Here is a 274,501-nt window from a genome sequence, read left to right as displayed (position 1 = left end):
ATTAAATCAGCTGAAGATTTTTTTTTTCCTTTCCTTTAAACAGTTTTCTGTTCATTATCCAACTGACTTGGTTCAGGGAAGTGCCCAACAAACACCAGAGGCAGCTCAAGAAGGCTCCAAATGAGCAGGCACAAGGAATCCCTTGCTTTTATTGTGGCTGAGAAATAGTAGATCAGCTCACTACCTCTTCTGCAACTTCAGCCTAAATTAAGCTCATGCTCTGAAGTCCCTTCTAGAGAAGCTTACACTTTCACAGAGAACAGAAGGAGCTGGGGATGGGGATTAGCTCCACTAAGCTAAATTTAGTCTACATGAATACCTCTTCCTGTATCTGGTGTTGTAATTCCAACGCTTCTTATAAATAATAACTCATGCACATAAACTGAGTTGTTTAACAAACAGTAAGTTGTCTTGAATAGCATTATCAACATGACCAGTGACATCAGCTAACACTGTCTAGATAAGTACAACATTTTTTTTCCTTGGCATGTGCCAGCGATTGATCATGTGCATTAGTTTGTATTCTTGAAATCTCTGTGTCATTGTGAACTTATTAGCTAACACTGAGACATGCATATGGGCAGCTACAGATCTGGTAGTTTTGGAAAGTCACAAGTACCCTGTAATATTTTGTTGGTTTGCTTTTTAGTCCTGCAAGAAAGGTAAGTAGAAATTTACCCTGTCTGGCTTTTGGTTGCACTGATCAGGACTTGGAACAGTAATTAAAATAATAGAAATAAAAGTGTGAGCAGTTAGTAGATTAAAAGCCCTTAAGACTATGTGATGTCCTAAACTTATTGTTTACTTTTCCTCTGATGTTACAGATGTACCTTATAGTAGCTCACTTTGGCAGACTAATTTAATTTTAATTTATTGGATATATGATGTTGCTTAATGCATTTCAACTTGCATTTTATCTTCTCATATTATTTCACAAATGATGGTCAATATAATTGCAGCTGTTGTATGTACTTGGGGATGTAGTGCTTGACTTTCAAATCCAATACATACGCAACGGTGATTCATTCCATTTTCTTTTGTTTCTTCATTTTACAAAACATAATTAATTTGAGCAAAGTGGTCTAGTGGGAGGTGTCCCTACCCATGAAAGGGGGCTTGGAATTAGATGATCCTTAAGGTCCCTTCCAACCCAAACCATTCTGTGATTCTGTGATTCTATGATAGGAAGTATATAACGAGTATATATATACACATATGTATATACACTAAGAGTATACTACATTTGCAGCCCCATGTTCACGATCAAGGAGTCGATAAAGGAGCTTGACACCTGTTCTCATTTGCACAAGGTAATTGTTTGCTGTCATGAATTCTAAATAGTAACTGAGTGAGCTGAGCGAGCATGGATGATTATCTCCGTCTATTGCTTATTGATGTTACTTTTTGCACTAACTCTGTTCTTCTGTTTCTGCCAATGCTAAGACTTCATCTGCACTAGAAAGGATTTGACAATGTAGTTAGACTATAAAAGTATAGGAGTCAGTTCTTGGTGGAGGTTCATCTTATAGAGAAAGACCCTGTTCCTGAGATATTTTATGTTACCTTTCCATACGAAACATGCTCTATCAACCAAAACACCTTTGATACCTAGTGTGTGCATGGGTATGTGTAGTTACAGGATTGTTATACTATAGCATAGTTACATTATTAAATATGACAATTCCAGTGGTACAGAGTAGTATTCCAACAAGCTTCAGACTGGTGTTACTGTAGCAGCAGCAGTACTCTAAGAACAGACCAGGGCTCTTCTTTATTTCTGTTGCAGTAAGTGATAAAAGCAAAAACAAAACCAAAAACCAACTCACAACCACAGCTGTGGCTTCTGAGCAACTTCTCAGTTGCTTTATACTATACTATTTGTGAACTATAATATTATCTAAATATCAATTATAATGTTATTTATTAAAGGAATGAATAAAAATGTTCAGATCAAGCCCTCTTCCACCTGTCCTTGCCATGAAAATGGCTGTGGGCAGTACACTTGGGTAATCTTTGCTTCCATGGCTGGCTTCTAGGCAGAGGAAAACATCTTTTTTAAGGATCTGACCAGAATGAAGCTGACACTGCGATTCAGACATGACAGAGGTTATTCTGGGCTTGGTCAGTAGTGAACCCCTGATACCCAAGGAATTTAATTGGAAAACAAACAGACCCTTACAGACATTAATGTCAGAATATCAGCACCTGACACCTGATCTTGAGACCAATTTGACTAATCCTAGAATACAGGCTAAGAGGATGAATTGCCTTTAGGGATGTCCACCTTTTGCTATAACTGTGAAGAGTTATAGTCTACTGGCTTAGAAAACTTCACAGTGGGGAACTGTAGATGAGATGATTGCAGACTTTAATGATGGGATTTGTCTTATCTGCCTTTAAATAAATAGAGCATAGAATTCTAGTTGTCTTGTCACCTTAAAATAAAAGGAAAAAAGGGAAGTAATTTTCATTCATCTTTTCTAATCTAGATGTCTGTTATGGGGACAATGGCATTGAATCCTAGAACTGCATTTTTCTTTCCCTTCACTCTAAAAGCAAGCTGAATCATTGCTGGGAAAAAAAAATAACTTTTAGTAACACCAGTGACACAAGAAAAAAGGGCGGGGACATGCAGCTGGGGAGAGGGAGAAGATGGGGTTGGCAGAAGAAGGAAGGTTCAGCAGAAGCTGCTGGGTTGTGAAGTTGCACCTTCAGAGGCATGCGAAGGTCATTCATTCCAGCCGAGCACCCTGCTGCAGCGGGCAGCAGGCATGTGCTCCTATTGTGCCCCTGCCAGCTTCAAAGGAGAATTATTTTAGCCAAAGCAACTGCCAAGGTCAAGTGACTGCCTGTGTATTAATAGCAGCAGGGCAGCGCCATTAAGCAGCATGAAGTGCCCATTCTAACAAAGGAAAATGAGCCCATCTGTAGGAATGCCGTCTCCTCCCTGTGTGCTATCACAGCTCAGCTTCCCTCTGCTGCTCATGCACTGGAGGTCTGCTTTACAGTTGGGATGACTTCTGTCATGCTGTTGTTAGCTGAAGTTGAAAAAAGAAATCGTATTGGGTTACTGTATGAATGAGACACAGCCTGTGAACTGCAGTGCTGTGTACATGTAAAGCTGGGGTTGGTGAGTCCCTAGGGAACCAATGGCACTTTAGGATACAAAAAGACACTAGTGCTATCATCACAGAAATTGAAAACAATAAAAAATAAGTGCTTCTGGCTGTTAAAGGTCTCAGAGGCAATGATTCTTGGAGTTTTGGTGCCATTTAGACCCTTGTGCTTCGTCACTGATAAAAAGTATTTTAAGGTAGCATTTGATATTGCAAAAGGTTGTGGATATGTCTGCCTCAAACAGCAAGGTAACAGCAACATGGCTGAAATAAGCAGTTGTGAAGTACATGTGTCAGGAGCCACTGAGGTTGTCTGATTAGGTAGCTAATTATCTTTGTATCTCTGATGTTTATATTACACTGCCCTTGCTGATGCTAGCATAACCCTTATCTATTTCAGGTATCTGGTTCAGGCAATGAAAGGTGATTTCTTACTGAGTTTTGTATAAATCCTTCATTGCTGTTACCCCCACTGAGTGTGTAGAGGCTCCAGGTTATTCTGATACCTTTCAAACTGGTCTGAAGATTGAAAATCATTGTGGAGATGGCCTAGTTTGCACTAATTTACAGTTTTCTTCAGCTGGGAAAAGAAGATCAAAGACCTGCATTTGGATGGCTTTTTTGGCACTTGTCTTTGATTGGTTTGTGTTTTGGAGGGGTAAGTTTGTAAGCTAGCCAATTTAGGAGGTACTATGGTAATTGTTATTCATGTAATTGGTGTCTTCTGCTCTGTGCTTTGCTTGGAGCTCCAGCCTAAAGGTCAGTGGAAACTCCAACTGGAAGAAAAATTATTACTGCTTTTATGGAGGTTTAAAGGCTTGGAAGGGGGAATGTCTGAGGTATTTGTTGATACGACATTTTATGCTGTGGAATCACACAATCTGATTCAGATTTCCAGATTCAATCATAGCACAAGCAGCATTATGTCTTGGTGTCACAGTATGTTGCATCTCTACCCTGGCTACGTTGACTGCCTGTTTGCTTCAGCACATTTGCCTCCTTCAAAGTTATGTTTCAATGTTATTCTCAGTAAAATCTTCTCCATCATGAGTTCTGTATCTAGGTAATATTTGTCTGCAGAATACATTCAACTCCAAAGTATTTGTAATGGCTACATCTCAGCTGATTTTGTTGTTGTTGTTGTTGTTGTGGTCTTTTCTATTATCTAGTTACTATTCTGACCATGGAGTAGGTTTTTCTTTCAGTCATGGTGTCAGTTATCTATAGTAAATTCCACTGTCTTTAATGATACCTGTAGCGTCCTGCCTTCAAGGACATTGCAACTCAGCCTGAGGAACTTTAGGAAACCTTACCCAAGAACTGACTGATCTTTCATTTTGCTCTGGGCTCCAAAAATTTCTCTTAGCGTATTATTCATTATTCATTCATTAGGTAATATTTGAAAATGTTTCTTTGTTTGTTTCAAATTGTGTCCATCTGCTAGGTGCAGAAGAACATAAACGCAGAAATAAGCTGTTTTATAGACTCTGTGGTCCAAATACTCAAGCTTATAGATGGAGCTTGAGATCTTTTATGGAGGGAATACAGCATTTTACAGCAAACCTGTAAGCCAACAGCTAATGGACAGCTCCAGATAGGATTAGCCACCTGGGAGACAGCAGTATCAACAATCTAAAAGGGGCTGTAAACATGTCAAGACTCAGGGCTTTATAATCTATTTGTAACTGGATTTGCTGTCAAATGAGGAAGAAAGCAAGAGTAGTATTATGCAGCAGAAAATCAGGATCTATTAAGAACTTAACGTGTAAATTAGCGCCATGAGTGCCTCAGTTATTATTTCTGCTGTATTTCATGTTATAGCAAGACATACAAATACATGAGTAAAATGAAGGGTGGTAATCATAGAATCAGCACAGATAAAGCTAAAATAACATGCTAGAGGTTGTCTAACTTACCAGAGTGATTAAGACAGCAGTTTACAAACACCATCCATCCCCCTACCTTCCTACTCCAGCCCCACCCCATCCCCACCAAAAAATAAGGAAGAAAAAAAAATCCCAAACAATTGAATTTATAGCAGCTAAATTAGGAATAGTCAAACAAGAGAAAGAGAAAGGAACAGCACAAATCAACTAAAGAGATCTGTTTCTGGGTGCTAGGAATCTGCCTGCCCAGAGATTGATGACAAATCCCTTCACTTCTCTGAGACACACTTCCGTCCCTGCGCTCCTTGCAAAGCACTTTGAGACTTGAAGAAAGCAGGCAGCTGCACCAAGTGGACTTTTATGGACTGCCACATTGGGTCAGGCCAATAGGTCATTTATTCCAGTATCCTGATCCTCACTGCAGGAAAATAAGAATATAAGAAGCAAGACAAGAGTTGAGAGATTTTGCTTTGGGTATTTGCTCCTGACTCCCCACAATTAGTGGTTTAGCGATGGGGTTTGCTACTAAATCTGTCATTTCTTAGTATTCCAAATTCAAATCTTCAGCTCATGGATATGTCTGCTTTGTAGTAATTTTTTATTACAGGTAAACAGAATTGTATAAAGCATAATGCTTATTTTAAGGCTTATTTTATTTTTTCTTAACAAGACATTGCCAGTCATGCACACTTGGAAATAACTCCCAGGCAAAGCCAAAACTCACACTGTGGTGATGTGAAAGAGAGGAGGTGATCATCTCAGGCACTTTAAACTGCCCATTAATGCAAGCAAGCACTACCACAGCCTGCTTAGCCTAACCCTTCTGGGAGGTAAATCCATCTTCCTCTGCTCACATGAGTCCTTTCAGGGACAAAGGGCCCCTTTGTGCAACCTCGCTGTTCCAGGGGCTTGTCAACTTCTTTACCTTGGGTAGTGTTTTGCTCTGTATTTACTTCCATTTACCTCAGTGGGATTACTTGGAAAGCAACCAGTGCTGATATACACATTTTAATCTAGCCAAAACAAGAGAGTCCTGTGGAGGCTGACAGTGTGGAGAGGAAATATTAATATTAGCAGTGTTTATTAGTTTTTTTTTCCTTAAAATTCGTACATATTTCTTTAACAGATAGAAGACATTTTATATCTTGTCACCCACATTTACTTCTTTAAAGCAATTACATTATTGTTTAGACAGGTATTTCCTTGTTTTCATTGATAATGTTAACTTGCCAGCCAAGCAGAAAGTCAGATATTTACATTTTACCAAGGGCCATTCATTTAGATCTTCTGCCAGTCATGCAGAAATAAGCTGCTTTGCATTTAAGCAAGGGAATGCAAAAGAAAACTCAAGCACTCAAAGCAGTGCTCTTCCTCTTCAGAGTCTGGATTCACTGAATGCAATGAAAGGATTTCAAAGCAGCATCCCATGAAGGAACAGAAATAAGCAACAGTGCTTAGAAGACAGCACTGTCTATTCATGCATTTTGTTAGTAAAACAGATTATCCCCGAATATTAGTAATCCAGAAATATGTTACATATTTATTATTAATTATTCACTGTTTACAATTCAGATTTCTTTTCAATAGGTTGTTCCACGTACAGGAAACTTACACATTCAGTCTGTTGTAACTGCATCTTTTTCAGGACAGACTGAGAGCCTAAAATAAAGTATTAGAAAGAAAGTATTAGAAGGAAAAAGATAAAGCATGGATCTTGATCAGCTTTTAATTTCCCTGTACAGATAAACCATCTTCTAGTTAAACCTGTTGAACTTGTTTCTTCCTCTTTAGAAAGTATAAGTTGGGTAAAATAACTACATATTTTTTAAAACTTTCTTCTTGAAATTTCTATTTCCTTCTTCACATAAGATACACACTTTTTTTTTCCCCTTGATATAAAGCAAACAGTTGGTGAAAATTAGGTTAAAATTTAACCATGTCACCACATAAAATCCCCAAAGTCTGTAGTGAGTTTGCTTAGCTATTCCTCTCTGCTTTGTGAAAGAGGGCTCTTGCCTAGAAACATCAGTGCTCTTCATGCTTGTTGGCTCCAGTTATACTGGAGATAAGCTTTATCTCCAGAACTTCAGAGGATGGCTGTAACAGAAAAAAACAATGCTGCCAGCCCACAGGACCTGAGCTGGGGAGACACAAAACTCCAGAACTTTTTTCCTACTCTCCTAAAATGCCTGAAAGGTAACACAGCCCCAACCAACCCTGTGCATTTTTACAGCCTCCCACTGTACACTGCTGTTCCATTCTCCCCTCAGAGAGCTACCAAATGCGTCCTAGGCACTTCAGTAACACATGGGAGAGAAGCTGGCTTCTCAAAAAGACTCACTTCTTATAAGTTCAGTGAAAGAAGGCCAGGAGAGGAAACTTCCCCCCCCCCCCCCCCCCCCCGCTTTCTTGCTAATTTACGAGTTAATAAGCTTATTTTTTTTCATAGACATTAAATAATCCATATGATGAGAGACATTTTGGAAACCAAACTTCATTATTTCTGCCACTTGTAGCATTGTTTAACATGCACAGTCATCAATACAAGCTGGAATGAAAGAATCAGCAGATTTTGCCACTCATGTCACCGCAGGACAGCAGTAGCGCCATCACAGAGATGGGATGGGGATGAGTAAGTGTGGGCCAGCACGCACACACAAAGCATGCAGTAGAAGCAGAAACTGTGGTTGGGAAATACAAAGGAGACTGTGGGGGAAAAAAAAAAAAAAAAAAGTTCGTTAATTAGTCAAAAAAGCATTGCCCACACAGCTTGTTCTCTTTGTTTGTTAGCCGTGGGGGGGGCTCTGGTGGAACAGTACAGGCAATTGTGTGATGTCCATACTACACAGAAGGGTGGCTGGGGAAACGGTAAAACAGTCTTGAGGACAAGAACCAGAGGTAAAGCTGGTTTTTGAAGATGTATAACCAATTAGTGCACCAGCAGTGGTGGCTGGTGACCCAGTGAGTTTGAAAGAGAAGTACAAGTGCTCAGTGAGAAAAGACTCTGAAAGAGCTGGCAGTAGTGGTTGTGGTGCTGACACGTGCAGGTATGGACCATTGTATGGCTCAGGTCCTGCTGAATGCAGTGCTCCCTCTGAGACACCTTCCTCCATTCTGCTGGTTGAGCCACTGCATCTTTCTTTCTGACTGAGCCAAGTTATCTTGAGCTCTTTAACTTCTGCCTATCAAACCCATTCCGCCCCCTCCCCTCCTCCCCCGTCTGCTGGATGATAGGAATCGACTCAAACACACCTGGACAAAGCCGAAAAAGCTTCTAAGGATTGCAAAATGGTTGGCTGTGAAACAGCCACCCACGTGCTTTACGGTAATGGCTCTGCCTTCGTCACTTTTGTATGCAAAAGGTTCAGTACCCAAGAAGCATCACAGCACAGGGAGCTGAATAGATGAATGACTAAAGCAAGTGGGGAATTTGGGCAGATGGCAGTTACTAGATGTGTTTGGGACATGCTGGTATCAGCTTGAGTAGATTCCCATTTGCATCATTTCTACTCATTAAATCTTGAAAGGCTTTTTCTTTCCCCCCATGTATTCAAAAACGGCAGGGAGGAGTGTCATGGAAAACAAACAAACAAACAAAAACCAGAAAGTGTCGTGCCTTTGCAAGAATACGCTTGGGATGATTTAACTCACACTGTTTCTCAGGACCAAACTAGTGTAGGTTTTGCTACCGACTACTCTCTTGCTCCCTTAAATAATCCTCTGAGGAGGTTTCTGCTCCCCCTGAGAAGGAAAATTTGCTCTTTGCATTTCAATGAAAGGCATTCAGGCTCCTCTCCCCGCCCCCAGGCCGTTTCCTGTTGCAAACCCTCAGACTTTCATTTTCTTTTTGACCCAGCTACATTTGCATTTCACTGAGGCTTCTCAAGCATCTTCTTTCTCAACATGGGAGGGAGAGGAGGCCGTGGAATACTTTGGGGGATTCTTTGAGGGAGGCACTGGGGCGCACATCTGCCAGCTGGAGCCAGGATCACATCCCTTGCAGCCCGACTCTTTTCAGTAGATCTTCTCCACGCAGTCTGTTGCACTCGTGGGTGCAAGTTGTCACACAGCAGGATGTAAATCCCAATCGGCAACCATAGTTCATGTATTTACACTTATATACCATCCTTCTGCATGCAGTGGATAAACAGATTTGCTCTTCCTTGTTCAGCTCAAAGGTGTATTGGCTTCCAGTAGTAAACTGAAAAAAAAAAAAAAAGCTTCTGCTCTTGGGCATACTAGTGTTTAGAGAGTGGGCATTCTGCTGGTAGCTGGGAGGAAAAAAAAAAGGATCTGGTCTGGTATAAGGAACCACCAGCTGGCCAGTGTAAGGGGCAGGACTTCTGCTGCTTAGTGAGGGATGTACAGGGTACTGGGTACCAGGAGAACCAGAGAGGTAGCCAGCCAAGACTGGTCTTCTGGCTGTAGTAACACCATTCTGCAAAATCTGTGTCTTTCCTTGGAGCACGTGAATTCCAGTGGCTCTGCATGTCATGATGGAGACTGCAAAATTTCTGATAGTTTGCAAATACAAGTCATTGGTGGACACAATTTTCCACTCATTACCTTCATGTTCAGTAAGTGTGCCTCTATGAATGACAGATGTACAAACCAAATGTAAAGGATGTTTTGTTATTTGAGTATTTTAATTAGAAAGTTGATTTTTCAGACATCTATACCTCACAAGGAAATACTGCTTGAGTTTTGGCATTATGGATATTCAAAATGAATTCTTCTTTATCTTAATGCAACTGAAATGAAAGAGCTAATAGTGACCTCTTTTTTTTTTTTTTTTTTTTTTTTTTTTTTTTTTTTTTTAATTAGTTGTTCATCTCTGTGGCTCTGTTCCTGATCAGAAAGCCAGATGGCCTGAAAAGACTGGTAAATGAAATAGTATTTTATCTTTAAATCAGCCTCAACCCTATTTTGTTGCAAATGGCTGAATACAGTTATTTACTATCCCAAAACCATGGCTAGCTTTCTCAGTAAGAATAGGTGTCCCCTGCCTATGTTACCACCCTAGAGCTCAGTGTTCAGCTGTCAGGGGCTTGTCCTGATTTGTACAATGTGCAGAGGTGATAAGCCAACATATGAAAGTAGAATAAAATCCAAGTAGCAAGAGACAGAATTAATTCCACCACTCAGAAACATATGTTTCTCTTTTGTAGTGATAAAGGCCTAGAAAAATAAATTTAAAGTGGTTTCTGCAATGAGGCTTAGGGGCAGACTATTGCATAGTGAGATGGCTGTACTGCACAGGGATGCACAGCCTATCTGTAGCCAGCTGACAGCCCTGGATAAAATGTCTTAATAAAAGTATTTATCAAGGTCTCAGTGGTGGGCACTGTGCTTCAAGAAAAAGCAAGTTGTTCCAGGAATGGGAGAAATATTAAGTTTCACATCTAACACCTCTGTTATTTTTAGATTCTCTGAGGTCTAGTACAGTGTTAGCTAACCAGCCTTTCCATCACTTGGGGAGTTGCACGGTCTCTGTCCTCTACCCAGTCCCTGTCTCATAAAACTTCTGGGAACCCCATCTCTCTATTGTCAGGTTTTGTTGAAGGTAGTCATGCAGTTCAGCATTTGTAGAAGGAGGAGGAAGGAGAAGATTAAGACAGTGGGAATAGACATCATGATCCTCCTTAGCCTTCCTTTCCTGAGGAAGCAAGCTGAAAAGCCCCAGAACAAACAAACAAACAAACAAACAACAGAAAACGGACCAAAAGAAATCACCCCACTGGTTTAAAATGGAAGAAATCTAAGCTTTTTATAATATGTCTGACTGCAATGTGCTGGCATTGCTAAGGGATTAGTAATTTATATTTGTCCCTTAATGATTTTATCTTTTCTCCCTTTGATTTTGATGTTAGTGTGCCAATTCCAGGTAGATGGTTGACCATGACAAGTGTAAGAATAATTGGGAGGATCAACACCATAGTGACCCAACTTGCATCACAGCATCAACAGATAATACCTTCTGAGTAACCCACTTAGCATCCTTGGGAATTATAGACTTGTCTTAAGTTAGGGGAGCTGATTGTAGACACCAGCTGAGTAACACACTGGTTGCACTCTGTGGCTGGGGGAATGAGTGAAAACCTATTTTTCTGGCAGGCGTGAGCTGAGATGAATGACAAAGCTTTAACTTTGGGTGTGGGCAGTGCTAAGGAAACTGTAGATCTAGGATGCCCATCTGTCTGCCTGTGAGGCATATGGGCTTTGGTCTGTGGGGTGATGCCACATTCGAACAGCTTCACAAACCATTGGGGCTCCCACAGGGGCCTGCCTATGCCTGTGATCTCACAGAGTGGTTTATGGGTCAGGGCCAGAACACCTCATGGTGTGAGTGGTTACACCATCAGCCATAGGACCCCTGTATTTTGCAGAGGGGAAAGAGAATGGGGTTGGGAGCCAGCTTTCTCCAGATCAGGAGACTATAAACAAGGCTGTTCAAGATGAGCACCAGAGATGCAATCACACATGGTACTGAACGGAAAATCCTGCAGTGAGGTGGGAGCTTTGGGGCCTATTTTCATGGTGGTGAGCACTTGTGTGGGCATGTGTGCTAGTTGGCAGGACTGACCCACTTCTGAGCCTCTGTGATCTGCCTGTGGGCTTTCCCATGCTTGTGCAACAGTGCAGAGACCCTTCTCTGAAATGGCAGAAGGATCTGGCGCTGTAAATCATGTTATTGCAGCTGGGATGCTGTTCAGCATTCCTCATTAGACAATGTAGAAGACACTGGAAGTACCACCTGCACCCTGCTTACATTTGGCCACAGAATCTGACTCAGTGCTTTTCATCATGGTTGCTGTACACTCTGCAAGAAATGTCCTCTGATTTCACGGCAGGGAAGGGTTTTCATATTCTAGCCTATTTGATTTGTGTTTCACTGAAAATGAGTGTTTTTGTTTGTTTGTCTGCTTTTTAGTTGTTGTTGTTGTTGTTGTTAGATTTAACAATGTGAGGGAAGGAAGGAAGGGAAAAACAGAGACAGAAAGAAAACAGAAAGAGTGACTGGTTCTGTTAGTAGGTAAAATATTTTCTGTGCCTGCAGGTAGTGTGGGCTTTGCTCTATTTAGCTCAGCCAGGCTGAATTTAAGGACTCCAGCTTCCCCAGCATTACTAGGGCCAGCAGGGTGTGCTGAAGGGGCTGCAGCGTGTAAAGCACAGGATACAGGGCTCTGCCTTCAAGGGGAGCCTAGTATCCCTGGCTCTGCCTTCAAGGGGAGCCTTGTATCCCTAGCTGCGCTGCTGGATTACAGATGCTAAATAGCAGCTTCTCCTCTTACAGAGGTCCTCTCCCAAGAGGGAATTAGTTTGCATAGCTTGCAAACAAACAAACAAACAAAAAACCACCACCACCACCACCAACAAAAAAAAACAAACTGCTTAATGGTCTCATTGTCCCCCTTAGGCTCTGAAAAAGGGCATTCCGATGCTAAAAAAAGATGTGGTAGAAATCCCATTGGAAAGATTTATCTTCTGCAGCTTCCACTTGAGCTTTGTGAATGTGAGTTCTGGCTAGAAAAATCTGCAAATCACGAGTTGGCTGAACCTTGGGGTGCTCATTCTCCTACATGTTTTCGTGCTCTGGTACTATGCCGAATCAAAGCATTGTAGCATCTTTTGTAAGATGCCTGGGAAGTTCTTCTCTCACCCTCCGACAGCTAGGATCTGGGCTAAGAAAGGGCAGCACCATTATCTGGGAACAAAAGCAGGCTGTTCTGAGAGGCAGAAGCAGTGCTTGCATTCTGCAAGATTGTCTGAGAAATGTAATGTTTCTGTGCTGAGGTGCACACACCAGGCAAGCAAAATGGAAAAATGCAGACATCTGTTTGTAATGGAAACATTACCTCTCACAACAGAGGTGTGTAAAGTTTAGAAATCCGTAACTTTTTAGGGAGAAGATTAGGGAAAGCATGACTTGTGTTTAGTATGCGATTGTTATATCCTCTTTCATGTCAATAATCTGAACATTGCATTGAACATGCAATTAACTGAGTGAAACTCCAATTTTAGTGATAATTGGGATGTATATATTCAATAGGGAAAGAGCCTTGTTTATGATAACATGCTTCTTTTTTCTCGGTAAAGAATTAGTTTAGCACTTCAATGTGTTTCCTATTCATGCATTATAAAGGCTGTAACCACAGATGGTACAAAAAGGAATTGTAGGAGATCATGAGTGGTTTTTACTCTTTACTGAAAACACTCCATTTACTTTGTTATTTCAGGAAAAAACTGCATGTTAGAGCATGGTGCATAGTGCTAGTGTTTTTTCCATCTGTTTTTAATCTTTTTGGAGTCTTTTTAAACTTCCAGGTTCCAAAAACAAAGACCTTTTTATTCTTTCACATCAAAAAAGTCTTGTATTTCTATAGCCTTAATTTAAGATCTTACTCTGTCATTGTTGTTCACACCATGTAGCATCTTACACTAAGACCTTGATAAATGACCATGGAAATCCTGTATTTTGATTTAAGTGGGTTTTGGACTATGTTCTTGGAATATTTGTACACTGAGCATACAGCGCAGAATTAGTTTCCTATCACAGGAACACATTAGCATACTATTTCTATTTTCTAATTGGGAAGATTATTTATAAAATTGAATGTGGGTAATGTGCTGTGATGTAATGGTTCAAGGACCCAAGTGGAAAGTAAACTATAAAGACAGTCCTTGCTTATAGCATAACTATTTTCACACCTCCTCCTGTTGAAGATTCTTAGCATTTGTGTTTGTAGTGTATTTTGATTCCCATTGTTATAAATTTCTAATTGTGCCATTATAAATTGGTTATCTGTATAATGACCATCTATTTTACTCTCCTTTAAAGATATCTTCTTAGCAAATATTCCTGAAAATTCTGCTTCTGATCATAAGTATTAAATAGAGGATGAAGCTTATTTTGGTTATAGACTACACAGGACCTTTACTCAAAGTGCAGGCAGTGAAATGCAGACTAAGTTATTTCTCTGGTGATTTTAATAGTCAGTGTTTTTTGGTGGAACTACTAGGAATTCTCTGAAGTGAGAGAAAATCCATGGGAACCTCCTGCTTAAAGTCCCACAGAAGACATTAGCAACATTTGCTGACTTCTATATAGTGCTGTGTCGCCTTGAACAGCTTACATGCCATTAGGGAGTGATAAACATGCCCCTGTGTTTAACTTAGTGTTCCTGGAAAACTTCCTGCTTCCTTTGCAAGCTGCAAAATAACCCAACTGTTATTGGGGATCTTTTTTACCTTAGTGAAGACTGAATGTGTTTTTAGCTTCTATATTCTAAGACAAGAAAACAGCAAGAAAGGAAATTTTGCCAGCCTATGGCCATCGAATTGCAAATTCAATTCCAGGGTGGGATAGCCCTGGTCAGAAATGCTTTTAGCCCACAGCCTCATGCAGTCTCTCACTCTCTGCTCCTGGGGGGTCAGCATCTCCAGGCAGGAATCTGCATGATCTCTTGCCCCAGTGACCCCTCTCCTATCTATTCTCAATTAACAGTGAGTGTGCTGCTTTCTGGGCTAGCATCCTTAACTCTTTCTTTGGTGTGAGCTACACACCTCAACAGAGGCAGGCAGTGGCAATGGCAATGAACATAAAACCACATGCCTACCTATTTTTCAGCTACCACATACAAACATACTAACTTGATTTGAAAGGAGAAGAAGCAGTAATTAAGGGGATAGATAAGAACTGCGAAGGTGAAGAGCCCCAGATGTCCTTTATTCTGTTGGACAATATCTCCCATTACTGCAGGGAGGAAGTTTTATGTTTTGTTTGTAATTTAGGATGGGTTTTGTGTGTTATTCATGAACTAGAATTTAGATCATACTGTGTGCACATGTGGCATAATGGGGATTTTAAAGAAAATAAAGAGAGTTCTATCTCATATAAGCTGTCTGATGCCACACAAAGGCAATTCAATCGTTGTTTGTGACCTGTATTAATGCCTGTTAACCCCAGCTCTTTTGTACAATACTGGTGGTGAAGCTCCCTTTCCTGCTTTTTGAAGCAAAATGGGTATTAGCAGAGCAATAGGGAGCATGCCAGTGAGTGAAGCCCTTACAAAAACAGACTGTATTTTTCTATCACTGCACCAAACAGGAATCCAATGTCTTTCTGTTTGTCCTCCTGCAAAGGTTAGAAGGAAGGGAAACAGTCTGTTTATCAAAATCTTGCTTATCTGCCAGCAGTAGATTGTTTTGCCCTTCAGAAGCAGATCATTAAAGCACTGCTAAACAGAGGCCTGTTTAATAACCTTGACCACCCATGAAGTATGAGAGCTTCACCAAGATACATAAATGCACCCTTCACACTACCTCAAACTGTCTTTGCAGGTAAGGGAGGCCTTGGAAAGACATAAACTTGCTAATGATTCCCTCCTTAAACAAAAATATGTACCAGTCGCATGGCTTTGTTTATTCAATGGTTGAATATTAGCTCAGCTATAGATAGGAAGTAATCACTGTCTAGACCAGCAATCCTTGGTCCAATCTCTTGTCCTCCTTGAATCTTCCTGCTCTCCCCAGGCAGCCAAGGAAAATCTGGTGAGCATTCCGCGCCACCATCCCCCTGGCTAGCATCAAGGAAAGAAACCATGGGAAGGTTTGTGGGTTGTCACCTGGAGCTGCTCCTATGTGGGGAGACTGCTGGGTGTAAGTCAGAAGAGAGCTGATCTAGTACATTGAGGGGATTCTTCCAACAGAAAACATGTACATTATTTTTTGATAGCTTATTCTGTAAGACTTCAAATCCCAGGGTCTGTAACATGACACGGGTTGAAGATCAGATGTCTAGTGCCTGTCTGGGTTTATCTTCCACTGACTTGAAGGGTTATGCCCTTTCCCGCCTCTTCCCTTACTCCCAGTTTTCTAACAGATGAAACAGCAACAGGCCAATTTAGTTTTAAATATGTGAAGGATGATGAATGGAGAGAGCTGAACACTCCAGAAAAGGTTTTTTTTCTTATTGCCTATTTGTCTTTTGTCACTAATTGCTAACTATTTTACACTTAAGGGCTTCCCAGTCACATTCTTTGCATTCTTTGCATTCTTTAAAATGGTACTTTCTGCTGTCATTAGCATTTTAATTCTCCTTGAGAGTCTGCCTTCTGCATACATATCAGCAGCCTAGGGAGCATCATAGATAATTTAAAAAAAAAAAAAAAAGCAGCCCCTGAAATGTCCTCCTTTGGTTTCCTTAAATACTTTCTGTTCTTCCTTAAATTGTCCTGGTACTATTTTATTAAGATCTAAATTAGAAATAAAGGAGTCAGATCGGCTCGCTAATGTGACACAGCTGCTGCTATATTTACTTCAAACAGACTTGGGCTGGCGTTTGGCCTCTCACTGAGGGAGGGGGAGGAGAGGGGTACCCCTTCACCTTGTCTCTTGGGTCTGTTGCATTTTTTTACAGCAGAATTACTGCCACTGGCTGCCTCATTTCAGCTGTGCACACTAATCACTCTTGACTTTGTCTTTCACTTCACAGTACCCAGACAAGATGCCATAGATTACGCTGACTGTTTTGGACCCTAGCAGCAGCAAATCCTTCATTCAGGGGCCACCAAGTGCTGGAGTTACACCTCCAAAACTTCAGGACAACCACATCTGGTGGGCAATAGCCTGAGCTCTCCTTAAGAACTGAAGTTGTGGCATCCATGTTTCAGGCTGCTGTGAAGCCAGAGACATGACTGACCAGTGCTCACTGAAGATCGTAATTTCCCCTGCCTGAAATGAGTACCAAATGAGTCATTCATTTAAAATTTCCTTTCTTGCAGATTTTGCTTTCATGTTGATGCTGATCTCAGAAGTATGATCAGTTCCTGTCCTGGACTCTGTTTCACCCACATTTAAATCACCTTGTAATATCTGTGTCATTTTCTGAAAACTATGTTCCATAATTTCTCCACTTTATATTCCACTAGTTTACGTCTTTTAAATTTTTATTTTTATTTTTTCATCATTTTTGCCCACCAGTGTTGTTCAGTGTTGTTCCCATTTCTGCTTTTGCTACTGGCAAGTACTGTGACCTTGTCCTTGGAAACTTGTTTTTGTGTTTCCTCCTCCGGGTCTTGAGGGTATAATTTGCAAGGAAGTCACTCTGTAGTGCCTCTGAAAGTTAATCCAGCCTTGGCTTTCTGCCAGGGTGCTGTGAGTTTTTTTATCATCACTTTGCAAGCAGTATCAGGGGAAGCGTCGACTGTGTTTCTGCAGCTGCTGGCTAGTGTGGGGATGCCTTCATCTCCTCCCATGAACTGCTGGAGTGGGGCAGGTGCAAGCTTTGTCTTTCTGACTCAGTGAGAACTGTTTTGGATGTTGTTGAACATTGTTGCTTTTGCAGGAGTTTTAGAAGCACTCAGCAAAGCATTTTTTTCCCCATAAACTACTGTAGCTCTAGTAGTGAGCTATGATATCAACTCCAGGAAAGATGTGCTTCAAGAGTTGTTATCAAAATATCAGCTCAGCAGTGTCCATGCCAGTAAAGTGAAATGAGGCGATGTATGTATAGATATAAAATTCCAATGGTACTACTCAAAGTGGGTGAGCAGACGTAATATAAAACTGCCTTACATTTGGAAGATGTAAAGAAGACAGAAACATACCCAGCCAAGCACCACTTTACAGGCGTGACTACAAGGACAGACTGAGTGGCATCTTTAATAAAACAAATTTAGCAGGGACGTGCATGAAGTTCATACACTAGCAGGACACAGATTCCCTTATGTTGGCCTCAGCTTGTCCCACCCAAGTTATGGTTTGTTCCTTGGAAGAAGTTTCTCTCTCCATTGCCTGTGTTCCTAATTGGGCACCTCAAGTTTGGGGACACAAATCTGTGTCTTTCTGTGCCAAACAAACACCTCTCTTCTAATCCTTGACGCACCGTGAGCTTTCTGTAATGTCCTGCTTCCAGCAAGGTGCTTTTGATTCTCCTAAGGGAACAGTAGCCACTTTTAGCTCTTCTGAATAACTTTCTCCAGTAGTTTTTTTCTTTTTGGCTGGTTTGTGACTTGTGAGCTATTGCTATCGAGTTTCTTATCAAAGGCTCTGTTCTCATGCTTCTAATGGTATTTGTGGTGGAAAACAGATGCTTAGCCTTCCTGTTTTGCTGGTATCCCAAGGCTGATGAAATCTGACAGCAGGTGTCTAGATATCACCAGAGCAGAGGTCTCCAATCTTTTCTGTTTTTTTTTTTTTTTTTTTTTTGTTTTTTTGTTTTTTTGTTTTTTTTTTTTTGTTTTTTGTTTTTTTTTTTTTTTTTGTTTTTTGTTTTTTTCCCCATGGCACAGACTGCATTTATAAGCTCAAGCTTTTGGTGAAATGCTTTTAGGAGCTGAGATCTCATTTATTAACTGGCTCAGATCCATTCAATGAAAATAAAGGACATGCTAAGCTCGGCAGAGCAATGATTATTCACCTCCATAAGCAACAAATGATTAATTGTTTTTGGAGTGAAATCAAAGACAATGTGTATGCAGCTTTTTCCTTACATAAAAAATAGTCCAAGTACTGCAAGACAAAGATGTAAACTTCTGTAATTTTACCGTGAGTTTCAGGATTTAAAGAAAAATATGTATACATAGATTTTTTCTTAAAGTCCATGGCACCTAAGATTGACTGCATAAGAAAATAACCTCTTCTAACTTAGCTTAAGGAAAGAAAACAATCCAACTGTTCTTTAAAGAAACTAAGCTGAAGGGTGAATGTTTAAATGTTTAAAATTGAGGGGCAAAGACTTGTGAAGATATTTTCATGACAGAATGAGAATGGAGCATCCCACCCAAACTTTAATCTCGGGAAGAAATAGCGGAAGTAGTTGCCACTCCTGTAAGGGAGCTGCTGCTTTAGCTCCAATTTGCCCCATGTGTCCCTTAGGCTGGCAGAAACACCTTGCACTGTGTACCTTGCAGCGGTTCTCTCCTGCTTGCCAAAATGGAAACTACATCTTCTTCATGTGCAGGCATGACATAATGAAAAGAAAATGCTACAGCAGTATATTTTCGGTCCTCAAGGAGCTCTTGTTTACACAGTAGGGGATTTCCAGCTCTGCCTCTTGGGTCTTTGGGTGTCTTCATCATGTTGAGTAAATTCAGCTCTGCCTGAATTTGTGGATAAGATGGGAAATGAGGGAGGGTAACATTGCAGAAGAGTTGCAGGCTGCAGGAGAAATATGACAAGCTAGATAGAGAGGAATGTGGTTAAAGACAAGAGTGTGACATTTTCAGAAACATGTTCCAAATCCCCCTGCCCCTCATTAGCAACCTGTGCTTTCATCCAGGGCTCTCAGCTGTCCTGCAAATTTTTGTCTTCCAAAAGCCAGTACGAGAGTTAAAATTCCTCTGTAGATTGTGGAATACAAAGATGCCAAATATTTTTCCAGTGAAATTTTAAGGTACAATGCTTGCATGTGTGTTGGTGCAGACACCAGACTCTTGCCTCCTTCCATACGCAGTTTGTGCTCAAGTAAACATTCAAGGAGACTGGTCTGTGTCCTTCTCTCCATTCTTTATCCCTCTAAAATTCAAGAGACACAGCATGATTTGAATTTCTTTCAAACTCTCTGAACACAAACTTGTGCTTACTACTTCAAAAACATTGGTAAATTTATTGCTGGCATTTGCAACAACCTCAAAGCAGTTAACATAGAAACTTTCCTGCCAGGGGTGTAGGAGGCTTCAACTTAAATCAAAATCCTGCTTTTCTTATGTACTGTCCATTGCAAAACAGTTGAGAAACTTTCAGTACTTTCCAAATTGCAAAGTATTCATGGTAATTAGCCAATTTATGAAGCAGAATTATGTTTCTTTGTCTTCTTATTTGGCATGTTCTAACCCACTAAAGTAGAGCTGGCCTGTTATGAAACCATCCTACTAAACAGTGAAGAGCTTTGCATAATTACATAAAAAGAGTGTTTTGTGAAATTTGAAGAGTTTACTTCCCCCACACATCACTATATATATATTTCCTTTCAAATTACTAAATGTTTATACACTTAAAACAATTTACAGAGTACAGAGAGCGGTGTATATACAGGAATGTGGCATATTAACTCATTTTGCGGTTTACTCCACTGTAGACACACAGAGCCCATGAATTTTATCACACAAAGAAAGTATAATTCTGATTCAGAGTTTGCCAGCTACCCTATGAGGCACAGTCCTGATTTCTGTCATTAGGCCCACACAGGGCAGGGGTGAGCCAGTTGGCTGGGCACTCAAAGTAAGGCCAAGAGCAGCAAGTTTGCTTACTTGAAGAGCCTTGATGTGGGTTTGAGTGGACTTTGTGCCTACTTTAAGAGCTCATTTGTGGGTCTGAAGAAAAATAAGAGAGTCTCTCAGTGCTGGAATAGCCTGAAGAGCTCGTTCTGATTAGTAATTCTGATGCAATATATAGTAATATTTAAAAGGATGCTGCTGTTCCCAGGGACTACTCAACAAGATGCAATGACATTTTCATTCAAAACTTAAACAAACTTAATTTTGCATCTGCTTAAAAAAGAAAAGAGGAGAGGAGAGGAGAGGAGAGGAGAGGAGAGGAGAGGAGAGGAGAGGAGAGGAGCTCAGACTAAGAGTAAGAAAGCAGATCTTTTAAATCCTCACAGAAAGCGTCAAGCACAAGTAAAACTTAACACCAGAACTGCTCTGCCCAGCTGTGGCTCAAACAGCAGACAGTATTCAGGAGCTGCAAGCTATCTCCTTTTGAGGAAAAAAAAATAGATGATATGTATTTCTCATTTCTCTAGTTCAGTTCATTTACAGAGACTGTACAGCAAAGTGCTTTTTGCCTTGGGCGCAGGAGAAACTGGGCAGAAAGATACTATTTTCCCCCTCAGTTTTGAACTTTAAGTCTCCCAGGGTCATCCAACAGGTGTCTGCCTAGTATTTTTGCTGTTTTTTGTGGCATTTCTGATGTTTTCCCTCTGCTGTTCAAATACCATCCAGCTGCTTGTATCTTCCTTCACCCTGGGTGGGTAATGTTTTACAGTCCCCAGCTTCAATGCAAGATGCTGAACTCACTGAATAGCATCCAGGGAAACAAATCTTTCCCCTTTCCCCATTCTCCTGTTGTAGTTTGCCTCAGCAGTAGTTATTTTCAGTGATGCCAGCCAAACCTTGGAAAATGGTTAAGACCACAGGGTGACATGCCTTACACTGCCTGATGCTGTCACAGTTAATTCCTTCAGCTTTCCACCTGACCTGCACCCGTCAGTTGCCTCCTGTCAGAGATAACAAGCTGCCTGGGCTTCTTTGCTGTGCCATCGATTGGTTCCTGATGCAAGAGGGTCCTATAGGAGCCTATAGGTGCTCTGGGCACACCTGAAAATAACAGCAGAGATGTTTAAGATCTGCTCAGGGTCAGGTGAGCCATCAGAAAGGTTGATGGTTCAGCTGGAAGGTTGCTGTTTCATTTAGACAACTGCAGCTATGTATGGCCTATTAACACCGATAAGGCCAGAGTGCTCAAATACGTGTCATGTTGCTACTATTGGAGCATGTTCCTTATGGAGTTGGTTGCTCTCAGACACAATAGGTGACTATTGCTGTGTCATTAGACAGATATTGCCACTTCCAGAGGCAAGCTGTTGTGTAGGCCCACACTGGTGGCCATGGGTTACACTTTCAGCTGAGTACCTTCAGGTGCTTTACAAACAGAGATTACTTGTGCCTCACAGCACTTCTTGAATCACCTCATATTACTGATGGTCAGATAAGCAATGACACAAACAGGAAAAAAATTACCTGGTGCTCTTAGCTGTAGCTGCCCAGCTCAGAGTAGGGAAAGTCTGTTTTCTCTACTGCACTGAATTTGTTTGGACTGGGGCCTGCTCACTACATCCATGGTGTCCCCAAACCAAGGCACCACAAATGAGCAGCACTTTCAGCAAGAGCTAGGGATCTCACCTTGTTCAACTAAACCTGACCATCCACTGAAAAAAAAGAGCCCAAAGCTGCTGATTCTCAGGCCCTCTCTCAGCTCCAAGCCTCCACCAAGCTCATGGATTGTGCCTGGATGTGATGTTCTCGTAGCTCCATGAGGGTGCTGAGACATCTGTTACAATTTATTTCTGTAGCAACAAAGCTAGGGCAATTTCCAGCAAACAAGCAAAAGGGGGCAATAAATCTCTTGTTTAAACTTTTAGGATGACTGTCAAAAGAGAATAAAATATTCAGTTACATCCTTTTACAGGAAAATTGGTGTTAAGATTTCAGTTGACAGAAAGGTAATGGGTCATTTCAGGTGAGAAAGAAAATGGGCTGTAAATTTGTTCAGAAAATTGTATGAACAATGAGGTGAGTGAACAGAAGATTATTTCTGTACTTACACAGAGAACTATGTGTAATCCAAATTTGGACAGTCTTCTTCTCATGATATTTGCAGCAGGACCTGATGCTTCCATCTACCTGGGCTCCAGCAGGGTCACTATCCCTTGATACTATTTGATATTTGGGTTAGTGTCTGGAAGAGCCATGTTTCAAGGAGGTTTTGTGGGCCTGGATGGAGCAGGAAAACATACTCCCCCAGGGAGGATAACCTCACCCATGGTCATGCTGGAGGCTCCTCTCCATTCAGCATCCTCCTCTCCATGCCCTATCAGGTAGTATCCTTCCTCCTACAGCTATGCACGCATTGCAAGAAGGGTTCAGCAACCCTGTTGAGCAATACCCGTTCCCTAGAAAGGCTGGAACCGGTTTGGCCTCACCCAGCCCCTAGATGCTTTTAGCTCACAACAGTGCCTGAAGGATGTCCTGCTGTGTGCTGGAGAGTGGAGGGGTGGTTCAGAAAAGCACTTTGCAGCCCTATCACCTCTGTAGCAAACACAAGAAAAAAAAAAAAAACAATCATTAGTTGAGACTGCTACAAGTTGACTTAAATGGTAGTTATTTTGGAAGAAGGCATAAAGCTTTGCTATACAATATTCAGATGATGGTTTGGCAAAGCACTGTTCTCACTGTCACAATCCATCCATCTCCCAGGTGGCAAGATCTTTACCTACTGAAAAGATAGATAAATGCAGATTTTTGTCTCTGCTTACTCATCCTGCATTTTGGGAAAAAACACAGCAGATAACATAGTGTTTCTAAACTGCTTTGGGTTGGCCTATGTTCAGTCCCCCTTGTGTCAGCCCTTTGCAAAATCGGGTAACAAACTGTTCTTGTGAACATGGGGAACAGCTCTGCTTCGTCTGAATGCCATAATCACAAATGGACTGGGGCATTCTCAGCAAATTTAGCTGCTCAAGCCTGAGGAGCGCACATGCTTTATAACAATCCAGTCACCCATGTGTAGAAAGAAAACAAAATTAATTACTCACATGGCTGATTGCACAGCATAAATAACAAAGGGCAAATGTTGTAAAAAAAAATGCTGAAGTATATATACCATGGGTATGGTACTATCAGCACAGAAATCCTTACAAAGTTAGGTAGCTTACAAACAGCATTAGGGACAAAAGGTTTGGATTAATTGCAGCTACAATTAGCTGCATCAGGCAAATACAACATTTATCATAAAGGTAAAGTACTGCAGGAATCAAAAAAAAAAAAAAAAAAAAAGCCAGGCCTTTCAAATTGATGGACATACTTTACAAGCAGCAAAGATCTTGATCCCTTATGGATCTTCTGTTCAGCAGTATACAATTGATATGCAAAATTTGCAAAAAACATCCAAGAGGCAGAAAATGTACAGTAGTGGAATAAGCAATTTCAGAAGTGGTTTCTAGTTCTATTTGTTGTTTGTTTTTCTGCTTTGCATTCTTTTTGCATCCTCAGTTGCATAGGAGTTACTCAGAAACAACAATGTGAAAATGCTCTCTGAACACTTCAACTTATCATGTAATATACTGAAGGGAAAGAGCAGCAGTAATTCAATCCTGTATTTTAAATAGAAAACAGCAAGCAATCATTTTGGCCAGAAGAACCCCAAAAAACAACACCTGCATAGAAAAAATATACTGCTGACAAGAAAGTCAGGTTACTGTCTTGTAGTTATAAAATGATAGATAAGGAGGAAAAAAAGGAATCCACTTAGAATGAAGCCATTGCCAATACACAAGATAGTAAAGATTATTACAGAACCTTTTTTTTTTTTCTTTTTTTTCTTTTGAATTATTTAAATACACAAGACAGCCCAGCTCTCATTTTGAAGAGGCAGTTTCTAATCTCAGAGTGACTCCCTCCCTCTGCAGAGGAAAGGAAACAAAATTAACAAATGCCCAGATAAATCGTATTGGGAGTCAAACCAGGGGAGACGAGAAAACAAGTAGGTTTAGCAAAATTGCACTTTTTTCAGACTTCTTAGTGACTTCAAATACCAGGAGATGATAACACTATCAAGAAGATTAAAAACGAAGTGTCCTGCTGGGTTGCTATACCCTGATTTAGAGCATTTCCCAGCTCATATACTAGTTGTTCCATAACCTTACTGAAAAAAACTCCCCAAACATATTTTCCTTAAAAGCAAAACCTGAGCTCTGCTACTCTCCTCTTATATCAAGCTTGTGCATCCTCCAGGATGACTCAGCTGTCTGCAGCCCTGCAAGACTGCTGGTTAAACATGGGTGCCATTTCTTTAAAAAGAAAACATTCCCACAAAGAAGGTTGTTAGAAAAAATGCAAGGGTGGGTATAAATGTCTGACTCATATGCACTTCACCTTATTGGTCTGTGCTATAGTGAGAAAAGAAGTAAAAGGGTTTTAGAGCTGCTGGCTCTTAAAAATAGCATGAAGAGGAGGTGTGAACACTATTTTTCAGAACACCACTGTCAAGAGCTTGCAGCATGAATGTGGCAAGGACTGCCAAATCTTTCTTCTAAGATCTCACATATTGTCTATCTCTGTATACTCCTTTCACTGTTGAAAAGGTTTATTTTCCTTCTTCTAAACAATAATAATAATAATACAACAATTTCCAAGGTGTTTCCACATCAGGTGCACAAATGAAGAAGCAGGAAAACAAAAACACAGAAGAAGGAATACCCTTCTGTGCTGTGCACAGTCAGCCTCTGGGATGCTGTTTTTTGGTACTGCAACCTTTAAACAAGTTAGGATGCAAAAGGAGGTTGAAAAGCACTTGACATACATGGCTGATGGTATCTAACATGCATGACATGGGATAAAGATTTATGAGAAATACATGCTATTATTCATAAGAACAAGTCTTTTTCTGACTGCCTCAGATTATTAAGAAATTGATTGATGTTTATCATGTTTATCTTCAAATTAACTTTTTTTTTTTTTTTTTTTTTTTTTTTTTTTTTGTAGTACTTTTGAGATGTTTGGCAAGGATGGCTATCAGAGCACGCTTTCAGGAAAATCAGTTTTCAAACTGATCAGTGAATCAGAATCTGGCTGTGCACATATGTATGTGGGTATGTCAACAACAACATAAGCAAACAAAGGAAGGAGGTTTTGTTGGTTTATTCATTTTTTAAAAAGTCAGTATTTTCACTGACTCTTTTTACTGGCTTGCATATTGAAAAATTCTGGAAGTTGCAAATGCTGTAAGACATCTAATCTTCCCTTAGTGTTTTCAGGTGGACCAGGGTTTTAAAAAATCAGAAAGACAATTCATTTGTGGGAAAGGTCCCCTAGGAATACAGCCAGGGCAGGAAAAGCTAATGGAGATGTATACAGATAACTGGCCACAGAGTGCCTTCATATTCTGCCTATCAAGACAATTGTCAGATGTTCAGTGCTGAGCTCAAGGGTTTTAAAGTACCCTTTATTCCTAGCCAGGCATCTGAGGAGGGCATGATGCCAATTCATGATCAAGTTTTCATCTGATGCCAATTTCTTCCATGGTGCTAGTACATAGTCACACATTTTTCCCACAAGGGTTACTCAGACTGTTGAGGAACTTCAGGAAGAAGCATGTGTGAAAGGCAAGGATAAAACAAACAAACAAACAACAACAACAACAGAAGGGAAGGGAAGGGAAGGGAAGGGAAGGGAAGGGAAGGGAAGGGAAGGGAAGGGAAGGGAAGGGAAGGGAAGGGAAGGGAAGGGAAGGGAAGGGAAGGGAAGGGAAGGGAAGGGAAGGGAAGGGAAGGGAAGGGAAGGGAAGGGAAGGGAAGGGAAGGGAAGGGAAGGGAAGGGAAGGGAAGGGAAGGGAAGGGCAACAAAAGAGTACTGCACTTATAGAAAAAGTTTGCACTAACATTTTCATTCTTCTTGAACAGTGTATTCAGAGCTTGGAAGTATTCAGTGCACAAACTATGCATATGAATCAATAAGGGGAATCAATCCCCTGAGTACAATGGGAGGCCTTTTGTATAATTTAATACCGACACTGAAAATTACTCTGTGGAACACCATTTTATACATGAGGTCTGCAGTGTTACTCTCTTTTATTAAATTATTTTTTTGGGAAAAAAAAAAAAAAAAAAGAATAGTTTTCAAGCACAAAGGCTTCAACAATTGCAGGTATAAATGTGTATCCCTTTGGGGTTTGCGTGTTTTATATAATTGGCAGTGTGGTTACTTGGAACACAGGTGGACATTGTGGTCATATGAACATGCATGGAGAAAAGATGTAAAGCAGTTACTAAAAGTAAATATTAATTTACAATTGCTAATAGTAAAATATTCATTTCCACTGCTTGATATTCATGGGAGATGAGTGGCAGCTGGTGTTACGAGGAACGTTTTTCCTCTTTGAATTACTGGCTTTGCCCAAGGAGGCTATGAATAACAAAAGCAAGTGAGAAATAATAAACAAGCAATGCTAAGTTCCTTTGCTTTATACAGCTATAGCTGAGTGTGAACGACAGTGTTTTTAGAAGCAGCAGCTATTCCCCAAAGGTTTCTGTGAAATATAGATTCAAAGAGTACTTTGTGTTGGAAGGGACTCCTGGAGTTCCTCTACTCCAGCCTCCTGCCTAACACAGAGTGACTTTTGGAGTTAAAGTGGGTTGCTTATGGCCATGTTCAGCTAAATTTTGAGCAGCTCCAAGGACAGAGATTTCACAGCCTCTTTGGGTATCTGTTCACGCAGTGGCTTGACTGCCCTCATAATGGAGATTTTTTTCTTAAATCTGATTAAAATTTCTCTTGCTAGAGGTTGTGGTAGTTGCCTTTTGTCTCTTCACTGTGGACTTCTAATAGTCTGACCCTGCATCCTCTCCCATGAAGATTTGTCTCCAGGCTGAATAAACCCAGCTCCCCCAGCTTGTTCTCCTGTATGGTGTACTACAGGCCCCTAACCACCTCAGCATTCCTCCACTAGTCTTTATCCAATGTCAATGTCAATCCAAAGTCAATGGCTTCTAAATCCATTCATGTCAAACAGGAGGAGTGCAAACCTGGCCACAGATCTGAGGTATTACATTAAAAAAAATACATGCAGGCTACATACAGACAGCCTAACACATAATGAAATGCAGCCAAGGAAGGAGGCATTATGGTGCAGGACTAAGCACTTCTCACTTCCCTGCAACAATTCATAGAGTGTCATTCCCTGCAACAGCTGTTGAGGTGCTGTACCCATCTCGCTGCATTCACACAGACCTGCTAAGAGAGTTGTATGGTCACTTCAGGGCACAAGGTCTAAACTGATTTTAATTTATGCCTCTGTTATGTGCACCACATACAGTGTGGTTAGAAGTGTGGTATTCATGTCCTCATCTAAAATTGGGAACCTACAACAGAGTTTTAGGCCACAGATGATTTATATGGTGATTGTCTCAGAAATTTCCATTGTGTTGACTTAATTAAAATATATATATATATCTCTATAAGTCCCTCTTTGGTCTATACTCTTATACTTTTATTTGTAATACATACTTCTCCTCTTATCTTTATTGGAAACCCTTGCCCAAGAGTTCCCAATCTTGGACTCGTGCATCTCACAGTTTTAGCTCAAAATGCTTCTACTAGCATTTTTGGATGTTCAAGAGAGAAGAACATTTGGGTGAAGGGAGGCATTCAGAGCTGATGGACTTGTAGCCATGGTCAGAAGGGAAGTAGGTAAATGTTCTCAGCAGTTTGTCAAGATGTTATGTTTTAGCATTTGGCACATTCATTGGTATCTGGGACTTAGCTCTGCAAAAAAAAGAGGATGTGCAATGATTCATCTAGGACTCTCTGGGCTTGCCTGATGATTTCTGGAAAGTTTTGAAGTACTGTGTAACAATTCAGCAAGCTACGAAGCTATGAAGAGTCTGTTAAAAACTCATGGTGTTTTTATGCCTGAAAGAGATGTTCAGTTTTGCCTGCTTGGTTTATATGCTAGCAAAACAAACCACACAGTTAATAAACTCTACTATAAACTGGTCTGAAATGTAATGAATCAGTCCTCTTGAAGAGTTTTCATTAGAAAAAAGGTTAGTATTAGCCTAACAGCTTAAATGTTAAATACATTTAACTGCTATAGCAGTGTGTGAGACACTATTCTGAAAAGGGATAGTGATAATGCATGTTTTCATAAAGAATGAATGAAAGTTTTCCAGAATTTGGACTGGAATGAGGTATGTCAGTCCCCAAATTGGCATTGCCCAGTTTTGCTGTTTCATGATATTTGCCACTGGAACACAGGAATCTCAAGTATCTTGAGAACATTTTTCCTCTGAAACACATTAACTTCTCCCCTTTTCCACCCACTGCAAATTGACACCAAAGAGGAAACAGAATGCTTTTTTTTTCCTTTTTTTTTTTTTTTCTTTTTTCTTTTTTCTTTTTTATTTTTTTTTATTTTTTTTTTTTTTTTTCAACAATATGTCCCTGTGTGAGAAGTCGTGTGTCACTGACATCTACTGACCAAGTTAAAAAAACACAGCTTTGCCAGATGGGGACTGCGTTGAGTTGTATGTTAGAATGCTACACACAACAGTTGATAGTAAAATTAGGAGCATCCTCTTGATCAAAAAACCTGCAACCAAATCCATAGTGTGGTATTAGGACATTCCTCATAAGAAAGCCAAGCAGAAATCCCACTGCCAGTATCATTGCCTGTTTCACCACCTTCATCCCATTGTGAGGAATGTTTTAACAATTTGTGTCAATAAAGAACAGTCCTGTCTGCCTCTGGGCCCTGCACTGGCAATTTAATTCTTGAACCACAGATGCAGTGTGTCCCAGTCTCCCCCTCATTCTAGTCAAATTATCAAGTCTTCAGAAAATACTCCTCAAATTTATGAACCTGTTTGCTTTAGTTATTCCAAACTTCTATTTCTAACAGTTACAGCCTTTTTTTATGTCTTCTTCGAGATTATCTTAACACTGCTATAGGTGTGACTGTCCCTGTGAATGGCTGGTGAGGAATGTTTTAATTTGCATCTGCACCACTTTATTTTCCAGACCCCTCTGGCTAAAGGTCTCTGCAGGGTGCCTGCCCACAGGGCCAAGGATTGCATGAAAAGCTGTGATATACCCTTGTGGAGCTGCACTCAAGCAAGTATGACCTGAGAGGGCACTCAGTCCCAAGGTCTCACTGGCAAAGACTGCATGAGCAAACCTTGCACAAGCTGCTGTCAGTGGGTTAACTAGCTGATCCAGTTTTAGCCAGATACACTTCTCCTAGTCTTGTGTGCTGGTAAATACATAGGTTGTGGAGGAAGTTCAAACAAAAATCTCCTAATTTCCCTGGTTAGTGACCTGTGAACATCAATAATATCGCTACATTGTTCATCAAAGCCCATTAACCCTTCTCTGACTGTAGAATGTACCAAATATTTCAGCAGAAAAGAAATCCTGTAGCAAACTGGTGGACCTATAGCTCCTCTCTGTGTCCACCAGTTAATAATTCTCATCTGTTCCAAAGCAAAAATCTCAGCTTTTGCCTTTCTGTGAATGTTCCCACAGATGTCTAATACCTTGTTTAACTATCTGCTGAGTGAGCACCTTTTTCCTTTTTGAAGTCTACTGACTCTCATTTAATTGTGCTTTAAGAAAAAAAAAAAAAAAAGAAAAAAAAGAAAAAGAAAAAAAAAAAAGAAAAAGCATCCAACCCACTTCTGGTATATCACTTATTATTTTGAATAGATGGGTTCCTCTGATAAATCTTTGTCAAATTTGTAAGACCCTTCTCCATTCAGAACACTCACTGTTCATTTATTACTTCTATTTCCTTCAAGGTGAGTCCTGGAGCCAAAAACAATAGAAAAAAGGAATCAGTCCTTGTCAAAATCAATGGGTGGAGATGTTTATGCCAGGTTCAGTCAAGGCACCTTCCAAAGCACAAAGGCTGCAAGCAATAAAGACCCATCCCAAGGTGTACAGCTCAGAAGAACCAAGTCCTGTTTGCTGTGGGATTTCTCTGCTACTAAGGTGTGGGGCTGCTCTGCAGCTTGTGCTGGTGAAGCCCTGGTGAAGCACGGTGTAACAGCCATGCACATAAAAAAAGCCCTTGGGCCTTAAGCTTGGAATTGATATGGGAGATATTCCTCAATATAGAATAAAGAGACTTTCATATACCTATTTTCAAATGATAAGTTTACATGTAAGTCAAAGAACAAACACTCCATTCTACACTGTCAGACTACCCCAATGAAAGAACAACTCCAATCACACTGACTACCTTTAATAGTTAATATAAGATCGTCAGACCACAAACATCTGGAAAGATGAGGACATGGTTTGTGCCATTATTAGGCATCATATTTTCAAAACTATTTCCAGTCACAGTCTTTTTAAGTGATACCATTTATCCATTTATTCTGCTTGTTATGAATGTTATTGCACAATGGCTTGAAGCTGGGTTTCAGGTCTTCTTGTGGAAGAGGTGGAAAGGATTGAAGGACAGGTGATATCATTTTGAACATGGTTTCCAGGGACAAGAGTACTGTTTCTATGAAAATGTGTCCAGGCAAGGATGAGAAACCCTCCTGTTCCAGTGAAGTCCAGATCAATGGTGTTTGTTATGCTTTCTTAGAAGACACAGACCAATCTTAAAGTGCGGATCTCTGTTTCTCATTTAATTTGTACAATATAGTTTGCATTCTCCATGCCATTCTGTCAGTGGGAAAGGGAATAGGATTTCAGGGAAAGGATTTCAGCTCTGTCTGTGCTAACCATGACTGATTTGCTTGCTACCTTGAGGGGTGGCTGATTGGGGTCTGGGTACACACAGAACTTTCCACTTGATTTAGAATTTAGTAGCTAGGAATAGCTGCTATTTAATGAAGAGTAGACTGACATCTGGTGGCAAAACAAAACAACCAACACCAACCAACGTAATCCCACATATACTTCACTAAAAGTAAGAAACCTAAGTTTTTCTCTTACACACAGGTGACCACAAACTGGCAGGACAGGAAACAGAGGGAAGATTTTTTTTTTTTTTATCCAAATAATAGCTAAAAAATGGACCAGCTTTTGTTTGTTTGTTTGTTTTTGTTTGTTTGTTTGTTTGTTTTTGTGGAAAGCTGGCCAGCAAGTATTGAGAAAAATGGAATGAACGTTTCTATATTTAGTAATTCTTTTACCAAACCTTTAATTTTCTTGTCCTTATGGCGGTAGCAATGTATTATGATATCAACAACATTACAGTACAACTGTGTTGGACAGGCTGAGCCCACACGTAGGGGTCAGAGTCAACAGACTGTCTAAACCAGGGACTAGGTGAGCTGTCTGTCCCAGCTGTGGTCTAGGTGACAACTGTGACCAGATTTTACCAGTATGTGACAGTAGTATCAAATGCCATCAATTTGGAGCCCTTGACACAAGATCACTTTTCTGCACTGGACACAATAGCCCCTCACTTTCTGGGCAGAGGTGTGGGAGCTTCTGCAGCAGCAGTCCTGTTAGGTCTGGTCTGCTTCAGTCGATGATCAGTGCCTGCTCTGCCACAAATCTGCGCAAGTCTGTGCAGAAACGATTACTTCAGAATGGCTAATTCAGCTCCAGAATGATCCTGAATAGCATTTAATGAGGTGAATCATTGTCTGGCGTGTATATATTAGCCATAGTCTATCCATTCAGGCCACAGATACATCAGCTCTTACAAATTTCTTGCTAAGGTCACAACACTTCCTGTCAGATGTTGTCAGTGCCATGGGATTTTCCTGCTTCCAGGCAGTAGAGTGGCCTCACCTGTTCCTTGATGCAAATGATGGGAAGACGTTTCAGTCCACAGGCACTTCTTAAAGCCACTGTCCATTGGTATTGTTGTTCCTCTGATGGTTCCTCTAGTAGCTTGCTCCTGTTGGCTTTAGTTATGCTGGTGAGACATGTGCCAGTGTTGTTCCTACAGGTCTTAAGATCTTGGAGCCTAGGAAGGATGGTAGTTTCTGTGCTGCTGAAAGCTGACCATGATGTTATGACCACTGACCATGCTTATTTAATGGACTTTGTTATTTGTTATACCTTTTTCTCAAAATTCCCATTAACCTTCAGTGAAGCTGTTTGCAGCTTTACCTCCCTGTGTTATTCATTGCACTGTGTTAGAAACTGTGTGAGGAAAGTATAGACTGACCATCTGCCTGGAAAGGATCTGAGGAGGCTGTTGGAAAACCAACAAATAAACATTTCCTATAAACCTATTCACTGGTCTTTTACTCTTTTTCTGGAGTTCCACTGCATCCCAGTCTGGCAGATAGTTCAGCCTATGTTCAGCTGTGTTTGCTCTCCAAGGAGTTACTGGAAATATTGGGAGGAGGCTGATGGTAAATGAGGTCAGGACAGTTTCTAGAAGAGTCATGACAGTGGCCAGTTTCCTCCATATAGAGGAAAAGATTGTTGTTTGCTGGGGCTTATGAATGATCCAGCTCTCAGTCTTTGAGATCTGATCCATTTCATTAAGGGTGCACTGTCTGCTTTACACCACCATGAAAGCACAAGCATTAAAATAGGTGCTGAGAGCTGGGGAATCTTGGGCATCTGTCAATTTGTTAACTTCAACTTCAAATTGTTCAGAAGATGCTTGCCCATTATTTACTGAGGAATTTTCAGTATTAAGAACAAGTTAGGAGTATCTTAAATGGAAAAAATAAGATAAGTGAAATAACATTAAATAAATCATGTGCACATAGCCTTTTTATGAAGTATTTTTTTGTATGTGTACAATAAAAGTGCTCTCTGCAAATTTGTTACAGCCACCACTAGGTGGTAGTAACAACGCAATTTCTTGATATATATATATATTTAAGTTTGATTTTTTTTTTCCTGTTCATGACTCTGAGTGAAAAGTTTGTTAGATTATGATGAAATACCCAGCAAACGTCAGATGTCAAATGGAAACCACAGGCTCATAGTGCAACAGTGGGAAAGAACATGGGCTCCCCCAGAATTGGAGCTAAAGACAGCATGATTGTAAAAACTAGAGATAAAGTTGATAATGCTAATTATGGAGTCACTGAGTGCAAAGGGAGGGGCTTATTTTCCTTACTCTCTATAGATTTGCTTTTAAATGCCTTCTGTATTTATATGCTGTAATATTTGGATCCATCATTAAATTCCCACTTCTGCAACTAGTACCCACATTTGCATTAATAGTGGGTTTCTATGCTGTAAGATTCACAGTGCATCAACTTTGCGTGGTGTATGATTTAAAGCCTGAAAACAAACAAACAAACAAACAAAAAACCAAACTTTTTTCTTTTTTTCTTAATGAATTTATTTATTAAATGAAGGATAAGGTGGGAATTTCTCTTACTCTTTGCTTGTGTATGTCTTTGTCTGCAGCTTTGGGCCGTATGACTGCTGCTAGGCATTGATTTGGTTACAGTGGAACCAAATTTAAACTAATTATTGTTCAAATGTGTCTTGGCCAATCCCCTGTTCTTTTATTCTTCAGTAGTTAAAGTTGCTCAAATAGAATTTTCATCCAATCAAGAAAATGATTCTGTGTTCATTGGACCACTGTCCAAACATTGCACTGCAGATTTATTTCCTTAACCCTTGCAGCAAAGTCCTTGCATAGGTACATGTTTTGTACACAGTGTAACTGAGGTTATAATGTACAAAAAACTTACACTAGCATGTAAAAGTTCAATTCCTTCTGCATCTAGATTAGCATATATATCTGCTGGCATAAGCACTTCAGCAGTGTAAGTACTTACATGATCATTTTATTTAATGAATTTGATGTTGTAGCAGGAAAATAAAGGGCATTACACTGAGATATGTTTAATTGTAATCTGCAAAGAAGAGTTACTTGATTATCGTTTTTACATAACGAATCCTACTTATAGAACCACTTCCATGTTCTGGAATCCTAATACACAACTATCACTCTAGTTCTTACGTTTATAGTGCATTTTGAGATTCGGCTGGTAAAGTGAGTGTACTTCTCCCACAGAATAAAAGCTATATTCTATTATGGTATCAGGTAAAATATTTGACAAAAGAAATAGCCTTATACACTGAATACAATTTTTAAAATGAGGAGATTTTGTTTTTTCCAAAAAATTTGCTTATGTCAAACTTTGACTCAAAAGCTTTGAGTCAAATTGTTCCATGCCCCAGGCATTCCTCCCGCCCCCCCCTCCCCCCCTTTTTTTTTTTAATCATAGAACATGTTGTATTACCATTCAGACATCTTAATAACATGAATCTCATATTACTGTATGTGCAATGATTACTGCATTGTTTATTTGACCCAGGTGTCCTGCCACCACAATTTATCACCAACTAAACAAAAGTTAATGCTAGGGAAATAGAAGTTTTCTTAGGTGACTTCCTCCTGCTCTTTTCCTCCATTTTTTTTCCTCCAGTCTGGTTGCAGTGGAACCAAGCTTCAAAAACAAGTTGAAGTAGCAGTGAGTCAGGCCCTTATTTCATGTGCTCGACAGCACAGCCCAAGTTGCAATGTGTTTGGAGACATGACTAAGAACAGCTGTGCAAGTTGGTCACCGTGTTGCACTGAGGCACCAGGACATTACATCTAATCCTTCCCATTTGTATAAAATCCACACAGAAGAGGTCAAGAAGCTGCAAAAAAAGCAACACAGTCTCTCCTCTCAGATGCATTCTTCGTGCTCTATTTTTACAGAAACCTCTGAAGCAGCCCTTTAGTTCAAGCTGTCCTGATATTAATGGTTCCAGGAGGGTTAGCCAGCCTTCCCAGCCATGGAAAAGTCATCAGGCTACTCAGTCAGCACAACAAATTGATAAGGTGCTGTGCAAAGTGCTCTTTCATCTTCTGGCAGACTGGGCCCCAACCCTTTGTCAAACGCATTTGGAGGATGCCACAGGAATTCAGCTGAGTGTAAATATCTGCCACAAAAGTTCTCCCAATAACGTCAAAGCAAGGATACTCAAAGGAAACAAGACCTTCCCATAAATGCCACTGAAAAAGCCATTTTATTAGCTGATGGCAGCATTAAACATTGGTTTCCTAGAGCATTTACAACACAGCTAGTAGCAAATAAGCCAGAGGACAGTGAAGCTTTATCATTTGTCATTGCATTTGCCATGTTAATTAGAATTCTGCTCAACAACAGCAGCTCTACAATCTGCCAGAGTGTTTGTGGGTTCAACAACAGTGTAGGGCCATCCCTGTGCTGCAAATCTGCTAGAGACAAGCAGTTGTTCGGACACAGCACCTGGCTATGGCCGGGCAGCCTGCGACCCCTCAGCAGAGTCCCTACATCCCTTGGAGACCCAAAGCCTCCTTAGCGGTGAAGTCAGACTGTGCAGCGGGGCTGGTGCCAGCTTGCCCATGCTGATTCTTCTCTGCTGTGGCTGTTGTGGGGCTTCTCATGGTTTACTGCCTGATAAACCAGCCAGAAAAGTCCCCCTTTCTGCCACTGCATTAGCCACTCACCCCAGCTCATTGTGCTGCTGGACAAATCGTGCAGAAAGTGGATCACTCAGCTGAAACCATCAAGTGTAGTTTTGCCTTGCCTCCAATTAGCAAGTGTGAAGTAAAAATTGTGTCTTAATTATCTCATCTCTGTAGATCTTATTCCAAATTTGCAGATCCAGGCTTTAACTCTTGGAGTGTGTAACAAAGTTGGTAGGCAAGTAGAAAGGGTTTGAAAACCCCAAATGTGTCATTGATTTACAGGGAATCTGAAACTGAACTTGAGTTTTTAAAGATAAAAGAGAGCTTGAAATTAGTGTTAATCAACACAGACAGCTGCCACTCAAATAACTGATAATGGGTCCGTGGCGTATCCTGAGTGCTGTATACATTTCTCTCCCTTCAGAAAAAGCATGGTAGAACAGAAAGTGTCAGGAACACAGCAAGGATGATGAATAAAGTGGAAGGACTAAATTAGGTAGGACCCCTGATGACACAAGAAGTAGCTTGTGACAGACATTTAGAAGATACGTGCTGCCTGGGGAAGATGTGTAAGAAACTGTTCCTCACTGTCTCTGTAATGCAAGCTAATGGGAATCACTTCAAATTGCCAGAAAAGGTACAGAACATATATAAAGATGTGATCCTTAACCCCAAATACATTTAATCTGTCATTCTTTGGTGCAGCAGCTGCTGGGTGTTATCAATGTATGCACATCTTCAAAAAATGACCTTACATCTTCAGGGAACAAAAATCCACAAGGGTTGTTTGTTGTGAGACCACAGCTCTGCCTCAGAATGCTGTTGGGCAGCATAATGCAGATGCTGGGAGAGGTTCCTGGGAGAGGGTGCCACCATCTGCTCTTGTAATGCTTTATTGGCCACTTGGGGGAATTTTTCTGTGGAAAATGGCCAGTGTACTACTGGGTAATAAATATGCAAAGAGTACGGATCCATCTTCTAGCTGAACAAAGCCATTAAATTGCGAGTCATCATAGTGAGCAACTGCCATATTAAGCCATTAAGAGGAGCTATCACATTTAATAACTAACCTCAAGAGACTATGCCATGTAAGGGGAACATTTGGTCTTTCCAACTGTGTCTGCCCTTATATTCTTACATGGCATCCTTGTGTCTTACTCAAAACTCGTGAATGCTAAAGCTACACCAAAATTTATGTCATAAAAGAATAAACAGAAAAGCAGATTGAAGAGACACTGCAAGCCCTTACCAAACCCTGAGGTGAGTTGGGACCAAGCCTGAATGCCATTTGATACCATGGTAAAAGGACAATCATTACCCACAGATGTGTGAGTATGGGTACAGTAAGTAGCAGTGAGATGATTGTATTGATATGTGACAGTTGGGAGCCCAACATGGGAATAAGAGATTTGTACTGTTTGCCCTTTAAAAAGAAAGCTGAAAAATTGGGGTAAATTAAACAAATGACACCGAAGCTGATGCAGTGCTAAAAAAAATGGGAACCCTAAAGAAAACTTAATCTGTTCATTTTATTGGTGTGTGACTTTGCAACATGTACAAGTAACTTCCTAGAGAAAAATAGCCAAACATTACATTAAAGTGATCCTTAATCTGACAGAGAGAGTCAGGACAACAGTTACCATTAAAGAAACACACATTCAATTGAGAAATAAAACTGGGATGGATGCTTGAATGTGATTACCTGCAGAAGAAAACTGCCTCAATAGCCATGGTATTCACGCTTGTATACTGGAGACACAGGCAGGGGGATTAGGTTCAAACATTCGTCCACCTTGTCACTATCTGTATTCTTTCTTTCTAGGCTTGGGGAAACAGGCTAAAGAAACCCTCTGCCTTACTATGGTCTGACACATTCACCTCTTCCTAGGTATATTGTATCTATTACTTGTAGCTTGTACTTTTTTTTGTGTGTGTTACCTTAGACCAAGACAACTGGATCTTCGCAAAGATAAGACCGATTGTTATCCTTTACATTGCCATTCTTCTAAGACCCTAATATAGTCCAAATTTTATTGTTCTTCATGCCCTGAAATTATGTTACACTTGGAAATAAAGTGTATGCACCCAATGTGTTTATGTGTTCCTCCTCTCTCGTTAGTAATCTTTAAATACTTTGGCTACCATCAACCACAATAAATGTGGAAGTAGAAGAGAGAGAAAAGACCACATCTTATTAGTCATTAGAGAATCTGTGTAAGAGAGTGTCTTTATAAATAAATGCTCAGTTATGTGCAATATCACTTGGAATTTTTACATCATTGGGAACCAAAGCTAGACAACTGAAAATAGAAAATCTGTATAAAAGGAGGTGTCACTAGTTCAGCAGCTCAGAGCATGTTTCTCTTTGGAATCTTGTCTCTCAAAGATACCAATAATCTAGATTATTATTACAAACTCTGATCATGTCAAGAAGTCTCTTTTTATGTCCTTATTTTTGTTTGATGTATGTAACAAAATAGCTGTTTTGTGAAATGGTAGAGATAATGGCTTTCTGATTGAGTGAAATTTTGCATACTTTATTCTAAACTCTAAGCTTTTATAAGGAGTTGTTTAACAGATCCTCTATTATGTTTTCTGCTACTCAACCAGAAGAATAGACTTTCCAGTCCTTTTTCATTGTGGAACAGGACTTGAGCAATGTGAAAATATTCTCAAAGCCCCACATCAAGCTGTGCTGGGTTTTATTTGGTGCAGGAGGCATGGATAACAGACTCTTACATTGTGTATGGCTTGCCAGTTGAACCAGCTCAGCACCCTGTGTCTATGAGAAGTGCAGATACTGTGCCCTTGCACAGTTTAGGATAAACTGAGTGTTTTTTTCTTCATAAGGAAATCTGCATTTACAAGGCAGAAGAAATGGACTTGGCTATGCAGTCTTAGTCCTTTTTATAGGATCTGAATGAGGCAGTTGAAACATGCCACAACAACCTCTCATTATCAGGCTGAATGATTATTTCTTTAAGCAAGTTTCTCTCCTACCCTGGGCTGCTCCACTGCAGACTGTCCACCAATATCTGTCCCACCAATGCCATCGGTTTTGACTGAGTGTTTTTTCCCCCTCCAACCTCTGTTTTCCTGGGATTATAGAACATACAAGAGCTGGTCCCTCAGGACAGCTCAGAGTGCCTCCTCCCTTGGCCCCATCCACCACGTACTCAGCAGATCCCATTTTCAGAGACACTCCTCTAACTCGGTACATCCTGTAATAATACTATATTTGTGTGTGTATATAAAATGAAGTTGGCACATGAATTGCTTTTGAAATATTAGCTTGTGACTACTGTTGCTTTCTAAATTATTAAACCTTCCTTCCTTACTCTTTCTCTCTTTCTTTCTTTCTTTCTTTCTTTCTTTCTTTCTTTCTTTCTTTCTTTCTTTCTTTCTTTCTTTCTTTCTTTCTTTCTTTCTTTCTTTCTTTCTTTCTTTCTTTCTTTCTTTCTCTTTCTTCCTTCCTTCCTTCCTTCCTTCCTTCCTTCCTTCCTTCCTTCCTTCCTTCCTTCCTTCCTTCCTTCCTTCCTTCCTTCCTTCCTTCCTTCCTTCCTTCCTTCCTTCCTTCCTTCCTTCCTTCCTTCCTTCCATCTCTCTTTCTCTCTCTCTCTCTTTTTTTTTTTTCTCTTTCTCTCTTTCTTTTGCTCTCTCTTTCTCTCTCTCTTTCTTTCTTAACCTGGATGTATTTAAAAAGCAAGTCAATTTTTGAAACTGTACTTAGCAACGTTATCTTTTTTGTTGTTTGGAAAAAACTGTCCCTCCATCCCAAATAGATGTAAAGCCATGTTTTCTTTTAAGTTCTCTGTCTCCACTGCTCTTTAAACAAACTGTGGCCAAATGATTGTGCTAGTGCAGTGTTTCATAACAAAGTAGAACCTTTCACATGGTGTTGGCTATTTCTAGGGCAATACATGTGAGAAATCATTCCTCTCATTTTATTTCTGTTGGAATCAGATTGAGCCCCTATTACCAAGTGACTTCATACCTCCAGTACCAGGAATGTGGATAGTCATAAAAAATAACCCAGATTTGCACTGATCAAGCTTAGGGCAGATACTAAGAAGTTGCTTTATTCTCATCCTGATTCTTCCTTCTTTTTACCCATTTTTTAAAATTTCTCTGCTTTTCATCTAAAACAAAGTAACTGGAGGACCTGGTTTAGAATGACAAGTGATCCAAACAGCAAACTACAGGCATGATGCATTTAAACTGTCCTTGTTAAGGCAAAGTTCTGCATTATTTCTATAAGAATCTTAAAAAGAAACAGAAAATTTATTTAATTTCGTGCTTTGATGACATATTGAACTAAGCCAAATTTACAGCTTGATCACTTCAGCCAGTAGCTTTAGAGTGCAGTGAATCATTTTTCTTCATACATGTTGTACACAGCAAAACCCATAAAAGACTTGAAGCTTTATTGGGCAACCAGAAAGAGAAAGGGAGATGTGGCAAGAAGCTGAATTTATAGAGTTCAAGTCTAAATACCTTTAAATACAGGGAAGCTCTAATGCTGTGTTATTTCATTACCTTGGTTTAAGAGCCTCAGTCTGACCATGAGACACCTTTAAGAAATAAACTCTGGGACTCAGATCCAACAGTATAACTGGCTTGTGCATGGTCAATAGATCCAGCTTTAATTTCCTGATATAAGGACTATTGGCTGGGGATTTTTGTCTCTTTTTTCTTCTTTTATTTTCCTTTTTTCTTTTTCCTTTCCCCTTTTCCTTTTCTTTTTCCCTTTTCCCTTTCTTTTTCCTTTTCATTTTCTTTTCCGTTTCCTTTTTCTTTTTCAACCTAATGGTATTTTTTTTTTAACCCGACCCTTCACACTGATGTTGTCATTTGTGTGCTTTGAAAAATCTTCCCACACACTATTATCTCAGCACTTCCTTGAATACATGGAGCCACTAGGAGAAAAACAAGCTCAGTATCTGCCAGGTTACAATTCTTCTTTCTCTCAGTACTATTTTCTCATTAATGGGTTAGCCTGCTCCTCAGTATGTTTTAAAACTCTCAAGGATCCATCTGATGAAACGCATGCTAGCTTAATCAGAAAAAAAAAAAAACAAAAAAGAAAACAACAACAACAACAACAAAAAAAACAAACACAACAAAACAAATAAACAATAAAGATGTGTGGGAAAGGAACCAACCGTACTCACTGTGGACACAGCAGTGTGCAGGATGAACATGTCTTTCCTCTAGACCTCTTGTGATTCATTTTTTTTTAAACCCATGAACCAGAAAGTAACATTTGATCTCAGTTTGACTTCTGAAATAGGTCACTGTCTGGCTGGGGAGCAGAGATATGCAGAGATGATGTGTCTGCTTGGAGATCAGCATTGTGGCTAAGGGGAAGCAGATAGAAAACCATAAATCAAAATAAATATCTTTGTCCCTACTGCAGCTGAAATGTATTCTTGTGGTATCCAGGGACAGAAGAGGATTTGGAAAGAAAAGTTGTATTGTGGTGGTATTTTTCCCTTTGTGGGTTACTCAGAATCTTGCATGGGAAGATGAGGAACAGTTCTGAGCATAGACTACTTGGAATGAATCAGTCTCTAATTCTACACAGAATAGCCTCTGTGAGAACTGGAGAGGTTCAGATCAAAAGAGCAAGTGCTTGTGGTAGAAACATAGCTGGTCATTTCAAGGAGAGTGAGAGTAAATATTGCACACATACAGACAGTCTCAGGGCTCTTGTTACAAATAAAAGCCAAAAAACTTTTCAATTTCTTGCTCTTCTTGTTCTAGAAACTAGAGTACCTTAAGGTATGAAACAGTGAGTGAAGACTGCAGTGAGGAAGAACTGAAGTCTTTAACTTCTCTCTCCATTGATGGGACGATGGGTGGAATTAAAAACTTGCAAACTGTGGGATGACAAATTCAGCACCAGTGTTGCTAGAAGCAAAATAGTGAGGATAATAACAATAACAAAAACAATGAAAGCAAATGGGTAATTGTCATTATGTTCCTTCCCTAAGGAGAAATGCATTTAAACAAACTGGATGTACAGAAGTTCACGGGACCTGATGGGTTTCTCCCACGAGAGCTGGGGAAGCTAGCCAATGTTATTTCAAGACCACTCTTGCCCGTCTTTGAAATGTAATGTCAAGATTTGTGTATGGGGGAGGTTCTTGAGGTCCGGAAGACAACAAATGTCACCACTATCTTCAGGAAAGACAACAAAGAAACTACAGGCCAGCCCATCTCACCTTGATCCCTGGGGAGGTGATGAAGCAACTAATCCTGGAAAACAGTTCCAAACATAATAAGAAAAAGGAGGTGATTAGTACTAGTCAACATGGATTTATGATGGGGAAATCACGTCTGATGAACTAGATAACCTTTCGTGATGAAATGATCATCTTGATAGTTGAGGGAAGATCGGTGGATCTTATTTATCTTGACTTCAGCAAAAGATTTGACAGTCTCCCATAATATCCTCATAGACAAGCTGATGAAATACAGCTCAGGCTCAAACAGGCTCTAACAAGTGTAAGTGAAAATACAGTTGGAATTGGCTTTGAAAGACCTGTTGTAGTTAACCTTGCTTTAAAAAGGGGGTTGGTTTGGACCAGAGGTGCCTTCTGTGATTCTGTAGCCTTATACTGAAGGATTTTGAGAGGGCCATGATACACTTCAAGTGTTCTGTTTCTGTTAACCAGTGAAAAAATGCCAAATAAATTTGAGGGGAGGAAGGATAGCAAAGGAGAGTCAAAGGACTGATGAAAGTATCATTTGTTTACAGAAACATTCAGTTCCTGTTTCAGACACACATGGTAATCCTCAGGTGTAAAGTGCTATAAGACTGCTGATCATTTTCTTTCTTTCTTATATTCTTATTGGAAGTAATAAAAGATCATGGATCCTGATTTACTTTCACTCGTAAAAATCCCTGTGCAGATTCAAAGAATCAAAGAGTGAACCAAACGTGATATCCAACAAAGACCATATTACAGATACGAATATATTCCAGATGAAATCTTTCTCCTTGATGCTGAAAAGTAGTGGAAAGTGTCTCCATTCGTATAAGCTAGAGATTTGTACATACTTCAACTGTTTTGTTTCTTAACTACTCTTAAAAAAAAAAAAAAAAAAAAAAAAAAAAAAAAAAAAAAAAAAACAAAGCAAAAGGGGAGCATGTTGTTCTGGGCCCATGCCTCTGTAGGTGGCTGGCTGAAGAAGTGTTCCCTTTTCTGTGCCTGGCAGAAAGCTGGGTAGCTCCAGACAATAGTGAACTAAAAGGTGAGGGTATCAGTGAGACCAGATGCCTGTGGAAACATATGAAGTGAAACAAACTGAGACAAACAGGTGCAGCTGTACTTCTGTAGTTGTAGGAATGCTTATCTGGCCTTCTGAAGTCATGAAAAGCTGGAAACCTCCTGTAGCATCATAGTGGTTTAGAAAAAATTAGCCTTCTGTTACCTGATTGGGATCACCTGGTGCCACACCTGTGGTGCTCTCAGGCATAGGACTGCTGTAGCATTTTTATTGCAAAAGTGTGGTAGGGAGCATTTCTTAGGACCTCAGGCATTTTGTGGCCTCACTCCTGTTCCTCTCAGTTAATGTGACTTTTTTTCAGTCCTAGATAGAAAAGCAAAACAAAACAAAACAAACAAAACAAAACAAAACAAAACAACAACAACAACAAAACTTTCTTTTTTTTTTTCCTGGTTCTGCCACATCAGTGCCTGGCCTGGCACACCTGGATGCAGGAAGGCCCTTTAGATAGTTGGAAAAGTCAGTAGTCCACGTTGATTGTCTCTCAGAGGGCTCTACTAGAAGGCAGCTAACCAGCACCCTCTAGACAACAGGAGGCCCAAGACTGACCAAGGAGCTAGTGTGTGACAGAAAGGTCTCATGCCACATGGGTAGGTGAGGAAATGCTGGACTGTTTGCTCCATGTCATGGTGAAGGAAGAAGCAGCTGAGTGGCAGAAGGAGGCTGTGAGCCAGACCAAAGGTGTACAGTGAATCTGCAGCTGTGCAAACGACATCAGACTTAAGTCATAGATACACAAAACCTTTTATTCAAGGCTTCAGACCCACACAGGACGTGATACAGTTCACATTTAGTCAGGGCCAGATTTAGAGCTGGTGTAAGGAGGTAATCCTTGGCTTAGACAGTCTAGATTTCACATTCTGAATAACTAGTCCCTTGTAAATAAGAATTTAATTACCTCTTGTGACATTTTCATTTAGCTTTTTCTGGCCTTCAATTTTGAGAGTAGGCTACAAATTTTGTGTTACATGTTGTTTGCTCCATTACCTAACATGTACAGCAGAAGCTGAGTCCTTATGTGCTTAACTGATAGATACAGTTCTTTGTACTTGCATATAGAAGGTGGTATGGATTGTCTTCTGAAGTACTGTTCTTCCCTGGCTCTTTTCATTACTTATGTGAATCCCATTGCAAAGGCAAATCAGTGTGTGTGTGTATGTTCACCCGCATGACAAACACAGCCACCACAGATGTTGTGCTCTGCAAATCAAATGGACTTCAGCAATCTGGTAACTTCAGCAGAGTTCCTCAGGAGAGACATGTGTAGTCAAGGCCAGGATTGGCTCCACTTAAATAAATAAATAAAGGTTAAATATCCTGGAAGATTCATTTTCCAGTGTCCTTAACCTTGTCTTTGCTGGTGACCTCCTTATTTATTTATTTACTTATTTTCAAACTGAGCTTTTCATGGCCATTGACATAAATTTTCCAGCTTTTCTAATATGGAACATCTGTGGTCCCTATGCAGTGTCCTCTATAGGTCATGGGAAAGCTTTATCTTACTAATAAGCTCCATTCCTCTATATATTCAAGCCCAGTTGATGGGGCCAAGTGTGTTTATAAATAAATATTGTCTTGTAATGACCATTTCCATATGTCCCAGAGGAACAGAGTTTTAGTCCTTTTGAGCTGGCCAGCTGCCTCCTTTGTAACAGTGAGAACAGTTTTACCCTGTCTGGTTAACATTTGATTTATGTGGAAATGTACTCCCCAAAGTGACAGACCAGTGACACTGAAGAATGCAGTGCTCCCAGCCTCACGTAATAGCTGGGGAAGTTTGTTCATCTATCCATTGTTTTCCTCTTCATCAAACAGAATGATGGGCATGTTTAATGAATATTTTTATTTGCCCCTGACTCATTTTTATTTGTCTGCCCCAGCCCAATACATATACCTACAGTCATTTCTCTTTCAGTAAGAGAAATGACTGTAGGTATAGGACATTACTAACTTACGGAACAGTACATTTGCTGGAAATTCAGAGAATGGATTCCAAAAAATATTTGGTGAGTAATTGTCCCTTCTTACTGATGAATACAGCAAGAAATACGCTGTAATATGCCTTCTCATCTGAATGAAGCATGATCTAATAGCTCTTTATCATTGAAGGATGACATACTGTCTCAGTGGCTTATTTCTTAATATTGTCCTAGGGAAGAGAGAATGCCGTATATCTGACATGAATCTTGATCTGCTATGCATCCTCTTCCATCCAGGCAACAGTGCAGCAGAGATCAGGATACATCTTTTAAAAACCTTTAAAGGCTTTCAGAAGAAATAAACTGTAGTTTTTAGAAGATCAACATTCAGGACTAATGTAGCATATCTGTTAATCTTCACTGCTTAAATTGTTGCTTAGCTACATATATGCATGTGTTTGTATAGATATATACACACTGAGTAAAGAATGTTTATTCTAATTTTCCATTCTCCTGGAGTTTTGTATTTTGTGGACAGGAATGAATGTCTGTGGATTTATATGGTTTTGTTTCTTGTAAAGCCAGTCTGATAAGCAGCCTCCAGCCTTGATCAGTAACAAGAATAGATTCCTATTCCTAAAATTTCATACCTTTTTATATTCTGTCGGCAATAATTTGACTGTTTCAGTTGGTATGATAAATATATTTATAGCAGGATTTGTTATGAATCCAATGAAAAACACCATTAGGAAAAAGTCACATCTAAAATATCTGTCTCAACCTGTTATTCCTTGATGTCATACAAAAGTATGACAAATACCACAGTATTGTTTTACCATGACATTGTGATCTGCATTAAGTCTTCAGATTTAAAAAACAATAAATAAAAAATATCTGCCTTCTTCAGTCAAATTTGAGGCCATAAAAGTTTAAGAATGCATGTGTTCTGAGTGTGGTTAGACATTCCTATCCCAGAAAGAAATAAACTCAAAAAATCCTGACCTTGGAAACCTGAACAGTAAAAGAGATTAGGCATGAAATTTAAACTTTACCTCGCCTATCTTCTCACAGTCTCTGGGTTTTCAATATATATTTTTTTTAACTGTTTCTTGGAATTCAGTTACATCTCTGAATATTTTTAGCTGATCTTCAGAGGAGATAGCCAGTGCTACAGGTTCACCATGTGGTACCACAGTCACGTTGCCCCCAGGAGAAGGGGTGGCCTGAACAGGGCTGTGGTTCCTAAGTTGTCTGCTTAGGGACAAGAAGTGAGAGAGGACAGAGCCAACTATAGTCAGAGGAAAAGAAGGGATGTGCATATGCATCTGAGGTAACCAAAACTGAGCACTAGGCTGTGGAAAGAAAAAAATACTTTTAAGAATTCAGTCATTTTCCAGAACTTTATTTTATTATACAGGGAAAGCAAGAACTATCCTTCTCCTTAGCATGTGAGGGGTATTGTGAGTAAGAAACAGTTATATCAGAATAGGGCACCTCTTTTGGGTGTCTAGGTGTTTCTCCATTTTTGAGACAAATCCAACTTTGTCTGATGCACAGAGGACTGGACAGATCCTCCCTTTCCTATTCTCTGAGACATATTCTATAGAATTCAACAGTAAACTAACTCCTATGATTTCAGTTATTAAAACCTTGTAATGTTTTCAATTCTTTTCATAGAATAGAATAGTGTATGTTAGAAGGTCATGTGTGAACCATGGTCTTGTTTTGATACCAGTGGAATTTTGTATTTCAATCCTGAGACTGGGCCCTTCTGTTTTAAATGACAAGTAGGAAGTCACATCACCCTGAAAATAATATAAAATAATGGTTGTAGATAATTCACTTCATGATTAAAAAGAAAAGAAAAGAAAACAAAACAAACAAAACCACCCCAAAAAAAAGTTTAACTTATCTATTATACCAGGATCAGTTCAATTTTTTGTTATGTAATCTGCATGATGGCCTTGCTTTCTGCTGGTGGGAAATTATCCCAAGGAGCAATGTGTCTCCTCTGGGAATGCTCAGTACCCTGGAGATGCTTCTTTTTTGACATTTTGTTTTTCAAGTGATTACTGGGCCTTTGCTCAGATGAGAGAAATAATTTTTCTTTCCCTGACGTCAAGTAGTACATGTAATTATGTAATTGCAGGGCTCTTTCCTTTATACTTCAGGCTAAACTGGCTTATAATAGTAAATATACATGGATTTGTCCTCCTGGTGCCTATTGAGGAAGACTGGATTGGGTAGCTTCAGCTATGTTTTGGTAGCAGGTATTGCAAGGATGTCTGGAAATTCCAGTTAGTACTGGGCTGTTGTCCATGCTTGCTGTCATACATTCTCTCATGGGGAATTTGGGGGGCCAGAGCCTACAGACCTGAGTGCAAACCAGGGAAGCATCCTTGGCATAAGGGGCCAGTGATGATTGTGCCAGTTGTAGCTTTGGTGTGCACATTATGTCATTGAACCAGAAACAAACTCTGCTTTGTTTATAAAATTAAAACACATATTTGTCCTATCTTCTAGAAATGTGGCATAGTTAGTGTGAATAATGATTGCAAAATAGGCAGGGACTGCATCTGGAAAACCACATTGTGCCAATTAGGAGTCAGGATTAGAAGCAGAATTTCAGATTATGTCTGAACTAATTATAAATTTTAGCTAATTGGGACATCTGTTTTCTGCCTGATACTGTTTTCTGTTATGAACTGCCAGCAATCATAGCATTTTGAAGGCTTTTTGGAGACTCACATGAAGGGCAAAGTTAATAAATGCACACAGGTAATCCAAACCATGTACCTAAATTTATTTTCATTGTACAGCTTTACAGTAACTCTTCACATTCATATTCTGAGAGGTTTTGCTGATGTAAAGCCAGAATGGGTGTGGTTGTTAACACCTCTCTTGATGCTTCTTGTCAGGTTTCTGTGAGGCAAAGCATACATCATGCAGGTGATGACTAGAGCTGACGGCACTTGCAATACTTCCACTCAGTAATGGTTCCTGTAGGTATATATTCAGCAAAATGCGGTAAAAGGCTCTATTAATATCAGTTTCAAGATATGGCAGATAGACACTAATGGTAAGTTTTGATCATAGTCAAATTATTTCAGACAAGCTAAGTGTTAAAGTAATCAAAAACTGTGCATTTAAAAAGAGTTTAATAAAAGAACAATTAAAAAAATAAATAAATGAACTCTGCATGAAAAATCTCCAAGCTGTATAATTTCAGAGAAATTGCATCATTTAAAGTATTTTTAATATCACTACTTTGTGAAGTCCTTCTTTCTGACATGAATGTTTTGAACATTATTAAATGGAATTATGGAATTAAGAATTTCTGGTTTTAGTTAGTTGGATTTCATTCAAAGTTATTAATTATCTTCTCCTTCTCCTTCTCCTTCTCCTTCTCCTTCTCCTTCTCCTTCTCCTTCTCCTTCTCCTTCTCCTTCTCCTTCTCCTTCTCCTTCTCCTTCTCCTTCTCCTTCTCCTTCTCCTTCTCCTTCTCCTTCTCCTTCTCCTTCTCCTTCTCCTTCTCCTTCTCCTTCTTCTTCTTCTTCTTCTTCTTCTTCAATGCTGCATAATCTTCCTTTTTTAATTAAAAAAAAAATAAATAAATTCTAAAAGTACTGCTGAAAGAACACAGTCCTTGGTCACAATCTACTTGAAAGCTCACCGCAGCTGATTTTTCTGTACCTTTCTATTTTTTTATTTTTATTTTTTTTCATGAAATCCCTTCTCTTTCTGTCAGTTTGGAATATCATAATGGATATAGCTGCTCCTTATGTTATAGCAAAGGCCAGAGACAGTTTTCTCCAGACAGAGATGGATCCCACAGACTGTTCCTACCTAGCCTAACAATTTAATCGAAGAAAGTTCATCTGAACTATACAGTATTTTATCTCTAACTCTACAAGGCTATGAACTGAGATTATAGTTTTTATTACCAAGATGTTATGAATGTGCTTTGTATATGGAAGGGTTGGAGCAGCCCATAGCTCTGGAAATTAACATAATGTCATAATAACAATGAAGACAAAATTCTTTCTTAATGTGCCTAAGTATGAAACAAGCGCACAGTGCATTCGTGCAGAAAGGACAACAGGAACCTTCCTGCCATTTTCGTTTCCTGCAGAGATTGTGCCGAGATGTCTAAACCAATATGCTTGTGTTTTTATGTAAGTTGAGGGTTAAATAACTCCCTGGGGCTGGAAAGCACACACCCACGCTGCCTGGGAAGGTCTGAATCAGGATTAGGAAAAGGCCCCATCTAGGCAGAGTTATGCTCTGGAGACCCTGTCACTTTTCATACTAAGTACTCCTCCTGCCTGGACTCTGGGCACTTAAGCACGTATTTAACTTCAGAGGCTTCACTGAGGTACCTCCTAAATTAGAGAGAACTTAAAGCAAGCATGTAGAGATCACTGAACTGCTCAGGATTTCAACAGTGCAGAGGTGTTTCTGTCTCACTAGGTAACAGTATCCTTGCCTTGGTGTTTTAATAATGTTCACATTTATTCATGTTATCAGATAGTACTCTATAGGCCATACTTTATTAGGTACCCATGTGTTATCATTACCTACCCAGCACAGCAGCTGGAATCCATCACCTGCAGATCTCCCTTTCAGAAGTTTTTAATCAGTTGTATCTGAAATCAAAATCACTTTTACATTACCAAAAAAATAAGACATTTAGCAATAAATGCTTTTAAAACTGTGAACAGCTGACATTCACTTACGCTTTCCTTAAAAGCCAGCCATACCTTGACTTCTTTGGTACATTTCCACATTAGCCTGGATCCCTGGAGGAGCCATCCTCCTGTAGATGATGTCTTCCTTCAAGTCTGACACAGTAGTTTAATCTCTGTTATCCTCAGGCTCCACCTTGCCCTGAATTTCTTTCTGTATAATACTCCATGTGTGCTGAAGGATGGTTTGTCCTACTTTTCTTGACTTTTTTGCTTCTTTTGCCCAGCAGACTTTTATTTAGCTGATTAACCATAGCAGCATGCTAGGAACTGGATCAGCATTCATTGTCCACAGTTTAGTACAGAGAATCAAGGTCAGCCAGAAGGCACAAAGCAATATTCTGGTTCAGTGTGTGCGAAACCCTTCTATGCAACAAACAATTGTTTAGCAAGAGTAAAAGCAAAAGCTGTGGAAGGGAATCGGGACTCTGATTTGTCTTTCACAGTCTTTTGAACTGCTTCTGGCAGCTCAGAGAGAGTCTTCCTTGGGGGACATTGGGCACATCTGGTTTAGAGAGCTGGAAGATCTGGGGCTGATCCTCGCCATTGCTGTGATGTTTGCATGGTCATGGCATGCAACCAAGTTGGAAGTGAGTCCCTGCCTGATGTGAATGGTTAGGCACGTAACTGTGTGGTCACCATTCCTTTTCATGACTGGAAGAACATGTCTTGCACATTGTGTGCATCTTCCCGTACACCATCATCTGCACTAGTGGACCTCCCTGGTGCCATGAGCATGTACTGACATTGAGCGTTAACCTTAAAAAGTTCAGACCTTTGAAAGAAATCTTTTGGTTAGCCTACCATATCTTTGTTAATAAATATGTGACCCCTTGGAATGTCTATTTGTACCTTCTTTTGTGTGTGTGTGTGCACCATCACTTAGCTGTTGGGTGGATGGGTCCATGAGTAAGGCAATTTCCCCATGTTGAACTGCCACAGCTTCTTCATGATTTCATGCACCAAATTACTACACACAATTTTCTCAAAGGGAGTTTGAAATATGTTTCTACTAAAACAACTCTTACTTTTTCACAAAAAAAGGTCAGGAATAAAACATAAATGGTCTTTGCATGCGTGTGCTTGCACAGTTATATGTGCACATATTACACTACTGTTTATTTCCCCTGTTTAATACTCAAAATGACATTTCTGAAGTGCCAATATGAAATGCCTGGAAATCCTGATGAGGGAAGAAAAAGAAGCCTCACTTTAACTACCCTGCCAGATGGCACACTGGCATGTACCAGCCTTTCTCTGCCACTGCATCCCCATGCAAGTCAATTTGAAAACTTTAAAGAGGAAAGTGGTGAAGCTCTCTGAAACACTTGACAGAAATCTAAACCAACACATTTCAAAGAGTTACAAACAACAATCACTCCCAGAAACAGTGCTTCTCCTGTGACATGATGTCACATTAATCACTGCTAGGTTGCCCTAATAAGGATGAAAATTCCCCCTTCACAGCCTGTTCTCCTAAGCAAAAAAAAAAAAAAAAAAAAAAACCCACATCTTCTGTGTCGGACCTTCCTTAATGTTTGCCAGAACAGATGGAGCTGGTAGCTTTGTTCAAAGGTCAATGAGGTTATTTGAGGCCCTGGGTGGGAGAGCAGTCCAAAGGCATGATAGTCACAGTGATATTCTTTTCCTTGCTAAAACACATGAGAAGGTCTCTGAGACATGAGAATTCCTGATGTATAAATAACTTGTGTGTCTGTGTGGCCAGAGACAAAGACCAAGCTTTTTGTGGAATCTGTTGGCTGGAAAACCAAATTAACTATAACCTGGAGAATCCCTATCGTCAAATCTGGCTGTGCAAACACTTACCTCCTCTATTTCTATAAATAGCAAGTTAAACAAGCTTTTATCCTTTGATTTGCTAATGTATATAAGAAGAATTTAAGGAATTCAGTGAGGAGTTAACAGCCATATGCTTGAAGTGGAATAGCAAAGAATGTAATAATATACGCAGATGTATCATGCGGAAAGACCCTGAGAAGTTATCACTAGCTGCTAGCTGTGTTATTTGCAGAGAATTGTAAGCATTGTGCAAGGTGCCCCTATGACCCTGAGATGGTCTTTCTTTTTTGTGAACATCATTAGTAGGCTCTCAGTAAATCTATGTTCAGATCTTGACCTTTGAAATGAGAAAGATATAGTGAACTTGGTCTACATGTCTTCCTGCTAAGTTATTACGGCTCGTACATGCCTGTGTATGGTCTCATTTTAGCATTGCCATCAGTGAAGTTTCTGCCACTTTTGCTTTGAAGATTGTTCTACATACCACTCAGTGCAAGGTCAGGAAATCCCTCTTTTAGTTATCTTAAATCCTCGTTTCTTTGGTTTCAAGCTTTTAATCTAGTAATTAATATGATTGAAGGATATTAGCCCTGCACCTCCTCCAACCTCCCCTGGAAGCAATGTACAGCATAGATACTCACATTTTAGATGTAAGATTTTCCATTAATTATCAATTTAAAACTATAGTGACAAAATGTTTCAGGGTGTTGTGCATGATTTGTGTTGCACCGTTTCCAAGTTTAAATCAGGGTGGAACATTTGTTGGGGAAAAACAAACAAACAAACAAACAACAAAAAAAAAAAAAACAAAACACCAAATCAAACCAAACCAAACCAAACAAACAAACAAACAAACAAAAACAGCCTAAAAGGTGGCCCATTTTTCCTGGAGTATCCATTGACAGAAGGAGCACAAATAAGGGTCAGGTGGCTCCACTATCAGCATCAGCTTTGTGGCCTTATGTGATCATCTTACTACTACCGGTTTAATCCCAAGAGTATCTCATGGGTGACATATGTAGGTTTTCTTTGTCAACCTGATGATCATAATTTAGGCTGTGACTGAGCAAAGTAGAGCTTTAACTTGAAAACCTGCAGGAATTAACCCCAGCCAACAGACAGTGAGGATGTACACGTACAGCATGCAGTTGGGTCAGTGTTACCATGTCCATGAGTGCAGTTGATTTAATTGATCTGAGTTGGAGGATTAGGCCAGGTTTCCACAGGTTGTTTTTTAGCTAACTTAGGCAATGATAGATTGCTGACCATGCATGGAACCACTGCATGGACCCATTGGTGCCACAGGCAAATGCTCCCCATCCCTGTGCTTGTCCTTCATCTGCTTTGCTGCAAGGTGATCCACTTTTGACTGAAAATGCTCTAAGTGGGCCCAACTTGTTCCACTTGAAGGCAGTGAAGGGTGTTTATCCCATGCCTACTTGCAGGCTGAGCCAGGATGGGCACATCTGATGTACTGGGGGAAGGGGACCATGGCCCAAAGGGGAGGACAGCAACCTCTTATGACTCTTACACCACAGTAATGCTTTTGCAAGGTTTTAACAAAATAACTTTGTTATACAGGCAACGAATAAACCCAGTTTTAGTGCTGGACATAGTCTTATTCTTTCCATGATAGGACAGCTGTGCTTCAAAATTGAGCACATACTTAAGTACAGCACTGACCTGGGCCTTGTAGTCATGCCCAGCTATATATTTTCTTGGGGTCGTTCCTCAAGAAATACCACAATAAATTGGATTATGGATGGGGTTTTTGCTTCTTTTTTAATCTCTGAGAAAGGACACGATGAAAACCATGGCCTCAGTTACACAATTTACTACAAACCTTTGAAGAAACCTGATGCTGTATCATAAGCAATTCTGCTGTACTCAAGCAAAATGTGAACTTACACTTTGCTTATTGTCTGTTACTGTTTATCTTTAACCAGAATATCTGAATTGATATTTGAACATACTCTTGTCCCTGAAAGGAAGAAGAAAACATGGCTGATAAAGGCATACTTAGTACCAACATAAACTGAAGAATACTTGTGTCTTTAAAATCAGCTTATATTAAATATTTCAAAAATCACATCCTGACTTGCATTCCATTTTTCATGTTAGTATATAGGCATTACAAAGGGGTTAACTATAAGGAGACCTTTAGTTCAGAAGCCTTATTATTCTCTTAATTTAATACATAAAATTTAGAGAATAAGTTGAGATTTCGTATATGGAAAATGTAGCACATCACAATTTAATCTGATCCACCAGGAATAGTATCTGTTTATAACATACTTTAGAAACACTGGCTAAGAGTGAGCATAGAATGTCTTTTATTATTTGATATATTTTTAAAATGCTGTGAGACACAAAACTGGCCACCCAAGGGGCTAACAATCATTACTTGCTCTCCCTCAAACTCAGTGGTGTTTCATTTATCCAGTGTTGCAACCCTTCAGTTTTCCTTTAAATCCTGGCCTTGACTGAATATAAAAATCGTGACAATCAGCAGAAGCAACCACGTTTTGACAGACCAACCCAGATCACCCAGAATCAAAGACCTAACATCATAAAATATACCCTGAAGAACAATGAGGCTGGGCCATGGAAGGATGCAATTAATTGTCATCGCTATTGTGGTTACAAAAATAGCCCTTGAGGAGAACAGTGGTGCTCCCTGGATGAGGAAGACACTGAGACCCAAACCACAACAGCCCTTTCAGTCACTCCAGTGCTGTTCCTCAATTTAATGGCCTTTGCAGTAGACCTCAGACCATAAAACCAAGAAATATAGCTTCACTTTGGCCCACACAGAAGCTGGCTTTCTCATTCTTGCTAGTAAGCCAAAATTTAACAGCAGTAGGTAGCAAACTAAACTCCTGTAATGATAAAATACCCTAATTTTTACAGATTATCTTCAGGGACATTTGTCAGCAATGTTTGAAGGGTCCATAATTAACACTGAAATGCATTTGTCAAAATAAATCAACAATTTGGTGATGCCTAACACTGTTTTTTATTTTGCACATTTGTTTGTTTCCTCAGTGGGAGCTTAATTTAAAACTTCTGAATCAGAGGAACCTTTCTCTTGACCAAAATTCATTAACTCTCCCTATTCACAAATCTGCAGTCCGGAAGGGACCATTAGATCTTCCCATCTTGTTTCCTGAGTAACACAGGCCCTGACATCATGTGCAAATACGCCTGCACTGAACCCAGAAATGTGTGTTGAGGCTAATGCATATCCTCCAGAAACATAGACCAGGTTCATGGTAGAAGTAACGTGTTCAGTTGGATCAACTCTTTTTTTAGAGCAGAGAAAAAAGTAGGAAAAAAAAAAAAAAAGAGAAAAAAAAAAAAAAGATGTTAAGCATTTGTTAGATATGAATAGAGAATCCATCACTTTTTAGGTCTTCCTCTTTGACTATTTAACACAAATGTTAAAATTATTGGTAGCATTATCTAAAGTATGGACAATATTTTCCCTGAACAAATATTTTTTGTCTTTATGTTGTAGTATGGCTTGATGTTTCCAGCATATTCTGTTAACTTTTAACTCATTAGTGGCCTGGAAGGAGAGTCCTGAGTCCTGTAAATACACTTAGTATTTTTAAAGGTTTCTTTTAATCCAGGCTCCTTGGTGACGTGTCCTAACTGCAAGTACCTCAATTTCAGTGGCTGTTTCTCTTGGACAGCACCGATCTTGTCTCCATAGGGTAAATCTCACTGTCAAATGGAGGAATGTGGGAACATATTTTATCTTTGCTGTCTAGTTATCACATGAGAAATATTTTATTATTTATTTTATTTTATTTTATTTTATTTTATTTTATTTTATTTTATTTTATTTTATTTTATTTTATTTTTTATTTTCTTCAAGTTTAAAGAAGTCTTAAAGGGAAGTAGAAAACATAATTCAGAGAGATAGGGAGAAGAAACATTATTAATATGTTAGGGTATTAGAAATTCTTGCCTATCAGCTTAGATTAGCCTGGATATGATGTAAGCACAAATATATGGAAAATATATTTTAACATAAGGATTTGTTAAGGAGGAAGTGGGAAAGGGAGGAACAGGCAGGAAGTATCACTCACCTGACTTTGCAAGCAACCCAGAGCAGGAAATCAGACGTAGAGAAACAGGGTTTTACTTTATCAATTCATATTTCACTGCCTTCTGTTATGGACAGGAAGAGTTTCCCCCATCACCTTGGCATGAATAATGATGTCTGCCTATGAAGGATACTGAAAGAAAATGCCTGGACAGCAAGAGCTGTCCACCTCCTGCCCATGGGCCTGGATATCATAAAGACACCAGGTCCTTGCCATTTCCATACCTAACTCCATGTCCACAACCCTTGGCATAGATACCCATAGAAACTGGTGACCACAGCTCCTGGAGCCAGCCACCACCCAGCTCACCATGAATCCCCAGCATCACGGGTTTGGTGATTGCAGGCATCTGGAGAAAGAGCTGACACACACTGGTAGGACGCTGCTCTGTGGCTGCAAAACCCCGTTGCTAATAGCAGCAGAGCACAAAATCAAAGGCTAGTGGGATGTGATTTATTGTTAGACAGTGCCTTCCAAACCTTCACCAGTGTTTTGAAAATATCATGCTCTGCAAAGAATATCATTTATCAAAAATAATGAAAGCTTTATTCCTTTCATCATATAATGTCTCATGTTTTTCTTCAGACAAAGTTCCTTTCTGGTCTTGCACCAACTATATTTTCCAGCTTGCATCAACAAGCATTTGCTAAGAATAATCACTGTAGAACTTGGAAACTGATTTCACAAAATGTCCTCAATCTTAGTTTGTGAAGGAAGAAAAGATATGCAAAATTAGGAATGTTTTTTCAGTCAGCAGAATGGGGTGTGCATACTGCTTTCCAGACAGCAAAGAAAAAGCATAATGCCTTGTCTGAATGTTATGCAAAATAGAAGGTGTGTGAAATGTGTTCAAGATGGTTGTGAGGTAAGTCAAGTCCCATGCCTCTGAAATGAGCTGAGGGACTACAGTAAGACATGGCATTACAGCAAAGGCCTATTGTGTACTCGAGCTATTAGCTAAATCTTAATAAGCCCTTTGCTCCCATGCCATATGATGTCTTGAGTGTCCCAGAAAGCTTGGGATAACCCTTCTACAGATGGAGCCACACAGCTGCACTTGCAAGGGTGAACTGCCATGGTGCAGCATGTTCCCACAAGGTAGCACTCAGGAGTGGATCACTTTTGGAGGGGCTGGAAGTGTGACTGAGGGAAGGCTTCGGGCAGGTTTGGTGTGCAGAGCAGGGTGCATCGGATGGTGCTTGAGGCAGACAGGGATGTCTGTGGTCTGCCACCCCTCCTGCAGGCACATCACTCACCCTGCTGGCTCGAGGTCCTCCCACCCCAGATCCTGCCCTGACCCTGGCTCACACCAGATGTTTTGGAAGAGAGTCCAAGGAAACCTGAAGGTGACAGCTACAGAATGACCTGCCAGTGGGAGAAGTTCCCTCAAAATCCCATTACTCAGAGGTTGGCTTCCACCCCATAGCATTAAGCTTTATATCCCCTCTAAGTGCTCTCTGTGTTTATTTGCTCTCTGTGTCCCCACCACAGTAACTCTGAATCTTCTGGCTATCCACTGAGAGAACAAAGGCTCTCCCTGCCATTTTTTCTATTTAAAATTATGTCTGTTCTGGAAGGACTTTATGATTTTTAAAATCCTGGAAGGACTTTTCTACTCTCAGGAAGTAGTTTTGTTCCCCACAGAAGGCTGCAGCAGTGACAGGGACACTTTCCTGGTGTGTTGTTTACAGAGCCAAACATAGTAAGTGTGCAGAAGAGGTGATGCTGAATAATGCCCTTCCAGTTACACTGTGTTACTGGGGGATCGTAATGGTAGGGACACACATAAATCAGTGAAGTGTGAAGAGAGGGCAGACAAACAACACTTATAAATGATTGTTTCTAATTGTTCTGAATTATGATTGATGAACCAGAGACTGATAAAAGCACGGGCGTCAGATGGAACTTTTGGGTGCTCAGCTTTTTGAGCATCTTGTTTATTCTCATCCTGGCATGGATGCCAGTGTGAAACCATCAGCAGTGTTTGGTAGAAATGTCATTTGTAACTTAACTTGACAGTGTACTTTAAATACAGAAATCTTCAAATTTAAAATAACCTCCCCTGATAAAGTTACCAGGGAGAATAAGTCATTAAACATTTCAAATGGCAGTACTACCAGCTCACCCCCTTTCAGCAGTCTTGCTGCTGTGAAGACAGGTCTGAGAGCCATCCTTCAATGAGGAACACAGCTCCAGGCCCCAAAACTTCCCTGCTGCTCTCTGCAGCCAGCCAGGTGGCTCAACTGGGCTGCTTCTGCCAGCCTGCCTCATCCAGGACTGCAGTGCTCCTTCAAGGAATGGTTTTTCCTCTAAGAGGATTTCTGCAAGGAGCAGGAGCTCAGAAGAAATGAAGATGAAATTCATGATAAAGCTATCTGGGAAGGGTCTGCTTTGTGGATCTGTGCAGCACCCTAGCATATGACCAAGGTGCCTTAGCATTATCCCCACAGTACCAATACCCCAGTAATATCAGTGTGGGAAAGAGAGAGTACACCAGGTCTAAAGCAGAGAGAAAGGCAAGGGCAAAATTAAAATTAGGAAAAAAAAAAAAAAAAAGGTTGTGGTTAAAAATATCTCAGCTGAAATAATAAGAAAATATTGAAATAATAATAAATTATTACTCACAGAGACCATAGAAAAGGCTGGGAGAGAAGAAGGACTAAGAGTATAGAAAAATGAATGGAGAATAGAAAGAAAAAAAAAAAAAAAGAAAAGAAATGAGGAGAAGATCAGAGACGGAATAAATCATTGTTGTCACTTTTTATTTTTTTAGAAAATTTGCTTTTGTACAGCATTTGGCTTAACCATATTTCAAACAGACTTCCTCAAAGAAATTTGTAGCCCTGGAAACGGAGGCCAGAGACAAATTGTATATATTCACTCTGACTTTTCTTGGAAGCTACAGCTGTTCATTGTTTGGACACACAATGGGCAGATTAATATCTCCAGATATTCACCAGCCATCCTCCCAGAACAATGACAGGCAGGACAGGCAATAAATGCTTTTAGCAGAAACTTGAGTTTCTGCTACTGCTTCAGATAAAGCATTTTGTGGGGAGCACCTGCTCCAAATATACAGAGCCTATGCTACACAGAAATGCTCTTCCATGTCACAACCAACATCAAATGTAGCTGTAAACTGTCCATGCAAGTGCTGATGAATTGACTTGCAAAGAGAATGAGACTCTGGCATTTTTCTTGACTGTTTTACCTGATAGGAGTAAGCAGATATTTAAAATTACAGGAGTATTTATGTAGTTGGGTGGTTTACAGAGTCAGTACAGGGGAGGGAAGTCACTACTTCCCTCAAGCCAGAGACTTAATAAGGCAACTCCTGGAAGAAACATGAAAAGGCAACTCCTGGAAGAAACATGAACAGAAATTTGTCCATAATTAATATTCACAGGGAAAGAAGCATGCATCAATTTAACATTACCAAAGGTGACACAATTAATTGTTATATATGTATATATTCTTGTAAAAAAAAAAAAAACTTGTGGTGACATTTTGGAGAAGGATGTTGGTAACAAATGCCCATTTTAATTTGAAGAGAAAAGCTGCTTACCACCAAATTTCACTGCCATTTTATGTAAAAACACAAGAGAGACACTGCTGAAAAGTACTTCAGCAGCAGTGCCCTACTCCCCCTAACTGAAAATTAGTCATCTGGTTTTGAAAATACTATCATTAATATTATTGCCATGATTCCCTCTCATTCCCATTTACAAATTCCCACTGGCAAAAAAAAGTAACTTGCTGAAGCAAACATACTTAATCCTACAAAAGTAATGTAAGTGAATGAAATAGACTTCCTGCCTTCAATATATTAATCTGTAAGAGAAAAAAAAAAAAAAAAAAAAAAAAAAAGGATTTGGTCTTCCACCAGTACAAGGAGAACATTAAGGACGTGTGCTGTTTCCAACTTGAATAATTTCAGTGACATGTATGCTCAAGTGGTGTCTGGGAAGACTTGAGTCTTGGGTTACAGCTACATAAGAAACGCCTGCTGTCCCATAGTCAGGTATCTCACCCACAGAACAAGAGACGCGTCCTGCAAGAGGCCATGCCATTTCGTGGGCCTGCTGAACTATTTTTTTTCTGTCCTGGCTCTGCCCAGAGTGGCACCAGGTTTCTTCTGGGGTGGCCAGGTCACTTTGGCTGACTGGCATTGCTCTCAAAATGACTTTACCATAAAACAATGGAAAGAAAAGACTTAGAAAATTGAAGGGAAAATCCTGGCTATTCTCCAGTGAAATCACTGAGGAATTTGGCTACTCTTCAAGAGAACAGAGAATTCACCCCAAGAAGACTGATATCCAAATATTCCTCACAATGTATGTGCAAGCTGTTGATATGCAGTAGTTTTGAACTTCTGCCTGCAGGTGGGTAACCCATTTCTACAGGAAAAAACACATTTTGTGACAGCCAGCAGAAACAGATAAGAAAGAGACCTTTGATAGGAAAAATATAATTAAAAAAAAAATAGCATGCCATTAAAGGAAGTATAAATACACTTTATATTACATGAGTGGACTGTGTTTTCTTTAGTGTACATGCCATTTTTATTAATTCATACACTAAGTGCTAATGTGTTTCCTAATGCCATTAGGTGGTGCTTTCAGTAAGTAATATAATAAATAGTTCTTAAACAGTCCTTTTCTGCATCATGTTTTCTTTTTCTTCAGTAGAATAAAATTTAAATCAAACTCGACAGTGCCTCCTCCTTTTGAACTCCTCGACCTCACGCAAGGCTGTGTATCACGTTTCTGAGGCACTCTGGCTCCCCTCGGGTGTGATAAACTGCACTTTGGGCACGATGAGGGAGGGATTGGTTCTCCGCATGGAGTTGCTCCTCCGTATGGAGTTATTTCTCCTCATGGAGTTGCGTTTCCGTAGGGAGTTTTGGTGGGACAGCTCACTCTTCTGCAGGGTCTGGATGAGAATTGATGGCTTCTCATCAAGCTCTCGAGCGCTGCAACGTGGTGCTGCCACTTTGACGGTGTTGCCGAATTTGGAGTAGTCAACAGCATACACGCCTTCCTCTTCAGTGACAATGGGCACGAAGCGGTGACCCCACAGGATCTCCTCTGCTATGTAGGAGGTTCTTGCCTGTGTCGTGATGCCAGTCGTTTCTACAACACCTTCAAGTATCACTATGAGCTCCAGATCCTGGAGTGCCAGGTCAGCAGCGGAGATATCATAAAGAGGACTCCTCTTGTCTATGACATGACAAATGATTAAAGGAGCCACCAGGAAAATATTGTTACTTTCAATGGGGTTATCCACAGGGATATCTACTTGGTGAATGGGTATGACTTCTCCTTCAGGGGTCGTAGTCTTCCTCACAACCTGAATTCTCACTGAGGCACTGATGATCATGCTCTTCCTCAGGTCTCCTACTCGAAACATGAAGCAAAGTTTGCCATTTCGAACTGCAATGACTGCCTGCCTGCTGAAAATCAAGGTTTCTGCCCGCCTGTGAGCTTGTGCAGTTTTCATGAATATGCAGCCCAGCATGACAGCATTGATAATCAGACCCACAATGTTCTGTAGGATCAAGACTGTGATGGCCAAGGGACATTCCTCTGTCATCATCCTGCCCCCAAAACCAATGGTCACCTGAACTTCAATGGAGAAGAGGAAAGCAGAGGTGAAAGACCTGGAGGGGAAGATTGCACAAAGTTAACTCAAAGTATATCAAACATTAACTGATAAGCTATTAGCATGTACTTTCTAGAAACAAATGGCCTTAGAGGCCTATTTTTGCAGTCTTTGTACAGTTAAGCCTTCTGTTAACATCAGTGGAAAGACTGCACTCTTGGTGATTCAGTGTTTGCTTGATCAGAGCAGCATCTAATGGTGAGAGGAGAAGGAAGACCTGAGAGCCTGAGATCCTATAAGACCGTCTCTAATAGGAGGTGAACCTGAGAAGCTCACTAAAACCTCTGTTCCAGAAGACACGTCCCATGCCATGTTAGCCGACAGTGCTTTAACTCACAGCATGATTTTCCACCTTCTCCTTCCCATGGAGATCTTGGTGGAGCTGTGGTTTAGGAGACAGGTGAGCAACTGGCTGCACACTGACATTCTCCCACCACCCTGCACCTGGAAAGGAAACTGAGAAAATGGCAGCATTTCACTCATGCTACCTGCCCGTCTGTCCTGAGCCCCTTTAACAGGATTCCCTGGAGGGAAAGGGGACATTCCCACATTCCTCATACCTCCCAAACCTACGCTTGCTTCACGACTGAGACTGCTGGATCAGGCTGCAGAGGGAAGACAGTGGCCTCCATGGTCCTCTTTGCACATCCCTGAAGGAGGATAGTACTGTGACCCTGGGCTTGGGTTTAGCTCACTGTTGTGTAAAGGCTAGCTGGAAAATTTCAACACAGAAGTGTACTGTAGAAGTGTGAGTTAAGTTAAATGTCCCTGGTAAGCTACAGTGCTGGACATCAGAGTGGGCTGTCCACAAGCTTTCCAAAACACATGGTTTATAATATTGAACAATGTCACCTCCCCTGTATACACCAGGCTCTTTCATTTCTGTTTATAACACAGATATGTCCTTCACCAAAGTCTCTTATGTCCAAAACTTGTACCTTGGGATTTATTTGGTAGACATGGGATCTCATGAGCTAACATTATAGTGACCCTTCTAACACAGTGCAACACACAAACACTTGAACCATCCTCATGCTCATTGTGGCTTTAACTATAGAAAATATGTATCCTGTCCATAAAGATGGACATTCATTGGTTTTGGTTTGCTTTCCAATGAATTCATTTTAAAATAACTTCTTATTGTTGTTGTTGCTTGTTTTTCCTAACCATATTTGCAGTGAGCCTGGAGTCGTTGGGACCATGAAGAGACATTACAATAGCATAGGTAATACCAGGGATAATTTTCTGTAAAACAAGAAAGCTCATCTTTCAGAAAACCAGCCAGCCTCCACATAGATAACTTTGAAAGAACTTTGTCATTTAGTTCTCTCTCCCCCATCCCCTTATTCTTTGGCAGATCTCCATGTATAGAGGGTTTTATTTCTGCAGTTCATTCTAGAGAAATCAGTGATGAGGGATTTTATTAATGTAATTCATGGAATGATTTTTATATTCATAAATATTCATCGACATGCAGAATTAAACTTCTGGCTGAAACTTAATTCAATTTTATTCAACTTAAGGCTCTGTGCAGTGAAACATTCTGATTTCCCTTAACGAGGGGGGAGGAGGAAAGGGGAGGAGATCTACCTTTTTACAGCAGAAGTAACAGAAGCAGCAAGCTTGTACAGCATTTTGAACATGTGAAGAGGGAGCCATAAATGCCAAATTACACTATTCCCAGCTCCCTCTCTTCAGAGCTCTGCAAGTTTTCCTCTTGCGTGGCAAAGTCATTCTAGCCTTAGAAATTCTGCAGTACTTTGAGAAATTGAAGTGTTGTGCAAGTTCCATCCAATGATTAAAATTTCCAAACCCAGGTTTCCCATAAATCTGGAATGGCACCTACTCAAAAAACTCTTCTGAAATATCTTTAGGCCTAAATCTCAGAAAAAGTAAGTTACAAAGTATTTGCTATTGTTTTGGCAGATCATCTCAGCATGAAATATTTTACATCCAGTAATTTACTGCTCTTAAAAATATCAGCAGTCATACTGCTGTTGCATGGCTGTGTCCAAAGTGGTAGCCAGGTTTAAGAAGATGAAGCTAAAAGATTTTCCATGGCTTGAAGATGGATACCTGAGCAGCTGTTTGCTGAAACTCCTTAGGCACTCACAGCAGAGCACCATGTGTGCTGTTTGTCATGGGCTAAGCCATGCAGCCACACCAGTTCATTGGCTCTGTTTATCCCCATCCTTCCAGGCTGTTCTTGCAGCAGCAGGCTTGCTGGGGAGTTAGTGAGGTAACATGGCTCTCCTTTGTCCTGGTGGCATGAAGCCCTCAGCACCCAGAACAGGCTTTGTGGGGTGGTCTGGGAGTCCCAAGGGGGCCTCCAGGCAAACAGGGGTGTGTCCTCCCAGCTGATGCCAGAGAGCTGCTGGGTGCAGCTACCTGCTAGTTTGGATTGAAAAAACCACATACATCCTTCTCTCTAGGACCAATACACCAGAAATGCTGGGGGTGACATCCTGAAAGACTTCCCCAGTGGTCACAAGCTGGGCCATGACATCTCACTTCAGAGGCAACTGTGGCCACTTAATGGAAAAGAAATAAGAGCAGCCTCCCCCTTCCCTAGCCCCCAAAATTGAGGAAGGTTGGCTTGGAAAATCCCCATTTCCTTTCAGTTTGAAAAAACTAATCTAGCAAAAAAAGTGTCAAAATGAAAGTAGAATGAAATCACTGCTCCCTTATGAGCCAGATCTGATGTACCTTCACACTTGCTGAGGTGCCTCAAAACCTACATGCAACTCCATGTTGGAGTTTTCCTCCAAGAGGAGGAAAGAGGAGTGGATACCCTCAGCCAGCTCTGCAGCCCCCTCATGGTCCCTACCACACTGCACCATGTAAAGGCAGTTGCTCTGGCCATTCTGAATCCGGAGCTTTCTGCTTAAAAACCTTGTGCTGTAAAAAGAGATGTTACTGATGGCAGAGCAATCTTGTTGCTTACCCCCACTTCCAAGCAACAAACACTTCTTCTAGCCTGTGTAAGTATGTGCCAGTTTGTCAGAGCCTTGAAAATTGCCATGGCTTTGGGGACGGAGAGGAAAATACTTTTCTTTAACAGCTGACATTTAACCCAGTAGTCCCTTAAGCTTTCACTGTCTGATACATCATGCACGTCATGGAAACAGTTCATCTGTCAAACCGCTGGCCTGTGGCTTCAGCAAGGGACAGGCATTTTGGAGCTGTCTCAAGGGAGCTTTCTCAAAAGACATCTAGCTTTGCCCTAAGCAGCACTTTTCTTGCTAGCTGACACCCATAGCCAGTGCCCTGCTTCTCAGGCAGCGCTTTTGCGGTGGGCAACCTTTTACCAGCATGGCAAGCAGCTTGCACCATGCTCAGGATGCTACCGCTGCCATAGACAACATTACAATACGTGTAACACATACCCACTCTTGTAGCAGGCTCTTATCTCGACAGGCAGGGTATGTTACCCACAGAGTGTGGAGACACATGAAAAGCAGCAGGTCTCCCTCTCTCAGATCCTGTAAGGAATCAAAGAAATCTACAGTACAGTATTTTCCAAGCCCAGAAGGCTTGCTGAATTTATGTACTCAAGAGGAAAACACCACACTTTTCAATTGTCTCAACCAAACATCATGGTTCATGTAACCCAAAAGCTGCATTTCAGGTATCGGCAGGACAGCAGGCAGCTCTTTTCCCCCCTTTCTTTGTCCCACCAATTGTACTTTACCTGACACATGTCACGCAAGGTGTCCACTTTGTGCTGTTCGTGGTGCTCTCTGTGCTTGGGTCCATGTCACCGTGGGCAAAAGCCACCAGCCACCACATCATGGCGAAGAGCAACCAGCTGCACAGGAAGGACATGGTAAAGATGACTAGTGTGTGACGCCACTTCAGGTCCACCAAGGTGGTGAAAATATCTTGCAGGAATCGCCCCTGCTCACGGATGTTCTTGTGCGCCAGGTTGCATGCCCCATTCTTGGCGATGAAGCGGGCTTTGCGTGGCCGGTCTCGGATGCGGGGCTTGCGCAGGTTCTCAGCAGCGATCCGTGCCAGCACATACTCTTCAGGGATAATACTCTTTCGAGCCAGCATCTTCCTGCCACCATAGTCCACCCAGCAAGATGTGAAACAGGGGCCAGTCCCTCTAGCACGACTCCGGAGGAATCACTGCCTACCCTGAGAAGAGAGAAAAGCCGGTCAGATTTGTCACCCGTGCACTATGGTTAGGTAACCCCACATCAGCAACCCTTACATCAAATGTCACTGTGTGGCTTTATTCTACAGCGCCCTCCCCTTTTCAGCCCATAACTTTTATGCAAGCAGTCGGTATCAGCTCCCGACAGAAAGGAAAGGTACTATTCCGACGCTCCTTGCGGGAAGGCAGGCTGCAGAGCCGTCTCGCAAACTCGGTGTAAAGTAACCTGACGTACGACAGGACGGATCCTCGGGCTGCTTCTCCGGGATGCAGCTGTGCCCGGGTGGGTACCGCAATGTGGGGCGCTCGTTGGTTTGCATCCTCTGGGACTCGAAAAGTTGGGCTCCTCTGCTTCGAACCGAGGCTTGCCTCGCTCAGCAGGGCTTTAGCTGCCGCGACCCTTCCAAAAAGCCCCCATCCGGTCCCCAGAAAGCATCACAACAAGGAGCTGAGCTGGCAGCTGGAGAAAGGGCTGGCGGAGCAGGCGTTCCCGTTTCCCCTCGCAGCCCTCCTCCCGTGCCGGGACTAGGCGGGGCAGCCCTGCCTTTATCCCCAGCCCTGGCCCCAGCCGGCTGCCAAAGCTCAGCAGCAGCGAGCGGGGCTCCCAGCATCACTGCCGGCCGGGCCGGCCCCCCGGCCCCCATCCGTGGCCCCAGAAGCGGTGCTGTGAGGCTGGAAAAGGCGCCTAGAGGGATGCTGGATGCATCCCCTAGGGCCAGATCCTGCAAATGTAGCAGGGGGCAAGGCGGCTCCCTGCGTGAAGCCCACCTCTGGCAGTAGCAGGGCTGGCAAGCCCAGGGTTTTTTCCTTTTTAGCTTTATCGTACCTCGGATCTCAGTGAGACAGCTTGCAGGCAGAAAGCGAAGTGCATGCGTAAGTATCTGGAGGAGCAACGCCAGAATCTCACGGCCTTTGCTGCTTTTGACAAACTTAATTACCTGTTTCTGCAAGAGGAAAAGAGGCATTCCTTTATATGGTTCACAACTCGTGTTAACTTAGATGGGTGCAGTGTCAGGGCCATTATAATCTTCAGCTGGTGGAACAGGCATTGACAGATTGGTATTTATGTATGTGATGGGTATAGGAGAAATTATGGACAATGCCAAAAACAAACAATGATATAATAGAAGTTCAGTCATTTTCCCACAGGTCAAGGTTTACAGTTTTGGCTCTTGTGTTTAATGGAAACTTGCATTCTTGGAAATTACGGCTTTTTTTCCGAAGTCTTAGGGTTTGTAGTAGGAAGAATAAACAGTACATCAACTTTACGAAAAGATCTAAATTTAGATTTTAATGAAGCAAAGTGCAGAGATTTCATTGTGTCGGATTAACTCCTCCATGCCCAAGGAATGTGTGTGTACAGTGAGGAGGTTTCTAAAGTTTTCTGAGTAACACTCAAGTGAATGACCTTTACAGTATAGAATTTACACAGAACATAATACATTACTTCTTTCTATAAACTAGAGACAGAAAGAAATGCTTCACAGGCGTGCTGCAGTCAGGAAGTTTTTAAGTGTATTCAGGCTTGGAAAAATTGAGAAGGCACATTTGAAAGGCAATGTAATCCTCAGCTTGAAGATATCCATCCTGTCAAACACATGCATGTGCTCAAGTTTAAATAGATGAGTGATTCCTGGAAACTTTTCTAGCAGTATCCTTTCTAATACCAAGTATCCAGTAGTCAGAAAAGAGACAGACTCAAAGCCACGGTCATATTAGGCAACTAACTAAACATTTTTGTAGGAAATTAACTCCAGGCAGATGACCTGCTTCAGTGTGAAAAATCAGGTTCTAAATCAATTACTTTGGATTGTAACCAGGCTTGAGTACAAGCCCAGCAAGTCACTTCTGTGTGTATCTGCAGGATCGGCATTGCTGCCCACTGTGGAAATCGATGGGCTAGCATGGGAGAGCCTGGGAGGTTATTCTGCTACAGATGGAGTGGCAGAGGCTGGTCATGAGGGACTGACTCATTCATTTGATGCAGCCTCCAAAAGAGCATCTCACTTGGGTGTAACTGTTGGAAACAGCTGATTTAGTACACATGCAAAAAATCACCTTTCCTTTTTCCTCTCCCTTCCCTTTTCCCCCTTCTAGCCCCATGAAGCTTTTGTTCCATGCTAGGGCTAGAAACAAGACTGATGTTTCCCCAGTATGGTCACTAGCTGTGTTTCAAAAAACATACAGAGCTGGCAGGAAATTGCATGCAAACCCCCCTCCTTTTGCAGAAGATCCTTGCATATTATTATTTTGCTTTTGACACAACTCATGCCATGCAACCAGTTCTAGTTTTCCCTAAGGTTATTATTGACATCCATAGCTTTATAAATGCAGACATGTAAATACCAGGTGATGCCGCTTTTATTTACTTGCCACCTTAAAGCAAAACCCACCACTGCTTCTGTGTTTAGTCTCCGATCTTTCTCACCATGCCAAGCCACTTTGTCTGCTGGTGTGCCCCTTGCCCCATCTGCTGATGGGGTTCTGAGGAGGAACCTTCCAAAAGCTGGTCAGGTGGAACAGGAACTGCCTTGCAGTCAGAGTCCCCTGCTACCTCCCAGCCCCTCTTGTTTCCCATGAACTGCTGGGGGCTTCCTCACCATGGTGGAGCACCACGTGAAGGTGCCCCACTTCCTCACCATGTATGGAGCACTGTGCATAGCTGGGATAGGAAGGGGTCCCTTCAAACACAGATAGTCTTGGTGTAACCCCAGTGTGACTACACCGAAGTTATCGATCATTTTCCCCATCATTATACACTGGAAGAAAAATGCTTGTAAATCCCATCTTTCCATCTCTGCCTACTCAATATTGGAAGAGCTTCCCCCTCACAGAAAGGGATGCTTCCCTCCACTCTTATACCTGAGATCAGCTTTGAGGAAGCTTGCTGGGCTGCAACTGTTGGCATGTGAAGGTCAGGAGCACTACTAACAAGAACCATTCCTGGTTCAATAATATGAGACATGATTTTTAGCACAGCACACACTTCCCCAAGCTCCAGTACATGAATATGTTCCAGAGAGTGACAGCTACCAAAAATGTTCCCCTTTGCCCTTTTAAATACTTGCTTGGTTGCCACATGCACATGAAAGTCTGAGATTTAAGTAATAGCTGGGAAAATCTCCCCAAATGTCTCCTAGCCCTTTTTGTTAAGAACATAGTGTCTGAGTACTGTGAACACATCCTGTACAGCAGAAAAAAAATAATCAGAATTGATGACAGGTTTGGGTCCAGGTTTATTCCAGCCCATTATGCTTCTCCCTTTTTGCTGATTCATTTGCCCTCCACTCACAAGAGTTACTGATATTATGGCAAATATCACTTCACAATTATGCCTACCTAAAAAGTATTAAATAATGTTTTTAGGCATGAATCTTAAATTTCCACATTATATCTGTGCCCAGTCCTTTCAGAAAATCCTGCTTCATAATAAGTTTTGTTTGAAATTCTAATCTTAGCTTAGAGATAGGATGACTTTTCAGGCAGACAGAGATGTCAGGCACTCAGCACAAGGCTTCCACAAAGACATAAAGCTGATAAGCCCTATACGGACAGCATGGATGAACTCTTCCCCAGCTGAACTGGCAGTAGATCCATCAAACATGAAAGAGCAGAAACTGCAAACTAAGGGCGTCTGTTACCCTGAAACAATTTTTCTTTTTTCTTTTCTGTTTCATGCAAGAGCAGCAGGACAAAAATAGTCTTTATCATCAAAATACATGTAACTCATGCCCCTCATCCATTATTGCTAAGTTACATAGTAGAGTCTATATATGTCCTGTGGGTTTGCTGGCAGAGGCACTGATCTACATTAAGACTGTCTGGTTTGGAAATGATACACGTTGTTGAGATCTTAGCCACTTTTTGGATAAATAGTCATTTCTTTTGGCTTTCTTTGTCACTGCAGTGGCAGAGAGGCTCCAGGGAGTTTTGACACAAGATTTTATGGAACAAGTGATAGCACATGCCTCTTTCATGCTTCTTCCTACACCAAGGAAACAGGGGCCAAGTCTGCTTGCGTAGGAATGTGTCCTGGGATGGGCAGTGGTACTCCAGCCAAACCTGCCCAGAGCTGGGCCCCTACCACTGCTTGCAAAACAACATGAGCTCCCCTGCCCCTGCTGGCTCCCATGGCCTCTCCTAGGAAGTGCTACCATACTTGGAGGGCTGCCCCCTGGTGCTCCAGAGAATCAGCATGAAGGCCACCAGCATGCATCCATGACATAGGGCATGGTCTTAGGGAAATGGTGCAGGGAGATCCCTTTTGGGCTGGGGCTCCTGCAGAGTCAGCAGAGAGGGGGGAGGAGGAGGGAGAGGAGAGGGATTATCATGCCCAAACCATGTGATTCCTAGAGTGATCTGATTTATGAAATCCAGCATCTTTTAGCCTCTGCTTCCTGTACTCCACCTCTGCTCCAGGGACATGCCTGAGCCAAGAAGGGGGTAGATGAAAGAAACGCCTTGTGCTCCAGGATTTACCTTATACTCACTCTCAGCCTCATTTCCCTCTAGAGGCAACCACATTGTACTATGTCTGTGTGCAAAACCCACCGAGACTTCTTGCCACCCCACATTACTTACCCATCTCCCTGCCTTTGTCTTTTATTTTAGCATTGTGTTTGTTTCTTTCCAAATCTCAACAGTGAAGGTTGAAAACCAAAGGCTGCACATTGCTGAGTCTCAGCACTATAGAGACTGTCACAAAACCTTCATGCCCTATCCCTTGATAGGGCAGTTGCTTGTCCCTAGTTGGCTCTAGGGACAGGCAAAGATGCCTAAGGTAGCAAAGTGCTGACTGTGGCAGAACAGCCTCTGTCTCCTTTTTCTGTGCCAGAACTTTGGAGAACCAGAAGTTAGAAGAGGGTACACACCCCTGTTGCTAGGGCTTGGACAATTCTTTTCTCCTTTACTTCTGGAGGGATCTGGAGAAACAGAGCCAGGTATCAAAGGTTTTTTCATTGATGTCCTTGTCCAAATTCTCCTATTCCTCCTGTGTAGCTGGAGCCAGAAGGTTTGTGGCTGTCTTCAGCATCAGAGTAGCATAATTCATTTTCGTCTCCATAAAATTCCATAGAGGTATGGATTTTTTTTGTATCTCCATCTCTGTGCTTCCAGGTCGCTTTGGTTACAAGTGATTGATATAACAGCTCTCTCTGCTGGCTGCAGAGTGAGAGTTAAATTAACATATGCCATTGATGGAAGATAAACACTACCTCTCATCTTCAGATCATATCACGGAATAATTGGCAGCTCTGAACCCTCTGGTCTCAGATGCTACAGTGGCCCCAATAGATGGCCCCAAACCCAAATGATTCAGCTGTGAAAATCTGTGGTACAAAGAGCCTCTCACAACTTAAGGCTCCCCCCTCTGATGGAGTAGTCTAATACTCATAGCTGATATTGCTGAAAGAGTAAGGGCCAAATCTAGCTAGTATGCTATAAACACACATAACTGTCAACCATGAGTCTATAACTTTATGCATTTCAAAGAATATGCGGCTTTGGAGCATCTGTAACTGTGATACTGAAGGACAGTGGTTCTGGACCATGTCATTTACACTGAGGTGCATTAGTTCCTTGGTTACATGGTTAAATATTTTACTGGATGTTTAAGTGATGTTTTCAGATGTAAGCTGGTACAGCCAGCAAACCCTGAAGTAAAATAAAGGGAGAGTTAAGAAATGTCATGGGAATAGCTGAGACACTCATGGGCAGTTCTAGCTGTCACTGTTTGTTACTTATTTATACCTTCTATTCTGAGGATGTGCAACTATGCAAAGTATTCATTTGTAAAAATGACTAATACGCATACACAAGAATCAATTTTCAAGAATTGAAATCACCAAGAATTTCAAGAATTGGAATCTTCAATCAAGAATCACCAGGTGGTGAAATTTGCAACATGGTAACATTTGAGCTGAATGCTACGTTATTATAGAGTAATTCATAGGATGGAAATCTCCATATTCAATGAAAATGAATTAAGACTTCTTGCACATGGTGAGTGTCAATACACTAAATAGAAACTATTTCTTATTAATAAAACAGTTATTTTGCAATAAATGTTTGTTTATAGTCTGTTAAGAATGTGGCTTGTTTTATTAGAGGAATAAAAAACTCCTGCCAGGAAAGTCTGTTATGTTTGCATGAGTAGTGTCTAACACCAGACAGATTCTATCAATGGTGGATAATTAATAACTGTGTAGGAAATTGTTTAAGACTTTTCTAGAAATCTCTCTTCTCTTGAAGAATTATATTTGGAAGCTTCTCTGAACTTCATAGCTTCATATAAGCCAATACTCTAAGCTGTCCTGCCAAAAGAGCATCAGCACATCACTGAATTGTAAGTCAGGGAACTTCTGCCTCATAATAATTTTTTGATAATTTGAGAACCTGGTAGTCTTTCCCCACAATTCTACACAGAGGTCAGTTCTGGTGGAGAAAAAACAGAGCAGTAAAAAAACAATGTGGAAATGATTGGGATGTTTGCATGGCAATGAAAAATTTGATTTACAGTTTTGTTTTCCGCCTTTTTTTTTTTTTTATTATTACTCTGTTTTGCCTCTGAAAGGATTTATTTCCAAAGAAACCAAAGAACTCCTCACATGACATCACTGAATTCATATCAGAGAGTTTACAAAACTTATTGTGGTTTTAAATTAGGCTTTCAAAAGGTACTGCTTGAGGATATAAAATAGCAAATCTGACTAATTCATTTTTGCTTTTTAACACATTTTATGGGAGAATCATTGCTCCAGAGAGATTTTAACTAGTAGCTATGTGGTTTCACTAGCTATTTTAGAATGGATTTCTACTGACACTATCACAATGGGGATACTGAGCTCAAACACAACTTAAAACCCCTGCAATGGGATTCATGGCACATGAACATTTTGGCTCAGAAATTAACACAACATTTGTATGGGGCATTGCTGGTGAAGCAGTAATGAGAGGTTAGCTGTTACTAGTATGGTGAAAGGTCACATACAAAAAGGGCACAAAGCCATTTGTGCCAGCCAATACAGGGAAAAGGAAAGACAATACACTGGTTGCAGCTCAAAGGTTGAGGAACACAGTTGTGGATCCACAAACAGCTGCATTGGCAAAAAGGGACCTTACTCCTTCTATTTTACTTCAAACATTCCAGAAAAATACTTGACAGAGAAAAAAAAATGACAGATGAGATGAGAAACTTAATTTCAGAAGTCTCACAAGAGGTGATTTTCCTCTATCCATAGGTAAAAAAAATATACATGTGGCCAGTGTTTGCATTCAAAGCTCCTTTGTAAAAGGAGGAACTTGGTATTTCTAGAGTATAATTTTGCAATAATGAAGGCTTATTTAGTTACTGCTTTTGGGGAAAAAATCCAAATCATGATCACACTAGAGTATGTGTCCCCTGAAGAGGAGGGGTGTAAGGATAGCAAACTAGAGAAAAGCAGGGGAAGGAGGAGAGAGCAAAGCTGTGTCAGAGAGGGAATAGAGCAGAGAACACAGAGTAAAATCAAGGAGTGGGAGGCCACAGGCAGAGTAGGGAGCACTCAGGAATACAAACATGAACCTCAAAGAGGGTATGATATACAGAGGTGCTGAGGGAGGAAAAAAAGCAAGGAGGCTGTGGCAAGAGAGGAAGGGCTGAGGAGTGACACCAGAGGTGGGAGTGTGGCAAGAGTCAAAGAAACCAAATCTCTAGGTTGATGCTTCCTTGTACATGTAGGGTCAACAGCCTAAGAAAACTGCTCCTAAAGGGGCCTCAGTTAAGACCTTTACATATAATCAAGAGAACTTTGTTTCAAAAGACTGTTGGGAACACCCTTCTTCAAAGCAAAAGTTCAACCTATTCCATTGCTGAGTATGTAACATAGGCATGGTGACTAAAATGCAAGATCTGACAGATCTATGGCAATCTGTGTGCTTTGTCTCTTGGAATCTGTGTGTATTGAGCAGGATTAATTGCTTGAGAAACCAAACCGTGCATTTAAACTTGCTAGAGGATATGCTCCAATGATTACCAAACACTTTGACCACAGTTGCGTAACTCCAGAACTCCATGCAGTACTCCTGCATTCCTTCAGCAAAATGAATCAAGCATGCTGGTAGACTATACTCAGCCCACAACGTATTTTCTTTTCTACATATTGAAATAGCAGTGTTTATTACACTGTATACCTCTGGAGGAATGGATGAGCAAAGAACAGTCTTCTTACTTCTGTGATGTGTTTGGAACAAATGTAAGAGGAAAGAGGTGCTAACTGTTGGCCCCTTTTAAGTTCTTTAGGATGCCTAACAAATCTTAGTTCTTCTACAGCCACTTAATGTGGCTTAACAGGAAATAGGATTTCAATGATAGCATTGGTACCTCTTAACATAAATCAGGACATCATCAAAGATACACAGGTGAAGTTATTTGTACTTCATCTTCACACTGTCTGAGTCTGACAGCAATGAATCCAGTTAGCTTTTCACTGAATACAATGAAATTAAACCAAGGATATTTCTGGCCTTTTGGCTCTGAAATCTATATAAAAACATGCTGTAAACATCTGCTTTATTTTTTTTTATTATTTTCTTTGTATGACAGGGTTCAGCAGAGAGTATTAATTGGGAAAAGAGCAAAAACTTTTCACAGCAGTAGACAGGGAAATCACGATGCTTCCCTTATTAAAATTTTCAAGGCTGATTTTTTTTGTTTAGTTGTGCCACAAAGCTTGTATTTCCAATAGTTAAGATGGGAAAACCAAACCAAACCAAACCAAACCAAGACCCATATCACTGACCAAAAACAAAACAAACAAACAAACAAAAACCAACCAACCAAAACACACACACGCACACAAAAACAAACAAACAAACAAACAAAAAAAAACATAAACCATTGTATCATTTTTACAATAGTAGACTAAATACAATTCCAATTTCAAGTCCTAGTTTTGGAGGCCAAGGGGAGCAATTATTGTCTCATGTTCTTTTCTTTACACTAGAAATAGGCATAACTGCACTTCTTGTTCATCCTCAATCTTACAGAACCATAGAATGACAGAATGGGTTAAATTGAGAGGGGCTTTAAAGATCATCTAATTCCAACCCTCTGCCATGTGCAGAGATGCTTTCCACTAGACCAGGTTGCCCAAAACCCCATCCAACCTGGCCTTGAACACCTCCAGGGACGGGGCATCCACAGCTTCTCTTGGCAACCTGTTCCGGTGCCTCACCACCCTCTCTCTGAGTGATGAATTTCTTTCTAATATCTAATCTAAACCTTCCTTCTTTTAGTCCAAAGCCATTACTCCTTGTCCTCTCACTACACACCCTGACAAAGACTCCTTCCCCAGCTTTCCTGTAGGCCTCCTTTAGGTACTGGAATGTCCACTACAAGGTCTTCCTGTATCCTTCTCTTTTCCAGGCTGAACAACCCCAACTCCCTCAGCCAGTCAAAATATATTTATATATAAAATATAAAAATTGTCTATAAAAATAGATGAATAAGAATCACATTGAATACTACTAGTGAAACTGATGTCTCAAACTCTGCCTTTGAAAATATGTCTATTAAACCCCTTCTAGAGGGGGTTCATTGCTCATTGCGCAGTTATCACAGTTCAGAATCTAGCCATATGCATTAGCCAAGTGCAGGCAACCTTTTCAAACATGTGTGAGGTAAATATATATCTAAGTGCACCTAAAATCTTGAAGGAATCATTTGAAAATCACGTCGTCTTGGACAAGATCTGATTTATGGATAATTCAGAAATGTGCAAAGGAAAAGACAGGTTGTTCTAGCATAAAAAATAATGTGAAGGGCTAAAGACATATAACACATTTAGTGGTTGTCTAATTAAATGCCATTTTAAATAGAATATTTTAGTGGAAATGTTTAAAAGATTGACTAATAGCAAGTTCAGATAAATTCAGATTAATTTTAATATGAAGTCTTATGATACTGTACAAAATGTATTCTTCTATAAACCTATCAAAGCATGCATAATTATAGGGTGATTTGATTCAAAAATAGGGGTCTTCGATTCAAAAAAGTCTGCAGAATGAATACAGATTTAGGAACTGGCTGTAGGGATAAGTCATCATTGCACTGAAAAAATAGTGCTGTACTAACTACGGTGTATGAACTAACACGAAGGACAGGAAGAATTTCCTTATTTCTGATGAAATTCCTTTCCCTCATTCACTGCTCCTCTACTACAACTTGAAGAGCAAAGTTTATCCCTTTGGAATGCAGAAGATTGCCCCAAGTGTTATGGGTTTGGATTTGTTGTTTTTTAATTTTCCTCTCTGGGGACTGAATGCTTCTGGGAGTCTCTAGCTTCCTTGACAAACTGCACGATTTGATTCTTGCTTCCAGAATAACATATGCAGTTTGTAAGAACAGTGCATTATTTTGTTGTCTATAAAAGAAAATAAGGTCACTTAAAATGTCTAAGAAAAATGTTGGATTTCCAGGAAATAAAAACTTTCTGCCTGCGTGTTTGTGTTTGTGAAGTTTAATGGATTTTTAATTAAGTGATACTTTTATTTCTTTGAGGCATACATGTATTGTAATGGGTTTTATTATTTTGAAAGATGGACGTGTAAAGAAAAAAAAAGCTCTGAAAAAAAGGTTAAAGTGATGTTACATTGAATATAAAGTATTTGCATTTGAGTTGTTTAAAAATAAGCTATTAACATACATCGTGTGATTCTTCACATGTCTGCCCGGACAAATGAAGCAAAGATGCCATCTTCTTGAGAAAGCAGGTTCTCAGGTGTATCATATTCTAAAATGTTCCCTCGTTTCATGACGATGACCAGGTCTGCAGTTAGAATAGTGTGAACCCGATGCTGCCATAAAAAGAAACAAAAAACACATACAGATGTTTTCATTTTGATAGTTTTCATTGCAGTTCATTAATGGGCCTAATCCAAGGCCTATGAAGTTGGTGAATGGCTGTCCTTGTTTACAGTGGTATTTGGAGTAGGTCCTTGTACTATATCTTTAATCTGAAGAGATCTCAAAATATTTTACAGCCTCTGGCACCAAGCCTGAAAATACTTATGCATGCACGCACTTCACTTTCAGTCAGCTAATTGCCTTTATGGACAACACAGCTGTTGGAATAAATCCCACGGCATCACTGAAATACGTCTTCCCCTTAAGGAAATATGAAGAAACATCCTGAGTATGCCTGTATAGTCAAGGTGGCTTATCGTCCTGCTCCAATCCTCGGTTTTCGTACATTGTCTGTACACACTGCATACATCTTAGGGAATTCCTACATTGTCTCCTTCTGCAAATCATTTAGCTCCCTCTGTGATTAAATTGGTGTCTGCTGAAGGGAATAGTTTAGTCCTATATAACAGGAATGAAACCAGGTAGAGTTTGGTTGCAATGCTTTGTGAATATAGCCAGTCAGATATAGACATGACTAGCTCTAAAAATGAGACATTTCATTGTATAGGCTGAAGGTCAGGGATTACTTTATGGGGTGGATTTCTTTCACGTCATAGAATCAATGTTAGTTGCATGTCTAGGCTTTAGATAAATCTAATTAGTATAAATATTGACAAAATTAAATAAACCCAGGAACCACACAATAAACTCCTTCTTGCACTGTCATCTCAGATGTTGTGCAGTAGAAAGGAAGCAGAATGAAAGGGAACTAAAGAGGTAAAAAATAACTACCATAGAGCCAGAAGTCTTGTGAACAGTGTGGACTGAGAGAGTCTATTTGTGAGTCTTCACCAAAGTGGTGAACAGGCCATCCTCTTTGAGGAGTAAGTTTGAGGCAGTGTCACATTCAACTAGAGAGCCCTCAGAAAGGACTAGGACAATATTGGCATCCAAGATGTGAGATACACGATGCTGGAAAAAAGAAAAGAAAAACAGGTGGGTGAAGGAAAGATCATATATGAGTAAAGAAAGGAAGGAAATGAAGCCAGCTGTGTGAGGAAAGCTAAATATTAATATGTGCCATTTTGAGACATGAAGTTTCAAAAAGCAAGGGAAAAGTGAGATTCCAGAGTGAAGAACAATACTAAAAAATCGAATGACATTTAACTGGAGGGGAATATGCTTACTGCTAGCATCTTCAGCACTTATTTATCCAGTAATCTTAGAGCCTGTTGTAAATTACCCTGGGTTAAGTCATTTGTCTGACATCAACTAGCCACTGACAGACTTGAAACCAGAGTCCAGGAATCATAACTCTAATCTCTAACCACAGGACTCGATTCTAGACACGGTGAAGAAACATCTGTTGAAACATATTTATCTCTTGGATAAAATGTCTGCTTTTTGAGTAAGCCTACAATCACAAGGTAGAATTTATCTAAAAGGTATCCTCTGTGTTTGTGTTTATGTATGTATATGTATGCACATACCTGTGCATACTTGCACAGATATTTGTTATGTTCTGTGTCACTAGAAATGGCAGGAAAAAACAGGAAAAAATGTCAGAAACATTTAGTTGAAGAGATATTAATTTTTGAGCAATCCCTGCTGATTCTAATTTTTAAAATCTTTATTCTAAAACCAACCTTTTAAAAAAATTATTATTCTAAAAGAGAAAAGACCATCTGACCTGAGAGATCTTTTGAATCTTTTGGAATTTCAGCTCCTTTTATAAATTTGTGCCATGGTTTTAGATGCCATACATGCATGAACTTTAGAGGCAAAATTCAAATCTAGATTTTAAAGCAACTTTCAATAATGGTTTGACCCATGGATTCAGTTTAAATTTGTTAATGAGAATAACTGCAATTTTTTTTTTTGAGACAATCTATATGCTGAAGTTTCCTATAAAGTCTTTCTTCAGATCTCAGTGTTTTAGTTTGGGAATATTCTGACCTTGGGTTTTACTTTTATGTTGTTTTCATTATGATGTTTATATGTTGAAAGGCAAGAATAACTGCTTAAGAAATGAGGACAGAGCATCTGTGAGTGTCAATACTTACCGCTATTGTTACAACTGTACGGTCTGCAAAAGCAGTCATCACAACTTTCTGCAAAATGTTTTCCTACCAAAGTAAAAGACTTACTTCAGTTATTTCATCCTTCTTTATTCTACTTTGTTATGTATCTTCAAACATCAAAAAGACAGGGTCATATTCCACACCATCTTCCATCCGCACATCAGACTCTTAGTAATGAAATGACACAGGTGAAATGTAGGGATGCTCTAAAATATTTAATCTGTGTTGTTTTTTTTGCCCCTCACTGCAGGCATCGACCCCCAAAATACAACATAAATAATTGAAACTAAACACAAGACAAAAGAAAAAATTCTGTCAGTTTTCTTTTCTAACTAGATCTCATAGCTTACATTTTGGGGACAATGACGCCTCTTCTCCTAGTAGATCCATGCATCAATGGTATAAATTGCTATACTCACTGTGGCCATGTCAATAGATGCTGTGGCTTCATCCATGATGAGAATGCTACTCTTGCGAACAAAGGCTCGGGCCAGGCAGAAAAGCTGTCTTTGCCCTACACTGAAGTTCTCTCCTCCTTCTGTTACCATTGCATCTGTAATAAAATCAATTAAGTTGAATGTATGTTCTTACAATCAGGATGCAGTTATTTTGAGTGGTCACCATGAAAGCTCTGCTTGTGCACTGTTCCTGCATCAAGCAAGATCCCTGTAAAATCTAGTAAGTATAATATTGACTGAACACTGGCATAGAGAGATACCAAGAAAAATGAGCACATCTTCTTGGGAAAGGATCAACATATCATTAAGCAAACAGCTGGCAAAAATAGTTAAATCTGGTAGGCTGCAGGATTGTATCTTAGTAATATGAAATACACAATATGGTAGGAATTAGGTGAGCTTCCTTCATGAACCAAATCTCAAACAATAAGGTAAATGCTCTGTCAGTGTTCTCAACAAGAGCAACAACTCTGCTGGCCAAGCCAGGTTCTGCTGAAGGAGCAGAGGTAAATCTGCTCTTTTAAAACTCTTAAATGATAGGTCACCCCTCTGTGATGCTGAAGTGCCACATTTTTCTCTGAAATAAGTGGAAAACAAGACTACTCTCCAGCTTTTTACTAACAATATTTTCTCTGTCATGGAGACAGTATATTCATAAGATGCCTGTCAACATGATGGTTCAGTGTGTAAGATCCCATGTATCTATCTATATAAGTCCATGCTCATTCATGTAGAATGACTTTATTGGCCAACATTCCTGGCTACTTGGACATACCAAGGCCTCCTGGCAATGATTTGACCATGTTCTTCAGCTGAGCAATCTCCAAAGCTTCCCAGAGTCTATCATCAGTGCACTTGCATTCTGGATCCAAATTAAATCTGCAAAGAAAAACAGAGCAGGAGTCTTGTCACTACAATTGCAGTTCATTCAGGTCTTCTGTAACGGAACAATTTGGCACAGTGTATCTCAATTGATTTCTCTTGGACAGACTGTGTGGACACACTGGAGTGAGCTGGGAATGTTCATTCCCATTTCCATCCTTTCCTGTCCACAGTAACCATCACAAACACGCCATGCAATGCTTTTCTTCACCCCGTCTGCTTACACCTACCGGATGGAACCGCTGAACAGTATTGGATCTTGGAGGATAATGGAGAGTCGGGAACGAAGAGTATGAAGAGGCAACTTGCTGATGTCTATTCCGTCGATCACTATCCTCCCTGTTTAAAACAACATACAGAAGATGTGAGAGAATTGCACAAAATGTGATTTGCAGATAGCAGGCAGAAAGATAAAGCAGATCCTTTGTGCTGGACTCCAGATGATGAAACAGCTTGCTTCTGCATTCTCTCAGCATTGTTATATAAACATGGAGAAGGTGCATGTATGCATTAACACAAGCCAGAGGGAATCTAGTTTATTAGTGATGTTGTTGCCTTTCTGTCTGCTCCCCACCCACACACCTCCCCAAGGAAATGTGTGGCTCCTATGCTACATGATTAATAATAGCACTTGAAAGATAATTTATTTTGGGGCAACCTAAGGTTTACAGCCAAACAGATCAAGAAGAACGGGAGCAACTTATGCAGTTAGGTCATGTTCTGTACCTTTCTCTATTCCCCTTGACTCTAACAGTAGCAGAAGATCTTTAATTTCAGATATGCTCACTTCTTTTTCATAATATATGTTTCTACAATCAATAATGCATCAGGAGCCAAAAATCTTGTAACTCCAGAGGGAATGGGATAGCACTAACTTTTTAACAAGAGGCAGATCAGGAAAAAAAAAAAAAAGGATGTCATACTGCAAGCATTTTAATACTATTCATGGCAGTTCTTACATATCAATTTCATTTAAATATTTGGTTGTGAATTAGCCATATACTGTTCTTCTAGCATAAGATTACTGGAAGTGGTCACATTAATCATTCCTTAAACTAGTAGTTCATTCCCGTACAAGAAGTTGCTGGTACAGCTGGGATACTTGGTAAAGCAAGAAGATTTTTCCATTCCTAGTCACTACTCCAGGTTAATGAGCATATGGATCTCATCTGAAAATCTGATTCATGATGTGCTAGTTGTTGGAACTGTAGATATCCAGGTGAGGAAGGTGGAGGAAACGTATAAGAGGAACCATGGATGGCTACTCTGTAAGTTGAAGAGCTGGAAGGGCAACAGAAATCTCTTCCCTTCGATCCTCAAAGAAAAGCCAGGAACTAGTGAATCCAATGACTTTCCCTGGACACAGAAGCTTCCCTCTTCACATGTGGAAGGGATGGGCCAGCGTAAACTGGATGAGGATATTATAAGAGGTGTTTTCATCAGGCTCAACTCTGCCTTTTCCCTGTGGATTACTTCATGGTGTGACTGCACCCAGTCCTGGAAAGTACCTACTTAATGTTCATTAGTTCTCAAACAGGGAGAACCTAACCATGAACTGGCAAGTAAATGGATATTCAAAGCTCTGTGTGCATGACCCTTCAATCATTTCCAATTTTAATGACTTTCCATTTTGTAGGTTACAATATGAGGGCCTATTCCAATGAAAGACCCAATTCCCACCTAGCCAGACTAACATGCTCATGCTTTTCTCGGAAGTTCAGAGGAACCAAGATTTCATCTGTGGAATGCAAAGCTCAATTATTTCCAGACTTTCATAAAGGCTGAATCAGCTCATAAGACTTCAGCATGAGACAACAGTGGTTGCATGAACTCAAGCATGAATGAGGACATAAGAGAAGGTTAGAAGAATATGAGGTGGACTAATGAGAGAAAAATTAATATGTCATGCCTTGGGAACAAGGTAAGATATTTTTGATAGAAGCCAGGGTGCTCAAGGAAAAGAAAAGAGCAGATGAGATAATATCATTGCGGGAAAAAGTTAAGTAAAGAGGAATTGGGAAACCAAGAAAGTAATGAGGGCGTTCAAGCAAGACAAAAGAAAGAGATGGTTTGAAGAGAGGACAAGAAAGGGAAAACATTAAAGACTGAAGAAGAAAGTGAGAACATGGAATATGGAATAAATAAAATTTTTAAGAAGTAACACAGACATAAGGAAGCAAGATGGATACCTTGAATGAACTCTTGGCTTCACTGAAGTTACTTGTAATCTTGTTAAATAATCTTTTTTTAGAGCCAGGACCCCACCCAGAAGTGGATCAGCTTACAGTCCAAATACGGTTTTTGCTGAGAGAGAGATGGTTATGCACAAAGGATAAACTAAGCTCAATTAGAAAAAGCTGAGGAATTCCCATAGGGAAAAATCAGGGATACAGAAGGAACAGACAAAGAAACGATATAGAAAGAAGATTAAAGTAGAAGGAAACTGAAAGCTGAGCAGAAATAAAACTGTTTGCACTACTTACATATCCAGGAACCTCAGTCATGAATCAGAAACCATATAGACATATAGGCACAGAACCACAACAAAAGCAAGTATTAGCTGCATCAGATTTACTTATCTTCGCACATCCTACTGGGGTTTCCCTAGCAAACATTTAATGCACAACAACCAATTTAGAAACAGAAATCTTTGTAACAAAAAGATCGGTAGTTTTCCATATTTGTACAACAGTTCACACGTATATTTATTATAAATGCCAGGGTGTGTATTGCTGCACACTAGTTCATTCCAATGAGCTAAGAGAGTGAAATGCTGCAGGAGTGAAAACATAGTAAAAGGTATCCAAAACCCTTAGTCAGTTTCTGCTGTAGTTGTGGAAAAACACAATAAAATAAAAATAATTATCAAGAGAATGGGCTTGTCAAGTTCCAGTTTCTATTCTGCTAATATTATGACACTTATCATAAGTTAATACAGTCATTCTTTAGTGAGAAATTTTGAGACTCCAGACTTGCATATTTTTTCCTCCTACCTCAAAAATGGTATATTGTTTTGTCAATGCCAAATAAATAAATAAATGAATAAAATTTACAAGCATAATCTGTGTGCAACATTTCCTGGAAGAACCAAATGCTACTCACTATAGGACACTTTGTACTTTGAAGAATCAGGTATAACAAGCCCCATTCAAACCAAGTGTCTTCCAAGCCAGGATATAAATTATCAATATAGTGTCTTCTGAAGACATAAGGGGGAGCAGGTCAGGAGTGACAACAGACTCCAGTGAAAACTAACCATCAAATATGTCCACCATTCTGAAGAACGCCAAAGATAGGGAGGACTTGCCACTGCCAGTGCGACCACAGATCCCAACCTGCAAAAGAAAACATGTAAAGATGTTCCTTATAAAAGGAAGCTGTAAGTCAGACTTGCAGTCCTTCAGGAAAGCTGGACTGGACTGCCCTACTGGTGAGAATAAAGGTCCTTCCCAATGGCCAGTGGCAGACTCCTTTTGATCTGTGCATCAGAAAAGACTTGTAAAATGAAAACAAAAGCATTGGGCTTTCACTGATGCTAAGAAGTATTAGGAAGAGATCATTACCCTGCTCCAAACTCCAGGCAGAAGGTAATAACAGAAACAAACAAACAAACATATTTTAAAACCTATTTAAAGTGGTATTTCAGCTGCTACAGATGATATCTTATCTCAAAATAAAATAAAATAAAATAAAATAAAATAAAATAAAATAAAATAAAATAAAATAAAGAAAAGAAAAAAGAAAACCTGCTTAATATCTCCATATGGCTTGTGCAGTGCTGAAATTTCAGAGACCTGGAGAGGAACCCTTAAGTGAAAGGTGAAGCTGCTTCACGTGTACACTGAAGAGCTCATGGAACATGTGATAGAGATTCCTACCTGTCCCAAGAAACAACCTTAGCAATCACATCGTAAAAGCTAGCTATTTACAGCTTGATAAAAAAGAGTATTATTTACTTCACAGTGAGACCTTATGGTGTTTCTCATTTACATGCAATGAGTTTGCATGTATGCATCACAATTCATACAGTGGAAAACAAAATTTCTGCAATATTAATATTGCAATAAATGCAATTTTAACCAAGGGAAAAATATATTTTTTTGGTTCATGTAGAATTTTATTTCATCTTATTGAATTGATCAGTGGGGTAATGTGCAATTTAATATTACTTTTATTTGAGCATTTTATAATGATTTCAGTAGCTGAAATTTAACATAAAAAAAAAAAAATAGAATTTCAGGAATGTTGGGATATTCAGTCAAAAATGTTGGAACAAAATAGTTCCCTTTTGCTAAATAATCTTTAGAAACATCTGTTCCAGGAAGATTTAAAAAATTTTGTAATTTTTTTGTCCTGGACTCCAATGACACTACATGCTGAAATGTGAGATGTTCTTGAGTGTTTACTCATCTCCTTTTTGATGTTCATCTAATCTCATCTGCCACCTATGCTCGCTCTAAGCAAGGGGGATGGACACGGAAAGAGATGGGAGTCTCAGAAGAAAAACTGATCCTAGCCAATAAAGTGATATCATCAGGGTGTTTCTAGACCCATGGCTAGGGACCTCAGAGAGGACCATCAATGTATGCGGATGTCACTGCAAATTGTTATTCTTGTTCTTCTGCTACCTTAGAAAAGAAAACACAATAAGGAAGGATCTGCTCCAGAATGAGGACCATATGCAATTATACAGTACCTTTTGTCCTGGTTTAATATAGGCCTTAACATGTTTGAGAACAGGCTTCAAGTTGTTTTCATATCTCACACACAAATTTTCAATCTTGATTTCCCCCTCTTGAGGCCAGTCTTTTGGGACTTGAGAAGAGTCTGGAATAGTCACAATAAAACAAAACATGCTATCAAAGGGCCACTTTTTATGACATTTCCCTTTCCCCTCCCTCCTTCCTGGGAGTCTTCATGAAGCCACTTGAGAAACCTAGGCCATGCCAAAAGGACATAGGCTAAGGGTGCGCCCTCTGCTAGGTTGGCGTTCAGATTGTTTTGCAGGGGAGCTGAGAACCGTCTCAGAGCACGTTAGCACTTAGCTGCCAGATCTTGACACATAAGACGAGAGGGTAAATGCCTAAGGGGCTCTTAGCAATGAAATGGGGAGAAGCAAAGAGGGCAGAAAAGGTCAGCGGAGTGTTAACATCTTCTGAAGTCAGTAACCAGCAGAGGAAGGACAGTGCAAGGAAGGATGTTGTTACTGCTTTACAACTTGAGCTGTTGACATTATCACAGCTCATATGTCATCCTGATTTACAAATATGCAGTCAGGTTTTGTCTTCAGAATAGGAGCCTGGCTTTCCAAGGAGGCTTTCTGACCTGTAAGCTTCTTCATCTCTGCACTGCTAGCACTTGCAAAATACCAGTCAAAGCTAATTTGAATAAAACAGCAGCAGTACAAAGAGCAGCATACAGTTCAGGGAAGAGTTGCTGAGGTCTGACTGAGGTTTGACTGCCATCATACCTCTGTCTTGCAGCAAATGGGGGCTACAAAAATCCCACATTTGAAGCATGTGACTGTTAATGCATTTTTAATTCTTATCTACATTTTGATAGGTTTCTTCTTCTCCTCCTCCTCCTCCACCTCCTCCTTCTCTTCCTTTTTCTTCTCCTTCTTCTTCCTCTTCCTCTTCCTCTTCCTCTTCTTCTCCTTCATCTTCTTCTTCTTCTTCTTCTTCCTCTTCCTTCCTCTTCCTCTTTTTTTTTTTTTTTTTCCTGTTGGCTAGTACAGGCTACATATCTCATGGCTGCTTTTGGCTATCCTTGTTAGTCAAATCAGTGGGAGTTCCTACATAACAAGGAGACCTATAAATTTTGCATGACCAAGTCTACCTTGCTTTAACAATCCTCTAGAAGAACAACAACAAAAAAAATCAACGAACAAAAAAGTTTAGAGTGCAATACCCAAGTAGCCATCATAGTTCTCCGACTCCATGTTCAGGAAGCTGTGTACTTTTTTTACTGCACCCATCTGCACCTCCAAATCAGCCAGATTTCTCACCACCCAGTTCAAATAGTTTGTTATCTACATTACAAAAAGAAAACAAGGACAGGGTTCAGGTCTGTGCATCTATCTGTTTGTGAATAAAACTCAGATAAATTTGCGAAAGTCTTTGGCCTGACCCAGCACCGTGGATCTGTTACTGGCATTGCAACAGTCCTAAACTCAGTGGAACAGCATCAAACACATAACAGGCTTGTCATACTCCAATGCAAACAACTGTGACATAGTAATTTAGCACACAGTATACTCTTTTTTTTTTTTTTTTTTTTTTTTTGAAAGAGGTTATACCCAGAGTCTGTAGATGTGATTGATTAGGGAAATCTCTTGTTCCCAAGTAAGCAGTACTGAAAGACACCTTCTTTAAACACACGACACAGAAGAAATCAAAATTGGTAATGCCATTTGGGAATATGGCAATTTATAATCTTTCAAAGACAGACTAAAGATTAAGAAAGTTCACTATTTGCAAATACATTGAAAAGAATTTTATGGGCATTTCAATTCTGCTTCTTTCTGTGCATATTTACATAATCCATTTATCTCAGTGGAAAATGTGTGTTCCTTTATCATAGCAATATATGAGAAAAAATATACTATCAGCTCAATGATATTTCCTTCTTAGTTTTTATTCCCATTTGTAATCAAAAAGGTATTACTTGTAGTAAGTAACTACTGATAACTAGTTGTCAAACAATACCCAGTAACTTAGGGAAGCTTATCCCTAGTCAAGACTATTTAAGGCTGAAAACTGTATAGCCATTTCCTAAACTTATGTTCCTAAGTCTGTTTAGGTGCTAATTAAAAAACAAAAACAAACAAACAAACAACAACAACAACAAAAATAATCTTATTAGGTACTGTTGATTGACAAGCACCTTTAGAAATTGAGCAGCTTTAGAAACCTGAATAAGGGTGTATAAACCTCACTTACGGAGAACATTCTATATGCTAACATAGCGAGAGAATGATTTTGTCATTTATTTGCCAGAGATTGATGAATCTGACAGATGTTTATTATGAATAAATCACTCAGATTCACTTCTTTACCACTTACCTAATACAGATGCAACAGGCATACAGTAAATATTTTTCACTCAGAGTCAACAATATTTGTTTTGGTCGATTTAGATGATTTAGTTGCTTGCCCTAATGATAAGGAGTTATTCTCAGGGTAGTGTGAAGTACTTTCTTTATTGGTCAGAAATACACATCTTCTGTGTCCAGCTTTTGATTCAGAAATTTATCTGCAGTCATAGCTCTAGCAGATTTGATAAAAGAGCCTGGTATCCCAAAGGCTCTGCCCATTGTTTCAGCCTTTATCTCAGTTGTGAAACAGAATTGGGAGAGTTTATACAAGGGGAGAGAATAAGCTTCTGAATGTCTATAGTAAACATCATGTTGGTGCAAACAGTTTGCTCTCATCCAGGTCCAAACATCAGCCCTCTCTTAGCTCCAAAGAGAAATGACACAAAAACCTGTCAGGAGATGCAGGCAATCATCCAACTGCATCCAATGTTTCACTAATGTTGTTATGAGGGAGGGGAGAGACAGGTAACCACTTTTTAACTGGAGCATCTCTTCATCTGCTACACCAGACTTGAGTGAACAGCTAACTTGCACTAATGATCTGTTTGCAAATGCAGACTAAATACAAAGTAGCCAAAGCTGATGCAGACATCTTGGCGCTTCCAGATCTCTGCTAATGAAGCAGGATTACCAGGAATGTTTTCAGAGTGAAGCTGAAAGTCTGGGACTGATTCTCAGTTGCTGGCAGATGCTCAAAGTGCTGCAACAGTGGCTTGAAGGGGATCTAAGGCCACCCTAAGACAGCTGCTGAGAATCTTCTGTTGCAACCATAGGCTCACCAGCATTTATGCTTAAAGCCAAATCTCAGTGTTAGACCCATACCCGTATCCTCTAGAGGACACCACCTTCCTTGTACCAGTGCCTAAAGCAGCCAGCTTTGTGCCACTCCAGACATGATTTCAAAAATTCTCCTTGCGACTATCCTCATCGTGCTTTTATCCCCACTCTCTTGGTGAATTTAGCAATATTTTTGTTCTCAATGATGATAGTACTCAGTCTATGCCCATGATGCTCTCTCATCCTGTCTTACAGCCTACTACACTAAAACACCGTTCCACCTTTGTGACTCGTCTCAAATAGCTCACTGTTAATGATAAGAGTTAAAATTAATTGGCTATTGTGCCATCAAAATCTTGTCTTTCCTAACCCCATCTTCTCTGATTTCCAGTTGCTACTTGTCATGATGGGCCACGCCTACCAACCTTAAAGGTCTCAATCCCCAAATCCATCCAGATTTGGATGGAGAATATTGGGTGTTTGAGCAGATTCCCTCCAAAGCAGAAATGGCATTTGCTCTTCTTCAGCAATGATTCTATCAGCCATTGGTTAAACATTACCCAGGTTATGACAGTCTGTGGGATAGCAGTTTCTGGCAGGTTTTGCTGTATACAGGAGCAACCAACACTGCGCTGTTCAAAACAGAGTGCACAGCAGGTTCTCTTACGCATTTTTAATTTTTCTGCTCTGCTTGGGAGCACTCGGGGCCTGGGAATGGCTGTGTTTTTTTAATTGGCTCATAAAACCTGAAGCAAGTCCAAGTTGTCCTGAACTCTCTCAACTTTGGCTTGAATCCATTATTTGCAAGATTTTTTTTTTTTTTTTCTTCAAGATTAAGAAAGCTGGAAGATAACCATGTATATGTATTTTTAAAACTACCATAAACTTGAAAATTGGTCTGAAAGTTCCTCTGCTTTGGTACATACCGTCAGAGCGTACAGGAGACCTAGCCCCACAAGCCCCGAGTTAGGCCCTTCAGTGATGGAAGTGACAGCTGCAGTAAGAACTATGCAGGCACCGAGGTAATCCTAAAATGAGACAGAGGGAGAAAGAAAGATTCTAGACAACATTAAAATGCAGCACCAAGAAAATTTCTTCAGTCTCACAGCACATTCAGTTTACTGAGAGTTACTTCTATAATGGCACCTAGTCCTTACTTCTGGGTTGTTTTTCCTGGAAAAGGTCAGGACTTTTGGTGCCCAAACTGAAATACTCTTGGACTTTGCTGGACACAAGTGAAACAGTCCAGTATTTTCTTCAAATACAGTTGGGCTGGGGCATCTCAGTGTAGCTACACCCAAAAGTGGAGGTATAAAAAAATCTATTAAGTGTGTGAAGAAAAACATAAGAATAGCATAACATTGACACCCTTATTTACTACTACTAAAACAAATCAAGTCTATTCCTCTCCACTTCCATGTCTTCTCAAACATGGGTTTACCTTTCAAAACAGAAGTAATGCTGACTTCACAATGTCCATGAAAAGATTCTAGTAGGACTTCTACAGTTAATGCACACATTTTGTAGGCAGACAGACATAAAGTGTCTGCAATAAAGCATGATGCATAAAGCATTGTGCAATGGAACACTGTGCATGGGGAAGACATCTCTAAGCCTGCTATACACTCACAGATTGCAGTGAAACACCATGTTGATGTTGGTAGCAGTAGCTGAAAGCAGTAGAGCAATGTAGTTATAGGGCTGCATTTGGGCTAGTAAGCCTTGCTCTTGCAGAAATTGCTGTGGAGATTGTATTGGACAGATCTGACTTCTCATATCCTCTGCAGGAGCTTGAACCAATCTCCTTGATGTGTATCTCTGTTTTGAAGTGAATGCCAGATATGTGTGGTCTTGTAGTTGTCAAGGTGCCTGATTCATGGGACTGCTGGCGTTCCCACTCTCTTACTGTTCCCTGCATTATATTTACTTTGGATTACAGGGTTAGCATTTTCCATCTATTTTTTTTCCCTCCTGTTTGATAATGTCCTTCCTGGAGTCTTTCCCTCTGAGATTTGAAACAAGGGTTGCCTAGTTCATCTCTCTGTAAGAAGTGTTGATGAGCAGATGACAGACTCTAACCTAACTACTGGGAAACAGAAGCACAGTGCTCTTGGATCTCCATGAGCAGCTGGGACAGGACTTCACAGCTGCTATTAAACTCTCCTAAGTTTTGAGTGGTATTAGTACCACTGCACTGTTAGGTAAAGCTAAATGAACTATTCCTTGGCAAGACCACATTATTTCTAATGTGATGATGAAGCAATGCATATTCTTGGATCAAATTCATTCTGCATGTAAGCAAGTCTGAGACTGAGACATTAATGGGCATTGCCACAGCTTATTTCAGGACTTGATGAGGCTCTGTTATTTTTCTGTCTTTGGTGTGAATGCAAGTTCAGCTTGATCTCACATGCTGAACGCTTCATGCACAAGGGAAAGACATGCCACCATAAGAAATGAAGCATAGCTTTGTTAATTTAGCAGTGTACCACAAAGTGAAGGTTGGAATAATGCCCCTGATGTGAGGATTAGTTGTGTATGTTACTATTTGTGTCTAGCAAAATCAGGTCACAGCTCTGTTCATTCTCTGCTCTTTTCACGTCAGATGAATAAGGAAATCACAGTGATTTTGCTTGCCCCTCATGCACATCAGGGAAGTTCCTCACATGCTGTCACTGGAGAGCCCCTATAAAATCCAGAAGCCTGTCTCACTGGTACTGGCTGTGTTGTGGCCTACTGTTTTTAAGTTGAAGCCTAGCTCTGCTATGTTTTGTGATATTAAACAGTCCTGTACATTACACACAGTAAGGGCTGTGCAAATAGGGGCTCTAAATTACAGCTGTGGGATTAAACCTGTTGTTGGGGAGACATCTCAGGGAGCTTCACGATGCCTGAAACAGCCCTGGCAGATTTATGACAGTTCACAAAATTACTTAAAAGCCATGCTATGCTTTGAAAATAGCTGCTGCAGGGACAGGTCTGCAGACAGTAGTAGAGAAACCTTATTTCAAGTTATGTAAATGTTTGTTCTTGCAGTCTCTTCAGACAGTAGACATCACAACAGCAAAAGATGAGGGAGACTCATATTTTCTTATTCATGGCCAAGAAAGCTTAAAAACCCCTATGTGCTTAACATAAACAATCCCAATCTATTTTAAGTAACAGTGTGTATAATCTCATCGCGAGATTTATTCTTGTTATCTTCTCTTCTGCATCATGCAAAATCTCTGTTTGCTTCCAAGGTTTCAAAATCATGGCTGGGACTAAACTGAACGTACCGTCCTGACCTCCAGCCATCTGTTGGCAGCCGATAGAAATAAGTAGGCAATGTTGTTCGTATCCGTTAGTTCCAGCATACGTTGTTTAAACCTGGCTTCATGCCTGCCGAGAGCAAAGTTGTTATATTACAACACATTACACACTCATACACAAAAGGATGAAGTATTAAATTCTTCTTTCCCTCCCCTTCCCTCAACCTCAAACTCTTTGCCCTTGTGCCTTTGCCAAACTTTGGATTAAAAGCCCTTCCCCAAGCCTGCTGCCAAAGCTTTCTGACCAGGCAGAAGTTAGCTGGACAGCTTTGTGAGTCTTCAAAATGAGTGGCATCTCTAAGGTTTCATTGCTTATTAGTAGGTTGTAGATTGATTTGTAGATTGATACCTCTCTGCTTAGCTCAGCTGTTTTCTCAGTCAGCTATACACTGCCTAAGAGGCTCAGACAGCTACAATGAGGGAGTAGATCCCATGTAGTCAATGATCCCTATAGATCATTTCTGAATTACAGAAATGAGTTGTATCACCTCCAGTGTCAATTGCCTCTCCCATTTAATGCCCATCACCTTTAAAAACCAGTGCAAGAACATCAGAGCACCTGAAAATGAAGGTACACTTGAGTGGAGAGGAGGGATATAAGTAAAATGTCTGTTGGTATAAATACACTAAATTCATGGTGCCTTACAGTACTTCAGTGTCTGGCCTGCAGTCAGGTGGAAGACATTTTCTCATTCCACATTCTGCTGTCTGTTCAATACCATCACTTGAAAGAAATAGCCAAACTTCATACTGCCGCTTATCGTCTGTTTTATCATGGCAAGTTCCTACATTTCAAAGTTTCAGGGCCCTGCTATGAAGCTCCTGTAATCCTTGTTCTACCAGAAACCTTTCCTATCTTTTTTTTTTCCTTTTTTTTTCTTCTTGTTCTTTTTCCCAGTGATACTTCATTTTCCTCTGAACAGCTTGTAAACATGGCAAGCAACCTCCCCAAGGCAGCAACTGGCAACAGCAATGACATGGGGAGGAGCAAAGATTCACTGAATATTCTGCTCATCTGCCATTCTGGCAGCAAAACTCCTGTTTTCCTAATGGAAAATCTGACTTGCTCGATCTGTATCTTTTCATCCACATCCAGCTCATCTTCTGGGCTCTTTTAGACTTTTATCCTGTCAGATGACAAACAGCAAAGGTCACTGAAATTGCTTTCTTATCCAACTGTGCTACTTTGTGGTAAGTTATGCAGAGAGCTGCTCTATTTTATCCTGGAACATACTGAACTCAAACTACAGAGAATGACTAACGGGATTATTAGTAAATATGAGCTTGCTGACAAAAACCACTGGAGACTTCAGGTTCTTGGTTGACAGTGGAGCAAAAAAAGGGAAATGAAATGGCTTTGATTTGCACCAGAGATCTGGGAAAATTCAAGTGATGGTTACAAAGCCTCGTCATTTTTTGGGGCTGTCTTTTACTCTCTGCCATCCAAGCTCACGTAGTTGTTTTGTTAAGTAAGGAGGAGTTGAATGACTCCCAAGAAATGCTAAGCTCCTCTTCTTTCTCAGGAGATAATGTGATGAAAGGCCACGCTGAATGTCTCAAGAAGATGTCTCAGCATACATCAGTATCAGGACTTAATTATGAATTACCGGTTTAATACTTCATTCATATTGACATAGCTTGTCAAAATATTTTGTGTTAACCACTGGCTCATATCTCTTCAACACACTGCATACGTTTTTGCTCGTCTTGCCACAGTCCTTTCTGCAGCTCTCTGAACTAATAAACCGGGTCCTAAAGCTAGCTTGAAGTGATGGAACAGTCTCAGAGAATGTGTAATTCATTGACAAGATGAGAAAAGAGTTCTTCCAGACACTGGCCATCTAGGGTTTAGACTCTATCCCACTCTGTCCATCTCTCTGCAAAGAGGCAGAGGCACTGTTGTTAAACTCAGCCTGATCACTGCTGGCTAAAATGGGCCAATACCAGTAGAGCTGGAAAAAATATCAGAAGTCTCCTGCAGAGCTGAACCAGATCAAATACATATGTAAATAGTAGTACAGTGTGATCTACTCTGGTTTGGAATTCTACTGTGTGTGGAATGAGTGCAAGTTATACTTGGGGACAACATCAAGCTTGCACTTTGACAAAGTTATGCATGCTAGCTGTAATGCAGTGAAAATAAGCTAATTTGGCTTATATTTCATGTAGAAAAGAAAAGAAAAACATGGAAAAGTGAAAAAATTCTCACCTGGAATATAATTTTTTGTTTTGGCTGACAAGGCTACATTGTAGAATATCAAGATCAGGTTCTGTCCTGTCGTAGTTTTCTTGGAAAGTCTCTCTAGTTGCTTATATACTCTCCCAGCTAGTGAGTACAGCAGTGATGCATCCCTGACTGAGGTATTGGCTAAATACAGAAATGATTCAGAGGCACTTGGATAACACAGCTTGTAGGCTGTAGCACAGGGATTTTGAAGGAGTGATTCCTGTGCCTGCCCTCAAAGGCGAGCTCCCTGCTGTCCAAGTAAGGCACAGTTAAACTAAACATCTTCAAAGTTTAAAAAGCATATCCTAAAACTGTCACCATCTTTAATTCAGAGGAAAACCAATATACATGTTTAGTATGTTACTGTAAACATGCACAAGAGTTTAAAGGTATGGAAAAGCAACATGAAAACAAAAACCACTTCCCTTTTATGAGATAGCTTAATTAAAGTCCACCAAATCAAGTAATTTGACATGCTCCAAGAAAGCTACATGGGCCTGACCAGAACCCAAGCCTCCCTCTAATAACTGGTTTTACAGACCTGAATGCTCTGATGGTGGTAAGACCTTCAGCTGTTTCAGAGAAGTGACAGAGTAAAGGTAGCTGGGTGCTGTCGTCAAGTTCCTGGAGGTCCCTGGAGCAGAGAAAACAAACAGCAGGAAGCTATTACATCTTTTCCTGTAGAAATGTTACTGCCTAATGGACAACAGCAGTATTTTATGTATTGAACATATTCTTTTCAGGATCATGCAAAATACAATTTCTATAGTGTAGAAAGAAACTGGCACAAAAATCTGACATTTCATTTTTGTCATAGAAGACTACAATCACAGTGCAGCCACCTCCGCCCTGCCAATTTTTGGTTACAGTCAAGCTTCTCTTGGTCCCACAGTGAAGATATCACCACCTCTCTCCTGGCTAAAACCCTGCTGTCTATTTTAGCCATCACTAATCACCTTTTACTCTTAAACATTCTAATTTATTAATATAGTTAATACAATCAGCTCAGAGCAGTTAATTTGAAACTTCATAGCATGTTATTTGTGGCTCTTACACCAGTTATAAAATAAAGCTTGTGTATCTGTAAATTTGTCTATTTTAGTTCAAGTGTTTCAGCTGGCCTGACAAAGTTGATGTCTTTGCATAAAAACTTTTCTTCATTTTCAGTATCTGTAAGTACAACAGCATGCTGTACACAAAATATGGCAGAGTATAGCAGACCACCTGTTTGTAGCATTAATATTTGCCCACTGGTTGAAATAGAGATATCACTGATAGAGCAATAATATGAATGAGAAATTTTCTTATTTTCAAAAACTGTATGGAGCAATGACATTTAAGTCTAAAAGTTCCAGTCTTCTGAAACGGGAATGTTTTCCAAGGCACAGAGACAAATACATCTTTCTGTCACACACTGCCATTGGCATACCAGCCAGCTGTACAAGTATAAACAGAACAGAGGCCACAGCATTAGATATTTAAACTCCTTATTAAAATACTACTCTGTTTGCACACTGTATTAGATAGGCCAGCAGAAATAGCTGCTCCATGATGCTGAACGTTACAGTATACAGAACTGAATTTGCTGCTTATGTTTTGATGATAAATATGCTCTATTTCAAATTTATGATGGAAAATACACAGAAGTTTTTGAGAGATGTAATGGAAAATGCAATAAAGAATCAAAGTGCTGCAAGAAATACTGTAAATATTTGCATTTCTAAAAATTGTTGAAGCTTATATGGCTGGAAAGTATTGCATGCAAATATGTTATAAATACTGGCTCAAGCTATTTCTTCATCACACATTTCCCAAGAATATTTTTTCTATGAATAACTATTATATGTATTCTTTTCTACCATGAAGTGGAAGAACACAATTCAATCCTGTGTGCCTCATGAGTGATTTAAAATAATTTAATTTAAATAAGTTAAAAAAAAAATAAAGCACTTGCTGATGCATGTTTTCCCAGAAAACTGTAAGGAAATAAAATAAATGAGGTAGTTATGGACTTGCAGAATATCAGGGACTGCAAAACCAATGGTACACATGTGTGTGTGCTGACCTACAGGAGTGACTAACCTCTTGCTGGCTCGTGTGCTATGGCTATCAGTTCAGCACGTGGGAAAAACAGGTTTGGAGATGGATGGAGACTTTTATTTCCCTTATAAAATCACAGAGAGAAAACACGGTATTTCCTTGGGGTCTAATATATCAGGTTTTGCTTCCTCTTGTGTTTTTTAAGAATTTTAAATGATGTGCACTGCTGTGTATAGCAGAACAGGGTGACAGAAGATCATAATGAATTTATGAATGAAAAACAGGTCCCTTGGTTCCCTAGCCACCTTGAGTCACACTCTGCTGGACTGTCATGCACAGATTCAGTTTGGAAACACAGTGTAGAAATAACAAGGTTTTTGCAAAATCTTAGAAAATGTAAGCAATTATTTTAGAATTAAACAGTTTTTATTTTGCCAATTCTGACTTTAAGGAGTTTTCTTATGAAAAAAATTCATTGGAAATTCTGAGGAAAGCTGAAGAAAAGCCGGCTACAGTGAAGATAAATTACTGATACTTTGCTCTGTGCCCCACCTGCTGCATTGATTTAAGGGGAATAACTGGCATAATTCTTTCTCAGGCTACCTAAATAAGATAATTATCCATGAAATTAACTGTACTGGAGCACTTGATTTAAAAGCACCATGCCTTTTAGATGGATGCTAAAAACCAGAAGTTAATGCTTTGCAACATGCCTACTACAGAGACAGGGCCTGAAGTGAAGTGTTGCTGATGAGAAGGTTATTTTGGCCTCCATGCATGTTCCACCAGCAGGTACCTTGATGGGCATTTTTAAGTATCAGGAATTGGAATAAAACGAGTCAGACATCTGTCTGATTACAAAAAGAAAAGAAAAAAAAAAGAAGCATGACTGAGTAAACTTAAGAAAAAACTTAGAATGACTTGCTTAGATGTGTTACTAAATCATATAATTAGTACTAAAAACATAACTCTGAGAAATCATGGCACTTTTCTACTGAAAAAAATGTTCTCTTTAAAACCAGCCAAACCATTCTGAGTATGAGATGTTGCAGTACAGCAGAAATAACTTTCTGTGGATTTTTTCACAATATGAAGAAAAAGTCATGACTGGCATTAATCCAGGAAGTTATTTTCAATTCTCTACTAACCCTCAAAAGATCAAAGAGGAGCTTTGACCAGATGTGAGCTGGCTCAGGTGACTTACCAAAACTCACACTAATCAGTCTCAACAGCTAATAGTGTACAAGACTTCAGCAACAAATGTTACTTCCCAAAATACCTTATTTGTGGTCAGATCAGCTGGAAACATCCTCTAATGCATGGCTCAAACTCATACCTCAGGACTGTATACAGGATGCCATGGTCACTATGGCAATTTTCCCCTTATACTAGTTCAATAATCTCACATTTCAATACAGTCCTATATACCAACTTTTTAAAAGAAATTTTCAGGGCAGATTTTAAATGCATACTTGGAAGCAACTCTGAAGTATTTCTGGATGAAGTAAAATGCTATGCCAAGGGGCACAAGAGCAACAAGGAACCATGGAGTGGCATACGAGATCATCCCGATGGCTGACAGGCAGAGTAATGTGGACCGGGTAAGAGACTCCAGGGTAGGGGGAATGTGCTAAAGCAAACAGAAAAACAGAAAACAGAATATATAAGACAAAATCAACTGATAGCACAACTATATGCCTTTTCCTGTAGAGGACCCTAGGGAAAGTAGAATGATATTACTGTACACTCATTGATACCCCCTTACACTGGGAGCCTGCATGTTTCTGTGGTTCCACTTCCCTAATGTGCAGAGGTTAAAAAACAGCATAGTAGTTCTTATTCTAGAGGTCAGTGTTCCAAAGATCATGATGAAGTAGGGGCCATTTCCACCTCACTTATATAAGAGGGAAGAAAGAGTATGTTGTTCTTGATATACTAAATATTTAGAGAAACAGCACTCTCTTTCTCAGAACTTCTTAATTTTTCTTCCATGTTCCCATCATCCTTATATCCAGGATTATTACTCATTCAAACCTTTTGATTTACAGACATAATGAAAGTATCCCTTTCTCTCCCTGAATGATCTAAATTCATACGTGCTACAGCCAGGATGGAGCACCTATTTACCTCACATGCACTACCATATAGTAAAAGTTATTATATTCTAAATTCTGTTTTCCTGATTTGAATCCAAAATCTGGTGTTTTGCTAACCCAGATTTTCCAACAAAAGTTACTAATCTGTATATGAAGAAATTAAGAGCTGCCATCTCCTATCACATTTAATCTAATAGTTTAATGCCCTTGTTGCTACAAATGTATGACTAATTTATATTTTGAATTTGTCTATTATCCTTTCCAGACCCTCTTTTTGCCATGCTCTTCTCTAGTGAATACTTTAATGCATCATCTTATTCAGCAGCTAAGTGAAAATTTACAAAGCTAAGATATAATAAAACAGAATATATTGATATGTATACCTGATCAATGATATTGGTATCAGCAGAGAAGCGATTTAGAATTAGTCCCAGTGGAGTCATATCAAAGAACCTGTTGAAAAAATTAAAAGCAAAATGTTATTTGAAATGGAATTCCAGTTTTGGATAAAAATCCTAGTCAGATAAAATACAAGGCTGTGTCCAGCTATTTTCTAAAACTAAGCAATAAACATAAATATCACACCAGCCCATCATGTCTGCATTCTAACTATCCAAATGCTTCTCTTGGCGTTTTTCCCACTTAGCTGCTAACTCATCTCTTCCAAAAGCTCCCAAATCATTTTACCTTTTGCTCTTTCTTCTACACTCCCTCCAGGCTTACATTCCATTTTAAGGATCAAATCCTCTCCCTGGCTGCTATTTGACCTCCTGCACAGGTCCAGGCACCAGGACTTCATTGTTTTGTGAAAGAACTGTGATAGCTGTATTCATTATGCAGGAACCCTTCTGGCCAGACCATTGCCTACAAGAGACCATTCTTGGCATGTACAGAATCTATCCCCACAGGCATTAGAAGAAGCTTAGTGTTCAAATCATTTGACCCCAGGGCTGGCTCTGGGTACTGTGGAGCCAGAACTACACTTAAAGCCTTCCTTGATATCCAAGCCTTGAAGCTTGCATGGAGCTATCTGACACACCTACCTTTCAGCCAGATAAAAAAGGGGTCAAAATTTGACATGTGCTGACATGGGATTTTTTCCCCCATTGCTTCACTGCTTATTTTCACTTTTTGAAGTCTTGAAGGAAACAGGGCCATTACAAGAGTTTTTCACAGGAGTACATTTCCAGCTAAAAAGAGGGCAGATTTTGACTGTGTAGTTCTCCAGAAGGAACATTATTTTTCCTGTACCTGATTGGTCCAAGGATGATCTTATTGAGGAGATTATGATGTAGGTTCTTGGCTGCTGTAAGACCCATCCACTCCACAGTTAGAGATGTGATGAGGCACAGGACTATTCCTGCTCCAGAGAGGATGCTGAAGACAGCTACATGATAAGTCTAATAAAATGACAAATATATCAGTCCTAGGAGTAAACACACATTTATTTTGTCTACTGTGAAGTTCTCAAGGTACTGCTCTTCAGAACTAGTACCTGGTACAAACAGCTGCTATGTCACATTGCAGATACTACATAATTATATTACATTTTAGATTGTTTTTTGTTTTGTTTTGTTTGGTTTTTTTGAAAATAAAAGAGCTGTCATGGAACTGAAATTCATGAAGTTAATGTAATTAGAAAATCTGACTGCTCCAAGATTACTCAAGCTACTGACAAGTATCCTTCAAGATGCTGAAGAACTATGAAGAACTATAGAACTATAGAACTATGAAGATAGACGAGGTGGGTAAACATGAAAGTAGGCAAATTGTTAGCCAGGGAATTCAGACAAACAGACTAGATTATCTCAATAATTAAGGCACTATAGAGACGTTGGAAACTTCCACATTATTAAGTTCAAGCACCACTAAAATTCTTAGAGCAAATCCTACACTAATCTGCCAGGGCTATAACACTCTTAAGCCTTCTGAAAGTTTGCTAAGTGGATTCTGATAAGATATTTGTATATTAGTTACATTTACAACAATAAACAGATCCTATTTAAGCAGTACACTTGAATATTTGAAGACTTTTTGTTTATTTGTTTGTTTTTTTTTTTTTTTTTTGTACTTTTCTTTCCTGACAGGACATAACTGGATAGCCAGTAAATGGGGTCATTGACTTAGGTGTTAAAAAATCCAGCTGGAAAAGTTTGTTATGAGATTCCTCATTTCTCAACCATTTTTCTACCCTTAACATGCTTCTGCTTCAGTTTTACATGTTTGAAAAGTCTGATAAAATTTGAATTGCCTTGTATTTTTAGCATAATTTTTTCATACATCCTATCTAATGATTAATTTTACTATGTCTATCTATCTTTCCAGTCTAGCTGGCTTTGAAATGAACAGCAAACATTTTCTCTCTTTTTTATTTTTTTAAATTATTTATTTTTTTATTTTCTGTCAGGTTCCAAGGTATGGCCCACCTTTGTGCTCTTAGCATCATCAGCATTCCTGAGTTCATTTTCATTGTCCATGGATGTCCACGTAGCAAGCCAATAATCTATGGCTACTATAACTGAGTGTTTCAACAACTTTGAGAAAATCATCAGAAAGAGCAAGAAAAATCCTCCAGAAGTTAGATATCTCCAGCAGGTTCTCCATGGCATCTTTGTCCTGAGCCTCAAGACAGTTGACATATTATCATCTTCATCTTCTTCCTCTTCTTCCTCTGTGATTCAGACATTTAATCAAGTTAGCTTGGATGCAGTCCTAAGAATTATACCTGGTTTTACTGTATGTGGTTGACTTTTGTTTTGAACCTTACGTTTTAATGACAAAATACAACTCATCATTTGAAAACAGAAAACACTTCAGACATATTTTCATAAGACTTGTTCTTTGTCCTGTGTTCTTTGAGTAACTCTGTAGTCTGTCAGTCTTCGACTAGTTGAAGTTTCACTAATGTTAAGTCTTCAGTATTGACTGTATTTATAGTAGAGACTAGGCCTTTTCCCAGTGTGTTCAGCTGTTTTTCTTGTACTGTCAGCAGAGCACTATGGGTCACGTGCAAGATTACAAAATGTTCTCCCAAGCTTTCCATTCAGAGGCTCTGTCATTTGTTGCACAAGTGAATTTTACTCTCACTTTATTTAGAGGTACTAAAGTTTTGTCTATTTAAAAGAATGTAGATGTTGGATTAGTGTTTCTTCTGGGCCTACCATTGACTATTTGATAATTTGCACATCATACTGAAATACAATTGGTGGCAGACTTTTGCTATGGCAAATATGTATTTCATATATGCATAAATATTACATTAAAATATTTTTCCACCAAGTAAAAAGAATATATGTCTGATAGCTTTGCATGATACACTTGGGTAAAAAAAAAAGATGACCTGCTCTTACTTGACAGCTCTAAACTGACAGTGTATGCAACCTATTTCTGATTTTGAACATTAAAAATGAATTAGTAAGAAGCATTTTCTTTAAAGTTAATATTATACACTTTTGAAAATTATATACTATTTTGGGACACAGAGACGTGTACATTCCCAGGCTACATAGGAGTTGTGGATGACCTGGAATGCATTCTCAGGTTATATTTCAGCCCTGAAGATACTGATATATAGTTTATAATCCTAACGATGACTGTTTTTTGTAAGCATTCTGTGGACTATATGGACACATCTTTTTTTTTGTACTTTCTATATTACCCCCACAAAGAAATAATGGGTTCCAATTTCTGGGATTAGGTTGTTGGCAAGGCTTTCCTGCACAGATCAAAAGGAGGAGCTTGGGAGTGACCCCAGTTTAAACTCCTCCAAGAAATTAACTGATAAAATGTAGTGATAACTGCACATAGTAAGAGCTGTTCTGCCCACATTCACCAAATAAGTATGAAGACAATGTAGTATTTCCATCTCAAGGACTTTGGTGTCTAGCTCTGCCTACTGTACAATGATTGGGAATCTCCTCAAAATGCAGTAATCAAGGCCCAACAGATCTATGTTCTAAATAGCAATCCACCATGAGTTTTGCCAGATTAAACACAAGGCATTAATAAAGAGCCTGCAAATAGCTAGTCTGTATTCTGTGATCATTACAGCAAACAGCACCATTGGAATCTTTGTGATTAGTGCTCCCTGTAAGAGGAAGCCTGCACTTCACCTCTTCTCTTCCCTGGCATCACTGAATTGCTTCTCAGGACTGACTAATCCCTTTAGGCCTGGTCTGTCATCCTAGGGATGTTCCTGATGGGTCTTGTTGCCAGCTGCCAGTATCCAGCCTCCCCTCAACATCTTCATACTTCACTGCTAGCTGTCAGCTTTGTATATTCAAGTGAAATGGCAATGATAGCAATAGAATAAAAAAATGAAATGATAAAACATACCTTCATCTTCATCTTCCAGTTGTGATTTGGATTCTCTGGGGTACATGGCTCTTCTAAGAGTTTTTCTCTCCAGAGTAGTCTGGTCAGCTTCCATATCCTGTGATAAGAAACCATTCATTAATTTGAGAGCTCAGTTGTCTGCTACTGTGTTGGCACCAACATTAACCTCAAAGAGACTTTATTTGGATCAGTTAGGCCACAGAATGCAAAAACGCAGTATTTTAGGATTTTTCTTTCAGAAAATCCTTCTTTGTCCACTTTCTTTCTCTTTTTTGCCTTGTATTCTTTCTTTCCCTCTCTTCTAGAATGATAAAAACTTTGAAAATAGTTCTTAAAGAATCCTAAATCCTTATGGCAATAACAGAACATAAGGCTAAAATAGAAAGTCCCTTAGTAGACCCCTTGCCCCAGGAATGGATCAATTTCGCACATCATTCCAAAAGGATGTTTGCCTAATGTGTCCTTAAAAACCACCTAGGATGGACTTCTCAGACAATCTCTTCTAGACCTTACATCTCCTACTGTTCATGTGTTATTCCTTAGGGTCTAGTTTAAAACTTGCTTCATGACATGTTTTGATTTTTTAGAAATTAACTGAAAAATATTTCCTTGATATTCTTGCCCACATGTTCCTATTTACCTTTTCCAATTCTTGATCCTGGCGATTCATCAAAGTTTTCCAGTGTTCATACAGCTCAACATCCTTGTTTTGTATATCCTTTAGTGTCCCTTCCCTAAGCACCATTCCATCCTTCATTGCTATGATCTAGGGGAGAAAGCACCCAATAGGTCTACTCAGCAATATATGTAGTATAATCACTGACCTGGATCCTACAAGATGTCCTAGAATTGTTGAGATTACATTCATATAAATTTCTGTGTTCACTGTATTCAATATTTAAGAAATAATTTCTTAATTTTGTTAGCACAGCTCATAAACTGAAATTTCTGTAAGCCAAACTCATCTGTACTTGTAAAACACATGGACAAGCCATATTAAGTTAGTCATAATTGTAATTAAGTCACAATTCTTTAGTGGCTTTCCATCAAAAATCCTACACAAATAATATAAAAATAAAATGTTTTCTTCTATTATAAAATCCATGTTATGTAATGTTGTAGCTAGCCACATGATATATAGAATTAATCACTCTATTACAGAAAGCAATAGTGAATTTGTCAAGCATTACAGTGTTAACTTCAAACGTATGTTCATCGTTAGCAGATCTGCAGCGTAGTAGCTCTTTTCTTACCCAGTCAGCATGTGGTAGATATTGTAACTTATGTGTCACCAGAACAAGAGTCCTCTTGTCTTCTTGGAGAAACTTCAAAATCCCTTCCTGCATTAAATGATCACTTAAGTGAATGTCCAGAGCAGAGAATGGGTCATCCTGCAATTAAATAAAATAAATAAAATAAATAAAAAGAGCAGGGTTTAAAAAGTATATATTTTTAATTTAAAAAGTTTTTGTTTGTTTGTTTGTTTGTTTGTTTGTTTTTTGTTTTGTTTTTTTAATAGAAAGCATCTTCCATGACCAATCATCTCTCTCTAATGACTAAGACCTAGTCAGAGGGCTGCACTATAAAGCAGTGACCTAGAATCCATTATTCTTCAATTCATAGTAACAGACTCATTTAATTTTTTTGTGTCTAGATGTGTGCAGTGCTGGTGCCACACTGACAATATGAAGTAAGCATGATAAGGAACACTAAGTCTGAAATTTCACATTCAAAATTGAAAATGTTGGAAACCAGAGCCAAACTTGAGTCTAACTTTGATGTGAAACTGGTACAGTTAAGATAAAGCAGAGTCAGGAACTACACTGATTTCACCCAAACTAAACTTGCAGCTAGCAATAAGATAACATTCAGCTGTACAAACACTTCTCTAAGAACAGAGCTAAGTCTCTGGTTAATTTTGAAGGGTCTCAGACAGCCCTTTCATGAACAGTAGCCTCCTGAAATTCCTGACATACCCTGAAGTAACTGAGAAGGAAAAGTCTGTCTGAATCCACAGCGTTCTACAGGAGACTGCTGAATGCTCAGTCTGTTCATTGCTCAGATCTAATTGCATTACGGTGCTTCTCCTTATCCTGAAGTCTTGCTGATTTCAGCAGGATTATGTTGATACAAGGTACCACTGTGAGTGAGTAAAAGGCAATCTGTTTGCCTCCTTCAGCATTAATCTCTGTAGGTCCCACCTTCTTTAGTCTCCCAGTATGTTTTGATACCGCCTCTGGTGGCTTTTTATTTCCTAACTCCATAACTTGAATTTGTAGTTGAATACAAGTCCCTATAGTTCTCTGAAGATAATATAAAGTTTTCTGAAGATATATACAAGGAATGACAGTTTTATTACTAACTTTATGTGCTCCATATGAAAAAGAAAAATCTTACCAAGAAGACAATGTTGGTGTTCTGATAGAGTGCTCGAGCTACACAGATTCTCTGTCGTTGGCCACCACTTAAATTAATCCCCTAATGAATATAATGGATCAGAAATATGCATCTTTGAATAAACATTATGATAGGTCTTGGGAAATATGATTTTTACAGTTATACAAGGTTCCAGTAAAAATCAATTGCTTAGTTAAAATGCTAATCCTGTTGATAAACAAGCATAATCCTTACATTACAGACAAAGAAAAATTATTATTCAGCAACGAATCATGGATAAGTATGAATTATGAAGAGCTTCTCTAAGCACAGTAGGCTTCTTAGATTGAAAAATGCAACCAATGCTAGCATAAAATTCTGCAAGCAAAATATTGGCTATCAAAAAATCCCTTTTGAGGTACAGTTGAAGAAGGATTTTTTTTTTTCAAAACAATTTTTAACATGTCAATACAACAAAAAGCATGGTGCAGCTGTTCAAAAGGAGCACATTACTTTTTATTTATTTATATATTTTCTTTTATTTTCTTTCCTTTTCAACCATTAAAGTGTCGGCCTTTTTCCAGGCATGTCCATCCTACAGTTAAGGCCACTCGTTCACATCCCTGAGGTCTTAATAAACCAGAGACCTTCTGATCTGTGCTGTAGCTGTACAGGCCTCAGTCCTGTCTAGATGCCCAAGTATTTATCCAAGGATGTTCAATTAAGATTTATATGGCCATGTATTCATTATTGGGAAACAGAATTAGCTTTTTTAAACTAACTCATTCACACACATTCAGACCAAAATGGAGATGTGCTTGACAAGAGCTTGGGAATAAAGCTCTCCTGGCTTAAGATCAGTGCCAAGTAACCCAATTTTCCTGTAGGACAAAATACACAGTTTAAATTTCTGTATGCTCACAGCAACATCACTCTGCTATATAAATATACTGTAAAAGGGCCATTTCACCCATCACTTTAAACCCTATTTATCCTTTTACTGACTACTACATTTTGAATTTTATCCCATAGTGAACAACAAACTCACTGAAATAATTCCAGTATGAATCTTTCCCAATTTTCTATGGAAATTTGCACAAAACTCATCCCTTGAGAATCTTTGTTTTTCATTGTGTATCATAACATCCAGTGTAGTAATTCTATGGCATACAAAGAAACAATATATGCGTAGGGGCAAATTCTGATCTCTGAAACAAAATACATTATTTAGATTTGTATCTGTCTTGTGCTCTCCAGATTAGAGATCACATAACAATATTGTTTAATGTCATAGCATTTATTCATTGTCATGACTGCCTAGAATGCTGCAGCAGCTAATGCAAAATAACTTCAGTAAACACTAGTGAATTACAATTATTTATCAGGCTGGCAACCCAAATCAGATTAGATGAGTGACATCAGAAAGTCCCTTCTTAATACATAGACTAAGCAAACACGAAAGCCTTGAGGTTATTTACCCTTTCTCCAATTTCTGTCTGATCACCAAATGGTAGTAAGTCAATGTCAGGCTGCAGAGAGCATGCATCCGTAACAGCTTTGTACCTGTAAAACCAATACGGTCATTGCAATTGTTTAACCAGCCACATGCTTTATTAACACAAAAACAAAAACAAAACAAAAAACCCTATATCTCAAATTCACAGCTAAGTTATTATGGCCCTGTGATGTTTTGCAAATGATAATTGCAAAAATAAGTAAGGCAAATGTTGTAAAAAATCACATATTTATCAGAAATTTTCATTGGCAAGACTATTTTTTGAAGATTCTGTTACTTAAATTGCTGGATACATTCTTCCCTGTCACTGAGCAGTTTTGTTGGACTCTGGAGTATTTGAAGGCATTTTTCAATGAGTTTTCTTCTTCCCCTTTTAGGTGCCTCTTCAGTTACTTCAGTGTGATATTTCAGGGCAAAGGATCCTTACAGTGCTTCTGATCTTGCGTCAGGAAACCTCTTGCAAAAACTCAAAATGTGTTATGAGATTTCTAGGTCTGTGGGGTATCTCTGATGATCTGCTAATAAGCAGCTGGGACCAGAAAATCTGAGTGGTGTTAATTCAGTTTTGCCCCTTTGATATGAATGAATTTAGGATGATGTACTAGCTGAAGAACCTAGTCCCTGAAAATGTAGGTGCTTATCTGAATTTTGAGTTATTTGTTAACTTTTGTTAAGTGGGAATGGAATCATACATCTTATCAAAGTACACACTAAGAGGAATGGGTTGTATTTTTTATAATTTAAAATAAAATGAGTATGACCTTTGAAACAACAGCAATTTATTTTACTTAAGTCATTTTTTCCACTGTATTTGTTAGCTAGCCTTTTTGGGAAGACGTTATAAGCAAGTGCTGGATAGGCAGAACAGAAACTATGCACTTCCAGCTTTCACACTCCCTTCTCCTGTATTTCTATAGGAAGAATTAAGGTTATTTCCTTGAGGTACCCCATCTGCATATGTGCATTGTTTTTGTAAAGTGGGTGCTCCAGCAACTATATCACAGCAGGATTAGGACATAAACTCAGTGGAAACATGCCTACTATCTTTGTTTCCATAGTCCTCTGGCAACCTCAAGCTCCACTAAACAAAACAAAAATATGGCACTAGCATCCAAAGATGGGATTCATCTCACCTGACTTTAGCTGCTTGAAAAATACACATAAGGCTTCCATTGTATTCCATGGAGAATCGCTGCTGCTGTGTGATTCCTCACATAAATTTTAGACATGCACTCAGGGTAGAGATAGAGCCTCGAAAGGCTAATTTAAAGCAAAAGCCTTTTAAAATGGCTAAAGTCAGGTTAGCTAAACCCACACTAGGGTTCATGTGCATTGATATTTTTCAGAATCTGAAAGCTTCTGCCAGAAGGAGAAGACAAAACCCCTTAAGGGAAGCAGTCAGGTTTATTTATTATTTATTATTATTATTATTATTAAATTTTTATTTTTTGCAAGTGGTTTCATATTTACCTTTGTTTATTAAATGGGCTCCCAAATATAATGTTCTCCTCCACTGTTGCATTCAACAGCCATGGTTTCTGAGCTGCATAAGCCACTGAATATCTGTTTCTACTGTAGATGAATAAAGAACATTAGTAAAAAGCAACACATCCGCATTATGAAATGTCTGAGAATCAGGGGAAAAAAAATACAGAAAAAATTCATAAAAAAATACAGAGAAACACATAGACAGAGAAATTGTTACTGAAGTGAAGGGAAGAACTTTAAATGAGATACTTTTGTTAGAACAGCACGCACTCTCTCCCCTGGTGGCACAATCTATATTCTAGGTTGTACTCTATTCTGCTATAAATGACTGGTACCTACCTCAATTTAGTAACTGTAATTTCAATCCAAAAGTAGATTATAAACATTCAGAATGATGAAATTATGACAAAAATGATTTTTTTTTCTCCAACATTGAAACAGGTAGTAAAAAGGCACTGCTCAAATGTCATCACTATACTTGTCTTGCTGCTTTCTGAAGCCTTAAATTATTTTACCAGCCTGTGCACATGAAATATCTTTTTCTCAGGCAAAGTTTTTTCTTCTTTAAGCCTATTAGATGTTCAGTGAACAGACATGATATGGGAGGAGAGGACAATTCAATACAGATTTGGAAAGAATCATTACAGTATCCCAAGTACTTATTAGGCTTAATTTTAAATGTGTCTAAATACTTCATTAAATATGTACAGTAAGTGTAAGAAAATTCTTTACTTCTGGGTGTTTTGTCTGTGTATTGTGGCAAAAATGATCATATAATGTCAGGCCTTTTTCTGTAATGCCTGAGACGTGTGGGAAGCATTGTTAATGGCCTGTAAATCTGAATGGTTATCTTTCCTTTCTGTTTCTTTGATTGCATTGCTTCAAACCAAGCATTCAAATTAGCTTTGAATGTAAGTATCTATTACTTTTGAGAGAGAGGGTGCTAGGGTATAAGTAATAGCTGGTTAGAAGCAGTCAGTAGTACTCCCAAAATTTTAGCAGTTTCAGCAGTTCGATATCCACTAGTATGAAATATGTCTACAGGACTGTCAGGTGTCAAATAACGGTGTGGCTCCCAACTACTGCTATTGGTGCCACTACTTGTTTGTCATTTATGGCGTGCCTTTTTAGTTTAGCTTGCCCATCTTTTAATCCTGCAGGCTCCTTCATGGAAGCCAGGGCTGGAATTACCAGTTGACATGAGCTGGACTGCTCCCTTTGCATGCCGTGGCCCTGCTTCATCGTGCAGCAAGCAGCTGGGTTACCAAAAGCATGAAACCTAGTGCCGATCAGAAAACATGCAAGCTCATGGGAGGGTACATGTGATGATGACTTGTATCTGGGCGTCCTGTCTTGAGAGATATGGAACACACTAAACTCACAGTGTTGTCAAATGGGAGCTAGGAGCACTCAACCTCTTTTAAGCAAGATGTGGGCCTTTCTGGGATGCTAGCCCTCAGATTGAGGTAGTGGTACAATGGCTGGGAAAGACTGGGATCCACTGGATTTAGAGCAATCTGTCAGTTAATTCTACAGTAAATAATTATTGACAGAGTAAGGAAACACAGAGATGGCTGAAGGGTATGAAGATGAAAGTTTGAGGAAATTCGGAAAAAATTAGTGTATTATGATACACTAAAAACAGAAATAATACCTTCTGGATGCTTCAAAAGAAGGTTCAGCCTCATTTACACTGTAAGTTATGGTAAATGACATTTAGTAAGCAGGAAGTAGAGAAAATAACATGTTATACAAGTTTTATATACAGGAAAACTGTAGTTAAGTACATACTTTACGAACTCAACATCAGTTTTTTTTTTTGTCTGGTTAGGTTTTTGTTGTTTTTTTTTTTTGCTCTTAAAGGGAAAATAAACATGGACTAATTAAAAGCATATAACTTTTCTAAATACAACAGTTTTGTGTCTATTGTGCATAGTGGCTAAACAGGCAATCTATCTTGTTAGAAAATGAATTAAAAATGAAAACTGCATTGTAAAACCTGTTAAAATGAAATTATTAACATTGCCTGTGAATATAAAAAATTGACAATCAATAAGTCAGCTTCTCTATACTGTTCCACCAACAACCTATGGAAGCTGGTAACTACCCTAACATCAGATTTCATTGGGGCAAAGACAACCTTTGCAGATATAATTTTGCAAGGTTCAGGTGACACGCTTTTACTGTGTAATCAGAACAGATTTTGAACCTGTTTGTAGCAGCGAGGCTGCATCAAGCTATGTATGGCACTGCAATGCCTAGACTTTTCTTGTCAGCCTCCACTTCTAAGGATCATATTCATGAAATGCACTTTGTAGAACACACAATGTCAGTAATGACAGTAATGATATTGCAGTGTTCTTTGTCCATGAATTAACTTATTAACAGTGCCAAGGCCATGAAATGCCATACAAAGGGGTTCTAGACCAGTAATGGTGCTTGCTGCCAGGAACAGCAATGCATCACTCCAAACTGCCAAACCTTAACAAGTAAGTTCATGCCACGTAAATGGAAACAGACATTAGAAAGGACTAGGAAAATTATATTAATGTGTTATTTGCCTCACTTAAACAAACAAACAAATAACAACAAAGCAACCACCAACAAAAATCCCCCAAATCCTCCCTTCCCAAGTCTACAAATACTCCAACTGAAGTATTTTGCTGCTGAAACAGAAATGTGTTTGCCTGCTAGGATACCAGTAACTGCAGCTGCACTTGAAAGCAGAGGATCCAAATCTGGCAAAGGACAGAAAAATTCTAATAGCAGAGCCCTGATAGTGCCAGACTCACATATTGAGCATCTTCCCAAAGTGCTAGAACTGAGACATGCTGCTTTCTGCACTACGCATCAGCTTTCTAAGAACTTTGATAATTAATGCCTCCTTAAGTGCACAATCAGTGTGTTTTCTTCATGCACCAACTGCTGCAGAACATGTTAGATCAGAGGTGAATGATCCCTGCTGGTTATCTCAGAAGGGTCAGAGAGCCACAAACCGAGGCTCAGTTTGAACAGACACTGCTTCACCAGAGTTTGTCCTTTATGAGCAGATGCTCCCAGTCTTCTCTATCATGGAAAGAATTTTCAAGAAATCAAAAGATGGACTCTAGCGAGAGATTAGAAAGAGGTCAGAAATTAGGTCAAACCAAACAAAAAGGAAGAAAGTCTAATGCATTAACTCTTGAGTTCCCCCTGTTTCTCACTTAGTACATGGCAGCCTGTTTCCACAGAAACCTGTTCGATAGTTGTATACCCAGTGAAGGGCCTTCCACTTAGCTACTCTTCTCTGCTTGTCTGTCTGAGAAGATGGTTCTGACTCCTTGGTTTGATGTGGATGAGGAAAATATACATTTTTCCCAGTATACAATTAACAGTAACTCAGATCCGAAACAGGCTCAGCTGAATCACTGAATCTAGATAGACTCGTTTTTCAGTGTTTAAGACATCTGTCTGGCTGATTGTTCACTGCGAAAACAAAACCACAGTTCCTTGTCTAAGGTTTGCAATGCACCTGAAGCATGTCTCATATAACTGGGAAGAACTGAGATCTGGCCCATCAAATTTATTCTTGCCAAGAGGTGTTACGCTCTTGCTTTCCCTAAGACACCAAAACGATGACAACCCTGGCAATAGAGCATACAGCTCTCAGTAGAGCCAACCACAACTGCAACAGGGCGTTCAAGCCCCATGATGAGCTTTCACAGTGATGTATTGCAGGATTATACTATAGCTGAAGTTTGATCCATCATTACTTTACTGTGCTGTTACCCCTGAATTTGTTGGAGAATTCACCTTTCCTTCATATCACCCTTGGATCAGTAGCTACGTTAGTCATGCATATGGAACCACATGGAAAGGGATTCAAGAAAGTAAATAGGACCTTTATTGCTATTTTGTAAAGTATAGAATCCATTCAGTTAAATACCTGAAGTATCCTTCTGTACATGTATTCATCTCTCTGTCAGGCACTCTGAAATTATCAGCAAAACATAACCATGTTTGCATCAGCTATAGCAAGGAACCAAATTATACCTTGCAATGAAAACAGTCACTCAGTAAGGCCTGAGATGCTTGCAAAAACCTGAGTTACCTGTTTGGTTATGTACAGATTGCTGGTAAACAGACAATATGTTTCCAATCCCTTAAACACTGTGAAAGTTCAACATAAAGTTTCACGTTATTTCACAATCTTTCTGTAACGTCTTGCATTTGTCTAGATTTCTCTATTTCTCTAATCTTTCTAAGATTTCATATCCTTCTCTAGGACTCAATTTGAGTCTTTCTCAAATATATCTTTGAAAATATTTGAGAATAATTTTTATGTACACTATTCTGACTCATCTTTTCTTAAACTACTTCAGAATAGAATCCAACTCATTGTGACCTCAATATTTTCATTATATATCTTGAAAAAATTAACCATGGCAAGTCACATATTTGTCCATCAAAACTTCAGCTTGCATATTATTACACTAAAGTAAGTCTTGCCTTGGCTCCAACTGTACCTACTACTCTAGTGAGATCATACGTTTAGAATAGCAGACAGTGAAATATGGCTAGGGAACAAAAAAATGCCATGCGTACTAACACAGGAAAAGTAAAAATATCTTGCAACATTGCTGTAAGAAAAAGATGACAAAGCAGGTTCCTATTCAAGGACAGGGCAAAAAAAATATTGGTATATTTGATGAAATTCATCCTTTCTCCTCAAAAAGCTACTTAAGAAGATTTTGGCTTGGTAGATTTAAGGAAACAGAACTGAGCTTTAGAACCAGAGAACAAGTCTTGGGGTTACAGCACACCACTTCCACAACCTCTGTCCTGCCTACACTGGAATAAAGGTCCCACTTAGTTTCCATAGGAAGTTTTCATTCACTGGGTCTGAATCCATGTAGATCCAGAGGTCTGACCCCATCTGCAATCCCCTCCTCAATAACAGCTTCTTCAGAGCATTCACTCTTCAGTATTTGGCATCCTCAGTCTGCTTTCTGTAGGCATAGGGGAAAGAATATGGCTCTCACAGATGAAGCTTGGGCAGATAGCAGGGAAGGGAGAAAACATTCTTCTCTGCTAGCAGCAACATCACTGAGTGGCGAAGACAGCCTTTCCCACATGCTAGTACTCCACACATGCCACTTCTCAAGTGAAGAAGCTCCAGCCTGTCACGCCTTCACTTGTGAACAGTTGCAGCATAATAATGCTGATTTAAGTCTGGGTAGGAATCCACACTGTTTTTCCTTTTACATTGGCTAACTATCCCATCCCTTCAATGCATCTTGAAGAATCTTGTTATTTGCGCAACCTGAGTTGCAAATACTATGCACAGTGTTACTAGACAACAAATGCCTCTGACGAAACACAACAGATATAAATTGAACCTCATTGTTCTTACCACAACAGGGAAATACATGTTATTTGCTGTAAGATTTTCTTCTAATATAATGAGTACTGTAAACCCAGAGCTGATTCCCACCACAGAAGGACATTTGATAATAGGAAGAGTATATTCTATTCTTTCTATTCCAGTTATTTCCTAGTGCTAATATATTAGATACTAATCACCATACTGGCCCATTTCCCTTCCTGAGGCACTCTGCTCTGCCTGCTACGAACCATGAAAAAATCAGAAATGAAAATAATCCCTCATAAGCTTTCAGTTGATGCTTTTCAAAGAGAATCTGAGTGATGCACATGGGTAATTATTTAAGAAGCAGTATGAGACATGAAGTTTACATTTCTCACAAAAAAATCCAGCTACCTCCTTCTTGAATTAAAACAATTAATAGCTATACGATACATACTTGCTCCAGTGAACTTTTCCCTCCAGTGTCTGCATCTCTCCCAATATAGCAAGGAGAAGTGATGACTTGCCACAGCCAACTTGACCCACAATCATTGTCATCTGACCTATGATAATAACAATAAACACATTAAAACAAACAATCAAACAAACAAACTACTCAAGTCCACGAGGCCCAACTAGATCCCATTCTACAGCACTTGAGATAGTTGGTTAAATTTGTTAGTATACGCTATATAATTAGATAGCATTGCATCTGTTCAATTATAGAAATACACTTATGGATAGTACAAGTACACACCAAGTTCCATAAGCACAAGAATATTGCTTTGACATACTTTATCATACATTGTATGAGAATGTATTATTTTGTGAAAATTATTTGGGGTCAAATGATAATTTGGGTGGGAAGTAAGGATTCAGTCCATGATTCCATGAAAATCTGGGCCAATCACAGAAGTGTTTGCATCTGAAAGAAGATCCATTTTATTCTTTTCTCCTTTGCTGTACTCTTCCTCCTGCCTCCTCCTCCCCCCACTTTTCCATCTGCACCCTATGGTGGTAATGGTGTTAGATCTTGCCACAAACTTTTTGAAATCACAAAGTGTGCTATTTGTTGCTTTTGCCAGGTGAGCTTCTTGCCAGATAATGTGTTAATGGACTCATTCCTTCTAAAGTATGTAAGCTCTTAGAATGGCTGACCAAACTTGTGAACCTGTGGCCTTAGTTTGTAAACTCCCTGGAGCCAAGATCTGCTCCTGGTGTTACAGGTGGGACTGGGCCAGCACAAAGGAGTGTTCACTCATGTATAGGACACCTAATGCTACTGTGAGAAAGATTATGTAGAATAATGTACTCCAGGATTACTAACCAGCTATGTGACATTCAACATGTGTCAGCTTAAAGGAACAAACTATTTTGAAAGTAAACAGTAGGATATAATACATATATATTCATATATATAAAGTCTTATTTAATAACATGAAATACCACCAGACCAGCATTAGGAATTTTATAGTATTCACCATTATCAAAGTAAAAAATAGCTTTTGCACTTGCTTCATAGGTTTTCCAAAACAAATCAATGTTCTGTAAACCTGTGCACCTCATAGCCAAAAGATGCTGTGGATGCAAGAAATGTAGAGGAGGCAGACCAAACGACTACTTGAAAAAGAAATTCATTCAGGATTCCTTAAAAGACAAACTGCATGAAGGTCAAGGAATACACTGAGATGAAAACAGCTGTGTACTGGGAGACGGTAACATTGAAGAATGAGAGAAGTACAATATATGACTGCTGTGTCCCTGTGCACCGACTGGTGGCCACTGCTTAAACAAAATCCTGGTCTAGATGAACCTGTGGTTTGAAGAAGCCTGGAGTTCTCATTTTTTTTTTTTTTGTTCATAATAAAAATTGTATTTTTCTGCAACCATCCTTTTTACATTTATTCTTAGTGTTGTTCCTGCTATTATAAAAGCAATATAAACAATACAGGTATATAAAAACTACATTTTTTTTCTGTGTATATATAGTACTTCATGTTGATGACAAAGTTCCATACCCAATATAATTCATAACTTTGTGTATATTTTTAATGCTATTTTTTAATTAAAAAAAACCAAAACACTAAATGTGTATTTTTAAGCCTTTCACAACATCAAGAAATGGAATTATTAGCAATCTGATATTACATACTTCATTTTTAAGATGTGCATTTATCATACCTGTTGGGATTCTGATGTTTATATTGGACAATGTAGCTAAACCGCTTCCCCATGAAAAGTATCCGTTGGTCACCTACAAAACAATTATCATGTCAGATATAGAAACATGAGGAGCAAAATCTAGAATGTCTAGTTTGTATTTAAAATATGTTACTAAAAAAAAAAACTATGAGGAATGATGAGGTATTCTCACACAGACACATAAAAATGCAAGTTAGGTTAGAAAAGATTGTCAAACTCAGAAAAGCTTGGGAATAAGAAAGGTTACATACACAAATATATACACAGCATGAAAGGTGATAAAGTTGTGATCTTGAGCTGTACCAAATACTTTCATTCTGTCAAATAAAAGATTAAACACTGAATATAATGATCACAAGATTTCACAGGTGACATTCTAAATACCATAGCTTATCAAGGAACGAGTAATTCTGCATATTGTGATATATGGCCTATTGTGAATGGATTCCCAATGTACACATTAAATATTCTCAAGGTTCATGCTGGCCATAAGAAAAATATTCCCCAGTGGAACCTGGCCTTTGTGTGCATACCTCCAATGAAACATTATTTGCAAAGAGAACAAGGCCATATGTGGGGAAAAGTTGTCCAAAATAACTTAAAATAATGTGGCAGAATAAACGACAAAAAATGACACAAAATTTTGATCCTGGTTCAAAGAGTGAAAAAGAAGTGCATGAAGGGAAACTCTAAAAAATCTGTATTAATCCTGAGAATCAGATTATCTAGTTTTTGTTCCTTTAGACTCATGATGCCTCTTGTTTCCCAAAAAGACAGGGAAACATTGTAAAGAACTGGTCTGAAGACAATTCTTCACACTTTATTTTTGGGTAAAGTGCTTATTTTTTATTTTTATTTTTATTTTTTTCTTGTTCTTGCAATGGACAATTTGCCTTTGGAAGAGGAACAGCAATTAGGTGCTTTCTAGTACTGTAGTACTTAGCAGGAAGACAGTATGTGTTGATTTTTTTTAACCACCTTGATTGCAATGTCATCTGTTTCCACAGGACGTGTTTGCCTCCTTGATGGCTGTTCATAGCTTTCAAGCTGATACCTCAACGGCTGCCTCCTGTTGATGGCCTTGGTGTGCTAAACAGTGAGGTGAAGAGAAGAGAAGAGAAAAGTTGGAATTCTCAAGAAAGGAAAGCATTTCGTTCCATAGAAAAAAGAAAGTCCATTCCCTTTCCTCCCACCATTCTTGGTCACAAGAAGAAAACAGTGCTTTTCAATATGTGTGATAAAACACTATACTGTGTTGTACATATTGCAATGTTTTAATCATCCTTAAGTGAAGAACTGGAATTGATCTTTTTGATGTTGGTCTCCTATGTGTAACTATCCCAAATTGCAGCTCTGTCATCCTCCTCAAACTATCAGGTGTGTCTGCTCTACCTGAGGTAGCTCCAAACAAAGCTGTGTCAGTAAAACTGAGTAACAAACACACAGAGTGACTTAAAGACACACAGAGTTACCAGCTTGGTTCTTGGAAGCAAAATAGATGCAACAGTGAAAAGCATATTATATTAGCTTGTGCAGAATCCTCCACTAATGCATAATTCTGATTGTAGAACGAGCTTGTTTAGAGCTACCTGGGATATTTGTAAGCAGCACTGTATTGAGCTGAATAGGCATAGCAGGTAGACAAAAGAAAATAAGTAAACACTGAAATAATTTTGTTTTTATTTCCTTTATTATAATTGTTAAGCCAGAAGAAAAAATATGCTGTTTTGGTTTGGAAAGGTTAATTCAGCTGAAAATAAAGCTTGTTTTGTGCTTATTCTTTCTGTTGCTTGCTTTGAGTTCTAGTCACATTTTAAATGAAATCATCAGTTTGAAACAATTGAATTATCTAGCTTTAGAAAAATTTTGAAATGAAAAAATATATTTTCCCAAATCATCTTAATTGTTGTAACTGATGTCTTGGCTAGAACTATTCCTCAAATTTTACTCAAATTCACTAGATTTTTAGCACTCCAGCAACAGCACTTTGGAATTAATTCCTGTTTCACAAACTTCAGTGTTGTTTTTTTCCACTTCCAGTCCTGAATTTCCCAGAGCAGGGAGTTGTCCTACCTAAAAATGCCCAATGTACCATTATTCTGTCAATGTACAGAACAATCCCTGTAAACACAGAAAATGCACCTGGGACAGTTATAAAACTGGTCATCAGTAATGTCAGGTAAGAAGCCAAAAAAACCTGAACCCTATCAGCCAGGCCATTGGCCTTGTCCTGGGCTGTATGGGCTCTCTGCTTTGAAATTCAGTGCCATGAAACAGAACTTACAAGTCCCGTGTGCTTCTTACAGGATTCATAAGCCACAGAGCTGTCCCCACCTCTCCAGCTGTCATCTCCAATCTCATCACTGAGGAGAAATTCATTCAGCTTCTGTACACTTAAACAAACGAACAAACAAAACAAACAACAACAACAAAACAACCACAGGACAGTGAGTTAAATAAGCCCAGGTTTCCATGGGTACTTTTCCAGTTATCTGCAGTCCAGCCAGCAGGATACACCAAAAATATTTCAATAAAAGTTTGCGGGATATTTTCCTCTTCCTATTAACTGTCTGCAAGTTTTCACTTGCCATTGGGGCAATTTTCACCTATCAGGAGGACAGATGAAATAAATGCAGTGGTAGCTGGAAATGAAGAGGAGAACTGAAGTCATGTGCTTGCTGCTAGAACTCTGTGAATATGGTTTCCGTCTCAGCAGATTTCTCTCTTCTGTGCCTCTGCCATGTTTACACACAGTCAGGGTGCATAAATGAGTCATTCACCTACCTGCATCCTCTGAAAATATCAGTGCAGTAGGTGCATCCTGAACACAGCTTTGGCATAAACTACATTCTAACAGGACCCAACACTACACAAAACAGCATAGCCATGGCCAGCTTTGAAGAAATACAGCAAGAGTTCTCTATGCCTACTTTGTAAAACTGCTTCCTGGGAAATACAGCACAAAGGTTCATTTAATTCTTCATTCTTCAGAAAGGCTTTATCTTCCCTCTGTCCCACTTCCTGTAAGACTGCTATAAGTACCTGGCTCCATCATTCTGAGGAAGAGATGAACCTAAACTCCCACCTGCCACGATGGAGCTACATCACTTTGTGAAAACTAAGATCTAGGTGCAGGAGATAGCAGGAGGGTATATACCTTTAGAGGAATGATTTGAACATGAACCTGCAAATGGGAAAGTAGACCTGTTTCAAGACCTGCCTGAGCATTTTGTATGGAATAACCAGTACCTGTTCAAGCTACAGAGGTAGTGGCTAGCAAGAATGTACTGCTATTGTCATTGCTTCCTCTTGCCGGTATACATGTTCTTTAGATGTCTCACTCACATAACAGAATTTCAGTCTTTCATAAGTATATCTGCATCAGGCAAGAATTTATCTTGTAGAAGATAAGAAACCTTGCTCTGATCATCTGCCTAATAAGACATCGATCATTACTTTGTGTTTGAATGAGGACAGGTACCCTCAAAAGTTTTTGTGTTACTAGAACTACTCTTTAAAATAAAATGGAGATTCTGACCAAAGTATTAGTGTTTTAACCTTAACACAAATGAGTGCATACTTGTATACATATATTTAACTGATGGAATTCATTCTTTATTTGGGGGATGTAATGCTCATGGGAGAAAGACGATAGCAAAGAAGATCGCCAAAGGATAAATTTTGTTTTGGCAGACCTGATATTTCCCACTAGTCAGAAATCATTTTCAACGTAGGGAAAATCTCTCATGTGGCTCTGATGCTGCTTTGATAAAAATAAACACTATTTGTTTAATTTGTTTTTGTTTATTAATGAGTGCTGGTAAATTACAGCTGTGTAGCCTGAAGTCTCACTGATTTTTATTTTAAGCCTTCCAGGTGGGAAGGCTAGTTTGATCTTCATGTCCTGATAGTGCTTGGCCTCTGACATGTTACTGCCCATCAGGTGTCCATCTGTTCCTCTTCGGGCAGCCTGGCAGTGCCTACCTCTAGATAACTGCCCTATGACTGTGACTCTTTCCATATAGACCACTGATGCAATAGCTGAAGATCTGAAATTTGACTTACTACCAACCAGCTTCCTTAAGATTAAGTGTTCTGTACCCCAGCACAAAGGAAGCTGTTTTGTCAGGTTACTTGCAGAAGTGTATGCGTGGCACATACATGCTTCTGATGAAGTAACACATTTTATGAGTTCCTTTTTCTTTTTTTTTTTTTTTTTTTCCCACTTTGTGCCAGCTTCCTTGCTGTCCTGACATTAACATCTCTTGGACTTGAAGACAAAACTCCCAAATTTCTGCCTTGCTCTGCTTCCTCTCCTGCACCTCTTTAATGTCATTCAGGGGAATGACAGTAAAAAATTAGAATTTCCTCTATAAGAAAAGTCCTGTAGTGCTGTTGCTCTTGCATAATTAGTTCTTCAGTGCCTTATGTTCCTCCAATCACTCTCTTTCCAAAGAGAGTCCATGCTATCACTAGACAATGAGAGAGAATTATACTAACTTCTCACTTGAAGCACAATGCATCCTTTGTGGAGGTCAAGTTCAGCCTGTTGCTCTCCTTGTACCAGCAAGGCAAGCCTTACTAGATAACTGCAACCCAGCCTCTCTTATCAGCCTCTGCATTGGCTATAGCCCAGAAAAGTACTATGTGAGTGCAATGACAGGTGGCAACACTGTGAGAAGAGAAGCAACCTCAACACAAGAGAGACCGGCCTGGTTCTGAATCCAGACTTAGAAACTTAGTGAAGTTATAAAAAAGAACAGAACACTTATCTGTCTCTGTATCATGCAGTGAAGAGAAATGGTTACTCTGTTTTCTCTCAGGCTTATAAACATTCTGAGTCCCACCTCTAAATCTTCTTCCAGGTGACTAGGTAGGAACAACCTTTTTCTCTAGCACCTTTCCTGCTGTATAAATGAATGTAGATGTTAAGAGCTGGAGAAACTACAAGGACTGCTTACCTTACGATAGCCTTGACTGCAAAACGAACCACAGTGGAGAGAAGAAACAATGGTGTGACAAGGATGTGGAACAATGACAGTGATGCAAAGGCCTGGGCAGGCTGCAGTGGCTTGTCATTGGTATATGCATAAGTCACAAATGTCTGTCACATCGGAAAAACAGAGCATATTAGTATAAAAGCTCTTGAAAACAAAGAAAACAAACAAAATGTTTTACTTCAATAAGGCAGATAACTACATATCTCAGTTTGCTGGGAATTCCAGAAAATTGAAGAGAAAGGTGGGTCCTGCTAAAGTAAAAAAGAATCTAAACCTTTGCGAGAAATTTCAAGTGACTCAAGCAATTAAGAATGAAAAATAGAAATCTTTGTAAAATCAAAACGTTTAGTTTTGTAAAGTTTTGTAGAAACTTTGTAAAGTTTCAATGTTTAGAGAAAACAGACAACTTAGAAAAAAATCTACTAAATGTTTTTACTTTTTTCACAGACACAAAACTATTATTATATTTCACTGAATTCTGGTACACACCATCATCATACTCTGAGTAAGGTCAGAATTTGGTCTCTGCAGAATTCTTACTGACCAGCAGGCCATAACTACTGTAGTGAAGGCTAAGATTCATATCTGGCCAGAGGACAAGCAAAATTTATTTCTCCTTAAACTCTGTAGTATGCTTTCGTGAATACTGAAATGGAGGCTTACAATGCACTGTGTAACAGGAATTATTTTTCACTGCTAGACAACAGAAAAGCAAAGCCACCTAAATGAGAACTCACAATGAGAGCTCTCAAAATGAGAGCTTCTGTGTCTATAAAATGGGCCTTTCATTTTTTATTATTTATTTATTTATTTATTTATTTTTGAATTACAGCTGGTGACATACCAGTACTGGGAATGGGCTTTTCTAACATCATGCTATGCTCCAGCCAGCACATGTGCATTAACTCATGTGCTGTTTTTATGACTGTAAACAATGGTCCTGCAATAACACCAGTGTCCTTCTTCTCTTTCTCCTCCTGTCTTTTTCTTTCCCCTTTTTTAAGAAAAAGAGTGAAAAAAAGCATTTCTTACTGCAAGAACAGCTGCTATTGGTATGGCTGCATTCATAAAAACTGGGGAAGAGAGATAAAATAGGCATCAGTTTACATGACATATAAAAAACAGTCTTACAATATGGAGGTAGAATAATCCAGGTATTTCCAATTCAAGTACTGAAAAGTCCCAAGGGAAAATTCCTCTGCAGGAAGAAATTTCCTTCCGTGACAGAGAGATCTTAAACATACAAATGAATAAGCCAAAGAATTATCTCATTTGTATACTTTAGTGAACTTGGATGAAACGTTTTATGCGCACAATTATTATGCAACATAACTAAAACATTATCCCCTCAGCTCTTCCTCAGTACAAGAAATACAATTTGTTTTAGACACTAATTTATCTTTGCTGTAATCAGAGCTTCTGATATTATCTGGAGACTCCTTACTATAAAACAACTTGTAGTTGTAATGTCATAATTAAGGTGACAGAAAACTTACTACAAAAACCAACAAGACATCTTCTCAAGTTTCTGTGTTATGTATTTGTCATGTCTTTTTACTGTAATACATTCCACACAGAAAAATGTCATAGAAACAGCTGTATCTAACTGTAGCTGAAGTCAGAAGGAATGTTGACATGAGGAACAGGATGCATTTCCAAGAGCTAAAAACAGTTACTTACTGGAAAGAGATGTATGAAGAGCAAATGTTTTGAGACTGGTGAGTTCCTTCATTCTTGTTTCTTCTACGCTAGTACAAAATATGTGCTCCCAGGCATAGAGCTTTAATAACTTTATGCCTTTTAGTATTTCGTTTGTTTTCTTTAATCTCTCAGTAGAATAGTCCTTTATTTCAAAAGAAAACAAGGATAAGAAATTGACAATGCTTTGTATTTTTAATGAGAATTTTTCTTCCCTTTAATTCTCTTGTAAAATTCATTAAAGAATTATAATTTTGTTTGTGATTTTGCATAGGATTTCGGTTGTCAAACAGAGTAAGGCAACATACAATTTCAGGTTCTTTGGAGATATTAAAATACTTACAATCACGAGGAAAAATTAAGTGACTCTGTTCTGAGAAGAGAAATAAAACAAAATACCTGAATCCCTCAAACAGGTTGAAACTTGGGAAGGTGGATTAGTAGGTCGATAGTGTCCATAAGAACAGATGGAAAACTACACGTGTAATTGCTGATACAGGACTCATTTTGGGATTCATACAGAATGATCATGAAAATAGGTGAGATGTTTATTCATGTATTTAGCTAATTGTTCCTCACCAGAAAACATTGCTCATATGTGCACGTAAAATCATAATCCAAAAGATTTTATGAGTCAGAAGAAATTCAGAAGAGAGCAAAAAGAAAGATTCAGAAATGGTGAAAGAAAGATTTCTGAAACAGTGCAGAAGATAAATCCTCTATTGTTATAAGCTGCAATAACTCAATAGGATTGAAGTGTGCTGAAGAGTAGATACACTTAGATATAATTTGCTTACTGAATATTAAGATAACAATGATCTCTAAATATTTGAGGACTCGCACATCAAAGGCTGATCAAAAAAGTTCAAGGGCCATGAGAATAAGGTTAAACATTAGACAAAGTATCAGAAAACACTTGCAACTGGTAAACTAGATTAGACGATAAAATAAACTCGCAGCATTGAAGAAGGCACAATAGATATTAATCCAGCAATGCCAGCTGAGTTTTAGAGAATTCAAAGGCTTGGAGCGAAAGCGTAACCTCCAGCCATTTCAGAAGGGGGTTGTATTCTTTAATAGAGGGGGGTTGTCATTCTTTAATAAAATACTGCCATAATTTATCGGTCACTTGTACTATTTGGTAACATCCCATGAAATACAACATTTGAATTTAGGAGTAACATCCTTTCATAGAATTGAATTCAAAGAAAACTGTGCCATTTGGGTGAAAATACTCTCTGTGGAGAGGACAAACCAAGGCCCACACACTTTTTTTGGATTCTTTCTGACAAACATTGAGGTGGTTTTCTCAGACAGCAAGGGCTGCTGAGCCACAGAGAAACAGAAAGGGAAGAATGATGAAATTAAGTGATGGCTTGCCCCAAATATAAATTACTTACCAGTGTGCTCTTCTGAGCCTCAGCCAACTTTGTAGCTATGAAGTACTGTATTGGAGCTAACAGTACAATAACCGCTGCACCAACCAAGGCACTTACTCCAAGCAAATTATAGAGTAGAATGACACCCATTATTATCTATGAAGAAAAAAAGATATGTAGAAGGAAAAGTAGATTTCAATACACTGGAATGATAGCAAATATATCTATATTTTTATTCTTCTAATAAACAGCTAAATGTTTCCTAGGAGTTAAGTGAGACCTTATTTCAGAAGGTCATGTTTAGAAAGTGTGGGAAATGAACCCAGATGCCTTTATTTCTGACATTAACTGCAGTTTATTTTGGTGCCTGGTAGTCCTAACTCCAGATAATGATTCCAAAGAACTGAAGTAGCACCAAAAAAGATGGTGCTTGCCCCAAGGCATCTGACAGAATCACTGGCCTCAAGTCTTATTTACACTACAGCTCCTTACATCAAGCTAGAAGCATTCAAAGGTCATGGAACTGTCATGAATCACTTTTGCATTCTGTCCTATGGATCCTCTTCCAACTGCAGACAGAGGCATGTCTAAGACAGGCACTGAAGCACAAAGCAGACGTGCTGGGAGTGACACAAGCATGAGCTTGTGCATCAATACTGTATAGCTCTGTAGGAAAGTACCAAGGTGCTAGCTGAGCACTACAAAATGTTTAGAAACAGTACCCACACAGGTTTACTTGGGAATGACTGATGCAGTTACCATGATTCTGGTGCCAAAGTTAATACAAGCTCTATAACATAAGTATTTTAATATAAAGCTTCACTTTATGGTACAGAGAGATCCTCAGTGATAATAGGACATGTAGAACTTGTTCCCCACTTTGTTTTGCTCTCCCTTACATGACTCAGCTCTCTCTTTAAATCTGCCCTATTATACAGAATATGAAGAATCATAAAGAATATAAAGAATTATAAAGAATCAGTGGAGTTCAACATTCTGAAAGCATTATTTAGATTTCTAGGCATCTGTAATGTAAGTTAACATACACAGATGCCTTTTTCTTAGCAGAAAAGTACAAGATTTCAGGTAATAATTTCTATTTGGGGTAAACTCCAAAATCCTTACTGCAGGCCCAATCCCATTATGAGTTTTTGCCCTTTGATAGTAGGCCAAATATATCAGATACACGATACATTTCCTAAGGTTAGTAACAGTATTCAGCAAGCTATGGCCAGTTATACTACATTTGATCACACTGGGCGGATATAAATTCAGTATTTGCTAGAAGCTGTTCTGCTTGAGAAAGGGGCAGCCTTTGCAACTGCTGTTTCTTGGGACATCCCTTCTAGCTCATCTCTTTCCCGGATAGTTCCATCATCTTTTCCAAAGCAGTATGTTTCTAATCGAGTCCATAGTTACCAAGGGTTATTTCGTTCTCTCTTTTTTTTTTTTTTCTTTCTTTTTTTCTTTTCAAAGAGCTAAGAGCTGCCAATTGAACTGAACAAGCATAAAGACACATTATCACAATAACAGTGCCACTGACATCAACTGCATAATACTTTCAGAAGGAAATAGTATTTTCCTTCCGATTTTATTGTTGAAGCAGAGCTGTAAAGTACTCACTACAATTTATAGTGCTTTAAGCACAGAAGGAGACTAGTAAAACCCAGGCCACAAACGCTCACTAAATTCAACATCAGGTGCAAATTCCTGGGTGATGTTATGCTCATTCTTGGACAAAGATATGATCAAGTTGTTCTTGTGTTCACTGCCTACTGACTCCCTGAAAGTGAAATACTGATGAGGAAGGCCATTACATTCCTTCAGTAGAACCAGACCACCTGTTCATTTAGTAACACTGATATTAACAGCAACACTTCCAAATAAACCTGGATGTGAAACAGAAACCTCTTTTTATTGATTTATAACTTAAATCTGAACCCTCTGCATTATTTCTAACGTCTGTTACCACGCAAACTTTTTTTATGTCTTTTTCTCTATTAGTTATTTTATGACCATCTAAACCCTACCATATCCTAAAATATACACATAAAAACAATATTTGTTTCTATTAGCAGTAGTCATACTGCTGTCTAGTGTAATCAATTATTGACGCAGTTCCAGGCAACAAGAATGGCTTCTATACCATTTTTAACTTGTTTGGTGTTGATGGAGGACCATGCCAATCCCACCTGAAGCTAAAATTTTGAATGTGGTATAGGATTTCAAGCTTTTTGGAAAATCAGTGTGGCTTAGGACCTTAGTTATATATGTACTTCTGAGGATTTATTTCAGGACAGTAATTATTACCTTTCCTTCCTACACATCTGCTCTTTTTTTTCCAGCCTTGATAACAACCAGGTGTTTGTATCAGAGCACCTCTGAGCATTTCACGCAGCACAGTGTTGGTGCTGCCATCAGTCACAGAGCAGAATTCAATTGCTTTTCATTCCTGCCACAAAGTGCAGTTACAAGTGGGCACTGCAAATGCAACGCTTGGCTCTGGAGAGATGCCCATGCTGCTGCTATGTGGCAGAAGGAAAAGCAATGACTTGTGTCAGTAGACGAAGAGAGATGAGCAGGGAAAAGATGACAGGTCATAATTTTAAAGCCACAGATCTTATCAATGACAGCAAAATCCTCAAAAAAAAAAAAAATCCTCTCTTTATCGGCCCTTAAAGACACAGCCTCACAGTTCTTGGAGGAGATGACGGACCACATTTCTGCTTGTTAGTCCTCTTCCAAGAAAATGAGCATGAAGTGCAGTGCTAGAGGTTCTGAATTTGGTGTTAATCTCACAGCAGACATATACTCTTTTCAAACAGGTTGGAGGATCCTGACATTTGGCCCTTACTTTGATGCTCTACCTGAACAGGCATAGCCCACAGATTGGGGCACAGGAACAAGAACCACATTAATTGATTTGTTTCTATGGCGACCAAGTTATTGATTTGTCCCAGTGTCATCTCTCCCATGGACAAGTTGGATGTGGAAAGTCTCAGGATCTTATTGTATATCATTGCCTGTGGGAAAGGAATAAAATGGCATATATGAAAATTATGTCATTATAAAGCAATAGCAGCAGCAGGATGTTTCACATTTCAGTATCAGTGATTACCTAGCACAGCCTTTCTCTCACTCTCTCACTTGAGACAAAGAGAGATGGAGACAGAATGAGAAAAAGAACCAGAGAGAGAACAGACTTTTAAAAACTCCAAAAGCTTTGCTGTTTAATGCAGACCTAAAACAGAACAAAATGACAAGAAAACATCAGCATTGAGGAGACTGGGCAGATCTTTTTTTGATAAACACATGGTGAGCCTGGTTTTCTGGGCACTGTCAAAGAAATTCTTGTTTCCAGTGAAATAGTTGAATTCAAGCTATGAAGTTTTGAACAAGGTGGATTTATATTCCTTTGCATTTCTCTCCTGTACCTAGCCATCTATTTCCATAAAATCTGTAGGAGCTTAACAGGGTTTAAGGTTAATTAGGGCTTCTACCTACCAGAATTTTAAAGACAAATGCTGTGAGCCCAGTCACAGCTGTGATTAAATTTCACACAGTACAGCTTTAGGGAATTTTTTAGAATAATTTGTACTCTCTGCCCTGTTTTGTCTGTGAGCAAGGTAAATCCTATAGAACCCCATTTTGGCAACCAGGAATCATAAAAACATAAGCAAATAATCAGGTACTCTTTCTTCATCAAGTCTACACCCTCAATCCTGAGAGAAGAGAGAAAATGTTTAAAACAGCTACATCAGTCACTGTGCACACAGAAAGAGAAGCCTCCACAATGGCACAATAATCCTGTGGTTAGTTATACCTGGGAGAACATCAGTGCAACTTCTGTTCTGCTCAAAGTCCTGATACTTTCTGGGGAGTTTGGTTTGTGGATGTTCCAGCTACAGCCCACAATTTGAGCTGGAGTTGCTGGTTTTAGTTCATAAGCATGACTTTCACAAAGGGTTAATGGATGCTGGCTTTAAAGACAATTTTGGAGATGAATCATTCCTGTCCCATCCCACAGGGCTCTGTGCAAAAGGGCATAACTGTTCAGAATCACCACTCATGATTCATGGACTTGCTCTCCAGTAAAACAGCTCAGCCAATGATATGGCAGATGACTCTGTTCACAGTCAGCAAAAATAACTTCCTAAGCAAATGAACAAGGCAAACACAGAGCTTCAAACTTCAATATGCTGAACAATGCTGCTTATCTTCATATGACTATCTGCAGAGATATGTTCTTAGATGCACAGACTGAATGTTAAACTTCTCCATATTACTATGATATGTCTAGTTCTCAGTGAAAGGAATTGCTGCCATGACTTTGGCTGTGTCAGTGATATTACATTTTCTAGTTTTCTGTGTAAAAATACAGTGCATATCTTCTCTCAAACTATTATTATTAACTGAGTCTTTAAACAAAAACAAAAACAAAAACAAAAAAAAAAACAAAAAAAAAAACAAAAAAAAAAAAAAAAAAAAAAAACAAGATAAATGAAAGTACAAAGTGGGAGCTAATGTCAGTGAATTTCTTGGCAGATCACGGGAACATCTTTGCTCACCAGTAAAGCACCTCGTAGGTTGATACCCGTTTCTGTAGTCACATAGTAGGAAGCCTGCAGGAATGTCCTCTGAAGGATAAGGGCCAGGAAGAGGAGGACTGCTAAAACATAGACATTCCTGAGGAATTCCTCTGAGGAGAGATATGAATTTGACGGATCCTTTGACTGAAAATAAAAGGAAAAACATGACAACAGTGGCAAAGGAGGGATTGTCTGTTCTGCATTAGAATAAAATATATTGATAGTAATATGGGAAAGTTACAGGAATTATAACTCTTACTGTTGTACATATCATAATCATTTAGGCAGAATTTAAACTGTCTGTTCCTGTTCCAAAGATTTAGGACACTAATTTCTAGTAGTTCTGAAATAAATTGTTTTTAGCAGAAGAGGGACAGTGAGATTACCATGCTTGGTTTATCATTAGTTTATCCATTGAATTCTGATTTGGAGGATAGAAATACCACTCAGCAGAAGATAAAGCTTATTCCACCTGCACATGAAGAAGTTGAAAAAATAGTATTTTCTATAACACGTGATTGGTTATTGGTTTATTGCATTGATATTGCAATATTAAGTATGTTGCATTTGTACAATATGGAAGCAATTCCTTCCAGAAATATAGTCTATTTTACCTTTGTACTCTGAATAAAGAAATATTTTAGCTTCCAGTATTTCCCATGAAATGACATGTAAATGCCTCTACGCGGAAAAACAATTCTTGTTTAAAACACTTTATTTGTTTTCCTTTTCTACTTTTTTATGTTCATTGTGCTACTCTGTTTCAGCCAGAGAAGGAAATAAATGTACCAAAATACTGCAAGGAAGGCTGTTCCTTTGGCATTTCCGATCCAGCTGGAAGCAGGATTTACTGGAATTCTTACAAAAAAAAAAAGAAAGGAAAAGCCTGTTCTGAAATCCCCAGGCTGATGCTGAGATGAAAGGTCTGAGAAATACTGAAAGGTAAGCTGCGTATCTACACTCTTACAGAGTCTTTCATCACTCTGGGTTGCTGTAACCTCCCAGAGGACTGCAGGGAGGAGAGAGGTGCCCTGAGCTTGCAGGTGCACTTCACCATGGTCACCCAGCCAGGAGAAGTTCAGACTGGTCATTAGGAAAAAATTGTTTACTGTGAGGGTGGTCAAACACTGGAACAGGCTTCCTAGAGAGGTGGTTGATGCCACAGGCCTGTCAATGTTCAAGAGATGTTTGGATAATGCCATCAATAATACGCTTTAACGTTTGGTTAGCCCTAAAGTGGTCATGCAATTGGAGTAGATGACCTTTGAAGGTCCCTTCCTATTGAACTGTTCTGTTCTTTCTGTTCTGTTCTGGTTCTGCTCTGTTCTATCCTATTCTCTTCTAACCTCACTCCACTCTCCTCCCTCTGTCAAAGACACAGTGAATGGGTAGCCTGGGTTTGGGCTGAACCCGTTGTGGGGCTGGGGGGAATCATTTCCCATCCCCAGTCAGACATCTTTTGTACAAATTAAACCATAAAATTCCAAAAGTCATAGATGTACGCAAACATTTATAAGCACCTAATGGTGTTTTCCAAAGAGCTAAAGTCTGTAAGACACCTAAATCCTGCTGAAATAATAGGACTGAGTTGGTTACTAGCTCAAGGCTTTTTGAAATGAGGGCTGCCTAAGTGCATAATTGGTCAGATAAATCTAACTTCCCCATGTGTACATAGTAGGGATAACAATAACAAACTACCATTTGTAGATACCTTTATCAATATATATAGGGTTCTCATGAAGTAAGGCAGAATATCCATAAAATTCAAGTAATTTACATTAATCGAAGCTAGAAAGAATTTAAAGGAGAAAAACATAATAGCAAGAACAACCAAGGGAAAGTTTATCAAAATCTGTAAATTAAAAGCAAATGTATTCTGAAATATATCCAACAGAAATAGTAACTGTCTGTCACCAAGCCAGCCTCTTGGAGCACTTTCAAGTTCTCTGATGATTTTAATCTTCCTCTTAGGCAATGGTGATTAAAATGCAACAAAAGAATACACTTCACTGAAGAGTGCAACAGATAAAGGAAGGGAAAAAGGTACAGGTTACTACATTTGAGATCCAGAAATGATCATTCCCAAACTAAAATGTTTTGTTTGTTCAACAAGCAAAAACAAAACAAAACAAAACAAAACACACCACCTATTTTTGAGGCAAAAGATGTACTTTGCCTTTTAATTCTGTGGCTCAAATCCAGTATGTGGAGGTTCAAAGATGATAAAATGCTTTATTTGATAAGCTGCACAGTTACACTCTGCTTCTTCAGTGTAATGGCTGGATGAGAGTCTAAAGCCAAACTGAGAGAATCAGTCAAGAAAATGAATGTCAGGAGCAAGCAGCCAAGAAGATGCTTGGATAACAATGACAGTCAAATCTGTTATCTGCAGAGGAAAATTTTATTCCATTACATACCTATCTGCTCATTCAAATATAAAACATTCACTATATAAAGTGTATGGCTGTATTTCCATACCCTAAAAAAGACAAAGGAAAATATTTTTCTTGTGTTTTGTATGATGTCAGCTAGTAAAATAAATGTTGTCTTTATGTTTTCACTAGTTACTAACAAATTCTTGTTCTTATGACAGAAAATGTCTTGCATCAGAGGTTTGCTCAATGCTTTGGGAGGTGATAATCTGAAAGTGCAGTCTCAGTGAAGTTTGAAATATGTAAACCAGCAACTTTTGTGCATCTCTAGAAGAATGGATTCTATTGAACAAAATGGATGGCCTTTAACTTTGCACATACTCAGTGTATTTCATCACAGCAACAAGCAGAATAATCAGTCATAGAGGGTGACTACTCTTGGCCTCTCAGAGGAAAATAGATTGCAAATTGCTCCAAGTGTCAATGACTGACAAATAGACAGATGGACAGAAGTTAGGCAGAATCCCCAGACTCTTCCTTACTGAATCCATCTTTGGGGCACTACCAGTGAGGTGTCCTGCCTGAAATGAGGAGGCACAGAAGCTGTTCCTTCTCCCCAGAAGTTCAGAACAGACTCCACAAAGAGGCAGACAGCTGGGCAGCTGGGGGAAGCCTGCACTACCTCTGTACCTGTGCTGCATTCATACCCAAGACTTTCACTACTTAGGTCTATAACTTGATGGTCTTTCACCAAAAATACCCAATTTGCCTGAAAGTAATAATAAAACATTACAATGATGATCATAGGCATATAGGAACATACAGTATTAAATATGTGATATCAATCAAGAACTTATGCCAAACAAAATATTTTAATCCATGTTGTCGGGTTACCTTTTCTGTTGTATTTGTGTTATTGGTTGTGTTCTGGAAGCCCTGGACAATGCCAGAAATGCATAATGGCCCAGCAAAACCCAGCAAGTCAGCCAAGTAACGGAAGGTGCTACTGAGAAGAATTGGTCGTCCAAAAGCACTGTACATTGCTAACCATATTGAGGGACTCCGGTTGGGCTGGTCTGCTACCTTTTTCTGGAAAACAGAAAGAAAGGTGTCAATGCACCAAGAGGCCTCCTTGGCAGTATGTGGCATCTTCCCTTTCATTCCTGTCTGGATGCCCAAATGGTTCCTGCAGGGTGTTTTAAGGGTAGACAAAGCACTAAACATGATGTAGGTATCAGCAGATTTCAGACACTGTTCACAGCAAATTCAAATTCTGCCTACTCTTGGTAACTGTGGTTCCTCACCTCTAAATCCTAAAACTTTTCTGAACCCATGAACACAGGGATGCAAATACAGATTGAGCATACTGGTATGTAGATATTGCTCTTTGTCATGTGTGCTCAGGAAAGGGTCTGACCTTTCAAGCCCTTGCTCCTATGGATAATCTTTACTTTCACAGTAGGTGTGAAACAACTTGATCCAAAGACTTCTGATATGAGAGGGAAAAAATATGGTCAGACACCGAGAAGAACATCATTTAATTTATCTGGATTTTCTTCTCTCTCTTGGATGCCTTTCAGGAAGATTATACTTCAGCTAATCACTAATTACTGCACTCAAAAAGGTGAAAGTGGTGGGCTATTTTAGGAGGTAAGGTTAAATCATCTAATGGTCCTTTTGAGCCTTCAGTTCTGTGAATCTGTGCAATATCTTGACTCTTGCACTAAAACACCAGCCAATGGATATCTCTGAGCCTTGTCAGAGGAGTACTGATATTGCTGAGGCCCTTTTAATCTTAAGAAGAAAGAGGTTTATTTAACAGATCCATGGTCTGCAGAGTGCTGTCTTGCACTTTGGGCAGCAGCTTTTGACACTGTAAAAAAGCATCTGTCATTTTTCAAGTAGCACAAATGCCTGCAAGTTATAACCTAAGCCAAGCACTCTTGAGTGTTCACAGAGACATTTTAAGTAAAGCCCAGTAATAACAGGCCCCTGACCCAGCAAGTTAACCAACAAAAAGCTAGTATGTCTGTATTGTCTGTCTGCTTCATGCATTTTTTTTTCTCTTTTCTCATTTTTTTTTTCCTTTTGTGCCACTTCAACAGTGAGGTAGAATGTTCCCATGGTGCCAAAAATATACAAATGTACTGGAGGGCCAGATAACTGTTTGCTGGCTTCTAGGGATTAGACCAGGCTGGTCATAACCAATGGCAAGAAGTGTAGTAGAGAGAAATAGGCAGCATGGGGACAAACTAGACCTAACAGGCTGTTTTCAGGCTCTCCACTTCACAGAAGCAATTCTCTTTTTTTGTTGCTTGTAGGCAAGGAGAATGTATGTCACAGACAAACTTTGGGTTATTCAGGTAGCAGAGACCAAATTTTAAAGATGTTTTGACACTTGAAGATGAAACAACCAGATTAATAAATAAATAAATGAATACAGGTGGAATCAGACAGACTAAAAATCCCATTGAACTAATTTAGAAATAGGAGCTAGAGTGCAATTTTCTCAAGCCTCTTCTTTCCTGTTGAAACCATGGTACTGACAGAGTGACCTGGTCTGAATGGGTGTTATGCATGTTCTGCCCTGCATTGTGCCCACATCCTCACTGCTGCTGGGGGCAATCCAGACCACAGCAGCAGACGGTGGGCAACTCTGCACAACTCTGCACCCAGGGACTCCTACACATCTGTATCTCACCAGGCAGCTACAGAGACCTGCACTTTAACTGTTTGATAGGAGTTAAGTTACCTTCTTAGGAAAATGCATGTCGTCTTTTAGAAACAACAACACATGCTATTCTGGGCATTCCATCAATGGCAAATTTGGGAAATGGTAATGATGAATTCTAATTTCTTTAATTATTTTTTTGCTATTTTAATTGCTGTTTTCATTACTTATACAAAATTCACATAATTGTCATCACTGCATTTAATGCATTTACTCTTCACTGAAATTCTACTAATTAAATTAAATTAATATTCTAATTACAAGTGCAATTGTCATCCTCCTTGCTATTCAAGCTAAGTATATCAAAGACAAAAAAAAATAAAAAAAAGATAAGATCAAATGTAAGCCTTAAAGTTACTGTCTTTCCCTGATATCTGCCACTTCAATTTGTGAAGTCATTCCATATTCCTTCAAAGAACTTTCTACCAAAAAAAAAAAAAAAAAAGACATTAATTATAAACAGAAAAATAGAAACATCATTAGACATTTAATATCTGTCACAGGGTTGTTAGACTATTAATCTCTACTGCTTAACAATGTTTGTTCTCTTTGTATTTAATCAGGACTTCAACATAACTGAAGCATCTAATGTGAAGGGAGGAGAAAGAATAGTGGATTTTTTTTAATAATCACAAGAGATTTTACAGAATGGTCCTCTAGGCCTAATGTTATGAGCTTCAGTATAGTATGGTGTACAGTGCAAATCTCTCCTGGATATGTGATATATGCATTAGTTTGTGGTTTGAAACATCTAGACCACTTGTACAGTTACCAAAAAAAACAAACAACACCAAGCAACAGCAGAAACACAATCAAAATACTTTTAAGGATTATATGACAAGTCCTACTCACATGTAGTACATTGGTCCAAAAATTTGTCTGTGAGAGATTAGTTTGATATTATTAAGGACTTTTTTATCATCTTAATCTTAATAAAGAATTATTTATCTTCAGCCAAAATGTTCTTTTATAGAGTGGGAACTGGGAACATGCATTAAAGGTCTAACCCTATGCACATGGTGTGCACCACAGCTTATTTTGCAGAAGCAACCTTCCTATCCACTGTTACAGTTCTTAGAAAGGTGAGATTAAAATACAGTGATCAAGTATTTCAGTTTCTAGGGCAGACTATCTAGAAAAGCAAGAAAATATACTGTGTCTATCTTTTAGGATATTTACTGATGGAAAAAAAAAGTAAAGGAAATCCAACTGCAGCGTGTTTTGCTGAAAATACATCCTTTAGGAAAAAACATTGCTTAAGAAAAAACAAATACATCGTTTAGGAAAAAATTCAAACAACATATTTAAGTAAGCTTGGTTATCAAAAGAGCATGTTTTACCTGTTAGTTTATAATATTTTCTACTTTGAAAGAACACATGCTGTATTCTATTTTATGATTATTCTATTTTATGTTGCCTGTTACAAACAATCTACAAATCCTGTAACAAACAACCTATATCTTATTGTAAGAGCTGGAATGCCTTTGGCAGTAGTGACTACTAGACTAAGAGACAAATAGAATGTCGATCTCCAGTTATTTAGCCTTTATTGTACTGTTTTAAAGTACTTTATATTATGATAACATTACTGATAACTGACTTCAATAGTCTATAAAATATAATGCAGCATGAAAGTGATATTAAAATTAAATGAGTTGATGCTTTGAAAAAAATAGTTATAAGTCAATAATTTTGAGCAGTGTTTGTATTAACAATGCCAAGAACTGCTTGATGCAGATTGGTAAATGTAAGAAAAGAATAGTGAATTCAGATTTGTCACCAAGAAGTGTTAACTGTGTGTTAACTAAGTGTCTCATGCGTCAGTGGGCAAACCCTCATCTGGTAGGAGCCAGAAGGATTCTGTCAAAAGAGTTGAATACAGATTTCAGGAGTGATCCTACTGGCATCAAAGGTAAGAAGAAAAGGTTCCACCCAGTGTTCACAGACTTCATCGTTACTCAAGTGGCGTTTTATTTTAGCAGAATATAGCAGCCACAGAACATTGGTCTCAGCCCTACAAGCCTACAGTCCGATCTGCGTGGGACACAGAACAGGAAAACAATGATTTTGAGCAAACGGTCATTAACCTAATTAATTTCTCTTGCTTTATCTTTTGGTATGCCTTCAAATTAAATTTCAGACAGAAGGGACGGAAAAACAACAACAACATAGCAACAAACCACACTTCATGTGAGCTGTGTCAAAGGCATTTTACAATACAAAACATTCATTTTCATGCGCAATGTCTTTCATCAAGGTGTGATAAAAAGGTTTTGGAAAGGAACAGTAGCCTTCCCACATGGCCAGGGAGTACAGATGAGATCAGATCTCTGCAGGTGCAGGCAAGGGTAACCCAACTTAATCCAGCGGATATGGGGGCTCCTCTCACCACCTGTGGAAGGTTAGTGTAAAATCCACCCTGTCAACAGAGACAGTGACATAGCATTTATTCCAGATTGCAGACCGTGCAACCTTCCAAATTCTGTGGCTATTTTCTAACCTGCCCATGTACAAAACCAACATGTTGCTTTTAGCACTTCGGTTTACTTCCACACTGTCTATAAAATACCAGTTAAGGGTTACAGCCTGTTTTAGAATATTAGCACAAATAGAGGCTATCATAACCTTGAGACTTCAAACATTTATGCAAACCAACAGGAAGAAAAAAATCTGATGTAAGTCATCTTTATAAATGTAGGTGCATGCAAATGTATGGGCAAAATTCTGCAAGTGTTCATATGTTCATGGTGCACATTGATGGAAGCTATGCACTGAATGCTTGCATTCATGCACAGGAGCAATAACACACTTCAGTTGCCTTTTGGAATCTGAATCACGTGTTTGTGCAGGCACACAGTGTATCTGAAGATACAAATGAGCTACAGACAAATGCTTGCACTGTCGTATGCTTGTGATAAAGAAAAGAACAAGACTGAGCTCTTCAGGGGTATGTATGTGTCTAAGGCTCATTGGTCTCTTTAAGTAAGATTTAGGCACCAAATGCTTCTTTAAGGAGCTGGTCTAAGAGATGCGCTTCTCCTCTGGTGTGAAAAGCCCAATTCTGATGACTCCATAGTTTTCTGCTTAAAGTAGAGTCTTTGACTCTTTGATAGCCTAAAAATCCATTACAAAAGGCAAAAGAAGCAACCTCAATCTATTAAAATGTAAAGAATTGTACTTATTAGGCCTTCATATCAGAGACCACAGAATAGTCTGCAGCTCCACCGGCTACTGGGTGGAGAGCGCTGCTCTTTCCAGCTTCCCCTTGCATTAACATTCTTAATTGTTTGCTCCCCTTCCAATGTGCATCTTAGAGGAAAACCACAGCTGAGCCCTTACATCATATAGACAGGTTTGTCCATGAGTTTGTACCCTCTTGCAAGGGTAAAGGACAACATTTACTTAAACATGCAACATTTCTAAGGCAGAATTTCTAAGGAGAAAGTGAAGATGAGTATTTCCAGTTGAAAATACTCATCATTAGAATACACTTCTAAATTAACATGCTGTCATGAATATCTAATATTTAAACAAAGCTTTCCTTTTTAAAGAGGAATCTAGCAAGTGATCATTCTGTTATGGTTCTAGTATCCTCTTGCTCTCAATTTGGCAACTCTCCCCTGCTGTAAATTCACTTAAAACCAAAAAGTAACTATTGGATTAGAACTTCCTATGCCAAGTTTGACCTTGGAACAAACAGTCCTAAATTAAAAATCCTAAAACCAGGATTTCATAGAAGCAGAAGAAATTCACAGTGACTTTACGGTTCTGAAAGCCAAAACAATGACATGGACATCTCTGGTTACCTTTTGTTCCTCATATGCTTCTTTGAGGCAAACATAATTTGTCAGTGCTCTCATTGCAATTGGGAGCTTCCCAATTGCCTTCAAGTCCACAGGTTTCTTGTGAGCAGATATGATGAGAGTATTCATCCACCAGTAAGTCGCCTTTGAGAGCAAATTGACAAATGGCTGAAGAAATCTCACCCCCAGGTCCTGTAGATCCTCTGGTGGCTTTACTTTCTGAGGGTTCATAAAAAATACATACCTCTGGAAAGAAGATAATAAACAGCATGTCCCCAGGAATTATCTTATTAAGCGCAATTTCTAGTAAAAAATATGTATAATATAACTGCAGTGACAAATTTGCATGTAAAAGCAATTATACATTACAATCAAATATACATTTGCATTTAAGCAGGAGTATTTCCATTTTGACAATGTAACTGTCAAATAATTGACCACTGTGGTATGTAGACAATCCACTATACCCTACCAGTACCACCTATCTCTGTCTGAATAGCAACAAAAGAACTCTTGGTATATGTTTTAAATTACAATGGGTAAAAGCATATGCTTGTTTATGCATATATAGTTTATCTGCATTAACATAGCATATACTGTACAGATTACACACACACATACCTATACATGCACAAATATGCTTGTATATCTATATACACATGTATTCTCTGTATGTATATATATTCATATGCACACATAATAACAAGTCTAGGGCCTAAATCAAGGATATATTTAAAAAAGACACCAGGTCCCATTGATTTCTACAGAATTAATGAGACATCCATAGATAAGACAAAGTTGGATGTAAACTTGACACAAGTTACAGTTACTGGGACTAATGATCCATCTTCATCCCTGAGATACTACAGATATCTTTTCAGAACCTGATCACGAAATCACATACCCTAACTCGAATAACATTGATCTCCACAGCCATCAGCAGTCCATAGAGAATGACCATAATTCCAGTGATGCAGAAACGCAGCTGAGAAAAAGGCACACCATCCTGGCAGTATCTGACAAGCTTGATTGTTTTGGTGACAAACGCCATTACCCAATAAAGAAAGAGAGCTGTAAAACAGGTGCACATGCATCATTATAAAATACATAGTTTAGCTATGATAATGCTGCAGAAGCTGTAGCTTTCTCAAGCAGAAATATTCTTAAGCTTAATTCGATGCAAGCATGGTGATCTTCTGTATCACCAGCCTGCAGGCTGGCCAAGGGTAATGTCAGCCAAAGTCAGGAGATGGGGATCATGAGATTTACTTTGCATTTTCTTTTCACAAGTCACTGTTTACTTTTCTTGGCTACCACCTTTCAAAGAGATCCACTATGTTGAGTCTTTGCACAGTTAAAAAGTCCATTAAAGACAATCTGATGGGAAACTATGTTAATAAAATTAAGTAAAAATCACTTAACATGACAAATATCTTATTGCATCTTTGAAATAGTAGGGTTCATCATAGGTGTGCGTTTGGAAATGTGTTTATTTTGAAACAAAGTATACATAGTTTAATTATATCCTGCAGCCTGGTTTGTATCTGACAATTACTAGTTCAGGTTGTTGAGATACAGGTAATTTGGACAGTATAGTTCCATGAAACATTATCCTTCATTGTCTAGTCAAATTCTTCTGACCACCTGCTGACTGAGATAGATGTCATGAATACAAGGTAGCTGTGTTTCTCAAAGATATACCTTCCTTACCCCCTACCTGCCAAGCGTATTTGGAAAAAGCAAGGGATGGCATTCATTAGACTGGATAAATGCAGAGTAAGCTGCAATAGATGCTGAGAAACAACAGCCATCTGCACAGGATGGCTTGTGAACAGATTACTATTAAAAATGGCCTTTCAAAATAGCCCTTTTGAGTTGAATAAGTTTTTCCCCCAAATTAGTGAGCGGTGTCAAAAAAGAACACCTAAAAGCTCATGCCAGAAATACTATAAGCATACTGTGCTTTCCCTTTTGTGATTATTTTTAAAAATAGTTTTCTCTGTGTACCTAATAAAAGGTGTAGTAACTCCTACAGCAATAGTAGTTCTATGAGCAGAAAATTACTTTTAATATTCCTCTGGATTTCATCTTCCTTTTCAATCTAAGCAAGCTGACTTTGGCTAACCTACTGCTTTTTGTAAGAGTACAGAAATATCAGACTCAGACTTACCTAACAGTAACTTTGGAAAGTTAGATGTTTCAATGTTATGATAATAGACTATGGATACAGTAGCAGCCACAAATCCCATTATAGCTGGTAGAAAGAGATGGAGATGGCGAGATTTCATTTGTCTGAAAATAAATGAGGTTTAAGTTAGTGAATTTGGTGTCTTTATTCCCCAATATTACATTGCTAGGTATTCTGTTAAACTACTTAAGAGGACAAATATGACTTTCCTAGTAGCACTTTTTTCTCCATGTGTATGTGTTAATTTCTGTCAATATTTACTTACTGTTATAGCTTGAGAGGAGAATAACAATTATCTAAGAACAGTCATTTCATTACCCCTTTGAAATCAAGAGTTTCTGAATTGATGCTCCATCTTTTTTGGGAAAAAAAGCAACTCTTTAGAACATATTAGCAAGCATGTCACATGTTAACAGTGTACATTAACAAATTTGATTAACTTGGCTATCCACCCATCACTGTCACTTACGTATCAGAAACTATGCCCTCTGCTATTTCACACACATGTACAAACAGGAGAGTGAATGTCAGGATCCACCGTAGGTTGTGTCCAGGGAAGTGTAGCCATGTATTGTGGTGAATCTGGACTTTGGAGCTTTGGCTTCCCCAGCCTGGAAAATAATATTAATGAAGGAAGAAAGTTAGCATTCAGCCAGCAAGAGATCTGGTTATCCATTCTAAGCCGTAGTCATGCTTCATCAGTTGAAAAGCAAATCAACTATCAACATCATAAAAGAGCTACAAGACCTGTTGTTACCTACCCTTGTGACCCAGGAGTGTCTGAGTTGCCATGTAGCCCTCCATAATTTAGATCTGACCCTGCAGACAACAGGACAACAGACTTTCCAAAATAGCAATCAAAGAGAAGAGGTTCCTGGCCAAGAACAAGGATGAAAAAGACAATAGGAATATCTTGGTCTCTCCCTCGCATGACAGGGGCTGACAGAACTGAAATGGTGGTGTCGTCATGTTTTTCCCAGCCACAGATCAAGAGCAGGCAAAGCTGCCAACTGATATAAAAATACATCCTCCAATGAGGCCTCAAAGAGATATATTTACTTCAAACAAATAAAATTTATTATGTCTCTCTCAGGCCTGGCTGGGAGCACTATCTCAGGGGATACCAGGCAGCCATTTCCCAGTCTCCTCTGGCGCAGCCTGGCCTTGTGCATTCAAAGCTCCCACTACCAGAACTCAGCTGATTTAATCAATGAATTAAATTTGAAGCCTATTTCAGTTTCATCACCTCAGATATCAACTATCCTCTTCAGAGAAGATTGTCTCTAAGCCAGTAACCTGAAAACAAGCTGGACACCAGGGACCTGACAGACGTGTCAGTGCTGTGAGGAACTGAAGTTTGATCAGAGGTTAGTCTCTCATGGTGTCAAGTTCTTTCTTGCATGTTGCTTTGTAAGGCAACTTGTCCTCTGTCCTTTCCCATTCTGGTAAAGGCCTGTCCTGAACCATTCAGTCTAAATGCTCTGGTCCGTACATGTCCCTTTTACTATACGGCAAATTCTGGAACTCACAGAGAGAAACTCAAGAACACAAATTTTTAGGGGAAGTAAAAAAATAAAAACACAACCAACCAACCAAACCAACAAACAAAAAACATTTTTAACTAGGATATGAGCTTTCCATCTTTTTCTTTCAGATGGTGCAGAACTGAATTTAAAGTTGAGGATATACCTTTGATACACAAGGATCGCAGAATGAAAGAATCATAAAAAGGTTTGGGTTGGAAAGGCTCATCTAGTTCTAAGTCCCTGCCATGGATGGAGGTAGTGTCTCATAATGCATAGGGCTCATCAGGTGACTAAGACATACACAAGAACCCTTGTTTATTAATTTTTGGAAACCATCAGTTTATCACCATTTCATCCTTTAATATGCAAAGGACTGCAGGACCAAAATATCCTCTCTTCTCCCTGTCTAACTCAAGAACTCTCCAGAGTTTCCAAAGATTTTCCTAGTCAAATATGTCTTCCTTTGACCTTGCTTTTATCTTTGTCTCTTCCAAGCTGCTTTTCATTTTTATTTCCTTTTGCACATAAATCTGCACACATTTCATCATCAGTTTTCAATTTTAGATTCAGTCAATGTTGTGGACTCTAGCTGGCTCTTAAAGCTCTGTCCAACACCTACTTCTCCTGTTTATCATGGTACAAAATAGAAAAGAAAGAATTGTATACAGACACACACACACACACACACACACACACATATATAATTGCATGCCATATAATTTAAGCTACCATGTTTTATTTCTAACATTGTTAGAAAACAGAGTGAATTCTTAGTTGTCGCAATACTATTTCAAAATTAATTGGCTAATACCTGTAAAAATATTAAAGGAGCCTGCTACAAGTTGATACAACACAGAAAGTTGTAAAAGATAATGTCAGCCCTCAGACCCTGTACTAGGTTTCAAACACTTCTGCAGAAAGCCCTGTAATTCAAGGATGGCTTACATCTTACCTCAGAGAAAGATCCAGCACTGATATTAAGATTTCTGTTGGATGCAGTGCCCCATAACCTTTGTTGTTGATTTTTTTTTTTCTCCAGTCTTTAATTACTCTTCTGTTAAAATTTGTTTCCTATTCCCCCATTTAATTATTCAATTAGCTTTCAGTCTCTGGACCTTACGATAGCTTTGATTGCTAGTTATTAAGTGTCTTAGCTCACCAGCCCACTTAGCCCAGAAATATTTATCATTTATTATTTTCATTCCCATAGGCAAAGATTGTAACCTTTGCTCTACCTTTGCTTCCAAATATTGGCAAAAGAGAGAATTATTCTGTTTTAAAAGTTTCCTACATTTCTCCTACTGCTAGATCCAAGATATTCTCCAAAATTCGCATAACTTCAAGGGAATTCAGACCCACTGTCTTAAGTCTTATAGCATCTATAAATAACAAAGTTTGCAAGTTGCTAATTTCAAATCTGAAGAAAGCCTCTCCAGAGAGGAGTTTCAAAGCATTTCAAACTGTTTTTTCTGGTTCTCATCCATCTTTCTTGTTTCTTACTTCAGATTTGTATCTAAAATTCCCAATATGTCAAGTGAGTTTGCTCCGGGTCCTCTGGATCAAACCACTCTTTCTCTTCTTTTTAAAAATTATTAAATACAAAGCATCCAGCAGTTAGCACCACTGGCCTCTAGGCACATGTAAACATGTCTGAGTTTAAACACATGCTCAAGTGTTTGTAGGATTGCACAGCTCCACTGAATAACTCACCAATGAACAAAATTGGAAAGGTGATAAAAAGCAGGAAGACATGGGGAACCAAGTTGAGGGCATCCACAAAGCAGACATTTCTAAGAACACCAGCACTGATGTTATAGGCTGAAGCATTGTCGTTACCACAAAATGCAAGCCTCATGGCTTCCAGAAGGTCTGGCTACTACAAAAAAGAGAATACAAGAGACATGTTGAAGCAAGAGTTGACTACCAAGACTGCTAACATTTATTTCAGCTACATACAGAGAGAGAGAGAGAGAGAGAGAGAGGGAGATACATGAGGAACACACTGAGCAATTGACAAAGAATAAATTTCTGGTATTTTGAAAATGCTCTGGGGCCTGTTCAAGTACAAGCACATTGGAAAGAAGGCCGTGTTTATATTAAATATATTAAACGAATATACATTAATTAAATATACTGTGCAATGTCTTCTAGTGTTCATTATATGCACAAGAGTTAGACTGCAAGTGCTCTATATTCATAAGAGGATGTGGAAAAAGAACAAGAAATTTTTGAGAAAAAATACTTTCACTTCTAGTAAGAAAACTCAAGTTCACATTAGCTGAATCTTGTGTGTTACTCTTTCTTTGATGAGACAACACTCTGCGCAACTTTTCTGTTCATAAGATTTGTTGCACATTTTCAGTGCAAGCACATTGAACCTTTTGTTTAGCAGCTTTGAATTCCCTGATATTTTGCATTTTTTCATTGTCCCATTGAACAACAGTGATCATATACACTAGTCATTCCAGACAAAGTGTGAACCTACTTAATCAAAGTAGGTTGTACTGAAGATTGCATGGGCAGTAAATCAGCATTCATGCTTGTTGATCCTGCAAATCCTTATGCACATGCTTAGCCTCATCTAGGCCACTATTTGGCTTCCATGTTTTCTTATGAGATTATCTTTGTACACCAAGATAAGCTCATGCGTTCATGCTTGCAGAGTGTGGGCTACAATATGACCCAGAGTTATGGCCAGATTCTGGCTTTTATCACCCTGTGCATTAGTTATTTATTTATTCTTCTTTATAGGAAGATCAAAGAAGATTGCCACCAAAATGTTTCATTGCTGGTTTCTTTTCCCAAAACCTATACACAGAAATGTAGTGCTGTAGAATAGCTTGTGTAAACTTATCTGCTTACAACATTGTTTTTCAAATTTTACACGCTAAATAAAAAGAATGCCTTTAATTCAGCGAAGTATATTGTATGTTTTGGTGAATGCATCTTTCTGTAATAACATTGGCATTAAAGAGTTTTGCATACTCAGAACAATAAAGACATGCAAAAAATACATGAATACAATTTAAAAAAGAAAAGTTTAGTTCAATGAGGAAAAATGCTTTCCTTATTTCCTTAGATAGTTCAGACTAGTTTTATCGGTTTACTTGTTTAAAAACGGTAAATATGACAAGGTAAATATAAATTACTCAAGTACTACCTTGGAGAGAACACAAATACAAAGATCTTCAAAAGAATTCAGAGATCAAAGAAGCACTTTGAACCTCTGCTAATCCCCTCTTTTTTTTTAAAAATACTACTTTTAAGTAGTATTTTGCTGGGTCCAGAAAACGTAATCCATATTGAAATATATCACTGTAACATGTAAAGGAGTTTAATTGAAAAGAATGTGATAAATGCAACCCCTTTTCCAAACATATCAGGGATTCGTGGATTGAGATTTACCAGAAGTGAAGCATAACAAAGGGTCATATGGTGGACCACATTCTGCAAACATGAATTCATGTACCTACTGTGGTGCAACAGATGATGGGTAACCCACTCAATTTTCAGTAGAACAAAATTTGATGGAGAATTTCACCCAATCTCCAAAATGAATAGTATGATATGACCACTATCAATCTGACATTATACTTTAATATAAAATATATTCAAAATTCTAAATGTTTAATAATCCAAAATAAGTATTCCTTTGAATTCATGAATTCTTTCTAAATAGTCTGTAGAGTTATTAACAGAACAAACAAATAACTTAAAAAAAAAAACTACAAGGAGATTGTTTTTAATTTGTAAAAGCTTGACATGTCTCCTTTAAGAGAAACATAATGGTAATGATAATCTCTTGAAAATCAGAAGTGTTGTTTCCTCATTTTTATCGAAGGTCAGAAGTCCAAGGGAGTTCTGCTGGGAATTTTCCTCCCTTTCCCACAAATAGGGCTCTTTTCTGAGACAGCATAAGATGCTATTGTGGTCTAGTTGTTGGATTGGTACTGAAGGGCAGGGGGATCCTGGGTTCAAACAAGTACTGAATCACTGACTTCAAGTGTAGCTTTTGGCTTCTGGTCAAATATAAATCTGGGAGAAAGGATTAAAACTGTGTCCAAGAGAAGCTAAGGGAAACTGTTTTGCCTTTTTTTTTTCTTTCTTCCCATTTTTCTGGAAGTGAAATGGAATATAGGCAGTAGATGTCCCCATGCAAGAATAGGCCATTATCTGCATGGAGAGTGCTCTCTGCTAGCTAGGACCTAACCATCAGTTTCTAGAGGATTCTTATTACACCTCAAACAGTGGTCCCTAGAAGCTGTCAAGAAAGATGCATAGCACCTTTGCTGTGCTCAGTTTTATGGTGGAGTATGTCCAACAATATACTATCTTAAAAACAACCATCCTTTGTACATTGATAGAGCTGAGGAAAGAATCTGTTTCTGTCATTAACACCAATACAGAGAGACAGTGTCTGTCATACTGATGATCATTTTCAAGATACGTATAAGCTGTCTATTAACAACATTTTTGTTACAGGTTCAAAGAGCTAGAATTTAATTTTCTTCTCTTAAAATGAGAGAAATCAGAGTCTAGGTTGGTTAGTTTGTTAAAATAAACCAACAAACAAACAAAAACACAATCAAAAAGATTGCATTGTCAATGAAATGAAATAAAGTAATTGACCATTAATTCCCAAGTTACTAAATCAGAAAACACTTCTTTTTTAATCAGCACATCCAGTGACCGCCATTATTAATGCTCCTAAGGCTTAAAATCTATTAAAGTATTCTGATCATCAGGAAACATTAATATTCCAGTGGTCTGCCCTCCTGTCCATCCGTCCGTCCGTCCGTCCTTCTTTCCTTCCTTCCAACTGTCCATCTGTCATTGAGCTAGACCTGAACTATGGCTGTGAATGGAGGACCCACAGAGGAGATGTACTGCATCTGTTGGTACATGCCAGCTTTCATGGATGCTTTCTGGTGTTTGAAGACAGGCTGCTAGCTGTTCTTTGTGTCTTGAATAGTGATGTATGAAAATACACTGCATTACATTAGAGGCAGAGAAATAATTGTCCCTCACAGGGAGCAACAAACCACTTCAGCATTCCTTTCGCATCCACTTCAGGTGCAGAAGGTATCAGATCAGATAAGATCAGATACAACCTCCCCAGTTTTGCCCATGTGGCCCAAACCACTAGACCTAGCTCTGACTTTTGGAAAACTCATGTACATAGACTTTGGAGATGCACAGATGCACATTTGAAAATTTTGAGTCAAAAAACTGATCCTGGAAATGAAGATAGCTTGGAAGATCTCACCTGCATATAACCAATAAAAGGCAGAATGAAAAAGCACTAATCCCTCTTGTTCTGTAATACCATAAAGTTTCTTTTCACAGAACAAAAATGTGAAATGGAAGAACATCAAATTTTGAAATAATATCAAGAATTGTAGTTTTTCCTAATGCTAAAACTCATCAAAACTACAGCTGGATTTAGAAAGGAAGATGAAACACATTTATGAATGACCACTGACCAAATTTGGGTTCCTCATTAATAATTAGACTTTTCTTCCATTGGCTTTAGTAAGGTTATGCTAGGGTTCATTTAGAACTAGACCTATAGAGAGATGGATAGAGGTATATTGCCTAAATGAGGAAGTGCTGCTTGTTTCACGCAGTGCTAAGCATCATGCTATAACATAATTAAATACTCCAAAGACTTATGTTTTTTCCCAAGCACCAGTTCTTTATCATTGCCAAAGACAGAATATTGGCCACACTGAAAAACAGTTTATGCCTGAAATGAATAGCCATGTTGAAGCTCTTTGAGTTAGCTCTAAGCAAGTCAGAATACAAAGTTCACTCAAGCTTTCCACACAGTGTAGCCAAAGCTAACTTTTCTCCTTACCAAAGATGTGGAGACAAACTTTTCAGGCTGCAGTATGTATGCAGTGAGGGGTCGAAGAGGAAAAGCTGGGCTGCAGAGCCACATGAGGAGAGATTTGAGATTTCTGTTGTTAAGGGATGGTAGAGAGAACAGCAGAGGTTGTTGCAACTCAGAGACATTATCACAGTTGCCCTCCTACACGTGCCAAGCCTCCATCCTTGGTGACACTGGCAGCAGCATGGAGATTCTAATTCCTGGAATTGTATGTAGGTGAATCGAGCAGCAAAGCCAGGTTGCTTTATCTTCCCCAGCAGCCTGCTGCTCCAGGCAGCTGCCTGCTTTGTTGTACTCTACAAGGTCCAATGGGGAACCATGAATATATTAACTCTGTCTCAGAGTTAATGGTGTTCTATTACCACGGTACTCTTTCCAAGACAAGAAGCTCTGCTCGCTGCAAGCCTGAGACGAGATCAGTGCTGAGTTGTTGCAGCTGCCATACTTCAATTTCAATGTTAGCTCATTTAGGACAAACTCAAGGACCTATGAGTCATGGGGAATAGCACAGCAGGGAAATGTCCACTGGTTTCTTAGCAAATCTTCACCTATGTGTCCCAAAGGAAGGGACAGCCTCTGGAAAGCACAGAGACCTCTTCTTCTCACATGAATTACCAAGACCTTTTTTCTAAGTTCTTACTCAGTTTGTAGTGTTTGTAGCTGAAGGCTTATTTACAGGCAGATGGCTTTGTATAGTGTACAGGAATGACTGCAATAAACGGGAGCAGTCCAACTGCCACTACAAAACAACAGAATGCATAACCTAGACATAAATATTCAGGAGAGGACAGATGAAAGGGTAACAAGTTGTTTTGAAATTTTTTGGACATCTGAAGTTATTGACCACTATTTCTCATCAAGTAGCAGTAGCCTTTCAGGATGCCTGTTGAGATCCTAACACTCATTTCAGAAAACAGTATTATGGCTATTACAAAAATGGCTTTCCCAGAGATAATTTCTCTTTCTGCTGAATACAGTAGGCCACCAAGCTATGCAGGGCTGATTGCACCAAAGTGAGGATATCATTATATATTTGCTTTACTACTAATTATAGTAGGAATGGTATACTTTATAATAACATTGGCAAGCACACTAGGCTTAACCTAGCATTTCAGTCAGGAGAAATGCAGTAATGTGATAAAGATCTTCAGCTAACAAGTGCATACTATTTGAGGGTAGCAGCTACATTCAGCCCCAGTAAGGCTGCCAAATACCTGGTAATTTTTTGTTTTATCACTTGTACAATGAGAGGCCTTTGTCCTTCAAAATTAATGACAAATTGTTCAGTTTAACTTCAGTCTTTGCAAAGAGTAGAACTAGTTACAGATTTTCAGTGGTGCTTTTTCTTTCTCCCTTTGCAAACAGTCTGCTGCAAGCTAAAGCAATGAGCAGAACTTCACAGAGTAGAGGAATGAAAAGAACAGTCAGGAGGATGAGTCCATGATGGTGCCAGTGGACAGTTTCATCTCTCCTTGACATCATTTGGCAATCTGATTCCTTGTTGGTTTACTTTAATGAGGATGTGAACTAACAGCAGCTCACCCTGCAATGAAATAGCTAAAAAAGTTTATGCCCTTTAAGCATTTAAATTTTCATCAAAAAATCTCCATCACTGGCAAACTGAGACTTTCTGGCTCTGAGTTAAGGTGTACAGACATTGTCATAATATAATAAACAGAAATCAGTGCAAAAGAGTTTAGGAACATACATGTATACTCATTGTGAATAAGAAAAGCATTTTGGGAAGAAAAAAGTAAAAGGACAACAAATTAAGCATGAATGTGATGAAATATTTAACCTAAACACTTACAAATCTCATTTTAACAAATTGAAATTGCTATCCTTAATGCATAGAGTCAATTCCTGAGATAATTTACATAAGCTATAGAAAAGAATAAAATAGGAAAATGGCAGAAAATGTAAATTTCCATAAAAACAATAAGAACAGCCTGAGTGCAAAACTGTTTAGAATTTGAGTTACAGAGTTACAGACATTTTAATTATCTTTAAAATTGATTTTAATTATATTTAAAATAAGATAAATAAATAAATAAATAGGTAAATAAATAAATAAATAAGATAAATACATTTTAATTATCTTTAAAATAAGACTTTAAAATTGGGCTTAAAAATCTTCATATTCAAGAGTTTTATCTTACCTGGATTATCACTGTTCTGCACGCTCTGCAAGATATGACTGTAAAGAAAACAGCATAAATACAGTTCTCAGGTGGACCTTGCTTGGGGGAAATATGGAACTTTAAAAAAGTATTTATTTCAGCAGTTCAGTTGCCTTAAAAAATAAAATAAAATCAATAGATGCGCTTCCTGATTAAAATACATCAGCTTACAGAGCATATTTGGGTCTCAGTTCATATTTTTTTGGTCTTAGAATTTGCATTATATGCCCATATATGCATATATACAAGTACACATGTATACATGTATACATATATATATACATGCATATGTGTACACAGATGCAGGATGGAGAAAATACTGCGAGTCTTATGAAAGTAGTTGGCTTTTAACTTCTCAGTAATGGAGTCATTACAAAAGCAAGATTTTTTTTCCTTCTTTCCTGAAATTCACAGAGAAAATTTAACAAAGATCAAATTATTTTTAGGTAGGATAAGCAGTATGGAAGGCCTAACTTGCCATGGATTTTCAGTTAGTGCTCTGAATCATTTTTCTTTCCAGGTGTAAACCTATTAATTCTTTTTTCTTACCTCCCTAAAAGCACCTGATATAATGGAATCTGCAATCCATAGATATGCACTATTTTCAAAGAGTTCTGCTAAGTCAATGGCAAAAAAGTGCTGCCCACTTAAAATCTCTTTTACCCTAAATGATCCTGTACCAAATTTCTCCATTTCTATTTCGGCTTTGACCAGCTACCCTAGATATACCCTGCTTCCTTGCTAAGCACTGTCCCAGTTACCTTGGGCCTTAAGGTGATGAATTTCTGATACTTGTCAGCATTCTCATCACTAACTGGTGTATACCAGCAGCCCGATCCAAACTGCACTGAAGTCAAAGCAAAGTATCTCATTGACTTCAGTAGGTTTTGGATCAGGCCCCAAACACAGAGAAAATCACAACAGCAAGGCTGCTAAACACAATACTGACGCTAAAAAGTATTTCACACAAACATCTGCAGTGCTCTCACACATCTAAGACATTGCTTTTTCTTTTTTGGTAAGCTCCTTAACACAATGCGATTTCAACCATCGGCGTGCTACGCTGCCTGCTGCAAAACCTATGACTCCACATGCTAAGACAGGACGGTTTAAAAAAAGAAACATAACCCTGTGCACAGCAGCAAAGAAAACATCAGCGGTAGGGTACTGTAAAGCCTGAGAATGCCTGAGAATGGAAAAGGAAAAGGAAAACAGATCTGAGTTGTAATCCCAGGAAAGAACAAGGAGCAGCCCTGTCCCACAGATATAAAGGGAAGGAGGAGGAGACGGTTAGTGGGGGATGACGGGGGGGGGGGGGACACTGCATGCCCCGCTTGCTTGCTGAATGTTAGAGCAAACTCTGTAGCTTACCTTTGCAAACACAAAAACAAAATACCAACCCAAATTTTCACTCGGTTGTGCTATGTGATCAATATCATCCCGGTGGCAGGATTTTCCTCCACTTAGTGAAGCAGCTCCAAGCCCTGGAGTGGATTATTTTTAGGCTGGTGATGGGAAGATCAGCTGCTGCCTCCTATCGAGTTTCCAAAGCGCACAAACTCTGCTTGTCTTTCTCACACGCCGAAGGGGGCAGGAAACTGGGAAGAGACAGGCAAGCAAGAAGCACCAATTTTTCGCCGCCTGAAGCTACAGTCCCCTGGGATTTCTTCTGCTTGCTTTTATTTTCATTCTTACTCGCTGGAGTGGTAAGAATCCAAGAGGCTGCATTGCAATGCGCAGGCTATTATCAGATGGTTATCCTGAAATAATTGGTTTGAACAAGGTAGTCTAACTTTTGGCAGGCATGGGAGCTTCAGTTTTTGAATTCTTTTGAATTAAGCTTGGTTAATTTGAATTTGACAACATAATTTTGTACATTGTCCATCATCTTGAGCAAAAGAGAAAGCATAAGTCTACTCAGATATTTTACTTTACCCTAGATCCCTCCAGACTCTCCCGCTTAACATACAGAAGAAATTCCACTTTTTTATCACTTAAAGTACTGGATAGCTTTTCTTTTGAAATAGATTGAAAACAAATAATCTTGAAATAAAATTCAAAGTAAATGTTATGTTTATTCCAGGGATATAATTTTCCATACAATTGCCCTTATTTATAAGGGATAATATTTTTTGGCAGCACTGGAAGTTGCTACATTGCGTATGTTTCTTTATTTAAAAATAAAGAGGTCCTCGAGAGCCTACAGGCTGGTTTGTTGCCTATTTTCTTTCTGTGCCATTGAAGCAAGATATGCCAAGGTTCAGATTTTTCTGTCATGATAGCTTCATTTTATCAAGCCATACATCTTGAGGCCAAAAATGGCAAAGTTCTTAGGGCTAGACCTGGGGCTTGGCATAAATACTCAGAGCATTTACAAGCACAGCGGTTCTGGGGTTGGGTACCAGAGCTAGAGGCCTCTGGTACAAAGTTTGCTCAGACCTAGCAGAATCCAGGGGTTGCACTGAGATCAGCGGGGAACAGATGGTCTCAAATAGATTGTGGTCAAATGTGTTTTCATGCTATGAAAGGGATTACAGAAAACTGTGATCTGAATATGCAGGGGAATGCTTGGGGCCAAATATTGCCAGAATCATTAAAATCTTGGCAAATCCAGCCTTTTCCTTTTTCTGAGATTTTTATTTTTATTTTTTATTTTTTACCTTATGACTATAGGAAAAAAAAAAAGTGGAAACCTCAGATCTAAAGAAGAATACTGCCTTTTGATATATCCCATTGACTTGAAACATCAACACACCATTACACTGAGCGACTGAGACAGTCCTTGACCATCCTCCACAGCACTTGAAATGTTTTACTTGCCCTTTTTTTTTTTTTTTTTTTTTTTTTCCTTCCCTCTAACATATTAATATTTAGTGTTTCAGGAAAAAGTAACTTTGAGGGGAAAGGATCTGAGTTCTGTTATATATCTATGTTTCATTAAAGATGATACAAAATAAAATCTTTAACCCATCATGTGGCGTTTTGGAAAAAAAAAAAAAAGGTGTGATTTCAGACAGAAGGGGACAAAAGTAATGGAAAGATTTTCTTAATTAAAACATGAAAATTTGGTTCACCCATTTCCATCAAACTGTTTTAAAAGGAAGGAAAAAAAGGGTACAGTATATGAAAATAAAAGTAGCAGCTACCAGAATGTTTCATTTTCTATTTTCCAATTGAATGCTTTAAGTTTTATCTAAAATGCTTTGTAAATGAATGTTTAGAAGGATTAAGGAGAGCGGAAAGCTCTAAAATGTCAGAAAACATTCTGCTCTGATCCAGAATGATTTTTTTTGCGTTTGGGCTTCTTGATTCGCCAGATAAATAAATAAATAAAAAGGAATTCAAAATGGTTTAAGATACGTTCAGATCTGTAACTAAATGAGAAAAATTGGGTGATTTTTAGGTGTCTCTGCCCAAAACCTCCCATGCAGTTTCCCACGCCTGCCTCCCGAATGCCTGTAGCCACTGCTCAGAAGCCTCCGGACGCCCCCCACTGCGGGCCGCTGCCCCCTGGCCCCAACCCCAGCCCCAGCCCTGGCCTAGGCCCCAGTCTTTCGCCACTGTCCCTGCTCGGGGAGCGGGTGTGCAGCCATCAGGGCTGAAGGGCTGCAAAGCGCAGCGCCGCCAGCCACATTACCTGATGACTCTGGGGGGAAAGTGCGCAGATCTTACGAAACCGCTGAGTTTTGGCTGCTGGCTCGCAGGCAGGCAAAATTAAGTGCCAAAGCCCATTAACATGCTGGCGATAGTTTCCATGCTGTTTGCAGGCTTGCATCACGCTTGACCGGCTCAACCCAAAGGAATTGAAATGGTGAAGGAATAGCGGGAGTGGGAAAAGGTTTTCATGAAATAGCACTCACCTTTGTGAATACAATCCATTGCAGCCGTGGATTAATTTGCCACAGGTCCCAGCTGAGCACTTTCCACTCTAATTGTCTTGGATTATTTAACTCTCCACACGGCAGAGGGTACCTGTGCTTTGGACACTGTTCACATAACAAGCTGTTTTGCAATATGTGGAGTCTCTGCTGAGTACAGCTCTCTCCCACATTGCAGACCAGTCCATAGACCTCCCTCAACACGTACTTCACGGCCCACGAACACTAGCAATCAAATAATTGGCCTTTAAAGAACTATTACTCATTAGCCCAACTCAGGTAGCTGCATGCCAGCCCTCAGTCTCTCCCATTCCTTAGGCAAAGAGCTGAAATCACCATTGTTTCACATATACACACAGGTTTTGTTTGAACTGTTGACACTGAACCAGCTGTTTTTGACAAAACCTCTCACGGATCTTCAGCTGAATAAGTATGGATAAATTACTTGACTTATTTTAAACCTATGTGTACCAGAGTCTTACACTAATATAGCTACATAGGCAATGCTAGGAGGAAATTATATAAGCTAAAGCATATCAAGCCTTTATCTTACTTCTAAATTTGTCACAGTAACTGTCCTTTAGTAGTGCTGTGTCAGGACTCTTGCCATCATATAAAAAGACCAGAGTGACACACCTTCAAGATTAATTATATTTATGCTTACAGTTCTATTTAAAATAAAAGAAAGGTTTTCTGCATTCATTTTAATTTTATCTCAAAAAATGGATCTGCCAAGAACACTTTAAAGAAGTACCAAAACGTCAATTTTCTATTTTAATTTTTTTTAATGTAATGGAAAATGCAGCCTGCTCTTTGAATAACTTCTCTGTCCCTTTTAAATATTTATTGTGATTAAGCTTGGAGAGGAGAAGCACCAGAAGCTTAGCATTATTTAAAATATTTTCCACAGCTTTAAAAAAAAGTTATTATTCCTGGTTTCTATGGGGAAAAGTGTTGTGGAAAATATATACAGCAAAAGTTCAACAGAGCAACCTAAGTGGAAAAGAGCTCTATATGGAGAACTACAAGAAAATCCCAGACCTCGGAGTTCATCACTATAAAAGGTGTATACAGCCACATGACTTGAGCAGGGATGTACCATCCTTCTGATCTTTTGACGGACAACTAAGTGTAAGTGGTGCAGTAGTGAAGTCCCAGGCACCAAATGCAATGCTATATTCATCTCAGTAGTTCATAATCTTGGCTGAATCAGGGTGCAAAATTGCAGTTTATCCGCAGAAGAGATTTGCACTGCTGCAGGTATCTGGGTTGCTCCACACAAGGCTCATAAGCACAAGTCTGGACTACTACTTAGTTGTTAGCATATCCTTCCATGATGCTTCCTCACATTGTTTTGCCAAACTTCCAGCCCCAAGTAGTTTTTATAAGAATACAAAAACACAAGTCCAACCACATAAAGAGTTAAAAAGTTCTAAGTTGCAACAGGAACACTTGAATAACATGCCTTTGTACACAGAGCATTAACTAGAAAGTGGCAGTAAGCAAAAATGAGATAGACTAGCTGAGTCTCAGTGTCTCAGATCCCAGAAATATGAAGTAAAGCACTAGGATAAATACAGAAAAATTAGTTATATGTTTAAATGTTAAACACAATATTACTTTTAGGATCTCCAGTTGTATTTGTTCTGTTTGATAAAGGTACTGAAGGGTAGTCACATGGGCAAGAAAACATGTACGGTTTGAATTAAACATTTTTATTCAAAATTACACATTTTTAGTCAAAAAAAAAAAAAAAAAAAAAAGTCACAAAACCTGACAGCTATTCTTTTAATACTGGAGGGCTTTTTGAGGCTGTCAAGAACAATAGAAGACTTGCATCTCCTTTAAGCACAGAGGTGTTTGATCCTAAATTTCATAAAGTAGTCTTTTTTACTACAATATAAAGTCTACTAGATGCTTAGACTCACAAATATAAATGACAACACTGTTCTGGATGTTGTGTGTGTATGTCTGGCTGGAGCTGGAGCAAAGTATTGGTGTTTTCTTTGTTTTTATCTGTGCTGTATTGAATTTATTTCCTTGGGGCTGACATTGGATGATTTAGACTCTTCTTGCATGTTGACCGTAAAATCTCTTTTCACTTCTAAACCAGCAAACCTTCTGATCTGATTTTATCCTTTTTGCAAACATGACAAGACTAAACTAGGGAGAGAATCATTTTCTCCCATAGAAATCAACCAGCCACCTACCTTCACAAGTCCCCTTTTTTTCAAATTTTGGATTTTAGATACATCATAGACAGGAACAAAAAGATGTTTAGGTGACTAATTTCAATGTGAACTGAAAGGGGAACCCAGAAAACAGAACTCACCTAACCTAGAGTTAGATAGCTGATAATTGTTTGCTTACATCTTAGCTAGTTGCCTAGACTATCTATACAGAATTTGAAGAGAAAAATATATTCTTTTCATTGTAAAGCAAGCATATAAGATACTGGGAACTCATTCACCTCTGGATATTTCACTATTTCACTCCATAGACTAACAGAGAGTCTGTATGATTGTTTTAGGCTTAAGTAATTCTCACACACATAGAATTAGTGAAGTGGACACCTGCTTCTATGATACATTTAGAAATGAGAATTATGAATCTAGATAACTGGAATATTTTTGAAAATTCTACCTTTTTTTAAAAAAAAATCTTTTTCTACCCTGTATCTTTTTATCTTCTCTCTCTCTCTCTCTTTTTTTTTTTCTTTTTTTTTTTTTCTTTTTTTTTCTTTTTTTTTTTAATTTTTTTTTCTTTGAGGTATGGAAATAAATTATCAACACAAGATATTTTTGCATGTAGTCCACTTTATTTATTTATTTATTTTTTAATATGGCAAAAGAGTCCTTTACAATGTGATAAAAAGAGTAATAATCATGACAAGTATCTTATAGAAGTCATCACCATTTTTACTAGACCTGGTAGAACCCACACAAGCCTCCTCCAATATGCCTTACGACCTCTGATGGTAGTTCTGAAACTTGTTATTCATACTTGAGCAGTATTTCGCTCTATGCTAGCATGAATGTATAAATGCAAGTAAAGATTTATAAGAAATAAGAAAGATTTATAAGAAATACATTCTACAGGAAAACATAGAGTCCATATTTGCTTATATTAACCCTAAAATTTGACATCTGCTGTACCAAAATACAGCATTTGTTTTGTTATTTCCACCAGATATTATACATTCTTCTAAAAGTCACTACCATAAGAGGATGCATTCAATGCTTAAGAAGGTCCTTCTCACTCTCTCTCCATTTTTTTTTTCCAAGGCAAGATATGTAGTGCAGTCTCTCGCTATTCTCATATGCTATTCTGGACTATCCTCATAGTCCAGTAGTCCAGTCTCTGAAGTTTCTGGGAATAAAAATAAAAAAAAAGACTTCTATTAAAATTCACTTTTATAAAAAAAAAATGCAAATTTGAAATATATTTAAATTAATTGTGGTCACTCTTTATGTTGTGTTTGAGTTAATAATATGTCATCTAGGTAATTTAACTGCTGCAGTGTGAGTGTAGTATCTCAGGTCTTAAAATGCTTTTTGACTTACCAACTACTTCTGTATCTGGTGGGTACTAAAGACTAGTATCCTGTATCTGTGACCTTTTCATCTTCTCTGCTTGCTTATGCCATCTATGACCTTTGCTGAAAATGGTAAAACAAGTTTTAAGTCTATCTTACAGCACAGAGAACATTATTGAATCCCATGGTTACAGATTAAAATCTGTAAAAGAATTTAGCTAAAAGAATTAAGATTAATTTCAAATAATTCTACTTCTGTACAGAAGGATATGCCAATGGCACAGCAGTGGAATACAATATCTAATCAGAAGACACAGAAGACCTCAAATCAAAATAAATCAAAATATCCTAAACTATCCAGCGATCATCACACTGTAGAAACACCACGTCATAAGGAATGGTATCCCCATAGACTCTCCAAAAACACTTTCTGAAAGTTCCTCATTAGGGTATATCTAAGGTACTTCTGTAATACTTCATCATGATCCTGTGACAGCAGTCTGACAGCATCGTCAAAGGGATTGTATAAATACAGAAAAAGTGGGAAACATTATTACAGCACAACTCAGTCCAGTTCCAAGACAGCAATAACATGATAACATATGGCACAAAATGGTAGAAAATAAAAGAGTCTTTGGGGTGAAAATAACAGTTCCTGTAGAACAGTAGTAGAAAATGAACACTGTGAGGTATATAATGCTTCCAGGCAGACTCTCAGCAGACACCATAAGATTTATTAGTATGACTTCAGGGAGATTTACATCATATTTGCTGCAATAAAGCAAATGGTCTGAGAAATGTCAAAGGGAATTAAACAGACTTTCACTAGTGTTCATTCTCTGTTTTACATCTTGTCCCTGCAACAGTAATCGACTTGATAGGGAGCACTACCTCATTTCAAGTGGACCAGCGGATTCTTTTGTAACTTTGCATACAAAATGCTGACATGCTGAGGCAATCTGGACATCATCGAACAACTATGACCAGAATCACTCTAGCCAAATTTTCCATTTGTGAGTCAGTTTGTAAGTTGATTGCACACAATCCTGAACACAGCTATTCTGATGAATTAATTTATTCCTCCTCCCAGCTATCTCAGGAAGCAAGCTAGTACATGTATGTGAGTCTGCACTACATATTAAGTCATGTATTGCTTGTCATTCCAGCCATAATTAGAAATTAACCCCATTTGCACAGCTCAGATCCAGATCTGGTTTGTAGATGTGTTATCACCCAGCAGATGTTTTAAATTGAAGGGTGTTTTATTATCTACAATGAGACAGATTCTGTGTGCCATCTTGCAGCACCTAACTGCTAGATGTGTCTGAGGGATGTCTGAGAGCAGTATAATGCAGTTTTGCATTTGAAACATAAAGAAAGAGCCATTACATATAAGAATCATATACATACGATGTTATATCTGAACAGAGGAAGTGATATCGTCATGAGGCAGAACTCCCTTGTCCCTTTTCAGAAAATCTTGGGTGGAAATATGAGTTCATGAAACTGGAATGTGGCATGTCCAATACATTTTTCATAGATTGTATTGTGTCCTGGGCAACTGATGCATATGTGCAGTCTTTTATTTACACTGTGAAGGGAACAGAAAGTGGAGACACTAAAAAGAATGACTAGGAGCATTTGTGTCTTTGAGGAAAAATATGGTTTTGCTCATCCCCTTTTCACGTGTATTTAGCAGACACCCTTTTAAGATAAGGTGGCTTCATTTGGACTGAAAGAAAGAGAAAGGAATTTGGTCAGTTTCAGAAAATAACAGAATAATGATGAAGACAGGGAGGTCCACTGCATGGCAACTGTGTTCTGAAGTTTCTTAAATTCATATGCTGCCTGTGGTTGTAAAGGATACCTTGTTCTGCTCTTTACCATTCACCCTGGTAACTAGTGTTTAATCAAGCTGGTTTATACTAGCTGGTAGGAAATCCATGACAAAAAGAGTTGATTGAAATTGTCCTTTGAAAAACTTTTGTCTTGCTAGTTTAAAAGAAAAAAAAATCAAACTATTTTTGTATCCTTTTTACTAATGAAAAATATAGCTGTTTTTTCTTATCTTCTTCTCCCCCCCGCCCCTCTTTTATTTCCTTCCTTCTTTTAGCAGCAAAATGCAAAGAAAAAAGTTGGAAAACCTAATATTTGGAATTTTGTGGGTCCTTGATATCTCATATTTATTGAGATGAAAAGTCTGATAAAATTGTGAGAAGTCTTACACATGAAAAATTCTTATTCTCATTCTTACGACATTTGTTTCAACATTTTCAGGATACTGGATACTAACTTTAGACCCCATATTTTGAAAATCTTACCTTCCCTCCTTAACAACAAATGCTAATTCTGTTAAGTACATTTCCACTGAAGCTGGGAGGAGATGCTGATTCCTGGCCTCTGCAAAAATCACATTTTCTGAGGAACTTACAAAGCTATAAAGAGACATATATAATAATTGAAGAATATGAACATGAGGAATGAGTTACTTAATGTACTAACACATTGAATTATGTCTGGGGAAGCCCATAAAGTGCAATCCTGATAAATAAAACAAACTGAAATACTGTTTTACAATAGATTATATTCCCACTGCATTTACCCCAGTTTCTGTACACATGTTAACCAGTAGAAAATAGGATTCTTGTTCAGAAAGCTTTCTGTCCTGTAAATATGCATTTCAGCTTTCACCATGAAAATTTATAAAGCTTGTAACAATGGCAGAATAGTCCCCTTATGAAAAATGTTCTGTATTTCATTATCAACTACCACCAATAAACATGTTGATAGAGCAACCATCTTATGTAGATATCTACAACATTCTCCTGTAGTCCTTTAGAAGCAAGTATTGAGGTTGCTGGAACTTCAGAAGCTAAAGCATCATGTTCATTCAATACATGATTCAGGTTCCTTCTCCCTATGAACAGTGTTTGCTGTCAGACCATATGGGTGCCATTCCCTCTGAGCTCTAAGGAACACCTCAATGGATACAAAAAATTATTGGTCTGAGCTAACAGAGTAGCTCATTAAGGAAAATGGGAAGAAAGACATGGTGAAAATTAGCCTACAGTGTTATTTACATGGACAATTTAGCCTGAAGAGCAAAATGGTTGACAGGGCAATTGGATGCTAATTGTCCTGGTCAGCGTGGCTATGGTCAGCACCAGGAGAAGCTCCAGCTCCAGAATGCCATCCCCTTGCAGCCATCTGTGCACTTTCTCCCTGAGACACAGCTATTCCAACATTAGAATAATCCTTATTTCTATGTCAAATATATATTTTCAGGTAGTTTTAACAATTTCTGACATTAAAGAAGATGTAATGCATTTCAAGTACTGTAACAGGCAAGAGATTAGCATTAAATTAGTACCACCATGCACCACATAGATCCCTGTAGGTGCAGTATTGTCAATAGTTACTATTTTTTCAGGAATAATTTCCTCAGAAACACGGTATAGAAGTGGTGTTTGATTTGCCTTAGTCTTCCCAAGAAAGCTCACTCCTGTGCTTGAACAGAGATCTTTGTTTTGGATCACTTAGAACAAACAATTGTGAATCTCCAAAATTGCTCTAAGATATAGTATACAACACATGATGCATGCAAATTGTAGCCCAAATATTTGAAAGCAGACCACTGTAATGAAGCGTAGAAAACTTTAAAAGACCAGGCTTTTTAATGTTGTTTGAAAGACAATTTGAGGTTACATGGTAGAACAGACTAAAGTTTTTAGTTCTACATTATCAAAAACTCCTGAGATGTTTTCAGAGATTTTACTGAAAAATGTCAAAAACCTTGCAAAGACAAGTATAAGAAAACTGCATCATAAGATGAGAGACAATAAGATGAATAGATAATGTCTCTTTCTACAAAGTAGAAATTTGTGTGTCCAACTCTTCTCCAAGACACAACAAGGAAAAAGTGGAGAGTACATGAGTCGCCTAAGGTACCTGGTCATTCTAATAATCTTTTGGCCATACTAGTCACCTCAGCTATCTGTAAAATCAGGGTAAAATCAATTAAAATTGCACGACTGAAACTATTAAAAAAAATCCATAAAATCATACTACATTGCAGATGTTTAAATGTGCTCTGTCTTTATTATCAAGTTAAAATGATTCTTTAATCCATAATCAGCACAGTACATTTTGGGGGAGAGGAGAGGGTTGTGAAAAAGTAAAAACTATCCCAAATGATATATGGCTTTATGTTAGCTTCTGCAAACACATACTCAATGACTTGACTTCCCAGCAGCAATTATGCATGAGATGTGTCTCATGCTCTGGTGTGGGTAGTCCAAAATGACTACTCACTAACTGATTAGTTGGAGTGTGAGAACCGTCTTTCAAAAATTTCCATTGTAGTGAAACAGGAAGATCGTACGTGCAGACCTGAGCACTGTAATACTCTCAGCAGCTGCGCTGAGGCAAGTGACCCTACAGAAACATGACACAAAATATCTTTCGGTCTGAGAAGACAGTTAGCTAAACACAGGGGCACGAGAGAAATAAGAACTTTCTGACTCTATTGGCTGTTGCGTAAGCAATGGGGAGTGGGAAGTAGATTTCCTAACAGCATGAATTACAAAGGTAGTATCAGGAGACCCTGATCTCTGCCTGATCTTTTGTACACTCTTCTGTGATTCACATGCTCATAGAAAATTATTAAGAGGACTATTTATCTGACCCCGCAAAATGATGTTCGGACTTCGCATGTGCTTTCTGTCTAGGGCTTGCTCTGTGGGTCATCTGCCAGCAATGAGGTTGAAAATAGGAACTGGTCCAAACAACAACACTCTACTGTACTCGTTTCCCATCCAGCTTGAGGCCTAGATACAGGGAGGGTGTTTACATTGAAAGGAAGAAGAGCAACATGCGTATACAAGTGATTCATTTTAATAAAGGGAAACCACCATCTGGTCTGTACCTGAAAGTTTTGGTCTGTAAAAAATAGGAAATCCACCTCAGCCCGATCATAAAACAAATATAAAATACAGTAATTAGGAACTGAATACTGTAATAGAATAATGGCATCTGCAGAAGCTATTTCTTGTGTAATAATCATAGATGCCTGCCTGGAAATATATCTACAGTAAAAACAGCTGGTGATTTTATTAAATTCTCCATGGACATGTATCAGCATCATTGTTAGAGTAAGAAGGGTAATCTAGCAGAGTTCTTATTCCATCTCTGACGATGATTTTCTCAGCTGGTTTTACTTGCTTCAATACGGCATGGTGTTAATGCTGTTATAATAATGTCACTAGATGGCACTGTTCCCACCAGCTGCCACTGCTGCTTTGAGCTGTCAATCGGGTTACACAGGGTCGTGACAGGCTCTGTTACAGGAGCAGTTTCAGGAGACATAGCAGAGTATGAGCTCTAAGAATCTATAATTAAATCTACTCTGTTAGATAGAGGAAAGTATAAGTTGCTCAAGACTAGATGCAAATAAAGCAAGCTATGTTCAGATTATAGATCACGGTTTCAAATAATGGATTTCTCCTCTGCTGAGAAGGAATATGCAAAAGCACTGCACTTGGCAGACCAAAAACATTAGCGTCAGTCAGGGATGGTCAGTGTCAGACAAGAAGGAGGAAATATACACACATTCCTGTGTTTCAAGTGGAAGAATTTGTTAATGTGTAAAATAAACATGTATTTCATAAATAGTTTTGACATATATTGTAGGCAAACAGAGGCTGTAGATTGAGGATGTTTATGGACTCAGGCAGATAAACTGTTTAATGACCCAGCACACAGATAAAATGAGTGATTGGTGTGGTAAAGTTGTAGAGATTTGTAACAAAAAAAATAAATATTAAGAGTGTTATGAACACAGTATGAATGGAAACATATGTTTGTGAGAGCACCAGATGAGACAGAAGAGGAAGGAGTAAAGGAATAGACTGTACTGATAATGAAGAACACCATTCCCTGGACACTGCTCCCAGAACAGTGTTCTCAGCAGTAAAATTGAGTAATGTGATGTTTAGGTCAAGCCCAAAAGGCCTGCACTCTGATAAGGCCTCAGCACAGGCAACTTGTCATGAGAAGATGCTGCCTTCTGACAACAGGAAGATGGCAACAAGGTTCCATGATATGACATATAGCATTCCTTTTCCTGTTGGCCCATCAGAAAAACAGATGTACATTTCAAACAAACAAGAAAAAATGTGCAAAAGCAGCAACTTTGCCTTAGATTTATGGAGACTAGAGTAAGCAAAATCCTGAAACAAAAGACCACCCTATGACTAGCACTGGTTCCTAAAGGATATGAAAGATCTGTCAAAAAACAAGCTCACTATTGTCAATCAGAGAAATGACGAATATTTGACAGCCAGTGTCCCTTGTTGGCTGTGTTGCACACAAGTGGTCCTTAAGAGTGCATGTGAGTGAAATCTCTGAGGGAAAGATAGTGCATAACATCAATTTATATAGAAGCACAGAATCTCCCAAGTTGGTAGGGACCCACAAAGATCATGGAGTCCAACTCCTGGCTCCACAGAGGACCACCCAAAATTAGACCTTATGTCTGAGAGCATTATCCAAATGCTTTTTGAATTCTGGCAGGCTTGGTGCCGTGACCACTGCCCTGGGGAGCCCGTCCCAGTGCCCGACCACCCTCTGGGTGCAGAACCTTTTCCTAACACCCAGCCTGACCCTCCCCTGTCACAGCTCCATCCCATTCCCTCGAGTCCTGTTGCTGTTCCCAGAGAGAATACTTACATAGAGATTTTGTAAACAAATATAAAATGTTCATTTTTTTTCCAAGAGCTTGCATCGAATTTTGTTATGATGAATTTTCTTACAACAGCTTTTACTTGTATTCCCATGTCCTTTGATTACCTCATGTCTTTCAGTTCCCCTCTATGGCAATCTTCTCTGAGACTTCTACATAATAGAAGGTGTGGGGTTCTTCTCTTCCCATTTTCTTGGTCAGATTTCCTTCACTGCAAGTTATAATTTTTATAAAATAAAAAGAAAGGGGGCTAAAGAGATCATTCAAAGAGGGCAGATTGTCCCCCTCTACTTTGCCCTCATGAGGCCCCACCTGGAGTGCTGCGTCCAGGTCTGGGGCCCCCAGCAGCAGAAGGAGTGGGGCTGTTAGAGTGAGTCCAGAGAAGGGCCACAAAGATGATCAAGAGGTTGGAGCACCTCTCCTATGAAGAAAGGCTGAGAGAGCTGCCTACAGAAGAGAAGGCTCTGGGGTGACCTCATTGCAGCCTTTCAATACTTAAAGGGGTCTTATAAAAGGGATGAAGAAGGACTCTAATTGGGTAGATAATTATATGACAAGGGGGAATGGTTTTAAACTGAAAGAGGGGAGATTTAGATTAGAGGTTACGAGGAAATTTTTCATTCAGAGAGTGGTGAGGGACTGGCATAGGTTGCCCAGAGATGCTGTGGATGCCCTGGAGGTGTTCAAGACCAGGTTAGATGGGGCCTTGAGCAACCTGGTCTAGTGGGTGGCATTCCTGCCCATGGAAGGGGGGCTGGAACTTGATCTTTAAGGTCACCTCCAACCCAAGCCATTCTATGATTCAATTATTTGACATATAATATTTGTTAGATCATTAAGTGAATATTTAGGTCATCCATTGTGATACAAAGCAATGGCAACTGTGCCTAGAGCAAATCACAAAATCATAGAATATCCCGAGTTGGAAGGGACCCATAAGGATCATCAAGGGACCCATAAGGATCGTCCTGGCACCGCACAGGCCTACCCAAAAGTTTAGACCATGTGACTAAGTGCACAGTCCAATTGATTCTTAAATTCAGACAGGCTTGGTGAAGTGACTGCTTCACTGGGGAGCTTGTTCCAGTGTGTGACCACCCTCTCGGTGAAGAACCTCTTCCTGATGTCCCTGCCTCAGCTTAACACCATTCCCATGGGTCCTATCACTGGTGTTTACAGAGAATAGGTCACCTGCCTCCTCACTCCCCCTCGTGAGGAAGTTGTAGACTGCAATGAGGTCCCCCTTCAGCCTCCTCTTCTCCAGGCCCAGTGACCTCAGCCACTCCTCACACGTCTTCCCCTTTAGGCCCTTCACCATCTTTGTCGCCCTCCTCTGGACACTCTCCAACAGTTTTATGTCCTTTTTGTACTGTGGTGCCCAGAACTGCACACAGTACTTGAGGTGAGGCCAGACCAGCGCAGAGTAGAGCGGGACAATCACTTCCCTCAACTGACTAGCGATGCCGTGCTTGATGCACCCCAGGATATGGTTGGCCCTCCTGGCTGCCAGGGCACACTGCTGGCTCATATTCAACTTGCTGTCAACCACAACCCCCAGATCCTTCTCTGCGGGGCTGCTCTCCAGCATCTCATCGCACAGTCTGTATGTAAAGCCAGGGTTGCCCTGTCCCAGGTGAAGGACCCAGCACTTGCCTATGTTAAACTTCATGTGATTGGTGATTGCCCAGCTCTCCAATCTGTCCAGATCTCTCTGCAAGGCCTTTCCACCCTCATCTGAGTCCACAACTCCTCCAAGTTTGGTGTCGTCAGCAAATGTGCTCAGAACACCTTCTAGTCCTACATCCAAATCATTTATAAAAACATTGAAGAGGACTGGCCCTAAAATGGAGCCTTGAGGGACCCCACTAGTGACCATCTGCCAGCCAGATGTGGCCCCATTAACCACAACTCTTAGAGCCCTGCCCATCAGCCAATTGCTCACCCACTGTATGATGTTTTTGTTAAGTTGTACGCTGGACATTTTGTCCAGTGGGATCCTATGGGAAACTGTGTCAAAAACTTTGCTGAAGTCCAAAAAGATCACATTAGCTGGTTTCCCTTGATTGACCAGACAGGTGATCTTATCATAAAAGGAAATCAAATTTGTTAGGCAGGACCTACCCCTCATGAACCCATGTTGGCTCGGACCAATGACCGCATTGTCCCCCAGATGCGCTTCAGTAACTTCAAGAATCATCTTCTCCATAATTTTACCAGGCACTGATGTGAGACTGACAGGCCTGTAATTGCTAGGGTCTTCTTTCTTACCCTTCTTGAAAATTGGCACATTTGCCAGCTTCCAGTCTACTGGGACTTCTCCAGATTCCCAAGATCATTGAAAAATAATTGAGAGAGGTCCCACGATGACATCAGCCAGCTCTTTAAGCACCCTGGGATGAATCCCATCTGGACCCATGGACTTGTATGGATACAGGTGGAGCAGCAAATCCCGCACACGTTCAGGGTCAGTTGGGAGTTTGTCATTCCCACTATCATGGTCCTCCAGCTCAGGGCACCCTGGGTCCTGAAGCCCATCATCAGTGTTGAAGACAGAGGTGAAGAAGGCATTAAACATCTCTGCTTTGCCTATGTCATTGTCTGTGAGGAGACCTTCCCCATCAAGCAGCAGACGTATGTTTTTTTTTGGTCCTCCTTTTTCTGTTCACATATCTAAAAAAAACTTTTTTATTCTCTCCCACAGACCATGTCTTGTCTCCCAGCTTCAACTCTAGTTGGGCCACATGAATTTTCTACCTACAAACATGAACAGCATCCCTGTATTCCTTCCTCGTCGCCTGACTCTCCTTCCAGCAGCCGTACATTTTCTTGTTTCGCCTAAGCTCCAGTAGAAGATCTCTGGCCTTTTGCCCCACCTACCTGTCTTCTTATATTTTGGAATTGCCTGATCTTGTGCTTTTAGGGGGCAGTGCTTAAAGATTGATCAGCACTGATGAATGCCAATGCCTTAAAAAGCAGTTTCCCAGGGGACCTTGCTGACTAGTTCCCTGAGCAGCCTGAAGTCTGCTTTCCCCATATCCAGGGCTGAAGTTTTGATGGCAGTTTTCCTTCTGTCACCATAAATTCTAAACTCAACCACTTCATGGTCACTATGACCGAGATGGTCGCCAATTGCCACGTCTCCCACAAGACCCTCTCTGTTCTCCAGCAACAGATCTAGGAGGGCACCTTTCCTAGTTGGCTTCCTTAGCACCTTCACTAAGAAGTTATCATACGAACCTCCTGGACTTGCTCGTGTCAGCTGTGTGGTGATCCCAGTTGATGTCTGGCAATTTGAAATCCCCGATAAGGACAAGGGGAGTTGATCTTGAGGCATCTCTTAGTTCTGCAAAGAATAATTCATTGGCATTGTTGTCCTGGCCAGGTGGTCTGTAATAGATTCCCACTACAACATCCCCTTTATTTGTTCGTCCCTTAATCTTTACCCAGAGGCTCTCAACTTTGTCATCGCCAACTTGAAGTTCCACACACTCCAGCCCATGCTTCTTATACATTACCACCCCCCCCAACTCGCCTACCCTGACTGTCCCCCTTGAAAAGCCTGTAACCATCTATTGTAGCACACCAGCTACAGGACTCATCCCACCACGTTTCGCTTATGCCGATGATGTCATAGCTTTGGGACTGGGCCACGACTTCTAGCTCATCCATTTTGTTCCTCATACTGTGCCAGTGTTGGCTGCCAATGAGGGAGATGTGGCATCATAGAATCATAGAATCATTTAGGTTGGAAAAGACCTCTAAGACCAACAAGTCCAACATCCTCCCTAAGCAATGAATTAGACTGTAATTTTTCTTCCAGTTAAGATTTCTTATAACTAGCCTGAATGACCTGTGGTACACCTCAAGCTTATAACTTCTCATCCTAAATATGCTAACATGGCAAAGAATTTTTCTTTTTTTCTTGCAGTGGTCTTTTACTTATTTCAGGCCTACCACCACGCCGTCTCTCAATTTCTCCTTCTTTTGATTAAAGATCTCTGTCTTCCTCACCATTTCTTCACAATTTCATGCTATAAAGGAAAACCATGCAGGATTTTCAATCCTTTGCTTTACCAGCTGGCAACACTACCTCACAATTTTGTGATTCAGCTACCGGTTAGTTGATAGAGCAGTAAGAACAATAGGCTAGAAAGAATCACATGGGCATGCATGTGATAGTTGCTTAGTTCAAAAAGTCTCAATATGCCAAAGCATGACTTTTTCTGACACTGTAACAAGACACAAGAGTTAGAGTGAAAAGAATGAAAGTCACCAACAAAAGGAAAAAATACCATTTGTGTACTTTAAAGGACATTTAAGTCCTTACGTTTGAAGAAGAGTTTAGGGAGGGCCATAACTAAACCATACTACAGAATAAAATAAAATAAAATAAAATAAAATAAAATAAAATAAAATAAAATAAAATAAAATAAAACAACATCAATGAACCAATTTAACAAAGATCTTTACAAGTCTCAATTAGAGGAACATTTCTTTCTGCCTGCACATCTGGCCATGAGCTTAATCTCACCTGTTGTGGTGGTTTTACCATACTAGGCAGCTAAACACCACAACCGCTCACTCACTCCCCCTCCTTAGATGAGGAGGGGAAGAAGTAAAGGAAAGAACAACTCACGGGTTGAGGATAAAAGGATAAGGATAAAAAAATAATTATTAAGGAAAGATTATTATTAACTGAACAATTTAACTAAGGGAAAAAAAAATAAGGGAAAGGGTAAAAGGGAGGAGGAAAGGGAAAAACAAAGCAAACCAAAACAAAACAAATAAAGGCTATGTGGAAGTGCAGAGGAAAGAAATTACTCTCTACTTCCCACAAATGAGCGATGCTTGACCATGTCCTTGAAGCAGGGCCTCAATGCACATAGCCAGTGCTCAGGAGGAGGACCAACATTTTCATGAGAGCCCACCCCTCTGCTCTTCTTCCTTCTTCCACCTTTTATTGCTGAGTGTGACACCACATATCACAGAATCACAGAATCACAGAATTTCTAGGTTGGAAGAGACCTCAAGATCATCGAGTCCAACCTCTGACCTAACGCTACCAGTCCCCACTAAACCACATCCCTAAGCTCTACGTCTAAACGTCTTTTGAAGACTTCCAGGGATGGTGACTCCACCACTTCCCTGGGCAGCCTGTTCCAATGCCTAACAACCCTTTCAGTGAAGAAGTTCTTCCTAACATCTAACCTAAAACTCCCCTGGCTCAACTTAAGCCCATTCCCCCTCGTCCTGTCACCAGGCACGTGGGATAACAGACCAACCCCCACCTCGCTACAGCCTCCCTTGAGGTACCTATAGAGAGCGATAAGGTCGCCCCTGAGCCTCCTCTTCTCCAGGCTGAACAAGCCCAGCTCCCTCAGCTGCTCCTCGTAGGACTTGTTCTCCAGGCCCCTCACCAGCTTCGTCGCCCTTCTCTGCACATGGTATGGAATATCCCTTTGGTTGGTTTAGGTCAGCTTCCCTGGTGATGTTTCTTTCCTCACTTCTTTACCCACCCCCTAGGAAGGTTAGAAAGAGTCCTGATGCTGTGCCAGCACTGCTCAGCAGCAGACACAACACTGGTGTGATACCACTGCTGTTCTAGCTACACATGCAGAGCATAGCACTGTATGGGCTGCTGCAGGGAAAGTTAACTCCATCCCAGCCAGACCCAGTACACCTATACAATCAGGACACACTAACCTGGCATCTGAAAAAGCTAAGTATGATGGATAATGAGCATCACTAAAACTCATTTTCCAGCTGAGGCAACCTTCTGATGTACCCTGTGTAGAGAGAAATTCAAAGATTAGGTGCTTTAGAGCATTCTTTAAAGATACCTTTTGAAGGATATTTGAAATTATGGTGTTTTGTTTTTTTTTTTGGCCATACAAGGAAGGTATATATCCAAGGTATGCAGACTGCTAGTTTATTGCCTCAGTTAGAGGCCCGGATTTAGGCAGGGTGAATCTAAGCCACAAAACTGAAAAATAAATATAAGTACAAACATCTGCAACATAAATGATTTGATTTGCAAAATGGCTTGGATTCTCTTAAAGTAAAAAATAAATATAAATTACTGCTGCTATTACAATAATTAATATTCATAGGCAGGCAGGTAGTATCAACACCATTTGTCAAATAATTTAATAGTCATAGCAATAATAACGAAAAAGTCAAAGCAATAACAATGAAGAGTTCACTTAAACATTTTGAAATTACTGTTAATTATCCACATTTCAGGTCTCTCTGATTTCTTCTGTGTACATCAGATGGCCATAGGGAACCTAATCCATCTAGCCAGAATTTAATTAAACACAGTGCATTTCAGTATGTTTCAGCAGAGCAGTTTGCTCCATTTTCTCTTCAGAAAGTCTAAGTAATACACCAAGTCAAGTGTAAGCTCCAAGCAACTGTATTCCTTTCAGTCTGCTTTTCAGAGGTGACTTAGAGAATTCTTAGACCCTTGAGAGTTGGCTTTTTTTATAAACCCATGTTAATATTTATTTATCTAGCTCTTATGGACAGCCCAAAACTTGCATGAAACTTCCAATAGCAAGAACAGGGGATTTGCTCGTCATCCTGAGGCCAATTCCTTATTTCCTTTGTATTGTTTTGACCCTAGCATTAGTGATTGACTCCACAGACTCCACTGGAGGTATCCACAGTTCAGTGCAGGCAAGGCAAGATCTGAGCCTCTCAGCTTTCCTGTACCTGAGAAAGGCAAAGAGTAACTTCCATATGACCCAGATATAGCAGAATCTCCCCAAATCTGAGGGAGATTCTGAGTCAGAGATTTCCAATACATGCTTTCATTGAGTCTTTCTGATCTTTTTCTGTAGCACTCATTAAGTTAGGTATGTCCCAGAAAAAATAGGAGCCTGCAATTGGAGCCACCTGCATGGATCATTTTGGGGCCCTACTGACACGGAACTACACTTCATGCACACAAATTTACTCCTGGCCCGTTAGGTCAATGGCAGTCTTACCATTGTTATTAAGGAGTCAGGCTTTCACCAACATACCAGAAAGGCTCTGACTCATGAAGCTCCAATGTGAGCTTCAGAGAACCACTGTTAGACACTTTTCCCATCTTACAGACTAAGAACAGTGTTGCAATCACTGTGAACAGACTCATGACTGACTGGCAGTTCAGAAGATGGAGGTCAGGGTAGATGTCACAACTGGCCGTTCAGAGGATGTTGGTTTGAATGCAGACCCTGGCACTCATTAGGATGAGGTTTCTTGTTCGGCCATGCTTGAAACACATTGTATTTAACAGTCACATACTGCATAACAAAGTATTGCTCTAAACATCCAAGAGATTAATAGCCATTGTGCTAAGGTCGACAGCGTGCTGCCTGTTAGTAGGTCATAACCTTTGAACAGTGATCACAGTAACAGCTCGGCACAGATCTACCTAATACCTTCAGTTTTGTTCATTTGTCTCCCTGCTCTTATGCACAGATGTGAATGAATGGACTTCTTTCTTAAGCAAAACTACAGTGTGATAGTTTATAGCAACTGAACTATGGCCAGAAAGGAAATTTGCAGATTTTATTATCCCCAGTGGAATAGCATGACATGGAACATGTTTTTAAAATAGATTTATTCCCCCTACTTTTGCTAGCTTATCAGTATTTCCTTGAAATGAGCCAGTTTGGGGCTCATTGTTCAAGGATAGTTGGACGTGATAGGAGTAGGGGTGGGCAGGCTGTACAGTCACAAGACCACAACCACATTATGTGATGTGGGAATGTGTGCTGCACTAGCTAGCAGTGATGGGAGAGCTGAAACCCTTTCATCCATTCTGGGAAACCTGTGCCTGCAGGCCATTTCATGATTACATAAAACAGAGTACATGCTCCAAAGAAACAGAAAGCATAGCATTGTATTCTTTGTTTTGTTCTCCACTGCTCTATTATTAGAATAGCAAATGTTCTTATCTCAGAGTGTTATAACCCACACAGTCCCTTCAGGAGCAAGCTGCCAGTACAAATACAGAAGAAACAAGTCAAAATATATTTAGGTTAGTAATATATACTCAGACTAGCTCAGAGTTTCATCTTTGGATACTAAATCAACTGTCTGCTGAAATCTCAGTGTTATCAAGCCCATAAAGCATAAAATGCCACATATGTTAAAAATGGGTGGGGGTGGGGGTGGGGGTGGGGGTGGGGGGAATAGCCTGGAAACTATCCAAACGTGCTTTAGCAAGTAGTGTGACACAGTAATAGTTTATGTGCTTTGAGATTCAATTCAGAAGTGTACTCTTGTTTTGAACAAAAATGTTGATATAGATGCATTTGGGCCATTAGTCTATCAGTCAATAATAGCTTAATTGGAACAAGTCAAATAATTATAAATTCAATCTACAAAACTAGGCTTACAGCTACAGGAGGATGGATATCTTTAGTTAAAAGTCATGACAATGCCGCACATGTCTTTCATATAAACTAGGGGAACATGGTTTACATGAAAATATTTTAAGGTGGGGACAGAACTGGTTGCTGTAGGAGCAAATGCAATATACTGCATTTGGGCAGGTATTGCCAGATGCAAAGACACAGCTTGGAAGCATCTGGCTATGTATCAGCTCTTGCAGGAGCAAATCTTAGGCCAAAGTGAATCACTGGCTGAATTACGTCAATATTGTGCAAGAAAAGGAAAACTAGAGATGTACAAATGAGAATACGACCTTCAAGGTACATGAGGTACTGGTACTTTTGCTTCTCTCACTTGCAATGTTCTGTTTAATTTTGAGTCCTACATTATCAGCATTCTTGAGAATAATGGGCATGATCAGAAGCCTGAAGATTTGAACTAAATGAAGGTAACTTGCTCCTAAAAAGGAAAAGTCTAAGAATTGAGATGGTGCCTATTTTGAAATATGCATATGCCTGTTATAGAGAGATAGGAAATAAAACCGTTCTGAATATCTGTTCTAGATAAGACATGAATGGGCTAACATTGCAGAAAGGAAGATTCAGTAAAGATTAGGAAAGGCTTTGCTATCATATGTTTCTCAAGATTGCCTGGAGTACTGATAGTCTAAGAGACTGGGTTAGGTACATGTCTATGAAGAAGGGCAACAGTATTTAAGATATCAACTTGAGGATCATTCCAGCCCCACGAGTAAAAGACGTGCTTTTGGTGTGAAGGGAAAAAATACAAACAGGTTTTAATTATGTACAGACCTGTAATAAAAATTCTTACTAGATGAACCCAATCTAGAAAAGCTATGATGCATGCTAGATCTTCTAATGTCATTTCTTTTCTTTGTAAATAAAAGGTGAACCAGAATCAGCTCCTTGTTTAGGATATCCCTGGATTATGAGAAAGTACCAAACTGAATTATGAAGTTCAAGTATCTTCGCTGTTAAATCATCCAATTTTCACAATGTGATGAACCAAAAGACAAATCTTTTCAACCCATTCCTACGTAACTTGTAGGCATTTTGATTATTCTGGCAGGTATCCTACTTAATGTGTAGGCATTTTGATTATTGTAGCATCTATCTAAGAAGCTCAGAAAGAGATTTAATAGAGCATATGATCTCTTTGCTGTGTTTCATTGAACAGATGTCCTCTTCAGAAAGAACAAAACCCCAGCAATTATTCTTTTTAATGTTTTCCTAGAGCTGAATATAACTGGGAGTGTTTCCCCCAGCAGCGGTAGACAAGCTCCATCTGCTCTGTGACACATCTCAGATAACCTGAGGACAACTTCAGCAAAACGTGGGACACGTTCCCGGGATGGACTGAGAACGCGAGTCTCCAGGACTGACTTCATAATGCTGCTCAACAGCCTCTACTTCCTATTTTCCAGATTGTATTAAAAAGCAATTTCCTCTGCGGCCGTATAGCATTGGTAGTGCATCACTTTATTTTATCCATCCGGTTTCTAGAGGTGAATTCTTAGAACTTGGGGCGTAGTTTTACGCTTAACGCGGTTATTAGCAGGTGGAAAACAAGCGAGGAATGGTTTATGTTCTCACGTCTAAAGGCTCCGGTGTGATTACTCTGCCCTCTGCCGGCGCTCTCCCCACGGGAAGGACGTGAAAGTTTGAAGATTTATGCTGGCAGCTGACGGAAAGCTACTGAATCCAGTCAGCTGAGAGCCACGCGGCACTCCTGACACAGTCTGCAGCCGTGCTCAGCCCCAGGCTGCAAGGGCAGCCCCGCCACGCCCTGCCCCAGCCGCCATGCCGCCTGCCAGCCTCCCTCACGTCCCCGCCCAACGGCCGCCCCCTCGCGCACACGCAGGCGCGGAGCGGGACTACACTTCCCATCATGCACGCGCGGTAGCGGGAAGGGCGCCCGGCATGGAGGCGGGCGAGGCGCGGCCGCGCGCCCACCTGGCCGCGCTGGTGCTGGCGCGCGGCGGCAGCAAGGGGATCCCGCTGAAGAACATCAAGCTGCTGGCGGGCGTGCCGCTCGTCGGCTGGGTGCTGCGCGCCGCGCTGGACGCCGGCGTCTTCCACAGGTGCGCATGCGCACTCCGCATCCCCCCCCCAACCCCCCCGGGTGTGTGAGGGTGGGCGGGGGCCGTTACCCCCAGGCAGGGTCGGTGCCGGCGGGGTGCTGGGCCCTCGGGAGCCAGCGTGGGGCTGCGGGGGTTGGGGAGCCGGGAGCAGGAAGGGTGTCAGGGGTGGTGACCCGAGGCTGGTTGCCCTCGTTGTGACAGAGCTGCGACATCTCAAGTGGCGTTTGTGGTCCTGCAGAGTGTCCTAGTGCTGCGCGTGCCCAAAAAATGTTGCTCAGTTTTCCTTGTGCCTTCGTGCTACGTATGCGAAGACAGCAGTAAAATCATCCCCCTGCCTGCGCTGTGTAAGGCTGAGGGAGCGTGCTTCTGTCAGCCTCTCCAAGTTCCCAGAGTCCTGGAGGCAGAGAAAGTCTCAGAATTGCCAAAGAGAATGAAATAATTGTGTGCTCGGAAGCAGGAGCTCACTTTGTGGCAAAGTGTGTGAAACTTTGGCAGCAACCGTTAGTCACATAGAAGCAAACACATCAGTTGTGCTAAGAATATGGGCATTACAAATTTCACAGAATCACAGAATTTCTAGGTTGGAAGAGACCTCAAGATCATCGAGTCCAACCTCTGACCTAACTCTAACAGTCCCCACTAAACCATATCCCTAAGCTCTACATCTAAACGTCTTTTAAAGACCTCCAGGGATGGTGACTCCACCACTTCCCTGGGCAGCCTGTTCCAGTGCCTAACAACCCTTTCGGTAAAGAAGTTCATGAATGAATTTCTTTCATTCTACCAGAAGAAACATGAGAATTTTCCGCACACATACTAGTAACTGTAATCAAAACTAGTGCGTGGTTAGGATACTCTTGGTACGTAGCATGCTTAGGTGCAACTTCCTGATACAAACCTTCTGTGTTATGTTAGGAGCAGGGACTTGAACTTCAGGTTTTATAGTAAAGTGTACAAATGTAGCCTGACAAGATTCAGAGCTGGACGTATGCACAAATCTGCCATATCCCATAGCTACTGTACTATTATCCCATAAAACCTTACCATAGTCTGAAAAGTACAGTAAGCATCTGTGGCTTTATTTTTAATAAAGAAACAGTTAAAACATTTCTGACCTAGATCATTGATAATAACTTCATGCAGGTGAATCCGTATTGTTTAACAACCTGTTATGAATATGAGGGTTTGAGTGACCTCCACGTTTCTACTTGAATTTTCCTGATAGGAGTGAGGCATAACAGGTGTGTTAGATGAAAGTGTGATGGGTTTTCAAGTCCCCTTTGAAGCAGCTGTACTGACAGTGTACACATTACACAGCAAAACACTGTTAGTCAAATGGGTAGGGTATGTTTAAACTAGCCATCCTGAAGGAGGTTACGGAAAATACATCTTCTGCATTCATTTACGTGGGTGTGATTTGATATTGCTGTCACTGTCGTACACAGATTCTGATAATCTCATGATGTCTTTGAATGGAAAAGTTTAACTAAAGCACTACTTGCTATGTGCAGTGCACTGAGAATGCCGTTATTGCTGAGAGAATAAAGTTTTTTTTCATTTTTGTTTCTGCATCTCCTATGCTTTTTTGTCATAATGATGGCAGCAGCCACCTTACAGTATTCAGGTGGTGTTTACCTTCACATGATACTCAGACTTTGTCCTTCCTTTTGTAAATGTTTGTTATCTCTGACGCACAACAGTCTTGCCTTGCTAGTATTGAAGGTTTTCAGTGCCACAACACACACACAGTTGTAACTTGAACAGTTCTTTCCCTGGGATTGTATGGAGCCTAACTGATAGATTTTAAAATGCTTGCAGGATAAGCTATTTGTCTGAGTGGCATTTTTACTTACTGTTAGCCTTGTTTCTGAACTCTGCAGTGATTTTGAATACATCATTCAAAACAGTCATAATACAATGATCTTTTAGCATGCCTAACATTGTGGCATGCTGGCAATAGATTTTTTTTCTAGTTACAACTTTGAATTTTATGTTGTTTAAGATACCTATGGATGTGGTAGATCAGGCACCCTACAGAATTAAATTGAAATGCAACCCAGGCTTTAGATTGTACAATCTGATGAATGTGTGTGTGTTTTATCCCTGTTGTTAAAAGTGCTTTGTTGGACTGACAAGTAGTTTTACCACACAAATAAAAGAACTAGTTGCTTTCATTGCCAGGTATAGTACAGGGAGTTGTTCAGGTTAGCAGATTACAGCAGACAAGTGGACAGTACTGGGTGTTGTTCTGTATGTAATCATTCATTTCTGTCGCTGTCTGCCAACAGTGTGTGGGTTTCTACAGACCATGATGAAATCGAGAAGGTTGCAAAGCAGTTTGGCGCCCAAGTTCATCGTCGAAGCCCTGAAGTATCTCAAGACTCCTCTACTTCTCTAGAAGCTATCAGAGAGTTTCTTAATCATCATCAGGGTAAATCAGTAATGAAACATGCTGAGCTTTTATGTTGTAGCCCTGTAAGAATGATGCACTTAGTATTTAGAAAAATAAGTAAGTCCTATAGTAAGTTAAAGCTGGAAAGATTCTCTTTTTGTGGCATCCACTCATACCACATTTTGGGGTTGTATGTATTAAAATACTCATTGTTTCATAAATGTTTCTTTATTTTTCTTTAGAGGTTGATATTGTAGGAAATATTCAAGCAACATCTCCCTGTTTACATCCCAGTGATCTTATAAAAGTGGCAGATCTGATCCAGAAAGAGGGCTTTGATTCTGTCTTCTCTGTTGTGAGACGGCATCAATTTAGATGGAGCGAGGTAAAAAAAGGAGGTAATATTTATCTGTTTCTGGTTACAGTTAAAATTAATCAAAGTTTTACTTATTCAAGTGTTTAATGTTTGTACCTATGACATTTATATCTTGAAGGGCCTTTAGAGACATAGGCTGGCTTCTTTGAAAGGTTAAGATCACTTAAGATTCCTCTTAAGTAGTGCTGTTTTAATATTACTGATCATTGCTCAGACAATCTTAAGATGCTGAAAATGAAAATACTATTATCTTGTCTAGGTTCAAAAAATAACTTCCCCAAACTTTACATGTCAACATCTGCGTGGTGGGTGTTGATGTTTTTGTGGACATGACTCTGAGGTCCTGTCTTAACTAGGGAACTGTTTAGTATTACTGTGTGATAGCTAATAAGTAGCAAATAATGTGAGCTAAATCTTAGTCAAGACCGGATGGCAACCTCATAGCTTGGAGGCTTAGGGTTGTTTTCAGCCTGCTAAACTGTCAGCTGACTCAAGTGAGATTGCAAACTGCCTTTGATTCATAAGGACCGAAGTCAAGTAGCTCATACAGAGAAATACTGTTTTTCCTAGACAAAATATTCTTCTTTCCAAGGTGACTCAGGACTGAACTTTACTTAAAAAGCTTATATGTTATCATAGCTAGATAAGTACCTTCTGTGCTTGTACTAAGAACTATTCCCCACATTGCTTCTGTTTCTGTGATTAAAGTAGACATTTTTGCTTCCTTTTTTTTTTTTTTTTCACAAAATGATTAGTTCAGATACAGTCACATTTTTATTTTCTAAAAATTAATATGTTACTCAGATACTAATGTTATTCTGTTGATATCTAAAATGTTTCAGATGTAATTTTTTGTGAGTTCACAAAGTATCGTGCTGTAAAAGAAAATGCGAAGTAGATGAATGTTGATACTGGAGGTATGTTGGAATAAAAATTTGGCCTTTGTTTAGAATAAACAGATAACATGAACATACTCCTTTTTCCTCATAAGAGGAGGAAAGTTTATTGATAAATGTGTAAGAGGAATATCAAAATCATGGATAGAAGTGTAGGATTCTGTGGTTTGTATTTTAGATGACTAGGTGAAAGTCCACTTCATGTCTTGAGATGCTAGATGGACATCTGAAAATCTAAATCTCATTTGGATGTACCATGTGGCTTTGAAATGATGGTGTGCCAGCACTTCTCCATAGGTATTTGGTAACCTGTATTGACCTCTGTAAATAACATCTATCCTCAAATTGTTACAATAAAAAAGCCTGGATGCCTACCTAAAAGAGCAAATTGCTCTTTAGTGCAAGAAGATACCTGAAGTCTTTTAATGTAGCAAAAGATTTACTCAACTGCAAGGCATACATATGAGGAGAACAAGCTAAAAATTTTGAAAACATTCACAGCTTAAGGGTAAAAGCAGCTTGCCTTTCAGGAACACAGTGTTTCAGGTAACACCAATTTGCCTGAGTAGAATCCAGTTCAGTATTGTGCTCTTCTCAGACTAATTTAAAATACTGATTGTACCTCTTCCTGTGTATTTCTGTTGTTCTTTCAGCATTGAGGTTTAATATTCATGTACCCTGAAATACACAGATGTCTTCCCCTGCTTAGGAATGTCAACTTCATTAAGCACAAAGTTGTATTTATTGAACACTAAGTTCATATATATGGAAGTTTCAGCATGTTTTGGGTTTTTGAGAATACCCTCTAACTTCTTCATGGGATAATGAGACCCAATGAATTTTAGCTGCTTTGTGCATGTGAATTGGGGTGGCTTAAAAACGGAAGTCTCTGGCTGCTGGTTCAGTTTCTGCTAACAGTATGAGATCTTACAGGATCTTGCTTGTTCAAAGGCACTGCTTGAACATATTCATTTTTAGAAAATAAAAATGTGACAGTATCTGAACTAATCATTTTGTGAAAAAAATCAGTGTGGACACCGATTAAACCATATAAGAATGGTTAATATTATGTATATCTCTAAATAGGAAGTATTTTGGGGAAGTACCGAGATATTTCCACAGGCAAAATTTCTTCTATGCTTATTTTTCACCTTTCAGATTTCAAGATGGTCCTCTCAGCTCTCCGTTCTTTTAGGGCATTTTGTTTTTTAGGTGTATGTAGCTGAATGCTTTTTTTGTGTGCTTAGCCTCTAAACCCCTTCCTATTGTGTACTAGGAGATAGATTATGGAAGGGATATGGTATTTCCTTCACACTAGCAGGAACACTCTAGAAGAATATCCCCCTACTACTTTCAGAAATCAGTTTTAGGAGATGATAACATCTCAGGATTTTTTTAATTATTATTTTTATGTTGGAAAGTAGAACTTTATTTTACTCTGCTAGAAATGCAGGACAGTTCTCCACTTCGTTACCCACAGTTCCAAAAAAGAGCAAGCAATTCAGTGATTCTTTATAAAGCTAAAAAATTAGAAATAATAATGAAATAAGATGGTGACTGAACTGTGTCCTTAATTTTCCAACAGAAAGCTGTGTTACAGAAAGTTATTAAGTGATTTTGAACAGGGATTCTGGAAAACTTATTTTGGCATTTCTGTCTGTTAACAGAAAACAAAATGACAGAACCCCAAAACCTGAATCCAGCAAAACGGTACCGGAGGCAAGATTGGCCTGGGGAGCTGTATGAAAATGGATCATTTTATTTTGCAAAGAGGCATTTGATTGAGAAAGGCTACTTGCAGGTTAGTGCTTCTGTTTTTTTTTACGGCTGTTTGAAAAAATGTATCTTTTACTCTTGTCACAGAGTGTTTTGAATTCAATGATGTCTTTCAGTTTCTGATGCCATCAGTATCTACTAACTGCACTTTGACTTTAGGACAGCATATTATTTGTAATTTAAGAGGGCTGGTTGTAGTTAGGGCAGTACCAGTTACAGCCTCCTTCACAACAAATTTGTACAAATAATATTGAACTGTATATACTTATAAGCCTAAAAACCTGAGTTTCATGTAGATTTACTGCTATGTAAGTGCATACCTTATAATTCAGTTTAGCGTTACTGAGGGTATAAAACTGACCTGCAGTGCTACAGGCTTCTCATACAATCTATAAACTTGCATTCTTGTCAAGTTTAGACATTTTGCCTTATGCCTATTTTGTGCTGTAGTTTAAACAGTCTTTTTCCCTTTCCTGATGTTTGTGTCCTTGTGTAGTAATACAGAGCAAACATATTTACTTCAGCTTTAATTTTGTTTGTCTATAAAAATAGTCTCTTAACTTTCTCATGCAAGATAAGTTTGTCATCTTACAGATAATTTCCAATGTTTGTCATCACAACTGGAAAAAAGCCTAATGTAGGTATTTCCACTTTTGTGATATGAATACTGTACTAGTTATGTCAGAATACTATATTCTTAGCTCTTTTGCAGATACATTACTAATCTAGAGGTAATAGCTTTAGTTTTCTATGCTTTGGATAGACACATGCAGCACTGGATAGTGCTGTGTGGACTTGCAGGCATTGATGCGAAGTTGTACAGTTGTGCTGAATTACACATTTTTTGAAAGTTGGCCACTAACTCTCTGAGGATCAGGGGATCGGGGCTTTTATTTTTTTTTAAATTACACTGGGTTTTGGTGGATGTTTTTCCAGTTGAGATGAAGTCTTTGCGTAGACAGAAAGCAAAAAATAAACATACTTGTATTGATTCAGTGCTAAGGTATTACTGCTTTACTGCATTAAAAGACCTATTGAATCAGTATGACCTAATGAATACTAGCCTAGTTGCACACTTCCTCTAGTTGTGCAAGGAAGATATTAACTGTGGCTTATATAAAGTTTCAAATGCTTGGTTCTGTGTAGCTGACAAAATACTGTTGTTGGTGGCTCACTAGCTTCTAAGCTAGTCAGCATGACTTCCATGTAACCAACTTTCATTACAAGATACTAAATTGTAGAGTTTTGTAGCTTTATTAACCCAAGCAGAAAATTGTAATAGGTTCTATTTTATCTAGGGTGGTAAAATGGCCTACTATGAAATGCGTGCTGAGCATAGTGTGGATATTGATATAGACATTGACTGGCCTATTGCAGAGCAAAGAGTACTGAGGTAAAAGCAAATCTCATTCCTTCATTTCTTTAATATTGGTCATTGTTTCAAAGAATGATCATGAGAATTCATAAAGTAGTTTTTTTAATTGCAATTTCAGAAATTAATCAAAATCAAATATAATTGAATAATTTAATTTCCATTCATCATTTTTCCTTTCTTTCTTTAAATCATTTGAATTACCTTTGCACTGTTTGTATGTGTTTCTTGTTTGCTAGTTCATGTAAGTTCAGCCTGGGAAAAGGGATTGTGGGCCTCACTATACCATAGCAATGTGTTAGTATCATTTCTGGCCTTTTTAGCTGAGCTGTCTTAGGTTTCCGCAGTCTAGATCATGCTTACTAATTCACATGACTAAGAGTGCTCCAAGTAAAAGGCGTGAGTTGATTACATTTTGCCTGCTGCCTTTTCTTTGCAGATACTGTGTATCTCTACAAAGAAATAGCAGCTGTGAATGGGATGTGTTTATTGTACCTTTTTCATCCTTTACTCCGTTTTATTTTTTCTTGCCATAAGTGTTAATAGAACATAAGCTTTTATGCTAGGGAAATGAATGCCTAATTTTTAAGTGGGTAATATAACTGAGCTGTCTTAGATGGCTTTATATTTTTTTCATTGAAGGAGAATCTACTTGGAGAGTGAAGGTAATGAGAAAAGGCGTTAGGGGAAAAAAAAGAATTTCAAAGCTAATTCTTCTGTGTGAAGGTCACAATTGTATTTGAAATGTTTGTTTTCAGAGTGTGCAAAAACTTCCATCTAAAAAGATAACTTCTTTGTCTAGCTTTGGGTATTTTGGCAAGGAACCATTAAAGGAAGTGAAGCTATTGGTTTGCAGTATTGATGGATGCCTGACAAATGGTCGCATTTATGTCACAGAAGATCAGAAGGAAATGGTCTCCTACGATTATAGAGATATTGTTGGTATCAATCTGCTAAAGAAAAGGGGAATCGAGGTAAGTGTTGTTCTAAAGCATGACACTTTATGATGAGATCAAGCAGGATGATACACTGGTTCAGGGTTGGGGCAAACGCTGTTTTCAGATTCTGTAGAGTAAAATAAATGTATTCTGATAAACTGATCCATTTCATTCATATCAGCTATGGCATCTTTCTCTGTTTGTCCTGGAAAAATGTGGAAAGAAATTTGTATTGTGTTTTGCTAGCATCAGTCATATTGTGTGCTCTTTAGTCTACGTACACATTAGCTAGCAGTCAGTTTCTTGTTTATTGTGACATGTCTCTGCTGTATAAATTGTATGTTTTTCCAACAGCTTTACAAAGCAGGAATATGTTGTTATCTCTTAGCTACCTAAGAAGGATACCCAGGCAAATTACTTGGTTCATCCTAGATGAGCCATTTTTATGGCAGAGGGGAAATTAAACCCCAATTGCTTTTGTCCACATAGTTGCTTTAACCATAACTTATGTGCTCCTAAGTTGTAAGAAGTCAAATGAAAAAAATAACACACTGTAATATGAATGCTTTCCTGAATTATTATTATTATTATTACTAAATTCTGCTGAACAGACTATTTGCTTGCATTGTGTAAAATTAGCCTTCCTGTTATTTTCTCTTTGTGCTGCTGCTTTTGATATAGCTAGAAGAATTTCTTAGAGTAAGAACTAAGTCTTGGGGTAAGAACTAAGTACAGATTTGGGCTTTCTTCAGAGAGATGGGCATGGATAAGACAAAGATAGTTAAACCCTGAGTAGTTTGTTGCAGATTCATTTTGGTTTTCTGTTGTTGTAACAGGTTAGGCAAGATGTTCCTGATATATTTAGGTGCAGCTGGTGCTGCCTTGGGGTAGTGGAATGAAGCATGTGTTTTTTCAAAACTTCTTCAGCTTTGTTTTCTGTGAGGCAGAAGGGAGGAAGCTTGTAATGATTGTTTTGTTGCCTCTGGGTGCCCATTCTCATACTTAGTGACTTGGAATTTATTATTAAAAACCTCTTGGGCTTTGTGCCACACTTGCTGTATTTCTAGTGCATGGTTCTGGTGTACTCTTGCTTTGTGCACTGCTCCCATTCATTCTGTGCTTAATGCCAAATACTTGTTAGCATTTAACAGCAATAAACAACAACAAAGATAAGCTTGTCCACAACTTGGGCAAAAACCTTGGAGTAGTTGTGTCTGAAATCCTTAAAAATCCTGATGCAGTAATCTGGTTTTAGCCTACATTATACATCATTTCTAAATTTAAAATTTCGAATGAACTTCCAGAGATTAATGTGCCATGCCACTTCTGTCTCTTTAGGGGTCTCTTGACACTCTGAAGTCCTACTGTAACTAATGTGGTAACATTATAAGGCAGAGGAATCAGGAAAAACACTTAAAAATATTCTACTTCTACAAAAACTGCTGATACTTTCCTTGGAAATTCTTTTATTCCCTGCTATGGCTTAGGTTAGATGTTACTGCATTAGATAGTGAGCGTGGCACTGTACCATGATTTCCAGTATTTTTATTTGGTACATATTGCTTTTAAAAAGATAAATGTAAACTTCTGTTTTGTGCTCAAGCTCAAGGAAGCCTACAGTTTGTTTCGCTTTCCCAAAGCAACTTGTATTTCAAGACTGTAATGTGTTTTTTGGACACAAATCACTTCCACTCTGAGTTCTGAATGAAGAAACCAGTCATGCAACACTCTTCTGATATCTAAGAAAGCCTACATCTGAAACTTCTAGTCTCTTTTTGTAAATCAACTTAAATGGCTTTTTTCCCTTGTATATAGAATTTATTCTAACTTGATTTAATAGGTTCGACTCATCTCTGAAAGAGATTGTTCAAAAACCCTGCCAGCCATGCAGCTGGAATGTGTAGCAGAAGTTAATGCAACAGATAAATTACAAGTCCTGGAAGACTGGCGAAAATACATTGGCTTGAGCTGGAAAGAAGTTGCTTACTTAGGTCAGTTTCTTTTTTCTTTTTTTTTTTTTCTTTGGTAGTAAAATTTCATGTAGCATACACATGCAAACTTCGTAGCACTGCTCATCTTCAAAATGACTTTGCCCATTGCTAATACAGTAAACATAGTGGGATTAGAGTGCAAATTACAATACAAAATCACCAAAAGCAAATACCTATTTGAAGTCCTGTTGGGGTACAATCTAAATATTAAATGCAATGATGAATCAGTGTCTACTGTTGTAAGTAATGTTTTACCTATTTTTGTAGTGTGATTTAGAAAATCTTTCGATATTGAACAAGTAAACAGTTGTGGTTCACGCTTTTGAATTCCTTCTGGTTCATTTCAGATTAATATTGTAGAGTTATATATTCTGAAATATAAACAAAAATCAGACAGAATTAAAACTGAAAGCTATGTAATGTACAAAATTACATTTTAGTGATAACTTAAGTCCTGCAAATGCTTACTTAGCTGCTCAAATAATTTCACTCATCTTAGTAGTACCATTCTTTTGCCTGAATATTATGTGTAAAGTATGATCAGTGTCTACATATCACTGGGATTTTCTAAGAATACATATGCAAAGTGCTGTTGAGCTTCTCAGATGAAAATTGTGGCAAGAATAGAAATTCTGAAAACTATTAATAAGTATATTGAAAAATGATGATTTGGCTCATTTTTTTCCCTTTGTGGTATTTTTATATCTGTCATTTTTTCTCAAAAGGAAATGAAGAGTCTGATGTGGAATGCCTGAAGAAAGCTGGCATGAGTGGTGTGCCCGCTGATGCTTGTGCAGTTGCTCAGAAGGCTGCTGGTTACATTTGTAAAAGCAGTGGTGGTTGTGGAGCTGTCCGAGAGTTTGCAGAACACATATTCCTGTTGTTAGAAAAAGTGAACTCTGCAAGAAAGCAAATGGAAGACGTGAATTCAGCAGGAGAGGATACAGGGGGAAAAAGAGAGCAGCAGAAGTGGAAATAAGGAATTACTTAAAAAATAACACTGCAGTCGTTCTTCCCCGCTTTTCATCTTCTCCATTTCCCCCTCAGTAAGCCTTAATCCCAACGGATGGCTGCCTTTCAAATTTTACACAGCAGTAGAGTTAAAAAGATGTTTCCCTCAAATTAAAGATTCCATTCTGATAAAGTGCTAGTATCCGTGATTGTATTCATGATTATTTTAAAAGCCAGTTAAGTGCAATTGAAACTACTAGAAAAAGTGGTGTCATGTAAACCTACTCTAAATCATTACACTTGTCCAAAAGGAATGATGTATCTTTATTTCATAATACAAATATTTTCAGGGAATAATGATTTTTTATGATTTGTGGATATGTAATTCAGACTTCGAAAAAATTTGTTCTGCCAGTTGTGCAGTTATTTACATTTCCTCTATCTTCTATATGATATTGTGGTTGTGTGCTAGCTTTTCATGAGACACATCTTTAGGAAGGAAGAGTTTTAGTATATGCTGGAGAAGTTGGGTGTAAAATAACTACCAAACATTTTCCTATATTTTGAAAAGCTTAGTTACTGTAAAGCCAGCTAATACTAACACTAACTAACAAAAGCATTTAAGCATGTGTTCAATTTTGGGCTAAGTAATTAAGCAGCATTTGGAATTATGCCATCTTAACCTTTGAATCTGTTTATATTGGGTTTTATTTAAGTGCTTAAATTAACATACCTAAATGCTTTGCCAAATTTAGAACTAAATCTTCCATTAACTTTGAAATCTTTCCTTTGCAGAAACTCTGTTTCTTTCTATGAAGTCTTTATTACAATCACTAATGAGTTAAAAGAAAAAAAAAGTAAAGAAAATGTTCTTTAATGTTTATTTTATGGAAAAGGAATTGCCATGGAAGAAAAAATCATAGCTGACATTTCCACAAATATTTATATAAAATATATATTCAGACTATTTTTAGCATGCTAATTTAAAATTGGTGTATATGTGTGTTTGTATTTATGTAAAATACAATTTTTCCTGTTTTGATTTGAAGAACTGTAAACATTTGTATAACTGACACTAAAAATATGCGTCTGTTTTCAATCCTAGCATTTACCAGTGAGTCAGGCTCAGCCTTGAGTTATACTAAAAAATAAAATAAAAATAAAATGGCAGTGGCACACAGTTATTACAGAGATGAATGATAATGGTTTGTTTTATTTTATGACTCTCAACATAAAATTCTCTGTATCTCTTCCCGTTATAACATCTACTGTTTTACTGCTCTCTGATTAACTTTGTGTTGACTTCCCTTTACAAAGCAAAGTTTTAAATTTGAAATTATTTTACTGCCTTTAGTAGTAAGGTTAACAGGTGAAAGGTGAATTAGCTGCATTAGTCCCCTCTTAAATTATCGTTCAAATATTTCTTTCATTGAGGTTTTAGGGCTCTGCATGAGATAAATTCTGTGGATAACAACAGTTATTTTGGACAGAACTATGAACTTCGTTATAGGTAGATAAATCATTTTACTCATATAAACTATGTGATAAATTACAGAAGTCTAGATTGTTTAAACAATTCAGCTTTAATAATGTCATTTAAAATTGGCTAAGTTTTTAGTTACTTCACCTTCTCACAGTCAAGTAACTTGCAAACTTTGGTTTCAGGAACAATTTCCTGTGGATAGGCAGGTTTAGAGAAATTGTGATGAACTTGATTTCTATTCTTTTTATGTTAGAAAAAGCAAAAATATGAGTAAATGCAACTATAATAGAAATATGAGCTATCGATACTATTGCCAGGGTTACTGTTTGAATCAGGAACTCTTTAATGGTTCAGCTACTTGCTGAATGTACTGCAAATGCAGTGGGTATACCCCAAACCTCTACAGGTATCAAAAAGAAATGCAGAAACTTTAATGTGAGTGTTCATAAGGGGCAGAAAGAAAGGGTAGTTGATACATGTTTTCACTTAGACAAATTCTTGTTAGAAAAATCTGGTATAATCTTACGTCAGACACATCAAACGACAATGAATGATAAACTCTGCAGACAGTGTGCAAAATAAAGGCTGTCTGAGGATATGGGAAATTCACAATCTATTGCCTGTAAGATTCATTTTTGTATTGCTCACACTGCAAAGGAAATCCTGACTATAAAGCTACAGTATCTTGAGGCATAGCCTCCATTGCTCCTCGTGATTTTATAAAAGCTCTTCAATCATATGGAGGATTTAATGGTCACAGAGGGGCAGAGGCAGTGACAATGAATGTAACAGTCACCATAAAGGTGAAATCCTGGATCCTGGGCAAGCTTGAAAAGTGTAGTATCTTGCTAAATATTGTTTTACAACATATCTGGCACCACAATCGCCCTTCACTAAAGGTGTGTAGTTCACTCAGACAAATTTCAGTGGTCATTTGTCATTTTTGTTATAGTGGGCTAACTTGGGAATAATGCTGCTTGGTCATAGAACTTGAAAAAATGTGCAGATTTGTTTCTCAAGGTGTTTTTTTTTTTTTTTTTTTTTTTTAAACAGCCTGTTATGAAAATATTTCCCAAAAAGCTAATGTGGGCTGTTTATCATAATTCTGTGAGACTGAAAAAGGAAAACTACATAATTTACATTAAGCTATCTTAAAATATAGCTGGTTAACTGAAATTTTCAATAATCATTTCTCTTTAACCTTTTAGGTGGAGAATGGTTATGGAGTGATTTGTCATGCACTTGCATATGGTAAATGGTATGCTTCCAAGTTCCTGTGCCATGTGAATGGAATATATCCCATGAACGTAGACAGATGTAATAAATGCCTAAGTTACTCATTAAGGTGCACAATCAGTTGCCCGATGTCTTTGCCCTGATCTGCTGTTGGAGACCGATCTTCAGTGTTTGTGTGTGTGGTTATCCCCTGTTAAATAAATTTCTCCTTCACTTGCATGTGTTTCCTATTTTCAAGTAGTCCAAGTTCAGATCTTGACATTGCAGTGTGATTTGTGCCTGTGTCTGTGAAAGGTTAGATTCATTCTTTCCAGTTTTCTGATCCGTCAGAGTTAGCCTGGTATTTCTACGTCAGGATCATCTTGTAAATTGAGCAGAATGTACTGAGGATTTGCTGACAGGATGTTCTCAGAGAAAATTCCCATTTTAAGCAGGTCTCAAGAACTCTACTGTTCTTGACTGTTTGGTGGCTCTTGCCAAGAGTATTGAGAAGAGGGGAAAAGGTTGGATGGTAACATGTTGTCATTATGTTTGTTAACCTCTGCAGAAGGGGTATGTGTTAAACCTTCACCTACTTCTGGCTCCATTATGTCATTTTTACCTGATCTGTCCTGTTCAATATATGTTTCTGTGCCATTTCCTGTATGGTGATCCAATGTGTTCTGACCTTAGTTCATTTCAGGTCGATATGAATCTCATAAAACTTGGCCTTGTGAGTTCTGAGGTACTTTATAATGCTTGGTGATTTTATGTTCTTAATGCTTTTTAAGCACATATTAGTTAACTTGCGTTTCCAGTGTCCAGCTGAGAAGGCTTTTTCAAAAAATTTGTATTTTCAATTAATATTCTCTAAAAACATAAATTCTTATTTCCAGAAATACTCCAAATTAGTCTAGTTACAATGCATTATGCCCATCAGGAGTAATTATCCTAAACGTCAATGTTACAAGAGCAATAATAAAATATGTCCAGTGGAACAAAATCATTCTATTATGCATGAACCCATTGCATAAATGAGCTAAAACAACTTGTCAGTAACACACTTGTCTGAAAATTTGTTGAACAGTGGTTTTGGTTCTCCTTGCTCTTGGATGGGTTTGTCTATCCCCATTTGTCATCCTAGGTATATTTATATATGTGGGCAACCAAATAAGGTTGTCACTATCTTATTTTTGCAGAAGGAAGGATTTTTGGTTTGTTTATATGAAAATGTGTTAAAAGGAATGAGCGGTGAGCAATAAAGAGGGATGATACCAAGTTATTCAAGTTAGTATAGAGCAGGATGATGAAACTGAATAGATAAATATAATGGAATAGCTGGTAGAAAAACAATCCTAATTTCATGTATAAAAATATCCATTTATATGGAGGGGTTATGATCAAAGAAAATACCTATTGTTTAGAAGTGTATACTAACAGATAAAAAGCAACCAAATTTTGGGAGTGATTAGGAAAATGGTATAGGACAAAAAGGATAAGAGTCGTTATTCCACTGTATTAATCAGTGATTTTTATGTATCTTGACTACTGGGTGTTTTGTTTCTTACATATTAAAAAAGCTGTAAAACTCTAAAGGCTTGTAGGAGGATAAGACAGGTGGTGAAAGGAATAAATCAGCTTTTGTGTGAGCAATAGCCAAGAAAGAATTCTTCATTTTGGAAGGATGACTGAAGAGAGTTGTGTTACATATCCATAAAATTAAGAGGAACAGAGAACTAGGAAAAGACAACTGAAGAAATGAGCAATGACCAAAAGCAGATGTCAAAGGAATATAAATTTGCCATGTTGTGTTTGACAACTCTTTCCTGTTTTCCTGTGACCGCCAAACATCTATGACTCATGGATTTCTGAGGCTGAATGTGTCTTTCAGAGATTTAGTAAGCCTTGGCACACTTAAAACAGCCTTTGTCCATGTGTTCCATGGGTTTGACACCTGTTATGTTTCCTCTGGTTCTGAAACTTGTTTATTTGTGTGGAAGATTCCCAAGTGCATTTTTATGCTTAATTCACAATATGTATCCATGGTTCATTCTAAAATAACAGTGTATCTCCAACACAGTAAGGAACAAAACATGGCATTGCTATTACTATCAGGAATTCATCATTTAATCGTCAAAACAACTCACTGAAAATAAGGCAAAAGAGAGCACAGAAACTACGTAAGAACATAATGACATCAGCTAAATTGGGATCCATCAGTCACAGATACTCATGGTAAACTGCATACGGAATTTTCAAACAAAATGCAATTGGAGGTTTGAATAATATTCAGGTGAGTATCATGTGCTTGTCCTGTTTATTCACACACTCTTGCAGACAATTTTTTGGTCTAAATTCCGGTCTACATGTACATCTGAGCTAGTGTGCTTACTCTTACACTGAAGGTACATGTGGGGATAGTGAAAGGTTTTGTCCTCGGAGAAACTAAGGTTGTTGTTGCACAACCATTTTTCATTGACTGTACAGCCCATTAAAAAGTTTGATAACTCTTATTTCCCACCTTTTTTTCTTTATTACATCTTGTTCACATCAACACAGTGTCAGCTTGGAAGGGGATGCATTGCCTTCTGATCAGTGATGCCCAACTGAAATGTTGCAAATGATTCAGTGAAGTCTGGCCTAAAAAGCTTGAGAATGGGGTGGAGTAATCTGGTGTAAATGGATGTAAAACACCTCCATTCATTTATAGTAATAAACTTAAAGATTTGTTTTAAGTGTTTATCATTATTTGCTCTTAGATTCAATTCCGTGAATGCTGCCGTATGTTTTCTTAAAGGAGATGGAGCTACACTTGAACCAGATGAGTATGAAGGGTGATTTTTTGCAGTATTTCTGATTACTTGCAATCAAGCACTAGCACTAACTTGTCATAGCACTGTATCAACACACTGGTGCCTTTGTGTACTCTCGCTGTAAAGAACTGAAAGCTGACTGCTGCTTTTTACTTCCTGCTCTTGTATGCTTAATGCACTGGCACGTTTTTATCACCTTGTCATTGAGCACCTTGCAGCTAATAAAAGAGTAGGGCTCCCCAGGTTTCTTGCTTGAGTGTTTATACAGAGCACCCATTTGATTTATAGTGAAAGTCAGGATATTTCAGGGGGTTTCAGGGTAAAGTTGCTGGCAGTGCATGGCACTGTAAAGAACAACAAGCTAGCTGTATCTGTGCTTTGAAGTGTATCTGTACTGCAGTTTACTGATGCGTCTGCCAAGAAGCAGGGGAACTCGCTCTAGACTGCTTCAGCTAAACTGCTGTCTAAGCTTGGATAGCAGTGATATGTGAGCTAGCTTTATACTGCACTTCATTCACCTGCTGATGAGTCCTTGTCATGGTTTTGGCAGGGACAGAGTTAATTTTCTTCATAGAGGCTTACACAATGCTATGTTTCAGATTTGTGATGAAAACGGTGCTGATAATGGGAATGTTTCAGCTGCTACAGAGCAGGGCTCACACAGAGCCAAGGCCTTTTCAGCTCCTTGCGCTGCCCTGCCGGTGGGGAGGCTGGGGGTGCACAAGATGCTGGCAGGGGGCACAGCCACCACAGGTGTCCCAACTGGCCAGAGGGACATCGCACTCAGCAATAAAACTGGTATAAAGAAGGAGAAATGAGGGGGGACACTCAGGGTGATGGGGCTTGTCTTTCCCAGGGACTGATCTGCATGCTGAGCCCTGTTCTCCTGGAGGAGGCTGAACTCCCGCCTGCCCATGAGAAGCAGCAACCGAATCCCTTGCTTTGCTTTGCTGGTGTGCCTGGCTTGTTCTTTGCCCAGTGAGCTGTCTTTATCTCAGCCCAGGAATTCTTATACTTTTACCTCTCCAGTTCTCTCTCCATCCCACCTGGGGAGAATGAGCGAGAGGCTGGATTGTGCTCAGCTGCCTGCTGGGGTTAAACCACAACAGTCCTGCTATGGCATTTTTTCCTATTGTAATGTAGGTAAATCCTTAATTTAGCTGGTAGGCAATGCTGTAGACTGATTAAATTCCTCACACCTCCTAAAAAGACGTAGACAAGTAACTGTAGTTTGAGCAGCATACTGATACCTGCTGGCTCTTGGATTAGGTCTAAGTAGTTTACCAAGGTCATAAATGACAAACAACAGACCCCAGTTGTCCTTTTTTGTAAGGAAAGGTCTTGCAGACAGAAAAGTAAAATCTACTTTTATTGCTCCTGGCCATTAATATTTGCTTATACATCTGCAGTGTGTCATCCCCCCACCATTCCTTCTTCGTGTCTGCTCATAAATTCTCAGTGGTGCAGGCTGGTCATCCCCAGATCCTGGCAGATGCTGGCAATCAGAAATGAAGGACGTTTTAACAGGCTGTGCACAAGGACTGTCATTAGGTACCTGGAAAACAGGCCTCTTCCCCTCAAGCCTCTGCCTGATTCTCTTCGCAGCCCATTTCTGCTTTTGACCTTCAGAACACCCTGTGAAAATGAATGCCCAATTCTGGTGCAGAGCTTCGCAGCTCAGACACTGCGATCAGTGTACATGTACGTATATGAGGAACAAACATTTATGTTCCTTGCTGCTTCCCTCTTTACCAGCAGAGAGCAGACAGGTCTCTGGCACTCTGGGTTTGCAGTCGGTTCCCAAGACCACCATTTCTCCACTTAGCGTTGGCCCGTGGGGCCGATTTCGCCAGAATCCAAAAAGAGGCATGGCAATGCAATTTGTGCCTTCATGTTTTTCCGTCTCTGTTTCTCACTTGAGCAGCTGTCATGTTGAGTCCTTGCTCGCTCTCTGTCTGGGCCACAAGGTGCCGCCACTCCTCTATGCTTGGCCTGGTGGAAGCGGCTTCCTAGGGAGCCACACAGCCCCGCCATGTCTCACTCTCCTGTAGTACAGTTCGTCCACTGCGGCATGCAGGACAGGCAAACAGATTCAGGAGAAAAAGAGGACTATCTTCTATCAAAGTTAATTGAAAAGTTACCGCAGAATCACCTCTCGTGGTCGCTGGTCTCTTCAAAAATGAAGCCAGTTGTGGTCACCGGTGAAGCTGGAACTGGTGGGAGTGACACAGCCACTTACAGTCCTTTCTCCCCCCTCTGAACATCATCTTGCAGCAATCACCTTCACCCCCACAAGCCTTTCTGTCAGGCTTAATTCCTCCCTTCCTGTTCCCACTGGGTCTTTACAGCACGAGCACCACTGGCTCTTTGTCTGTAATTTGTGACTCTCCTCTCTTGTTGGCTGGCAGTGAAGAAAACCCCACGGAAATTCCTCATGGTCCTCAATGTTTTCTCTGCTAGATGACAAATGAATACATGTAAGCCCTCATGTTGATCTCCTGAGTACATCTGCTGTATTTAGACCAAGTGCACAAACCCACCAACTGATCTCCAGCCCTTCTCTCCACGGCCGCTCTTCCCATTCAACCCCCCACCTTTCCTCAGGCAAACTTGCCTTTAGTACTCTTCTAGCTTCTGTTCCTGAAGCTATTCCAAGAGATTCCTCACCAGACAGTTTTCCTCCAAGAAACTGCTTTAGGCATCAAACTCCTCGTATCAGATCTAATGTGAATGAAAGCCAGGCAGCTAGGGTATTTGCCTTTTCTTCTCCAGCACAAACATCTCTTTTTGAGAACTACTTTAAAAGTTGATTGTGTGATGTTTCTGGGGAAAATGTCTTTGAAGCAACGCATGGAATCTGTGTGTTCTTTTCCCTCTTAAATGTTTTAGTCATTCAAATACTCTTGCTCTCATTTTCACCTGACCCAAAGGCCATGTAAGTCTGGGTAGCAAGCAAAGCAGGCTAACTTTGACAAGAGCAGGTAGAATCCTCACAACCCAGCTCTGATGGCATAAATTTTTAATGCTGTCCTCACTAATTAAATCAGTCTTGAGAATCAGTCTTCTCTGGTGAAATATATTACCTGAATAGGAAGCAATGTTGTACCCGTTTACTGTAACAGAGATTGCACAGGGTTTTGTTTCTTCCAGATCCGGTATTGCTGCGGTCTAGGTACATTTTGGACCAGTATTTTCCTATTTCTCTCTTTTTCCAAAAGTTTTAAATTACATAGGGGAAAAGAAAGAAAGGAAAAGAGGAGAGGAGAGGAGAGGAGAGGAGAGGAGAGGAGAGGAGAGGAGAGGAGAGGAGAGGAGAGGAGAGGAGAGGAGAGGAGAGGAGAGGAGAGGAGACGAAGGCGGGAAGGCAGGCAAGCAGGAAGGAAGGCAGAAAGAAAGAAAGAAAGACAGAAAGAAAGAAAGAAAGACAGAAAGAAAGACAGAAAGAAAGACAGAAATGGAAGAGAATTTTTTTATAACATCTTACTATGGAAGTTTTGAAGATTTTAGAACATCTCCACAGCTGGCAAAAATGCCCTGTGGAACCAGATTGATGATTCCTTGAAAAATTCAGTTTGAATCTCTCTTGATGGTGGTGGGATGCTACAGCCATAGGAAGAGGAGTGGGAATAGCAACACAGTCGGAAGAGCAAGAAGAAAGAGAATGTAAGAAATGGTAGGCATAGCAACTGCTGGCAGACCCTGGTTGCCAGTAGCTACCAAGACATGCCCCCATCCTTCGGTAAGTGCCCAGCGTAATATTCCAGACCTCTGACATAGGCCAGTTAGAAGAAGGACACCTGAAAGGCATCCACGGACAACAACGATTCGTGGCATTTTAGAGTGCAAAAGACTTTAGTGTCAGAGGAGCAAAGGTACAAAATCAAGTGTCTGGTTTCCAAAAGGGTGATTTGCATAAAACAGTGCTCAGAGCAGCATCTCCCTTGATTTGGGCTGAATTGCTAAATGGCAAGAGACTGCTGTTGCATAGGCTTTTCTCTTACTTATGTCCTCAGCATGTAACTTCCTGTATCATTTGTGCAGATGCACAAACAGTTGGCATTGATGTCAGCTTGCAGCAGTAAGGTATTAAACAAAAGGGCTGTGTAGCTAGTATGGCTGGAGAGAGCACCTATATTCACTACCAATAAGGTCATATCATGACTTTTCAGAAACAGCTCACCCAGAGGATGAGCTTGCCTTACAGATATGTGCCTGCAAAACACACAGGAATCACAGCAGAGTAACGGTGCTTGTCTGCATTAGTTTATTTTCAATCAGTTTTTGCTGTTTCCTCTGCCTGTTGATGTGTTGTAATTATGTGGTTGGGAAAAACAAGTTTGAGAGAAGAGTACTTAATGCTAGCCTGCAAGGCAAATTGAAGGTGTGGACAGAAAACACATCATGCAGTAAATCAGAAGAAATATCTTCACTGCATTCTTAGAACAGTCCCTAGGATGTGAACACGGACAGCTAGTTCTTAGAAAACCTGTCTTATCAGAGCAGGGTAAATATGTCTTACTCAGATTAAACAGTCTCCAAGTACTAGTTTATTTGCTACACTGGAACTGTTGAATTCTATTGCACAAGGACTGTGAAGTTAAATGGAAACTCAAAACACTGGAAATAGGAATTTTGCAGGGAGAAAGTCGAATGAAAAAAACTTTTATAGTTTCCCAACATATGGTACAGAAATCTGAATGGATATATATCACTTACATTTAAAACACAAATATTATACAGTACAACCCAGAAATAAATTACAAACAAAACCTATGCATTGTGAAAGAAGGAGAGGAAAAGAAGGAAAGGGAAAGAAAGAAAGAAAGAAGGAAAGGGAAAGAAAGAAAGAAAGAAAGAAAGAAAGAAAGAAAGAAAGAAAGAAAGAAAGAAAGAAAGAAAGAAAGAAAGAAAGAAAGAAAGAAAGAAGGAAAGAAAGAAAGAAGGAAAGAAGGAAAGAAAGAAAGGAAGAAAAGGAAAGAAAGGAAGAAAGGAAAAAAGGAAGAAAGTTTTACAAACAAACCTCACTGCAAATCTTCAAATGTACTGCTACAGTTTTCAATTTCAGTATCGATAATAAAGTCTGATAAGACAGGTGCTTTCCAAATCATGGTAGATGAGAATGGGTTGAGTCTAAAGTCAAGTCTTTGGTCATTTTCTTATGATGTGTTTTTAGATTTTTTAAATATACAGTTTATTACTGGATTTATCTTTTTTTTTCTTAACATGTTATCATAGAAAGGTTTGAGTTGGAAGGGGCCTTAAAGATCATCCAGTTCCAACCCCCCTGCCACGGGCAGGGATGCCACCAACTAGACCAGGTTGCCCAAAGCCTCATCCAGCCTGATGTTGAACACCTCCAGAGATGGGGCATTCACAGCTGGGCAACCTGTGTCTGTGCCTCTCCACCTTCTGAGTGAAGAAAACATCTTGGGTAAGAACATCTTAGGTAAAATTCCTAAACCAGATCTAAGAATTTCATTCATATCACTCTAGAGCAAAATAAAATAAAAAATAAATAAATGATAAAGTAGATTTGGTTGTTGAAAAATTAGTCTGACACTTAACTGTAAAACAACATAAATCTGCCCTCTGATATTGGAGTTCAGTCCTGTCCTCAAATCTCCATCTCACAATCCTTCTTCACACTTCTACTGCTTGACTAGGTGAAAAGTAAGGCTGATAACTGAGGTAAATTTATGTAAACATGCTAAATGAATGTGATCAGTCAGTGCTGCTTCCATCTTCAAGGCACCAGTTCCAAGAGCAGTGCTGAACTTTTTTTAACTTTTACAGTCTATTAGCCCCATCCAGAATTTCCCACCAGTTGCTCTCTCTGTATTTGTAATTTGATAATTGAGTATTGTTCTGCCCATGGAATCAGAATTCATAGGTGAGTCTTTTTGCCATTTTGCTGAGCTTCATTTTCTCATTAAATATTTCCTCAAACTTTAAATTCTGTTTTGGAGTGAAATGGTTCTTCCAATCACCAACAGTACCTAGAAGAGCAGGGGCAGAAAAATAAGATTGAGGCTAGCAATATATAGTGCTGAAAACATTTTAAAGGCAGACTAGTTTTATTAATGCTGCAGATGGCATAAATTATTACTGTGTCATCAACCATAGTCTCAGGAATCGCTCATAATCATTTTCCCAGTCTGGTGAGACTCTGATGGAAACAGCTGAATCATCATCCATAAAGGCTATTAACGCCTCAGACTGTTTCTCATTGTGTGTCACCTGACAATGCCAACAACACTAAGTGGTACATGAAGAGTAGCAGGTTTCCAAGATGGAAATAGAGCTCTTGGTCATCTTGGCAGAGAGGCATCTTGCCTCATCTTAGGTGTTTGCAGTTAAAGGTCTCCATTTAAGCTCTTTCAAAGTCAGTAGAAGAAAATGTTTGCTTCCTGGCTGAAATTCATCTAATCATAGTCAACATCTAAAACTCATCAAATGAGTTGTGCCAAAAAGGCAGCTATGTCTCTCTACTGAGTAAAGAAGACTCATAAAAAAGGAAAGCAGAGTGACTTGATCACATGAATTGCACCCTCACACCTGCTCCTAATTTTTAGGGCTTTCTACAGATGAGACGTCCCACCACTTAAGAGGTCAGTTAACTACTTCTTGGTGACCATGCACATTCGTGTTCTATTGAATGTGTTTATACAAGTGTTTCAACTGTTTTTCAACTCATCAGAAGTTTGAACAAACATGATTTTTGTTTGTTTGTTTGTTTGTTTGTTTTTAAACTGGTATATTTAAATGAGAAATGCTCAAAATTTCCCCTCACGTGCACCCTCTAAAGAAGTGTGCATGATCTCAAGGCAGTTGACTAAATAGTGTTCAGGATAGCAAGGAAAAGAAAAGAAAGCCTGAATAATAATAATAATAATTATTATTATATATATGTATATGCATATACACAAAAGTCAAGCTGATTGAAATTTGCTAAAACCTCTGGATTTGCATAGAAACTACTTGGAAATAAAAATGTTGAAATTATTCAAGTTTTTCAGCATAGATTTGTCAAAAGTCACTGACTATATCTGTTTTTGTTGTTGCAGGTTTTGTTTGTTTTTTTTTTTGTTTGTTTTGTTTTTCCTGACATTGTATTCTGGCATTTACTTCAGCTCATTGGTAAAAACATTCTGTTGAATTAGTGAAATGTAGTTTCCCTATTTATAATTGAAAACAAGTTTTTCTTAATTGAAGTGACCCTAATTTTTGAATTGTCAATGATTGTTCAAAAAATAATTACAAATAATGAAAATCCATCTAAACATGTTGGCTTTGATTTAGTAATTATTCTAATCTGAAGAAGCTTCTGAAACATCAGTAACAAGAAAACAGCTCCTTGAGGTATTTTTAAGTCACATTCAAGCTAAGTCCTGTTGAAGATTTTAGTACAGATTCCAGTTTGGCCAAGGCCTTAAGGCGACCTCTTAGGTCACCCGGTGGTTGAGTCATCCATTCTTTTGTTGTCATGGTCAGCATATTTCTTTTGGGGAACATTTCAGTAAGATAACAGGGAGTACAGAGGATAAAGGCTACCAGCAGACTTCTTCAGAAGGAATGTGTCTAGCTCTTTTCCATTCTTGCAAACTAAATGACCTTCACTAGTGATTTGAGAGGAGACTCTGGGGCTTGTGAGAGACTGAGTGTAAACTTTTAGATACAAATAGGCAGATAAACAGCAATGTTTCATGAAGCTTTCCTTTCAGCTGCAAAGCTCATATGGAACAACAGTTAAACTGTTGTTTAAGACTCTCATGTTTTTCTAGCACATGCATGCATTTGCAACCAGAGAACTTGGAAAGTGGTTTTTAAGGGGGCTTCAGATTGGAAAATCCTGTTACTGCTTCCTAGGGTGGACCGAAAACATCATCAGAGGCAGGGAGAGACCCAGGCTGCTGCTTCTAAAAAGGTTGTGGTTGGTGCTACCATATTAAGCCAGGAACACTGAATTTACCTTTTCTGAAAATCAGCTTCCTGTTGGATGTCAGGGCACAGACGGTGTGACTGGGGTCACTGTTTTCTTTTTCAGTGTTGTTTTTCATCTCTGAGAAGGATGACTTCTTGCAGATGTCTTGAATATCATCATCACTGATGTCTATGTCCAGGAACACACTGATTTCCTTCACAATCTTGGGGAGATCCTGAGATACAAGAATAATTTATTTTTTTTTTAATTTCTGAGCTGATTATCAGATTTTCAGTTGATATGGAAATTATTATTTTTATTACATAACAGGTTTTTCCCATTCATTTGCTTTCTAGCAAAGCTAAACAAGTCTTTGGACTGTATACATGACAGATACAGTAAACCTGATTCCCCTCTTATTCATACTCACAGAAATGAGTAAATGTGCAATCATATAGAATTACATGGCAAGGTAAACTCCCAGTTTGTTCTTCTGTTTCTCAGAATGATTTCACTGGGAACAGAAATACTCAAAGCTCAGTCTCTGTGTAAGGAGCTTATTTTGTTGGAGGTGCCATGTCTAGAGATCTCACAAGTGATTCCAGATTCAAAATGGGCTTGGAATTCCTCATAGTGGAATTGCCAAAAATAAACAGAACTATTTTAATGGAAACATTGGGAAAAAAAAAAAAAAAGTGTTTGCTTCATAACAAAATAATAATTCTCTGAAAGCTAAGGTATATTTGATATTAGAGGTTTTGTTGTTGTCTAAGAATAGCAAAGCTGTTTCTGCATAATAATTTTCCTTTGTCATTTTTTTTTCCTACCTCCACCCCCAGCCTCTAATTTTCTTCTTTACTGGGCACACTGTTCCCACTGACCATGTCTAGTTCTGTTGCTTTATATCACTTTCTGAAAATTTCACCTGAGATGTCAGGTATAACAGGTTAATGTGTGGAACTCAACAGATGTTCTTGGTTAATTTTTCTATAGGACCAAGGACCAGGAATTTAAAATTCTTTCTGTGGCTGGGGAAAATCAAGTAATATATGTCCCACTCCTGCATCTATGAAATGCAATACTCACACGATTTAAGACTTGCATAACTTGTGTAGTCTGAATTATTTAAGTAACGTGTTTCAAGACAAAAAGTCCTATGCAAATATAAAATATGCCCATTCACATTCACATTTTCTTATTTGTCCCTCTTCATTAGAATTTGCTACTTGATATTTTAATTACGTCAATTTAAAAGTAAAGCATTCTGAAATAAGAACTGAGAGCATATTTACCTTCTTCATGTCTTCATAGAACAAAAACAGGATATTTTTGTCATTTTTATGTTCTTCCCAACTTAGGAAATGATCAAACCAAGATCCACAGACAACTGAAAAGAAAACCCATATAAATTCATATAAATTTGGTTCATAAATAACTCTGTATCTCACACACTTAGGGGAATGATTCCTTCTTGGTATGTACCCCGCATTCCTCTAAATCTGATTCAATTCTCTCCATGAAGTGATTCAAGTTTACCATCCAAAAATTTTATCATTCCTGTTGGACTTTGTTTTTGTAAAAGAGATGCAGGTACTTTTCTGAGGTATAATTCTCTAGTGGAAACAGTCTCCAAATCTAGGAATAGGCCAGTAAAGAAAGAAAACATATGGTCACAATGAGATCTGAGTATCTGAGCAAGTATCTGCATGTTTATGGTCACAGACATAAAGACTAGGAAAATAAACTAGGAAATAAATGTATCGTAAATATAAATATCACACTAGGGAATAAAATAAGGAGTCTGTTAAATGGCGCACACTATTGCTAGTTCTATTTTGGCTCAGTAGAGGAGAAATTTATATACTTTAAAAAGTCAAGGAAGAGTTGATTAAATGATTAAGTTACTATAGAAATACATCATGAAGCCAACTACATGGATAATGTACAGTTTTACATGTATAATTGACTCATAGCACTTCTTTTGCCTAAATGCTCCTTCTGCTGAACTACAGGAGGACAGATAAACTTGAGTTTTATTTTAAAAGAAAAACAGTTCTGACCCTTCTGGTTGAAAGACAAGATTGACAGCTGAGTTGAAAGAGTCCTCTAAGCAATTAAGAAAGGGATAGACAGAGCAGTCACATCCACCCTTCTCCGTAACTTTGGCCTTGCTTTATGCTGCTACCAGAAAGGTATAATATTTTAATGTTGTAAAGAGAATGATTTTGGTTATAAACCTCAGGATGTATTTAGGTATTTTGCTGAATGCTCCAGCCCATAGCCACCTCCTACACATAAAATGCTATCTAACTGCAGGGCACATATGCACCACAGTGTCCAACTAAAACCTGCTTAGCCACACCAGGGACATGGCCAACAAATGCACCTGCTTTCCCCCAGCCCGCATCTGTGCAAGAAATGTACAGATCTCCAGAATTCCACTGTCTACACATAAATTTGGAGTTTCCACTGCTTTTCTTTCCTGTTTCTAGCAGGGAAAGAACATATTCATCAAGGTAGGTATCCAAAGAACCTATTTTTTTTTCATTTAAAATAAAAATTAAAATTGAAAAATAAAAATTGGAAAAAAAAAAAGGAAAAAAAAAAAAAAGAGTGATAACAGTGACGTCTTTTAGGTCCTGTAAGCTCTTAGACTAGATCATCATTGTCTCAGCTCTCCCCAGGTCCTTTAGTTTTGTCTCTCTGTGGGTTCTTGCTATATGAGTGAGCAATCCTATTTCCAATAGCTGAAAGTCAGTGACCCTTTTGGCTCTGGGGTATAGCAAACAGTCTTGGAGACTCTAGTGACAGCGTAAGTTGTGTCTGAGTGTCCTTGCCTTTGTTCTCAACTGAAATAACTACACATGAGTACTAAAGGATCTAAATCAAGCAGCACAAGCATCATACATTTCTATTAAGAGCAAAAATGACAACCTCTCTCCCAGTATCACCTATCAGATAAATTTCTCCTGTAACCAAAATAATTTCCTTATGCCATGCATAAGCATGCAGGAAACAGCAGAAGGCTACTAATTTATAGACAAATGGGAGATGTTTTAAAATTTGAGACAGTCCTCTTTTCTGTTTTCACTGTTGAATGTTCAGAGGTGTTACTAAACAAGCCAATATCCTGCACATCACTTATGCATGTGCCTTAGGGCTACTCTGAATAAGGAACACAAGATCTACAAGGCAGAAGAAAATTCAAACTGACTTCTAGATCTTTGATGTAAGCTCATGGTGACTGCACTGGCACTTTTCTTTCAAATTTTTCAAGGCCATCTATCATTGTCGCTGTTATCATCATTGTGGTTGTATAGCAGGAACAAGTCCTCAAAGGAGTAATAAAGCACTAAAAATGGGAGTGGATACCTGGAACACAGTCCTCCTGTCAGCTTCCAAGCCACCACTGCCATTCACACAAATCTCACTCATGTCCTTGGTCTTTGGACGCCACGACTAAGACAACAATCAGGCAGAGTGTGTGCAAGGGCACTTAGTGTGTGCAGGGGCACTTTGTGAAAGCACCTAGACTTCCTTTGAAGGGCCACACAAGGCTACTTTCAAGATCAGAAAAGGCAGTAAGCCTGCAAGTGTGGCTCTCCATGCAGCCTGGGGACTGTCTTTCTGTGTGCTGCCCACCTTTCAGCAGGACAGTGGAGCTCTGCTCTCTGGACACATTCAGATAGTGTCTACCCCACCAGACTGCCTACCAAGGACAGGAGGTGGCTGCAGTGATCCCAGCTGCCTTTTTGTCTGCTTGGAAGGAGCTGTGTGCACATTCCTTTGTTATCAAGGCTTAAACACGAGTTCTTGGTGTGAAGCAAACTATTAGCATGGCTCATGAGGCAAGGTCGGAAATGTTTTAACACAGGGAAATCTGCATCATAACCAACAAATTGTTGGGGTTTTCAGAGTATGTGTGGGAAGAGATGAAACCTGCAACTTGGTGATGAGAATATGATTTTAACAGGTGTGTCAGAGGATAGCAACCTGCAACCTGCAGTTGTGCTGAAAGAATGCAACTACTTGTCAAAATATCTCCTCACAGGGCTGAAGACAGCATCCAATTATTTGTTCTTGTTTGGTATAGCATTAGAATTTACCTTGAAAAAATAAAAAATCTAAGGCTATATAAATGAGGAGTTCAACAAGGAGTTTTCACACAGTTTGCATTTGTTAACACCTTCTGTGCATGATCAGATAATGCAAGCTGCAGGGAAAAACATAACACTTATCCTTACCGTCTCCTTCTAAGAACAAGTCAAAGAAAGCAGTCCAGGTATCAACAGTGGGAAGGTGTGGATTCTCTCTGTAGTAATGATACATGGAAACTGCAGTATCTTTTGGATTTCTGCTGATGTAGATCATCTGTAAATGAAGATGATATGGTTATTAGTGATAATGTTATTCCTTTATTTTAGAGGAGCTGTGTGCATAAATGTGGCATTTTCATAGGCAGTTTGCAGTGTCAAAACCCTTTCCTTTAGGATTCTTCCATTGGACACCACGTCATAAATACAGAAATGCATTTGTCCCTTTTTAGGCAGAAGAGAGCAGTGGTCAGCAAACAAAACCTTGTGGTCAGAGGTGTGTTTCCTACAGATGGGTAATGTTTACATTTTGTGAAAGAGACAGGTTCATTTTAACTCATGAGTTAAACTACCTCATATATGAAACTGTTTCCTTAACATTCACAGGACAGCTGCAAATGTAAATCTTGGCTTTTCACTGAAATTAGTGTTGTCCCAAAAGTCTGTATCTATCTAATCCTGAAAATTTGAACTTTTAATGTAAAATCTGAGGCCCAGAGCCGATTATTTATAGACCTCCTACATCAGCATGGGTTGACCCCCAAACTGATCTGAATCCTCCTCCTGCATTTGAATTCACCTCTGTTTGGCTCTATTTCAATATAGGGTCTTGACAAAGCTTCATAGGAGGGACAGGGTACCTTCACCCCCAGAATATTCCATAAATACCGCAGATAACTGCTTTTTAAGCAAATGCTCCAGTCACTAGAAAATGGAGCCATGATACACACACACCACCTTCCAGTCCCTAATAATATTGAAAGATCCTAGTGTTGCATTTTTTTGTGGTGCCTGACATACAAATCACCCAGTGGGAACAGTAGGGCAGGAGCAGAACCCAGTTTTTAGCCTAAGCCTTTGCTCATGCTGCCTTCAACTGCTGGTTAGCTGTGTCTCCAAAAATCACAGCAAACCACTTCTGGGAACTGTAAGTCATTTAATATCATTTAAGGATTAACAAGACAAACTAGATTTCTAACAGACACAAAATATCTTACTGCTTTTATAAATTTTTGCCTTACCTTGCAGTTTTTATTCTTAAAATTTGAAGGCAACATGTTGTAGTCTAAGTGCGTTGGGATGATTCTCTTTGATGAGAGTTTATTCAGTTCCTCCAGTTTGGAAACATCTCCAAATTCAATGGGAGATGTTAGTGTAATTGGAGTGTTGTAAAGCTTTGTTATAACTCCTGCCAGCCAGTGTGTGCCTTCAGAAAATTATTTTTAAGGAGAAGAAAAAAAAAATAAAGGAAGAATGAAAGAAAAGAATGAATATTTGTTACAGAGAAGATACATGAAACGTGCAGATTGCATATGGGAACAGCTTTCTCACACACGCAAAAAACCACCTTCTAAAAAACACCTCAAAACTTCTACACCTCCAGATTCAAGAAACTACATAACTGTATAATCCCATTGGCTCTAGATGTATAAATACTGAAAAAAATGTTGTTGCTGAAGTACAAAGTAATTCTATGCAAAGTGTTAATATTTGTATTGAAACAAACTCATTAGCTAACATAAAATTCATACTGCTTGTCAGCAGGTGGTTATATTGTCTTTATTATTTATTTTAGAATAATTTCTTTTGTTTTGTTCTGTATTCTTATAGTAAATTGAGTCTATATATTTGGAAGGTAACTGACTGAGCTTCCTCTTTGGTATGTGTGTGAGACAGAGTCTGGGTGAGAGGGAAGAAGAAATGAATAAACGTGCAGGCAAGGGCCATACAAATAACCTAATTCAACTCTTGCCTTGTTATAATTAAATGTAGGAAATCCTCTGGCACATCCTTCAGGTATAAATTTTGCTTATAAGAAAGAAATACCTATTTGTTTTCCAGTATGAAAACGTGAAATTATTTTCAATTAAAGAATCAAAATTTAGACAAATGATTTGTATTTTGGGGGTAATTTTAACACTTCCTGAGAGAATAACATTCTCGCATATTCAAACACCCTTCCCTGTTTCTTGCACACAGGTATTTCACAAGTAAGTTAAGCAGAGAACACAAAACAAACAATCGAAACGTCTTGCAATTAACATCTAAAAGTAGAACTTACCAGACTTGGGATAGGAACCCAAAAGGACATCATCTTCCCTAGCATCAAAAGTATCCAAGGATTTTAAGAGTTCTAGAGAAGACCTGGTGGTAAAGGGAATCCCCTTAAACATATGAATTAGTTCTGTCTCACTGGGGTTGGACATGTTTGCTTAAGTCTTCGATTCCTGCAAATCAGATAGCAGTGAAATGACAAGAGGATTTAAGAGTCACCTCTAAGTCAGATGATTTGAAGTAACAAACTGAAACCAGCAATACAAACCTCATGCTTTTATACTTTATTATGCATGATGAAGTCCCTATCAGATATTGATTTTTCTAGTTAGCTGATAAAGGCAACTGAAATGTTAGAGGTAATTTCATAAATAACTGAAATGCAGAGTCATCAAAAATGTGTATCATTTGTCATTTATTAGCTTTCCAGATAAAGAAAGGGGGTGATAGTTAAAGTATAGTAATTGTGGAAAATGCCAAGACTGACCATTTTGTGTTGCCATAAAATTTGCTTAATGTGATTATTGAACAAGTTGTACTTCCATGGAAGCAGTATCTTATTTTATGTGACTGGGATTTTCATTTTATGAAATATGCAGTGGCCTGAATGTTCAAAAGTGCAAGCTGATTCCCAATGCTTCAATTATGTGATGTCAAGAAACCAGTTTTCAAAGTATTTCAGAATTTCAGCCTGAGGCTTCTTAAAAACAGAGGAACTTCTAAAGCACAATCATTTTTTTAAGCTGTCATCTATCTCCATAAGAAGAGTACAGAAAAAAAAATATCACAAATTCTAAACAGATATTTCACATTGGTTTGTATCCTACATGTTGCATGACTAGAAATGGTTGAAGATTTCAATTTTTTTCCATGGAAAATGCATAACCATAATATAATCATAATAATAATTAAAAAAAAAAAAAAGGCACTTGCAGGAAAGACATAGTTCTCAATTCATTGCCCATTATGAAATGTGTTTTTTGAAAAATTTTGAATCTGTAGAAATCACCATTAATGTTTTTCAACCTGAAATATAAATGTATCATATTAAAATAAATAGCTCTGGTTTGAATCAAAATATTTTCAAATGCTTAATATTTCAGTTTTCATTTCCATTGCCACTAATTGATTTTTTTAGGGTGGTGTGATTCCAGAACCTTCAGACTTTGATTTTTCACTGGATTTTTTTTTTTTTTTTTTTCATCTAGGTCTCAAAATCTCATGGGATAAGACAAACATTTGTAAACAGAGCTTCACTCTTCTTTACATTCTTTTCCCCAGGCAGCCAGTGGCTTCATTATTCCTATTGAAAACCTCCTACAAGATATTCCACTGAGGTCCTTCAGTGTATTCAAATCTGCATGCAAATCTAGTTTTAAAATAAAGTAGTCCTTTGGAAATTTCTCAAGGTCATGGTTTTTGTTTTATCATAAATAATAATACAGGTTTAGTCATAAGCTGACTACCAAAGGTACCTCCCATGATCCAGGGTAAGAAGTTAATGATGGAGATGTCCTTCCAATACTTGACCTATTGAGATTACAGACAAGGAGGAAGGACAGCTATCAGCTTCTGTACATGCTTGTTTCTAATCCAATTTCCAGAAAAATTAGTATAATAGGAGTGACTTGTTTTTCTTTCTTGGCAGTATTGCCAGTCTACTAGTCAAAGAAATGTGAAGTCAGCAAGCCTTGATATTTTCAACTGTCTCATCTATAAAGCTGCCCTTAAACAGCTTCAGCCTGAAAAATGTGCCCTTTATCCTCAGAAAAGTCAGTTATGCAGGGCCAGGTGGGGATCAGAATCATGTCAAATACACTCTGGGGACATGTTTTCTATTACTAGCAATGAGGGGAGACAGGAATCATTCAGGAGGTAATTGAGTCAGTCTTTGGGACATCTCTACCTAGCTGCTTTGAATATATACTTTTATTTCTGAGGAAGACGGAACATTGGATGGGCCTCTGCATAATGTCTCTAGCTCTTTCTGCAGGAAAAAAAAAAAAAAAAAAAAAAAAAGGATACAAGAAACACGAGGACACTGATGCACAGGCAGAATTTGGAGGATCTCTTAGTAGTGACAAACTCAACATTTTTCTCTTTACTTCCCGATCTGAAGACCTAAGTTACCATTGCTTCATATTTTATGAGCTAATTCCTTAAAAGTCTATTCTTTGTCAACAGATTTCATTTCGGGTACTTCAGGTGCACTAGGTACACCTGGAGACATAATGAATCCTGCTTCTGTGGATTAGTCTGAAATTCAGAGAGATTTCAGAGGTTTGTTTTACAGTTGTGGTTCCAGCCATATGCATTTAATGCAGGTTAAGAGAACTATTACGCTGATGTAGCCAAAAAAGTTCACTGTAAAATACATTGCATATTTACTATGCCTTGGCCCTTTCACTTCTTCATACATTCCTATTATCTTCTGAGTCAGCACATTTCCTTAATCTAATCACTTGGAGCCTAATTAATCATTCACAAATGAAATGGCCAAGGTGTAAAACAGAAGCAATACAGTAGCAAGGAAAATTCCAATTCTATTACCTCATCTAAATTACTTCTTACACTAGCTTCTGTTTTCAGCACCCATAATGTAAATCCAGGGGAAGTAAACTGAAATTGCTGCTCCTTCTCACATCCTGTCTATGCTCAGAAAATAGGGTCTGTCCCTGAAAGAATGCAGTATCCTGAATGCAGTGAGCTAAGGAAAAAGAGTACTCAGCTCCTTGCAGGACCGGGCACAAACTTCTGTTTTCAAAGTTAGCACAGTAGAAAGGGTTTAAAGAATGCCATACCAAGTCCTCCATCCCACTTTTGCTGTATTACAACACAGAATGCAGACTACAACTGACACGTTTTGAAGCAGATAAACACAGGCATGGCAAGATAATCCTGAAGAATTTCTGTGTCTGTTGCGTAGATCTCTGCCACAGGCTCTAAGGAACTTCTTTCTATAGCATGTTGTCTTTGTCCTGTTCTCTGGCCCTGCTATGGGTACAGATGGAGCACACATTTTACCAGCAGGTTTCACAGAGATTTGCTAGCAGAAGAGCAATCTTAAATTTTGAGTTTTGCCTTTCTGGTTTAAGGAAAATACCACTTGGTAGGTGGACACTGCATTTCTGGGCTGCTTTGTTCCAGCTCCTTCTACCTCCTTCTTACCTTCTCCCATCTGTATCCTTGCCCTGGTGAGTGACTGCTTTCTGTTGCCTTAAATAATTCAAAAAAAAAAAAAAAAAAAAAAAAAAAGAGTGTTTTGTAACTGTGTTTATCACTGTTTTGTGTTACAAAACTTTTGTGTTTTGTGTTACAAAACTTACTGTTTTGTAACTGTGTTTATCCCAGCTGTCAAGAGGTATGGCTTAGCCAAAATCACTACACACAAATGGGCATTACATAGCTTTGGATTTCCAGTAGCAGATTCTCTGCCTGGTATGCTTTCTCAAAGTGCATGGACTCTTGCATGTGGGCAGAGAAGCCCTCATTCATTGTCCCATAGTTCAATCCTAATCATGTACAATGATTTAACAACTCTGATTTCAGAAGTTTGCTATCTGTAGTGGCTACACCCACATTTAGGTATACTGTGAAAAAGGTCAACCATTTGTGCAGTCATTTCTTTTTATTTTATTTATTTATTTATTTATTTTTTACGGCATGTCAGATTATAAAGTTGACTGTCCTCCTTTGAACCTTTCACAACATGTCATTGCCCAACAATATTCTGTGCCACAGCCACAACTGATACAGCTAATAATAACAGGGCTGCCATCAGAGCTGTATCTTATGGAGAGATTGCAGGCAAACGCCATGGCTGCAAGGTGACAGCTACTGCACCAGCTCCTGTCCTGCAATGGCATGTGATGGTTTGCCTTCAAGGAGTAAACACGTACACAACAAAGACAACAAAAAACAAAAACAAACAAACAAAAAGCAAATGAAGATTTGAACCTTCATTCTTTCATTGAGGTAATAGAGATGAAGCTGTGTAACGTGTAGGGAGGCTCAGCCAGGTGACTGGTCTCCCTGGCAAGTACTTGTCTGTTAGGGTAGCTTTGAGAATTTCCCATGTCCCCAGGGTGACAGGAGAGGCCTTGGAGGCATTGTTTATCTTCTGTTTATCTTTATTGTCATATCTAATATTCAGGCTTGCTGGGGTAGGATTAAATAACAGAACCTGATGAGTCACATTTTTACTGGTAGTACATGCAATTATGTGATGCCAACTGTTTCTGTTTTCATTTGTTAGCATAACTACAGAGAAACTTGCCTGATATTTGAAGTACACTTCCAATAGTAGGTTAAAGTATTCTATAAGGAGACAGTAAAATTTCAGCAAAAAAGCCTTTGAGAGTTATGTCCGACAGAGATCAACACCCTGTGGAACATCACTGCACACACAAAAAACAGAGCTAGGAGGACTGATGGCAAATGCTACCCTGTCAACTCACACACTGTCATTAAATCCAGCAGTTGAGAGAACCAGCAGCTGAGCTAACCACATCTACCTTGGTGAAGGCTTTTGGTCCAAAACTGGTGGGAGTGTACTGAGGGGAAGAGGAACCCTTGTGTCCATACCTACAGTGAGACAGCGCTCCACAAGCAACCCGTTGCACCCTGTGCCAGCTCTCTGGTGGGTCCGACCCAAATGATCTGGGGATACTGAGGTAAGAAGCAGTGCAGTTTACATCTGAGGGCATGGACTGGAAACCTCAGGCTTATAAAATGCCAGAGGGAAGCCCACCTTGGCCACCACGGACTGGAGGCCTCCAAGTCCCCATGTTGCATGAGGAGTTTGCGGAGAGCCTTACTCAGGACAGCTGACAGCCCCATTGTACCACGTCTCATTTGTCCATGACCTCCTGGCAACCAATGGCCAGCTGAAACATTGCCGCACAGCAGCGTAAGTCTGGCTGTTAGTCTTGTCTTGGCTATTCCTTCATCCAGCCCACTGTGCAACTCTGCAAGCACCTGTCTTGTCCCAGGAGGAAGCCAGGCAGTGATCAACCACAGTGTTGCTTCTCCCTGACCTAAGGAGGCCACTCCATGGGCCCTTGAGCTGCACCCTATCATTTAGGTGGTATCATTAATGCCGACAGCATGCAGAAATGATAGCCGCCTGGCTGCTGGGCCTGTATCAGCAGTACAGACCTTATGTTGCAGCAAGGCTCCTATCTGTGGGCAAAAGGTCACAACAGGAAACAACAACCTGTTTCCAAGAAGGGGCACCTCTCTAGCGGCTGAGAGGAGCCTGTGATAAACACAAACATGGCATGACAGGTTATCAAGGACTTGTTATTTTTTGACATGGTGAAGGATTGGGACTGTTTCCTCATGCCCAGTTGATTGGCAGCACCCATATGCAGTTACAAGCATACTCCTCACTCCCTTGAACAGCTTCAGACTCCTCACAGAACTGAGCTGAGCCCCACAGCCCTTCTGCAGTGTCCCCAGCCTAACTTATTTTAAGGTTATGGCCAAAGTGTCACTTTCAGCACACACTCTGTTGCAAGTTATTAGACAGGAGCTATAAAATGCTGCAGGAAAAACAGGGGGTGGTAAAAAGGAAGGTGAGCACCACAGGAGCTGCTCTGAAGAAAGACGGCTGCTTCCCAGCCAGACCCAGTATAGCCTGGTAGTGCACAGAGCTGTTAGCTGTGCTTGGGCAGGCACATTATTTGAAACATAAAGAGAAGTTACCTCTCCACTTTTTCTAACAGACTTATATCATTTGTGATAGGAATACAAATGAGAATGCATGCCAAATCCAGACCAGATAAGTGAAAATGTTTGGTGCTTGTTCTTGCTTTTCATGTGTCTGCGTAGTAATCTGCAAACTTTTATATTTCTCCTCTGTTCTTATGAGTTTTTCATATGAGATTTTCATACATGGCCACGTGTTATATGAACATACAAAACATAGAGATTTTACACAGGAAAGACTTTTATTTTTCTTTAAGCAGAGTATCCCTATTGCACTACAGTCCTCTCTGTTAGAGTCAGGACATGGTTAAGAACAACGGCAGAAGAACTGGTCATTCTCTGCCACATTGCGTTTAAGTCTTACTGTTGGCTGTGGGGTAAACAACAAAAAAACTTTTTTGTGGTTCTAAAGGAAGCTTTTGAAACAGAAGCTTTACAGCTGCATAGATCTTTTCCTGACACTGAGCAGAACTCATAATTCTCTCCTTCCATCATGCGAGTTGGTTTTTTTTACAGATTTAAAGGTACAAATGGCTCCACAGATCCTATAGTCTAACCACAAGCTTAACACTTGTACAACGCAGGGAGAAAGGGGGAGATATCTGCTGAGGTGGGCAATGGGTAGTGAGCTACCAATTGCCCAGGTGCAAGGGCTAAATCTCTGTCATGCTCAGATATCCCAGATGTGATCAGTCCCTGTGGGCTCACACAGTGCACAGACTACGACTTCAGCAGTCTCTGCCTCTGCTCCTGGGTGTTCACAGTCTATGCTGGGACTACACCAAAACTGATGTGGAAAGCAAGCTGAATTTGACCAGTCTTGTTTTCTCTGCAAGCTGACATGAGCACAGTTGTAAGAGCTCTTTTCTCTGAGAGGCATTCAAAACTGGGACATTAGCTGAGTAAAATTAGTCACAAGGTGGACCACTATTAGATTCTGTTTCTATATATATTCATTAATCCATATTTATAGAGTAACTGCATACAGGTAACACAAATTACACTAGCTATTTTTTAAATTCAAGTTGCAGCAACTTTTTCCCTCAAAAATGAAGAAAAGAGAAATATTCCCTCTTCTTATCTGCTTATGGAGTATTGGCAGACTGGGTTAAGGCCAGCAGAGGGCCTCCCAGATGACCAGGGATGGAGCATGTGATGGACAAGGAGAGGCTGAGAGAACTGAGTTTGTTCAGGCTAGAGAAAGGAAGGCTGAAGAGGGACTTAATTTCTGTTACGCAACTAGTGGGTGTTTGTAGAGAAGATGAGGCCAAACTCTTCTCTAGCAGTGCACAGCAAAATGATGTGTGGCAACAAACACAGGCTGTGACAAAGGAGATTCAGGTTAGATATTTGGAAATCTTTTTCACCATAGGGGTGGTCAAACGTTGGAACAGGTTATCCAGAGAAATTGTGAAGTTGCCATCCTTCAATGGATCCAACACTAGAGTGGACAAGGCTCTAAGCAAATTGATCCAACTTGGCACTTTGCAGCCCTGAGCAGGGCTGCGAATAGATGCTCTCCTGAGTTCCTCTCCTACTTGAAGTGTTCTGGGGTTCTGTATTTCAGAACTGAACAGTAGGGCCACTGTGCAAATCTGAATCTGATAGTTTCATCTGATGAATGATGTCTTTATATACGTGGTGTCCTGTAAACAGCAAGAAAAAGTAGATGCAAAACTTCATTTAAAAGAATGGAGCTAAAATAGTGATGAGGTAACTGCCAGTGCAAGATCATATCTTTCTGAATCATATCTTAAATGCAAAATTTCAACCTAAATAAGTAATAAAAGAACAGCCAGCAAAATCCAACTAGTGTTCTACCTAGGTCAGTCTTTTTTCTTCATTATCTGCTGCTTTTTATGAGGGTACCAGACAATCCCAAAAGTTAACTGATGAACAGTGACAGTGTCTTCTATTCACCATTCATGAATGATAATTTTCTGCCTTGAAAATGCAGGGTAAGACCTCCAAGATCTTTGTACCTTCTGGAATATAGTTGAAGGATCATATATTATTTGTAACCACATCAAAAAATCCTTGGTCTAACAGAACTGAAATAGTTGCCCTTGTTTTAAATGGCTAGAGAATCAGAATCTGATCTAGACTAACTAGACAGATAACCTTTAGAGACTGTTAGGCCAATAACCACATCAAATTTTAAATTTGTGTATCCACATTAAGAGCTCCTTAATGTCATCTAGGTCCCTAGGCTTAATATTTTTCATTGGCTGGCTCTGTTTTCAGCGTTACCTTGCCAAGACACAAAGTTTACCGTGATTAAAGTGTAATGTGGAGTGATTTATTAGCTCATTTTTTAAAAATATTGTTTGAGTCATTAGGTTCCATACCACATCAAGGCACAACCAGCTTCAATAACTTCCATTCACAACAGCATTTGTATTAACTAAGTGCATTATTTCTTCAGGTGAGCTTTAATCAGTCAACTTTTTCAAAAGTCTCTCTTCTTGGCAGGTTAGTAATAACATCATGAGCTATTTTATTTTTCTCTAAAGAAAAGCAAGTGTTCCTGAAGGCCAACAGGTTAAATGCAAAATTGAGCAAATTAGTGCTAGCACTACAGATCTAGAATTCCAGCTACTTTTTGCAGAATTGCCCTCAATTTCCTGCATTTTCTGATCATTATTTCTTATACTTGTGCCATTCTGTTATTATTACTAAAAAAAAAAAAAAAAAAGAGTATCTTGGTGAGGGATAAAAAGAAAAGTTATTGGAAGAGAAAGAATTCATGGTTCATTTCTCATTTCTGCACAATCAATTGCAGTGAAATTCCTAAAATGATCCTTTACATAAGTAAAATAAAGAGAACACATACAAATATCACAACCCAGACTCACATTTCTCCAAGATTTCAGGCATATCCCACACTTTGGCTCAAACCCATATATTTATTTTAAAAATGTTTCTTACTATCCTACATGATTGCAAGTGTATAGTACATTGTTTCTTATTCAAAAAAATGGGAAATTCAGAAACTGGGAAATAGTACTGAGTTTAGTGGGAACAGTATGTTTATGCATGAATGAAGAATTTTTCATTATGAGGTCTGACTAATGAGATACTTTTTTCGGAGTGGAAATAGAAATACTAAATGTTACAAGCTTCCAGAATATTGCTGCAACAGTTCTTGATTGCTGAATACAAAAATGAGATAGTTATATGTATGGCCTCATTAAATGTGTGTGCAGAAGTTGCATATGTATGGAAGATATGGCTTTAGAATATGGAAATGAATATATGAATATATAAAATGAATACATGTAAGTGTAATCTCGATTTTCTTTTATTCTTAATATCAGATAGATCTTCAAAAGCATATTTATGATTTGTGCAAACATCTTACAAAGTTACTAGGTGTTTTCCTTTTCTTTTGGCTTGTAAAGCTATTTATCCTGCTTATTGTGAAATTTTAACATCAGATTTCTGCCCTTGTTGTCAGACAGCATAATAAGCAATGACTGCATCACTCTCATTTGATGTAGATATATTCAAATCTTCAGGTGATTTTTCCATTACTTTTGCTTCTTTTTTGGTAAAATGTGAAAGAGAAATGCATCAGAAAAACAATGCAGCCAGCCAAGAGCAAACACTGTAATGCAGATGTAATGCTTATTTATTTTTAAGACTTAAGTCTAGAAGTGTACTTTTTGTGCTGGGCAGTATGCCAGTGGTTAGTTTTAAGCAAGTAGATAATATTTTGATTGTTTTGAATTAATTTCTAATTAAGCACAAAATTAGATTTATGGCATTTACATATTCATTTAGTGAACAGTCAGTTCTACCATTAGGGCATATCTCTACTGACCAGCAACAAACAGAGCTCAGCCTAATAGATATTCCTTCATTTATAAATACATAAATTAAGGTGTGGTAAACAGTAGTGCTTGAATGCATTTCCTAATCTTCCTAATCAGTTTTGACCTTTACAATGTGAAGATCCTGATTTTAGATAACAATATAAATATTAAATCTGTTCATTCTCAGATTCATAGAGTGATAGTAAAGTGTGCTAATGTTTCCCGAATCTGAGCAAAATCCTTCCTCAATCTGAAGATGCTACTAGGATGGGTATAGCAATTTATTTCCATGTTCTATCTTTACTGCAGAAGTAAGATGCAGTATTACATGAATCTGCACATTAACAAGAAGCAAATATGTATGTTGTGCACCTATCTTATCATTCCTCAAAGAGGGCACAGTTCGTGTTATTCATCACAGTTTGTCATTTTCTGCTACTGAAGGCTGGAATTTTACATTTTGAAAGTTGCTGGGCAGCACTGAGAAACCCTGACTCCACAGTGGTGGGATTTTCCATTAGTGAACTTCTGAGATGGTTTCTTTTACTTCCTATTATTCTTAACAGAAACATTTCCTAAGTCTGTGACCTTCTTGCTAGCTGTCAATATGAAGACTCATTATGGCCACCTGATGCTGGCAATTCTATTGCAGTACACAGGCAGACCTGAGCTTTGCATCCCAGTCTCAGTATTATGCATGGAGGAGCAAAAGGAGCAGCAAACTGGCTTGCCCCAATCCATGCAGCACCCAGACAGGGTGGGGAATCTCAGGTCCTCCTCTCTCAAACCTTGTCCACTCTCAGGAAAAGAGTCTGTGCAGAGACCTGAGTGCTGCAGTGCACGTGCTTCTGACTCAGATCTGGTCTGCACTGGTGTAGCTTACAGCAGGGACAGGCTGAGTTCAAGTCTAGATTCATATATCCCTGCAGGTACAGCCTTGGTCAATGCTCTCAGATCTTGACAGCATTCTGGTAGCTAACAGGGAGAAACTGGCATTTCTCTCTTCTTCTCTAATTTCCCCTCAACATGTACTTCCCCTCATTCCCCTTCCAGTACTTCCACCACTCCCTTGTGATTGTGTGCTGTTTTAACATAAAGACAGAGAAAAAGCTGATCCTTGCTGGCTGACACTTCTCACTGCTCTGTAGGCATATCACTACTGGCAGTTTATCACAGGACATCAAATCAAACCCGTAACTGCTACTTCATCTCCTGCTGACTTCATCTCTCTCACTCCGCTCCACACCTCTGAAAGATAAAAGAGCCTGTGTTCTTTTGTGAGGGAGGTAATGAGAATTGCAAGACACAGTTATACAAGGCAACGATAGCTTGGATGGAGGTCTTGGAGAGGTGTTCAGAACCCTGAGGCTAAGTCCTCCATGCTCCTATCTATAAACTCTTATCTATAAACAGGTTCAAGGTAGGTGAAGACCTTCCCAGACTCAAGGCCAATTTCCCACATGCAGGCTGTGGGCTTCTCTTGACATCAGCCTGCATGCTGTCAACAATGAAAGTAGATCAGTCTTTCCCCCTTCTAACAAGGAGATGTCCAGAGTTGAACAGTAGCAGAATGAGTAGCTATGAGAGAATTATGAGTAGCAGAAGAGGACAGAAGAATTATTCAGCCATGCCTCTGCCTTGGAAAGATGCTTCTAGTCACTTTCTTCCACCTGAGACCCCACCAGCTCATGCAGCTCCCTTTCCATGTCCACCAGTATCTTTCCCTCACTCTCATCTCCACATTAATCTCATTCCTACCTCTTCTACCTTCTGTCTCTAGTTACCTGCAGTCCTCATAACCTTCTTCTATTCTTCACCCAAAGCCTTTGCCAATTAATGTGCACAGGTGCAATTTTTATTCTTTAAAAAGTTCTTCAAACTTTACATATTTGAAGGCATCTGTACGTGGCAGCATTTCTTACTCTCTTTCACAGTACTGACAGAAACTGCTTGTGTCTCCTTTTCTGTTTCTACCTGTCATGCTCAGGTTAATATTGTCCAAGTGTAGTTTGGATTTGATAACCCGACATAACCCCTTGAACTAGTCAGTCAATATGGAAAACAGCCTTCCAGAAACCATCTTAAAAAGTCTTGTTACACATACGGAGTATGGTGCTTTGGTATGTGAGCATTGCACACAGGCACATCCAGACAGCTTCAGTGTTTTTGCATGTTACTGTATTGGTACATAGAACCACATGGGAACTATGAAAATGATGAATGTCTAAGATTTGGGGACTACTAAAAACAAAACAAACAAACAAACTAAACTAAAAAACAAAAAACAGCAAGAATATATTAAACCCCTAATTTCTGTAAGCAATTTTCAAGAGAATGAAGGAATTAAATCACTTAGAATTGACCTTTAAATCACATACTGATAAAAAATGATGATCCACTGTGATACAGGGTCACAGTCAAGATGATTTTGTCCTTGAAAGAAGCAAGATACTTTTAGGATCTCTTTCTCATACTGAACCTAATCCGTTGATGTAGGTTGATTATTTGAATTGTATCACATCTTTCCTGACACACCCAGGAGACCAGTCAGACCAAATCACAAGAAAGTCTTTAAAACACCTGCAATCTGACAAATGATTTGCTATATTGAATATATTAATAAACTAAATCTGCCATGTGGCAAGACAAATAACAGAATATTTTTGCTAGCGATCTCTTCAGGATTTACAGGAGCACCAAATCCACCATCTGCTAACAATATAATTGTTAACACTGTCAGGAAAATATTTGCAACTTATGGGTAGTGTGGACACAAAATCCCTGAAGTAGATGAGATTCTGTAAATGGCTAATCCATTCCAGCTCCTTCTGAATACTACTATACCTAATGGGATAAATTCTCCTCTCACGTCTGCTTCAACAACCTTATTATCCTCTCTTCGCCCATTGTGTCTAAACAAACCAAAGAAAAAAATGGGAAGGAAAATGAGCATCTAAGCAACACTATTTCTTTGTATTTGCCACAGGTCTCATATTAAATTAGTTTCTGGAGGATGCTGCAGCTGCTAGATTTGACAGCTATAAATGCTTCTTGATGCAGAGTCTGTCAGGCTTAGATTAGTCTCCTTAACAAGTGAAACATCACACATCAATGTGGGCTTAGGATAATTGCCCCAGTCAAGATTTACAGAGGGCTAAGAGAATTTTTATTATTATTATTTGGATAAGTGGCTGCATTTGGAAAAAAATGAGAAGAGAAGAGAAGAGGAGAGAAGAGGAGAGAAGAGGAGAGAAGAGGAGAGAAGAGGAGAGAAGAGGAGAGAAGAGGAGAGAAGAGGAGAGAAGAGGAGAGAAGAGAAGAGAAGAGAAGAGAAGAGAAGAGAAGAGAAGAGAAGAGAAGAGAAGAGAAGAGAAGAGAAGAGAAGAGAAGAGAAGAGAAGAGAAGAGAAGAGAAGAGAAGAGAAGAGAAGAGAAGAGAAGAGAAGAGAAGAGAAGAGAAGAGAAGAGAAGAGAAGAGGAGAGAAGAGGAGAGAAGAGGAGAGAAGAGGAGAGAAGAGGAGAGAAGAGGAGAGAAGAGGAGAGAAGAGGAGAGAAGAGGAGAGAAGAGGAGAGAAGAGGAGAGAAGAGGAGAGAAGAGGAGAGAAGAGGAGAGAAGAGGAGAGAAGAGGAGAGAAGAGGAGAGAAGAGGAGAGAAGAGGAGAGAAGAGGAGAGAAGAGGAGAGAAGAGGAGAGAAGAGGAGAGAAGAGGAGAGAAGAGGAGAGAAGAGGAGAGAAGAGGAGAGAAGAGGAGAGAAGAGGAGAGAAGAGGAGAGAAGAGGAGAGAAGAGGAGAGAAGAGGAGAGAAGAGGAGAGAAGAGGAGAGAAGAGGAGAGAAGAGGAGAGAAGAGGAGAGAAGAGGAGAGAAGAGGAGAGAAGAGGAGAGAAGAGGAGAGAAGAGGAGAGAAGAGGAGAGAAGAGGAGAGAAGAGGAGAGAAGAGGAGAGAAGAGGAGAGAAGAGGAGAGAAGAGGAGAGAAGAGGAGAGAAGAGGAGAGAAGAGGAGAGAAGAGGAGAGAAGAGGAGAGAAGAGGAGAGAAGAGGAGAGAAGAGGAGAGAAGAGGAGAGAAGAGGAGAGAAGAGGAGAGAAGAGGAGAGAAGAGGAGAGAAGAGGAGAGAAGAGGAGAGAAGAGGAGAGAAGAGGAGAGAAGAGGAGAGAAGAGGAGAGAAGAGGAGAGAAGAGGAGAGAAGAGGAGAGAAGAGGAGAGAAGAGGAGAGAAGAGGAGAGAAGAGGAGAGAAGAGGAGAGAAGAGGAGAGAAGAGGAGAGAAGAGGAGAGAAGAGGAGAGAAGAGGAGAGAAGAGGAGAGAAGAGGAGAGAAGAGAAGAGAAGAGAAGAGAAGAGAAGAGAAGAGAAGAGAAGAGAAGAGAAGAGAAGAGAAGAGAAGAGAAGAGAAGAGAAGAGAAGAGAAGAGAAGAGAAGAGAGAGAGAAGAGAAGAGAAGAGAAGAGAAGAGAAGGAGAGAAGAGAAGAGAAGAGAAGAGAAGAGAAGAGGAGAGAAGAGGAGAGAAGAGGAGAGAAGAGGAGAGAAGAGGAGAGAAGAGGAGAGAAGAGGAGAGAAGAGGAGAGAAGAGGAGAGAAGAGGAGAGAAGAGGAGAGAAGAGGAGAGAAGAGGAGAGAAGAGGAGAGAAGAGGAGAGAAGAGGAGAGAAGAGGAGAGAAGAGAATGAGAAGAGGAGAGAAGAGAAGAGAAGAGGAGAGAAGAGGAGAGAAGAGGAGAGAAGAGAAGAGAAGAGAAGAGAAGAGAAGAGAAGAGAAGAGAAGAGAAGAGAAGAGAAGAGAAGAGAAGAGAAGAGAAGAGAAGAGAAGAGAAGAGAAGAGAAGAGAAGAGAAGAGAAGAGAAGAGAAGAGAAGAGAAGAGAAGAGAAGAAGAGAAGAGAAGAGAAGAGAAGAAGAGAAGAGAAGAGGAGAGAAGAGGAGAGAAGAGGAGAGAAGAGGAGAGAAGAGGAGAGAAGAGGAGAGAAGAGGAGAGAAGAGGAGAGAAGAGGAGAGAAGAGGAGAGAAGAGGAGAGAAGAGGAGAGAAGAGGAGAGAAGAGGAGAGAAGAGAATGAGAAGAGAAAACAGAAAAGAAAAGAAAAGAAAAGAAAAGAAAAGAAAAGAAAAGAAAAGAAAAGAAAAGAAAAGAAAAGAAAAGAAAAGAAAAGAAAAGAAAAGAAAAGAAAAGAAAAGAAAAGAAAAGAAAAGAAAGAAATCAAGAGAATAATGTTAAAGTTGGAAAGTAAAAATACAAGTATCTGAGTTACTGAGTTCTGGCATAATACAAAAAAAGGCAGCACAGTGAGATCAGACTCAGAAATCCTGATTCTTGGCTCGGGGAAATTATTCTACTATTAATTTGTGTTTGAGCTGTTTGTTTGTTTAGGGTAGCACTGTTTGTTTTCTTGTTTCTCTGAAATATAAAACGTTTCCAAAAACCTACTGATCAACTGTACCAGGCAGATTTCCAATGCAAAGACATCTTCCCAAAACCTATTAAAATCAAAAGAAAGGCCCTCATGTATTCATCTGGTCCAACATAAATATAGATCTGTTCTTTTATTTGGAGACAATCCCATATAATTAGCCAATTCAGGCTGTCCAGTCCCTTGGGTGTTAAGCCTAAATGAGCTAAGATTTTTTTTTTCCACAGAATAACATATATTACATTGGAAACAATTGAAAAGACCACAAAGCTTCCTAGATGTGCAACTAAGGCAGCTTGAAACGTCATCATTACAAACTCTTCTCTGCAATACTCTGCTGTGTGGCATTCCTTTTGAAATGCATGACAGTGATAAAGGGATGCATGGTTTAGCTGACCAGACATTGATTGTAGGTGATCTTATTTCCACTAGAAGTATCCTAGAATTTCAACACCTCTAAACTGTCTTTCAGAAAAGAGTCTAGCAATTTATTTAAAATAAATAATTAAGGCTGCAGAGAAAATCATTTGGTCTTTTTTTTTTTTTTCTCAGTATCTTTTCCAAAGAGTAAAGCATTACAGATTTTTCTCCGGAAAAAAAAAAAAAAAAAAAAAAAAAAAAAAAAAAAAGTCAACTCCAGTCAGTTACTTGACAAGTAACTGTATCTGGGTAACAAGTATCTGGGGCAGGCATTATATTCACATAGAAAAGTGAAAAAGAAAAGTGAACTTCCTTCAACGACATACAAAGTGGTCCAGGTCTGTACATAAATTAGATCAGCTACTCTTGTACAGTCTGAGAACATTTACACTGGAACTAGCCTGTTTCTGCTGACTACTTCTGCTGACTACTACTAGGTTTTGATAAGGTGGTATTTTCTAGCAGAAAAAAATATCTTCAGTCTCCATTTTCATCTCCAGCGGTTCTAGTCACTTTACTTAACAGCATCCCCATATGTAACAGGCATATAGTCACACTACTTAGTACAAATGACATTCAAAATGCTAAGCTCAGTGAGGAATGAGGGTGTCCAGAATGTGGTCTATTGACTAATCAATCTCTGCAAAACCCTGGAGGTAGGTACGTGAGTATTTTTCTCTGCTGGTGATTCAAGAAGGTGAACTTAAACAAGTGCTGGGCACTGAGCTATTAGGAATCACACTGCAGCCAGTAAGAGATGCCAGGAGTAAGTGTCTTGGCTGCACAAAAGATGTTGCTGTTTGTTTGTCCTTTTAGAACTTGGTTCTGGTCCCACAGAAGTCTGTGGGTGTCAGTAATCCTTTCTGTGGATGTGCAATCCTGAAGGTGTTATTTCACACAGCTCAGATGGCATCGGGTGCTTTTACGGTGTACTGGAGTTTGCTTAAATTAGGTAAACTAAGGTACAGTGAGGTAACTGCAGGAAAAGTCACAGAAAGGATTTACACAGTGGGTTTTATGAAGAAACATTAAAAATGCCCGAAGTCTCACCCTAAACCTAACCCTAACCATAAACCTAACCACTAAAACCTAAACCTAAACCTAACTCTAAACCTAAACCTAACAGTAAACCTAATCCTAACACTAACCCTAACCTAAACCTAACTCTAAACCTAAACCTAATGCTAACGCTAAACCTTACCCTAACCCTAACCCATCCCCTAGCCCTAATGGATGCCGCAGCCTAACCCTAACCCTAATCCTAACCCTAACCCTAACCTTTATTAGTTAAAACTTCCATGCAGCTGTTTCAGGTAGCTGCGCATTATGTAAAATTCCATAACTAACCATGGTGGTGACATAATTGTGAGTAGTGAAAGCATCAATACAGACAATTTAACTGTATCTATGGTCACTGTAGCTAAAGTAATTTGGAATTTTTACCCATTTTAAAATACAATAAAATCCAAATTATAAAAACGGTGCAGTTTCCTCAATTGTCAAACCAACAACAGTAAAAATAAATAAATAAATAAATAAATAAACAAAATATGTATTTTCTGAAGATATAAGCATTTTTTTTTTCTGTCAAAAACATAGCTTAGTCTGGGTTTTTCAATTTGTGGAAGAAATGCTATCACAGGAGTTGTTTTAAGGAATAAGAAATTGATACTGTTATCCTTTATTGTGAAAAAAGCCAGTTTCAAATGAAGAGAAAATACTTTTTCTCCTCACTTTTAGCTACTATCTACCCAAATGAAAAACATGGGCAGCAATTTTTTCATTTGCCTAGCAGTCTAGCAGCTCTCTGTTAGCTCCCATGCACAGCTATAAATCCATTAGGTTGTCTCGAAGACGAATCATAAAAAGATGAATACCTCTTTATCCCCCTTGAGATACTGTCTGTAAACTGTCCTTTGAACTGGAACAGCTTTCCTTCTGAAGCACATCACGAGAGAAAATACCTGCAATGACAGTATGTGTTGCTCAGCATTGTGAAGGGAACTGAAAGTAATCATAGATGCTCTCCTACAGTAAAGCCAATTTCTAGGTGTCAGAGCACCTTGGAGGTACCCTGACAGATGGAGAGCAGACTCTTTCCTCCCTGTCTTTTGCTGTGGGTTGGTTGTCAGGGCTGGTAGTGCCTCCCAGTGCCCTCAGGACAGGTAAAAGGATGTCTCAACTCTGCCCCCATCCATGAAACAGCTCATGCAGTTCATCTCTGTGTCATGGACACTGATCAAAACCAGCCATCCTGAGCTGACAGTGAATTTGGGTCTGGCAGCCCTTGTACAACTTTTTTTTTTTTCTTTTTTCTAGGATATCATCAATCTCTAATAATAGCTGTGAATTTCTGACCAAGGCTATGGTTATATGGAGAAAGGCTCTGGGGGGTTGGCTCACATGAATAAGTTCTTGTCTGCAATCAGATCATTTACAAAAGCAGATGACCTGACCATTGATGCTTGTCAAAAGAAAATGAAAATTTATATTCAGGAAAGGGGCTAATAGATCTTAATATTAATCAAAACAATATATTCAGCTTATAATTTTTATACAGCCTCATCCTCCAGCAACATTTTTTTTTCCCGCAGAAACACTGCAGAGTTTTTTCTGCATGGGGATAATATTTTAATGATTCTCATCTAATAGACCATGGACCCTGGAAGCAATACATACATGCCTATTCAGACTGATTACAAAGTGAACTAAATGGAATAATATATATGCATACATATATATTGATTCTTGAACAGAAAATCTTGGCAGCATTCCCACATCTCACAGTTGAAACTTCAACTGCTCATCACAACCTTTATTTTACCTTGTGCAGAAACAAAAACATAGCCTATGTGAGAGAACACTGAAGATGCCAGTCTTGAAAAACAAATATCCCAGTTGCACAAATGGACAGCAGCAGGGACACCACAGTTTCTGAACCAAATTACTGTAATAGTAATCAGGATAGCTACTCAGAAAAGAGAGAAAATGGGGGGGGGGGGGGGGGTGTGCAGTGTGGAAAATTTAAAGTAGAATAAACTGTGCAAAAATAAAATGAGGCCATCCAAAATGACTGATGTGAAAGAAAAGAAGTGAGGACACTCTAAGCCTAACCCAGCTCACTTCTCCAGCATGAGTGAGTGGATGGATGTAGGAGTAGATGGATGAAGGAGAATGCAGGAGCATTGCAAAACAAAAGCCAGCTAGCATCTGCAGAAAAGCAGGTGGTAGGCATGGCTGTACATTATATAGAGTTGTAAAGCAATTTTGGTAATGTCCTTGTGATACTGACGTAGCTAAGTAGTATTAGTAACGCTTACCAAAGGTTTATATAAATTCTTCTAAACTACTATTACCATGCAGACTGAAATATCATTGACCCTAAAATAAGAAAGTGTAGAGCAAACTCTGATGAGATGGTAGGAGAGGTTTAGGGAGTGCAGGCACAGGCCTATAGATAGACATTTTGAGTGGCTGGTTACTCATGACTACAGGAATATAACTATGAGAGAAACCAGTTTCAGGGCCTAACAAAATAAATAACCCTGCAATGCGGAAGTATGATTGTGTTAATGAAACCATTGATAATGTTATGATGAAGTTGTATCAAAGGTTGTTTAAGGAGACCAGGAACCTCATGGTGAATAATTGTATATTCATCTAAAACATATAAAAACATATTACATATGCCCATAACTGATTATTTTGAACATAGATTTCTTTTAAAATGTACAAAGACTGCTACTGAAACATATATTTGTGCAAGCACCAATGCTTCAGAGTCAGCCATGCAGAAATGATCACTGTGGTACCCAGCAGTAGTGTACATGCATTATCTTAGTCAGGGGAAATATACCTGTGATGGTTTGGTCTACAAGGTTTGGCTGTAATTTGGCTGCAAAAGTATGGACTAGTAACAAAGTGAATGAAGAGGTTTTACAGGTGATGAGCTAGTTTGTTCGGGAGATTCAGTTTCCTGATAAGGACACAATCTGGGCATGCAACACTCTGAGTTTCTGCCACCCTGGTGCCTGGACCAGGGTGGGAGATTTGGGACCCCAGGCTTGGTGGCCTGATGGAGCATTGAAAGGAAGCCAGTCATTTGTGGTGTCTAATCAGAGTTCTGGCTGCAGGCTTGCTTGTTTGGATAAGCTAACGTTGACTCAGCTAGGCTGTGAATGTATAGCTCAATAGCTTACCCTGAGCTAACTTCCAAGGTGGACTCTGAAGCTGCACGCAAAGGTTTAGAGGTATTTGCAGCGAAACATAGGGACTTATTAAGTATAATTAATTAAGCCTCGTTAGGGAGGCTGACGTGGCGCAGGCGGAGCCAGCAGCGTCAGCGGCGGGCTATTTAAATCGGGCGCTACCGCCATTTCACTGCCACTTGCCGAGGCGATCGGCTCCGGGGCAGATGCATTCTGCAGCGGAGCGGGGGATCGGGCCAGGCAGGGCTAATTTTTCCGGCATCGAGCCTACTTGAGGGAGCCGCCAGGACCCGGCAGCCCTCGTGAGGGCGGGCAAACAGGGCGGGGCGCGTCAGTTCGCGCAGGCAGGGCGAGCAGGAAGGGCAGAGCGTTCCCCCCCGCCCATACGAACACCTCCTGAAACGACAGCCTCCCGTTAGCTAGGCTGCAATGGTTTCCACCAGGCATGGTGCGGTCTCCAGAAAGACAGCACACACCCAGACCGACTGCCCGTTCAAAAATGCAGCAGTTCAGGTCACTGGATTTGGGGAGTGTCTGAGCCTGTTGCTGCCAGCGGCGGGAGGCAGAGACACCGTGTGTGTGAGGTGCAAGCAGGTGGATGACCTGGTCCGCATGGTGGCCGAGCTCAAGGAGGAGGTGGAGAGGTTGAGGGATATCAGGGAGTGTGAGCGGGAGATAGACTGGTGGAGCAACTTCCTGCAGGGCCTCAAGGAGAGGTACCGTGGTGAGACACCCCAAATGGGGGTGGACCCCCTGCCCTGTCGCCATTAGGCAGAGGGAGGGGACCTGGAAGTTGAGGAGGAATGGAGGAAAGGTCCCTGCTTGACATCGCAGGCGATGCCCCCCCCACCCCACCGGCCCCACCTTCCCAGGTGCCCTTACGCAACAGGTTTAAGGCCCTGGAGCTTGAGGGACCGGTAGCTGAGGAAAAGGTAGAAAGTCTCCCCAGGAGGATGCCTAGGGCGAGGAAGTCGACTCCACGCCTCAGGACTGCCACCACCAGGACAGAAAGAAGGGTGATTGTTGTGGGAGACTCTCTTCTCAGGGGAACAGAGGGACCTATTTGTCGGCCTGACCCTACCCGTAGGGAAGTCTGCTGCCTCCCTGGGGCCAGGGTCATTGCCAGGAAGCTTCCTAACCTGGTTCGCCCCTCTGACTATTGTCCTCTTTTGATAGTCCAGGCAGGCAGTGATGACATTGAAGAGAGAAGCCTCAAGGCCATCAAAAGGGACTTTAGGGGACTGGAATGGTTAGTGGAGGGAGCGGGAGTACAGGTGGTGTTTTTGTCTATCCCTGGGGATAGGTGGCAGGGAGGGGTACTGACAGGACACAAAAAGCCCACCTGATAAACACATGGCTCAGAGGCTGGTGCCAGCACAGAAATTTTGTCTTTGTTTGACCATGGGCACTTTACTTGGCACCCGGCCTGATGGCCGCAGACGGGTCCCTATCTCTAAGGGGAAAATGGATCCTGGGCCAGGAGCTGGTGGGGCTGATTGAGAAGGGGGATGGGGCTGAAACAAGGCTTGTTAGAGCTGTGCCAGGGGGAACAATGGCAAGGCCGGGGGATAAGGCAATGGCCCAGCTGAAGTGCATCTACACCAATGCACACAGCACGGGTAACAAACAGGAGAAGCTGGAAGCCATCGTGCAGCAGGCAGGCTACGACTTGGTTGCCATCATGGAGACGTGGTGGGACCACTCTCATGACTGGATTATTGCAGTGTCTGGCTATAAGCTCTTCAGAAAGGACAGGCAGCACAGAAGGGGTGGTGGTATGGCTCTCTATATTAGAGAATCTTTCGATGTTGTGGAACTCAAGGCTGGGAATGACAAGGTTGAGTCCTTGTGGGTTAGGATCGGCGGGAAGGCCAACAAGGCTAGCATCCTGGTGGGGGTCTGTTATAGACTGCCGAACCAAGATGAGGAGATGGATGAGGTGTTCTACAGGCAGCTGACAGAAGTTGTGAAATCGTCGGCGCTTGTTCTCGTGGGGGACTTCAACTTCCCTGACGTATCCTGGAAGCACAACACAGCCCAGAGAAAGCAGTCTAGGAGGTTTCTGGAGAGCGTGGAAGGTAGCTTCCTGACGCAGCTGGTTAGTGAGCCTACCAGGGGTGATGCCCCACTAGACCTTCTCTTCACAAACAGAGAAGGACTGGTGGGAGATGTGATGGTCGGAAGCTGTCTTGGGCAGAGTGCCCACGAAACGGTAGAGTTCTCCCTTCTTGGAGAAGCCAGGAAGGGGACCAGTAAAACCGCTGTATTGGACTTTTGGAGGGCTGACTTTGAGCTGCTCAGGACACTGGTTGGTAGAGTCCCTTGGGAGGCAGTTCTGAAGGGCAGAGGAGTCTCATCTTCAATGAACAAGCTAAGCAAACTGAACTTCTTCACTGGGGGCTTCAGCCACAATGCTTATCAGTCTGTTACAGCATCTGCAATAATCCTCAGCAGCTGCAAGTATGAAGAAAACTGGAAATGAACTGGATAAGCCAAGAGCCTACTGTCAAGAAATCATTAACTTGTTTACATTGCAAAAACATCAAGGTAGATTTTTCTTTGTTTTCTTCAGGACTACATCTTGAATCCAGTTAAGGCCCTGAAATAGGAATAACTTATGCAGAGACAGAAGCTCTGACTGCTTGCTCTCCTATGATCCATTAGATTTCCTTTGAATTCCTACAAATCTAAGGGTATCCCAACACCCCCAATCCTTTATTTTTTTGGATATCTGCTTCAGCTGCTAAGTGTCTCACTCTTCCTACCACCTACTATTTATGATACTCTTTCAATTTCTGACTAGCTCAGATATAGGACCTAAAATAGTACTGACAAAAACTTTTTAAGGGAGCATAGCTGCACCAATACATTTTAAGCTCCTGAGTCAAACAAATGGATACTCACTGAGATTCATACCTCTGTCATATCATCTAATCATTTACTTGCATGGAGGGTGCTTATTTTGACATCTGAAGTGTGGAGCTTTCCTATCAGGACACTGTACCTCAGCGATTTGAGTCTAACATCATGTGGTTAGGAAAAAAAAGCACAACACAACAACTTCCATTGAAACCGTCTTGAAGCACCTCCATTTCTCTAACACTGCTGTCTGCATGAAGACAACAGCTGTGCCATTTACTGTATGAAGTACTGAAGGAGAAAAGTAACGAATAATGTGTTAATAGCTGCCATTGATGTGAGCTGTTATGAACCATTTTAGCTGCTTGAAGTACTGCTGAAAGAGTCATTTGCTGTGAGTGTCCTGGTTTCAGTTAGAACAGAATTAATTTTCTTCCTAGTAGCTGGTGGAATGCTGTGTTTTGGCTTAGGATGAGAAGAGTGCTGATAACACCCCGATGTTTTAATTGTTGCAGAGCAGTGCTTATACCAAGCCAAGGACATCTCAGCCTTTCGCTCTGTCCTGCCAACAGGCAGGCTGGGGGTGCAGTAAGAGCTGGGAGGGGACAGACCCAGGACAGGTGACCCAAACTAACCAAAGGGGTATTCCATACCATCTGATGTCATGCTAAACAATATATAGGGGTGGCTAGCTGGGGGGAGGGGGCCGGACTGCTCGGGGTTAGGCTGGGCATCGGTCAGCGGGTGGTGAGCAATTGCATTGTGCATCACTTGTTTGTACATATTATTATTACTTTCCTATTATCACCATTGTATTATTATTATTATTATTATTGTTATTATTATTTTGTTATTATTATTTTCCTGTCTTATTAAACTGTCTTTATCTCAACTCACGGGCTTCACTTTCCATTTCTCTCCCCCGTCCCAGAGAGGGAGGGGGGAGGGTGAGCGAACGGCTGCGTGGTATTTAGCTGCCAGCCGAGTTAAACCACGACAGTCTTTTTGGCGCCCAACGTGGGGCTCAAAAGGTTGAGATAACGGCAGATCTGACCAGAGTGTGTTAAACTAAAATTGGTGTAAGTATTAGACCTGCTTAATAGTCACTTGTCATAATGCTGATTGCTTTAATCTCAACTCTGCTGTGCCTGTTTTCCAAATTGAGTATTATAGTACATTATTTTCCGTATTTGCTCTCTGTCATGTTGTTTATCCTCTCCGGGCCCTGGTTTCAGATCATTATGGTACTGAGTGTTGTAGCAATGGCTTATGAGACGATGAGATATCTGGTCATGACTCTAACTTGGTATTTGTACTCAGTAACATCGTCGATTCTGTATTTTGGAAACTGTATCTTGGAAACTATTAGCAATTATACCTATTGTTTTTTTTCCATTAGGGAGTCAATCTGTGGAGGGGAAAGGGGAAGATATTTTTTCTTACTTGATTACTCTCCCTTTCTCCTTCACCACCCCTGTATCCTCCTGGATCACTATGCCTTCCTCCTTCACCACCCTCTTACCCTCCGAGCTTGCTACAATAGCTCTCCAAGATATTGAATATCCTTGGGATACTCAGACCAGCATAGTCTTGTTGTTCTGCCTCCTGAATGCACTTCAGGTTCCGCTTAAAGTTAAACAACTACTTAGGAAGCTCGTCCGGAGATCTGCCCGGAGGCAGTATAGTTGTGGGTGGCAGGGAGTATGGGAGGATATGGGCAGGCATCTAGAGCAGTTGGCACCCCCAGTGTTTTGGAAATTCACCCCTGAACAACTGCAAAATCCTCAAAAACTGGCAGAATGCTTGAGAAAAAGGTGTCATGATTCTGGCAGTTCCAAAGTAACACAAATCATTGTAACATGCTGGGGCCTGGCTCACGCCTATCGAGCTGCCATTGATACTGCTATCAACTTAGTGACAGACCCTGCGGCCACTCCAAGCCCTGTGACAGATCCAACGGCCACTGTGACCCCTACGGTGGACTCTGCAGCCGCTCCAGTTCCAGCTCCTGCAGCCGCTCCAGTCCCAGCTCCTGCAGCCGCTTCAGTCCCAGCTCCTGCAGCTGCTCCAGTTCCAGCTCCTGCAGCCGCTTCAGTCCCAGCTCCTGCAGCCGCTTCAGTCCCAGCTCCTTGCAGCTGCTCCAGTTCCAGCTCCTGCTGCTACTCCAGTCCCAGCTCCTGCAACTGCTCCAACTTCAGTTCCTGCAGCCACTCCAGCTCCGGTTCCTGCAGCTGCTCCAGCTCCTGCAGCCGCTCCAGCTCCTGTGGCTGGGTCAGAGAAAAGAGCTGTAGCAGTGCAAGTTGACCCTGCAGAGAGTATTCCAACCTCTGTGGCAGACCCTGTATCAAGGTCAGAGAAACGAGCAGTAGCAGTGCAAGCTGCCCCTGTAGAGAAGGTGAAAAAATGGTATAGAGATTCAGGTCGTTTAGAACGCAGAGAGTCTTCTGCCAAATCTAGGTATAGAGACGACGGAGACGACGACGACGACGCTGGGCCATCAAGGGTTCAGGAGGAGGAAGATGAGGATGCCGAAAAATCAACAGTAACTACCCGAAGCCTAAACGAGCGTGAGTTACGAGATGTGCGAAAAGATTTTGGTCGCTGTATAGGTGAGCAGCTTGTCACCTGGCTGCTCCGATGCTGGGACTCTGGAGCCAATTGTGTGGAATTAGACGGCAGGGAAGCCAAGCGACTGGGATCCCTTGCTAGAGACGCAGGCATTGACAAAGCAATTGCAGATGGAGCACAATCTCACAGCCTCTGGAGGCGTCTCCTCTCAGCTGTGAGGGAAAGGTATCCCTTCAAGGAAGAACTTTTATGTCTACCAGGCAAGTGGACCACTGTGGAGAAGGGAATCCAGTACCTGAGGGAATTAGCCGTACGGGAAGTGATTTATGAGGATCCAGACCTCAGACAAACATCCAAAGATCCAGATGAAGTCAGGTGTACACGACCCATGTGGCGGAAGTTTGTACGGAGTGCACCATCATCATATGCCAGCTCATTGGCAATAATGGCCTGGAAAGAGGATGAGGAACCCACAGTGGATGAAGCGGCTAAACAACTCCGGCAGTACGAAGAAAGTCTCTCTTCTTCTTTACAGGCCTGCGTCTCAGCTGTGGAGAAACTTTCTGAAAAGGTTCACCAACTTGAAGAGAGATTATTCTCCTCCGCACCTGTACAAAGCAGTGTCTCAGCTATCAGGGGTAGGCGTTCATCCACACAAGGAAGACGATATGGTGGGTACTCACCCCGTGCCACCCTGTGGTTTTACTTACGAGACCATGGAGAGGACATGAGAAAATGGGATGGAAAATCTACAGCGACCCTAGAGGCACGGGTACGTGAGTTGCAAAAGAAAACAATCAAGAAAAAGGGATTCTCTGAAAAGTTTGCTGCTCCAACTTCCAGCAGACAGTCCTTCAAACACAGAAATGAAGAAGATTCTGACCAGGATTAGGGGGGCCCTGCCTCCAGCCAGGGGGAGGAAAGGGACAATCGAGTTTATTGGACTGTGTGGATTTGATGGCCTGGCACGTCAGATGCACAGAAGTATAAGGCTTTAGTAGACACCGGTGCACAATGTACTATAATGCCATCGAGATATAAAGGACCAGAGCCCATCTATATTTGTGGAGTGACAGGGGGATCTCAGCAGTTGACTGTATTGGAGGCTGAAGTGAGTCTGACTGGGAATGAGTGGGAAAAGCACCGCATTGTGACTGGCCCGGATGCTCCATGTATCCTTGGCATAGACTATCTTAGAAGAGGATATTGCAAGGACCCAAAAGGGTTCCGGTGGGCTTTTGGTATAGCTGCCTTAGAGACAGAAGGCATTAAACAATTATCTACCTTGCCTGGTCTCTCAGAGGACCCCTCTGTTGTGGGGTTGCTGAGGGTCGAAGAACAGCAAGTGCCAATCGCTACCACAACTGTGCACCGGTGGCAATATCGCACTAACCGAGACTCCCTGATTCCCATCCATAAGCTAATTCGTCAATTGGAGAGCCAAGGAGTGATCAGCAAGACTCATTCACCTTTCAATAGTCCCATATGGCCAGTGCGAAAGTCTAGTGGCGAGTGGAGACTAACAGTGGACTATCGTGGCCTGAACGAAGTGACGCCACCGCTGAGTGCTGCAGTGCCGGACATGCTGGAACTTCAGTACGAACTTGAATCGAAGGCAGCCAAGTGGTATGCCACAATTGATATCGCTAATGCATTTTTCTCCATCCCTCTAGCAGCAGAGTGCAGGCCACAATTTGCCTTCACTTGGAGGGGAGTCCAATATACTTGGAATCGGCTGCCCCAGGGGTGGAAACACAGCCCTACCATTTGCCATGGACTGATCCAGTCTGCGCTAGAGCAGGGGGAAGCTCCTGAACACCTGCAGTACATCGATGACATTATTGTGTGGGGTGACACAGCAGAGGAAGTTTTTGAGAAAGGGAAGAAAATAGTCCAAATCCTTCTGAAAGCCGGTTTTGCCATAAAACAAAATAAAGTCAAAGGACCTGCACGAGAGATCCAGTTTTTAGGAATAAAATGGCAAGATGGACGTCATCAAATCCCAATGGATGTGATCAACAAAATAACAGCTATGTCTCCACCAACTAACAAAAAAGAAACACAGACTTTCCTAGGTGTTGTGGGGTTTTGGAGAATGCACATCCCAAATTACAGTCTGATTGTAAACCCGCTCTACCAAGTAACCCATAAGAAGAATGAGTTTGAATGGGGCCCTGAACAACGACAAGCGTTTGAACAAATCAAGCAGGAAATAGTCCATGCAGTAGCCCTTGGGCCAGTTCGAACAGGACCAGATGTAAAGAATGTGCTCTACACTGCAGCTGGGGAGAACGGCCCCACCTGGAGCCTCTGGCAGAAAGAACCTGGGGAAACTCGAGGTCGGCCCCTGGGGTTTTGGAGTCGGGGATACAGAGGATCTGAGGCCCGCTATACTCCAACTGAAAAGGAGATATTGGCAGCATATGAAGGAGTTCGATCTGCTTCGGAGGTGGTCAGTACTGAAGCGCAGCTCCTCCTAGCACCCTGATTGCCGGTACTAGGCTGGATGTTCAAGGGAAGGGTCTCCTCTCATCATGCAACTGATGCTACATGGAGCAAGTGGGTTGCACTGATTACTCAGCGGGCTCGAATAGGGAACCCCAGTCGCCCAGGAATCTTGGAAGTGATTATGGACTGGCCAGAAGGCAAATACTTTGGGATATCATCAGAGGAGGAGGTGGGTCGTGCTGAAGAAGCCCCACTGTACAACCAGTTACCAGAGAATGAAAAGAAATATGCCCTGTTCACTGATGGGTCCTGTCGTATTGTGGGTAAGCATCGGAGATGGAAGGCTGCTGTATGGAGTCCTACACGACGAGTTGCAGAAGCTGCTGAGGGAGAAGGTGAATCGAGTCAGTTTGCAGAAGTGAAAGCCATTCAGCTGGCTTTAGACATTGCTGAACGAGAAAAATGGCCAGTTCTCTATCTCTACACCGATTCATGGATGGTAGCAAATGCCCTGTGGGGATGGTTACAGCAATGGAAGCAAAACAACTGGCAGCGCAGGGGCAAACCCATCTGGGCTGCTGCTTTGTGGCAAGACATTGCTGCTCGGGTAGAGAACCTGGCTGTGAAAGTACGTCACGTAGATGCCCATGTGCCCAAGAATCGGGCTACTGAAGAACATCAAAACAACCAGCAGGTGGATCAGGCTGCTAAGATTGAAGTAGCTCAGGTGGACCTGGATTGGCAGCATAAAGGTGAATTATTTATAGCCCGATGGGCCCATGACACCTCAGGCCATCAAGGTAGAGATGCAACATACAGATGGGCTCGTGATCGAGGGGTGGACCTGACCATGGACGCTATAGCACAGGTTATTCATGACTGTGAAACATGTGCTGCAATCAAGCAAGCCAAACGGTCAAAGCCTCTTTGGTATGGAGGACGATGGCTGAAATATAAATATGGAGAGGCCTGGCAGATTGATTATATCACACTCCCTCAAACTCGCAATGGCAAGCGCCACGTACTTACAATGGTGGAAGCAACCACCGGATGGCTGGAAACATATCCTGTGCCTCATGCCACCGCCCGGAACACTATCCTGGGCCTTGAAAAGCAAGTCCTATGGCGACATGGTACCCCAGAAAGAATAGAGTCAGACAATGGAACTCATTTCCGAAACAACCTTATAGACACTTGGGCCAAAGAACATGGTATTGGGTGGGTGTATCACATCCCCTATCATGCACCAGCCTCCGGGAAAGTTGAACGATACAACGGACTGTTAAAGACTACATTGAAAGCAATGGGCGCTGGGACATTCAAAAATTGGGATACGCATTTGGCAAAGGCCACCTGGTTAGTCAATACTAGGGGATCTGCCAACCGAGCTGGACCTGCCCAATCAAACCTGTTACGTACTGTAGATGGGGATAAAGTTCCTGTAGTGCATGTAAGAAATATGCTGGGTAAAACAGTCTGGGCTACTCCCGCCTCAGGAAAAGGCAAACCTATTCGTGGAATTGTTTTCGCTCAGGGACCTGGATACACTTGGTGGGTGATGCAAAAGAACGGAGAGGTCCGGTGTGTACCTCAAGGAGATTTAATACTGGGTGAGAATAGCCCATGAACTGAATTGTACCATGTTAATTACTATATAATACTGTATGTTATCACTACTATGACTACTGTAGGTGACTAATTAGAATGTCTGGAAAAGAGTGTAACCTGAGCATGACATAAATGGTATGGAATAAGGGGTGGATAGATGTCCTGGTTTCAGTTAGAACAGAATTAATTTTCTTCCTAGTAGCTGGTGGAATGCTGTGTTTTGGCTTAGGATGAGAAGAGTGCTGATAACACCCCGATGTTTTAATTGTTGCAGAGCAGTGCTTATACCAAGCCAAGGACATCTCAGCCTTTCGCTCTGTCCTGCCAACAGGCAGGCTGGGGGTGCAGTAAGAGCTGGGAGGGGACAGACCCAGGACAGGTGACCCAAACTAACCAAAGGGGTATTCCATACCATCTGATGTCATGCTAAACAATATATAGGGGTGGCTAGCTGGGGGGAGGGGGCCGGACTGCTCGGGGTTAGGCTGGGCATCGGTCAGCGGGTGGTGAGCAATTGCATTGTGCATCACTTGTTTGTACATATTATTATTACTTTCCTATTATCACCATTGTATTATTATTATTATTATTATTATTATTATTATTATTATTATTTTGTTATTATTATTTTCCTGTCTTATTAAACTGTCTTTATCTCAACTCACGGGCTTCACTTTCCATTTCTCTCCCCCGTCCCAGAGAGGGAGGGGGGAGGGTGAGCGAACGGCTGCGTGGTATTTAGCTGCCGGCCGGGTTAAACCACGACAGTGAGAAACCACAGGGTACAGAGATTTAGGAAAAAGTGTTCAACTGCTATAAACTAAACCAAAATGTACCACAGGGTCTCTACTGGACACAATGTGTTGCACAGTGAATCACTGTACAGGTATGCTCTGGTGAGTCTGGAAACTAGGATTCACTGAGTAGCTTTTATTTCTCAGCAATTTTTAATTATAACAGCAAATTCTTTCAATATTTTACTTCTACTGCCTGAAGTACCTGAAGTCTCCCTGCCACCATGGCTGCCTGCCTGTTATTTTCTCCCCTAAACTGTGGTATTTATTCATTTATATTTAGAAAAGAGCTGATATGTTTATTCCCAGCAGAGACTGGATTTAATGTTGTGAAAGGAATGGTTGTGAAAGCTGAGGATGTTCAATATTCTGCAAGAGTTGTGCTCTTTTCTGATTCTTCCCACCCATGACCTGGGCTTGTCATATTCTCTTTCATTATAGATGGCATGGACAGAAAAGGGGAAGGAATAGTAATATCAGACAAAAGTACAAGATAGAAAGATATGGAAGACAACAGCAAAAGAATTACAGAAGTCATGAAAGCTCAAACCAAGAAGGATTTTAATCAAGCTAAAAGTATTTCAGTTGGTAATATGCTGATGCTTTATATACTTAGATGTACACACTCTATAAACATCTGTGTAAATCTATCATCTTTTTTTATTGTGTGTTCAGGTGTGAGAACAGTACAGACTGGCAAAGTAATCTGCTGCTGTGGAGTGGTTGCGATGCCACATGCACAGCGACTGAGTTTCCTGATTGTGAAGGGTTTAGGAACAAGCTTCCTAAAAGTAACTGGAATTTTTCACTGGTGGAGACAAAGTTTCTTGGGGTTTCTCCTTGTAAATATAAGAAGAGTTATCTTAGACTCTGATGTTTTAGAGACTGAAACCTAGACTATTTACTTGAAAAAGAAGCAACGTTTTAAGGTAAATCATAGAATTATGGAATGGTTTGAGTTGGAAGGGGCCTTAAAGACCATCTAGTTCCATCCCCCCCAGCATAGGCAGGGACACTTCCCACTAGACTAGGTTGCCCAAAGTTCCATCTAGCTTGGGCTTGAAAACCTCCAGGGACAGGGCATCCACAGCTTCTCTGGGCAGCCTGTTTTGATGCCTCACCACCCTCTGAGTGAAGAATTTCTAAATTTAAATTATTTAGAAGTGAAGATTTTTCTAAATCTAAATGTACTCTCCTTTAGTTTATACCCTATTTTAGATTAAAGTCATTCCCCTTTGTCCTATCACTACACTCCCTGACAAAGAGTCCCTCTTCAGCTTTCATGTAGACCCCCTTTAGGTACTGGAAGGCTGCAGTGAGGTGTCCGTGGAGCCTTCTCTTCTCCAGGCTGTACAACCCCAACTCTCTCAGGTTGTCTTCATGGAGAGGTGCTCCAGCCCTCTGAACATCTTTGTGGCCCTCCACTGGACCCACTTTAGCAGATCTATGACTTTCTTAAGTTGCAGGCCCCATAGCTGGATGCAGTACTCCAGATGGGGTCTCACAATAACAGGATAGAAAGGGACAATCACACCCCTCAACCTGTTAGCTGCACTTTTTTTTTTTTTTTCTTTTTTTTTGGTACAACCCAGAATACTGTTGGCTTCCTGGGCCAAAATGCTTAATCACAGTCAGTATATGGTCACAAGAATAAAGACAGCTTGGACTAATGCTTTTAGGTTTTTTAATTATAATGGAAGAACACACTGCTAATTGTGGGAGCTCAGGTGGCTGATGGAGACTTGCTAAGCCACATCACCCTTAAAAATATATGTTCATCTATGTAGAAAATTTTAATTTCTTCTACTGCTAGTAAGAAATACAGTGAATAAAAGCCTTATCCGTATGCTGCAGTGGACTATTGAATGCAACAGCACTCTGGTTTAACCTAAACCTGGTTATATACAGATGTCCCCAGATTAGTCTTTTGAATCAAACGGAAATCACTCAGCAAGAGATTTTGCCATTGGCATGCCATATAAGCACATAAAAACACGGACAAATCATATAACCACAGCCACTGCATTGCACAATGTTATGAACGTAATAGAGATGTAAATGAAATGTTGGGTCATTCTGATACTGGCAAGACTATGAACCATTTAATAAAAAAGCCGTCTTCCCCTGGAGTGCAATGATACATAAGACTGTCTACCTTCAGACAAAAATGAAAAATATACATGCAATGGAATCTGAAACTTGACCAGAAAAGCTAATGCTTACCCTTTATTTGGCAAACCTATTTTATTATGTATCAAGATGTACTGCTCAAGTAATTCTCATGAGCGAAGGACGAGGAAAGATGAAGTATTATGATCTCTTAAAAAGTCAGGATGGATTTTAAAAAATGTTGATGGAAAGCAATGGTATTAATAAAGCTTCAAATTTCACATGTAACTCATCTTTTCCATAGTCTCTAATGCATTGGTTTTCTCATATAATAAAATGATTGTAACTTTATGGATTGTGAAGTAAGCTGAATAATTCATATGAATGGCACTGAGACATTTTGCCACTAATTGTGGTGATCTAATCCTATTTTCTTCCACACTGCTATCAGAAAGTCATCAGATAATGGATTTAAATACATGCAACAGATTAAGATAGTTACATTACAGACTGTTCACCTAGATTAAAAGAAAATGTCTGTAAGTATATAAAGGAATTACATATAAGATTAATAACCATGAGGACAAAGAGGAAAATGTGTTAGTACAAATCTAATGATCAGCCTTCACTCATGCATGACCATGGCTATGATAGCATGGCAATCTGAAGTCATAACAGACATACCCAAATTGCATTTTGAAGCTTCTCATTTGGTGGAGCCCAAGACCTCCAGCCTCATAGTGGGACTTAATGGACAGGTGTTGTGCAGCCATTCTGTGGCAAAGGCCTCATATATGGAGGCAGAGTAGCTGGGAACAGTGTCTGCTTCTTGCTGCTAGAATGAATAAAACCTGTTGGGTGTGCTGGCCAACTGCACTAAGTATTGATTAAAGTGATTTAAAACCCAATTAATCAGACATGAATTACCAGCCTGGGGAATTTCTGAAGCTGCAACAGCTCAAGTGGGAAAGCTTTGACTTATCTTTGTAATACTCCTCTATCTAGATCTCTCTCTTTACAACAAAAGAAAACAATAAAATTCCCGAGCATCATCACAGCCAGAGAAGCTACTTTTCTCCAGCTTTTTATCTTCTTCGGAATATATTTTTCTAAGCAGCGACTTCTAAGAACATCTTATCCTGCCCAGCCCCTGATGTGTCAGCTTTGCTGAATAGGTACCAATAGGATCATATTGTCCTCTCTTTTCAGAACTTTTACTTGAGACTTGCAGAATTATCATTTATTACTTTTTAATAGATCACAAGTACACTGTTTATGTGAAGTGGAAAGCATACCCTACTATGCAATCCATAAACTACCACAAAAATCTCAATAAAGAAGATCACTAAGAGCTGTGTGATTGCAGTTATACCTCTGTTGTGGGACAGGATGATATGTTCACAAGTTGTCATAAGGAGAAACAGGTCATTAACCCTGCACCACTTGCTGAATCCTACAGGAAAATACACACACACCATTATTCCCCCTCCTTACGTCCTCCCACTTAGCTACACTGAATCTTCATTGTGCCAAGCTAAACAAACATTTTAGAGAAAAAAAATAAATAATAAGTTAATTGAGCTGAAGGGCCAGACACAGACCATTGGTATAAGAACCAGTGGTATGAGAAATAGTGCCTGAATTTGTCCCTCAGCTGATCAGACCAAGCATCTTTTGGCCATGAACAGAACAAATGAAAACAAGTCTCAGTAGGGAAAAAAAAAAAAAAAAAAAAAAAAAAAAGCATGTAGGTCAGCTTCACAGGCCTTTTATCATGATGACTACAGTCCTTAAAACACATCCTGCCTTCCACCTTTTATCTCCATCTCAATAGATGGTATGTCATGACTTTCCCTGTGGTAACTTCTCTTTCCTGAACAAATCTTGATGTATCTCTCTTGTATCCTGAGGGCAAACATCAGGACACTTGAGTTTCTTCCAGGTAGCTACATAAACATCACTCCACTGCATGGTAGAGCTCTCATGTTATTTCCAGTGTTTTCTAAAACTTAATTTCCTCTTCCTCTCTCCTTTTTCTATTTTACACTGCTTAACTGAACTTCTGGTTCCCATAGACTTCTGCCAGTCATGGGTGGTTTGTGACACGAATTAGAGGAGTCAATCCTGAAAAAATGAAATGAAATTTACTTCATTTCAGGCTTTTGTCAAAACAACACAAGCACCTCAGATTTAAAAAATGTCACTATTGCATTTTAAGATTTCAGCCAATTTATTTCCTGATACGGACAATACTGTAATTGTAATTACGGACAATTGTAAGAGAATACCCAAGGATGGGCTCCAGGAAGGCAGGTAAAGTCTTGTTTTTCTCCTCAGTCCATTTAGTCAGCATCATGCTGGCACATACAAAGCTAACCTGAGCCCTGCCATGGTCAGGAAAGCTCAAAAGGCCATTTTCTCCTTCAGCTTGGTCAACACAGAGCATAGGATGAAGCTAATACCTGTCCCCTTTGTTTATACTGACTTTGACAGGAGCCTTTTTCACTTCTCATGGCAAGATTAACATGACAAACGAGTAATTTGGGGGGGTGACTTTGCCCTGTGTGAGCATATTGCAACAGGAGTGTTACTAGAGGACATTCTCTGGCTGGGGCATCTCCTCCCACAGCGCTCCTCATGCTGCTTTCCAGCACAGTGTGTTGCACATGGGCTTTATCTGGAAGACCGACAAACAGTAGCTCCACATATCCTGAAATGATGCACTTGACAATATCACACTTCAGATATGTTGTGTTCCCTTGAGAGAGGTATTTTAACATAGTTAATTAGTAGCATTCATTAGTAATAAATGCAAAGTATGGAGATAAGCCAGGGCAAATACAGATAGGAGATATTTCAGCCTCTGCATGTTTCCCTTAAGAAAGTATATCTCTGTCATATCTGTTCACCAGTGGCAGTAGCACACTGTCCTCCCCTGGAAGGAAGATTTAATTATTTAATGCCTGGGAAATTAAATAGATGGTCTTGTTCATTCTGATATACTGCATGCAGGTTTGATTTAGTAGGAAAGAGATATCTTATTATTCTGCTGAGAAATGAATATAGCTACCAGCAAAATTAATTAGCTACTATTTTAATGAACAAGTGGCTCAAATTAATCTAAAATCTAAATTGGAGTGTATTGGGCTGCGTGCTTGAATGAATATCAGTTGTGAGGTTAAGCCTCAAGTGAGGTTGGAGGTTCTTTAATGTTTTTTACTGGGGAAACTTCCTCCTCTTTGACTGATGGGAAGATAAGTCTCCTTCCTTTTGCACAAGGCCACTTGCTTAGGTCAGGTTCTTATGTGGAATGAATCAGCCTCTCTGTGCACAGCATCCAGAGGGATCCCACTCAAATCATCAATATCAACTTGTTAATAATACACAGGGAAAACAGTGAATCAGAAAGCAGCCCAGAGCCTCTAGCCCTATAGCCCAAACCAAAACAAATGCATGCTGTGTAGTAAGGATGTCCACCTTACCAAGGTAATGCTAGCTTGAAAACCAAAGCACTCACATGCCTCCCTCACATGGATTACCTAAGAGGAAAAAAAAAAAAAAAAAAAAAAAAAAAAAAGCAAGCAAACAAACAAACAAACAAAAAACCATGGTTGGATAAGGATCAGATACAGGCTTTATACTTTTGCTAGCTACGTGTGTTAACATGGATTTATGCAAGCAAAGGATCCAGGCCAGGTCCTTGAGATCTGAGAAGAACCATGTTTAAAAACTGCTCAAGATAAACAAAGTGCGTAGGATCAATCATAGAATATACTACGTTGGAAGGGACCCATAAGGACCATTGAGTCCAACTCCTGAGTTATAAGTTATACCAAAACACAGTCACCAGAAATGAAAATGGAGAGTTAAGGAGCCAGATGTTCATATCAAGGTAGGGAGACAGAAAATCTGCTATTTTGCTCCTCTTTGGTTACAGTGGATGTATTTCTGTCCTATTCTTTGCAATAATTGAAAATGGCCAAATAAATAAATATTGTGCTGAAAGCATTTATTGGAGTTTTCTAGCATGTTCCTGAGATTACAAGGGTTTTCTTTACCTCCCTGCAAGAATTACCTCCTACACACTCCTACACTGCAGAGAAAACTTAGTTGCAGAAATAATGAAGAGAGCTGTTCTTATAGATTGCTTGAATTTATAAAGGTCCTAATAATTTTTTTTTTTTTTTTTCTTTTTGAAGAGCTCACTTCAGGGAAGCAGTAACAGGCATAACTGGATCACAGTGATTTTTAATAGAGACCTTTGATTCAAAAGTAAGCAATTATAATGTTAGCAAGGAGGTTGTTTTTTAGATGTTAGGACAAGGTTTTATCAGTACACAAGCAGGAAAGAGGTGCACAGCCAAGAGAACTATCCTGCAAGTGTTGCAAATTTGCTTTTCTCCATCAAATATCTATGCCAGATTAGTGATTGGTCAGAGACCCGGATATTGAAGGCTGGGGAATGTATTCCCTTCTGAGGAAAATACAACAGAAAAATTGTTTCTGTTTGATATTGAGCCTATTGCAAATAGTAGTTGGCTGATCGCCTGGCAGGGTTTTATTTCAGATTCCCTGTAGGGTATCTGAGTACTTCAAGTTGCATCCAGATGTGCTAGACTGGCATGAAATCTTCTCCATTGAGATAAATAATGGGTATCTCTGTTATGCCTAGTATGCAGGACCAATAGAGAAATTTCCTAAGTGAATGCCTGTCAGTCACTGGAGTAGACACCAAAAACTGATAGATTTTTCCTGTTTACAATTATCTGTATGTATTAGAGGTAGGAACTGGCATTATTTGATTGCCTTGTGCTTCATGTAACATTTGTTTAATCTTGAAAGCACACAGATGTCATAGGGTAATAGCTTTAATCTGTAAAAACATGCATCTGTCACTGTCTGATCTCACTGAATAGTGAGTGACCACGAGAAGTGCAGGGATAGATGGACTGGTAGGACAGACCTGAGCCAACATCTTCACTCAAAGCTGGGCTGAGCTTCCACTTTGCAAGTCAGTTTAGGAAACCATCCAGTCTGCACAAGTTACAAGACATAGTGAGAGGCCACAGCCTGACTATGGAAGTGACTTTTGTTACTATTTGTTTACTAAAGGAGATTTATTATTTTTATGCAGCTGCAGGTCATGGCTTTGCTTGGATATCTCCTGGCAGAATGCCCCGCAGGTCACACCACAGGGGACACATCTGCAGATACAGCTGCTACACTACAGTGGATGGCCTATGAGTAAGTAACACTGTAGCATCAGTACTTTGCAAGGACCTCAGCCAGGGGTTCCCTACAAGGCCTGAATTCACAGCCAGATCATTAAAAGCAAATCTATATTACAGGCTGTACTCTGCTGAGAATTGCGTAGTGTTATGACAGATCATGTTGCTGTTTTCTTTGCTCCCCACACTGCCTCAGAGTCAGGCTTCCTCTGGGAGCAGGGCTGCAGGGAAGGCTCACCTGAATGCAGAGCGGCAGGTCTGCTGCATCTTAGCAGGGGTCACTTCCCATCCACCAGAGCCCCTGAAGGAGGTTTCAGACCCATATGCCTGCCTGCAAGCATCACTCAAATGAGAGAAAGGAAAAGGAGAGCTCCCCTGTGCCAGCACAGCATGCCCCAGGTAAAACTCACTGTCAATTTTCCCTCCCACTGTCCCACTGGATGGTGGGGGCACAAATGTGAAAAAAGGCTTCAAAAACTGTGATGTGATTTCTCTCACAGGGACTGCTACAGGCATGTCAGGGACATGGGAGAGAAACGTGAGAAGAGACATTTGCACACTCATTCTTTGCAAGCTGCTCTCCTGCAGCCCAGTAAATATCCCCGTCCCACGCATTTTCCCCATGATGACTGCAGGCTGCTCATCTCCTTGGGAAGAGGATGGATGCTTCTTATTGTGGGTCTGAAAATGCTGCTCTTGGAAAAGAGGAAGATGAGAAATCCAGAGGGAAAGCAGCCATGTCATGGGAGCTGGTGGCCTTCCCCTGCCAGCCCTGAAAACGTCTCCTAATTGGTACCAGGGTTGTAGACACTACGTCAAAGGGAGATCAAAGAGCATCAGCATAACTCAGAGCTGCTTTCAGACAGGAAAAAGCAATCATCCGTGAACACTAGCTAAGTACATGTAAAGGCACAGGATCCAGGAGCTAATTTAGTATTTTCATACAAAAATGAAAGTGATGAAGTCAACCACTATCCTGCAATTATTCTGAAAAAGAAGGAGCCTGGAGGTATTATATTCTGGAGTGAGGAATAGTCCTAAAATCTCCTTTCTCCTTTGTTAGCACTCTGTGTTTCTCTGGCATGCATGCATATATGTATGTGCATGCACGTAGAATGAATGAAGATACTATGGGTATAAAGCACCATGGATAGAACTGGTTAGAAATCCAAAGTGCATCTGATGAATGGGAATTATTGCTCACATTTTTCTTCCCCTTTCCATTTGAAAGTTCTTTTTTTTTTTTTTTTTTTTTTTTTTTTTTTTCCTGTTTTGGTTTGTTTTTTGTTTGTTTGTTTGTTTGCTTTAATTAAACTGCTAAATAAAGCAGCTGGAGTCATGTGTCAATGGATGTGTGTGTTTGTGACTTTGAAATGTATCCGTATCCTAAATCTATTTTGTATGCATGAATAAATGTGTTATATATACTAACATCAACAGTAAGGGGCTTATTTAAAAACCTTTAAGAAAGATAAGCAATTAAAACTTAAGAGAAGCAAAGTATATGCACATTTTAGATCATTTCCTCTTACAATATTTTATGTTGGAGGCAAAGAAAGTGTCTTGGAATCCTGCTGAAATGCAAAGCTGTCATGTAAAATACCAAATTATACGTGCACCTCATGCCTCCAAAACTGTGCAATTTCTACAACATGCTGCGTACAATTTAATTAAGAATCTTCATGCGGGGACTGTTGTCAAAGAGCGTACTTTTCTCTGCATGCAGCAGTTAATAGTAAAAAGAAAAAAAAAGAAAAAGGGGAAAAATAATAATCCAATAGACAGTGGAAAATCTGCAGCCAGACTCCTGCAAAGCCTCAGAGATGCCAATTAAAAAAGATTAAATAAAACAGAATGTAATTTTGAGTTATTACTTCAAAAAGCACATCCATAAATTATAAAGCACTGTTCCCAATGGAAAGTGTGTAGCAGCTGCATGCCTAATACAGGCACATTAAGGCACTGGTGCCTTCACAAGGGACTGTCAAATAGGAAATAAGTGTCCTCGAAGAAAAAATTATATTAAGCAAAACCCACGACCGTGATTTAAAATCAGAGTGAATTAAGCTGAAGGATGGTGAGTTAACTGTGCTAGCCACAGAAATGCTTTGCTGCTGTGAAGCACAGGTACACCACAGGGACTAGTACTGCCTCACTGTCCCCAGTTCTGAACCCTTATCTACTAGGGTTTGTTTGAGCATCTCAAGATTTTTAGCACCTAGGGTTTGAAAAGTCAGCCTCTCATATCTCCAAAACAGGATTTACACTTTGAAATTATTCAGCTGTGCTACTGAGATAGAGACACAAAACAGAAAGGAAGACAGAAAGAAGGAAAAAGGATTACTTCCAAACAAACTTGATTTTGCAACATTGTGGTCTTGAGTAACACAGCAAAAATGAAGTGGAAGCTTTCCAGAGCTGTTGGAGATGAGAGCTCTTATCCTCAAAACTGTAATTATTGATTTTTATCAATTCCCAATTGCAGTAAGTGGTACATACATACTGTATGAGACATTTAAGCACTTTCATCTAATCCTAAAAATATCCCTTTTCCACCTGATTTTAAATGCATGACAGTTTTATACATGGAAATTACATAAGATTTTGGCCACTGCAGGACCCTTAGCAAGTATAGTTTCAAACTTCTGGAGCATTCAGATAGGAAGATATCAATTACAGGCAAAAATAACATTATTTTTCTATATTTTTTTTCTGTGTGTATCATTTCTAGCACAAATGTTCACTTTCACAAAGACCTCTTTACTTCAGCATCCATACAGACAGAACAGCCTCACACCAGCAAAGCGTGGGTGGCTAAGAAACTCTGAACAATATTTATTTGTTGTGTATTAGCATAAATAACTGTCATTACAAAAATGCAAACAATAATTTGTAAAAATGGTAAATGCTGCCTCATCTAAAACAATCACAGTGACAAATCTATACTCCCTGCAGCATCTATTTAAGATAGGGCATATCAAGAATCCCAGAGTTCCTATGACATTGCATTCACAGTGATTCATATCAAATCACTGTGATATGAATAATTCAGTACATAAATCAGGAGCATCTGCTCTGAAGGAAAGGCAAATCAGGGATGTGTTACTTCTCACTTCCTTTATGAGTAAATACTCACTTTTGTGCCAAAAGAATAAGGAACTATATCTTTAGCTTAAATCTCTGCTGATCTGGTTTGATACCATTACATCTGGATATATCACAGACAAACGTACAACCCAGATTCCATTTAAGTTAGGAAGAGATGGGTCGAATTCTGGCTCCCCCTGCATGATCTGTCTTGTGCTGAACATTGCACATTGATTTTCCTGTTCTCTAATTTGATGACTTTAATTCTTAATCACCCCATCCAATTATCCTGGCTCCTATTAATGTGCAGTGATGTGTTCACAGTATGTGAAGCTAGCCAAACAACTGTATAGAAAATCACATTTTTGCCATTTTTTTTTCTTGCACAGAACACCCAATCAGGACACCTCCGTGACAGTGGTGTAATGCCCAGAATCTGACAAAGTGCTGCAACTTTATGCTTCGATAGTGATTGAAAACATGGAGATAAAGGACCCAGACCATTAGTTCAACTTCAGTGGAGACAGGCGACTAACATCATTGGACAACACACTTCACAGATTTCTAATAGAGCAATCTATTACAGTGCTATCTCTTGTAAAGTATTTATCCCTCCACTATTACAGTAATGTCTCAAGGCTTTTGAAGTGTTAGATATATTTCCCCCCATAACCTGGTAAATTATGACAGTGCTCTTTGAAGATATAAAAAAATAAATAAATGTACAAGTACACTGGACACCCACAGCACTGAAGGAGTGCAGGCACCTGCATTTTGGTAAATACTGAGTATTTCAGAGCATCTGTGTCTAAGCTCCAAGAAGAAGTCTCACAGGAGCAGCACCATAAGCCTGTTTGGTGCACTCTGTTTCTTGTATAACAAGAAGTAAGTGCACACTTGTTCTCTTCACCTATTCCACTGCATTTTTTTTTCCTTTTGTAACTAAAAAATTCAGACTGTTCTGATTCCAATGATTTTGAAAAGGGATATTAAAAACCACCCCATGGCAGTGGCATTCGGGGCATAACTATTTCTAAAGATCTGATCACAAAAAGCAAAATTAATAAAATAGTAGAATATACAGAAAACCTGCAATTTATACAGTATACTTTGATTATATAGAAAACAGAGCCTACAATACCTGTGCAGTTTCTCCTAACACAGCACGTAGTTGTTCTTCATTAAATAAGCTTTATGACACTTCAATAAGTTAAACAATATTTTGCACACTTTCCAGCAAGTCCCAAAGCAGACTTCAGGAAAGTATTCGTGTTGCAAAAGCTCTTGTGCATGTGCTTAAATAATGAAGTCAAAATGGCTACTCATGTGCAGTTAGGCATACACTTGCTTCTGTCCCAAAATGGGGCCTTCCTAGTGAGACAAGCACTGCTAAGATTCAGTAATAAAGTAAACAGAATCTTATTACCTCTTGCCAAATTACTGGAGTTGGAATTTCAAAGGAACCTACTGGAATTTGACACCAAAGCCCTGCTGAACTTCAGCTTCCCATTGAAGCTACATTTTGAAACCCCACCTTAAGCACACAACTCACCCTATGCTTTCACAGAACAGACTAAGGCATGTTCTACCTGCATAAAATGGCTTATGACAGATGCAACACAAGGTAACTTTTGGTAATATTTTCAAATATGGACTTTAAAAAGCAACAACTCTAAAAAAAAAAGTCAGTGGCCTTGCAAGTCAGTAACAAGGAATATGTTCCACTGCATGATGTGTGCAACAGTCACTGCATTACCTTCCAAGTTGCACAAATGTTTCAGAAGAAATAGTCAGCAATTATTTGACTTTCCTTCATCCATGAGTCTCACACTGCATTCATCATAGTAATAAAGCAGTCCACAAACTGGAAAAATAATCCTACACAACAGCACCAAATGTATAATACAGATCTGTATAGCTGAGATTTGGCAATACCCTTGGTAATACTTCTTGTTCTCACAAATTCAAAAGAGCAGCTACAGGTTCAAAACAATTTCTGAAGACACAGAGGCCATATTGTTTGCAGCTCATTCAAAAGTGACTGAAACAAAGCTTCTGTACCTTTAGATTTATTGCTTGGAAAGCCATTACAAAACTCATTTCTCTCCAATAAATTAGATAACCTTTTAAACTATCAGATTGATCCATAGGGAGAACCCACATTGTCAAAATGTTTTTCCTAAGCGTGAATGCTAAGTTCAAAGTGTTGATAATTATGACAAATGTCCATTAAAAAAATCTCTATCAAATCTTGCATAGATGATCTACATGAGAAAGAAATTCCAAGTTTTCCAAGCTGTTCCAGAATTCCTTGTTAGCAAATGCTTTCATGTTCCCTGAAGTGAAGTCAGGATGCTAGACCCAAAACATTTTCAATGAAGACACAGCAACATGTGGGCCTATTTGACATCCCAGATTGCATGTGTGCGTTTTCTCAGACTTTGAGAGAAAGGGCTGTCTGCTATGCTGGGTTGTGATCCTCAGTCACAATCTTCCTCCCTCTTCTGCGCTGTCACTATATTGTATGAGCAGCTTGGGTGTGAAGCTGAAGGGAAGTATGTTCCCATTAACAGTTATGCAGAAGCCAGGCTGCAGTTTGGACATATGAAACCTATTAGCTCGTAAATCTCCCTTGGAGACCACCCATATTTATGATGTCACAAAGAAAACCTATGTGCTTAGACATATTGAGTGAAATTAAGACTATCAGATGTGTTTAAACAGTGGTGGAAGACAAGAAATGGAGAAAAAGGTTTAGTTAAAAGTTTATTTATCTGACAAATGACAGTCACCAAGCTTTTTGTACAGAAACCTTGGTTTTTATTATTATGATTAATACTTCTACTTGTCATTTTAACCAAAAGGTTGAAACAGAAGGCATTTACTTTTTATGCTATAAACAAAGTTCACAGCAATGTTGGAGGATTGATCGCCAGAAGGTAAAATAACGTTGCCTAGTATGACCCTCTAATAACTCAAACCTAAGAGTTCATAGTCAGACACAGTGGCTCCCTAACCTCCAATAAATATCTTGTGATAGTAGATCATGTGTCTAGCTGTTACAGGGAACATCAAAAGGGATCTGCTAAACCTGTTTACTAATTCCACCTTCCTCTTATGGTGCTTGGAAAGACCGTAGTGAGAACTGGTGCTGGGTACCCATACATGTTGGCATTTCAGGTTTGTTTTCTCATTTAATAAAATAGTAGCTTCACTTGGTATATAACTGTGGCACTTAGAATTCACTTTGCACCAGAGTACTGTGTTTCTCTCTCATGCTGTGTACCACATGGGAAATCTGAGGGCTCAGATAACCCTTCAGAAGAGCTCCCTTTTAAGGAACTGTAGATAGCTTCTAAGCAACTCTTGAGTGTTTTTCTCTGCTGCAGCCTCTTGGTGGCAATAGCATGAGGCAACATGCCTGGAAATGTACCAAAGGCTATATCTTCCTATGTTTTGTGGCAGGTAGGACTCCCCGCTGGCAGGACCAGAAGAGATGGTGGTGTTAGAAGTCTAACTCCTTGTGCTTTCCAAAATAACATATTCTTTTAGTTTTTTCAAATGTCCTTCTCCAAAAATATACACGCTCTGATGCTTGCAAGAAATGTGATTTCAGAGGGGGAGGGGGGTGAGAGAGGAAAGATTAGTGAATCCTCATCAATTATTGTTAATCATACATCTAATTAACACCGTTTGGATGGATCAAAAGAAACTCAAGTTTTTTGTTTCATTACTAGGTCCTCTTAGCTTCTACTTCCACCTGTAATTCACAGGCACTAGCCCTGGATTTAACTATATATGTAGTATTCCAAATAAGTTCCTCTGAGTTTGGTTGAGGGAAACCAAATCCTTGCCACACATCCTGAGCAACTTTTTTAGATGAAAATGAGTGTGTGAGTCAGAACAAGCAATTATTTTGTTCAGGGAAGTTCAAGCCCTCAGCCCATGTAGGAGACTAACACCCAGCTGTGCTGACTAAATGTGTATTCAGCCACCTGAATATGCTCATTCATATTTTGGGACTGGATCATTACTTCCAGTTGCCTCTGGCTGAGAGATCGGAGAGCCATCTGTTGAAGCATTGAAGACGCTGCTGCAGATACTCACGTATGTTATGCAGCACCATTTAATGATGTAATTATACATATAAAGCCACGTTAACATAAACTGGCAGACTGGTTGGCCAACTTGTTATGCTCTAATTCCTTTGGTTGGACATTTTATGGCTTGAGCCCTTATAAAACTGTGTCTGACACCATTCTCTACCAGAGAAAAGGTGATCTGCACTGTGAAACCACTCAGGTCATGGCACTTCAATCATCTCCTTGGATATTATTTCAGTGTAAATACAAAGTAACTGGAATTTTTTAATACCTGTGTTGGCTCAAACCAGACCAGGTAGCTGGAAAGGCATACAAGTTTCCTAATTAAAATGGCCTAGATTATCCATTTTGTATCTGCTAGCAATGCTTAGCAAGAGATCGTAATCCCTCCATACCACCTACTATAGGCTCAGAATGCCTCAGAGAGGAATCAGGATTTGGGCTGCACAACTTCTCTGACTTCTGACACTCCATTTTTCTGCAGTTGCTGCTCTGCATTACAGCCATAGCCATCCCCTCAGCCCATTGCCATTCTGCAGGTAAGATCTCTCAATCCAGTGAATTTATCTGCTTCCTAGTGCTCTGCCTTCAGTTTTCCCTGTAAAAAAAAAAAAAAAAAAAAAAAAAAAAAGGGGTGTGGGGGGGTGAGGGGTGGAGGGGTGGACAGGAGGGAGGACTGACATGGAACCTGGGGCCTATGGCATTTCTGACTTCTCACCATAGCCCCTTCGAACTCCTAGACACCTAACACTGTACAGAGAAGGGTACATGTCCCTGGTGTTAAGGCATCTTGAATCCCAGCTTGATGGCTGTAAACATGTGCTACACATAGGGGGTTGCTTAGCTCATTCTCAGCAAGTGTTTGCATCCAACATTTTAATGGAGTGTATGTATCCTGCAGACACATGCACCTGCACCGTAAAATGAGTCTGGTTGGAAACTGCAGGTGCTCCTTAGCAGCTGTGCTAATTCCATAGTACAGTCAGTTGCATGGTACAGACTTTTTAGTAAAGACAATTGCATTTTTTAATTTACTTTTTTTTTTTTTTTTTTTTTTTTCAATAAGAGGAAAAAGGCAAATTCATTGTATGCTTGTTCAGCTAAACAAACCTGAGACTCTTCCTACACTTACTGAAATATTCCACTTGCCAGACCTGATCATTTCTCCAGTTGCCCCCAGCAGCAATTGCCAGCACAAGCTGAGTGTGATGAATAGACTATGAGAAGGACTGAGAAAGGCCTTTCATTTGACAAATGGTCTTTGCTGGAGAAATAATTTTAAAATTTAGAAAACATTTAAACCTGTTGCCAGGTAGATCAACTCCTACACCCTTTAGCTGATAGTTGTAAATGAAAATTACCTTTTTTTCCTGCACCTCAAAAGAAAAGTGTATTTGTGGAAGGCAACATATGGACCGAAACTCCTCACAGGCTTTACCAGCCGATTTCAGTTGTGACATTCACACTTAGTCGAAACAGTGAATTGTTATTGATCAAGAATCACTGTCAGCTTTCCCAAAGTGAATTGAACATTCAGACAGTACGTTTTTACCTCTGTATTCCACAACATTACATACAGACATATAAATTGACTGCAAGCCATAAAAGGAAGCTTAATAGAAAATATAACTTTTTTTTTATTATTACTGTTTCTTCTCTAGCAAGACAAAAAGTTCTGCAGTTGGTTAGGATTTAGCAACTGAGACGTTTTTATTGGCATGTCTCTACTTGCTTAGAATTTATTTTTACATTAGTTGATAAAACTGCATGCATTTGTGCTCAGTGAAGATAAAAAGTATTTAAAGCTTAATGTTTCTTTTCAACTTTTGCTAGTGTCATTTATGTTTTAAAACCAGAAAATGCTCAAAAACAATTTACTTGTTAACCTACTGCCTTATGTCTGTGTGTGAGGACACCAAAGTGAACCTGACTAGTTTGAATTAGGTATACTGACAAATTAGCACTGTCAGGTTCTAATTAGCATATTGCACATAGAAATCAAGGCTTCCATAAAACCTTCCATAGTATTACTATCATCAGTGTTTCAGGTTTTTGGCAATGAAATTATTTGAAATTACTTCAATAGCTTTAATAGTAACAACTACATGTCACCATCCAAGATGCCCTACCTAATAATTCTTGTATAGAGCTTAGGCTGAGGAAAACACCAAATCTAAAAAAAAAAAAAAAGAAAAAGTAGCCAGTCTTGATTTATAACTAGCAAACAGTACAAAAAATCTCTCCCCTTCCCTTTGCAACATGTTCCAGGTCACAGTGACCCATATTGTTTCAAAATGTACATTGTGAGCAGAATTTTCTTCTCTCATTTCTAGACACCTATGCCTGAGATAGACTCTTTATAGACAGTGGAAAACAAAACAAAACAAAACAAAACAAACAAAAAAACACACACACACACACACACACACAAAAAACAGGCATTGCCAAAGCACAGTTAAGTTGACCTATTTTAGATCAGCTAAAGAGTGACCTAGACAAGTTCTTTCTTGTTCTGTCTTTGGTTAAAAATGAACGTTGTTCAGGCATGGAGGTGTATGTACTAGATGTATATTTATCACCTGTATAGTATCTCTGTATCTGAACTCCAAGACATATAGACTCAGGTGTGTTTCTACACTTGGAAATCTACATTTGGAAAGGTGAATCCCTCCCCCCATCCTTTTACCTGGACCCTTATTTTTCCACAATTCTGTCTAAAGATAAGTCTATTTGATTAAGAATACAATCAACTTATGCCCTCATTCTCTCTCTGTTGAGCTAAATTGATTGAATTTCTAAATTTCTCTGTATAATGCAGATTTTCAAGCCCAGTAGTCACTTTGGCATAGATTTATGAAGCCCTCTCCAGTTTTTCAGTATCTTTTGGGGTGATGGAAAGGTATGTGTGATGGTGCTTTGGAAGCCTGATCCCAGCAGTGTTGTCTGTTTAGGTACTGGAGTACTAGCATTGGCTAACCTGTGCCTGAGCTAATTACATGGGTGTCTCAGCCACTTACCTCAGGAAAATTATCATATTGATGTGACTATGTTCATTCAGAGCTAACTTCATTGCCTTGTGTTCCACAGCATTTGGTTTAGAAAAAATCTGATTTGAACTTCTTTCATCAAAGACAATGACAGCAATGAGTTCAGCTTAATATACTAAATGACAAAGGAAAAGGAAATGACAATAGGTAAACCAAATACCTAACATATACTAAATCTAATAATGTATTCAGTTTGAAGTGTTTAAATACCAAGCAAACAAAACCAGCTTGCTAACTATAGTCTAAATATTACGTATAGTCTTGCACATGCACCTTCCAAAAAACTAATTCTGGAGATGTATCACTATCAAGAAAATAATTTGTAACTACATGATCTGTGTTTATGCAGAAGCTGATATTTCAGCCCCTGGACTATATTTATTTGTCTTATGCAAAACAAATCAAATATGCAATTAAGGTTCACAAGAATGCTAAGGTAAAATGAGCCTGAGCTTTGACAGTTTGTTATATAGTGCTCTAGCATCAGGGGGAGCAAATTCACACCCAGAGAAACTTGATGACTAGGGAATTCACAGCTCTCCAAACAGTGTGCATGCCACTCGCAGATGAAATTACATGGAGGGCTGCAGCTGCTGCTTAATTAACAGGATGATAAATCTCAGAGGAATGTTTGCCCTCTGTATGACAAAACAGCAGACAGCAGAGGTTGGGCACTGGCTGGGGGGAAGCCGGTCCATGCTGGTAGCCCTCTAGTCATCCCCATCTTCTCAAACTTCCCCTCATACTTGAATCCTGACACCTAACCTGGAGCCCCACTATCTGTACTGTGGAGCAAAGGGAAAAACAGAAAAAGCTGCACTGTCAAGCTGGAAAAAGAAAGAGTTCTTCCATTCTAATATAATTATCTTCCAAAATGGCACCTGTGGTCTCAACTGTCTTAAGGCCTGGCAGAATTGGACCAGTGGGATTCTTTTTTTCCCCAAGCTAACACATCTTTCCTTCACGTTTATTTTGTTGTGCAACTCAGAGAGAGCAATGAATGCTCCATATCTCCCCTCCCCCCACTCCCCTCCACAAATTAGTTTAAACTCAGCAAGTGCTTAGATCTCATCCCACAGGGGCCTGGCAGCTGCAGAAAAGACAGAATGGGAAAAACACTCAGAAATATTTCACTGCAATATTTATACTCAGGTCTTCCTATGTCTTCTTCTGATTCATAAAGTTTGATATTCATTAACAATATAGCTTTTTTCTCACAATATTTCATTAGAAGCCCTGTTACCTTTACAGTTGTTTCCTTCCTTTTAACTTTTTCATTTTAGTCATGGAGTCATCGGACATGATTTGCTTTCAGTCTCTGCGGAATGAATTTCATTTCTTTGTGGAGAAACTTTGCCTCATCATAATGAGGATGCCCTTGTCAGCACAATTCATTCCTAATGACAACCTGAAACAAGAGGGTACAGAGAGAGATGGCTGAGTTTTGCAGCAGGCTGAAAGAGTAATAATTAGTGGCCCCTGCTTTCAGTCATTTCTCAGGAAGCAGTGCTCTCTAACAGTTTAGATGCTTGCATGAGAAGAAATCAATCTAGTCTCATTGTCTGGCTGGGATTCAATTGGAAAAACAACTTAGGGTAGGACTTAAGTGATTTCAGAGTGGACTTTAACAAGTATCTTAATTGTTTCATAGAATCAAAGAATCATCTAGTTTGGAAAAGACCTTCAAGACCATCAACTCCAACCATTTTTTGCTAGACATCTGGAATTCTTTAAGAAAACAACTCAGATAAGTAGAAACTTTCTGTTTTCAGAAAAGTCACCAAGGTCATAACATGAGCTCTGTACCATAGTGTGTTTTTTTTTTTTTTTTTTTTTTTTTTTTTTTTTTTTTTTTTTTCCCCTATTATCTCTAATTGAATGGTTTCTCTTCTTGTTTTATGACCCCCAGCTTTTCCAAGGTCAAACATAGGCAAACTCTGTCAACATGGAATTAGTGCAAGCGTGGCTGAAAGCTAGAGCTAGCACTCATCCTACTACTTTTCTCGAAGGTACAAAACATTACAGGCTTATTCTCTCTCTCTCTCTCTCTTTCTTTCTTTTCTTTTTTTTTTTTTGTTTCCAGCAACAAATAAATATTTTTCACTGGCATTATTTCACTCATTTTCATATCTGTAGAACAGGGACATCGGACATTACATTATATATAGCATCATACACACAACCTTCTGCTGAGAATAATCCTGCTAGATCCCATACAAATTGATGTGGATTTTATGTTGATAGGGTAGCCCTTTTCAGAGATCAACTGATTTAGAGATTTAGGGAGAGTGGAGTGAGCAGTTTACAAGCCAAAACTGACAATTGGCTACTTTCTTAAGATTCCTGGTACCTTGTTCCCTGGCTGGGGTAAGGGGCAACTCATACCACAGCTTGGTTCTTCTATCTACTTGGTAGGTACGTGGAGCCAAAGCTCCACATATATAGTCAGCCTGACCCTCTATTTTGGCAACCCACAGAAGGCTGTGAGAGAAGTACCTACTTTCATGCATGTCTTTGCATTGCTGTGTGAGCCAAACTGTATCCTTTAGCTCTTATTTTTTGATGAGATTCTGAGATATTTTCTTTTAACAGCTATGCTTGAGTGTGCAGAGCATTACGTGAGCAAGCATATCTCCCCATACACTCAGACTTTGACAGAATCAGTGCTGAGCAGCTCACCAGTGAACATAACACTGTAGGTTTGTAGCTGCTATAACAACAAACTCTTATGATCAGTGAAAATAAACAACAACAATAACAAATATCCACATTTACAGATAATGTCACTTAATAGTAAAGTGGCACTACTTTCATAGTAAATGATTTACAGCCTTCCCTTTTCTGTGATCTTTTTTCTCCTGTCTCCACTGAAGCTGTCTTGGTAAAGTTGGGGACAACACTGCCCCATGTTGGCTTTGTTGTTCCTTAGAAAAGGGCAGTTTCAGGAGCTGATACTAAATAGAAATTACAACCCACCCACTCCCAGGAAAGAGACAGGCATTTTTGTAATTTCTGGTGTCCTAGAGGAAAGAAGTGGTTCTGAGGCTGACCAGAAATTACAACTAGCAAATTTGGAGGAACCTGCTGCTTCTAGTCAGCAGGGGAAAAGAAGGGAAAAATTTAATGTCTTTTCATTAGAAATGGATACTTGCAAGTCTTAAACATACCACATGTATATGGTTGGTATTGTGTGCATGGAGATCAGATTAAAAATGCTGCATCAAAAATAGCTCCAGAAATATCCAAACCAGAATTTAAACCAGCCTGGCAAATTGGCCATACTAGAAGCTCTATAATAATGCAGAAAAGCTCCTAATGGGATAACAGCCTTATGTGTTCTCAGTGGAGTCATATGGAAATTTTGCCCACAAGGGAATCAGAGTAGGTAACTTACTGACCTATGGAATACAAGTGATTTTTAAAGCTCTGTGTTGTTGCTAAAACTGGTGGTGCTTCCTTGACTCTAGGGCATGAGCTAAGGCAACCGGGGGAGGCCGTGGAGCTGCTGATAGCTGCCACTTACTGGAAGGGAGTGAGAACCAAATCCAGGAGGCAAACTGAGGTAACGCCAGACAGCTGCAAGGGATCACTTTATGAATAATGTAATTTCATCCCTCTGCATACAGAGTTAAAATGCTTCTAATTGTTACTGCACAGATGGGACCAACATCCTCTGTGGTTGGTTTGCTGCTCCCTGGAGAGGAAGAACTCCATTAGGGAGGGATGTTATCCTAATAAAATTTAAAAAAAAAAAAAAAGAATTGAGGGCTATTAAAAGAAAATATATTTTTTTTCCTTTCCTTGTATCGTAATCTTCTCACTGTCTGGTTAGGTAGCAAAAAATTTAGGGCAATAAGAAACACTTGCCAGAAATATGAGGCAGTGTTTCTGAGGACACCAGCAGATGCTGCTGAATAATTAATTTTTAATGTATTCATTCTATTTTACTGCTTACATTGACAGCCATTAGCAACATAAATAGCAGTAGATTCTCTTTTATGGAGCAACCTCTTGTCAGTGTTCATTTTTAAAAGGGTAGGATAATATATTCTCCACAGAAAGAAGAAATGCGTATATTTTATATTCAAATGTAAACACACATACACACATGCATACACAATGTCTTTTTTCAGGAAATGATCTTGCACTGGCAGAGAAAATCAGACTAGCTGTCTTAATGCCTCTTTGCCCTCTCTGAACTTTGATTTTATTTTGCATTTAAAGAGCATATCTTCCTGTTTAACATCTCTGGGGCTAAAGGAGTGTGACTTGTGTTGAGGAGTGTGACTTGTGTTGTATAGTAATGAAGACATGTTAAGTAAGTTTATTGAAACAAAACTACTAAAGCACTTTAGAGAAAACTGTTGTGTGAGATAACTCTGTCAATACATCAATCCCTATAAGTACAGAGCAGCTACAATAGTACAATAACAGGGCAGCTAAAATAGACAATCAATCAGTGAATATCATCATATTCACTGGTGTCAGGAAAGGAACCTTGATTTGTTCCACTAGAAAATGTTCACAGATATTTTTCCTTCCAGTTAAATGAAGTCCACTATAAACAAAGAAGGTAAATATGATGCTGCAGTAGTGTTCAATAATATATGCCTGAGCAGTGCTTGTACTTGAAACTGAGGCTATTCTCCATTATGGCTGCCTCTTATTGTCATCCTACAGGGTGCAAGAATCTGTCTCAAAGCTTCCAAGGAAGTTTCAGCACAAGACAAAAGGCAAACGTGCAAGTTTTGTTGCCCATGTGACATAGATGGTGTCACAAACCCTGCACTGACAAGAAATGCATGAAATGGTCTATAGTGCGGAAAAGAACAAAGGCTTTTAGGACAGTTCCTTATATTTGACAATGAACTTATCCAAGCCTTTAGTTCTTCTCAAAGTCCTTATTTTGCACTTGCATTAAAGGTGCTTGTTTGGTCTTTTATTGAAAAATCTGGTCCCAGAGTCAAATCCCATATGTGAGCGCTGTCTGTGTTTGAGATCTCCCTTTCTCTTCTCTCCTATGCAAGACCCAGGGATCTGACAGTTGTCGGCCAGGATACAATTAAGGATGACGTAAATGATTCCTCCTCAAGGCTTCTAAGCCTTTCAAGAAAACTTTGGCTGAAATATAGGATTTTTTTTTGCTCCCATCATCTGGATTCATATAGAACTAGAAATACTTGCTCTGGAACCACTTTGCATGTTCAGTCAGTAAGGCAAACTGTAGCATCATACCTCTCATGCAACATGATGCAAAATGCTTCCAAAGCTATGGCCACTACTTTTGGAGTGCTGCAGTATCTCCAGTAGACTAATCTTCAGTCTTGCAGAATCAGTCCTGGTTAGGCCACAGAAAAACATAACCTTCATACATTGCCCTGCCCTGGAGACCTGGAATGATGGAATGGGGAAGGGACTGGCCAGACACAGCCCTTTCCAGGGTTGTTTCACTGGTGTGATCATCATATTCCAGGTAGTACCGCAAGAAGATCCCACCATTTTCATCACTTCCAACATGACCTTGTGCATCAGCCTCCACTGGGAAGAGAAAGCTCCTGATAGACAGGTCCTATCCCCATACAGATCAGATTTTCTGCAGGAAGCAGGAGAGGAAACCAATAGACTTGCCCCATACACGGTACTCTGAAATCATACAAACAGCTTTTACAGAGGACTGAGTAGGATCACAACACCTGATGCACTCATGCTGAAGTATTTAAGTGGTATCCTCTAGCATTGCTTACTGCTCTCTTCCAAGAGAAAGCACAACATGAAATGTTTGGTTTCAATTGAGAAAAATCCTGAGTGGAAATAAAACATATTTGCACAAGCCCCTTGGGGAGCCATGAGCTTTCGTGGAGCCTTGGTGTCAGTAAATTCTGCAGAAACAAAAACAAGTAGCACATTCTCTTAAATGTATTGGAAGAAAAGCATTTATTTTTCTATTACAAATGCATTGCAACAGAGCACCTCCTAAATTATTTGTACCAAGATCTCACAATAAATGCACTACGACATTTCAAACAAGCCTGCCAAAGATTACAAGAGAGAGACCTGCAAGCCCTCACACCACAAACTAACCACCAGACAAAAATAACTCCAAAAATCTACCAGGAAACTTCAGAAAGAGGAAAGGAAGTTATGTCTGACCTTACTGAAATGGTCAACTTTACAGAAAAACTCCACTAAAGAACTCTACTAGAAAAACTCCGCTAAAGCACTTAAAGCACAGCTTAATCTTTGTTGCTTATATCAACAGTACTGCAAAATTAAAAGAGCTATTAGTTAAACTTCAAGGGACATTCATACAGTATTGTGGTAATAATGCAGTCAAAGGAGCATATACATTTTCCAAAGCAAAGTTCTATGATGCTTAAAACTCAAGATTCTGCCCTTATAAATTTTCAGCAACCCTAATCTCTAGACTGAGTTTCAATTTCAGCTATGATGCTCTCAGTCATAGCTCCAAGTATCGCTGTGGGAGGACAAGTAAATCAGACCAGGTAGCACACCACCCCGAGATGTTCCCTCCTTAGCTGAGGAGGATACTGATGCTCTCCTTTTCTTTTTTAAAATACAGGCTACATATGGGGACTCATTGCCCTCTGTGCCACTCCACACTGACACAGAAATGACTCAACAAAGATGAGTCAGCCATAGAACAAGTTGCTGTACACATCAGCATGGTTTGCAGTAAAACAGTAAAATCAGGGCTCAAACCCCAAACCAGGGCAGTTGTGTTCTTGTTCCTGGCTCAAATGGACAGCAATAGAAGCATCTTAATGGTACCAGGGAGACAGTTTGATCTGTGGCTGAAAATTCAGTGTTTAAAAAAAGTTACTGTACAACAGGAAGAGCATGTGTCAGAGACAGAAGAACAAGTAATCAGGTTTAAAAATCCCTTTATTATTCTTTTCTTACTGGTATGACAGGGACCATATATATTGCTCCATGATCCCAGGGGAAAGGCTGCGTGACATTTGTCAGAACTTTTACAACTGCAGCCATTGTCAAATCCAACAAATGCTTTTAGCCAAGAAGGACTTTTACTCTGGAGTAATGGACATGAATGGGAGAGAAAGAAGACAAATTCAGTGTGTCCTTTTTCAGACTCCTTGACAAAATATTTTGTTTCAAGATATGCCTAAGTCTTCAAAGTATTTCAGTAATTATAATTAAGCAAAACATTAGGAGACAGAACAAAAATATTTTGGACAACTATAAACAATATCTTTTTTATTATTGTTTTTCTTAGACCAAAAAACAAACAAACAAACAAAAAAACACATTGTTATTATTACTATTATTCCATTGACAAAAGAAAAACTCAGTTCTTCATTCTTTAATACTCCTGGTGTTCTGGCAAATTTAGAATATAACATTTTATTGTCCTGCCCTTCTTTTATGCAGAGCAATTAACAGAGCACTCAGATTTGCACTCTTGTAAAATGGAGATGAATTTTAACATCAGACATTATCCTAAAATCCATAGGCAGGACCTTGTTCTCATCCTATAAACTCAAATGGAAATACATAAATTGATTAGAAAGAAAGAATATTTTTATCTCCTGCACCTAAAAATGACAGTCGTATTGGTAGCTCAGATTCTCTAAACAAGAGTCTTTAGGCATTATTGTATGAAGGGCAAGAAAATTTAAACTAGCTGTGACATGCTGGTAGAAAAGGAACAAGTACAGTTAGAAAGGTCCTGTAGCCATGTCACTTGACAAACTAATCCAGGACACTGCCTCCAACTTGTTTTGATCTCCCATGGCAGATTTGAACAGTACTTGCCTACACAGCTGCCCTCCCTCACAGGGCTCTGGCTGCACTGCCGATTCATTTTGGGCCAAGGTTCACTGAGCATTATATCGACTCAGGTGACGAGAATGAAAGAAAAATTGAGCCTAGTGCTCAGCTGGGGAGGACACGTGTTGAAAACCAGTGTTGCTGCTGCTGCCTCCTCATGCTGCAGGTGACACAGGCTTCCTGAAGACAGGAAAGGGTGCACGTGGAAGCGAAAAGGTCTGCACAGAGCTGTACAAGATTGTCCAATGTACTGCTCAGTCTCCACAGAAGCAAGAGGCATTGGAGGTTTATGAAATCCCTTGATCTCAATCTGACTTAAAGAGAACCTTAGCACAAGTGAATTTGGAGTTTTTCTATTATCTTTAGAGTGCTGTCTCAGGCTCTCCAAAGGATTTAGATGAGCGTAGGTGAACAAGGCAGCTCAAAACCTCACCTTGTATAGTCGTAAAGGCTCTGTGAGCAAACGCCATCACCCCTACACACGCCATATCAGAATATTATAACTAATGACTGCAGCTTCTGTTCACATGCAGCATGGCTATGGGCAGTCTGAATATCACACAAGCAGCAAGGCAATGTAAGAGAGACGAACTGCTCTGCAAGTCTTAGATCAGCTGTGAAAGAGGGAGAGCACTGGTTTCAACTGTAATTTGTCTCCGTAATCATGTTTCCCATTAGGGATTGCCTGTTAATAAAGACACAAAAAAACACCTTTACAGACTCTGAAGAAAGCACAGTTCTGAAGAAGTAATATCATGAAGCTACAACTAATTTAGGGAGGCAAACTCTCATGGTTCCCCCCATCATAACAGGATCCTTTCTGGGGGCAACTCAAAGCAATTACTCCCCAGTTCTGACCTGCTCTTGACCATGACAGGAACTGAGGAGGTGAGCTTTTGAAAATGTCCTGCTCAGGCCTCATCTGGATGGAGTAGGAAGTTGAACAGACTGTAAAATAGGTGGGGTGAACAAAAAATTTTGCTTCCTAAAAGTCTCAGAGAGTTTTGATTCATGTTAGGAAAAAAAAAAAAAAAAAAAAAAAAAAAAAAAAAAAAAAACTGAAGAATTGGAGTAATTATATGCAGTGCTTGCCTACTTATTTCTGGGGATTATCCTTTTCAGAAGAAGAGACAGTCATTCAAAGCAGCTGAAACCAGTTTATTCACAGAATCATGGCAGAATCATGAAATTATTCTTAAAGATTAGCATTACAACTACACCTTAGGGCTCCCTCTGTGATTGTAAGTGATGGAGGTACTGTAAAACTGGAACATGAAAAAATATTAAAACACACACACCAAAACAAAACAAAAAAAGTTTATTGTCTAAACAGACAGACCAGACAAAGGGAGAGAGCAGAAACAAAGATGAAGAGGGCAAGGCTGCACCATGGGCCAGTGAGAGAGGAGAGCAAAGGTCCCAGGCACCAGCTCATAACCTTATCTAGCAGCCTACATGCTGCACCTCTTGACAAAAACACAATGAACTAGAGTTGGCAAGAATGCCCCCACTAAATGTGATATTAAATAAATGAGAGTTAGATTTATTTGAATATTGGAATTAAAGTGGAAGGGTACTGGAAATCAGATTTAGAAGACAGAGAAATGTAGAAGCTTTCCACCCATGTGACTATGAAATCGGTTTCAAAGGATTGCATTTTTGTAGTCCAGAAAATTGGCCACAATTATTCCAAATATAAGGTATTTACACTGGGAAACAAAACAAAACAAAACAAAACAAAACAAAACAAAACAAAGAAGAAGAAGAGGGAAGAGCAGAAGCAGCCAGATGAGCTTTCACTTGCAGCTTCTCCTAAGTGTGATGGTACATGTACCTGTGTGACAAGAACAACTTTGTTTTTCAAATCCTTTCATCCACAAATCCCAACAGATGTTGAAAAATTACTTTCAACAATCCAGCTAGGAATTTAGGGAACTAAAGCCAGATAGGAATTTTTCAAAGGCCTCCACCACCACTCTTCCTCCTCAAAAAAATTTCCAGGAACTAGGCTCATAACCCAGCTTGGCCTTTTTACCCAGAAGTAGTAAATAAGAATAAAGCCAGCAGGCTGATGAGTCATCCAGGTCAGCAGGTCTCCACACAAAGAAAATTAGATGTCAGCAAAGTCCTAGCGTTCAACATACACTGGTTTAAAACAAACAAACAAACAAACAAACAAAAAAATATATTAGTCTTGAAAACTGAAAAACTCCTTTTCAGAACAAGCAATAGGTGTCACTGTATAAATAGCCAAGGCCTTTTGAAAATGCAGGAGTGTGAATAGAGTAGACAAGGGTAATTAACTTACGCCAGATCTATAACTGCATTCAGATGAAAATTAGCTTCAACCTTGCTTCTCTCAACTATTCCCCCAAACAAGCTGGCTAAAGGCTGAATTACAAAATAAAAATTAGAAGATGAGAATGAGAGCAAAAAGGCAGCAGACAATCCCTCACAAGCAAGACATGAGAGAGAACATGAATGAAGCGAACACATTCATCCACAGGAAGAAAGGTCAAAATAGACAAATAATACTTGGACAGCCAGGTAATGCGAAACAGGGACCATACACAAGGTGAGAAAATACAGAATAAAAGGCCTAGAAGAAATGTGTGATACAAGGAAATAGAAAGGATTTGAGATATTAATGTAAAGAGGCATGCTACAATAATTGTCATTATGTAATATGTCAATATGTCATTATGTAATTTCTTCCCCAAAGAAAAGATTAAGTCAACACAGATATAAAATGTGAAAACAGCATCTGGCTCAGACAATTGACAAAGAAGCTCGTAAAGTAAATTAAATATACCTCACTAATTAATTATATAGCCCACTCAAGTACATAGAAAAAAATATTAGATAAGAGTCATCTTGACATGTATTTATCAAGTTTATATACAATTCGGCATCAGCTTGTTTAAGAAAATTAAAAGAAAAAATCAGGAAAAATAAATAGACAAACAATTTACTATGTTGCAAGGTAATTCACATGGAGCAGCTGACATGCTAGCAGTGCATAAAAAATACAAATCCTGTTATCATATGGGTACCCTCACCTTCATTGTTCAACTCTTCAGTGATATCTTGGATGGTGTGCTACTACCATCCTCTCACACCCTGTTTTTTCTGTTTCTTTGTTTGTTTCTTAATCATACCTACTGGGATCTGATGCCCTACTAGTTTACCCTGAAAGCTCCAATTCCTCCTGGCCAAATCAAACATCAAAGCATCACAGTGCTTGACTGCCAGAGAAATGAATGTCCCTAAGTCAGGCAGCTTTCCAAGAGAGAAAGGAATGTCTTCACTGCACAGGTGAAAAGGTACACTGCTCCTTCCCACAGTTGCTTCTTGCTCAAACTATATTAGCACCAACCAGCCAATTGCCAGACTAAGAGAGCAGTGATATCCAGCAAGTATCAGCTCAGCTCTCCAAGATGGACTATCAAACATGTGGAAGAGCAGTTTGCAGTACCCCCATGGTGGACTCTGTTTCCAGGCAGACAAGCAAAGACGTAATCCAGCAAACTGCTGTTGGCACAAAAGCCCACAGCAAATAGACCAAAGACCAAGAGACTCAGAGGGTTCCAAAAAATGAAAGCTGTTTAGGCAAATAGAGCCTAAAACCTTTGTATAAAATCAATTATTTCCTGAACGGATGGAGAAGAGCAAGATGCTAAGCTTCTCCCTTATGTGTGAATTCATTAACTGATACTGCTTATATGCTAAAAAAATTTGGTCAAAAGCCTGCCAACGAAGTAAGAACAAAATAGTATTTAACATAAAATACGAGAAAGGCAAACTCAGGTTCTCAGCCAATTTGGTATAATCAGTGATATCATTCCTTGGCCATTTTCTGGGATATCATGATAGATATTTTTTTGCAAGAGATTAATATCAAGAAACGTCTCGTTGCTAGGTATAGTGCCATTAAACCTCTGGACACCAGCCCAATGGTGTTTGAGGGGACAGTGGCAATGGGTAATACAAATCTCTTTCTATTGCCCAAATCATCTCTTCCCCCTGCTTGTCAGATCTGACCTCCTGAAGGGACCCATGACTGCAGACCCTGCTCCACGACCAGTTGGGCCTGGGCACCCTTCCACCAACACAGCATCGTCTGAGCCCCACCAAGCCACGGGCCCCAAGCACCAGCCCTGCTCCCCTCCTGTTCAGGGTAGTAAGAGCATCCTTAAGGAGAAGGAGAGGAAGGGCAGCACAGCTGAATCCTAGTGCCTTGTGCACCCTCTCTTCACAGACAGACTGTGGAGAAAGTAGCAGCCTAGATCCACAGAAGGATCAGGAAAGAGACGACAAATGGAGGTGAGGCTGGCTAGAAAAAAGCATAGCCAGGGTGCCCTGCCCAGGTCAGCTAACAGCAGGATACAAAACCAGTGCCTCGAGAACCAAGAGAGCAGTTTTGCCTTCCTGCATAAAGAATCCTGGAGCTAGCTGGTCATCCCTTTTCTGCACATTGTTACTGCAATGTGAGAGCTTCAAGTTCAAGCCCCTGAGTAATCTGAAACAAAGATTTTTTATTTTTATTTTGTTTAATGGGAAGCTTCCAAAATTCTTCATTTCACTACACAGCAAAACTGGAAAAGATTGAAATCTGAAGAAGATCCTTTTTGCCAAAACGTTTAATACCTGTTTAAGTACCTTATCACAACTCATTGGAATTTCAATGTATCTAAGAGTATTAGAATTATACTGTTTTTAAAATATATATTGCAAAAATATACATCCTAAAAGTATATTTATTATTGTTTTGTATCCCATTTTGACCTACAGAAATGATGACATATCATCAGAAATGATGACAGTGATATTGATCACTGATGTGATCAATAAGAAGTCTTGCATTGCTCATACGGGAAAATTAACTATTCTAAACAGCAGCAGGTGCAACAAGAATCCAAACAAATTATTCAGAAATGCCAATTTGTTTCAGATGAATAGCTAACAGGAAAAAAAATATATTGAAAATGAATAAATAGCTAAGAATGCCACAGATTTATCCTAAGCAGAAGTAGCTGACTGGTCACTGGGATCTTGAAGGAAATCTACAGTAATAAGTGGCTTGAGGATCCCTATCAGATGGCTGATGACAAAATGATAATCAAGAATCTGAATTTTAATTCTACACATTCAACATCCAGATATTTTTCTATTTATTCTGCTTTCAGGGATGTTTGCAATAACTTTTTCACTTGTTCTGAATAAATTACTACAATGGAAGGATTAACTGCAAATTATATGAATTTGGTGTCAAACCTCAAGCTCACATTCACATATTTTCTGTTGCAAATATCAATATAGAGTCATATAATGTCAACTAAAAAGACATTTTTGGGCTTCATGACACAAACCAGTTTGCTCTCTGTGAGTACAAAATCAGTACGTAAATGGCTCTTCTCAAAAGACAATACCATGTAAAGGTAGTATTAGAAGGAGAGATGATGGATGGCTTTTTACATGTGATAATTTACTCAAAGTGTACATCAAACACAAAATCTGTGCTACTGTAAGTTGTTAAACCAGCGAGGAATTGGAAACTTTACTGAAGAATATATCTTACCAGATCGCCATTATCCTCATTTATATAATATATTGAAGCCTCTGATGGCAACTATTAAATATACACATTTTCTAGCATTTCAGAAATGTTATATAAAGCATCTATTAATATTATGTAACAATTTCATGGTGGAGTGTGATGGGGAAACAAAATAACAACATTTAGCTGGAAGGTAGATATTGAGAGGTTCATATTGTAAGTGATAGGGAAAGCTTAGTAGTAGTCAGCTTTTTATTTCCAGTGCAGAACATCAAAAATCTTGGTACTTTCAAAAAATAAATAGGTAAATAAAATCTGAGAGTTACACACAGTCCCTCACCAAAAGGTATGTATCTTCTAAAGCAGATGTTCTGCTTATGGTACAGTATAACTGGTTTGGGACTTTTTCAAAGCAAAAATGGAATGACAAAGCTAGGAAGTTGTTGCAGTATATTCAACCAGGACTAAGGGACAGTTTCCAACAGCTCCTTTTTGTAGCCACCTCCTCAGGCCCAGACCATTTTTCCAGATCTACTTTTGCTGGCACATGAATACTGATATTTTTTTATGCTATTTTTTACCTCTCGGGTTATAGCTACATAAATTTAAATCAAGGAGGCCATTCCTTCCTGAAATATTTTATTGACACAGTTCTCAGTCTCATCTAAGTCAGAGAAAGATGGAAACAGAAAGTGTCATATATTAAAATTCTGGAATTAAAAAAAAAAAAAAAAGCAACCTGTGGAAAGGAGACATATTAAAATATGTGGGAAGGAAGGCCACTGGGTACTTCTTCAAAACATAATGGGATACTACTGGAAAATTGTGCTTACTGCTACACTAACTTCCAGTTTATATATACATATACCAGTACAGGCACCTGTCACTCTTCACCTCATATTCGTTTTTGTTGCAAGCTTCTATACAGTCTTTATATTGCCTGAAATGACCCTAAGCTGCTACATGGCTTTGAACTTTAGAACTTATCATGTGAAAACTGAGGTATATTTGAAAATCACATCTCTGCTATACTAAGCAGGTCTGTGTTTTCTGTTTAGACTGACATAAAACCTGGCCTAGCCACACTAAAGTATAGATAAACAGATTTCAAAATATTCTATATAACTGTTTCTCTAAAAAACAATTCTATGCACATTCATTGCTAACATGGCCTATACCTTCCTAATAATTTAATCAGTGCCATAATTAATATTAATTTCTATTTCTGGATTTTCCAGGCAGTACTTTCTTATTTACAGATACCACATACTTTTGGATGCTTTCTCTTTCAGGTGTGAGGTCTAAAGAAAAGTATTACAACGATAAAGTATCAATGTTAAATAATAAATGAGTCAACGATAAAATATCTTGCTAGGCTGTTAGGAACACGTTACAACCTCTGAAAATACAATGGAGATGAGATATTTTCTGATGTCCAGACATTCTCATAATGTAGTTTGGAAAAGGCAGGAAGGACTGCAGGTTTTATGTGATTCATTTTCTTCTGTGTACTGCAATAACCTTGACATACAAAAGACATTTTGCTGATAAACACAGGTCAAACTTTTCCCCAAGCAAACAGCAGGGCATGGCTTTTCTCAGAGAGTCTCCTCTTCTAGGACCTTGGAGGTGGATCAGACCTCAAATTCTGATCTCTTTGGATCTAGATAACACGTGTCTTTAAGCAAAACTTAACCAAAATTTGTCACCCTCGGATAGATGTTATTCAGCTCTTCCCACAGCTTCTGAGTGCCAGCTCCCACGTCTGCTTCTGTCAAAAACAGAGCCACTAGGGAACAGAAAAGTAATTTCTACATAGCTGAAGAGGTTTCTAAATGCTCTTCCCAGAAGTGCTTCATGAAAAGCTATCTACAAGAAGCCAACTGAGTAAATAAAAATAGTATTTGGTCTAAGTTAAGTTAATCATAGCTTCCCCATTGACTTAAAGGAAGCAAGATCAGACTCCCACTTGCAATTATCACACTAAATGCAAGCGATATTTCACACCATCTTCTTTTTCACCTACTGTTTATTAGACATTGCCAAATGGCAACAAATGGAGTTTCAGCAGTGTTTTCTCTCATCAGTTAATGTCTTAGAAAACAGTACAATAACAGAACAATAACACTATAAGAAGGGGAGGAGGACAGATTGGGGGAAGGTTGTCTTTGGGGCTCTGACATACTTTAAATCAGTTTCATGTTGAACTTACCCTAGAATAAGCTCTCTCAAAAAAAAAAAGGGGGGGGGTCAAAAGGCTTTGAAACTCAAGCCAAAATGTATTCAAATAAATGTTAGAAACTTAACTTTTAAAACAGAGAAAAATTCAGAGTCAGCAGATAAGGCAAAGTATGCTGGTTTCATCTGAGATAAACTTTTTTTTTTTTTCCTAGTAGCTGTTACAGTGTTATGGTTTGGATTTGTGATGAAAATAGTGCTGATAACAGTGGGATGTTTCAGCTGCTGCAGAGCAGGGCTCACACAGAGCCAAGGCCTTTTCAGCTCCTCATGCTGCCCTGCCAGCAGGGAAACTGGGGGTGCACCAGGAGCTGGCAGGGGGCACAGCCAGCACAGGTGACCCATCTGGCCAGAAGGACATCACATCCCAGCAGGCATTGTGCTCAGCAGCAAAAATGGGGGCAGTTGGCCAAGTTGGAGGGTGTCTGCTGCTTTCTGGGGATAGGATGGGCATTGGTTGACAGGCGGTGACCAATTGTATTGTGCATCACTTGTTTTGTATATTTTGTATATTTTTTAATCAATATAATCATTATTATTCCATTCCTTTCCTGTTCTATTAAACTGTCTTTACCTCAACCACATTTTTCACCTTTTTCTGATTTTCTGCCCCATGCCAATGAGGGGAGTGAGTGAACAGCTATGTGGTGCTCAGTTGCCTGCTGTGTTAAACCACAACACAGACCATCCCTACTTCTAGGGCAGCCTTTAAAAGGGTGGTAACATAAAGCACACAGCACACAAATGAAAACAGTATCACTAGTCACAGGGGCACTTCAAAACCTGGTTAAAATTTCTGGTAAAGACATTTTTTGCCTTCAGATATAGATGAGTCTCCACCCCATTATTTTTTTTTTTTTCCAATCTGGAAGGATTTTTGTTTCAACTTGTGTCCCAGTTATGGGTATATTCTTATCTCTTAATCACTTCAGACTTCAATAAGTCTCCTTCACTTTTGTTCCCGCACAACAAGTATTTATAAGGATAAAATGGAGGGAGAGGGTGGATACAAAACAAACCATTTTGTTATTTGATTCAGGTACACTATCAGTTTTCACAGGCAATCTTGTATAAGTACTTTAAAACAGCCTCACAGGGCTGTTTCTGGAAGACATGCTATGTCTGCTATGAGTCTCATTTCTGAGCCGAGCCTCCCAAAGAAATTTCTTCTTTTCTTTTTCATTTTTTCATGAAACAGATCCCTGTCCACTAGGATCCATACTTAAGAAGAGCCATAAAGCTGGGGAAGCAGCATAATGAAATCTTGTGAGAGAAACATAGACTTCATAGCATACTACTTCTTGCTCAGGCAGGCGCTCTGCTGCAGCATTGCTTCCCAGACTCATACTGGATCATCTGTGACAAGAGGCAGTCACTTCCCCTGTGAGCCTTAACTCACCTAACTCTGCATGTCACAGCTGCAGCCATGTTTCCAAGCTAACCACATATTCTAAGTAGAACAGGTAGGTTCAATTTTATTAAAGGGGCTAATGTTTGTTAAAGAACACTGTCCCATTTTTTCTCTACTTCTATTTAGCCATTGCCAAAACAATACTTGAAAGTTTTATTTTTAAAACACCTGAATTGACACAATAAACTTTAGCAAAGCCAACAGCTGATAAAATGATTGAAAAATTCAGTACAATCCAACTGTGCTGAAGAAAATGACTAATGACAATGTCTGCAAAAATATTAAATGTATTTGTTACCTATTAACTTCAGAGAGGTCACAATATGGGCATCAAATGTTACTTTGTCAGTTGCCTACCCCCTAGCTGGCAGCAGGAAGGAAATGTGGCTTGCTCAGTGCCCTATAGCACTGCTAGCAGAGCTGCAAATAGGAGCAGATCTGGTGTCCCTGTCCAAAACTGTACACCCTTAGCTGCCGAGCAGCTCTTAGGGTTAGGATTCCTAATGTTTCCTTATCCTTTAATAAATTGAATCTTTATCTCTGGTTTAGCAGGCAGTAAGATAGTAATTAGGAGAGATTTTTTTTTAAAGGACAAATGTGAATTAGGCATCTGTTATTGTGCAATGGATGTTAAAGGCCCAATTGCTTTGAAAATATCTTCCAATCCCACAAGTCATGGGACTGATTGTGCTATTTTCCAGCTGGGAACAAGAATTACAAAGCATAATCTGCCCAGAGTCAGCAAGTCCCTGACCTTCACCTGTGAAGAAATCACAGGACCAGCAGAAGCGCATTCCCTGCTTTCCAGTTAGACTACACCTCGCCCCATTAATTTCATGTACTTTTCCCAATTCATTAACTAAAAGTGAGCCATTACCAAGAATGGAAAATAAATAAATTTAATTGCAACTTTTCTGGTTTTAATGGCAGTCCTTTCCCAAAGGACAAAGCATGATGAATTGTAAATTATACACAGAAATAATATGCCAGGAGTCCAAGGCTGAGCCAGGATATCAAGAGAGTACAGCACCATGGAATCTCTTAGCAGTTTAGCATACTGCCACATTTTAGTAACCACTGCTGTAAAGATAACCATCCAACAAGATGATGAATTCATATGAAATGAGGATATTATAAAAGAGAGGCCTTAAGCATCACTATTAAGACATCTTATGTGAACCTAATGCATTTGTACATGCACAAACAGGTATATACATTGTCCAAATCTTCAGCCATTCTAAATATCTGAAGATAAAAGCTGAGTGATGCCAGATGGAAACGTAGCCCGCAGTGTGGCATTGCAAAACTGCTGGGTTCTTATCCCACTTTACTCCTCTTGAGACAAAGCAAAGCTCTCCCTTCTGCAGGCTGCCCTGGTAATGGCCTCTCATGTCATTTTGACAGTCTTGAAAGACATGGTAGGTGATTCTATTCAACCATTCTGATGATGCACACCGTACTAGTCACCACAGGTCTGCTTCCTCACTTGCTTCTGGGCTCTGCCCCAAGATCTCACCTCTCATGTGCCCCTGCTTACTGCCTGAAGGGTCCTACACCAGGCCTTCAGGAAATTCCTCCAGCCAGCCAGCGGGTCACCACAATGTCCTTTATGTCCCGTGGAGGAGCATAGAGGTAGAATTCTCACCCTGGATATTTCACAGGTCCCAGATCACCTTTATTTAAGGGATTAAAGATAGGTGGATTTACCTGCTCCAGCTGGACAAAATCTGTTCTTTCAGCCTCAGAAATCTATAACTGGTGGAACAATGAAACAACCAATACTCATACCAAAAGCAGTCATATCATAGTCAGTTCCTGGCCAGCAGATAGCAAATGGTAACACGGTAGGATCTTATTATCCCAGTGGATAACTCCAGGCAAGTTGGCATTGTCACACAAGTCATGAGCGCTCTGCTGTGCTGCCTGGAGGAGCAGTGTTGATAGACCAGGAGACAAGTTACTTCTCCATGGTGGTGGCTGGCTCCCAGACAGGAGTACTGAACTTACCAGCAGGTACTGCATTTACGGTCTGGGTGTGTTGCTTTAAGGGACACAATTTAAAGACTTCACAGAAAGAAACAAAGGACCTAGAAAAGGCCCAGCAATGTTGAGGACTGAGGATTTTCAGCAGAGGAGAGCAAAGACTGGGAAGAGACATTAATATTTTCCTAATGGACAAAAATATGCTTTAAAGAGGACCAGGAACATTTTCTCATTAGTACAGAAGACAGATCAAGTAGTAATGAGCTTAAACTGCAGTTGGGAAAATTTAGATTAAATGAGAGAAAAATTTTATAACCATTAGAATAAGCAGCTAAGGGAGGTTATGAAACCAGGAACCATGAAGCTACTTAAAGCTAAATAAATATGCATATATTAGAGAGAATTTACTGCCACTCTGCTCACATTTTACTACCCTGCAATACACTGACAAAATGGGATTGAACTTCATTTGTAAGTGAACTGAGGCCCTTTATACAAAAATAAACAAATCTATCCATGGACTCTACTTGTAGTGAAAATTCCTCTGACTATTTTTACAGAAATAACATAGGATTTACTGGCATTGGTTTCATATTGCACCTCCTAGAAAGGGGACATAGACAGCAATTTTAAAATTCTGAAATCCAATTTGCCTTGAGGCATCTCCATTGCATTTGCGCTCCTACAGCAGGCAGGAAATTGCAGCCCTGTGTGTGAAGTATCAAAAATGCCATGCAGAACTGACCAGAAATTGCTCAAAAAGAGTTAGTGAGTGCAAACACAAATAGCATAATATAAAACAACATAACACAATATAAAATGAGAGTGCAAAGGAGAGTACTCCTTTTAAATGGGGAGTAACAACCTATTATTCAAACCACAGAGATAACTGGAACTCACTGAGAATAATAGAGGGGAAGGTGCATCTCAGTCATGAAAGTCTCTTGGAGTTTGATCCCTGCCAACAAAAGTATTTTAAAATGCAGCGTTGTTCCAGGCAAGAATCAGGACTGTTCAATCAAAGAAGAACACTGCAATGACAGTGTTCAAACACACAAAAGACAAATACAGTAGATGAGGATAATTGGTTCTCCAAGTTTAGAGCTCATCAGTTTTAAGAAGTAATGGGACTGCATTACAGTAAGGGGGATTTATGGTAGCCATTACAAAAACAAACAAACAAATAAATAAATAAATAAAAAGCTTTCTAATCATGAAGACAGTAAACCACTGGAATAGATTTGACAGAGGTGACCATGGAGAAGAAAAATTGCCTATGTATATAGCTCAGGTCAGACTTGATCTGACTTTGGCATATGAGAATGGACCAGATGGTGCTTTCAGGTTCTTTTTTGTCCTGGTTTCAGTTAGAACAGAATTTTCTTCCTAGTAGCTGGTGGAATGCTGTGTTTTGGCTTAGGATGAGAAGAGTGCTGATAACACCCCGATGTTTTAATTGTTGCAGAGCAGTGCTTATACCAAGCCAAGGACATCTCAGCCTTTTGCTCTGTCCTGCCAACAGGCAGGCTGGGGGTGCAGTAAGAGCTGGGAGGGGACAGACCCAGGACAGGTGACCCAAACTAGCCAAAGGGGTATTCCATACCATCTGACGTCATGCTAAACAATATATAGGGGTGGCTAGCTGGGGGGAGGGGGCCGGACTGCTCGGGGTTAGGCTGGGCATTGGCCAGCAGGTGGTGAGCAATTGTGCATCACTTGTTTGTACATATTATTATTAGTAGTACTATTATCACCATTGTATTATTATTATTATTATTATTATTATTATTATTATTATTATTATTATTATTTTCCAGTCTTATTAAACTGTCTTTATCTCAACTCAGAGGCTTCACTTTCCATTTCTCTCCCACGTCCCAGAGAGGGAGGGGGAGGGTGAGCAAACGGCTGCATGGTGTTTAGCTGCCAGCCGGGTTAAACCACGACATTTTTCTAATACTAGCCATGTTTTTTCAAAAGCTTACGCTGCCAGTGCTCTTTGAGATTTCTCATGGATGAAAGCACACTTGTATAAACTGTTCTTTTTGTGCAGGGTTCAAACATAGACATTATTGGCAAGGCAATTAGCAATAAGAAGTGAGCTTATGCTGCTGTCCTTCACATCCTCATTGTGCACCTGTAGTGATTTGTTTCCCACCTTGAATACCTTCCTCTCTCATCTATTAGGGAAGTGCCTGATGGTGGGTCATTAAAGTGGATTACTTTAATGCATGCTGCAAAGAGATGCTAGACAGCTGTGCTGCTTTATCTAAGTGAGTAGTCTGTTAGCTGCATCCATCTTCCCTGGGAGATGGATGTAACTACTACTTCTACTTCTGTAAGGTTGGAAGGCCTTCTTCAAGGTGATATCAAAGTTTTTGCAACTTTTCAAGGGGAGAGGGAGGTAATGCTATTCTGGTCTTTGTCTATACTTAGCCATTCCCTCCCTCCTCTCATGACCTCCTGCCTCCCTGCTGCTGCTGGCATTGCCACCTTACCACATCCAGCTGCTAATGCTCATGGCAGTGAGATGGGACAGCAGGTATGATCTGAGGAAGGTCTTTTGGCTTTGGTTTGGAATTTTCCTGTTGTATTGTTCTCACATCTGTGGTTCCTAGTGTTTCCTGGAAAGATGATGGAAATGAGTATGGGTAAGCCTTGAAAGCAGCAACAAGCAGAGTGTTATTACTCATGTGTCACCTGGGATAGTTATTCTTGCCTGTATTAGCAGAGCCAAAATCTCTTCTGTAAGTGTGTGGCAGTGTTTTTGCCAGGGCTGCTGCTCTGAAGGGAAAGCGCAGGCAGGTTCTTTGCAGTGCAGCGGCTGGGAGTATGCCAGCATTCCCTGGGGATTTGGGAAGAAGCAGAGCACTGCACGATGAATGTGAGTAATGACGGTAAAAACTGAGAGATGCTTTTACTGCTTAGCAATGTGAACTAAGGTACCCAGGTGCTTCAGAGCTACTTAATATTCACATGTAAGTAGCACTAGGTAGCACTATCTGAGCATAAATGGGGCCAACACAAGTTCAGTGCAGTGACCAAATCTCTTTTTGGATCTAGTCCAGAATATGTATAGGACAAATTAATTTTCTCCATCTCAGAACATTCATTTGACATTCAGCTGGTACAAGAATTTTTATTAACAAGATGACATAGATAGGGTTTATATAGTGGATTGATACAGACAAAACAAACTTTTTTTTTTTTTTTCTGAACTTGTCATTCTTGTCACTTTCTTTGATTCTTTTGATTTTTGATTCTTTTCTTGTGATTCTTCATCAGTTTCACACATATAAAGTCCATCTTACCTACTGGGTAATGAAGACCATATTTTTCTGTCTCTCCACTCTCTTCCAAAACCACTGTTCCTTTATAGGTAATATTGTTGATAAAATTCATATTTCCTCAACATTTCTATCAATATTTCTTTTAAATAAAATAAAAGAGATGTAGGCCTGCCACCAGTCTTTTATACATCATATTCCCAAAAAGTGAGAGGTTTAGCAATATGAATTCAACCATACTTACATGTAGATTTTTTTGTATTAGATCCATGTATAAAGGAGTTAAACCTTGAAGCAATCAGTGGATTAATTCAGAACTGAATGCTGAAGAAGGAGGGAGTCTTCTAGATGTTACATTCATCTCAGACAATGTCCTCTTAGTCTTATTAATGTTGCTTAGAAAAGGCAGTGTAAGAACTGATAGATAAAAGTAAAAGCCAGAGAACTTCAATTAGAAAGAGAGAGAGAGAAAAAAAAAAAAAGTGAAAACAACTAACAATTAGTATGAAATCACTGCAGAAAGTAGCAAAATCCATTAAAACTAATCCCTTCCAAAAGAGTCCTGAATACTGTCTGGAGGTTGAGAGTTAGCTGAACATACGTTGTTTGGCTGGATTCAGACCTTATTTTCCCCATGATAATATCAGAGTAGGCAAAAAACATTGTAAGGCTAGAAGATATTACCATTTGCAGATCACAGCTTTTTTTTTTTTTTTTAAGAAAAAGGAAAATTCAGCATTTAGAAACTAGATCTTGGAGCTGGATTGGAATATGTGGGACAATAGTGTAAACCAGGCATATATCAGTCCTGTTTAATGTGTCTCTGTTTGAAAAGAAACTTGCTTCTTAAATACCTATGCATGCATTTGCCATTCCTGCTTGTCCCTCTGACTTTATTCTTTCTCCAGCTTTGGTTTGCTCTAGTTCTGACACTTTTTGTCATGCATCTTCTGTTTGTTACAATTGTCATTTGCTGAGACAGTTCCAGCAGCAGCAGTGTGGTAAAACATGCCTGTGGATATTCAGCGATGTTCTTTTTTCCTGGGATTTTCAAACACTGTATAATGAGCAGCCCAGGAAATGCCAGTGACACAAGAATTGCACTTTTTGAATATGATTCTTCACAGATTTTGGATGAATAGTTCCTGGACAAGAAGTAAGAGGATTAGCACAAAGCTTCCTGTAATTGAACTAATGACAATTAGAGATTACTTTATAATACACATAGAAGATTATTTTCTCCCATGCGTTTTGAAAGAACTGCATTTACTTCTTGTCTCTGGGCATTAATATCCTCAGCCTTCTATATTTTGATGTAAGAGGAACACCACTATTGATGCGCTTTGCTTGTTTTGTATTAATCACACTCAGTGGATGCAATTTTAGTATTGATTTCAGCATTCATTTAAGTGGGGCCAAAAACTCATAATACAGAGTTAATGTTCTACACTGGTAAGCTCTAAGAGACAAGTTAACATGAATGCTTTCCTTCTCTGGACAGAATTCACCACTTTTCACAAAGAACTAAAAAAAAAAATAATTAGGTCTGTTAAAATCACTAGTTAAGGAGGAAAGAAAAGATCAATGGGTGAAGACTACTTCAAGGAAAAAAACTGACATGACACCTTCTGAATTATTTTGCTTTAATTCTTATTGTCTTAGTTTTTCAAATTGAGTTCTGTAAGTAACCATGCATAATAAATTATCAGGACTGATAAATCAAAATGACAAGGGGATGTGCATTAAGCAATGAATAACTTAGACCTGTATAAACACAAGAGACCCACCTGCCTAAATACCAGCAACACACAGTGAAATATGTTGACTTCTCTGCCCCCTTCCAGAAACATAGTTTAAGGGTTAGTGCT

General features: G+C 39.5%; 4 protein-coding genes and 3 long non-coding RNA genes across 20 annotated transcripts; 2 read left to right on the top strand and 5 right to left on the bottom strand.

The window, feature by feature from the left end:
* The first annotated feature begins 16,342 nt into the window (after positions 1-16,342).
* On the top strand, positions 16,343-17,072 carry LOC311430363. Its single transcript, XR_014688735.1, has 3 exons — positions 16,343-16,400; positions 16,497-16,618; positions 16,786-17,072. It is a non-coding gene; the product is annotated as an uncharacterized lncRNA (long non-coding RNA).
* A 31,176-nt stretch (positions 17,073-48,248) lies between these two features.
* Positions 48,249-49,752, bottom strand: LOC311444567. Its single transcript, XR_014697955.1, has 2 exons — positions 49,638-49,752; positions 48,249-48,463 (listed from the first exon to the last, which is right to left on the bottom strand). It is a non-coding gene; the product is annotated as an uncharacterized lncRNA (long non-coding RNA).
* Positions 49,753-60,027: 10,275 nt separating this feature from the next.
* Positions 60,028-66,320, bottom strand: KCNJ8 (potassium inwardly rectifying channel subfamily J member 8). Of its 4 annotated transcripts, none has more exons than XM_084505592.1 (3): positions 66,181-66,320; positions 64,887-65,335; positions 60,028-61,193 (listed from the first exon to the last, which is right to left on the bottom strand). In XM_084505592.1, exons 2-3 carry the CDS (start codon positions 65,249-65,251, stop codon positions 60,293-60,295), a joined length of 1,266 nt encoding a protein of 421 aa, XP_084361718.1. In that variant the 5' UTR covers positions 65,252-65,335; positions 66,181-66,320; the 3' UTR covers positions 60,028-60,292. The 4 variants fall into 4 exon arrangements, with proteins under 4 accessions (XP_084361718.1, XP_084361717.1, XP_084361716.1 ...); XM_084505591.1 differs by lacking the exon at positions 66,181-66,320 and adding an exon at positions 65,581-65,876; XM_084505590.1 differs by lacking the exon at positions 66,181-66,320 and adding an exon at positions 65,590-65,876.
* Positions 66,321-74,601: 8,281 nt separating this feature from the next.
* Positions 74,602-149,437, bottom strand: ABCC9 (ATP binding cassette subfamily C member 9). Of its 10 annotated transcripts, none has more exons than XM_084514479.1 (41): positions 149,193-149,437; positions 147,801-147,838; positions 141,462-141,627; positions 138,695-138,836; positions 138,208-138,329; positions 136,942-137,108; positions 136,041-136,283; positions 130,398-130,592; positions 127,111-127,275; positions 125,410-125,565; positions 122,564-122,698; positions 121,146-121,308; positions 120,498-120,538; positions 119,427-119,569; positions 116,750-116,858; positions 115,444-115,554; positions 114,445-114,517; positions 112,721-112,826; positions 108,574-108,612; positions 106,902-107,000; positions 105,394-105,478; positions 103,937-104,017; positions 102,793-102,930; positions 102,180-102,305; positions 101,540-101,636; positions 99,631-99,875; positions 98,456-98,604; positions 97,588-97,657; positions 96,581-96,738; positions 93,610-93,702; positions 90,809-90,911; positions 88,457-88,558; positions 85,568-85,688; positions 84,354-84,484; positions 82,914-82,992; positions 79,888-79,996; positions 79,551-79,654; positions 78,737-78,870; positions 78,300-78,362; positions 77,029-77,208; positions 76,049-76,187 (listed from the first exon to the last, which is right to left on the bottom strand). In XM_084514479.1, the coding sequence occupies exons 3-40, from the start codon at positions 141,604-141,606 to the stop codon at positions 77,071-77,073; spliced, it is 4,680 nt and encodes a 1,559-aa protein (XP_084370605.1). In that variant the 5' UTR covers positions 141,607-141,627; positions 147,801-147,838; positions 149,193-149,437; the 3' UTR covers positions 76,049-76,187; positions 77,029-77,070. The 10 variants fall into 10 exon arrangements, with proteins under 10 accessions (XP_084370604.1, XP_084370597.1, XP_084370599.1 ...); XM_084514477.1 differs by having other exon boundaries at positions 106,902-107,003; positions 149,193-149,436; XM_084514478.1 differs by lacking the exon at positions 77,029-77,208 and having other exon boundaries at positions 74,602-76,187; positions 149,193-149,435.
* Positions 149,438-154,549: 5,112 nt separating this feature from the next.
* LOC311430216 lies at positions 154,550-162,167 on the bottom strand. Its single transcript, XR_014688620.1, has 4 exons — positions 162,081-162,167; positions 157,556-157,634; positions 155,263-155,357; positions 154,550-155,068 (listed from the first exon to the last, which is right to left on the bottom strand). It is a non-coding gene; the product is annotated as an uncharacterized lncRNA (long non-coding RNA).
* Positions 162,168-172,257: 10,090 nt separating this feature from the next.
* CMAS (cytidine monophosphate N-acetylneuraminic acid synthetase) lies at positions 172,258-186,089 on the top strand. The gene is made up of 8 exons (XM_084506735.1): positions 172,258-172,459; positions 174,748-174,890; positions 175,094-175,249; positions 177,791-177,924; positions 179,198-179,292; positions 180,074-180,245; positions 182,050-182,200; positions 182,926-186,089. Exons 1-8 carry the CDS (start codon positions 172,299-172,301, stop codon positions 183,177-183,179), a joined length of 1,266 nt encoding a protein of 421 aa, XP_084362861.1. The 5' UTR covers positions 172,258-172,298; the 3' UTR covers positions 183,180-186,089.
* A 3,923-nt stretch (positions 186,090-190,012) lies between these two features.
* Positions 190,013-273,136, bottom strand: LOC311445804 (sulfotransferase 6B1-like). 2 transcript variants are annotated; one of them, XM_084538294.1, is made up of 9 exons: positions 272,878-273,136; positions 251,592-251,756; positions 250,319-250,463; positions 202,959-203,124; positions 201,919-202,103; positions 200,828-200,954; positions 197,876-197,970; positions 196,632-196,818; positions 190,995-194,658 (listed from the first exon to the last, which is right to left on the bottom strand). In XM_084538294.1, the coding sequence occupies exons 4-9, from the start codon at positions 203,101-203,103 to the stop codon at positions 194,540-194,542; spliced, it is 858 nt and encodes a 285-aa protein (XP_084394420.1). In that variant the 5' UTR covers positions 203,104-203,124; positions 250,319-250,463; positions 251,592-251,756; positions 272,878-273,136; the 3' UTR covers positions 190,995-194,539. The 2 variants fall into 2 exon arrangements, with proteins under 2 accessions (XP_084394419.1, XP_084394420.1); XM_084538293.1 differs by lacking the exons at positions 250,319-250,463; positions 251,592-251,756; positions 272,878-273,136 and having other exon boundaries at positions 190,013-191,118; positions 202,959-203,133.
* Between the last annotated feature and the right edge of the window lie 1,365 nt (positions 273,137-274,501).

The sequence above is a fragment of the Aythya ferina genome, assembly GCF_964211825.1.
Source record: "Aythya ferina genome assembly, chromosome: 1".
Classification (NCBI taxonomy): Eukaryota; Metazoa; Chordata; class Aves; order Anseriformes; family Anatidae; genus Aythya; species Aythya ferina.
This window is presented reverse-complemented; position numbering and strand designations above follow the sequence as displayed.

Excerpts from the sequence above, each read along its gene's own strand:
- KCNJ8 (XM_084505592.1), bottom strand. The coding sequence starts at position 65,251 with ATGCTGGCTCGAAAGAGTATTATCCCTGAAGAGTATGTGCTGGCACGG. Across the intron at positions 61,194-64,886 it reads CCTTGCGTGACATGTGTCAG|GTCTTTCACCTCTGCTTTCC; the intron begins GTAAAGTACAAT and ends CTTCCCCTCCAG.
- LOC311445804 (XM_084538293.1), bottom strand. The coding sequence starts at position 203,103 with ATGTCCAACCCCAGTGAGACAGAACTAATTCATATGTTTAAGGGGATT. Across the intron at positions 197,971-200,827 it reads CTTGTTCTTAGAAGGAGACG|TTGTCTGTGGATCTTGGTTT; the intron begins GTAAGGATAAGT and ends TTTTCTTTTCAG. Across the intron at positions 191,119-196,631 it reads GAAGCTGATTTTCAGAAAAG|CAGAGAAAACATTGAGGACC; the intron begins GTAAATTCAGTG and ends TTTGTCATCTAG.
- CMAS (XM_084506735.1), top strand. The coding sequence starts at position 172,299 with ATGGAGGCGGGCGAGGCGCGGCCGCGCGCCCACCTGGCCGCGCTGGTG. Across the intron at positions 174,891-175,093 it reads GTTTCTTAATCATCATCAGG|AGGTTGATATTGTAGGAAAT; the intron begins GTAAATCAGTAA and ends ATTTTTCTTTAG. Across the intron at positions 179,293-180,073 it reads GCAGAGCAAAGAGTACTGAG|CTTTGGGTATTTTGGCAAGG; the intron begins GTAAAAGCAAAT and ends TTCTTTGTCTAG.
- ABCC9 (XM_084514477.1), bottom strand. The coding sequence starts at position 141,606 with ATGAGGCTTGCATTTTGTGGTAACGACAATGCTTCAGCCTATAACATC. Across the intron at positions 96,739-97,587 it reads ATACCAATATCATTGATCAG|CACATTCCCCCTACCCTGGA; the intron begins GTATACATATCA and ends TGTTTGCTTTAG. Across the intron at positions 78,363-78,736 it reads CATCTATTGACATGGCCACA|GAAAACATTTTGCAGAAAGT; the intron begins GTGAGTATAGCA and ends TTACTTTGGTAG.